This window comes from Cynocephalus volans, chromosome 16 (assembly GCF_027409185.1).
Source record: "Cynocephalus volans isolate mCynVol1 chromosome 16, mCynVol1.pri, whole genome shotgun sequence".
In the NCBI taxonomy this organism is placed as follows: domain Eukaryota; kingdom Metazoa; phylum Chordata; class Mammalia; order Dermoptera; family Cynocephalidae; genus Cynocephalus; species Cynocephalus volans.
This window is the reverse complement of record NC_084475.1, coordinates 36515368-36763623: the sequence shown is the minus strand read 5'-3', so window position 1 is coordinate 36763623 and position 248256 is coordinate 36515368. Positions and strand designations below refer to the sequence as shown.

The window sequence follows — 248256 nt, the reverse complement described above, 5'->3', positions numbered from 1 at the left end:
CATGGAATCGCTTAAGGAAAACAAACTCTGCTTTCTGATGAACAAAATATTTTTGTACATGTTTATTTCTTATTAATAACCTGAGGTCAGACCACTCATTCGCTGAAGCCATAACTGACCTTCACCAAATAAATGTAAAGAACCTGGGGGAGGGTTGGGGAGAAACTGAGAGGGAAGAAAATCTAAGGTGTTCCAAGCTGTCGTGAACTATAGCAACACAGGCAGGAGCAAGTCCAATGAAACTGATGCTTTTCCTGCATCCCAAATATGACTTTAAAAGGCTAGTATTTTATGATGATCAATTTATAATAAAAAGAATATTTAGATTTAAATGAGACTTTCCAATATTTTTGAAATCCCTGACAATGCTTCCTTGCTTTTAGGATTGAGAGAAATGATTTTCATATACTTCCAGTGATCAGAGATTTAATGTTTTTACCTTAGCTCCAGCCTATACTTGCAACATGAAGAGTGATTCTAAGTCCTCCAGCAGTTGAAACCATAGGCTGTCTGGGGCTTGACTGTACCCACTAACCACTACCGCACATGGCAGAGCAGTGTGGGAGGGGTACTGTGTGCATCTCATTAGCATGCGCACCTCTGCTGGCAGTGCACAAAAGTTGCATTGCCACAACTATGTAAAATAAAAGTATTCACTCAAAAAGCATAATAATTATACTTTTTTAAAAAAAGAATAATGCCTCCTATAGTCACCATTGATTTTTCTGGAGCTTGATTATATTATGACCATGTATTCTTACCAGCCTATAGAGGCAAAAGGCAAACTACAAATAAACCCAGTGACATATATAGTTTTAAAATTTACAATTTTCTGATCTCTCTCTCCTTGTTTAATATATAAGCCCTAATTTCTGTGTATGTGAGTAAAACTGCAGCCTGAGTCATTTAGGAAGTAAGCATTGAGTTGATTTTTTTAATTATAAATATACTAGAATAAAACAACACTCCCTAACAATTAAAAAAAGAGTTTTATATTACTTTAGAATGTAATAGGTTTTTGTCCTTATTTTACGTCCTGTAAATTATTAGTTGAATACTGTTAGCATTCCCGGATAATGCACACATGATTTCTGAATGTTTTCTGTAAATGACAATCAATGTTTATGAAGTTCCCTCCTTTAATGCTGAACAAAATTAAAAGAAGAAAAAGAAAAAAGTCTTGTACAATGCTTTTCTTTCCCCCCAGAGAACAAGAAAGGGATGAAAAAAGATTGACTTGGCTTTGAAAAGATTATTCCATGGTTCTTACAGGATTTTCCTTTTTCCAGTAAATAATGGATAATTTTTTCTGGAAATCCTTATCTCCTCATGGACCTGGCCTGAGTTAGAAATGTTCATTGAGAAAAGACCCAGACTTTATTCTAGCCAAATAGCTTGCCAAGTTGCAATTAAAATGAGAGCAGCATCTCTCAGAGATAATAGCTGTCCTTTTTTCTCCACTTTCATAAAAGGAAGTCCCAGCTATCAGAGCCATAAGCAATTCCCTTGCAAACACATTGTTGAAATAAGTTGTAGTAGTTTTGAAATGGACGTTGACAGTGCCTACATCTGATGAAAGTTTTCAGATAATAATTAATGATTAAGTCTCTGGGTCTGATCTCTTTTTTTTAACAAAGCAACACCAAGCTGCTCCACTACCAACATCAATGTCCACCAACCTATGAATGCTCTGAACCTTATTTGGAGCTGCAGTAGGAAGCAATTGAAGATAATCACAGATTTACAGTGATGTTGAAAAAGGCAGTTCTAAGAGAGGCCAGTGATTTTTCAGGTGCTTGAAAGTTGCTGCAGATTGGGGTTCCCTAGAGCTGAAATGCTCTAAGAACAGTAAAAGTAGTTTCAAGCCAGATTTAAAAGATTTTAAAAGTGGCAATACTGACTCAAACAACAGGATGGGCATTATAAAGCCTTCCGTAAAGTGTCTCCCAACTCATCTTTGGAACCAGTGAAAAACCTTGCAGTGTGTTTCAAGCCACATCTCTACTCGAGACAGATCCACACGGCCCTGCTCAGAGAACACAGACACAGGGAACTTCACTGATGTTTCCATAAGGGCACCACTTATGGCCCTTGGTGTCTAATAAGGTCTTCAAATGACTAGTCAGAGATGGCAAACATACTATCACAATGTATTCCAGGATTATGTCGATTGTCACCAGTGATTGATCACAGAACTCTTTACGATGAAGTCATCTAAAATTTTTTCAGAAACCTAGATCTGTGCAGCATTAAAATACAAGATTAAACTTACCATTTTTAAATTCAGCATGGGCCATATAATATGACAATTATTAACCTTTGATAGCATTACCAAAAATTATGAATTATGCCCTTTTTGCCCACAAAGCTCTACTTCATTCATAGATCCTCCTCTTTATTTAAGGACAAGAACTGGCAACATGCTCCCCTAATCACACCAGGCTAGTGTGTATGAGGCATGTCAGGTATCGAAGGGGTAGCCCTAGTTTGGCTCCACACTCCAAGTGGCAGCAGCTCCTTGACCCAACTAGAGAAGATGTAGAAATGAAGCAAACCCTCTCATGCCATCTTGGCAGAGGGATATCTCAGATTACAAAGCCACCATGTTATAAAATGTTTTTATCACTGTTTTCTGAACTTGAACAGATTACAAAGCCACCATGCTATAAAATCTTTCTATCACTGTTTTCTGAAGTTTAACTGGTTGAGTAAATGTTCTTCTAAGAGGCTATAAAATTCTTAACAGCTGTGTCTCACAGATCTTTAAACCACCCACATCCACAGAGCAGGGCATGGATAGTGTAAGCCTTGAAAACATGTGTCAACTGCATATATTAGGGCCCACTCTCCTGTTCCAATTTTAGCTGCCCAACTATCTACTTGCTGTCATTTCGCTGGTTTTATCCTTGAGCAAATCATCCTCCTGCAGAGGCACCAGACATAGACACGCCTTTCACCATAAGCAATGAGAAGGAAAATGGCAGGCCATTGACAACGGGCATTGAAAGAATGCTCTTTCCCTTCCTTTCTCCAAATATTTAATCAAAAGCAATAAGAGAAGGAGCCTGGGTGGCTATTAGAGGATATTAGACACCAAGGTCAAGGGTTTGGATTCCCATAACAGCCAGCCTCCAAAAGAAAAAGAAAGAATAAAAAAAAAAATAGAGGATATTAGATACTAGATAAATCTTCTCAGCTGGGCAGGCAATAAAAAATAGAGAGCTCAAGGAGCCTAATTTTCAAAACAAATTTGACATAAAAGCCTGGTCTTGGCTTGTTCTTTTCAAATTCACCCAGTCTGATTTGATCAAATAACAAAATCTCAGTCAAAAAGAAAAGAATCTGGAGAACTGATTATTTCTTGAACTATATCACTGCACAGGTAAGAAATTTTACAGAAGTTCATAATTTTTAAGAAATAGAAACCATTGTAGCTGTGATTGTGTATCTGTCCATCATGGAAAAAATATTGAGATATTCATCTGTGTTTTTCCCGCCTCTGGGTTCAAGCTCATGTCTAAAACTTTTTGTAATTTCTTACCTCAAGGAGAATTTTTACAAGGTGGAAAACTGGCTCCTGGACTCCTGAGGTCTCTGCCCCAGCAAAGATTACTGTGTCTCACACAGGACATCAAAGAGGAAAATTTTCTATCCTCAAGGTTTGAATCATGAAAACATATGCAATGACTCTGATGATTCCAGAACACAGGCACTTCGTTCCAACTTCTAGATACCACAGAGGCCTTCCATGTGAAGCAGACATCATTTTATTGATTTACTTTGCTCTTACTCATTGGGCACCTACTATGGCCAGACAGGGCTCCAATAATAAGTATATTCATTCACTAGGCTGCTGTAACAAAGTACCTCAAACTGTGTGGTTTAAACAACAGCAATTTATTGCTTCACATGTCTGGAGGCTAAAATCCAAGATCCAGGAGTTGGCAAGAGTGGTTCCTTCTGAGGCTTACAACAAAGAATAGATTCCGTGCCTGTCCCCTAATTTTTGGTAGTTCGCTAGTAATCTTTAGCATTTCTTGGCTTGTAGAAACATCACACCAATCTCTGCTTTCATCTTTGCATGGTGTTCTCCCTGTGTGCATGTCTGTGTCCAAATTTGCCCTCATAAGGACACCAGATAAACTGGATTAGGGCCCACTCTAACGACCTCATCTCAACTTGATTATCACTGCAGAGACCTCATCTCCAAATAAGGTCACATTCTGAGGTACTGGGGGTTAAGACCCCAACATGTCTTTTTGGGGGACACAATTCAACCCACAACAATTACAGAGAAAATAATGAACAAACAGAGAAGTTTCCTCCCTTCACAAAGTATGCATTCCAGTGATACTTTGCAATTTCCAACCCATTCGGTGACATGATGACACTCCAAATTGATTCCAAGAAAAAAAGGTGTTCCTTGAACATCTGCATTTATGAACTGACAATCAATCCACAAATCACACAGTTTGTTCCTAATGCAAAAAACAGGAATCAAAGTAGCATCAAAAAATAACAGGGCAGAGGGAAGGGATAAAGACTCCAAAAGGCAGTTGAGAGGTCGTTTGATGAAGCGGGAATTCTGAGACTCAAACATGGCTAGCCAATCCCACACATCCCCCTCACCCTTCCGTGCACTTTTCCCAGGGATCAAATGTACCACTGTGTGTTCAAATATGAACAAAGAAAATTTACAACACCTTCTCCCAGCCAAGTAAAAATATTTAACCAGGAAGATGGAGATGGAAATTAACAATTTCCTAACATCTTCAAGTAGCAGCAGAAGAGACTTACCAAATGGCTGGCAAGTTTTACTAGAGCTGTGATCCATACTGACTACCCCTTGACATCTTCTAAACAACAACTTTCTCCTCTGTACTTTCTATCTTCACCATGCTTTGCAAGCCTAGAGTTCTGCAGTCCTCAAACATGCTTGGATATAATGCCATTGTGATTTTCCCCCTTTGGAAAGCTAAACCATCTTTTTTTTTTTTTAAGATGATCGGTAAGGGGATTGCAACCCTAGACTTGGTGTTGTCAGCACCACACTCTCCCAAGTGAGGAAATGGGCCATCCCTATATAGGGATCCAAACCCAAGGCCTTGGTGTTACCAGCACCGCACTCTCCCAAGTGAGCCACGGGCTGATCCAAGCTAAACCATCTTTTTAAGGTTGGATGAGGCTGACTGAGGGTTAGAGACAGGTGAGTGGAAAAAACAAACTCAGGAAAAGCTTTCCTGAAATAAGTAGTAACTCTTCTGCTCTTCAATCAGCCAAACTTTCCTCTCCTGAAACCACAAGTCCACATCATTGACCAAGGAAATTCTGTTCCTTAAACCTCAAAATTCCTTGCCCAAGACAAGCTAAAATCATGACACACATGGTAACTTCATTTTTCTTTTCTTTTTTTTTAATCTCATGTTAAAGCCATTGAACCGTAAGATGTTTCGAGTTTTAAAGGAAAAAGTCACAAAAATATTCACTATTAAAATAATCCCTTGGCATCCAGCCCAGCAATGACCAAGCCACTGCTGGAAGCTCCCGATCTCTCCTGTGGGAATGGGGTCACAGGCCCCAACCCCACCCCTGCTCCCTCCTCCTGCTCACACCCTATTTCCTTCCCCTCTCCCTTCCCCCTCTCCCCAACTGCTCCACAACATCATTTTAGAAAGTAAAAAAAAAATATTAATAAATAAATAAACTTAAAAAAAAATAATCCCTTGGTACACATCTTAAATATCATCCAACCAAAAATAAATGTTCACCTTTATTGACTTTTTTTTCAAAATGAATTATTTTAGGTTAATTTGGGGGTGAGGAGGGGACTCTAAGTTTTCTCTCTCTAAATTCTTCTTTCCAAAATACTATTCCTACCCGAAATTAGGATTTCAATTTCTAAAAGTAATTTTATATGAATTTGTGGAGACCTCAAGTCTCGGATGGTTAAACAGCTCAATTCTTTGGGAAATACTCATCTATTTCTTAGCAGGATTTAAATCTTGTATCTAGAAAAGTTCAAGGTAGCAGTTAGATTCACATCCCAGAGAAAAGTCCCAGATGCTATCTAAACAGTTTCATCAAACTTCCAGCTCTCACCTTACTCACACATTCCCCTCCACCCCGGAGAGAACAAATGTCTGCCCAAGTGCCCTCAGTGGACTACACAGTAAAGTACTCTTTAAAAATAGACTCTTCAAAGAAAGAACCCAGACATTTGCTCAAAACCACCAGTAAAAAATTTTTTTCACACTAGTTTTTCACATAGCTTCTATCAGCTACTTTTCTGCTTGTCCCCAAAGATTAAGAATAGCAATTTCCAAAAAGCAAGGCATTGTGTAGAGTGACACTCGATCACAAAGCCTGGCCTCTGGGCAAGAAGAATCTGAGAGGTAAAGCAAAAAGGAGATCTCAGCTCAGGCCTCCCCTCCCAGAATCTGGTCTATTTCCCTCCTCTGTTCAACAAACATTAATTGAGTGCTTCCTATGTGCTGAGCATTACACCAGGTCCCGAGGATAAAAAGGTGGTAACATGGTCCCGGTCCTGGAGGTTCTCATTGTGTGGCAAAGCAGGTAGACCAGCCAATGAATGCAGTGACACCTTTCGAGAGAGGTATTTGGAGGGAGGACTCTAGGAAATGTACAGCAGATGTGATCAACTCTATTTGCTACAGGACAGAATGAGGAAATAGAGAAAAAATGCCATTTGAACTGAGCCCTGAAGGATGACCAGATGTTTATCAGAACATCTAGTGAAAGAAACATGTCCTGAAAAAGAGAGAAAGACACATTTAGAATGCAAAGCAACTACATATATGGAATCTAAAATTAAAAAGTGGTTATCATAGAAATAGAGAGTAGAATAATGGTCACCAGAGGTTGCGAAGGGAGGGGGTGGGGGAGGACGAGGGGTGGACTGATGAGTACAAAACTGTGCCATTTACCCTCAGTGAATCCTTGTGCAGTGTATGCATGTATTGAAACAACACACTGTACTCCACACATATGTACAAGTCAATGTAAAATACTTCAAATTAAAAAAAAAGAGAGAGAGAGAATGTAGAGCCACTGGCAGCTGCATTCCAAATATTACCCCAGAATCTTTTGTTTGGCCTACATCTAATTAGTACATTTTTATAAATTCAAAATTTCCAGATTCTTTTATTTAAAAAAAAAACAAAAAAAACCAGAAGATCTGGTAACACTGTTTCCACATTCCCACATGGAAAAATTGACTAGTGCCCAGTCAAGGCTGTTCCCTTTAGCCAAGGCATGATTTCTCTCGTTTTCCTACCTGCCTGGCTCCAGAGGCAGTTGAGCCCACGGCAAGCAATGGTTTAAGCCAAGTGACAAAGGCAGAAGGCGGCTCCTGAAGAAGGCTGGGAACGCCTGCCTGAGAAGCTTATTTTTAGCTCAATGTTTTTATAAGCATTGGTTATCCATAAGCTGGATCAATAGTTGATCTGTTTTCCCTTATAATTCTTTTTTAAAACATTGGCACTGGTTGCTGCTCATCTATATTAGTGATTCAGGGAAAAAATGTTATTTATAATCACAACTGCTCAGAAAGAGGTTTCTATTAAACAGAAAACACTCAGTTCTGTTGAGAATGTTTTGGACTTACTAGTTTTAGAGGAGAAAAGTTCAGTTTCCTCTCTGTACATGAGGATGCAGGTGGAAGACAGCGAGAAAGAGCTAGTGGGATCGTGAAAGCTGATGGTTCTACTGCGCTGATGGGGCAATGACAGGTTCTCAGTGGCAGGATGGCCCAGAAGATTTTAATAGGGATGGCTCATATATGGTTTCAGGTTGTTTGCTGCCCAATGAATTTGCCCCCATTCAGCTCCAAATTTTCAGTAAAGTCAACTTCAAAACGTTCTTTGGGATGTTGGGAATTTAAATTGCCAGAAACTTTAAAGAGGTTTAGATGCCCACAGGCATGGAATTGTGTGTTTTAAGCTGGATCTCATAGGACGAGAAAGCCTTGGCTAATAGTAAGTTTACACTAGAATTTAATCATGATAAAAATAATATTTAAGGTAAAATTAGCTATTAAATTACTTTATGATGCATATTAATATTTGATAGTAATGTATTATTGTTCTGTAAGAAGCAACATGACTCCCAGGAGCTCTGATGCCTGAACACATCTGATGACCATGTGTTTCACCATGTAGGGAAGATATTCTGAGGCTCTCCTGTTCTCTACCTGGGAAGTGGTCCAGAGACCTTAACCGAGGAGAAACCAGAGGGTATTTTCTCCAAGTCTCCACTTCCCATGTGAAAAGGTACTTTCCATGTAGGCAAAGATCCTGTCAACGTCTATGCCAGCTTCTCTGACTGTCCTTTTTTAATGACCACTGCTCTACCTGCATTAGAATTGAATGATGAAGTCTCACCAGCTGGTGAAACAGCTTTGGTCTATAATTCATCTCCTAGCTCCTGGTCCTTGTGCCTGATGGATGCAAGACACCAAGCTTCCCGTTCATTCCGAAAGGTGCCTGTAGGAAACCTTGGGTCTCACAATAAATCATCCACTCATAATCCCGCTTTCAGCTGGAAGGAAATGTGTTCCTCAAATTTCCCAGTCTGGAGACTCTTGCCAAGTCAACCACAGCCTGCCAGGTGGTTGGGGTTTCTGCAAGCATCTGCTCAGCTTTATGTTTGACCAAAATGTCCACTGGGAAGCATGTATTCCACAGATGTGCTGTCAGCATCAGCAGCAAAAAAGGACCCCAAAGTCTGCCTTTAAAAGGAACTGTATGCTGTAATTTATTTATAAATAAATAATTTCCACATATCCACTGTGCCTCCCTCAGCAGAGGATCTCATGCAGTGAATGTGGCCAAGTTAGATATGAAACAGAATTAACACAAACTGATCGAGCACCTACTATAATAACAGCAACTACCTGTGGTAGAGTTCATTACATTTTACCACGTCTTTCACATGTATTCCTTATGGAGCATCACAACAGCCCACTGTGGGAAAACCAAGTGTTACCAAAGATCAATATTTGTAAACAGAACTCCCAAAACTCAGCTATGGAGTACAATTTCCCACCATAAAATAAAGTATGAACGAAAAACATAAAGAAGACTTTCAGACCTTAATATTACCAGAAATGCAAGATTAAGGCCATTTAGAAAGTTATTAAAATAAATTCTACTGCTAAAATACATTACATTGCAGTATTATTGTTGCAATACTTTCCCTTCATTATCTGCATATGCTGATAATAAAAAACTGCTATTAAAAAGATACAAAACTAACTCATCTTCCCACCTAACAAGTTTGGATTCAAATACATGTTGCATAAGAACAGATTAAAGGAGAAGAGCTTACAGTTTTGCCAATAGCTACCAAAAAGATATTTTTAATACAAACTCTAATTGATATATGAATAGAAGGAAACTATGTATACCTGACAAAGGAAATTATATAATCATAACAAATATTAGAAAAAATAAACAAAATCATGTTTATATCGTAAACAATACAACTGTATTAACTGTATTAACTGAAAAGAATACTCTTCAAAAATCCAGTCAAGTTAAAAAAGGTAATTTCAATAATAATGCATGAATAAGTATGCAAAAATCTACATTTTAAAGTATTATATCAGTAAAAAAATGAAATGGAAAAAATTGACTCACTATAGTAGTACTATAAAGTAAATTTTACAGAAAAAAAATTTATTCATACAGAATCTTTATGAACAAAATTATAAACTCTTTTTGTAAGGCAGAAAAAAGACTCAAGTACATGGAGAAACATACCACATTACTGTCGGGAAAGAGAGAAAAGAAACAATAAACAGCATAATGCATAGAAAACATATAATAAAATGACACAAAAATGTTTATTCATATTAATAATTTATAACAGATGTGTGAATACCCTTTTTAAAGATAGAGTCACAAATCAGGTTTTTAAAAAATCTAAACGTAATGTTTTAAAAGAAAACCTTCAAACAAATTGACATAAGAAAGTTGAAAATAATGAAAAAAAATGTCTTAGTTAAAAACAACAATCAGACAAAATAGAATTCAAGAAAATTACAGTATAGACTATTTAGTATTTTTAAAAGTAAGAAATCTACCTAGAAGATTTGATAGTCACCTACTTTTTTACATAACTAATCACATGGTTTTGAAATATAAACAGCAAAATCTGTTAGCATTCCAATGAGAAATTGAAAAAGCCACAGGGGACAAAAATTACACAGTTCTCAGATCCTAGAGGATCAAACAGATTTGTTTGGGTTTTTTTCAAGAAAATTTAGAGACAATTTTAATAACACAGTTAACAAGTTTGATCTAATAGATATTTATTCAACTCTGTACCCAATAAACAAAAAATGCACATTATTTTAAAACACACAGAACATTCATAAAAAACTGACTGTGTATTGAGTCATAAAGAAATTCTCAATAAATTCCAAAAAGAAATATTACCACAATGGAAAACTTAGAAGTTAAACACCACAACCAAACAAATCAAAGCATCAAGAAATTTAAAAATAAACTTCTAAGTAATTCTGGGAACAAAGAGGAAATTAAAACTTAAATTACAAATGACTTAGAAATAAAAATAATGTAAAAAAAAGAAATTAAAAAAATGTGAGCTCTAAATTCCAATACTTATGGGGTGTAACCAAGTGGAATTTATGGAAGTACACATGCGTGCACACACACACCCACACACACACGCATGCACACACCCATTCATACATTTTAGAAAACAATATATAAACTGAACTAAGCTTTCAGCTCAAGAAATTAAAATTAGATAAACACAAATAAAATTGAAATAACAAGTATGTACAATTAGAAATAACTTTTTAAAAATACAAATCATTGAAAGAAAGAAACAATATAGATTAAAAAGCAGAAATTAATCCAAACTAAGTAGGGTTCATCAGTAAAACAAAAAGTTGACTCTTTGAAAAAGCTATAAAACAGACAAAGTTCTGATAGATCAGGTCATTGGATGGCATGAGGGAGAGCTACAAACAGACATCAGCAATTAGTATGAGGATTTAATGACATAGACATTCGTGCTGTCAATTTTATCAATTTCTTCCTCTCGGGCTTCTGAGCAGCATGACTTTTTAAATAATTCATGTCTGTCTTTCAGCAAGGAAATTCTAGAATCTATTAGCTCCTATATATTTCTCTATTTCTGTAGATCTTGCTCCCCACAGCTGGGTCTGCTGAAACCCTGTTTGCTAACTCAAGGAGGAGCATCTCTAGTACCAAGCATTACCTGTGACAGGTGAGCATCCTATGTTCCCTTCTGCCAGGATCCTTAGGCCTGAGTGTTCCCATCTAACAAAGTGGGGGACCCTATGTTACCCATCTCTCTCCCTTCCCCCAACCACAAGACCATGGTCAACCCTAACTTAGAAGTGACCACCCACCTGACTCCCTGGCCCTGAGTACACCCCTTGGGACTGCAAAAATGTGAATTCCTGGATAACAGAACATATAAACAAAAAAGAGTGAGAAACAGAGAATGCAAGGAAAAAAACAAAGAGCGAAAAATGATTTGAGAAAAAAATAACCACTGGATACAAAGAACAAATCAGAGAGATCTGGCCAATGAAGAAAGAAAACAGAACAAATAGAATAGGAGGAATAATCAAGAATAAACCAAAAAAGATATTTCAGACTGAGAGGGGTCACTGTGCACCAGGCAATTTGCTAAAAGGAGATCCACGCCTGAATAAATGCAGTTAATGTTTACATTTTTAAGTAAAGGATCTTCAGGCATCCAACCAATCAGCAAATCCTGATTGTTCTTTCTTTAAAATATGGCAGGTCCAGCATCCACCCACTTCTCCCCACATGCTGTCCCGCCCCAGCCCAGGGACTGTCACCTCTGCCTTTCCCTGCTGCAGCAGTCTCCTCACTGAGCTCTTCCCTTGATCCACACAGACTTCTCTCCACACTGGATCCAGGGCAAACTTTTACAACCCAAGTCATAGCACGTCTTTCCTCTGCTCAGGCATCTCCCTGAGAGTCAAATCCAAAATGTACAAGGCCCTATGGGACCTGCCTTTCCTCTGCCTCCAATCTCTTTTGACCTCTTCTGCCACTCACCCTTAAGCTAAAATGACCTCCTCCTGCTCCTTCCCCACTGTGCACTACCTCAGTGTCTTTGATTGTGCAGTGTTCTGCCCCAAAGTCCCCATGGCTGACTTCCCCTCTTCCTTCAGCCTTCAAGGGAAGCCTGCCCCACCACTCTATCTACAAGAGGGAACACCCTCCCATCCTTCTCTGTCCCCTTATCCTACTTAATTATTCTCTGTTGCATTTGTTGTATATTTATTGGTGTGCAGTGAAGAATTAAGCTTACCCAGAGGTCTGGATTTTGCCCTTGCTCTGCTAATCTCTAGGTCCCTGAAATGTACTGGCTGATAGGAGAATATTTGCTTGTCTGGAGCCTTTGGTCACTGGACAGTCTAACAATGTGATTTATGATGGGGCTTTGGGCCATGCCATATCAGTTCTGACCTCCAGAAGGACTAGAGACTAAATGTACCAGCCCAACCTCCAGGAGAGGCTGAAGATGAAAAGACAGCTATGTGAGCAGTATGTGATTTTGCCCCAATAAAAACTCTGGACAGCGAGGACTTGGGTGAGCTTCCCTGGTTGGCAATACTCTGTGTGTATTGTCACACAGCATGGTCAGGAGGAGGTAATGCCATCCACGACTCCATTGGGGGTGGAGGGGAGAACAACCAGAAACTTCTAGATTCTGCTTTATTTATCTCTTCCTTTGGCTGGTTGTAATTTGTATGCTTTCCCATAATAAACCATATCCATGTTATAATAGCCTTTAATGAGTTATGTGAGTCCTCCTAATGAATCTTTACACCTGAGGGCAATTTTGTGAATCTTCCAAACTTGTAATTGGTGTCAAAAGTGAAGGCAGTCTTGGGGAACACTTCCCTCAGACCGTTCAGTTTAGCTAACTCTGGGTAATTGGTTTATCATCTTTCCCCTACCCCCACCCCAGTTAGGTTGTCAGGTTTGCAAAGTTCAGTTCATATACCTAGATATTAGAACTGTGTCCTACACACAGAATCAGTAAAATAAATGTCTTACAACCTTCAATTATCTTTGCCCTCTTCAAAAGAGATGTGAGAACCCATGCCCAAGGACACAGTGAATATGTGGGAATTATTCACTATTTGGTGGGTTTGTTTAAAAAACTCAGTCTGTAATGACTTTTAAAGGGGGGGATTTAAGCTCATTATATATACATCACAAGCAATGGTTACATTGACTGATTTCTATATTTTCATGTTTTCTTTCTATTTCATCTCGCATAGCTGTCTTTTGGTCCAGTTTATTCTAAGTCGTAATTTGTTGGCTAGCATTGTTATATTTTATCTTATGCCTTTATGCAGAATTTTTAGATGTCTTTCATAGAAGTTTGATTTGAATAGTAGCCAGAAATTCTTTTAAATGTTTTATGAGTGGTTACAGTAAAGCTTTTTTTCCTCTAAGAATGTGCTTATATTTATTTAATCATCGATATCAAAATCAAAACAATTATGTTTGATTCTTTTAAACAATGAGTTTAATATCTTTGCTTAAAAGATGTGTTACTTTACTTCTTTTGTCTTCATTGCCTTTTTCTGGGGTTCTGCACCATATCATTTGAAATAAAATTCTTTCTCCTTTTTTAGCTTTCAATTTTGTAAATAATAAGTAATCATTTAGAATCAACAATATCAATTTGGGGGATTTTGTTTAAAGGCTATTAGAGGCAGCACAGCATAAGAGCTGAGTGTGAAGTTTGAATCCCAAATGCTGGAGTTTAAACCCTGGCACCACCTCTTACTGGCTTCACTATTTTGAGTGGGAAAGTGAACTTCTCTATGCCTCAGTTTCCTCAATGGAAATGAGGGATAGTAATAGTAGCTATGTCACTCGTTTGCACAAAAAGAATTAATGAATTAATGTATGCAGCCAGAAGGATGCCTAGCACGTATGAGTAGAAAGCACTATTAATTATTATTTTTTCTTTCTTTGTGTTTGACTCATCTTTCAGTGTTCTGGTAAATGTCTTTGAAAGTGTCTTTTTTCTTTATCCAGGAAAGGTATGCAGTTACTATTCTTTTGCAATCTCACATAATTGAATTTTTTTTTTTTTTTGTATTTTCACATAAGAACAAGAAATTGGTGGAGTATAGGATTCTTGAATGACCAATTTTAATTTTTTCCCTGAAAGCTGGCAAATAGCATTTTACTGTCTTCTAGCATTTTCTGTTGCAAAAGTCAGTGCAATTTTTGTCCCTCAAAGGGGAATTGTTTTATCTTCCTGGATTAATTAATCAATTCAATAAATATTTATTGCGCTGATTCTTTGCATAAGACAGTCTGAGTTGTTCTGTGGAGTAGATGTATGTGTGTGTTATGTACGTAAGTTTCCATGAGTGTGTGTGTCTGCAGTCTGTATCAGGACTTGGCAGGTACCTTCTACATCAGTGCTATAAGATTCTTTGCAAAAGAACCCTGCCTTTTAATGAGTTTACCATTAAAAAAAAAATTGGGACACTGCCTGGTTCCACAGTGTTAAATGAAAATAACATCCAGAGTTGAGTTAATCTGATTGCGTGGGATCTATTTTCCCCCTTGCTGCAAATCAGAGCAGTTTTCAGCTAACAAGAATGGGTGCCCTACTTGAACGGGCAGCAGGCACTGCTGCTAGTCAGAGCAGCACTTAGCACGGCATTACATCCCCAGGTTCATGGCAATGAAACTCCAGGAGTGGCAAAGTCAAATCAGTTCAATTGTCTGATTGTTCATACTCATAAAGTGGGGAAGCTGGCAGGGGTCCGGCATAAAACTTGGAGTTCTGCAGTGGAGCTCCTTTAAGGTAATTCATTGCCCTCTGCAGTAGCTTAAATCAGAAGGGCCAGCATGGTCACAGCAAATGCAGCTCCCCATCCTGCTGGAGAGCAATACCGTAGATAGCCGGCTGCTATGCCAGATGTCAAAGGTGCACTAAAAGCACTGCGTTTTGATCTACCCAATTCCCGAGAAGTACAATGGATGGGCCTTTAAGCACCGCCATAAAAAAAGATTGTGATTAATGAAGCAGTACAACTTAATAAACCAAGTTGACTCCCGCTTCCTTCTCCTAGGCATTTTCACTGTCCACAAAGCAGTTCTTTTACTTAGCAGCAGGGACATGTAAAATGTTAATCATCAATCTGTGGGCCATTAAAGAAGTTGCTTTCCCTTTCTCAAGTTGAAAACCAAGGGGGAAAGATAATAGGTTTGGTTAACAGAGCTGTTCACATAATGGAGATGTGCTGAGGAAAGCTTTGATGGAGTCAGCGTGGGAGCCCTTGAGCACTAATCCATCCTGCTCTCGGGACCATGAGTTCAAATCCTAGCTGGGGCTGCAAGGCTCAGGATGGAGACTGGAGTGAGTGTCTTGATCGTGGCTGGACCAGCAGGAGGAAACTGTACCTGAGTGAGGCCAAAAATAAGATGAGAAAGCACAGAATCTTTCTGCACCAGCAAACAGGGACTAGGGTTTGCTGTTACTGCCTGACCTCCTACACCCTCTTCTTCCCAAAGAGGACCAAAGCATCCTTCGTAGGTAGGCAAGTGGCTGGGAGGGGAGCCCTGGGTAGTGGAATACTCCGTCACCCAGAGAACTGCGCAGAGTTTTCAGCTAATTCTCCAATGCTTGATGAAATACTTTCTCTGGGAACTCAAGTCAAAGGTGCACAATTTAAAAATTTACTCAAGACTCGGGAATTGCTCTGGGCAAGAGGTCAGGAGTCAGAGACCCGAGCCTGCAAATGTTTTATATGGTCCATCAGTTCATACTGGAAGGAAAAGAGAATCTACTGAAAGACAGGGTCAGGTTAAGTAGGACATTTTGAAATGTGCAGGATTAGGAAAAGTAATGCTAAAATTAAGAACGGTTCCTGTGTCTCTTTTTACTCCTTTATGTAAACTCTTGGTCTTGATAAAGAAACTTCTTGCCTTTGGTTAAGAAAAAGCTTAGCCTGCACCACAGCTAAAGCAAGTAGAGGAGATGCCTTCCACTCTTAGAGAGTGTGTCCGAAGACCTTAATGAAAGGGGTACCAACAGGCCAGGCACTGCAAGAAACTCTATCTGGTCAGCCGAAATATCACTTACCTGGTAGAACCTTTCAGTTTTCTTGGCTTCCTCTAAAAATTAAATAGGAGCAAGACCATTCTCCATGTTATAAAATCATGCACACCTTTTGTCTTTTTTATGTTTTTTCTCAGCATGTTTCTCCCAAGTGGCCATGTTCAGACCCTGTGGTCCAGTGAAAGTGAGCTATTACTAATCTAGGTCGTCCACTCAGTCCCAGGGAATCAAAAAGGGTCAAATATGCAACACTCAACTTCTCAGAGCAGAACATGCAGTTCAGGAAAGAGATGCTGACAAAAAATGGATGAAAAGTAGGCTAAGGCAGAAGAAATGGTTGGCAGTTTCCACCGAAGCCACGATTTGCATTGTTTTATGAGATTTCTTGGGGCAAGAGCATAAATGTATGGGAGAGCTCTGCTGAGTCAATAGTAGGCTTCCTTCTCCCTCTGACACCTCACTTGAATCCACCAGATGGTCATGAAGAAATAGGTGTTGGTCACGTGAGCCTGAACACTGTCTTCAAAAGCTTTTGTTCATCAAGGTTACCATATCATTGTCCAACTCTTGGCCTCCAATCTCTCCTCCAGAGCAGACAAAGCAGTCAATCTGAAACACTTGATGCTCCAGTCAAACCAAACCACCCCTTGCTCCTTGGCCTGCCCTCTGCTTGAAATGCACTCTCCCCTGCTCTTCCCCAATACCTTCTCCAGGAAGCCTCCTTCCACCACACGCACGAAGTGTCACAGGAGGACTTCTGCATGTACCTCGTCTCTCTCTGCACTAACCACCCTGTGCTCTAACAGCTAATTTGGAGCTGTGCATCCTTCAGTACACACAGAGTAGCCTCAGTGTACAGTAAAACTTGTCATTGTTGGCTGCTTCAGAGTTCCTATACAGAACAGGTATGGGGAGGAGGAAATTAGAGTCAAAGTGTGGACTAGGGAATCTTCTCTTGCTTGTATATCGAGTACATTTTTATGTAATGTTTCCATTATGGATCAATAAGATAGTGGTGGTTTCCAAAAACACATCCAATATAAGACTAAGAAGACTTGCACTGGCCACATCAAAGAAAATCCTGATGTTGCAAAATGGTGCAGCCTTTATGGAAAATGGCATGGAGGTTCCTCAAACAGTTACAGATAGATCTACCATATGACCCAGCTATACCACTGCTGGAAATATACCCAGAGGAATGGAAATCATCAAGTCGAAGGTATACCTGTTCTCCAATGCTCATTGCAGCACTCTTTACAATAGCTAAGAGTTGGAACCAGCCCAAATGTCCATCATCGGATGAGTGGATATGGAAAATGTGGTACATTTACACAATGGAATACTACTCTGCTATAAAAAAGAATGAAATACTGCCATTTGTAACAACATGGATGGACCTAGAAAGAATTATATTAAGTGAAACAAGTCAGGCACAGAAAGAGAAATATCACATGTTCTCACTTATTTGTGGGAACTAAAAATAAATAAATAAATACACAAATAAACTGTGGTGGGGGGGAGAAGACACAACAATTACAATTATTTGAAGTTGATACGACAAGCAAACAGATATGAGGTTGTTGGGAGGGAGGGGATAAAGAAAGGAGGGAGGGAGGTTTCGGTAATGGGCCACAATAATCAACCATGTTGTATATTGACAAAATAAAATTAAATTAAAAAAGAAAGAAAGAAAAGAAAAAAGATAATAATGTTAATAGTGATGTTAATGTTGATATGAAGTGAATTTGTGAGGAATCGATGGTATGAACAATTAAAGCCCTTCCCCAATTAGAAAAAAACCCTGAAGCCATCTCTACTGGTTGTAATCATTTACTAAACTGTAAGTTTCTAAGGACAGGGTCTATACCTTATTCCGTGTTGTACTTCTAAGGCCAAGTAGTTGGCACTCAGTGGATGACTAATAAATTTTTGCTAAATGAGTTAATTAGTTAATTGATCCAGGATTATGTTTAATACATTTGCTAACTCCCCTAACCTTCATGATAAAACTTAACTCCTTATGATTATGTGAAAGGCTTTTAACAAATTTACCCAAACTCTCTTTCCAGCTTCGTCCCTTGACACGTCTTACCTTATCCCAATGTGTGCCCTAGAACTAACCACACAACGACTCACCATTCCCCAAATGCGTCTCCCGGATGCTGTTCCCTTAACTAGGTAAACTGCTTACCATTCTCTGTGAAGCTTTCACTTCCCTCTCTAGACTCCTTCTTCCTTCACTTGACTCCAACAGCAGTTTGCAAATGCCTCAATTGTAGCTGTTGGTGCAAGAAGGTTGTTTTACATGTCTGTCTTCTCATGAGTATCCATCCACCTTACTAATCTGGGCACAGTACCTGGCAAATGCTATGCATGAAATTAACCTTAGTTACATCAATAAATCAATGACTGAACCAATAAAGTAGTTAGGCAGCCACTGGGGAGTTAGAAAAAGATCACATGCTCTACTTATGCTCTGTCAGCCATGGTTTTTAGGGGCTTAAAAAAGGGTAGGTCATACATTTTTACAGTAGTATTCTACAATGTCTCCAATTTTAAAATTTGGTAAATTTAAGCATTTCATTAAAATATTTCAATTCCCCATGCATTCCCCTTCAAGAAATAATCCAAGATAACTCTTAAAAATCATTTTCAAGCTTATGAATTGAAGATTTAAAGTTGGAGTACCTTTTAAGCTCTTCTACTTTGTGGAAAAAGTACATGATAATTAACTTTCTTCATAAAATTTAGTCCGTCCTTATCTCTTATGTATATCCAAGCTTTCTACTTCCATCTTAGCTCTTGCTATGGTGAAAATTTATGGTGATTGTGGCCATTCAGTGTAGGAAATGAATTAACATTCTCCACAGGACTCTCATTTGTACAGTATATTAATAGGCTCCTTATGTAAATTTCTACTTACCTCACTGCTTATTTGCCTGCTAGCTGGTTGTATGCAATTTAGAAATGAGGGCAAGAGATGTTTGGCTTCACACAATGTTGTTTAGAGAGATGTGGAGGGGGAAGGGATAGGGTAGAGGTCAAGCAGAAGAGGAGAGTTGCAATGGACGTATTTCATAGCTGTCACTGAGCTAATGGTGCTCAATAAAGCCAACTCTCATTCCCATTAGATTTTACTTCTTGTTTCCAATAATTTTGCCACTATACATGAATTATGAGAAAATAAAAGGGACTACATCTAATGAGATTTTGCAGATGCCTGATGCAAGAAGATATGGAGAGTTAGTCAAAAATGTGCATGTCCTAAATAAGGACAATTATTTTTTTAATTTTTCAGTACACAATGTAGTTAATTTTTGTGTCCCTTTAAAGGACAACTTTTTATTAAGTACTTCTCTAGAACAAAAATAACCCACCCTCAAAAGCCATGCCAAAGAACACTCCACCTTCCAGAGCCACAATCAATCAAATTAAGAATTGGGCTAGAACAGATGATCCTTACTTTGACAGAGATGGCTGTTTACTAAAATCTGTTTTACTTTGACAGAGATGGCTGTTTACTAAAATCTGTTTTCTCTTTTCTTGGATATACTGCTAGACTGCATTTCCTAGCCTTCTTTGCAGGTAGGCATGACTTTGTGGTTGCGTCCTAGCCAATAGTATGTAAACAAAAGGATGTGTGCCACTTCTAGGGCTGGCCCATAAAATCTCCCATGCGTGCTCCTCCATGTTCTTTACTCCTTCTGGTGACTGGGCTACCTTGGGATCCACCTGCTGAAGATGACAGAACCCTGTCAGCCTGCATACAGAAAAACTGTATGGAGCACAGAACCCAGCCACTCACTACAGATTTTCCTTGCTTTTAAGTAAGAAAGAAAGAAATGTTGTGTGTTACAATGGAATACTACTCAGCCATAAAAAAAGAATGAAATTCTGCCATTCATAGAAACATGAGTGAGCTTGGAGACAATTATGTTAAGTGAAAAAAGCAAGGCACAAAAAGAAATACCAAATGTCCTCAATCATAAGTGGGAGGAAAGAAGGAAAGAAAAAGGAAGGAAGGAAGGAAGGAAGGAAGGAAGGAAGGAAGGAAGGAAGGAAGGAAGGAAGGAAGGAAGGAAGGAAGGAAGGAAGGAAGGAAGGAAGGAAGGAAGGAAGGAAGGAAGGAAGGGACCACAGTAAAATATTGAAATTTCAGGAGGAGAGAACAGATCTATAGTTACTGGAGGTGGGAAAGGGGGAAGGGGAAAGGGTTAGGGAGTAACTGGGTAAGAGACACAAAGAATAATTACAATTTGTAATGCTGAGCATGCTAATAATATTGATTCGATCATTACATATTGTACACAAATACTGATAGTCAACTCTGTACCCCACAAGTATGTATAATCAATTATGTGTCAATTCAATAAATAATCTTTTTTCAAAGTTGTGGGTTAAGTCATCACATTTTGGTGTCTACTTATTGTTGTAGTCCAGCCTGCCCTAACATAGACCCCTTCAGTTCTGACATTCTACGACCTGTGTCATGAACTATTTGGTCTTTTGTCTGAGAAGAGAAGCAGCTCCCGCTCTGTCGATCTTGGGTTGGAGATCATTACAGTGATGAAACAAAAGTAAAGTAACAAGTAATAACTATCAATAATTTCCCATCATGCCTATTTCCCTACAGTGTCAGACAATGTACCAAGTGCTCTGTGCATATTATTTCTAATTCTCGAATAATCCTGCTTGGTAGATATTAGGTTGCAGAGATGAATTTGCTATACAATATCAGATGCAAAAAAATGGTACATTGCCTTTGGCACATTGCACGTAGGCCCCTTCTCTAAAATGATAAGAATCAGTATCAGTTATATTTAGGGATTCTACAACATGTGAGGTAAAAGATAGCTTATGGAAGGCCTGGAAAACAGGGAAGGACTTCTGACCTTCAGGCCATCAGGTCCACAGTTCAGGCACATGTTGTATATTCATAGGCAGGCGGCTCCATTTGCTCCATGACTAGCAATGGGCACAGATTTTTTCCTGTGACTTCTTAGACCATAGCTCTTAGTCCTCCTGATATTCATGAACTAGCCCTCCACTTCCTATCTAAAACACCATCATCTTCCTAGCCCCATAAATGAATCACTCTTCTCTTTCCCAGGGTAGGCTCCTTCTGCCTCAGCAACTCCAAGTTACAGCCCCCATCTATCTTCCAGAAGTCTTGGAGGAAGGCTATCATACTGGGGTATTGCAATGTCTGTGGTACGCCAGTAACATCCTGAGGCATGGGCATCCACTTACCTTCTTGGGATGAAGAGCAAGAAGAAACACGAGTCAGTATATGAACAGATTGTACTGCCATATTCATACAGCAAATCAAAGTTCAGAGAGGTCAAATGAGTTGCCCAAAGCCATAAACTATTCAGTGGCAGAGCTTCAGTTCAAACCCAAGTCCATCTGCCTCCAAGTCCAAGAGAATTTTCTATCATTCTGTGCTGCTTCATCTAAGAAAACTCAAGTTGCCACAGGCCTAAGGTTTTATATGACAGTGGAAAATAATTATTGATGACTCTATATATAATGAAATATTTGAAACATGCACTGAAATCTTACAGAGTCTTTTTACTTCAAATCTTCAGTAGTCACCCAAGTAGCCACTTTCTATTTATATAAACACATATACACATACATGTGCATGCACACATATACACACACATATAAATAGGCAAAGAGAATTAGTAAAATTATTAATTTGCATTATCACTTTGTAACTAGAGTTCTTAAGTCACATATCGAATGAACTATCCTCATTGAAAAACATAGACAATTAAAACCTCACTTGACCTATCTTAATGACAGTCTTGCAAAGATGTCCCAGTTAAAAATTAGACACACAAATATCTGAATATTTTTCAGGAAAACAGAGAATGATTTTAAAATAACAAGAGAATATTATTTGCTTTAACACACAAATGTGGTATTACTAGACAAAATAATGGTGATTTAGGAGGCCTGAGTTCTAGACCCTTCTCTAACAATAGTTATATTAACTTTGGATGCAGCACAATCTCTTTGGATTTTATTGTCCTTATCTTTCCCTTTGGCTCTCACATTTTCTAATTCTACATTTCTGGGAAAATTGGTGTCTCACTTATAAAACAAATGATGTTTTCTAGGTTTGCATTTGCAGCCAGTGTAGCATAAAAGATGTAACAAGAAGAGGGAATCAGAGAAAGGAAGGAAAATGGGAAAGAGGGAGTAAGGAAGAGAAAGAAAAGAAAAGGAAAGAAAGGAAAAGGAAGGAAAGAGAAAAGAGAGAGAGGGAGGAAGGGAGAGAGAGAGAGAAAAAAGAGAGGGGGGGGAATGAGGTGGGGAGGAAATGAGGAAGGAAAGTGGGAGGATGAAAAAAGAGAAAAAAAATTGTGGTCCATATTTCTCAAGGCTGACCTAAGAGTTGCCTGAAATTCTGTTGCATCCTCTGGAATCAGTCTGAAGTATTTCAGACTTCGGGTATTCTACTCCCACTGGCAGACCCATCCCTCCAGAGAAGATGAGATGAAACAGGATGTTTTAGCCTGACACCATTAAAAATCTGATTTATCTACCTCTCTTTGTTCTGATTCCATGAGAACTTCAAGCAACCTTCTGATTATAATCTAGCTTCCAAGGCCACTGGAGACACAATGTGATGACTGGGCTGATCAATTTTTGTAGCTGGCATCGGTTCTATTTTTCACTGGAAATTGATAAGCTGGCATGTCACTAGATGCTATCAAAGGGGAACAATTGCTGTGTTAATCACAAATATCTAATTGTCTAGAAAGGAAAAAAAATAAAAGAGGGCAGAAATGCAAGAGGCAGCAGAAAAATTCACCAGCAGACACAGCGCCAGTGAACTCAACACCCTGCACATGCCTCGTGACCTATCCAGAGAGAGTGGCTTTCCCATGGATTCACAGGGTCCACAGATGGCCATTAACTGTGTAGGAAAGATTTTCCTGAATTGACAGAAGCAGAGAGGACACCAGGAAATATTCTATAGGCCTTAGTTTGGATTGTCTCATCGATTACCTAAATTAGGTCCTGATTTTCAAATCTGTTTCAAAGCGTCATAGGGATTTTTGCTGTCATAATTTTAAGTATGCTGGTTAGCATCGCACTGGCTTCTATGTCATTGATTTGATCCAGCTTTAAATCCCAGCTCCCCCTTGGGTAGCTGACTTGTAAAGTTACTAAATTTATAAGCAGCATTTTTAGATCTTTATAAAGGGTATAACAGACCTAGCCTATTAAGTCATTGTTCAGATTAAATGAAATTATGTACAATGCACATTTAGCACAATGCCTAGGACATAATGAATGCTCAGCACTTTTTATACTACCTACAATAATAATAAGTTATCATTATAATAAATATTATTGACAGGCAATGATGGATCAGTATATTGTAAACTCTTTACATGTCTTGGAGATCCTTGAAGACAGAATGGATTTCACTGGTAAGTCTAACCTTAGTGTCAGGGTCATAACACATGGTAAGGCTCAAAAAATATTTCTTGACTGGGATATATACTGAACAGTTGCACAAAACTACGACTAAACCACGAATCACCACCACACCTCTCTTCCTACCATATCCCCTAAGATATCTCCAGAATCTCTTTAGTGGTAGGCAAATATTCCATCCCATGAAGCCAAGCCATGTTTGTTTTCATCTTCAACATACATGTGATCTTCCAGAACACACCACTCTCTCCCTCCTGGATCCTGCCACCATCCGTGACACTCTCTAACTTCACTCAAGCGAGACATGCACCTGATGATCATTTCTCCTCTGCTCTGTTGTTGTTACCAGCACCTCTGCTCCACAAGTCCTTATCTACAAAATTTCAAGGGTGAGTGGGGAATTTCAAAACATGGCAATACACCAAGAGTCTCTTTTGGTTACCGAAGCATCCTTACACTCCATGACTTCTTTCTTGGTGACCAATAGAACACAGAGCAAAAGATTCATTAGAAGCCAAACTGCACACACGTGACATCAGTAATGTTTCCTCCAAATCCCTGCAATGGAAGACAATTTTCATGTCCACATTTGGAACAGTCATTAGCAATAGAGTTTCTACATAATATCTGTGAGGACTTTGTGACTAATTTAGGTTCACGATCAAAAAATTCACCAGGAAAAAATGAGAATTCTAAAGGAATTTAGTTGCTGAAAGAAGATACTCGTAAATTATACACCAGAATTTTCTTATTACTAAACAACCCTATCTATGCTGACAAAATTTAAATCACTGTTAATTAATTTAAAAAATGTTAAAACACCAGATTTTACAAGCACCTAAACCTATTCTCTTTTCATCCCCAAAAATGTCATCAGTTATGGCACCAGCTTTGGGCTTTACTTCTTCTCTTGGGAGGCTTTCTTCGGGGAGAGGATGGCAAAATAAATTAGCTGGGTAAACCTAAATCCATCAGAAAGCAAAATAAATAGGAGATACTGTGAAATGGTAAATTTCCTGATTTTGAACTATTTAATTAAGCCTTAAAACAAACAAAAAAAAGGAGCAGTGAGCTTTTTACCCTTGGAAAAGGAGAAATAGCAGAAATCACTTCTGTGTTTATACTGAAATAGGTCCACTGAGTATCCTCTGTAAACATTAAATAATGATCACATAATATCAAAAATGAAAACCCCTTATTATTTATTGAACCAGATCCCATGCTCACAAGCAGCCTTTTAAACAAGACTCTCCAAGGACTTTATAAATGCTCTCTTACTATCACTCACCTTCATTTGACAAGGTAAGTCCCTTCATCTCCATTTCAGAGTTAGGGGTTAACAGAAAGGTTAAACAAATTATATAAAGTTATATTAAAAGTCTGCAAACGATAGAGACCGAGGTTTGACAACCCTTAAGGACTAAAAGTCTTTCTTTGAAAAATTAAGCAACTTATCTAATTATTTTTAGGAGGGCATTTCACAAAAATACAATATATTATCTGTACATCATAGTCTAGAGAGAAAAGTCACAAAATAATAACTGTGCTAAATAAAAAATCAGTGTGGTTTCCAGAATCCTTTCTATTCTGTATAACCACCCATGTGGCTGGAGATTTGAAATGCTATTTAAGTCTCATTTTCTGTCGGAAGCTAACCTCTGTGGAATAAAATGCTGTTAAGGGGGAAAAATCTTTTCTGTCATTTGACTTTAACTTATGATAAATTAGCTTCAACTAGTTTCTTAGAAAATTGCCCAAGAAATGACTACAGAAAATTAAATACCAAGACTTCAAAGAGGCAAACACACAGCCTTCAAATTCCGACCTCAGAGAATAATCCTCCCTTTCTCATGCTTTGGAGAGATGTGAGTAAAGAAACTGTCCGAGGGCATGATAATGAACCATCTTTCAAATGACTTTTCTATCCATCTTCTTTTCAAAGGATAATAAAGTGATGATTATTTCTAGGAGGTTTCTGGGAAGTTATCATCTCATTTCAATAGTCACCAGTAAAGGACTGCACTCTGGCGTGATCACCAACATTGATAAGGACACAAACTGGTTGAGAATTCAATAGACAAGGTGTAAGTTGTTAAAAGCTATTTCCTAGAAAAATTAAAACAGAGAGATCAAAAGAATTGTGTTGGGTCTTAAGAAATTGGTAATCATTTCCTTCTAGATTAAAAATTCACATCTGATTTATTACCTAGTGAATGAAATCCACTATCATTTGAAGCAGATTTTTTATTGTTTGTCATTATTTTTCATTATTTCTTTCAACAAATATTGTTGAAAGCACATTATGTGCCATGCTTTGTGCTAGATATTGATGACCGATTGAGAAAGACAAGAAGACATAATAAGGGCATCTGTGTCATGACTTCTAGAACCAGAGTCTCATCTAAAGCAACAGTAACAAACATAACACCAAAAAAAATTTTTTTAAGCATTGACTAAATGGTTGTTGGGAAGTCTTAGTCACACAGTGCTTGTTTTGCAAAACCACAGAAAATAACAACAGGGCAAGAAATACACAAAACTATATCTGACTTCATTCCCCAGATCTTTAAGAAGAAGCTTTAAAGATAGTAAGGGGCAGAAATCACTGCAGGAACACACAGCCTCATGGAAAGAAACTCCTACGCACTGGCTGTCTTCAGGAGAGGGCTCCCTGGAACCTGGCTGCTTCTCTGGTCCCCAGATTCAGATCCCATCTGTGATATGCACTTTGTGCTCAGACAAGAACCTCAGAGGTTCCTAAAACCAACCCTCACTGTGTCGTCTTATTTGCCCTAATTCTCTTATCCCTGTCTGAACCTACTGCCCACTGGCAGATAGGGTATAGGACACATGTCTGGATTGAACATTTGCCCAGAAGTCAAATTTTTTTCAGCATTGACTAGAAATCCAAACTTGGAACAAAACAAACAAAAAGAAACATGAGATATAAAGCCTTCTGAGAGCATAGAAATGCATTCTCATCACTAAGGCAGTACAGAGAAGGCACTTCATAAAGTATCTGTTGAATAAAATTGAACGAATGAATACTCCCTTTTGCGGTCATGAATCACTCAAAGTCAAGACTGTCGCATTGGTATTTGTGTGCAAACAATCCCACCGTGGCCTTTCCCAGCAATCATCTTTTAAAAATGTTATTCTGTTGATTTTTCTTGAAACAAAACAAAACGAAAAGCACATCACAGAAATTTGAAATCAAAATGTATTTGCTTTCAAGTTCCATTCTAAGTAACAAATATTTGACCAATGAGTTGATGCTTTAGTTCAGCTCTTGACAAACTCTGCCTCTTTCAGTTGAACATAGCACTGAAGTAAATACCAATAGATCCCCTATTGATTCATAGAATAGGATAAAGCCAGTAAGCCCCCCCAAAAGTATTAACATTTTTTCCTCATTGCCAATCAAGAAATCACCCAAATTTCCCACCTCCCACCACCCCCAAGTCCAAAGTAAAGGGGGTATAAATTAGCCCTTACACTACTCAAACTTACAAGTATCAGACACATTATTAGCAAACTAAATCCTCAGCTTTCCACCCCCTGTGCAACATTTCCCTTGAAGTCTGACCTAAGAATGAAGGAGTGCAGATTTAAAAAGCAGGCTCAGAAGCAAGTCAGCTAATGTAAGGAATAAAGATAAAGATAAGCTGAAATTTTTCAAACCCAGGAGATTTGCTGCTGGTAGATTGGAACACTTTATAATAAGAAAGGAGATGCAAGGGTAGAGGGGAGAGGATTCCCAGCCTTCCATTTCTCCTTATATGAAAAGCTCGTGCTTGTTTTGAGGTAGGGCAACCCGGCCCACCGTTCATGAGGGATGACTGACCCCCCAAAGATGCTACACAGTGCAGCTTCCAGGCAACCTCCACTTCAAGCCTCTGAAACTGATGTTCTTAGGCATTACTTATAAATATACACACACTCTTTGGGCCACCAGAACTCTGCAGTGGAAGGAAACAAACAGCTGTGAAGCACGTTTTCCATCTGAAACCACATCTTTCCCCATACACCTGACATGGAGTAATTTAACCTGTAATATCTTATCCCTAGCTTTGGAAAAGGGAGTGGTATTTTAGAAGTTTACTTAGTCAACTCTCTAACAAACTGTACCCTGAGCTTAAAGAAAGGGAAACCCTTTCTTAATAATTTCCAGTTTTACATATCCTTGGTCTCTTGTTTTGAAAAAAAAAAAAAAAAAAAAAGATGCGAAGGCATTTGTTTTAGATTTCCCTTTTCCTTTCTTTCAGAGAAACCTGAAATGCCCAGGCATCACATGATTCACGGACAATACCTCAAACCCATCTAGATTTCACCAGGATACCAACGTTTTATTGCTGAGTTTGTGCTCCAGTCCAGGCAAACATACCCTCATTCTACTGCTTTGCTCGGTTCTTGCTATTCAAAACCCTGTGCTGCTGGAAAGGAGAGCGGAGGAAGTCAAATAACTTTCGTATATACATATATATACATAAATACAATCTGTGGGTGAGGTGATGAGTAGCAGTGGGGGGCAGAGTCTGCACACATAGTGAGAAAATAAATTACACGCATCCTCCTGGTTCTTTAGTGCACAGCATTCTGCTCCAAGTGTTCAAGCAAACAGCAACAGCAATGAGGTATAAAGGAACCGTATTCCCAGCTGACTCGTCCAAGGGTCTTCCTGTGGAACTTGAGGATGCAGAGTTCTGCACAGAGGTCAGTACCTAGGAGGAACCATTCATCAGATGCTAGAGAGGCCTTTGGGCAGAGGGAGACATGAGGCTCAGAAAGCGTGGCCCAAAGACGCTCAGGGTAAAGCCAGGAGGCTCTGCCGTCATCAGTGTTAGGTCAGTCCATCTACATCACCTTAGAGTTGGTGGCAGGAAGGGCGAGGCTTCTTCAGGCTCCACGCCTTTTCACAGTCGGGTATGATCTGGGGAATTTCTACCCCCTTCCCTTGCCGGAGGTCCCTTGGCTGGTTCTATTTTGACCTCAAGTCCAAAGGTGGAATTTATCCTTGCCGGAGAGTAGTCATTTCTTTTTAAATCTGCAAGGAAGACAGTGAAGACAGTTGTGGGGGATCCCCAAGAACATACAGTTTATGCAGACAGATTGGACGTCAGGCTTTGCCAAGCATTCGGAGAGGTCACTGCTTCCTCAGGCTGTGAACATGTGGAAGGAACTCAAACTCTGGACCACACCCAAACTAAGCCCCTGTGTGCAACTCTGACAAGCCTGTGCTGTTTTAGGCACAGTTCACTGCAGCAAGCAGGGGAGGAAAGATTTGGTTGCTTCATCGATATGCAGTGTCCTGTAAAGCACGACCTGGCCAGGCTTAAGTGAGGTCAAACTGGAAACAGGGCATGTTCACCTTGAACAGGGTCAAGGAGGTCAGCCAAAATGGTGGGCTCCAGATTTCAGTGATCGGTTTCCTGCAACAAAAGCTGTCCCTCAGGTTTGGTACCGGCTATAACCATCAGATCACAGGTCAGTTATCAGATCCTATGTTTCCTAAGGCCTGCTTCTTCCATTCAAAAAAGGAGATTAAACAAAAATATTAATAGGGGTAACCTTTGGGAGAAAAGTAGAGGACAGTTGGCTTTAAAAGGTGATGTACCTCTTTGCATTCTACTGATTAAATTTGCCACCATAAACATGTATGTCTTGTACTGTTTTTTAATGTTAAGTGGGGATTATCTGGACATAAAATACATATTATATTTTAATAATAACTAACATTTATTGGACATATGCATATATTACTTAATTCGATCCTAAAACCAACTTTATGAGACAGGTGCTATTTATCCCATTTGCGGATGAGTAAACCCAAGCCCAAGATCATATAGCTAGTAAAAGGCAGAATTGGGATGTGACCTCAACCTGTCTGGCTCTAGATCCCATACCCTTTATAGTGTCCTAAACTGCCTCTCATAAAAAAAGGAAAAAGAAAAAAGAAAACACAATCAAACCAAAAAAAAAAAAAAAAAATCACCTCTAATCCTGTTTTCCAGATTAAACTTTTTTTATTCAGAATACCAAAGCTCTCAGTAAATGAGGCTATTTCTTATTTCCACTTAGATATTAGTTTAAAACTAACTAGGGTTTTGAAAGGAAACACGAATTAGGACTAGAGGTGGAGGAATTAGTGAATTACTCAATCAAAACCCACCAGTGTAGTGGAAAAAAATTATCTCAATCTTAATCATCCAGAACAGCTAACAGGGCTCAAGTTCGAGAAAGAGTGAGTTATGTCTCAAGCCTCCCCTGTCTCCTGGCTGATCAGATCTAGTCCCATTGCCCTCAAGAACAAAGGCTGCCCTGTCCAGGGTACAGTGAATCAGACTGAGGGGGAGGCCAGTGCCTGAAGACCTGGAATTAATGAGCCAGACTCCAGCCTGCAATCATGGGATGACCTGGAGATTTGTCAGCTCCCTTACCTGGGGGCCCTGACATCCCTCAGCCCAGCCCCAACCCCTTCCTGGGCTCCTTCTGACCAGAGAGGAGAGCAGGTCTGGTGTGTAATTTGTGAGAGCAAGTCCTGGGTGGTTATGACAGTTAGGGCCCTCTCCTCTCTGACTGCTCCATTAATCTCCCCACCCCACATACCCACCACCACCATCACCCCTGGTGGACACGCTGCGTTCCCACTGGAACTGGAGGTCTGCTCCAGCGCCCAATATTTTGCTAGGTCTTTGCCCACAAGAGCTCCTTTTATCTTGAACTCCAGGAAGATTAAAAACTGCCCTTTTTTGTCATAAATTTATACCTGCTCCATCCCAGTTTACAGTGGAGGATGCTCTTTAAATGATTTCCACTTCAGGGTATGGTGATTTATGATGCAGCAGGAAGGACATACTCAGCCTAAAACACACGCAATTCCACTGTAAGGACAAGTTTGGTGTGACCTAAGGAAAATAGTGAGCCAGCTGAGGCAGGCATCAAACGTCCCTTCTGAGACAAAAGAAAAGAATGGAGCTAAGCTGGGACCGCCAATTTGGAGGACACAGACCTCCAGCTGCTTGCTTTCATAGTAGGAATATTTTCTGTGGTGACTATATTGGTTTCAGGGAAAGTGTGCCATATCGAACCAGATTTTCAAAAAATATTGCAATATGTGTTTTAAGTGGCAGGTTTAACTGACAATGTTGTTGCCCTCCATACACCACCCTCCCAAGTGCCCAATGTGTAAATTAAATAGGATAGAAATGCTGTGGGCACTGCAATGCAGCCATCCACTGGGAGCAGGCAGCACCCAAAAAGGAGGGGCACAGACCTGCCTCGGTCTGATTTCACCCCATGTAAGTTAGTGGAACTTTTCCCTTAGAGTAACTGTGACAAGTATTGGGCCCCATGTTGTTTTATCACATTTTGGCAGAACCTAAAGTAAATCCCTGTCCTTTTAATCCCTTTAGAGACTTGAAAATTTTTGCAGTCAGAAAGTCAGGTTCTGCGAATGACTGCAAACGAGATAAAAATGTGATTAAGATTTTCTACTCTATGAGTAGATTCATTCTATGAGAGATTTACTTAGAGAAAAATAGAATTGTTTGTAGCATACCCAGGAGTTTGAGCTTCCGGCAGCAGGAGTTGCAACGATGTTTTGCAATGAAGTTTCTAATTGCATCTTCCCCTAAATTGGCTGGTCCAAACACCATTCCTCTTGATCTAGAGGAAATATCAGAATATCAATTAGATCACAGCTAAGAAAAAGGAGCTCAACTAGGATTCTCTGAGATACCGAACAGTATCCCATAGTAACCCAGTAAACTTGAAGGAGCCAACAAACAACAGAGCACTTTGGGGAAGCAACAATGTTAGGTTTGCAAATTTAAAATTCAAATGCACTTAAATCTTTGTGCCCAACTCCAAGACCTACTGTGAAACTCATTTCAACGCTAATCTGATAGAAGAGTGAATTTTCTATGTACCACATTAAAACAAAATACAGCAAAACCCTTTTCAATGCATATGGGGTGAGAGAATGACATTCATTACCAAATGTTCTACTAGACTATCTGAAAGGTAAGGTATAAAATAAAATAAATTTGCTATTAGAACACACCTTCTAAAAAGATGCATATACAAGGGGTCTTCAAAAGGCTCATGAAAAGATTGGTGTTATCTTTTAATTCAATTTTTTCAGGAACTTTTTGACGTATCCTCGTAACATTGTTTCAAACCCAAATGCATTCCTTAAAATAACTGTCCTCAAAAGCAAATACCCAACTAAACCCTGTATCCAGTACTTGTGGCTTTTTCAAAAGCTACTTCCTACCCAGCAAACTGCTATAGCTGGGCCCTTTGTGGAAAGACACATTAAACAATGTGTTGGGGGAAGTAAACTACATATGCTCAATGGAAGTGACAAAATTACAAATAGAATCAGTGTATATCAGGCACATTTTGAATACTCTATAATTATAATAGATCCTTAGCAGATTATGGGATCAATGTTCATCCATTATCATATCACATACAACCATTATTCCTCAGATCTTGACACTTCGCACACCACAGAACAGAGCACACCAGAAACACTTCCAAAGAAACTTCATGAAAGCTAATATTTTATTTTAATGACATGCAGAGTGGAAACAGCACATTTGAAAATCTGAACTCAATTACCGCTCTTAAATACCACGTCTTAAGAAAAAAGAAAAGCAAACGATCACAAAAGGAAACAATAAACTTTGCTTCTAAGGAATGCGGTTTTTCAAAAGGGACATGGTGTAAAAATGGACTTTTTTCCATCCGAGTATTGAAACATTTATCTCAATTTCCACTTCCTTTTGGCAGAATAACAGTAGCGGCTCTGAAGATGTGCCAAGCGCAGAATGGGACTGATGTCAGTTTGATCTCAGATCGCCTCTCTGCTCTGCAGCGAGTAGGTGGAGGAAATCTCTTGGGAAGACACAGTGAACAGACGCCCAGGATTAACTTTCCCGGTCACTCAATCGCTCTTACAAAGTACAGCTCTGGTGGTATTTACTCCGCTGCAGAAGCTGTCTCTCGTTAACTATTCCTCTCTCTTGGTCCATCTGGTAAGGAACTTCAATAAGAGGAAACTGAAGGTGGCAAAAAAGTACTATGGAATCACTCAGTATTTAGACCAGAACTCTGTGATGCTGATTAAGTGAAAAGTAAGGGTGCTATTTGAGTCATTTAAATTGAAGAATTCTTTTGTATGGTCTCTCCAGCATCACTGTGTTGCAATATTCCACTAATTTGCATTCTGTACCTGACATTTCTTTCCTCCCAGTAAAGCATGAAAACCCCCAACTTAGAGATGTAACATTGACTTTCAGATGAAAGCTGTACCTTAAATCATTTCTCCCTGTGAGCTTTGTGAAAGTGAAGACGAAAGAATCGAAATCACTATGACATGTATGTATCAGGGGTTCAACCATTCCCTGTGCAGGGGAGAGTGAAGGCGGGTTGTGGGGACGTTCATTTGCATCTATGCCCTACAGCATGCCTGGAGCCTTGCAGTCTCAGACAAGCGAGTTTTTAAAAAAAACACAACTAGCTGTTTTCTGGATTTTTCACAGCACAGGAAAAGCAGGTGGTAGCTTGGTTCCACATGCAAGGAAACGCTAATTAGTGCCATCTATACATAGATTTAGTAAAGAACATCTCATCATTTCATACTTGTCAAATGCCCAAAACTATTAAGGCAGTAACCTAAAAAGATAGATTCACGAACTACCCATAACTGAGGCAGAAGTTTGGGGAAAGACAAGGACGATAGGCATTAGAAACGATATTAGAATTGGTACCACAAAAATATTTTCTCTTTTGGTAGAGGATTATTCCCTTTGATTGATCCCTTCTCCTCGTATGCAAGTTGCAATCTTCACTGAGCTCAGTTTTCTCATTTGTGAACTGGAATTGAAAATGCTTACTTCCAAGATTGTTGCTAAGACTAAAGTAAATAACGTGTAAAAGCACTTACTTAAATGGATACTCCTCAAACTTTAATTTACACCAAATCACCTGAGGATCTTGTGAAAATTCAAATTCTTGTTCAATAGGTCTATGGAGGACTGGCTGGTTAGCTCAGTTGGTTTGAGTGTGGTGCTGATAACACCAAGGTCGAGGGTTTGATCCCTGTGCCAGCCAGCTGCCCCCAAAACTAAATTAAATGAATGAATGAATGAATAGGTCTAAAGAGAGTCCTGAGATTCTGCATTTCTAACAATCTCCCAGATGCTGCTGATGTTGTTGGTCCATGGCCCATGCTTTGTATCACAAGGGCTTTACACGCAGAAGGCACTCAAAAACGTGAGCCTCACTGAACTAATTAGACGTAATTCCCCAATTCCCACCGTTGTGAGAAAAATAGTACTTCTCGGTATCTTCACCATGAAGTCCAACTGCACCCAAAATTTGGTGACCCCACAAAAGCAGGCAGGCCATAGTGATGCCATCCTATCAGTTTCCAGAGTTTCTATTCTCAAGTCACAAAAAATACAGTGGCCATAAGAGAGTTTCTCAACCCTGGTTGTCCATAGAATTACATGGGAAACTTTTTAAAAGTACGGATATCAGGGCCTTATCTACAGAAAGTCTAATTTGATACCAACCCTCGGCAATTTCTGTTTTTTTAAGTTTCCCAGGTGACCTTAATAGAAATTGAGGCTCACTAGCCTACAGAATACAATTAAAAATACTCAGCTGTCAAGTGGGATAATATTATCTTAGAGTTCTAAAAGATGGAATATTCAGGTCATATTAAATGACATTTGCCAAGGTCAAAATTGAATAAATAATAAATATGATATTAAATTTAATACATTTAAAAATGTTCTAATTTAATAAATGATAGAGATGAAACAATAAATTTAATAAATGATATATATATACTTAAGCTTGCTTCATTATATATGAAAAAAATTTTCACTGCTAAACTATAAAGAAAGAACTTACAGTAGAAGGTTCCTGCTACAAACCCTTGCACACACAGGGCTGCTGAAGAATTCATATCCTTAACTAAAAACACTTTCGCAGAGTAAAGAAAAATAATAAAGTCTTTACGGGTACCCTAAGGGACTCCATAGTCAAATAAATATCGTAGAAATTAGATGCATGTGAGCAATATAGATCACCTTTATCTTTTCTGGTTTACCTAGTCCAATTAAATATCTAATAGGCTTTTAGTAGATAGACCTCTCTGCATAGACGCCTATATATGAGACCATATTTAGGTTAAATCGTTCAGTAAAAGAACAAAGCATTAAGGCAGTGAGTATTTATGACATGAGTTCTGGGAAAGAAAAAGTAAAAAACTTCAGATTTTACTGCATCTGGGTTGCCTGCTTATATATATAGTTTTATATACATTTTCTACCACCCAGGGGTCAAGAATAGAGACTTAGGACAACTAAGAAGTAAAAGTGTTGTATGCTAGCAGTTGTCAAAGTGTGATATACGGACAAGCAGCATCAGAATCACTTGGGAACTTGTTAGAAATGCATATTATGTGGTCCCACCCCAAACTTTCTAAATCAGAAACTCTGGTGGTGGGGCCCAGAAATCTGTGTTTTAACAAGCTCTCCTGGTGATCACGATGCAGGCTCATAGCTGAGAACCGCTGCTGTCTGCCACATTGATCGGACCTTAATGGGCATCATTACTTCTTTCTACCCCACCTTTAACAGAAGACGACAGCCTCAGATCCTCTTCTGTCAAGTCTTCCCAGAAGCCTGCTTATGGGATGAAATGCCCGTGGATATTCACAGGACGTCACTCATCCCTCTATACAATTCAAACTTTAGCTCAGAATGAAGTCAGACAATCTGATGCTTCGTATTTAAGCCCCATTGTTTTGGTCTCTCGTAGACTTGCCATTATTGAAGAGCACACTTTTTGCTCTCGGCTTTTGTTTTATAAGCATGTGATGGAAAACGCTGTCCATGACAAAATGCAATGACTCTGTTGTGAGGACAACAAAGGAAACTGTGCTTCTCCAATGACATTAATTGTTTTCCGGTCAAAGAGCGCAGAGGCTAAACTCACCCATATTTCTCCTGTGTTTGGGCCACTGAAAATCTCAGAGTCCAATCAGCAACCAAATTCTGGCAATTGCATTGGTCCTTATAATTTCCATTTATGTGTACTAACCTAACTCCATATTTAATCTCATTTTATTTTCATATTTTCTTTTAACCCCCATTTTCTAATCTGTGCTTTTTTGTTTTTAATATTATTGTCTGGGATCTATATACATAAGATGCCTCAAGCTCTTACTTGGATCTAAGCAAAAAAGATATATGTTTATAAATTATTTTTAAAACCATGTACAATGTGTTAAATGCAATTTTCTAAATGATAACACATAAATTAACTTACTGTTTGTCTTCAGGTTTTATAACAGATGGATCTGTCAAGTTTTCTCCAACACCTCGAAAGAAGAAACAAAATTCATTTAGCAAATGGGGGTTTCATTTTCTTAGAAATTCAAGAATATAATAATCAAATTCTAATCTCTTTTTTTAAAACTTACATGCACTCTGTAGTAAGCACGATGTGAATTAAATGACCCATAAAAATTGTCCAGGAGTGTTTGAAAATTCTAGTTAACACACTGTCTCCTACAACCCGCTCTTATAATAAATTTCTAGGCCACAAATGAATGTGTTAGTGGGTGTGTTCGCAGTTACTGATAGTGGCATCTGTCATTCATTTATTATTTGTATATACTAGACATTCTGATTTTATAATTTCTAATTCTCAACAATCATAAAAGAAAAAATATTATCCTCATATCCTCATTTTACATTTTATCCTCATTTACATCAATGAGTACATTGATGTTCAAAGAGATTAGGTAGTTTGTCAGAGATTGCACAGTCCATAAGTGGTCATAACAGGATTTAACCTGAGCCAAGGCTTCTGTTTCCCCCACTAGTCCAAGGTCTCCTTAGGTGGACTCCATCAGAGCTCAGCAAGGTGCAAAGTTTTGCAGGTACAACCTCTGCTCCATCAAAGAGATGCATCAAATGCTCTCTATATAGCATTTATCAACAGTAGAATAAAAACGACACCAAATTCTTGATCTGGATGCTGGTTACACCTGTGTGCTCAGTTGTGAAAATTCTTTGAGATGTATGCTTATGCTATGTGTACTCCTCTGAATGTTAGTCTTCAATAAAATTTACTTTTTAAAAGATGACAACAAAGCCTAAAAGGATAATATAGGTGCAATTTTAAAGCTAAAATGTATCAAAACAGGGACCAATGCCCAGAGTGAATCTCTGTTTTGAAACGCAAGTGGTGAGGAGTTTGATTTCCGGTGTTGGTAACAACATGTCAAGCAAGCCAGTTAGACAGGTAAAGGGGACCATTTGGGCAAAACCCCAGTGATTTCTGAGTTCGTTCTCTAATCGGCCCTGGTTCTCTTTGCTTGAAAGAGACTAACCTTGTGGGAAGATTCTTTTAAAATTATCTGAAATTTATAACATTGTTATATATTTCTACTTGTTGGAAAAAACGTTTCCTAACCACTATATTTTTTAAAAAATATTTTTACTATGTTCTATATATTTTACAATAGGCCAAACCTTTCATAAGAAAATGTAATCCTTATAGACTTTTCCCCTAAGAAACTGACTTCCTGAGGAAAATAACCTAGAGTAACCTAGAGCTTGAAGTAGAAGTCTTCAACCTGTTCTGTATCACGAACCCCTTCGTCAGCCTGAAGAAGCTAAAGAACCCCTTCTCAGAATGTTTTAAAATGCATATTTAAAGAAAGACAGCATTATAAAGGGAACCAACGATATTAAAATACAGTTATCAAAATATTTTTAATTGTTGTATTGCAATATATGTGCTTCTTTATTAACGCATTAAATAACATGATCCAGCACAGGTCTATTAACTACTATAACATCCAACAAGTGATAAACATAAACAGTATTTGGAGGTAACTGCCAGCATTGTAAAGTGCTGTATTAATATCTGTAATTTTTACTGCAAACAGTCACAGGTACTGCTAATACCACTGTGGTTTGTGGTCTCCATCATAATTGCAGGATATGATGAATTTCAGTTACAGGTTAGTGAAAATAAAGGTGCAATTTATTTTCTCATCAAAGTTCACAGACCCCCTGAATTCTCTCCAGGGGCCCTTTATAAACCTTTGGCTTGGAATCTCCTTGTACACCAATTAGAACAGGAAAAGGGAAATTAAGGCTGAGACACAAGCATAGGGGAAGTACACAAAATGTGCTTTGTCGGTCCTTATTTTTTTTAAAGAAAAAGTCATAAAAAGAGGCTGGGCTGTTTTTATACTTTCCTCATTACATGTATATGAAGGACTGGCCTAGAGAGACCCTGCTTTTCTAACAATGGAGTAAATAAATAGAACAACAGACAGAAAGATATCCCAAGTACCATCAACAGAGAAACTAAAGGCTACAAACCCTTTGTCTGTTTAAGTGCAGACCTAACTTTAAGTCTGAAGTTCACAGCAATGATGAAAGCTTTAGCCTCCTGTCTGAGGAAACCAGAAGTTTAAGCTAGGAATATGCACAGTACCTAAAGAGATAAGTAATATCAATTGGGGAAAAGGAAGTTTTATAGGAAAAAAAATAGTCTATCAAAATCACTTTAGCTCCTGTTTTCTTTAAATCTTACTGCTTGTTAGAGAGGCAGAAGTCAAAGGACCTGGGTTCCACTCACGGCTCCATCACTTTCCAGTTGTGTGACCGGGACACCCTCCATAGTCTCTCTGAATCTCAGTTCTGTCATCTCAAAGTCTGAGTAATTACACACCTTACCTGATAGGGTTACTGAGAGGAGTCAATAACCAATTGTACACAAAGGGCTAAGCAAATCATCTCATCCACAAGATGCCAAAAAAATGTTAATGTTACTTTTATTATCTTTCTTCTACCAAGGACCTCTTGTAAAGTGAAATTTTATTTTCTTGCTACCGGTAAAGTCATGTTTTTGATTATCTCACTTCCCTAAAGTACTATGTTTCCTAAAAAAAAAAAATAGAAGCCCTTATAAGAAAGAGGGTAAAGAGTATCCACAAGCCTTTACACTCCTACACCTAATCTGACAGCTGAAAGCTTGACTATAAATACATATTTGGGGGCTGTCAGATGGCAGAAGGCTTTTCCATGTATGAAAAATAAAGAGCAGGCCAGAGGATCACAAGACCATCCGCATTCACACAATCATGTTCAGCCGTCACCAGCACCAGCAGCTCCCTCCCAGCGGCTCAGAAATCACTCAGACTTTAACATCAGAGCCCCTCCTATCCTCATATTTTACTTGATATTTGGAAAATATTGAAAAAATCAGGCATTTAAACATCTAAAAATCCCAATGATATCTCTTTACTTACTTTAACAGAGTAAATGCCCTTGGCCAGGTAATACGGAGCACACCCTTATGAGAAACCCAGAGATTTGCATTCTGATCCTGACCACCTTTGGACACATCAGTGAACTTTACGTCTGAAGAAAGGAGTGAACTTCTTTGTAGAGAATTCATGATGATGATGTTGACATTAATGCCAATTCTGGAAACTGCTTTGTTGAATAAAAACTTAATATCTCCAGAAGTCCTTTGAAAAATACAATGAGCTAACAACAACAACAAAAAAGCTACCAACCACTGTAATTTGAAATACAATTGTTTTTAATTTTCATTTCTGGGAATTAAATGTTGGATTTCAAGTGTCATGATGATGATTCAGCCCCTCACATGTAGGATTTTTAAGTGGAAAGGGACCAGAAAACTTCAGTATAATTACAAATGATTGGAAATTGGTCAAGCCTCTCCTTAGAGTTCAGCTTCCCAGCCTGCTGTGGCAGCTTCTGGGTTAAAGAGTGGCACTGCCTTGGGAGAAAGTAAAGAGGACAAGAAAAGAAGAAAATGAAAGAATGAACTTCCCCGAGTATTTCTCACTCCTTCTTTCCCTCAGAGCAGTAGGGAGCTGCAGCAAGCAGACCAAGGACTTACATTACAGAGGCCAAAGTTGGGGTCTTCCTGCAATACCACCAGAACCACACAACTGAGGGTAGACTCCCCACAACCGTAGATGAACCTCTATTTGAAAGAGCCACACAGAAATTAATACTAACAACAACAGCTAACATTTATTGAGGACTTACTATGTGTCAGGAATTTATCTCATTTCAGCCCCTTAACAGCCCTATGACTAAAGTGCATAGCATTATCTTCCCCATTTACAATGAGGGAAGTGAGACTGAAAGTGGTCGCCCCCTGGGTCATGCACCTAATTCATGGTGGAGCCAGGAGTCAGACTCCAGCGCCGCAACTCCAGAGCTCCCCCTCCTAACTGCTACCGAGCCTCTCAATCTCCTCTCCCACCATCCAGACAGCACAAGCCATCATTCCAGAGACTAGCAATACAAATACATTAAATACAATACACAACTGAACCAAAAACCATTAAGAGACTTTAAAAATACATTATATTTTCCTCATTTTTCCTTTCTAACCTGGTTTGGATTAAATATGGTAATGCATATAATCCTTTAGCTAAGTGCCTGGCATAAAATAAGCACTTAGTAAATGTTAGCTAGTACAGCAGTAGTAGAGTTTATAACTACTATTATAAGATTCATGTTCTTTCATAAATTCAGACCTAACCAATTGGCCAAAACCCTGCAATAAGTATCTCAAATTTCATCACGTTTATTCTATGATGTCCAACCTTCCCTTCTTTGAAGGTCAATGTTTTGACATCGTTTATTTGGAGTGGCCTATTTCTGCAAATCACATAATTGCCCAGTAAAAGAATAAAGTTAATTCCCTTTTCCCCCCAAGACTATCAACACAGCATTTGTTCTGTTTAATGTCACTTTGGATTACTAAGAGACATAAAAATCCCCAAACATAAACATCATTAAACAAAAACCTATTCAAGTGGAATACAAAACACACTGAAGAGTCATCATTAATTCCTTAAAGTTTTTCTTTGGTTGTTTTTTTGTTTCTGTTTTTGCTTTTTAATCAACTCCACCCAAAACTCAAAGCACAAAGAGTCAAGTACAGATGAAAACAATCAACCCCTCCCCAACTTGAGCTACAAAAACAGATGCCTTGGGCATCAGCCCTCTGGGTTTATATGGATCAAGTACTTGCTGCTTTAAAAACTGAATCATCCTGGTCATTTTAACTTTGTTTAGATTGCTTCCTAAAACATTGTGTTTGAGGGGTAGAAATGAAATTTAACCCTGTGAACCACAGAAATCTCAAAGGACAGCAGTGCTTAGACATTGCTTAAAAAGTACACGTACATCCTTGAGCATGTGACTCAAATTTCAATCAAAGTGACTTTGCAGTCTGACTGGACATCGCTCACAGTGCCCCAGGATTGTCTGTTCATCTCAACTTTCCACAGCCTCCAAGCCTGGCTTTCAGCATAGAATCCTAGAACTGGAGAGCTGAGAAAGTCAGAGGGGACAAGCAAAAGGCCCAAGTTGTTTAAATGAACCGTGAGATGTTATGTCCTCTGGGTATGAAACTCTTAAAGAAATAAAAAACAGTATAGTGAAAAAAAAAAGAACATGGATGGCCAAACCAGCTTAAGTCTGCATCCTGGCTCTCCCTTAAGTAGCTGTGCAACCTTGGGCAAGTTATTTACACTTTCTGGGCCTAAAGACCTCATAATATCTACCTCAAGGTGCTGTTTCTGGGATCAAATGAGATAATTTCTATGAAAGTTCTGGGCTAAATCCCTTATTTAAAACCAAAGCCCCAGTCAGTGAGTCCAAGGACTAAACTTTGACCTTAATACATATTTTGTTCTGTCCCTGCAAGGAAAGCCTGTTGGAGATACTCTGTTTTGTGCTACAGGATTATAAGTCACATGTGAGGTGTTGATAGTGGGGAGATGTGCTGATCAAAGGCTTCCATTAAATAAGAGTGCACTGCGTTTCCTCTCTCAGACAGAGTGTGTACTTCCATGAACTGTCATATCAAGGGATACAGTAAAGAGAGCAAGTTAAATTATAAATTGCTAAAGCAATGAGCTGAAAACCATGAAAAATGTCCAGAATTTAAACTTTCCTACGTGTATAAATTAATCTCTAAGTTTTATTGTGAACGTAAAGCCATAATACTGGAAACCTTGGAACAAAAATCTTTCTCCATTTAGTTCAAAATTTTAGATGCCTTTAAATTTTAAGCAGCTAATTACCTGCCCTTATGTTTCCCTTTATCTAAGTGGTAAACAACATACTAGGTATGCATAATCATCATTGCATAATGTCTCTGAAATAAATGTCCCCACCTCCCTTCAAAGCTAGGTACATCGCCCATCCTGATTCTTGCAAGAGCTCTTTGAAGTTTGCCTCCTGCTTGTTGTTTCGACTCCTACATCATAAATCACCTTGCAAATCTAAAACCAGCAGCTCTCCCCGAGTATACTCATAGGTCCAGTGAGAGAAAGCCAACATCAGCTCCTCCAGGGTGTTGCTGGGGGTGATTTCATCACCATTATTGTTGTTGTACTTCCGGAACTCCCCCGTCATAAACTTCTCAATGGTCAACCATTGGTTGGCCGAATGGCAGTAGATTAAGAAAACTTCCAAGAACCTGTGAGAGAAAAAGAGGCCATTAATCTCCCACAGGACAGCAACAGTGGGATTTACCTTATCAAACACTCATCCAGCAGCAGGGGAGATTACCTAACTCTGGTCTGATGCAGCCCCAATGCACATGCCCTTGCCCTTTCCATGGAAGGGATAGAATGCAAAAGATTGGGAGTTTTTTCCCAATGTTTTCTTGCCTCCCTTCTCTTTGAGGACATTTTCCAGCTCTTTTATGAGTACCAGACCCACCTTTTCTTGCCATGTTCTAAAAAGTTCCTTGTAAATGGAACAATAAGCTTTACTATAAGTCCTCAGCACCTAATTATGATCTGTCTTGACAAACAAATGTAAGGGCATGGAGACACTCAAGTGAATGTAACAAGTGTTCACTCTCACAAAAGTTCATAATTTCTATAAGATACTGAGGGAAGAAACTATGCTCAAAATAGAAATGTTTTCCTACCATAATGCTCCTGGACATTAGTATCTACACCCAGGACCTGCTGTTTTGCGTAATTAAAATGTGAGTCATGGCCTCTGCCTCAACTTCTTTAAGCCAAGGTATTCTCGGGATGTCTAATTCTCTTTTTACCAGTCTCCAAGACTGTGGAAGGAAGAACCCCAAATAAGGTCAAACTTCTGCATGGGTCTGATATTTCTTATGAGTAACGGGCTTAGAAGAAATTGATAAAGATTCGATGTAAAATGAAAAACTAGGGTGCTGAGACTTCCTTACCTTGGCGTGTAAGGAATGGTTTGTGGTTTCACTTGGTTGAAGGTATAGATCAGTTTTTGAGCAGCTCTTTGTTGTTGAATTTCCTACAAAACAGGGAGCATTGACAAAAATATTGGTTTACTATCACACACCTACTAATTAATGATTATAGAATTAACAGAGGCTGCCCAAATGTGATTTTTAGCCTTAACCAGCACCCACCAGTCCCCACTCCAAAAGCAAAAGCCCTACAAAACAAAAATAACAAAACCTACCAACTCCAAAAAATAATAGGCTCCCCTTTGGGTTGAAGCTAATGGCCTTAAATAAAAATGTATCCAGATCTCCTTTCTTTGGCCTGTCCACCTGGACTTTGGGTCTCTAAATTTCAGACTTACCCTAAGGCAAAGATTAAGCACAGTACTCTCCTGGAAGATTTTATACCATGTCCGCACAACCTCAGGAAGAAAGGATTTCACAATGAAAACCTGTCCTGGCTTGAGAATGCCATCCTCAGACCAAGTGCTAATGACTCTCATGGCTTTGCGGAGGCCCCCGTCCATCTCCTCTTGGGACAACACCTGAATCATTGCAGCTGTCCCACGCTGGGACCAGGAAGACATGCTTTTGTCAAGGTTCAAAGGGGAACTCTCTTCCAGCCTATAGACAGTTACTTCTTCTCCTGCTGCAAAGAGAAATAAAGGTGAGGAGTTCAGTGAGGTCACTGTCTGTGATGTGGATGACTTCCTAAATATCACCTCAGAATCAGTGCAGTTGCTCACACGATCAGAGGAGTATAAGACTATCAGGGACTAGAGCAGAATAAGGCCATGGAACTGGCCACGTTTTCGTGGTATTTATTGTCTAATAAATGTGTGGAGGGGACACAGTATCAGATGATAAACAAGAATTAAGTTATTCTTTAGACTATAACTGGACAAAAAAAAAATCATAGTAGTAAGGATAGGCTTATTTTGTTAAAGACAAATACCTCTGTTGACAGAGTTTAACCTATATTTTCATCTCCCTTAGGAGTCTTGTTAGACTTTTTTTCTAATTGCTCTTCCCATGACATATTATTAAAAAATATACTGTCTATGTTTAGGTACTGTATGTATATCTGTGGTTTATGCATAAAAAAGGTTTTTTCTGATCACTCGAGGATGATATTGCTCCACTGAGAATGTATGGTTTAACCCAGTTGGAGTCAGACACTACCAAAGTCATGCCAGAGCATCTCCCTCCTTCCTTCATGCCTTTGGACAAGTGACTTAAAGCCTTAATTGCCTCATCAATAAAATGGGGATGAAATTAATGTTTACCTCATTGGGTTATTGTACTTATTAAATATGTCAACATGGCTAAAGTGAACCAGAGTCTTAGATACTAACTCAATCCCACTTAAAGGATTTTAGATACAAAATGTGATTTAATTGCTATACAGCTTCCACTTTTAGGCTATTGAAGAGGGAAGAATTCTTACTGAGCCTAGGCTCCACTAATACAGTGCTTAATGCTTCATAACAGAAGCAACATAATCTACACACAGCTTCTGTCATGCCTGGGATCTACCCTCTCCTAACAGCTGTGCTTCAAATATTGTTTTTGTTTTGTTTTGTTTTTTTGAATACTATTTACAAAGAAAGGAATTCATTCTTTCACTCTTGCATCTAATTCTCTACCAATAAACATGTGTTGGTAATGCTTAAGTTTCAAATATTTATTTTCAGTGCCCAGACAAATGCCACGAAAGATCTCTCTGGAGTTCTAAACCTAGAGGATTTAGAGCAGTGATACCAATTTGCAAAACCCTCCATGGAGCCAAGTAGCCAAATGGAAGGAGAAGGCATCTTCATTAACAATCAGAAGCCAGCCCGGTGTAAGGAGAATCAGCATCAAGGACAGTGTGGGGACCTTGTTGTATTGTCAATTGGCTCATGCCTGGTCCTCCTAGACAGAGAAACTCTGGTAGCCTTGGCTAAGGCAAGCTTGTTTTTCTTTACTATTCCTGCCTTTAAAAACAACATTTGCAGCCTGAAGTAAGAGCAATTAGTGTACATGAAACAGAACAAACAAACAAAAAAACAATGTACAAAACATCTCTCTTCAGATGCCTGCTGGCTTTCACCACATTGACATTTACCGCTTTCTCCTGTGCTTATTATGTATGGCTGGCTTGCTCTTTTCTTTCCTACTTCCAGGCTCTAGTCAGTAAATGCCAGGTGCAACATTATTGCTTTCTTCCCAACTGCCACTCACTATAGGTCCCATCCCCATAGTGTCAGATTTCGATCTTAAATGCTGGCCGTGGCAGTTAACAAGAGTTTCCATTTTAGGAAATGAATCTCACTAAACTACAACCATCAACAAAACAAAATTTTCAGCTAAAGCAATGCCATGTAGTTTCTCCTTTGATTTACTCAAATATGATGGCTCTGCCCTGGCATAGCCTCAAGAAGGTAGGAATGCTACTCACCAAACAGTTGGACTGGTGTAAATGGTATGGTCTGAGAAAGCCTCATTAAATTATTCCTTTCAATGGCTGCAAACAAAAACAGATTTACTATTTTATGTATGCATCAGTGGGTCGAATTTATAGAAAGCTTCCCCATCTCAATATATTCATATCATGCTAAAATATTTCATTTCAAAGACCCCTTATTTTTGCCATTATCAAAAATATTATCTATAATACAGTTTTAAAAATAAACTATGTCTTAAACAGGAAGGCAACCCCAGCCTTAGGAACATTTTAGATGAGATTATATGACATGGTCTGAGACAGGGCTATCACCTCCACTTTCCTGAATGCCAAATCATATACCAATCCACACATATGTGGAACTTTCTTTTAAACAGCAATTTCATCTGTGGTCTTCATTCTCTGATTTTCTTTCCGTAGCAAATCCAGTGCATAGTGGACTATGGAGACACCTACTGTCCACTTTGCACAGTTCACCTTCTTTTCCCAGAGAGAGCTGAAGGCCAGTTTTAATTAGAAGCAACTGATCTGCATTTTCCTGTTAAGAGCCATGTCCTCACAGATCAGAGTCAATATGAGTTACAGTATTCCTCACCAGAGACTTTCATAAGTTGACAGCTGCAGTCAAAATAATAGATTAATACTGAGCAGAAAGACCCAGTTATAAGAGCCTGGAATAAAAAGTCTGGAATCCACGGAAACACTATTCACTGCAGAGGAGAATTCAGGATCAGGCAATCTATTACTGGACTGTGAACAAGTGACCTTGATATAATAACACTGGTAATTATATTACCAATAAGCTCTCACTCATGTGCCAAGCTTTAGTTGTGTAAAAGGCTTGCCCATGTATTATCTCATCCAACGCTGAGAGCAATGACCCCCAAGAAACCACCCAATGGCTCAGATCCAGTTGGTGTTATATTGCTTTCCATTTCAAAGTGTTTTCTTCCTAATGCTTAACTAGCCCTTTGGCGGACTGTTCCTCAGGAAGGGCAAGTACAATTATTCCCACTTTGAAAGAAAGACAACCGAAGTACTGTGAAGTGACGTTGCTTAAGAGAGTCAATACCCTCGACGTCTTTGTTTAGTAACATCTTTGTTGGCTTCCGTCTGTGGGGTTGGCATTCAGTCAGTGGGTATGTTCACTGAGGGCCTCGTGAGGGTACAAAACCCTCCCTCAGAGAACTACTTTCAGGTCTGTCTTTTCCCAAATCCCAAACACTGAGATCTCTGGCACTGGGCTGGCTTTGAGTTAATAAGGAATTTTTAGATCTCAAGGTCACCCTTCTCCTCCACAATGTGGAATTTGCCAATACAAACTTTAAAAAAAATTCCAAATTCTCTTAAATCCTGACAACTTGTGTTCCCAAGTCAATGGCAAGGTAAGAAATCTGAATGTTCTTCCCATCAGAGTGAACAACAACTTTTCAAGTTGGAAGCCATATCAATCATACAGAATTCATCACAGTTTCCACTTACAAATTCAGAATCACAGACATTTAGCTTGGCTGACATGTCTCTGTGCACATGCATCCTACCTGAATAATGGTGGTGAGGCTCTTGAGGGCTTTTTAATGAGGCTGAGATCTCTGAAATTATAGAGAAGATTGGCATTTTAATTACTTGGCTGGAGATAAATACATGCTTGTGAATATATTGCCTTCAAAGTTATTATTGAACAAGTTAATCGGAAAGTTGTCTCAGTATTTGCAAAAGCTTGCCTAATATCCTTTAAACACATTATTGTGCATGGTATCCTGACGGCTTCCAGTCATCAATTTAATATCTTCAAACATATTTATATAGGGAATTGAAGAAAGACAGGTAATATTAGCCTCAAAGATATATTTCCTCTGAACCAATTACACCTCTGGGTTGCAGAAGGTACTCAGCTGCCCATCGGACTTCACGACATCCCAGAAGCGTGATTTTCTGAGCTCCCTATCAAGATGCAATACCCACAGAAAGACATTATTAATACCAAGTTATTAGCAGACTACTTCACTGACCTAAAATAACAACAACATGATGAAAATACATGAAGAGGTATATAACAGAAACAAAGGAGGGAGTCGATAATAGAACACTAAGGGATTTGTTTGGTTACACAAGGACTGTGCGTTGGGAACACGTCCTCCAAGTTTAACTCATTCTCTTCTATCTGCTTCAGTTCTAAATTACAAGACTTCAGAGAAATCCTTTGCAACGGTTTTGCCATTTCATAAAATCAAAATTAAAGTACAGAACTTTGGTCTCACAGTGGCAACTGCTTTATCCCTAATAGAGTACACAGTATAATGAACCCAGTTTCACAGATCTCTCCAGCTTCTTGTTGCTGGATAAGGGAAGGAATAACAATAATTTCTTTTGGGGATGACTGGTAAAATGTAAGGTCAGCAGAAAAGACTCTTCCTTTCTCAATTTATTCAATTAAGAACAAAAAGTACGCGGCTCCCACCATGGGTCATACCAGGCAAGAGAGACGTGAGCAAGATGTGGTTCACACCCTAGAGAAGAGCAAAAATAATATACTAACAGAGAAGGACATGGGACTATACTCACAATACAGTTTGCTAAGTAATATCATAGAGGTAAACACAGAGGTTTATGGAACACATTAATTCCACCTGGAAGGGAGGAGCTTCATAGACAAACAGGTTGAAATACTTAAAGGGTATGGGCATCTGAGTCTGAAAAAGCTGAGTTTCAACCCCAGGTTCACTACTTAGGGAGCTGAGACCTTATTCATATTTATTCAATATATATTTATTGAGCACCTACTATGTATCAGGCATTGGTCTATGCTCAAGAGAAAGAGCAGTGATCAAAACAGGTAAAGTTTCCGGCCACATTCTAGTAAAGGGAAATAGTAAACAAATACATAGAGTGTATTATACACAGTATAGTAGGTGTATATGTGTGGTGTGTATATACTTATATATCAGATTAAGAGAGTTAGGAAGTGTGGGGAACAGGGAGGTTGCTGTTGCATATAGGGTGGTTAGGCAAGGCCTCTCTGATCATATGAAATTTGAGCATAGACCCACAGGAAGAGAGGGGAGAGCCATATGGAAAAATGAAGAGTATTCCAGGCAGAGGCAACAGCAAGTGCAAACTCCCAGGGGCAGGACCACACCTGCCATGTTGAAGAAGGGAGTTGCAGCCAGAGGGAAGTCCACTGACAGGACTGAGGTTGCAGAGTTGTGGGGGAGCAAATCATCAGGGCCTTGTAAACTGCATTTGGACTTTGCTTTTGCAAAGTGAGATGGAAAGCCATGTGAGCAAAGGACTGACTCAGTTCAACTTCCAGTTGAAAAGGATTATTCTGGCTGCTCTTTGGAAACAGACTGTTAGAAAGCAATAGTTTGGAGGCCATACTGTAATCTAAGAAAGAAATGATGATGACTTGAAGTAGGGTATTACGTGCAGGTGGCAAAGTGATTCAACTCTTGATATATTTTGAAAGATTTACTGATGTATTGGATGTGGGATGTGAAAAAATGGGAATGAAGTATGATTGCGAGACTTTAGCTTCAGGAACTGGAAGGATAGAGCTGCCATTTCTGAGATGAGGGAGGAAGGAGTTGGAACATTTTGTTTGAGGTGCCTTTTAGACATCCACATAAAGTTGTTAATGGGTGGTTGCTCATATTCTCCCAGGCATAAAAACTGAATGAAAAGGCTCGTGATTATGAGCCTGGACATTTGGACTGCGGTCAGGCTGTCAAGAGCATTAAGAAAAACCCAGGGCTCTGTAGTCTACCCTTAGGTAATAGGGAGCCATTGAAGGCTGCTACATGAGTGGTGACATCATGCAGAAAGATAATTCCAATGGAAACACTGGAAAATTTAAAGGGAGAGAAACCAACCAGAATGCTAATATAAAATCAAATATAAATGAAAGTATACACTTTTCATTTAGGAAAACAAATGTTGGCAGTGTTCCGGCAGGCACAGTAGAGTAGAGCAAAACAGACAACTTTAAAGAGAGGGGAGAGACGTAGAATGGAGTTAGAAGGCAAGGTTAACAGCTAAGAGCAGTGAGGTGGCAAGGGGACTGTAAATTACAAAGATCTCCAGCGTGGGCAAAGGAAGAGGAGGCTATCAGAAAGACCAAGAACAAGTCAACAAAGAAATAGAAGGACAGCCTGGAAGACTAGAGAGAGTGTCATGAAAGAAACACAGTCCAACTTCAAATGCCACAAGTTCGATGAGGACTGAAAAGGGGTCATGTGACTTGGTTCTAGTGGCATTGCAGTAGAGTGCTGGGGACAGACATCATGGGCTGAAGAATAAATGTTATCACTTCTTCAATTAAGTTAGAGGTGAGGGATGATAGGAGGGGCAGTTTGAAAGCTAGGTAAATCTAGAAAAAGATTACTTTTCCTTTTATATAGAATATGACTTAAATTTGTATGTAGGTTGAAGAGAAGGATGTAATGAAACCCAAGAAAGTGGGATGGAGCAAGACTGTAGGAGGCAAAGGTACCCACTGTCCATCAAGGGACAAGGAAATGAAAAGAAGTCAGAGACTGCGAGTAGCTGAGAGTGGCTTTACCAGGGAGCCGTCCCACATGACTCAGCCCTACTTAGCCATCTGGGGCACAGAGTCCTACTGAAACCAGGTGGAAAAAGCATCCACATACAATCTCATGAATGGCTCCTAATGAGTAATATGTAGAACTAAGTGGTTACACCCACACTCACAGATGAAACAAAAAACTCATAGTCAAAAACAGGCTACTCAAAAAATTTGAAACCAGCAGACATCAGTCCTGATTTATCTGCACGAAGATATTCAGTTTTCTACTTTTCTACCAAACTTTCTATGTGTATAGTAGACAAAAATCATAAATGCAATTTCAAGAACTACAAAAATCTCAGCAGGACAGTGAATAAAATAAAAAAATAAAAATAAAATTGTTTAAATATGAAAACTTACTGTCAACTCCATTTGAATTTCTCAACCTGTTTGAAAAAATGAAGTTGTTTAGATAATGCTGCTTTAAATCTTTCAATTATTCAAAGAAAGGAAAAAGTATGTGAAACAGTAACAATACAGTGTGTGGGAGGGTGTAGATATCTGTGTGTCATGTACGTTTGAAAGGAAAGTATCAGTTACGTCTGATTCCTATCTCTACCAATAGAGAAATTTACAGCTTCACAATTATTGTCATAGAAAAATAAGCATCAGATATGCATGTAAGTCATTTACTGTATATGCCCTAAGCTAACTGAAAAGCAGTCCTGTTTTTTTAATTAGCTATGTGATCACACAACATATATTAGATTTAACTGTGCTTGTGTTGTTCTGGATCAATTAAACTAAAGGGTTCCTGAACCATGCAAAGCAGATGCCTATAAATGAGTCTATGAATGTCTCTGGACAAGCCTACAAATCAGTTTCATTAGCCCACGTGGCCCCTAAATGTTCACAGGCTGAAATTTGCTCTCTTTAAATTGTTACTTGCCCTGCTCAAGTGCACACGTGGCCATGGGCAAGTCTGAATAAATGCATTCATAGAATATCTCCACTATTTGAGGTCCTTAGGGAAGAAAGTACAATTACAATTATTGTTTAATTTCATGCTGCAATAACCCACTACTCTGCATGAGCACAAACTACTGAACTTTTGGGAGAAAGAAGTCCTTTAAGTCTGGAGTCAGGCTTGCACCAAGACTGTGATGCAATCTCCAGAGAAAGGCCACCTCGAATAGAGCTGGTTACAACCTGAAAGTCACCTGCTACCTGCTTGGTATCAACTGGCCCTTCTGTAGAGTAGATTATTTTGAATTCTGCCCCCTACAACTGTATGGATAGTTGATTTGATAATGTAACTAGAAAAGTCCAGAAAACACTACAAACAAAATAGAAAAATCTTTGCTTGGTTGGTTTTCAAATTTTATTTCTCTGAATAAATAAAATTCCAAGAGGATACTCAAATCTACAACCATGTGAGTTCTCTGTATTCGTTCTCTCCATCCCATCTTCCTCCCTATCTCTCTCTGTCTTTCTCTCTGTCTCAATCCTTCTCAGAGTTACTGCTTCAACAATTAGGATGTTACTGAGAAACCAAAAATTAAAAAGATCGACCTCGTAAGCTGAAAGAACAAAAAAAATTTTTAATTATTTTTCAAACTAAAGAATAAGCATAATCAGGTCTCCAATCTAAGCCTTTTTCTTTAGGCAAGACAGATTTATTTCCACTCTTTAATGCAAATTCACAATCTTATATATCCAAAAAAATATGATAATCATGATTGCATGTGTATGTTTTTTGACACTAAAAAGGCAAATGTTTACTTTGCCGTAGGAATTCTTGTTTCATTATATTCTTGAAAGGCACTCAGGTGAGATCTTGTTGCCAGAAACAGGAAAACTTGAAGAATAAATTATTTCCAATCTTACTAACAAAAGAAAAATGCTGTTATTTGACACATACTCATTTTTCTGCTTTTCTGACCAGGTTAAACCTTTGTTCCTAATCAGGTTAAAAAAGTAGAAGCCAAAGACTCTTAAAGAGAGATGAATGGAAATACTCACAAGAAGGTCCTACTGAGGTTGTTCCTCCTGGAATTCCATAAAGAGTTTCCATTGAGATCCTGAGCAAAAGGGAAAAGCCATCACAGGTACACCCAACATACGCACACCCCCAGCTTCTGGTCGTACTGCGCTTGCAAAATACACTTTCTGGAGGATGTTTCTTTTTCCTTCTTCTACCTGCATATTTCTCTTTTAATAAACATACTAAACTCAAGCTAGAAAGATACATAATGTTAGCACAATATCAGAGTAACTCTGTATGTTGATGGACTTTAACAGAATGAAATTGCTTTTATGAGGACATTAAAGAGAAAACGTAACATATGAAGGTTTTTGCAGAAATAGGACTGAATATGCAATATCAATTAATGACATGAACGAAGGAATGAAGTTCAAGTTGACAGCAACATCGATCATCACAGCATTATTTCCTATCATCAGTAGAATGCCATTCCAGGTACTGACAATTACTTAAAATAACGTTACCTTGACGTCACCTCATTCTCTTTACTGTTTAAAATCAACTAATATTTCTTGAGACCTATTACACTCCAGACATTACTCGAGGCATTTTCATAGGTGTTATTTTGGTGTCCACTATCGATAATCTCATAAGGACGGCATTAGCCCCATTTTAGGCTTACAGCTAATGATGCTCATAGGTTAATTGATGTACTTAGCTTTGAATCACAGGAAGTGGCAGAGGCAGGATTTGAACACAGGGCCCTGCCTACAATTACCCTCAAATAGTCTTACATTTTACTTTCAAAACCTTTCACAGATTCCATTCATACAAGAATATCTAAGATTGTTAATATGCATTCACACAGGTAATGCTTACATAATTCCCAGGTACAAATAGATAATATCCAAATGAAGACTAAAATTAGGTTTTTTGGGTCACACTATCTAGATCACACTTCCCATATGGCGGCTGGCACTAAAACAAGACACATCTTTGTAGATGGTAAAAATTTTTTTTTTAGTTTACAAAAAAACAGACTGCAAAATCAGAGAATCTCAGCATTGGAGAGACACTGAGCGTCGTGTACCCTGCAGTGCTTGAATCCCCTATCTGCAAAGAGGTTTGTTCCACCTATGCTTGACTAACTGCACTAGCGAGGAACTCAATACTTCCAGAAATAAACCACTCCATCCTGGGAATGCTCTCATGGCTAAAAATTTCTCCTCAGATTGGGCTGAAATCTGTCTCCCAGTAGCTTCTATATGTTGATTCTAAATCTACCTCTTAAAAGCATACCAAAGATAATTTATTTTTCTTTCAAATGACAACTTTCATACATTTGAAAACAGTTTCAAAAATTCTGAATTCTTTCTCTGTCATGCTAAACATCACCAAGATAAATTATTGGGTGGATAACTAAATTGCATAAAGAAAAACAACAGAGAAAGAATAAAGTAGGGGCTAAAAGAGTAAAGCAGGGATTCAACTGAGCATAGCTTCCCAACAGATTAAATTTAATGCTGACAAAAAGTAGAAGCCAATTAAGGGACATAAAAGTAAAATGGACAGTCAAGAGAAGTGCTGCACGTACAAATTTTTTTTAAAAACTATCAAAATATTTTTTACCTCTTGAGACTTCTTTAAGTAGTCACTGATTTGTACAGCACGTTGTTCGATTTCATTAGTTTTCATTTTCTGGTAGGTATAAGGTTCTAGACCTTGTAAAAAGGAAGAAAAAATTGTAAAGTACCTGAAAATGTGTTATTCTCAAATCACAGTTTCCAAATAGAAAAATCTGAACATAGTACATTCATTTAAACTTGGCTATAGTTTTCTCTTTCTGTTTTTAGTCAGTTTTACTAAGTTTCCTCTACCTTTTTTTGCCTCAAGTTGCTGAAAGCTACTTATTCTATTTTTATTCTTCTATAGTTACTTTTACATTTATAATAACCTATACCTTCCCACCTAAGTCAAGAATTAAATGATCCATAATCTGTCTTCCTATAAAACACAACCTTCAGTAATTTTTTTATATTCACCTTTTGCACCCTATAACTCGTGCTTTATTTAAAATATTGTATGTGAAATTCTACTTCCAAATTAGTAGAAATCCTCCTTTTGTAACTACATCAAGCATCATAGTAGGCTACTTAAAAACTAAAAACAAATGAAAGATAGAAAGGAAGGCCATCAAATAGGTTTAATGTTTAGCCTTTTCTTAAAAAGAATCATGAGGATTATTATTGTTTTTATTTTTTATACCTGGATAAAAAATAAAACCGAGTTACTACAGAGTTACTGCAGATAGTAGGAGCATAATAATTATCTAACAAATACTTGGTTGAATTAACTCTAAGTATAATACTTAAGAGTCCTGATTAAATGTAGAAAATAACAGTTGAATTTTTTTCCTAATGATTTTGGACCAGAAAAAAAAAAAAGCATACAAAAAGTGTAAAGAAAACCTATTGGAAAAAAATCTATTGGAAAATCATGAAATTATGCTAAACATGGTTTCAATGATTGCACAGTATTCTAATTAAAATAAAATACCTATAGGAAAAACTAAATATCTACTTTTCCTCTTCATAGTTAATTTCCTTAGAACTCTACTTTTTATGTTTAAAGAGAGCTACCTGACAGGGCATCTCCCCATCCCAAAATTTTTGTTTAATTAATTAATTAATTAATTCTTAACTTGGACATGTTTCAAAAAATAAGCTTTTAAACTCAGGATGTGGTTCAAGGAAGATATTAGGTCTCATTACTCGTTCAGATTCGCCGGGTGCCGGAGTCAGCCTATTCCCCTAGCTTTGCCCCCGTTCTGATCATCTGACTTAATGAGATCCTTTCCCAGAACCTTCCTGCCACCTGTATCTTTCTGTTTGAAATTCATTGGAAGGAACTTAAATAATTTAAGTAACCATGACATATAATAACCTAAATGTGGGCTACACCATTTATAGAAAATATAGTACATGATATATAATATAAATATATGATGTTTGTAAATAAAATACATATATTTATAATTGGTCCCACGATCATGTCTTTACATATGAGACTTTATTTATTCAAATTTATGGTCTCTAGTAAGCTCTCAAGCCATATCTGTAAATTGAGGAGATTCTGAATAATCTAATTTCCAATCTCTTTCAGCGTAGAGTCCACTTGGGTCTCAGTGATTTAACAGACAATTGAGTATTTTTTAAACATAAATCAGGGTTTCTCCACCTTAGCATTGACATTTGCAGCTGGATAAGTCTTTGTCATAGGGACTGTCCCATGCATTACAGGAAGTTTAGCACCAGCCCTGTCCTCTACCCCCTTAGCTGTGATAACCAAAAATGTCTCCAGACATTGCCAAATGTCCCCTGGGGAAGACAGCGTGGTGGGGGAGGGTGGTGCAAAATCACATTTGGTTGAGAACCACTGACAGTAAGAGCAAGCATGATAAAGAAACATAATAGCATAAATTTCAATACAATGACTATCTGTCCCTTAAAATTAATATTTTAAATAATTTTAAATCTTTATGACTCCTAAATAAAAGTCCTTTTTGTTCAAAAATTGGTAAAGTCTCTTATCTAATGCAAGAAGTTCACAATTCTGATCATTGCTCTCATTTCTGTTCATAACCTGCCCTTATCCTACCTGTCCAGGCTTATTTCACATTCCATTCCCAGCTTAGTCTTCAATCTTAGCTGGTTGGTCTGTGTTCTCTCTTCTACAAACAGTAATATTAAGCTTAAGGGATACTTTTACAAACAGTAATATTAAGCTTAAGGGATACTTGCCCATGGAATAAACACTCTATGTAGGCAGTAGTAAATAACCAACTATAACTCAATCCACTGATCCTGTGTAGGGGTCCATACTAGTGTCACATGAACTTTAAGAATTTGTAAAATTAGACAACTCCCCCACCCCATAAATTAGAATAAATGAACACTATCTGGAGAAAATGCTCTGAGTCAGGTTCAAGAGCTTTGAATATAAGAGATTTATATTTTTTTCTGGATCCTGATTACTACTTTTTAAAACAAAATTGTGTCCCTTTCATAAAAATTAAAAACAGGAAAGAGCTATTTCCCTAAGAAGGTTTTGCCACCTTCTCTTTTCTTCACCTCCACTTGGAAGAACAGCAAAGACCACAAATAGTCCCAAGACCATACCCTGAGCAAACGATAGCAGGGTTTGTGGGATGCAAGACTGTAGACAGCTACATACTCATCTGACTGTTTTTGGACACCATGAGCCAGTTCTTGCTGCAGTCCTCTTTTTCTGAGGTGTTGTTTTCTCCTATATCCGAATTCAATTGGTCACTTTGAGTGCAGCCATTGACTGTTATGACCTGGACAGAAAGACATATGTTGGAACACAGTGACATTAATGTGGAAACATTTTGAGTCCCATTAATAGAGGCACCATGGTGAAGACCAGCAGTTGTTAACATTGGCTGCATATTAGAATCACCTGGGAGTTCTGGTCAAGACTGCAGAATAGACAGTTCCCAGCATCACTCTCTCCCACAAATCAACCAATTTACAAATATAAAAATGTAACATCGGCCAAGCTGGGGCCACTGGAGCTCAGGGGAAGAGGAAGAGAGACCTATGGAGTTCATGAAGGTGAGAGAAACCATGATGAGAGAAAGAAAAAACTGCTCTGAGCATTTCGGGCTGTGGCCACTTTAAGGCTGGAGCTGCTGAGCACATGGAGCAGGAGCTGGCAGAAGCCTCAGCTGTGCCCTTCAGATGGATTTACTTGGAGGCTGCAGGGGAGAAAAGGGCCTTGGCGGACCCCAGGACAGCGAGACCACTAATAGGGTTCCCGTGGACCCACACAGGAGTGAGGAGCCAGAACAGCTAAAAAAGGCTGGTGACTCATCACAAGGGACTGGCGCAGGGCCCATCCCATGGGAAGTGTTCGGAGAACAGGCAGTGGGGAGATGGGCCCACTGGGAGAACACTGGGACAGAGCAAGGACAGCCAATCTGCCCTCCAGTCAGCATAGGATCACTCAGAGGAGACTGGTTGGGAATGCAAAATTGCATGGGGTGCAGTTTGATGAAAAAACTCAGGCCCAGATCAGAGTTTCTACACAACCCAGATCCACCAGGTCTCTGGAGAGCTGGAAGTACCTATAAGGTCAACCATTAAAACCTGAGCTGCACAAAAAGCCTTCCCTAGGGAAGCAGCAGTAAAGCAGCAATTTAGCTCAACCACAGAGCTCAAGTGCTGGTCCCCACAGGAAGTTCCCCATTTTAGAAGTAAGCAAAGGACAAAAACATAGTTCCAGCCCAGGCACACCACCAGCACCTTGGCGCCTGCCTGGGAACCAGAAGTTTAGAGCCGGGGACCAGACCCCACTCCCACATCCAGGCACAACATGCCAATGCCTCGAGGCCCACCCAGTGACCCGGGGCTGGAGCTGGGGAGTGGACCCACCTCCCACAACCAGGCACGCCACACCAGCACCTTGGGATCTGCCCGGGGACCTGAGGTATGGAGCCAGGGACCAGATACACCCCACAACCAGGCACACCACCAGTGCCAAGAAGCATGCCAAAAACATCGCTTCCATGTGGGTGGCCCACCACAGCCACCACAATAACCATGGCTGCTGTCAAAGCAGCTAGACACCACAACCACCACACAGATGGTCCGCCAGCCACTGGAGTGCACTGACACAAGGAGAGTCACCAGCAGAGATAAAGAAAAGAAGAGGACGTCTCTCTCCACAAAGTCCATTTCAGAGTGACAGAAGAAGCATCTGCTCTATGATAATATTGGGGGACCTAATCACAAGAGTAACCATTATTCTTTCAGAAGGAGAAAAGAAATCTAGGGTAATTAGAGGGGGGAGGGGAGGGAAAGGGGAGAGATTGGACAAGAGGCATAAAGAATAAGTATGATTTGTAACAATATACATACTAGTAATATTGATTTGATCAGCTTATCTCAATGTTAAACCCCCAAAATATGTGTAATCAATTTTGATTCAGTAAATAAAATAAATTTAAAGAATGAAAGAATACAAGGAACCATCTGGAGATTTGGCAACACTGGTGACACCTCTCATGAAGATGTGCCTTGGAGAGAAGAAGGACATGTGGGATCAGAGGGATTCGTGTCCTGTAGCATTTTGAACCTATCTTTGAAATATTTTAGAAAAAACAGACTATTTTTAAAAATGAAATCGTTTGTAGTGCCATCACCCACAAGTGACATGTGTTACTTTTCTACAATATACCATATGTGATACAATGTAATATTGAAAGAGATTATCAAAAGACAGAGAGATTAATCAATTGATCTTATGGGAATATTTTTAATGTGGCTAATTCCACATTAATAATCCTATTTCACAAAGTTACAGTCCGATAGGAGGAATAAGTTCTGATGTTCTATTGCGCAGGACAACTATGGTTAACAATATTGTACTGTATATTACAAAATAGCTAAAAGAGAGGATCTGAATGTTCTCACCACAAAGAAATGATAAATGTATGAGATGACGTATATGCTAAATAGCCAGCTTCAATCATTATATAATGTATCTGTGTATCAAAATATCACACTGTACCCCATAATTACGTATAATTATTATGTGTAAATTAAAAACAAAATAAGTAAATAAATAAAAAATAATAATCCTATTCCAAAAAAAAAAAAAAAAAAAGAATCACCTGGGAAGTTCTGACAACTCCCATCACTGGGGCTGGCAGGACAGGCATACATGTGATTTCTCTTTGCAGTCATGATTAGGAACCAGGGTGAGGAAAAAAGGGAAAAACAAACTAATCAATAAAATAAACAGGGTGAGGAACAGAGGTTCTCAAACTTGAGTGTGCATCAGAATCACTCAGGGCCAGGGGGTGGGTTAAACCACAGATCACTGGGTCGCACCCCCAGGATCTCTGATGCAGTAGGGCTGGGGGGCTGGGGGAGGGAGAATTTGAATCTCTAATATGTTTCCAGGTCATGCTCATGCTGCTGATAGAAGACCATATTTTGGGAACCCTGTTTAGAGCAAGAAAAAACATAAGATTTGGATCCAAAGGACTTGTGTTGGAATTCTAGCTCTGTTACTTAGAAGCTATGTGAACTTGGGTAAATCACTTAATGTCTCTGAGTCCCATTTTCCTCATCACTAAAATAATGCATAGCTAACAATATGGCTGCCTTATGTACTTCCCAGGGACAGAACACAATGGGTAAATGGGTCAACTACAAAGCAACAAACAAATGCAAGCCTGAGTACTTGTGCTTAGGTGCAATTCCTAGTTGAACTCTGGTCATTTGAACTATTCCGAAATAAACTTACTTAAGTATATATCTTATGGAATTCCAGCAACTTATGGCATTTTTCCTGAAAGAATAACGTTCCTTATTGAGCTAAATCTCTCCTGTAAACGATGATTTTACATAATTGTCTCAAAAATTATCTCTTTGCTTCTGTTTCTCATTCGTAAAAAAAGGTGGAGGTATTTTTAAAAATGCATCCAGATGGAAAAATAAGCGTAAAATAGAAAAAGGAAGCAGGGCGTTAAGACCACGAAAGGTGAATTCTTGCAGAATTGCTAATTTAAATCTAAGACTTCCTAACAATAAATAAAAAGACTCACTGAATGAAAATAAAAACAACATATTAGAATTCGTGTGATAAGCTACAACAGTACTTAGAAGAAATTTTATAGCACCAAATGCCTAGAGCTATAAAAGAAGAAAGTATCAAATCAATGACCAAACTAGAAAGAGAAAAGCAAAGTAAACAAAACAAAGAAAATAATAAAGAGCAGAAATCAATGACATAGGAATTAGAAACAAGTTAATGAAACTAAGAGCTGTTTCTTTGAGAAGATCAATAAAACAGTAAGCCTGTAGCTGTACTGATCATAAAGCAAAGAGAGAAAACACAAATTTAAAATGTGAGGAATTAAAGAAGTGATGTCGTAGAGATCCCACAGACAATAAGAGAATAATAAGAAAATATTATGAAAAACTTTATTGCAATAAACTCTACAATTTAAATGGAATGGAAAAATTCTTTGGAATATATAAACAGCTCACTCAAGAAGAATTAAATAACCTGAAAAGACCTATATCTATTATAGAAATTGAATCTATAGCTAATAACTTTCCCACAAAGATGGTTTCATTGTTTAATTCTACCTAACATTTAAGGTTAAAATAATATCAATTCTTTACAAACTCACCCAGAAAACTGAAGAGGAAGAAACACTTCCTAACTCAGTCAATAAACCCAGCACCACCCTAATAGCAAAACCAGACAAAGACATCATAATAAAAGAGAATATCCCTCAAGAACACAGATATCGAAAGAAGTTATCAAAATTTTAGCACAATGAATACAATATATAAAAAAGATAATATACCATGACCAAGCAAGGTTCATCCCAGTAAGGTTGATTTAACACTCTAAGCGTTAATTCTAACATTGTAAAATTAATCATGTAATTCATCATATTAACACAATCAAAAGGAAAAACATCTGATCATCTAAATAGATACAGAAAAAGCATTTGACAAATGCCAAAACCCATACATAATAAAATTTCCCAGAAAACTAGGAATACAAGGGAAGTTTTTCGGCCTGATAAAGGGCATTTATATAAAAACCTACAGCAATCATACTTAATGGTAAAAGACTAACTGCTTTCCCCCTAAGAGCAAAAACAAAGAAATAATATCTGCTTACACCCCTTCTATTCAATATAAAATAGAGGTTCTAGCCAGTGTAATCAAGTAAGAAAAAGAAATAAAAACCATCCAGAGTGAAAAGGAAGAAGGAAAACTATCTTTATTTGTAGAGGACATAATCATTTATATAGGAAATTCTAAAGAAGCTGCAAAAAAACCTACTCAAACAAATATCTGAGTTTAGCAAGGTTGTAGAATACAAGGCCAATATAAATATGTGTGTGTGTATATATATATATATGTTTCTATATACTGCAAATAATCAGAAATTAAAGTTTTTTAAATAATTGTAGTTATAATAAAATTTAAAAATATAAAATACTAATGGACACATTTAACAAAAGATATGCATGACTTGTACACTGAAAACCACAAAACATTACTGAGAAAAATTGAAGAAGACCTAAATAGGTAGAGAGATAAATCACGTTCATGGATCAGAAGACTCATTACTGTTAAGATGTCAATTTTCCCCAAATTGATGTATAGATTTATAGCAATTTCACTCACAATCCCAGCAGGCTTCTCTGTAAAAATAGACAAGCTGATTCTAAATGTATATGGAAATAGAAAGAACATAAAATAGCCCAACAACTTTAATAAAGAAGGCAAAATTTAGACCTTCAATCCATAATCGCAAGGCTTATTATAAAGTTGCAGTATTCAAGTTCTGTTTGACATAAAGGTAGACAAACCAAAATAGATCCACCCATATTGTATATCTACACGGTCAATTAAATTTTGACAGAGGTGTCAAGGCAACTCAATAGGACAAAGATGATCTTTTTTCAAAAAAACAAAAGAGGTACAAAAATTTGACATCCATATTCAAGAAAGAGAGTAGGGGTGGGGAGAGAAGAAAGAAGCTCAATCATTACCTGTCATCACATACAAAAATTACCTAAAAATGGGTTCTAGACCTAAACATAAGCACTAAAACTGTAAAACTTTTAGAAGAAAACACAAGAGAAAATCTTAGTACTCTTAGGTTTGGCAAAAATTTCTTAACTATGATACAAAAAGCATAAACTATAAAAGAAAAAATCAAATATATTCAACTTCATCAAAATAAAAATGTATGTATTTCAAAGAACATTTATGAAAATGAAAAGGCAAGCCACCGAGAGAAACTATTCACAAAAACATACATCCAACGAAAACTTAAACCTAGAATACATTTTTAAAAAAAAACTCTTTCAACTTTATAAAAAGACAACAACCCAATATTTAAAATGGGCAGAAGATGTGAGCAGACATGTCACCAGAAAAGATACACATATGGCAAATAAACACACTGAAAGATGCCTCGCAGCATTAGTCACTATGGAAAGGCCAATAAAACCAACCATGAAACACTACTACACTTCCACTAATGTGGCTAAAATTAAAAAGACTGAAGAGTTGGCTGGTTCTCAGTCGGTTAGAGCATGGTGTCATAACACCGAGGTTGGGATCCCCATATTGTCCAGCCGCCAAAAAAAAAAAAAAAAAAAGACAGATTTACAAGGATGTAGGACAGCTGACATGCTCATAAACTACTGACGGGCATGTAAAATGCTACAATCACTTTGGAAAGTGGTTTGGAAGTTTCTTCAGAAATTAAAGACACACTTGCCATAGGACTCTGACATTCTACTCCTAAGTATTTGCCGGAGACGTTAAAAAATATGTCCACAAAAAGACTTGTCCCTAATATTCATATCACCTTTGTTTGGAATAGCCCCAAACAGAAAATGACCCAAATGTCCTTGACCGTGTGAACAGATAAATAAATTATGACATATCCACTCTGATGACTCAAATTTGTATCTTCAGTCCTCCCAGAACGATGCTATTTGGTATACATGGCACTTGACAATAAAGAGAAACTAAGCTAAGATAGGCCAAAGACAGAATATACAGTAGACTTACCGGCACCTGGAGTTCTTGTTTTTTCTTGTTTTTCTTTGACGATCTCCTGTCCTTGGTTAGCATTTTTGCTTTGACCCATGCTGACTCTGCTATCTCTGAGGATCTTGAAAGATCTGCGAGGGAAATGGTTTACATGAGCAAGTATAAGACGGGATGGGGAACTGTTTTGCTTTACGGAAAGAGCTGAGAGACTGGGCAGAATGAGAATGCAGTCGAGAGCCACAGGTTTTTAAAGAACTGGTAGCAATGCAGACAACTTAATACTGGCTCAGAAAAAAAGTTTCCTCCTTACTTTTAATCTTATAGATCTTCATCAATTTCTCCTCCTTGTGGAATCTAAAACTATGACTCCTACTGAAGGACCTCTTTCTCCGGAGAGGATTGAACCCAAAAGGCATGTTTGGCCAATGCCATGGTCCCTGCTCTGAGCAGTCACTACTCTGGGTCAAACTTGTTGAGTTCTTAGACAGGGATCTGCCCTGAATCTGTGTCCGGCATTGTTCACTCTGAGTGGAGTCACTGTTACAAGTAGAGGGCAAGCAGGTCCGCCATTTTTTCTTGATGCTACATACATCAGTTTCATCGCCTTCTGAAAATGCCCAGTTCACATATCCACCTCCAGTCTGCATGCTCTTGGCTTGGGAAGGAAGGGAGGTCACTGTCATGGGTGCAGGTGTGCAACCCCAAGTGTGTAGAACTTGTTCCACATTGTCTTTTTTGTCTGGTATCTCAGCCATTGGCTCGTATTGCTCCTTGGGTTCAGCCACGGATGCCTGGTCTGAAACAATGGGAATCTGCCAAGACGGATGGACAGAGAACTCACTCTGAGGAACCTGTTCCATTGCCAGCACATCTGTACCTGTTCCCACAGATGGTCTGGACAGAGGCAAGACAGCTTCTTCAGGAAAAGGAACTTGTTTTAGATGAGAAGGGACCAGGAGAAATTGGCCAGTCTTTGAGTGTGCTTTTCTGTTAGGGGACACACCAGAAGCAACTGTACTATTTACTGATTCTTGACCTTTATCTCTTAGGTTTGAAGCCTGTCTCTGACTGTCTGTAATCTCAAGAAGGGCCCCCCTCTGCACACTTGGGGGATGCTGGACTCTAGCCAGGCTCTGCAGCAAAGAAGAAGGCACGCTGTAATACTGGTATTTCTTCTCCCCAGAGATCTCCATGCTGCCTAGAACCTGTGTACAGATGACATTGTTCCAGCTGTGAGGAAGTTTTATGCAAGCAGAATGCTTTCTGTTGGCCAGGAGAGCCTCATCGTCTTGCAAGGTGTCCACAGCAGAAAGAACTTTTAGGGTATCCACAGTCAGGGCAGAGAGGTCCTGCAGGTGTCCCACCTGGCTGTCCAAAGACAGTAAGGAGTCCTTTATAAAAGACACTTTTTCATTCATTTCTTTCAGCTGGAAGTACATCTCTGTAACCCTAATAGTGAAGAGAAGAAGAAAACCAATAAACACACTAAGCCAGAAGGATTTGCTTCACTCTCTTCCTATCCTATTTCCATCCTTAGGTGGCTCCTTGGCCTCAGGTCTGTGTTCTGCCTTCTTCTCTCTCTAATATATACTCTCATCCCAGGTGATCTCATCCACTGCTATAATTCCCAACCCAATGAGGAAAAATTACCAATCTACATTGCTAGCCTTTATTTCTTTCTAATATTTCATAATCACATTTCCAGCTTCCTGCTAGTTATCCCTTCAATCATCTAACCGATCATTCCATTTTTATTCATTAATATATTCATTCATTTACATGACAAACACTTGAATACCTCCTATTGGCAAGCACTGTACTATTCCTATGGGAAAAGGAGATCTTGAGGAAGAAACCAGAATAATAGAAACGGAATTAATAGTCAAATATGTAATCTGGTGGAAAAGAAAATACAGATCTTTTTAAAAAAAAAAAAAAGAAAGAAAAAGAAAACTCCAACTCTGCAATTCAAATAGGCTACCCAAGTCCCAAACAAAATCTATTTTAGGAGACCTATATTCAGAAAAAGCCTGAGGCAAATTTTTAAAATTATTTTGAATACTTTAACCCAAGATTATGATGTCCAGCCATTGATTCATGTAAAAGAAACACCAATTTCATATATTCTGTAATTTCAGTGTTACATACCATGTTACAACAATAGAACTTCAGTATGCAAATACAAACATAAATTACAAGTAGGTTGAACTAAATGCAACAATTAATTTCATTTAGAGAAAGAGAGAAAGAGAAAAGAAAATGTTGGTTAATATTTATCTATACATCCCTGTAAATGTCTCTGTATGGGGATGAGTTTTGTTCTGTGTCCCCCAAAAAAGATATGTTTAAGTCTTAACCCCAGTACTCCAGAATGTGACCTTATTTGGAAATATAGTCTTTACAAAGGTAGTCAAGTTCAAATGTGGTCAATTGGCTGGACCCTAATCCAGTATAACTGATGACCTTACAAAAAGAGGAAATTTTGACACAGACATGCACAGAGAGATGACATGAAGACACGCAGGGAGAAGATGGCCACATGGGCTAGAGTGTTGCATCTACAAACCAGGGATTGCCAGCAAACACCAGAAGCTAGAGGAGAAAAGACAGGATTCTTTCCTAGAGATATCAGAGACAGTAGGGCCCTGCCATCACCATGATCTTGGACTTCCACCTTCCAGACATGTGAGACAATAATTCTCTGCTGTTGTTACACACCCAGTTTTTGGTATTTTGCTACAGCAGCCCTAGGAAACTAATACAGTTATCTAAGCTTAACAATCAATAGCAGATTGGATTACATAAGAAAACTTGTATGCAGAAACATAACACAAAATTTTAAAGCAAAAATAAATTGAAAAATTAGTATCTGGACAAATATAACGAGGCATTCATAGCCCTTCATAAATCATAAGCCTTTACAAATTGTCGAGGAAAAAAATAATACAAAGATTTTGAAGGACATGAACAGATAGTTCACAAAAGATAAAATACAAAAGGTAAAGAAATAGGGGCTAGCCGGTTAGCTCACTTGGTTAGAGCGTGGTGTTATAACACCAAGGTAAAGGGTTCAGATTTCTGTACTGGCCAGCCACCAAAAACAAAATGGTAAGGAAATATGATAAAATGGTTAATCTCATTAGGTAGTCAGAGAGGAAAACTAAGATAATAATGAATTCATCTATATTATAAAAACATTTGTTTTAACCTAAAAAATTAAAAACGGATTAAAACAACTCAATTGTGGCAAGGATGTAATATAGAGAATATATAGGGACACAACATATATAAAGAGGCTGTAATTTCCCTATGCTAAGGCAGACAGGCATTTGCTACATTATGACAGAATATTACGCAGCCATTAAAAACCATACTTACATCGTTGATAGTTATTCTGTCTATTTCTGGTGGTAGGCTTAGGGCTATGAATGTCTGTTATATTCTACATCACATGTTTTTAAATTTGGTATGAAAATTTTATAAGCAGAGAAATAATAAAAGTTCAAATATATTTACAAAGAGAAATGATTTAGAAAGAAATATTTTTTATATGGAAGAGGGAAAAAGCAGAATATAAAGTTGTACAATTTTAACTGAAAATATATAGAAAATTAAATGGAAAAAAGGCAAAATTTTCACAGTGAGCTCTGTTTAACACATTGTTTTTCTTTCTTTTCTCCCTCCCCCTCCCCCTTTTTTTTGTTCTTTTATTTGGGGAAAAGGGGTTCTACTTCTACCTTCTCAATAATGAAGATCTTTGATCAATAGGATTACTGTAAAAAACAGCAAGGGAGAAAATCTAACCAGCAGTTTTCTGACTGACACGATCATCTGCAGAAATGAAAAATCATGCCTGGTCTTACGTGGGGCAGGAAGAAGCAGTGACTGTACCATAAAGAGTTTAACGCAGCTGCAGCAAGTAAACTACTTCCCATCTCTAGTCCACATCTCAAGTCACAGGGATTGAAAGACCTTCCTCTTCTCTCCAGGAAGTTTGTAAATAGGAATTAAAGAATAAAGAGGGTGGCTGGTGTTTTCCAATTTTTTTTTTTTTTTTAGATTCTATGTGATTAGAACCTTCTCTTTCTTGCTTCTGCTACAGAATTCAACTTCTATAATTCAACAGAGGCTTTATAAATGCCTCCTAACCTTCTGAAACCTGCAAAATCAGAACTGGCAAGGATGATGTAGAAAAGAGTACAAAATATATGTATATTCTCTTCCAAATATGCCTAATTAGAGCCTCTCCATCCAGTGCACTGTTTCATCAAATTCAAAAACAGGACAGTCTGAGCAGCAGTAATGGAGACTCATTAAGTTCCATTAGCAGCAGTCACTTCGCGTGGATACAATGGAAACCAGCAACTATTCACAGCAACAAGTAACACGCTACAATAGAACCCTGTTAGACAAATAACCTAGTCACCCTCAAATTGAATCCTCTTGCTTTTAAAGGTACTTATTTTCTAAAGCTCAATGTCCTGTGAAACATATTTTAATTATATTCCTAAACCACAAATACATTCATTTAATCTAGCCTTTCAGCCATTCTGACACATAAAACAAATTCTTATAATTTTCATTTCCTCTGTGGAGGAAAGATGAGTGTGGTAATTGTTTTATTGTGAGCCTTTGGAGAAGATACTTTAAAATGAGTTCATAACAAGTATAATTATAATCATCATGATATCCATAATATTCACTGAGGGCTCACTATGTCCCAGGCATTTTACAAAAGTTCTACATGTATTATCTTATTTAACCAACATAACAACCCTACAAAGTAGGTGTTACTATTATCCCTTTCATAGAAAAGAGGCTGGTCACACAGCCAGAGTCACATAGCTGGCTGGTGACAGAGTCCAGCAACAAACCCAGACAGTCCGACTCGGTACTCAGTGGCATTCACCACAGCACTCTCATACCTCTCAGAAACTCATCTGGGATCCAGGCAAGTTACTTTTGGAGGCCCTAGGGTCCCATGAAGCACTAAATAAACTACACCGACATTGCCCATGCCGGGAGGTGTTCACAGATGTGCCTCAATAAAGTATCATGGTCAAATAATGATGGGACCTGCTCAAGCTAAAACTCTCGACTGTCGAGTCACCATGCACGTTATACTAAAAAGCATAAACTTTTAAAAAACTGCAGCATTTTTCAAGTAGAACACACTCAAACATGCTTATGTGGAAAAATACCTAAAAACATCTTACTCCACAGAACAGAGAGGGAAAAGCTGGCTTACACTACGAGGCTCAAAAAAAGAAGTGCGTGTTCCAAACAGGAAGAGTGAGAAATAAATCAGCCTTACCATGTTCTCTTTTTCCACTCTCACGACTCACTTAATTCTAGAAGGATACAGGTGATTTTTTCTTTAGAGGTAGACAGACACGCAAATATCCTCCTCATCTCCTTCCCCCTCTTCAAACTATTGCCCAGCTACCTCTGGAAATATTCTTCCCTCGCTCCCACACCTCTGTTGGAAAAATAGAATAGTTTGGTCAGAGCCCTAGCCTCGGGTCCAGTTGGGTGTGGTGCAGCATTCTTTGTAAGCAAATTGTGTCTGTGTGTGTGTGTGGAGTTAGTGCGTATGTGTGCCAGTGTATCTTTTTAGTTTTTGTTGCTACTCTTGTGTTCTTCAGAGAAGAGAGAGAGAGAGAGAGAGAGAGAGTTCGGTGAAGCAGGCAGGCGGGCATTGGCCTTGGTCCTCCACCTGGTGCAACCATGCTTTCCAACGTATGGCTCCAAGGACCTTTTGGCCAGTTACCTAGCTCGTAGACCTGCGTGTGAAGGGGTCTGATGACCCAGCCTGGCGTGTGTAGGGTCTGGTGACCCAGCCCAGCATATGAAGGGTTTGTGACCCAGTCTGTGAATGAGCTTGAGGGGTCTGGGCGCACCAGACCCAGCCCTAGCTCAACAATTGGCCCAGTCATTGCAGGATTACTGGCAGGTAAAAGAGCCTGACAACTAGTATGGTCACCTAGCTTTACAATTGGCATCACAAACAGGATTAAGAGCTAGACAATTGGCACTGTGAGGATCCCAGACCTTAGCAGTAGCCAGACAAATTAGCATGGTCGGCAGGATTCAAATCTGCGTGGGAGGACCCCAACTGACTGGGCCGATTGCTGAGCTACAGCTGGGACTGGTGACCCAGCCCGGCCTATGAAAGGTTTGTGACCCAGCCTGTGAATGGGCTTGAGAGGTCTGGGAGCACCAGACCCAGCCCTAGCTCAACAATCAGCCTAGTCGGTGCAGGACTACCAGCAGGTAAAAGAGCCTGACAACAAGCATGGTTGCCTAGCTTTACAACTGGCATCACAAACAGGATTAAGAACTAGACAATTGGTGCTGTGAGGATCCCAGGCCTTAGCAGTAGCCAGACAAATTGGCGTCATAATCTCACTCATGAGCTCCCCAGAAATGACCTCAACAAGGATGACAGTATAAAAACAGTGCCATTGAAACAGCTCTGTCAAGAGAGAAAATTAATTATATTTTGAGGTTAAACTAGAGCTTCATAACCAAGTTCTAAACCCTTTAGAAGTATCCACATTTTTTAGAAGCTTCATACTCTTCTAACTTCTAATCCCCTTCTCAAATCCCAAGAAAAGAATTCTAGAGAAATATAATGATATATAATACTTAATCTTCTTAGGATTTTATTATTATTATCACTGAAGTACTTGTTTGTAAATGTCTGATTCTCAGGTTTTCACTGTATATTCACATGGCCTGTGATACTACCTACCCCCACCTCTTAAGAGTAGTGTTATAGTCCATTTTGTGTTGCTATAACAGAACTACCTGAGACTGCGTAATTAAGGAAAGAGGTTTATTTGGCTTACGATTCTGGGACAGCTGCATCTGGCATGGGCCTCAGGCTGCTTCTACTCATGGCAGAAAGTAGCAGGGAGCTGGCGGGTACAAGCAGATCACATGGCGAGAGGAAGCAAGAGAGAGAGAGAAGGTGCCAGGGTCTTTTTAAGCAAAGAGCTCTCGTAGGAACTAACAGAGCGAGAACTCACTCACTACCCCTCCTCCCCCAGGGAGAGCATTAATCCATTCATGAGGGATCCGCCCCCATGACTCAATCGGTTTCCAACAATGTCACATTGGAGATCAAATTTCCACATGAGTTTTGGAGGGGACAACACATCCCAACTCCATCAAGTACATAAGATGCAGTAAATCTGTCCGTACTGCTAAACACCTAAAATCCTTCCTTAGTTTACAGTTTACGGGGCTCTTGTCCCAGTTCATAATCTTGGGAAAGGGAGGATTATCTTGATCCCATCTTATCTATTTATCCTCTTTTTCTGAAAGATTAAAAGTGAATTTTTATTTAAAAAGAAATTATACTCACGATCTTTGGAGTCTATTTTTATGTAATAGTAGATAACTTTCATGGCACCCGCACTCTCTGTCAGCACTCTGCCACACAGCTCATATACATTGCCTCCTTTAATCCGCGCAAGGACTCTAAGAGGTAGGTCTATTTTCATGTCCATTTTGCAGATAAGAAAATGAGGACCCAAAGAGGTGCAGTAAATTTGCCCAAGTATGTAGAAGCAGGACTTCAGCCTGGCTCTGTAAGCTCCTGAGCTGGGTATGTGCCTCATACAAAACAGAACCAAGCTGGCCAGCAGGACTCAGTGTCGGGGGAGAATGCACGGAAGAGAGAAGGGGCAGAGAAGTTCGTGTATGGCCTGAGGATATTTAAGTAAAATAGAATTTTGTGGGTTCATGAATCTTTATTTGATATTCGATTTTTTCTCAATATTAAATCTGATCTGAAATTCAATCAGCTACATAAATACATATTTCCAAAATGTGGTGTTAATAGAAAAGTCCAGAATTATATAAATATGACTTATGCCCACCGTGAATCATTTAGAAAGCTCCCAATGTGATTCAGTTTTAAATACAGCCATTCTTAAGGATTCACATCTATCTATCTGGTATGCAGACATCAGAAAAAATCCCCGCTGTGAGGTATAACCTCTTAGAGTCGGTTCCATACACATATTCAAAAATGAAGGAACACATTTAACTTCTGTCAATTTGCTTCCATGGACAAAAGTAATTCTATGTTTTAAAAAATGCATAAAATCACGCACACAGTCTTTCACACCCTAATGCTGTGCCAGGCACCTATAATCAGCAATGCGTGCACAGCAGCACTGAGCCCACCGCAGCATCCTGACACGTTCGTGCTCTCCAGCACGTCTTCTCTGTCCCCAGCCTCTGAAAGGCCTCCCTGCACCACCTCCCCCAAAGCACTCACACCCGCAGGCACGCTCAGCCTGTGACTCTGCCCCAAGAACTGCACTCCACCGTCTTGTCTGCACCCCCTTATACACTGACACGTTCTCTCCAGGTCCCCTGCATGGGGGAAGCCCAGACCCTCCGCTACCCCCGCCTCTCAGGACGTCCCCTCAGCAAAGGCCTCCTGCCACCTGTTCTGCACTTCCTCCCTCGTGAGTGGACCATTTCCAGAGCCATACAAATTTATTTTGCTATCTCCATGTGAAACGGAACAAAAGAACCTCACCGTGTCCCCATATCCTGTCTTGCTTCCCTTCACAGTAAAACTTCTGTAATGGCTGTCTCCACATCTTCTATTCTCTCTTCAGCCACTTCAGGGAAGCTGCCACCAGCTCCTCCACACGACTGCTGCTCAGGGCCCTGAGAGCCCCATGCCCCCCAGCCAGCCAGCACACTGCATTGGCCCTCCTTGGGACACCCCCGCTGCTGCTGGGTGCACCACGCTGCCCCAGAGGGCTGCCTTCCTATCCCTTCTGTCACGAGCACTGTCCCACCGGATGTCCCTGCCTGGCCCACGCCCCTCACGCCCTTCAGGCCTCTCCTCAGAGCAACCTTCCTGGACCAGGCTATCCAAAACAGTCCCCCCCAACCCCTGACTCTGCTAGACCTCCTGCCACCATCATTTCCTGTTCCCTTAAACTACTCTATTTTTCTTCATAGTTCTTTTACTGCCCAATAGTAAATTATGTATTTATGTGTTTCTTGTTTTTTGTTCTCCACCCTCATTTCCCTCATTACCTGCATATGCATGCATGCACATGTGCGCACATGCACACATACAAATGTAAGTTCTGTGAAGACCAGGGACTCTTGTCTCTTATTCACCACTTATCCCTAGTAACTAGAAGAGTGCCTGGAATATAGTAGATGCTCAATAAACATACACTGATTACATGTCTATTATATGCTACTAAATGCTTCAAATTTTAGAGAACCCAAACCTCTGGCACGTGAAAGTGGATTCCTCTATTCTTTTAGACAGTCTAGTAGAATCAAGTTTGCGGAGCATTTTAAGAATGGAAAAGCTGTATGTCTTTTACCTTTCTGATGTCACTCGGATTCTTTCCTCACAACTACAATTCAGACTTTCCATCTTCTCGTGGAAGTATTTTTCCACACACTGCTCTTCAAAATCATGAAGTTTTTTCAGATCCTCCTTACTCAGGTAGAGTTCTGTGGAAATAAGTGTGTTATATAAAAAGAATCAGGATTCACCCTTAATGGGGGCTGGTAGAAGGGAGGACTGGCTTTTCTTCCACTTGTGTTCAAAATGATAAACTGTAGCTTGTGTGATAAAAGTTTACACTGTGACAACACAGTGTATTCCTAATATTAATGGAGAAGCAATATGTAGAAATAACTAGAAACACCAGTCCTACTTTTGTGAAAAGAACTCATATGTAGAACAGATACTTTCTTTCAATATTTTCATGGATTAGAATGCTTTCACACATTAACAAAAATTCACTACAAAAATTGATGTGCAAATGGGGAAGGAATCTGGTTGTCTTGTTTTCTTTCTGCCGACTGTTTTAACTATCAAAATGACAAATAAATAACCTACAGGTTAAATTCAAGGTTAGAAGAAGGCTAAGTCTGTTGAAATTAATCCAGTAAGTATAAGGAAGTTTCATCTTGTTACACTGAGCCTGTATACACTAAGTACTTCTATTGAAAGAAGAGACAATATTATTACCAGTCAATAACCAACCAGGGCTGTATTTCTTCCCTGACATTATTATAATTAATTCATTAAAAGACACAGCATTTCGTGATATTATGAGGCTAATGCAATGCTTCACCAAACTTCAGCATTCACATTCGGTCTGCCGTCTTGGCTCTCTCTTACTTGACAGAATAATATATCATCTTTTAGGCAAGTTTCTAATACTTGGAAAATATAAAAATGAAGTGACATTGCTAAAAGGATAAAATTGGAAAGTTGTCTATCTTGAATGGTTTTACTTAATTAGGAAAAAAGAAATATTATGGTTCTCTGGAATTGTTCCATTCTTTTCCAATAAAAATAAAGGATAAAAATTATTAATTTTAAATTGGAAAGTGTTGCAAAAAGAAATTCATATTCAGCCATAAAATGTGCTCACAACTCAAGTGCACAATATTTTATGATTTATGTGGTGCGGAAGAATCTTTCAGACATTTAAAAAATCCAGTCTCTCTCACCCCCAAACAGCTCTGATGTCTAATGTTATTCAAGTATCTACCGTGAGCAAGAAACTGTACAATTGTCACGATGTGAGCCTTCTGTGCGTACCTGACAGCAAACTATCCCAAAACCAAACTAACTATCCCAAGACCAAACTATCCCAAGAGCAAGTTGCAGCTTGCCGTGTGTGGCACATTCCTGTAACTGTCCACCAGGTGGCACTGCTGCCTATGTATAAAATGTCTTACTCACTATAAAGGACTGGAAGCAGTCACTGAATTTTAAGAATGCTTGAGAGCTCGGGGTGAACTTGCCTTTATCTGCCAAAAAATTTACTTGAGTTTTATATAGAATCATCCTATAAGCCTAGATCAAGCTGAGTCCAGGAAAGTTTCTTTCATATGGTACTAGGAAATCTGGGCAAATCCTAGTCAATTCCAGATCTCTCCAGCGGTCCACACTCTAGTATTGGTTGCAATGGTTCTGTAGCCAATGCCTGGGATAGCTCTATATTAGAAACCTAAAATTTACAGTAATTTACAGGTCTATATTAGAAGCCTAAAATTTACAGCCTTCAAGTTAACTTCAGTTGTTCTTTGGCTTCCATATAAAGGCTGAATCTCTTGAAGGGAAGAAATAAAAAAGGAAAATAAATCTTCAAAGTGACTCAAGAGGAGAAAAAAATACTTCACAAGCAAAGAGCATATCATCCTCTCAACCCCATAATAACATATTGCAGGGAATGACCTGTCCCCTTAAGGAAACATCTAAACGTATAAATAGTCCACTGTCCCTTATCTGAGACTCCTAGAATCGGAATTTTAGAATTTTTTTCCCCTAATTTTAGAAAGGTAATGTAGTGCAGATACCATGAATGTAGTAAAATCCTAGCTGGGACTAGGGCAGTCCCTGAAAATCAAGCACTTTATTATTTCTGCAGCAAAATCAATGAATATTCACCCTACAAGGGATAAAAATGAATAAATGGCTTCACATGAGCTCCCATCAGCTTATTCCGGCCAAATGAACCTTTCCTCAATTTATAAAGGAAAAGAACTTTCAGTTTTCAGAGGTATTTTGGATGCTGTGTTGGAACTGGGATAAAGGATACCACCTACTTCCCTTATGTCTAGGAATTATGTAGAAACAAGCCAGGTACCAACTGTGGAATGGCTCGATAGGGACTGCAGAAGATCTGTCAACCACAATGAGCAGTGTTCTGTGATGACAATTAGTATGATAGTCAGATCATGCAGTTAAGATTTGGCTAAACAGGATGAACTGGGAAAACCTCAAAACATGCAGGCTTATGCTTTGAAAACAGAAAGAAAAAAAAAAAGTAAGAATCCATATTTCCATATTTCTGCATCCTGAGTTGAAGTTCTTGGAAATAAGAAACATCCATTTCAGAATCAGCGCCATACTCAGTAAGTAGATTAGAGAATCGGAGAACCATGACTCTGCTTAGTAAGTTAAGCAAAGCCTTGCTTATCTATCCCCGTAGACCCTGAGGCCTTCTGTAACTTTCTACTTGAATTCCATCTTCTACAGCAGGGAACTAAGTGTGGGTCACTGGACTACTCTCTAAGAGTTATTCTGATGAGTTCCCAAGTCAGCAGAGAAAACACAGGGTTTCCAAGTGACATAAAGCCTTTACACATTCAAGCAGAGATTCTCTTCCTGCCTATTCCTTTCTTTCAAAGTACCACTGGACCTTGGCAATGGGCACTGCAGCCATATAATGAGGTCAATGTATCTGCTTAGACCCAGGACATTGGCTGACATTGTCAGTTAACTCCCAGAACCTTCCATCCTGTGTTCTGAATTTAACTCACAAATGCCCCAGTGTGTCCTTGCCTTGGATCTCCACTTTTTACTCTCTTCCTCCTGCCCCATCAGTAGAAACTTACTTAATCCAACATCTCCCTCTTCCTGGTCATTTGGAGCTCGATGGTGACAGAGCCGGCGGAGAAGGAGGACCAGGTGGCTCAGCAGAATAAAAGGTGGGGGCAGCCAAGGCTTTTCGTGGAAGGTCATGATGTAGCGATAGCGATTGTATTTCCACAGTTTATTTGAAATGGATTTCATATTCATGTAAACGTTGCTGTAAGTTGTAGTAAGAGAGGGACAATGTTTTAATACGGAATTCTGAAACCTAACCGATTCTTTCTCTTATTTTCCAACTTTTATGATTGGTTCACCTGACATGACCAGCAGTTAGCCAATAAAAACATATCCACCACATTTACAATGTCTCTTCCACCACATAAATAATCTTTTACAATCAAGTATGCTAATCAGAATAATGAGGAAAAGGCAGAAAGCACAATCAGAGAGAAGGAAATGCAAACACTTTAGGTGCAATGAGCAGAAACTGCCCTCTGGAGCCCAACACCATTCTTGGGTCACTATCTTTCCCTCATAGGAAGCCCTTTTTCAGTGTGTCATTCATCCTTCACGGTAAACTGCTTTCATGTTCCTCTATATCATCAACGTTATGAAAATATCCTCCTAATTTCAAACGTAAGAACTATTAGAATAATCCCAGTTGAAAAACCCAAATGAAACAGTATTAATGGAGAAGAGACAGGAAAGACGAATCTACTCATCCTAAGAGATATCAATAAGCAGAGCCTCTATGAGAAGCTACAGAAATTATTTATATTAACTTTATAAAAGTAACCAGTCATTGGTAGGCCATTTTTGATTTTCCCTTAAATTACATCAGTTATAATATGCGGACAGTATAGTAAATATTGATGTTATAGAACTTGTGATGGAAGTTAGGTTAGGTGGTACAGTTGTTCTAAAAGTGACATCCTTTACTGAACTGTAAGCAAATGTGATATACAGGAGGGCACAGTGAAATGCTCCCCGTAAGATTTTGCTCAGGCTCACATAAAATTAGTTTCTTTAGAGAAAGATGGCAGAGTAGAACCTGATTACAGTAGGAGGGCAGTTTCACAGAATCCACAGAGAAGGCCATTGAAACACAGATGACCAGGTTAGAGGAGTCGTTTTGAAAGTGTGGTCACTGCACCTGCCATATCAGCATCACCCAAGAACATGTCAGAAATGCACGGTCATGGGCCCTGTCCTGGAGCTGCTGGATGAGAAACTCCAGGGGCGGACTCTCTAGCAGCCTGTGTTTGGGCAAGCTCTCTTCGTGATCCTCACACACAGTCAAGTCTCAGAACCACTAGGCTACAAATGATGACTCCAAATGTGACTACAGCCTGCCACCAGCAGGTGGCGACCTTCACAGTGTGTGTAAGGTTCTTTTCAATTATTGGTATAAAGAATTCTGCCTGTACAGCCCCTGGACAAGTCGTCAGATCCCAGGTCACACAGCTTGTTTGGTCCTCAGTGTGTTCATCTCCAAAGTGAGAACACTGGTCTATGTGAGTCTTTCTCCACCTTTCTTTTGGCACCTGACATTTTTGGAGAAATAAAAATCACACCCTTTCAATATTATTTGAAATATAAAAAAATAAACTATAATAACTAAACACCACTTAAGGAATAAGTCCCTTAAGGGGTAGAGCTAAAAGAGATGATCACTATCACATAATCTTGTAACCGGCAGGAAGGTTTGTCCTCCCCATATAAATGCAACTATACAAGAAGTCTTTTTTTTCTTTTTTAAGTATTCTGATTTATTCTGCCTACTTCCAGCCCTATCTTCTCTGTTTGCTTAACTTAGATTCCATGAATTGATTTTCCCTTTTCTCATTTTTTGCTCTTTAGTGAGATAATCTATGAATTGAACCCCTAGCACAGTACCGGGCATATAAGAGGCACTCAGAAAATACTAGTTTCTTCTCAACACCTCACTTGGTTTCTTTAATCTATTAAACAAATATGTGCCAGGCACTCTTTTAAGTGTTTGGGATAAACTTATGAGCAAAAAAGATAAAAATACGAGTCCTTATGGAGCTTATATTCCAGTAGAAGAACCACATAACAGAAAAACACAATATGTAAATAACTTATTAGATATACCTGTGTCTATAATATAAGAAAGTATATACCTGGGTATAAAGAAAGTAGAGGAAGGGGGACTGAGCATGTCAAGGAGAGGGCAGGGGAAAGGGGCTACACTTTGAACTGCAATGTTTACATTGGCCTAATTAAAAAGGGGACATTTGGACAAAGACTAGGAAGGGTGAGGGACTGAGCCACACCGATAACTGGGGAGGAGAGTTCCAGGCAGAGGCAACGGCAAGTGCAAACTCACCCGCGTTGTTTACAAAACTGCGAGGGGCCAGTGTGGCTGACGAGGGATGGGTCAGGGAAGAGGAGAGTGACACGTGATTTGAGAAGTAACAGGGAAGCCAAACCCCACGGGGCTATATCGGTCATTGTAGGAACTTGGGCTTCTGCCCAGAGGAGAATGGGGGCCACTACATGTCTGGAGCAGAGGACTGACATCATCTGATGGACGTTTTTAAAGGGTCATTTGGGCTACTGTGTCGAGAGTAGAATATAGAGGCCAAAGACAGAAGCAGAGAAATAAATTAGGAGGCTGTACGGTAGCAGTGGGATAGTGACATGTGGTCCAATGGATGATCTATCAGAAGGATGAGTCAACACGTCTTCCTGACGGTTTAGACACAGAGATTTGAGAGGAATTAAGAATGTCTCCACCCAGGTCAAGGGTTCAGACCCCCGTCATGGCCAGCCACCAAAACCAAAAACACACCAAAAAAAGGACTGCAGAGATGGTGGTCTGAGCAATTGAAAAGACGAAGCTTCATTATAAACTCGTGCTCCTCCCCATCATTTTGGGAAAGACTATGAGGAGCGTAAGTGTGTCAGAAAAGAGGGGAGATCAAGAGTTTGGGCATTTTCTATTTCACAGATCTGTCACCCTTCCGAGTGGTGAGGGAAGGGGGCAGCGGCAGCAACAAGACCGCAGTTTAAGAAAGAGAACTGGGCTGGGGACATGAATTGGGATTGGTCAGGATGTACAGGAATCTGAGCAAGATCACAAAAAGCTTACATATGGGAGGAACAAGGTCTGGGCCAAGAGACACTCCAATGTTTAAAAAGTTGGGGAGAAGAAGATGATTCAGAAAAGGAGACGAAGAAGTGAAAAGTAAGAAGAAAACAAGGAACGCGATGTACCGGGAGCCCCGTGAGGAAAGGGTGTGCAGAGCCCCCAGCCAGCTCTGCAGCCCATCGCCGGCTCCCGCTTCGTGACTCGAACTCACTGCTGGGCTAGAACTCGTGATCTCTTTTCATTCAGCTTTCATGGCACTTTCTACTATTTTATCCCTTCCCACGCTCTGCTTCCTTCCTGTTAGTAGTTTCATGCTCATATTTTTAAATCACAGTAATAAAACATGGAACACCCAAAAACCAAAGGTTACATGCTCAAAAATACACGTGAATCCACTCCACATACCAGTCCCCGTTTTTTTTATTTAAATAAAATAACCAGGTGTAATTAAAATAACCTACTTGAAGAAAGCGATCAATAGATTCACCATGATGATATATTGCACGAAGAGGTAAACAGCTTGCAGAAACGGAGTCAGAAAAGAACCAGGAGGGCAAGATGTCTGGCTTTCACAAACTACAAATAAAGAATTTAAAAGAAGGAGAGAGAAAATAAATCACAGTCCTATGACTCAAGAAACATATAGCACATTAACTTTGCAGAATACCACAAATGTTCTACATTTCTAAGATGCAGATGATTGTTTTCCAGGTTTGTTTGTTTTTTTTTTACTCAGAGTGTCTACAATGGTTCAGTCTCTGCATGATGGCAAACTCCCATACACACCATCTATTTCTGAAGCATAGACTTCTCCATATATCATCCAGTACGGCTCAAATACAATATCTCGAGCTAGGCTCCAAGACGGCGGCTCATTTGGTGAAAGGATAGCCTTGCGCGCCACTCCAAAGCTCAGCAGGACAATGGCCATCATGATCACAATGTAGAACATGTTTGCTGCCTGCAAAATAGCACACAGCACAATCAGAATTTTACCACAGATTTGAAATTCAATACAAATCAAACACTAGCAGCCATCATAATTTTACCTGCCAATAATAAGACTGCCTAGTCATTGACTAAAATGCCCTAGTCAATGAATAGCTGGATTTGCTTTGGCTTAACTATTTTGTTTTTTCTGCAGAGTAAGTGTTTCAAGACAATACAGTCTATGGAACAACTAAATGTGCTGACAGTAAAGAATCTGTGCTTTCTTTAAGCGGTAGTAAAATGTAGCTAACATCCAACTTTTGATTAGCTAACGTCCAACTTTTCCCCAATTGGACCAGAGGTTAAAAAAAGAGAACTATAAGGGCCGGCCCGTGGCTCACTCGGGAGAGTGTGGTGCTGATAACACCAAGGCCACAGGTTCGGATCCTATCTAGGGATGGCCGGTTCGCTCACTGGCTGAGCGTGGTGCTGACAACACCAAGCCAAGGGTTAAGATCCCCTTACCGGTCATCTTTTTTAAAAAAAAAAAAAAAGAGAAATATAGAGTATATTCAAATTAGTCAAATGGCTTCTTATTCTCAAAATTATCTTCAGGAATTGATTAGAGTCTGCGAAATTGATCAGACCAGTTTTATTCCACCTACTAAATGTTGTGTTTTTTTAATGTGTGTATGCGTATGCTTTGGGTTTTTTTTTGGGGGGGGGGCATTGGTTGCTGGCCAGTACAGGGATCCAAACCCTTGACCTTGCAGTTATGACACCATGCTCTAACCAACTGAGCTAACCAGCCAGCCCTACCTACTACATCAGCTCAACCCGTTTGTTCACTGTGTCAGAGACAGTATCCACCAAAATTTTCATCAGTATTCCATGAGCTTCTCTACACTTTTTAAGCTTCATTTCCATTAGTCTGGGGCCATGAAACCTATTCTAGCTAATGGGCTGTGGAGTGATGGTGACTTGGGTCGCTTTCTGTCCAGTGCAGTTAAAAGCCACTAGACTTTCTCCATCCCTCTCATTCCCTGCCATAGGAGACCTTAGAAGCCACATGTTGACATGGCTATGTCACAAAGCAGAGGGATTCTCGATGCCCACATCACTGCATAGAGGACAGCCCCATGAGTGCTTATCAAACCCTGCATTAGGGAGAAATAACCTTGTGCTGAGTCACTGACATATACCAGTTACTTCAGCATAGCCTATCTGATGAACACCAGTGTCACCAAGACCAGAGAAAACATTTCTGGTCTAAGAGAAAAGTGTAAAATAAGAAACATCTGGAGTTCCTGGAGGTCCTCCCTTTTCTGTCCTCTCCTTCGTCCCCCAGAACGTGCCCCTTAACTGCCAGTGAGTATCCTAGAAGGAAAAGCCAAAGACGATCTTGACATACTGCACTTCCCAGAGAGCAGGTTTTAGGTTCTTGAGAAAAGCCAGATGGGAAAAGAGGACTCAACTGCACAGCAAGCCCAAGGTGACAGACTGGAGCCACTTTTGAACCCTGGCTCCCCTGTGTGTGCCCTTAAGGAATGGACCTAACTAACCTCTGCTTCCTTGTTTGTAAAATGTGGGTGATAATGCGACCCATCTGATAAAATGAGTTAATATATGCAAAGTGCATAGAATGGGTGTGGGGCCCTTACTAAGCACTATTAAGAGAGACTGAGAAGGGAGAGGTGAGTAAGAGGTAAAAGAATAAATTGATATTTTAGCAGAAAACATGATTGGTGGTAGCCTCACATACATCTGGCCCTCAGGAATTACTGTGCTCAAAGACAAATCTGACTCAATCCCATATCATGTGACCCTAACTAAAAGGATAAACTGAGTATCTTGATCAACTACCAAATATGCTCTTCAAAGACATTTGTTTAGTAAACAGTTTGTGGTCATACAGAAAGCTGTGATGAAGTGATCATGCTGTCTATTTCTATAAATAATTCCAAAAGTTAAACTATCCTGTGTGAACCATGAAATTAGGTGGAACCATGAAAAAGAATCCCAGAATATAAAACCAGACCGTCCTCACCATTTTTGCAATCATGGTCACATAGGGACCTGCATGTTGATTCACAGCAAAGAAGTCCAGGAGCCGTGAGTACCAGAATATGATGTCTATGCAGTAGATCAGTCTCCCCACTGTATGAAAAGGAGGGTCACCCCACCGAAGGCCGAAACCAACTGAAAACAGGCCGATCGCCACAGTTTCCATGAAGTTCCAGTACTCACTGACCCACACCTTCACCTTCTGAGTGAACTTCCCAGGTTCTGAAATACAGATCTAAAAGAAGAAAGTCAGAGGGGAATTTAAAGAATGAGGATCCCATCAACATCATCCTGAATATGTCAACCGCTCATTTAAAGAGTAATCCGAATCCTGCCAAACCTTAAATCACACGGGGATTTTAGAGACTTAAGTTATTCTTGGTAATGAATTATTTAAACAATTCTATAAATATACTTTAATGCTAGACAGTCACTTGAAAACCCAACTAGAAGGAAAAAAAAAAAAAATTACCTTTTCTATCTCCCATTAGTCCTAAACTAACATGGGGAAACACCAAGGCATTTTAAAACTTCATGTTGCAATGTATCTTTACAGCTGCAGTTACATTTCATGAGGCATAGCAGACTGCAAAGAACACTGGACTGAAAACAAGGAATCCTGTAACAGCAGTAGTCCTGCTGCTACTATTTAGTGAGTTGTTGACAAACTACTAAGAATGTGGTATTAGAATTCACTAATGGAAGAAAATATCCCTGAAACATCATATCCAACAAACTGAAATGTAAAATAGTAAACCTGTTTTCCCTAAAGCATTAAAAAATGGTAGAATTCAGATAACATTTCTCTACTGTATTATTTTCTATAATCTATAAACTCCACACAGTAACTAGCAGGTAATATAGGTATAATTAAGAATGTATTTACCTAGTACATAATGTTGGTCATATTACCTCTAGGACTAAATAAATGTATGTATTCATAGACATAGAGACACATAGACATTAATATCTAGAACAGTCTAAGTCACAACTATTTGTGATTGCAGCTATAATGGCATAGGAATGTTAATTTTTTTATGTGACGCATTGCAACTAGAAATCAAAATTTTGCTTTGTTTTGTTTCTTAGACCACTTGCTCCAGAGAGATTTTCAGCTTCAATTTGAAAGGTGTTTAGCAGAATCTTTTAAAAGTTATAAATGTGTTTCTTACATATTGGACAACTTTGGCCATTTATGTGCCATTAGCGTATTATCAGATGAAATAGGTGACAATACATAAGTAATGCTAGGCTATAGAAATCATCCCCACCAAAAAAAAACCAGACACTTCAGGGAAATCAAACAGTTGGAGGGTTCACTGACAATTAGAGCATCACTTATCACTCTAGGACTGGTAAACACACTAAGACATCTGAATTATTTGAAGGTAATTGCTTCCAAAGTGCAGCAACCAGCAGAAAGTATTCACAAGAATAAAGGATCGAAGTCCAGGATTTCCCAAGTAACCATCTGGCAGGATGCAAATCAGCATCAGTATGTTTTGTCTCTCCCCTCCCCCCCACCCTTGACAGGTCCATTGTCATCACCTCTAGCAGAGGTGAGTAGAAGACAAGGCAGAGGGGCCACCTCACCTCCCTGACTTCCTCGGCAGCATTGGTGAAGATGTAAGTGATCACAAGCCACTCTTGCACGCTGGGCCGGGGCTGCATCTCCACCAACACGGTGTAAGTGAACAGCATGAGGAATGCCAAATATGCCATCTGGGAGGGGGACACACATTGCAGGGACGTGAGTGGGAGCAGTCACGAAGGATGCCCAGCAGAAACACAGGCATGAACTTCAACGTGGTAACATGAAAACGTAACTGGGACCACATTCTGATTATGGCTGATCTAACTTCAAGGACAGCACAGGAATCCAGGGTTTTCTAGTCTAAGATTTAGTGGCAGGAATGAAAATCACTGTTCTTAGATGTGAGGAAGGAAACACTGTCTCATGCTGTTGGCTCCTGACTGGAATTTCCAGAACCCTGCACATTCCAACATGGACACAGTCAGGCTAAGAGCAAGCCAGGGAGGAATCATCTTAAACACAGGAAGAGCCGGATGAGCAGCCCCGGTAGCTGTGTATTTTTCAGTACAAGGAGTTGTTTCATTTACTACTGCTGGCAGTTTTATTTGATGCCGATTGAAATATTCTGGTTAGTAGAAAAGTTTTGCCCAACTGTGAGTCCTTGTAACTAAGGACTGTTTGTTGAGGTTTTTATCCTCAGCACCAATTGACACGTAGTGGACACTCAAAGTTTGTTTAATTATTAACTGTGTGTATTATACCTAGATTTCCAATCTCTTCAAAGAATTAAAACACAGTAAACACACACACGTCTCTACATAGTGATTAATAGCTTTGGAATCTTATCCAATGTTCTTATCTTCTTAACATATATTCCCACAAGCAGATTACCTGGACATGCACATTTAAAACTATGGCGAATATGACTAAATTACCAACTAGAAAGGCTTTACCAATTTACACTGTCACCAACAATGTTTGAGACTGCAGTCTTTTAAACAGCTTCAGAAACAACACACAGTGCTTCATGACCAATACTCTCATTAAAAAACCCTAAATCAGTAGAGAGAGAAATGTGCGTGTGTGTTCATTCTCACAAGAGTCGTTTTATTTTAAGCTTGATCCTCACTTCCCATATCTTTTTGAATCCTACCTGTTGGGAAAATAGAATAATTTAATCAGGCCCCCTCACCTTAGGTCTGCTTGGGGGTGGTGCGGCACATTCTTTGTAAGCAAGTTGCATGTGGATGGAGTTAGTGTGTATGCGGGGCACCGTGGCTTGGCTGGCATCAACTGCCTTGGGTGTCCACTCCATGCAGCCATACTCTTGAACCTACGGCTCCAAGGACCTTTTTGTTGGTTGCCTAGCTCATAGACCTGTGTGTGAGGGGTCTGGTGACCCAGCCTGGCATGTGAAGGGTTTGTGACCCAGTCTGTGAATGGACTTGAGGGGCCTCTGAGCTCCAGACCCAGCCCTAGCTCTACAATTGGCCCACTCAGCAGGATTATGGGCAGGTAAAAGAGCCCGACACTACCTAAGTTATTAAGACTGCTTCTAAGCTTAGTTATGCACAGACAACATAAAGGCTTAAGCCATTTCTGACCATACAAGAGTGGTATTATTTACAATAGGTGGCACTTGGGGCACTCATATCAGGTATTACCATCTATGAGTTAAAAAACTGTAGAAGAGAAGCATGTAAGAAAAAGGTAAATTTTATTAGTTCTATACTTCTCTTGGCCTATGTCTCAAAGGTTGAGTATTTTTGATGACTCCTTAGGGACATAATGTAAATAAATTTGTTCTAGCAAATGTTTTTTTGTTTGTTTGTTTGTTTGTTTTACATTTTTGTCCTGGGTTTCACAGTGGCCAGACAATTGGCTCCCTAACTTTTTTAAAATGTATTTTTGATTATAAATATTTATGGGGTACAGAGTTGACTATCAGTATTTGTGTTGACTACAGTATGTGATGATCAAATCAATATTATTAGCATATTCATCATTACAAATCATAATTATTCTTGTGTCCCTTATACAATAACTCCCTATCCTCTTTTCCCTTCCCCTTTCCTATCTCTAGTAACTATAGGTCTGTTCTCTCCTTCTGAAAGCTCAGTGAGGAGATTCTTGTAACTCCCTAACTTTTACTCTGAGGTATATCTTAGGACCTTCATCCATTTGTATTTCTATCATTATTTATATTGTGTTATGTCCTGTTTCAGATTAGCATCATTTCATACACCAATAGTCTCCTCTACCCAAATGTAAGCTGCTTGAGGACAGCATCTATGCTTGAGAATGTCTGCTTCCCACCCTATATCCAGTGAACGATCTGGAGCTTACGTTATCTTCAGCCACAATGCTTTCTTTCTCACATATGTAACGTGTGACGGTATGAATGTGACAGATTTATAAACAAAAGACTGCAAATATATTCAATAGACACTCGGCTTGAAAAAGGAGCACTATTTGAGAATAGATTGGTTCCTAATGGCTATTTGAAGTCCATTTGCTCATGAGTCCAAAGTGACATCATACAAGGTTACAAGCAACCAAAGTATTCACATCTAGGTAAAATGAAGCACTCTAGATATTGGTGGTATTGCCCCTGACTCTTTTTGTTTCTTTCCACTTCTTACAAATTTGATCCAAAAATGTTTACATTTTTGCTTTCTAATTACAACATTAATAGCAAAGCAAAATGCTGCTTCAATAAAGCACACACACCATAGTCTAGCAATGTGATAGCCAAGGCTGAAATGCCTGTGTTCATTGCTAACACCATCTGTTATGGTGGGCAGATCTGGCTGTCTCGGTTCTATTGCTCAGCTTTGCTCCTGTCTCTAAAAAAGAGCTCTTGAGCTGGAAACTTCTTTCAAAAGAAACACGTGAGTACTCTTTTCCCACTGATAGGACTATGGTTAAAATTCTCTCAGAGCTCCTATCAGAATCTCTCAAATATTTTGCCACATATTCACAAAAGGAGTGAAATCTCATCGTTTCAAGGAAGATTTGATTTTTGGAAACAGATAAAAGTCAATCAGAGCTATGTACTTATTCAATAAGTACATGAAATAAGTGTGTTGTTGGCCAAGTAAATATTTTGAAATATAACACAGATAAATATCCTTCTATAATCACATTTCAAATGTTTTAGAAATACAAAACCTTGGCCATGAGCAATTTAAGGACAGATAAGCATTAGAAAAACAAATGATACTAAATAAATGTAAAAAACACTTAATCCATTTTAAAGTACAACTCATGCTTTCTTTGTATGTTTACTGTCCATAATTGATTGAGTATTCGATCACACAATTCAGCTTCTAAAATTTTTGTTGTTATCTATATAAGTCTACACTATTGAAAACAAAACAAACAAAAAAACTTGCATTTTAGTCTATATAAAGCATTATTTCTAAAAAGAAAAATTGATTAAACTGCTGATTTTCTTGCCCAAGGTGGGAAAAAATCCATCCACCCATTACTTAATTCTACAAATACTGCTTTTAATTTTAGTGTTCAACAAAGCTTCAAACGCTCATTCTCAGCTGTGCTAACTCTTAAGTACACCAGGAAAGGAAATGCTTGTTAAACTCCCACAGTAGGACAGCTCCACACTAAAAGTTCATCACTTTCCTCCAATCCTCTTTCCTATTTTTTTTATCATCCCCTCACTTTTTTTACTACACTTCTACATTTTTAGCACAAATTGGCAAGTCGGGCATATCATTATCAACATTACCATTAGCTATTACCCATCACTCATACTTTATATATTGTTGCAATGAGACCAACCATATAAAACCAAAATTTGACAATCGGAGCGCTGTAGAACTCATAGACTTTCCTGGTCCACGGAAGGCTTTGGGGCCCACAATCTAAATCAAAGTGCTGATTTTCATCCAGCTTCTCATCAGGGCCCCTTTCCAAATCCCAGTCTTTCTGTAAAATAAACAAACAAATAATCATTTTTTGTCAACACCTGAACCAAAATATTGGCAGGTGTAGACCTCCAAAAAAATAAAATGAATGAAAAAAAATTCTAATTAATTAATTTTAATTTTTTAAATTAATAAATAAAACAAAATTATACGTTAGAAATTAATTGGGCTCCTACTTGATAAATTATAATCTTAGCTTTGAAGGGAGAGAACACTGCATGTAGTGTATAAATCTTTAACCAGGTAAGGAGTATAGGGTATTTCTGAAATATAAGCTGAGTCCTTAGTAATTAAACTCAATGTAAGAGTAGTTCCAAGAATTTTAAAACGGTCCCTGTTCTTGTTCTGTTTAATCTCCTTTAGCAGTAATTTTGGAACCTAAGGATATTCATAAAATCCCTATAAGATCAATAACAGATAATACACATCTTTCCTTAATACAGGAGGACAAAATGGACATGCATAAATAGTGCATCTTTTTCAAGTCATAGAAAGTCAGGCACAGCATTAGTTTTCGGATTCCAGCCTTTGAGAGCTTTCCCACTTACTCATTCATAGCCAAAGGTCTGTTTGCCTGGAGTTCAGGGATTCTCTGAGCTTCCAGAGTTCCTTGAACACCCTGCAACCATATGCAAGTATCTGTGTTATGCATGTGTTTTTCTAGGGAAAGAATCAAATCTTTCATCAGCTTCTCAGAAGTTATGTGTCAGCCCAAAGTGGTTAATCCTTGCAGGTGGTGAGCAGTGAGCAGGTGTGTGGCAGGGCCAGCATTGCCTGAATGTGACTACACAAGAGCCCACACAGAACAGGCTTTCAAAAAAAGAAAGAATATGAAACTACTAGAAGAAAACACAAGGGAAATACTATATGATATTGGGCTGGGCAATGATTTTTTTTTTAACTTATCAATATACAATATAGTTGATTTTCATGTCCCTTTACCAATTTCTCCTTTTCCCCTGCCCTCCCCCCCATCAACACCATATCTAATGCAAGGATTTTTTTAAACAAGACTTCAAAAGAAGAGACAACAAAAGCAAAAATGGACCAATAGGATTACATCAAAATAAAAGGCTTCTGCACAGCAAAGGAAAATGAACAAAGTGAAGAGATAATCTACAGAATGGGAGAAATTACTTGCAAACTATATGCCTAACAAGGGGTTAATATCCAGAATATATAAGGAACTTAATCAACAACAACAAAAAATAAAATAAAATAACTCAATTAAAAAATGGACCAACGACCTTAGTAGACATTTATCAAAAGAAGACATTCAAATGGCAAATGGCCAACAGGTACATAAAAAAGTGCTCAATGTCAATAGTCATCAGAAAAATGCAAATCAAAACCACAATGAGATACCACTTCACTCCAGTTAGAATGGCTATTATCAAAAAGACAAAAGAAAACTGTTGGTGAGGATGTGGAGAAAAGGGAACGCTTACACAATGTTGATGGGAGTATAAATTAGTACAGCCACTATGGAAAAGAGTATGAATGTGCCTCAAAAAATTAAAAGTAGAACTACCATATGACCCCAGCCATCCCACTCCTGGGTATATATCCAAAGGAAATGAAATCAGTATGTCTAAGAGATATCTCCCATGTCTATTGCAACACTATTTACAACAGCCAGATATGGAATACACCCAAGTGTCCTACAACAGATGAATGGATAAAGAAAATATGGTATATATACACAATAGGGTACTAGTCAGCCATAAAAAAGAATGAAATCCTGTCATTTTCAGCAACATGGATGGACCTGGAGCACATCGTGCTAAGTAAAATAAGCCAGACACTGATACATTGCATGGTCTCACTCATATGTGAAATCTAAAAAAGAGAGAGAGAGTTAGTATCATAGAAGGAGAGAGTAGAACAGTGGTTACCAGGGACTGAAAAGGGGAAGAGAAGGGAGAATATGGGGAGAGGTTGGTCAACAGGTACAAAGTCACAATTAGATAGGAGGAATAAGTTCTGGTGTTCCATTGCATAGTAGGGTGGCCACGGTTAATGGTAGTGTATTGTATATTATGAAATAGTAGATGAGAGGCTTTTGAATGCCTCACCATAAAGAAAATTATAAAAGTATAAGGTGATAGATATGCTAACTACCCAGATTTGACCATTATACAACACACTCACATATGTATTGAAACATCAAATTGTTACCTTATAAATATGTACAATTACAATGTGTTGATTAAAAATAAATTAATAAATACCTTTTTTAAAAAAAAGAGGAATGAAAAGAAAAGTACTCTAGAAAAGTGTTCTTGCAGCCTGATTATACCTGCAGAGTCGGAGGAACACAGGGGTGGTGAAAGGAAAGCAAAAAGAGGTGTGACCCTGCTTTTTAGATTTTAGTATGGTTTTAATTTTTTAATGGGAAATGCATTATTAGTTTTATAATTTTTAAAAGGTAATTTTAAAAGAGAAGAAAGGAAGGTTCACTGCTGCTTCTCAAACTAGTCCATTTCTTCAACCTAGCCCCAAAAGTTCTCTCTCCAGTGTCAGATTAGTGTCAGTGCAAGATCAGCAGGATTTTTCAGGCCAAGGAATGAATCAGATTTCGCTTGAATTGTCCACATAGGGGAAAAGTGATTTTTGAAGCCTCGGGCACATAGATGGGTTATCTTCGGTGCATGATTGAGTGTTAAATCATTTGTGCAGTGGGACTGGGGTTGTGACTTAGAGATGTAGGAACTGATCCAGTTCCTAACAAGTTTGAACCAGCCTAGATTTAAAATAGCTTAAAACCAATTTGAAAAGTCGTCATTTACTGAGATTTTAATGATATCGATACCACTCCAGAAAGCAATTTAAGTAATGTCCTTGTTGTTAAATAACTTCTCTTGTTATTTTTATTATGAGTGTTTCATTAGGTCTTAACTACTCTTGACAGCTTGATATGGATTATAAAGTACTGACTGAGCCTATCTCTGACTTGAATTTAAAGACACCAACTGACTTGATAAAGAAAATGTGGAATATAAATTCAGATTCAGGACTTTGTTTTTCCTTAGAAGACAGTAAAGACAAAAATATTGTGCTCAGCTGACTTTTATTCCCTTTAAATTTCTCTCTCTTTCTCTCTCTTCTATCTCCTCTCTCACTTTTCCTCTCCCCTCCTCTCCTCTCTAAAAAGAATACTAGCAGGTACACAGAATAAAATTATAACTACAACAATCAACTCTATTATAATTCATGCTTATTTTCCATGGTATTATAGTCATGCTCTCATAATGATGCTCTCATAAAACAAATTTCATTATTCAGCTTTCTTAATATTTCTTCATTGTGATTTGTCAACATGTCTAAGACAGTGCTCACCTTTTCCCTTCCAAACCTGCTCCTTTTCCAGTTATACCTGTGTCCCTTCAAGATGGCTTTGTTTTACCCATCAAACTCTCAATTGTATTTGCTGTCTCCCTCTCACTCATACCCCACGCTTGAACTCTATCTGACTCTTCACTTAAAATCTGTCTTTTCATCTCCATGTCTATTACCCTGGCCAAGGCCCTTATTATTTCTCACCTGGATGGTTACACTGACCTATGTTCACCCTGCTTCCAGCCTGTCTTCTTGCCAAACCATCCTGTACACTAGAGGCAGAATAATTTTCCTAATTAAGCCACATAATCTTGCTCCTGAGGTCACACAAGTTCTCTGCTTCTCCATTACCTACAGAATAAAACCCATGCTCCTTCACAGAACATACAGGAGTGTCCATGACCTAGCCTCAATCTACTCCTCCATGCCTGCAAATTCTCTCACTTGTCCCATACTCCCAGAACCTGTTCTCCAGCCAAACCGTACCAGTTGCGATGACTTACACACTCTTTGCCACATCCTGCCTCTATGACCCTACTTACAATCTCCCTTCCCATAGAAATGCTGTTTTCCCTCTCCACATCCTCAGGTCACAGCTCAAATACTACTTCAATCATAAAGCTGTCACCAATCTCTAATCCTCACCTACTGACCTCTAATGCGAAGAGTTTTCTTCCTCTGCTTGTTAATCCATTCTGCCCTCTTCCCGTGATTTATTCCTTAAGAAAGCTCATGTCCTACTTTCAAGAGGTTAGCAGCTAGGAAGATTTAAACTTTTCATGGCAATGTTATTTTTCCTATGGAAATTTTAATAAGGAGTTTTATAAAACTTCACTGAGCAAATGCAGCATTTGATTTTACACAGCTTCAGCTTAAGAATAAGGGCATTCATTCTCCTATTACCAGAAGTACCTTCATTATACTCATTATCCCCACTGTTACCATAGGACAAAGCACAAAGCACTCTAAAGAGCATCTATGTTTCTTCACCTGTCTTCAGTTTTCTCCCACAATACATAATGCAAATTATGTTCTTCAAATAATCAATCACATTTACTTAATCAGCATTATGAAATCTTACTTATCATTGTTGCTAAAGTTAAATTCTAAGACAAATGAAAAAGTGTTACTATGATCATAAGCCATTCATTATAGACCAGATTTTAAACACTTTTTCAATAAATGTTTTAAATTGAAAAATGATGAAGCATTATCGTGAAGGACTTGAATTTTGTCAAATGCTTTTTCTGCATCTATCGAGATAATCACATGGTTTTTGTTCTTGACTTTGTTGATGTGGTGTATTACATTTATTGACTTGCATATGGTGAACTAACCTCACATTTCTGGGATGAATCCCACTTGATCATGGTGTATAATCTTTTGATATGCTGCTGTATTCTGTTTGCTAGTTTTTGGTTGAGGATTTTAGCATCTAAATTCATCGAGGATATTGGCCTGTAGTTTTGTTTTTGTCGTATCTTTGTCTGATTTTGGTATCAGGGTGATGATAGCTTCATAAAATGAGTTTGGGAGAGTGGTTTCTGCTTCAATTTTTTGGAACACTTTGGAAAGACCTTGTATTAATTGTTTTCTAAAGGTTTGGTAGAATTCAGCAGTAAAGCCATCTGGTCCTGGGCTTTTCTTTGTTGGAAGATTTCTGATTACTGCTTTAATCTCATTATTGGTCTGTTCAGTTTTTCTGTGTCTTCTTGGTTCGATCTTGGTAGTTTGTATGTTTTCAGGAATTTATCCATTTTCTCTAGGTTTTCTAATTTGTTGGCGTATAGTTTTTCATAGTAATCTCTAATGATTCTTTGTATTTCTGTGTTATCAGTGTGATAGCCCCTTCTTCATTTCTGATTTTTGTTATTTGAATCTTCTCACTCTTTTTTTTTTTTTTAAGTTGGTCTGTATAGTGGTTTATTTTCTCAAAAAACCTAGTTGGCCTATTTTGTTTATTTTCTCAAAAAACCAACTTTTTGTTTCATTAATCTTTTGAATTATATTTCTGGTCTCTATTTCATTTAGTTCTGCTCTGATTTTAATTATTTCTTTCCATCTACTAACTTTGAGATTAGATTGTTCTTGTATCTCAACATAATAAAAGGCATATATGATAAACTCACTGCCAATATCATCCTGAATGGGGAAAAGCTGAAAGCTTTTCCCTTAAGATGAGGAACAAGACAAGGATGCCCACTCTCACCACTCTTATTTAACGTAGCATTGGAAGTGCTTGCCAGAGCAATTAGACAAGAGAAAGAAATAAAGGGCATCCAAATAGGTAAAGATGAAATCATATTGTCCCTGTTCACAGATGACATGATTGTATATATAGAAAACCCAAGAGACTCTACCAAAAAACTCTTAGAGCTGATTAAAAAATAGAGTGAGGTTGCAGGATACAAAATCAATTTACAAAAATCCATAGCTTTTTTATATTCCAACAACAAACTAGAAGAAAAAGAGATCAAGAAAGCAAGCCTATTTACAATAGTCACCAAAAAAATTAAATACCTAGGAATAAACCTAACCAAGGAGGTAAAAGATCTCTACAATGAGAACTACAAATCACTACTGAAAGAAATTAAAGAAGACATGAAAAGATGGAAAGACATTCCTTGTTCATGGATTGAAAGAATCAGTGTAGTAAAAATTTCCATTCTACCCAAAGTCTTCTACAGATTCAATGCAATCTCCATCAAAATACCAATGACATTCTTCACAGAAATAGAAAAAGCAATCCTAATATTCATATGGAACAACAACAGACCCTCAATCAAGCAATCCTGAGCAAAAAAAGTAAAGCCAGAGGCATTACACTTCTTGACTTTAAACTAAATTACAAATCTATAGTCACAAAAACAGCATGGTACTGGCATAAAAACAGATGCATGGACCAATGGAACAGAACAGAGAAACTAGAAATCAACCCATGTATTTATAGCCAACAGATCACCAACAAGGGCACCAAGAACATACATTGGGAAAAGACTGCCTTTCCAATAAATGGTGCTGGGAAAACTGGACATCCATATGTAGAAGAATGAAACTAGACCTACACTTCTCGCTATATACCAAAATCAACTCAAAATCGATTAAAGACTTAAATATAAAACCTAAAACTTCAAACTTCTAGAAGAAAACAAAAGAGAAACACTCCAGGATTTAGGACTGGGCAAAGACTATGAATAGCACCCCAAAAGCACAGGCAACAAAAGAAAAAATAAACAAATGGGATTGTGTCAAACTAAAAAGCTTCTGCACAGCAAAGGAAACAATAGCATGAAAAAACAACCTATAGAATGGGAGAAAATATTTGCAAACTATGCATCTGACAAGGGATTAATATCCAGAATATGCAAAGAGCTCAAACGTCTTTATAGAAAAAAACCCAAATAATCCAATTTAAAAATGGGAAAAGGAGCTGAATCGACATTTCTCAAAGGAAGACATACAGATGGCCAACAGGTATATGAAAAAATGCTCAACATCATTAATCATCAGGGAAATGCAAATCAAAACCACTTTGAGATATTACCTCACCCCAATCAGATTGGCTATTATAAAAAGGACAGAGAATAACAAATGCTGGTAAGGATGTGGAGAAAGAGGAACCCTTCTGCACTGTTGGTGGGACTGTAAATTAGTAAAGCCATTATGGAGAACAGTATGGAGGTTCCTTAGACAACTACAGATAGAACTGCCATATGATCCAGCCATCCCACTACCTGGGATATATCCAGAGGATTGGAAATCATGAGGTCAAAGGGACACCTGCACTCCCATGTTTATGGCAGCTCTATTTACAACAGCCAGGCAATGGAACCAATCTAAATGTCCATCAATGGATGACTGGATAAGGAATTTTTGGTATATATACACAGTGGAATGAATACTACTTATTCATTAAAAACAATGAAATTCTACCATTCACAGCGACATGGATAAGCCTGGAGAAAATTATCCCAAGTGAAACAACCCAGGTACAGAAAGAGAAATACCACATGTTCTCACTCATAATTGGGAGCTGAATCCATAAATAAACAAACAAACAATAAACACAGAGAGAGAGAAAGAAAGAAACAACAATCACAGTAATATGTTGAACTTTTAGAGAGAGAGAGAAAAGAACTGTGGTTACTAGAGGTGGAAAATGGGGGCGAGGGGAGAAGGAAAGGAGGTTAATGAGGAATTGGTTAATTGACCCAAAGAATGATTGCATATTGTAGTGATGAATAAGCTAACTATCCTGATCTAACCATTATATTGTACACAACTACTGAAAACCAACTTTGTACCCCACATGTATGAATAATAAGTTATCTTAAAAGTAAAAAAATGTAAAAATTTTTTAAAAAATGATGAGGCATTGTAGATATTCATTCTGATTATAAGAACCATGGTAGTAGAGACCACATTGGCTTTAATTTATGCAGTATTCTCAGAACCTCCTATCTTGTTTGGCATATGGAAACTGACAAATACTCATTGAATTAATAAATTGATTTGGCCATGCCCAAATCACCTGGGTAGGCAATTACAATAAACTGGACTACTATATTACAGCCAAAATTTAATTTCTCAGGCAATTGTGACAACTTGCTATATTTGTTAATGTTAAGAGCACACTTAATTGCCATTCAAAGAAGGAATTCTTTCTTTACAAGTCTCCCCTTTAAGAATGACTCCTTTGTAGACAACTCCAGCTATCTACAGTGCCTTAAGCATTTGTGAAAGTTTATCCTTCTGTGAAATCTGTGAAAATCAAAAGTGAAGTTTTATTTACTTGCAAAGTACTATTTGCTACCACCTGTAAGAAACTGCCCACATATTCACATATTTGTTTGTAGACAGACAGATAGATAGATATAGATAGATAGATAGACAGACAGACAGACAGACAGACAGACAGACAGACAGACAGACAGACAGACAAACAGCTTTTTTCACTGTTCACTTCAACAAGCAAACTGAACTTAATGTGAACAACTAAATAAGCATAAAGCCAAACAGAATATCTCACATATAAGCATCGCATTCTATTTCTAAAGGTGTTAAGTCAACACTACATTTCTTCTCTTTCCTTAAAAATTTTGAAATGGTCTAAACTTAGCAACTGTATCACATAGCATGTACAGTGACAAATGTGACAAGTCCAGCTTGACTGGCCCAGCTTTGCAAGGGAGAACTTTTCACACATTCTACAGAGGTTAGAATGTATCTGTCCTCTTAGATGCAGAGAAGAAGAGAGGGGAGAGGAGGGGAGGGGAGGGGAGGGGAGGGGAAAGGAAGGTAAGGGAAGGAGGGAGGGAGGGAGGGAGGGAGGGAGGGAGGGAGGGAAAGAAGAGAAACACAAACATATCCAAACACACCCAATCAGAATGGATGTCCAACCAATCTTAAGAGATGCAGAGATTAAAAAATTATAATTAAGTAGTTTTCATTTAATATTTACCAAACATGTTCTAAAATATTATAACAAATATCTCATCAATGCAAAAAGCACATTAGACAAAATGCTAAAGATGCTTCATTAAATTATTAAGAACCAGAGAAAATGTTTACTATACCTCACAATAAATGACAACTTTATAAGCAGTGATCCCAATCGAGACATAAATGGCAAAGAGTATAGTTGGAGTGGCCAGTTAGCTCAGTTGGTTAGAGCATGGTACTGCTAACAGCAAGGTCTGATGGTCGATCCCTTTACTGGCCAGCCACCAAAAAAAAAAAAAACCTGCCTCAGTTGACCCTTGAACAACACAAGTTTGAACTGCGTGGATCCGCTTACACATGGATTGGATTTTTTTTTTAAATATATTGGAAAATTTGGGGTTAAGTATGTCATGAATGAATGCATACCTAACCAGTTCGCTAGGCTACCTAAAAGGGCTATTGGTGGGCTATTCGTAAAGTTTGGTGGGAATCAAAAGTAATACGTGGATTTTCGACTGTGGGGTCAGCGCCCCTATCCCCCCATTGCTCAAGGATCAGCTGTGTATGAGTTTTCACAGCACACCGCACATCTTGCAGTGAAGATGGGACGCAAGAGAAGTAGCTTAAGTTACCCATAAGAGTGTATGCATCCAGAACTCAAGTGAAATTACTCATAGCCACTGGATAGAACCAATGAAAAGACTGTGGAGTGGAACGCTGAAGGTCAACGCAAATTCTAATCCTCTATCTTTATAAATAAAGACTTTTAAGACATGAGGCATTCCTCATTGTAGCTTTAGAGAAGTAGCAAGTCTGTTATTCTATTAGTCACAAAGGAAAATACAAGTGAGACAGCTGTTGAGATTTAATAAAGACTTTGATTTGGACTTTGAGGTAGAAATGGAATATTTTCCCTAATTATATATGGGGGTTAATTAGGTCTACAGTACATGCTGTACCTGATCATAGTAAATATGATTAAGAAGAAGAGAACTAAATGCTTGACTGATGAGTCAGAGGCATTTTAGAACAATGTATAACCCCAGGACCATCTGTCATCACTGGCCTAAAATAGTGGCTACAGAAATTTTTGCTCAAGAGATTACTTATAAATAAACTTCATGGAAGTGTGTACATTTGCGTGCAGTCAATATCATGAAAACTAAATTCACTGTGATTTTGCACTAACCATACAAGCACTTTCTTTGGAATTGCTGGGGTTCTGGTCACTGTTATACCACGTAAACTGGAAGTCCTGGGACTGGGGAACATGGGACATCTCGGCTTTGCTTTTAAATTCCAAAGTCAAAATGGTAGGTGGTAAAAGAATACTTATGATGATCTGCAAAAGAAAGCAAAGCATACCAAGTAGTATGGGTCACACAAGATGTACGTATTATTCCAATAACAAAACTAAGAATTTAACTAGATATAAAAGTCAGAGCAATCCCCAATTCAACTTATATCTTGATTCTATACATGTTTCTTGACTCTAATTTCAGTTCTAGAAGTGTCTCCCTTAGAAATACTCATCAGTACACATATATGTGGATCAGAATGTTCATTGCACAGTTTCTTACAAAAGCTAAAACCTGGTATCAACCCAAGCGTCCATCTACAGAGGGACATTTGGTTTGGGACAGATGGAATACTATGCAACCACTAAAAAGGCAAACACAATGTTGAATATAATGAAACATTATCCATGCTGTATTGCTAAGTGAAGAGAAAGCAAATTATAGAACAATATATAAAGTAATACCATTTTGTAAAAAAAATTTAATTTAAAATAAATATGTGTATACATATATGCATTTAAAAATTTTAAAGTATGCCTATGACACTGTTATTATTTACCCCTAGGGGGACCAGAGCACAGCAGTGAGAAGTATTACTGTTCAATGAGCACACACTGCTTTAACAGCTTTTTGAAACTATAAAATAGACATTACCACATAAAATACATCAAAATGTATTCATATCATAAAATCAAGAATATGAAAACTTACCAAGTGTCATTTCTGTTAGATCCATCTTCCATCCTACAAAAATATTTTCTCTGCCAGTAAAATTAAATGAATAGATCCAGACATCCCCTATTTTTCCCACTAAATTGTTATCATTCTTGAATTATTATCAGTCTTTTCAAAAGAATGTTTATGTTCAACTTGTATGGCCTCTCAAAGTAAAAGAGTTTAGAAGATTTACTAAATGCTCTGAAAATCAACTTGCTGAACACTATTTCAGGCTAAAAGTAGACCCTAATATTCTGGGATTCAGTGACTAAAGATAAGATTAAATCTGACTACCCACCACTTATGATTAAATAAATTGAATTCCTGTCCTTGTCAACCCTCATTTTCATGCTGAAATGACCTTTTATTGTTTTGTTTTAAAGCTTGATCTTCTGTGAAGATTCTCTGGACTTTCTTCAGTTCTACTAATAAGAGTTTGTGGGAGGGGGGGTTCATATGTGGAACCCAAAATACTCTTCTAGGTCTGGAAAAACCATAGTTACCACGAACAACGATAATATTACATTAACTAATTCCTAACCCACTTCCTGAAGAGTCCGCACATTTTGCTGCCCTTGTCCATGATAGAACAACTGGGTTGTGAAGGAACATTCAATGACATCAATATCCCATCTTCAAGGGATATGTTGGAGCCTATCATGCTCAAAGCATTTAAATGAGTTTTCCCATACACAGACTCTACATGGTCTTCCTGCAGTCTTCATCCACTTGGAATTAGTCTAATCAGAACACCTCACAATTACTTGCAAATGTGTTCCCAAAACTCAAAAGCCAAGCACCGAAAAATTAATCATGAATAATGGTTTACTGCAGCTCAGAGACTTTAAACAACTAATTCAGTCCTCTTTATTAACTCTCTGTTATGGGGCAAAAAACATTTAGTCTTGCTTCCCTTAAGTCTCTTTTTGTGTAAAGTAAATGAAGAATAAAAATTCATTAAATTCTCAGTAGTGAGGATTTCTAGTCCACTAAGGTATGTAGAAGACACAGACGTGGAGAAAATCATTTCTTAAACTACCAGCTATCTATAGGCCGTCTCACTCCCTCAACATTTGAAAAGAGTTTTGCCAAAAGTTGCCTGAGCTTGTGTAGCTAGAGGTGGACCCATCCACACCACTGCTTCATCATCTCCAAGGCTGAAATCAAAGCAGGTCAAAGGAGAACTTCTTCTGGAAACAATTGTAAAGAGGAATCTATGTTAGGTCATTTTTGACAGGCATTTTTCTTACTTCTATAATCTCATCAGTGGAAATTGAAATGTGTAAACTCTTTTATATATTTTATATCTTATATCATTTTTTTAAGTTTTCTATAGCCTGTTTACCAAAAATATATATTTTTTGAACATTCATTCTCTTTTGGACACATCATGTTTTTAAAAACTCTAGGAAGAATAAAACTGAATATAAAATATAGTTTTATGTAGCTCTTAATACTCATGCCTTATCCTCTCTCATACGCTTTTGTCAGCATATATGCTTCTTAAGCTTGACCATAAAATAAAGCTTTAAGCTTAGGTTTGATGTAAAAGGTTAAATGTCCCTAGTAGTCAACAAAATTACTTTTGATAATTTAAAATGAGGGATGAGGCTTAGAAGTTAGAGACGGTTAGTGGTGGGAACAATGCGTTTGAGGGCAGCCTAGGGCACAGCCACTTATCCCCTGCAACACCCTGGATGAGCAGAACAACGGAAATTGCTCATTTTATTTGGTTTATTATCCGTTAGTATTTTTAAGCCAAGAAAATTTTCACCAAAAATCTCATTTACCTTTGTTATAATTATCAGAGGTAATGGTATTTAGTAAGAACAAAACCTTGCATATGTTTCTATATGCTTTTACCTTCTAACCACCTTCAGACAAGAAGGTCTTTGTGGTTGGCAGAGTAAATGGAATTGTCCCCATTTCTGAAAAGAAATGTGGCAGTGGGAGATAAAGTAGTTTTTGGAGGTTCCTCTGGGAAGATCCCAACTCATCTGTTAGAATCAAAGATATTAATTGGTTTCCTGAAGATACACTTCTGGAACAACCAAAAAATGAAACTCAAGAGTACAGAATTTCACACTAAACTAATGTTAAACTCCATAAGACAAGTAAATTTACCTTTAACCAAGAGTGTTTCCTCATTTTCAGGCGCCCCATCCACATGTCCGTCAGCAGCACTTGGGTACAAGTGTGTGAGACAATGGGTCGCAAGCCTCCCGACACAGCCAGCTTCAAACACGTAGAGTTGCTCCAGTTCTTGAGTTCATAGGTCAACAGCTTCATGGCCATCCGCTCATTCTGCTTGAATGCCTTTTCCAACACGTCCAGGGCGAGCTGGCCAAACTGTCTGCAAGAACACAGTGGTGAATGTGGAAAACAAAGGCAGGTGACAGCCTTGCATTTTTAGAAACATTTTAGAATGTTCAGAAACATTCTACAAGATTGGATATGACACTCAGAAAATATTTAATTAGGCTTTATAAAGAAAGAGCCAACAGCAATTTAATAATCTCAGTTTGCAGAAACTGTTTTAAAGGGATTGCTGCTCAGGAAAGGAGGGGTTTTCCTTTTCCTAAAGGAACAGAACTAGGGGGTTTACACTGTAGCCTATAGAATTTAGGGTACACCTGAACTATTTATGGGGAGAAGCCACTCAGCATTATATGACAAGCTATATACAGTTTGGTTGAGGACTCCCTGGTAAGACCTAATGAAGAATGTGTAACCAAAAAGATGTTTAGAACTAAACTATGAACTAAGAAAAGTTGTGGAAACACTTTTTTTTTTGATTACGAAATATATAGATGACTTAAGGAAGAAGACCTAGAGATACCCTCAAGTAATTTTCCAGGAGGTTGTTTTCTCTGAAACGTAGACACTGTCATTCCCTGAAATTTTTTTAACTGAAATTATAAATTAGTTTGCATGAATTCGAGATTTCTTTCTTCACTACTATATCACTTTAGTAATTAAAAAATCGAAAACATTTCGAACTTTTCCATATTCCACCATTACTCTCTGGTTCTTTACTACAATGAATGTATTACAATGAATTTAATACAATGAATTATTTCCCCAGCTGAGATATACTTAAAGTAAAACACAAGTCTTAATTTAACTTAGCATCAAAGAGTTTGAGAGTTGGGAGAAACTACCAAAATCATTAATTGAACATTTTATAGTTAGGAAACTAAAGGCCATTAGATGGGTTCCCTGACTCTCCCGATTAGTACACAGCTAGGTTAGGACCCAAGTCCCCTGACCTGAAGACCACCTCTCTTTCCTTTATTCCACAAAGATCCCTAAAATACTTAAAGACCCTTTTAATAAAAGAGACCGTGAAATGCATGGCAGTAGTCCACTTGTCTTACAAGTTCAAAGGTAAGGGAGATAAAAGTGTCTAACCATTCTAAGAACTGTCGATGTTTAGTATGAAGTGAAGAGAGAACTCCTACTTTGAATAGTTTTTCAACTCTTCTGAGGTGTCATCCGCCATGTTTCTTTCCTTCGCCTCTTGGGCCATCGCCTGGTAGAGGATACAAGCAATCACTGCCTTCACCGTGGCCTCCTCTCCACGCTGCCAGAAGAACATGGCCATCTTCTGCCTTTTCATTAGAACAGCCCAAACCAGCAGGTCATTGTAAGGGTAAATGAAGTCAGTAGAGTCGGGGTTATCTGATACATTTTGTGCTTCCTTTGACTTCTTCGTTGATTTAGGGACTGCAGACTTTTCCTGATGGGAAATAAAATACACACGAGTTTCCAGTAACTCAGATGCATGCTTTTTTTTTTAACCTAATGCCACCCAGAAGGTATCTTAGAGATATTTTTTTAAATCACTACTAAAAGAGAGATGGAAATAATCATAGGACTTTATAAATAAGCAAGCAAAATCTAGACCTTTTTTGTTATCTATTTCTTGTTGTATTTAATAGATCAAGAGTCCCTAAGGTGAGATACCTTAAGTTCATTTTGCACTAGTTAAATCAGTACCATTTGGGGATATACCCAGTAACTATATGACAATTTTCAATTTCTCAAGGAACGACTTGAAATAACATACTGAATAAATGAGAATTATGAGGGGAAAAAAAAAAAAACTTCTAACCTCACCTTAGTAAATAGATTCATTATTTTCCCCTTAGAAAAATGTCACTAGGATTGCCAACATGCATTCAAATAGATTGGTTTTAAGTTTCCTTTCTTTTATTCTAATTACATTTCTCTGATGATGGTAATAGGTGATAATGAAATAATATTCTCCAACTGGTAAACCCACTCTTTACAGCTCGTCTCAAATACCACCTTAACTCCCGCACGCTTCTCCATTGCTTTGTGTGTCTCTATTTCAGCAGCACTCATCATCCTGTACTACAGTGACTACTTTGAGGAAAGTGGAACTATTTCTCATCATCATTATATCTTCCTTGACACACCCACCTCCCAAATTCAACCAAACACTCAGCATTAGCCTAGACTATAATAAAGGCTCAATAATTACTCTTTTCAATTCGAGGAGTCATAGCAAAAAATTGTAATCCATTTCCTCTATTTCTATAAATAAAGAGAATCTGTGTTCACGGATGATGACCAAAGGTGATTTTATAAAATACCTTTTCATCCCAGGAGCTATGGAAAGCAAACCTCTTTCAGCCAACATAGTAACCATTTACATGGAAACTCTTGAGCAAAGGCATTTGTCCCCAGTGGAAAGTGGGACTAAGGAAGTCCCGGGCAAGGGGGAATAAAATGTTGCACATGCACGCACACACACTCACAAATATATTTTCATTGTCATACTGTAACATTGGGTTAAAATTAATTTCAAGAAAGCCCCAAAGCGGGGGAAAGATGCAAATGGGCAGAAGGAAGCAGCCTTCAGATCCAGCTAGCCTTAGGGAAAGGGGTAAGAGTGCGGTGTTAGGCGAATGATTTCACTTTTAGTGTCATCCTGCAGATTGTCTGCCTGAGTCACCATCTGGACATGGCAGAGGTAGGAACAAAGAAGAGAGGCTGAAGTGCAGGTCCAGACAGTCATTTAGTTGCCAGTGCTGTGTCCTGGCCTTTGCTCACTGTTGTTAGAGGACAGCTGTATTATGCATTTGACTTGCACCTTCTGTCTATGGTATTTGTAAATGGTCCCCCTCTTTGTACTTCCCTTTCTCCAACTTCACATGAAGAAACAGTCTCAATCTGCAAAAACCATTTATTTTCAAGTCTATAACCAAGTAAGTGTACCTTGTATTTGCATGTCTGGGCAGTTCTAATGAACTGGGAATGCAGCGTGCTTTCTGCAGACTCATTTCTGTTTCCTGAGGGGCGTCTCCGGTGAAGGGGATGCTGGGAAAGGGTCTGTGCAAAGCTGGACACTGTCTGGCATATGTTGTTATTTTAGTTTTAAAATAAAACAAAAAGAGGAAAAAGACAATTGCAGTGGTAACAACATTTTATTTCTAGACAATAGTGAAAAACAGATATAATGCTGTGTCCTACCAAATACCAATGGTTCTCTCTATCATCCATAATTAACAATTAATCTCCATAGAGATTAATTATTCACCCAACAAGAGTCTCTTGTGATCTCCTTATCATGCACACTGTTATTTTCTAACATCTTAGGGAACACACTCTTTTGTTCCCTATTACATATCTACATTCCTTCTCCATGTGGAAATTCCACTAGAATCAATGGATGTTCTATACCTGGGACACGTTCAGAATGGGCAATAAAGATTCACAGTTCTGATAAGAAAAAGTTCCCATTCACAAAGAGCTCCAAGGTTAAGGTTAGAAAGTTCTGGAATTTCTCGAGGTGTTACATAATATCCGCACTGGAATTCTAGTGGCTGGACCCAATAACAACATAAGACATTGCTATTAGCATGAAGTTTTCATCAGCGAGACACAAAAACGAAAAAAAAAAAGCATTCTTAAAGGGACTAACATAAAAATATATGATACAAACCACAGGCTTTGGACTGCTTTATTTATTTTTAGTTTGTGTTTTATGAATAAAAATTGTACAGAGAAATGATGAGGTTAAGGCTTTTTAAAGATAATACCAAAATTATCATTGGTATTATAATATAGAATTAATAGTAATAATCATAATAGTAGTATTACTAACAGTTACTCTATACCCTCCGTGTACCAGGAATACGGATGTTTCAGGTATTATTTCATTTAATCCTTCTGACAAATTTATAAAAGGAGTATTAATATTCTCATTTTGTAGATGAGGAAACTGATGCACAGAGAGGTGAAGTTCATTGCTCAAGATGACACAGTTACTAATGAGCATAACTAGGATTCAATCCCAGATCTCTCTGACTTCAAACCATGCACTTGTAGTCGCCACCGTCTAGTTTACTATGAACCACAATAAACTCTGTATTCCTTCATTGGAAGATAACCAGAGAGATGGATAATTTCACACTGGTGGGCCATTTCTAGAAAGTGCACTGGGGGAACTTCTCTTGCAAGCTCCACACTGGGCTGCACAAAGGCCCCAGTCAGTCCTCATTCCTACCTCTGCTCACCTCACAGTAATGCACATTTCGTTTAAATAAAGTAGGTGATATATGATGCCTCTGAAAGTATATCCCTATGCCTTTGAAACTTAATAAAGAACATTTTCTGTGTGAGATTTGGGTTTCCTTTTGTTTGGTGGTGTTTTGTTTTTTCATTTCCTAAAGTCAAGTTGGGCTTTCATTTCACCTTATTCTTTATAAATAAAGGTCCAAAGCAGCTTGATATGCTAGGCTCTTTATGTGATCTTACCCCAAACTACCTTTGCAGTCTCATCCCACACAATCTTCTGGTACTTGTTCTCCAGTGACAAAGGTCTCCTTGTCACTGCAAAAACATACCCCAATGTCCAAGTGCTGGGCCTCTCCCTACTCCTACTTTCTTCCAACAAAAATGCCCAAAACTGCCTTTTCTAATGCTGCCCTATCCTCTAATAAGAATTAGTCTCTTCAGGTTACTGATCTTTAATGGCAATTCTAAGAAACAATCAATGCTTTCTCGGCTAATCTACTAACCAACAACTCCAACTTTACATTCCTAGACTTTCAAAACTATGGCAGAAAACAAAATAAGTATAATTTGCATTTTTAAGTACATTCTGCATGAACCTTCCAATACATGCTTATCACAAGTTTGTCATCTCCAGACTATGGGCTACTATGAGTTTATAGATCTAATCCTACTAAGCTTTTGATTCTGTATTTTCAAAAGAAAAATAAAGAAAAGAAAAAAATAACTGCTCATCTCTTCCCCTAACCTGTCTCATCACATGACTCCTATGTCGATTTAGCATATATTACGTACCATTTTGTATTATGGCTAGTGTATCATAAATCTGTTTCATCTCAGAGTTTCTAAGCTCCTGATCTTTACATTCATCCCAGGCCAGCATGCCAATACTTAGCACAGTACTTTACATATAGGAGATAACAAATGTTAATAAACAGAACATCCATTTTAGAAACTATTGCCATTTGAACTTCCCAAGCCATATTACTAAAACTAAAATTCCTAATTATTCTTAATTTTATTCGGGCATTTTTAAATTACACTACCTTACGTTTTCTGTAGAGGTTGTTGTAGAGGACTCTGAAATTTTTTCTAGTGTAGCTGCTGCGATATGCTCTACCAATGAGGTATTCTATTACCAGTCCAATGTCAATCAGTGTTATTCTGTAGCCTGAGAGAAGGGTATGCTGCAACAGAAACGTGCAATAAATTACAACTTTCAGTTTTCTTTTTCTATCTCTTTTGTCATGTCATTATCACTAAATTAATTGCAAGAAGGTAGATGTATACTTTTTAATCATGATTACAAACCGATCAATTAATATGACCAGCTATTGATACAATTTGCTTGCTCAGAAGGAAAAAGATCTTAGCCTTATGTTTTATTAGTTTCATAGACAATAAATGTATGCTAACATCTGTATTCCCTCTCTCTCTCTCTGTTCTTTCTCGTTCCCTAGCTCTCTCCCATGCTCTCATGCAACAAGACACACACACACACACTTGAATAAAATATTTAAATATAGCATAAAAATAGTTTCTATCTAGATGTAATATAACTACTACAACAGAAGTAAAATCACACATACTGAACTTATGTGATCCAAAATTAACACTGGGCTGACTTTTCAGCCTTTCTTTCCTGAAGTGACTATGATACTTTGCTCTGTGTTGACTACATCATATGTAAAACAAGAATATGAAAAGAAGTAGAACAAATAAAAATAAGAAACACAGAAATGGCAGAGCCAAACGAGATGTCAGAACATGAACCTGTGCCAAGACCAATGTTATGGTTGGTAGGACGGCTGAGTGGCAGATTTTCAACTACATGGTTCTTAGTCTAAATGAAAATTATTTTGACCCCTTAAACCTCACCTTACCACCTCTTTATAAACGTTCACTTCTGAGGCTGGCTGGTTAGTTCAGTGGGTTAGAGAGTGGTGCTGATAACACCAAGGTCCAGGGTTCAATCCCTGTACCAGCCGGCTGCGAGAAAATTTAAAAATTTTTTTAAAAATAAATTTACATTTTTAAAGGTACACAAAATGCTGAACAAGGTCTCTGAAATGGACAGATTGTGAATAATGTTCACAGGCTTTAAATAAGAAATAAGGTTATAGATATATATATGAATGTAAATAATTTTTTGTTTTTCACATTCATAATTTACTTTTTTCAAAGAACACTAAAAATAGTGTTCCTATTTGCTGCTAGTTAAAAGTATATTTAACCTATTTCCTTCCTTTTTCTTCAGTTTACTGTGATAGACTTTAAGGAAATAACTTAAGGAAAATCATTTTGATATAGCAAAAATCAACAAACTAAATTTATATCTGCATGGATACTTTTTCTTACTACTAATTTGCCAAGTAAATGTCTTCCTTTTAGCCTGGCTGTCCTACCAAGTCAACATAACCAGAAAGCCAACAAGATATTAGACTTCAGAAAAATAAAATAAGAAATTTTAAAATGTGTCTTGGATGAATTTTAACCATAGTGACAAATAAAAGACATCACCAATTTTCTGGGGATATGAGTAAAAGTTATTGGTATTTAAAAGAAAAGAAAGTTAGGTATAAAAGTCTTTTAAAGTTGGAAGGTGTTGGTAACAAATGGGGGCTCAGAGGATTTGAAGTCTGACCTAACTCAAACTCCAATGAGAACACCATGAGCAAAACATGAGCCAGTATACACAGCAGCAGGATTCACCTGACCCCTAGAACTATACTTAGACTCAGACTCAAAAGAAGTGACAGAGTCCCTGAGCTGTCACTAATATTCAAAACAGTAATAGCAAAAACAGGGGAAATCACATATTAGTCCTCCAATAAAGATAACAGAATCATACAGTTCTTTATTTCCAGCTGGTATTAACTATCGTCTTTGGCACCACTGTTAAACTGAAGTTCTGGGCTGAGCCCCTGGAGCACTCGGGAGAGTGCGGCGCTGGGAGCGCGGTGACACTCCCGCCGCGGGTTCGGATCCTATATAGGAATGTTCGGTGCACTCACTGGCTGAGTGCCGGTCACAAAAAAGACAAAAAAAAAAAAAAAATACTGAAGTTCTGAATGGAAGTGTTGTCAGTCTCTGGTTGATGTTTTTTATCAGCCAAGGTCATTTACTTGGTGAATCAAGTCCTTAAAAACATAAAGTAAATTAAGGGAAAAAATATGAGCGTGGTTTGGTGATGAAATGGTTCAGAATCCTAAGTAAAGAAGGTAGGTAATTCACTAGAAAATCCAAATCTTGGGCTGACCTCTTAGCTTAGTTAGATAGAGACAGCCTTATAACACCAAGGCCACACGTTCAGATCCCCATCCCTACCAGCCACCAAACAAAAAAAAAAAGAAAATCTACATTTTACAAAGTAAAATCTGGTGACTCCTCTGCCACACAGCTAAGGCAATGTACAAAGATATTTTCACATCTTCATAATTTGGTTACCTGTTTAACATCTTGGACAAGATGATGCAAGAACATATTAGTAGGTCCTTGTTTCTGTAATAAAGAACAAATGGAAGAATTAACCTCTTTAATTATCATATGCTAGGAGGAAAAAACTTCATTTCAGAATGCACAAGTAACTCAGAATACTGAAAATTTTGTTCAACATCTTTAGGAATAAAATGTAAACCGATCAATTCTAAGGAAGATATCTCCCAAGAGAAAATATAATTAGGTGAAATATTTTTCAAAAAAAGATGTGCATATTTAGGGCTGGCTGGTTAGTTCACTTGGTTAGAGAGTGCTGTTGTAACATCAAGGTCAAGGGTTCAGATCCCTGTTCTGGCCAACCACCAAAAAGAAAAAAAAAAGATGTATATATGCAGCTATGTGGTAAGAGGCAGAAATCAATTCTAAGTGATTTATAACCTTCCTTTATCTTAGATAAATGTTATCATATAATTATGAATCCTATTACACAAGTACATTCCATCAATAGATATTTATTGAAACCTTACTATGTTCAATCAGGCTCCTGAGGGGTTCAATGACAAATACAAGCACTGCTTTTCTGGAGTGCTTCTAATAATAGAAGAGAGCAGATACTTATGCTGAAAAATAATCAACAATATGACAATGTGTGTGCTCAAAAAGAGTTGCAAATAATTTGTACTCTGGAACAGATCACCATGAACTAACTCGAGTAATCAAGAAAACAAAACTTGAATAGATCTTGAAGAAAGGATAAGATTGAAAGGACAAGGAAGGAAATTGGCCAGAAGCCTGCATAGCTTGCACAACTGGTGTTTTCACGCTGAGTAAGCCAGTCTAGTTTCAATAAAGAATTTGTGTAGGAAGTTCTAGTACCAGCATTTCGATAATGGCCTTAGGGTGAGATTGTTCAAATGACTCAATAAAAAGCAATTTGTTTTTATTCACATCTTTGTCTTTAACTATGTCTTACCAGGATAAAATGGAATTTGTAAGAATGTTTCTCCTTTGGTTGAAAAGTCTGTCTCTCTATAAACTATCTTTGCACATAAGGAGACAGGTAAATCTCAAGTTAATTAACAGATAAATCTTAAGAAAGATGGTTGACTATATGTTCCATACTCACTGTATTATAGAGCTCTTCCAGCCGGGGGATGGTAAGAAAGCGATGGAGGTTCACTCCGTATTCTATTAAGAGTTTCACAAAATCCACCCGATCCATCACTAAAGCATCTAACATTGCTTGTTCCAGTGCATCAGGCTTCGGAAGGTATAAATAAACAAGAGATATAAAGACAATTAAGAACGGAGAAATAACTAAAGAATTACATGTTTGAACTCAAAACTACACAAACGCAATAATTATAAAACACAATCTTACCAAGGAATGTGCAAGACCTAAAAGAAGACATCTTGAATAAATCAAGAAACATTCCATGTTCTTCGAGGGGAAAACAGACTATTTTAAAGATCTCACAGCTTCCCAAATTAATGTACAGGCTTAATGCAATTCTAAAAGAAATCCAAGGTTGTAACTTGTGTTTACACTTAAATTGTACCTGGCTTCTGGATAGAAATGGCAAGTTGAATGCATACATCTTATTTTGCTCCCACCTAAAATTCCACTAAAACTACAGTAAAGGGATTTTTTAAAAGAAATCCACACAGATAATGAGGACAAAAGTGGAGTCAAGAGCGCAACATTCTGGAAGTTAGCAGCCGGTCAAGTGGTACTTGACTTAGCAGTCCCCAGAAAGCCAAACAGTTGAAATAGAAAATGTCAAGAAGCAAACAGATTAACTCCACAGAATGCCAGCAGCACCAAAATGAAAAAAATGCATACATGCCGAATCCCTAACGTTGGGGCCTTCCCAGTCACCTTCCCCCTTTGACTCTCGTTGGACTAGCAGCAAGGCTTGTACCTTCCAGGCAGGGGAGCAGAGGATTCTTTTCTGGTAATGCCATGAATGCGAGAGAAAAGACATGAATATGCTGACACAAGGAGGATGAGGGGGACAAGAAATGGCAGTCAGATCACCCTACAGTGACGCTCAAGCCTATATGCAAGCTCCAAATACAGGCTCAAAACTTCTAATGAGTTTCTATCCTCCTCCCTTAAACAAGAAGACCAAAACGAAGAGATGGAAAAAAAAAAAAAAAAAAAAGATATTGTATTCTGGATGCTATTCAAAAAAGAGGGAAAAAGGGTACAATCAGAAATTTGCTCTTAGAAATTAAGAGATTAACAGAATGTTACAAAAAAAGAAAAGCTTCATAGAAGGCTTGAAAATTAAAGTTGATGAAATCTACCAAAGAAACGATAGGGAACATAAGAAAAAGATAAGAAGTTTAGAGGAGCGGTCCATAAGGTCCAACATGCAAATAATAGGAATTCCAGAAAGAGAACAGAGGAAAAAAGGAGGGGGTGTGGGGGATATGAAATGGAATGGAATGGAAACACATGATTGCCAAGTTGAAGTCAAGTGCCCAGCATAATGGATACACAGGCTAACAACAATATACATCATTATAAAATCTCAGAAGACTGAAACAAGAAGAATTTTAAACTTCCAGAAAGGAGGAAAAAAAAGGCCACAAACAAAGGATCTGAAAACAGAAAGATTTTTACTTCTCAACAGCAATGCTGGTTGCTGGAAGCTAGATATTCAAAATTCTGGAGGAAAATTAGTTCCAATCATGAATTTAAAAATAAACAAACATCTAAAGTCCTCAAAATATTTATTTTCCATACTTCCTTTCTCAGGAAGGTACTGAAAGATACACACCATCAATATAAGGAGTAAACCAAGAAAGAGTAAGACATGGGACACAGAAAACAGGCACTCTCACAGAAGAGAGGCAATGCTGAGCCCTAAGCTGATGCAGGTAGATCCCAGGACGTACCAGGAACATTAGACAACCCGTCCACACTGCAGGCGTGAGGCCCACAGGACAGAAGTGTGGAGAGGTTTATAAATCTGATAAGATTATTTAGGAATATGGACATCTTTAAAAGTCAGAACAGTCCAAAAATGTCAAAAGCACTAGGCTCTCGCGATAAGCAAGGCAGGGAACTACCGTTTTCTTTTAGTAGCCTTTTCCTATCATTTGATTTTTTTTCACGGATTTTTTTTTTTATTGAAACATAATTGATTGTATATGTCTATAGGGTACAGAGTTTCATATCAATGTCTCTGTGCAATATGTGATGCTCAAATCAGGATAATTAGTATATTCAATATTATTCAATGTTACCATTTTTCATGATCCTTTATCGATTCCTCCCCTACCTTCCCTCCCATTCCCCATTTCCCACCTCTGCTTAGCTCAGCTGTGTCCTCTCCTTTTGAACGTTCAGCATATTACTATGATTGTTATATCTTTCTTTTTTTCTTTATTTGCTTATTTTTTTAGCTCCCACTTATAAGTGAGGACATGCAATATTTTTCTTTCTGTGCCTGGCTTTTTTCACTTAGCATAATTTTCTCTAAGTCCATCCATGTTGTTGCAAATGGCAGGATTTCACTCCTTTTTATGGCTAACTAGTATTCCATTGTGTAAATATACCACATTTTCCTTATCCAGTCATCTGACGATGGACATTTAGGTTGGTTCCAACTCTTGGCTGCTGTAAATAGAGCTGCAATATCCTTTCAACATGATGATTTCCATCCCTTTGGGTATATACTCAGCAGTGAGATTGCTGGATTGTATGGCAGTTCTATCTGTAGCTGTTTGAGGAAACTCCATACCGTTTTCCATAATGGCTGCACCAAGTTACTGTCCCTCCAACAGTGTAGGAGGATTCCCCTTTCTCCATATCCTTGTCAGCACTGGTTGTTCTCTGTCTTTTTGATAGTAGCCAGTCTAACTGGGGTGAGATGATAACTTAATGCAGTTTTGACTTGCATTTCCCTGATGCTGAGTGATGTCGAGCTTTTTTCATGTGTCTGTTGGCCATTTGTATATCTTCCTTTGAGAAATGCCTATTCAGTTCCTTTGCCCAGTTTTTAATCGTTTACTTTTTTTACTGTTACTTTTTTTTTTTACTGTTAAGTTGTTTGAGTTCCTTGCATATTCTGGATATTAATCCTTTGTCAGATGCATAGTTTGCAAATATTTTCTCCCATTTTGTAGGTTGTCTTTTCGTTCTGTTAATTGTTTCTTTTGCTGTGCATAAGATTTTTAGTTTGATATAATTCCATTTGTCTATTTTTTCTTTGTTGCCTATGTACTTGAGGTCAGATTCATAAAGTCTTTGCCCAGTCCTACTTCCTGAAGTATTTCCCCCATGTTTTCTTTCAGGAGTTTTATAGTTTCAGGTCTTATACTTAAGTCTTTAATCCATTTTGAGTTGATTTTGGTATATGGTAAGATGAATAAACAGGTCTTGATTATTCATCTACATACAGACATCCAATTTTCCCAGCACCATTTATTGAAGAGGCAACCTTTTGCCCAAGGTATGTTCTTGGAATCTTTGTCAAAGATCAGTTGGCTGTAAGTATGTGGGTTGATTTCTGGGTTCTCTATTCTGTTTTATTGGTCCTAGTATCTGTTTTTTTGCCAGCACCATGCTGTTTTGGTTACTATAGCTTTGCAGTATAATTTGAAGTAGGTAGTGTTATGCCTCTGGCATTACTTTTTTTTGCTCAGGATTCCTTTGGCTCTTCGAGTTCTTTTATTGTTCCATTTGAATGTTATGATTGTTTTTTTTTTCTATTTCTGTGAAGAATGTCATTGGTATTTTGATGGGGATTTCATTGAATCTGTAGATCGCTTTGGGTAGTATGGACATTTTCACAATATTAATTCTTCTAATCCAAGAGTGTGAAATTTTTTGTGTGTTCTTTAATTTCTTTCAAGAGCGATTTGTAATTCTTATTGTAGAGATCTTTCACCTCATTGGTTAAATTTATTCCTAGGTGGTTTTTTTCTTTTTTTTTTTTTTCTTTTTTTCTTTTTTTTTTTTTTGGTGACTACTTTAAATGGGCTAACTTCTGGATTTATTTTTCTGTGAGTTCATTGTTGGAGTATAAAACCGCTACTGATTTTTTTATCCTACAACTCTACTGAAATCATCCATCAGCTCTAAGAGTTTTCCTGTAGAGTCTTTAGGTTTCTCTCTATATAGGATCATATCATCTGCAAACAGGGACAGATTGACTACATCTTCTCCTACCTGGATGCACTTTATTTCTTTCTCTTGCCTGATTGCTCAGGCTAGTACTTCCAATACTATGTTAAACAGGAGTGGTGAGAGTTGGCATCCTTGGCTTAAAGTCTATTTTAACTGATATAAGAAAAGCTACTTCTGTTCATTTTTGATTTCCATTTGCATGATATATCTTTTTCCATCCCTTCACTTTTAGTCTGTGTATGTCTTTATAGGTGAGGTGAATCTCCTGGACACAGCATATTGCTGGGTCTGGTTTTTTAATCCAATCAGCCAGTCTGTGTTTTTTGACTGGGGAATTTCATCCATTTACATTTAAGGTTGCTATTGAGAGTTATTGTTTTACTCCTGACATTTAATTGCTTTTCTTATGGTTGATTTAAATATCTTTTGTGCCTTTCTTTCCCTTTTATTGTTTGTCTTCAGTGTTCATTGGTTTTTTTGAAGTGGTATAGTATACTTTCTTTTTCTTTCTCATTTGCATATTTGCTCTACCAGAGGCGTTTCTTTTTTCTTGTGTATTCATGGCAGTAATTATCATTATTTGGGTTCCAGACACAGGTCTCCCTTAAGGATTTCTTGTAGAGCTGATTGTGTGGTGGTGAATCCCTGCAGCTTTCTTTTGCCTGGGAAATACACTATTTCCCCTTCATTTCTGAAGGATAGCCTTGCTGGGTTTAGTATTCTTGGCTGGCAGTTTCTTTTCTTTTAGTACATGGAATATATCATCCTATTCTCTTCTGGCCCCCAGGGTTTCTGCTGAGAGGTCTGCTTCCAGTCTGATGGGGACTCCCTTATAGGTGACTTGATGCTTTTCTCTTGGTGTTTTTAGGATTCTCTGTCTTTGATTTTTGAAAGTTTGACTACAATGTGTCTTGGAGAGGATATTTTTGGATTAAATCGGTTTGGGGATCTTTGAGCCTCTTGGATCTGAAAGTCCACATCTCTACCAATAACTGGGAAGCTTTCCACTATTATTTCATTGAATATGTTTTCAATCCTCTTCCTTTCCCCTCTCCTTCCGGAACACCCATGATTCAGATGTTTGTGTGCTTATGGTGGTCTGGTAGCTCTCTTAGATTTTCTTCACTTTTTTAAATTCTTTTTTCTTTTTCTTTTTTTTGGGGGGGGGTGTTTGTTTTCTTTTCTGTCTGCTTGGGTTATTTCAAACAGACTGTCTTCAAGGTCAGAAATTCTTTCTTCTGCTTGCTCTAGCCTGCTGCTTATGCTCTCAGTTGTACTTTTTCTTTGTTGAATGAGTCTTTCAGTTCCAGCAGTCCTGCTACATTCTTTTTATGGTATTTATCTCTTTATTAATTTCCTCTTTCATGTCCTGGATTGATCCTCTCATTTTATTGAGTTGTCTAAGTGAGTCTTCTTGTATCTCATGGAGTCTCTTTAAGAGTATTATTTGGAATTCCCTTTCAGACATATCAAGGGTTTCCTGTTGTGGTCTAGTGTTTGAGAATTATAGTGCTCCTTTGGTGATGTCATATTTTCCTTTTTCTTCATATTTCTAGTATCCCTATGTTGATGCCTAGTCACCTGGTCATTTCTTCTTCTATTACTCTGAGGTAGCTTTTGAGAAGAAAGACTCCCTCTTATAGATTTGTTATGTATGATTTGTTGAGTGGGGTGTTTTAGTTTTGGTTCTGGGTAGACTCAGTAGTTTCAGTAGTTCCAGGTAGACTCAGTAGTTCTGGGTAAACTCACTGTTTCCAGGGGATGCCAGCAGCTATATCTGTGGCTACAGCTCCATGACTGGGCCCACACAGATGGGTGGGGGCCATGTGGGCAGCCAGGGTGGCAGGGGGCCAAGTGTGCAAGTGGGACAGCATGGGTGGCTGTGTCAGCTTGGACTGCGCAGGTGGCTGAATGGCTGGGCCTATATGGGCAGGTTGGGCTGCATGGCTGACTGTTCAGTTGGAGTGACAAGGACGAGTGGAGCCACACAGATGGCTGTGCAGTTGTGGCTACAAGGACAGCTAGATGACTGGGCCCACATGGGTGGGTGAGGCTACATGGGCAGCTGAACAGCTGGGCCTAGGCGGGTGAGTGGGGCTGCACTGGCAGCCAGGTAGTTGGGGTCACATGGACAGCCACGGCCACACAGCTGGCTGAAAGGCTGGAGTTGTGCAGGTGGCTAGAAGGCAGAAGCCACAGAGGCAGCTGGAAGGCTGGAGCTGTGCAGGTACTCAGTGCCACATGGACAATATGGGCCACGTGGTGGGATGTTATGCTCAGGATGAACTCCTGTCAAGGGCCACAGTTCTGGTTCTAGACAATGACACAGCAACCACAGTGGTGCAGGGGACAGGCTGAGGCAGGAGCAGGAGGAGGGTTACCACTGAGAAGTGCTCACGACCAAGCAGACTCTTTCTGCTGCAATGGAGAATTCCTCCTGTGCTGATTCTGGCTTGGGAAACGCATGCCTTTTTCTCCTCTACAGCACCCTGCTTGGTTTTCATGCTCCACACATTCTTCACCAGGCTCCCCCTGTCCTATTATGTTTTCCCACCAATGCTCTCCCCCACACTTAGCTGTCCTTTCCTTGCTCTGGTCCCTTGCTGTTGGAGTGTGTGCATTGAGCACCTCTAGTCTGCTATCTTACCCCTTGTTCCCATTTTATGTTTTTAACAATGTGTGTGTGCTAGTTTGACTCAAAAACAATATACCTGTGATATAGTCAGAACTGTAATTTTTTTAATGAAATGTTAACAGTGATTACCATAGCATTATGGATAATTTTTTTTGCAGTTTTTACTAATTTCCACTGTAAGCACTTATTACATTTTAATACAAAACATAAGTTTTAAGTTTTAAATAACAATATAAAAAGATACTCATTCAAAAAATAACTTAAAAATTCTTCCATTCTGTCTTTCCCCCAACTTCCTTTTTCTGCTACAATCCGGCTGCAGAGCCAGAGAAAAAATATTTTCAGAGAGGCAAAGTAGACGAGAAAAATGTCTTACTGGGCCCTAGGTACAGAGATGCTTGCCTCACACCCCTTCCAAACCAATCTCTCTCTCCTCCAATTTTCTCTTTTGCCCCTCCCTAACAAACCAACACACAAAATATGTTTTCCAAATATCTTCATTTTCACTATACCTGCCAATGTTGTCCATAAATTAGAATATGTTTCTTGGCAATATCTATTCTGTCCCATGCCATTGCCAGATATAATTGTTCTGAGGCTGATAAATTTGTGCCTAGGGTAAAAGAAAGGAGTAATTATATTCTCTATTGAAAATATCTGTGCAAAAAGCTCAAAATGCCATGGAATGTGAGAAGAGGAACTGAGGAACAATTGGAACATCATTGAGATACTCACCCTTTAGCAAAGCTGTTAGGATTGCTAAGTCAAGGTCCTGCTGCTCTTCAGAATCAGCATCAAATATGGTAATCTATAACAGTTGAAAAGCAGAAAGCCATACATGTGGGGAGCTATCAAAGAAATGCTTTCAAAGAGTACTCACAGAATCCACACTAGCTAATGAATTGAGGAAAACATTCTTCATTTTGTAATGTCAAAACAATATAGAGTCGGGCCGGCCGGCCTGTGGCTCACTCGGGAGAGTGCGGTGCTGATAACACCAAGGCCATGGGTTCAGATCTCATATAGGGATGGCCGGTTAGCTCACTGGGAGAGCTTGGTGCTGACAACACCAAGTCAAGGGTTAAGATCCCCTTACCGGTCATCTTTTAAAAAAAAAAAAAAAACAATATAGAGTTTAATTTTTTTTTTAACTTATAGAAAACTTTTAATATAGGGTAACAAAGAATTGTAGGCACTTGGGAAAAAACCCTTAAAAATTCCATGTATACTAGCAGAAACATTTATGAGAGAATGTTATTACATTAATTTACTATGTATTTGCTACAACAAAAAGAATCTCAATGTTGGGCTGGCCCGTGGCTCACTCGGGAGAGTGTGCCGATAACACCAAGGCCACAGGCTCAGATCCCTATATGGGGATGGCCGGTTAGCTCACAGGGTGAGCGTGGTGCTGACAACTCCAAGTCAAGGGTTAAGGCCACCTTACCGGTCATCTTCTTTAAGAAAAAAAAAAAAAAAAGAATCTCAATGTTAATTCATAGATAGATAGAAATAAGGACGTTACTTATGGATATAAAGGGTCACCTGCTATTAATGAATGCATCTCAATCTTTCCAAATGAAAATATTTTTCACATAGTAGAGGGAGTTGGTTTAACGGAAAACCCAAGACTGGCAAGTCCTAGTCTCAGGTACGCCACTAACTAGCCAGCCTTGGGCAGATATCTTTTTTTCTTATTTTTTTTTTTTTTCCTCTCCTTCATCTGTCACACCACCAATTGAAGCAAAACAACACAACATGCTGTCACTTCACCCAAAAGTGGTGTTTTTCCTGTGTCCTTTCTGGACAGCTCAGAGGGTCATTAGAAAAAGGCCATCGAGTGCTTTTAGAAGGGGAAGGATGAATGTCTTCAGGCCAATGAATCTCAGGCTCCTCATCCACGAAATGAGAGGAACCCAATGAATAATCTCTAAGGTCCCATAAAGATGTAAAAACTATGCTTCTACAACTTCACAGGTTGGTTCCCTTCACCTAACATCTCCTCCATGTGCACGAATAAAATCAACCCTCCATTGTACAGGAGGTGGAACCCAGTTCCTGCAATGTGCAAACCCTTAGCTGCCTTCTCTTTCCCACGCTTGATCACCGCACTGCTCATTAATTACTCTAATTGATGACAGGAAGAGGCAAACAGAAGGGCAATCTCTCTAACATGCCTTGTTCTTAACTTACTGATTATTGCGGGAAAAATATAGCGTAGGAGACTAAGAACAGCATTTCAACTCTGACCTCAAGTTTCAGTTCTACCATTTCTTAACTGCATGACTGTGCAAATCGCTTAAATTCTCTAGTCTTCAGCTTCATCATCTCTGAAATGGAAATAAACAACCAGTGCGATATTGAACTCACTCACCGGGCTATTTCAGGTGAAAAATGTATTTGGAAGCACACTGCTAAGTGAACACATGGCTGTTATTGTTGTAATTCAGTCAACTAAAACCCCAAAGCATTTTTCACATATGTTTTGCCATGCTTTCTCTAGGCTGAACTTTCTCAACTGGTTTTTTGAGGCTAGGTACTTAAATATTACCAAAATTATTGTAAGATTTGGTCCAGCCTTCAAATCCTGGAAAGGTCTCTTTGAATCATGACATATCTGCATATTTACTATAATTGTCAGCTTCATATTATCCAAGTCATTGAAAAAATTTTGATCGCAGTACCCTAAAACACTAAAAACTTTTCCTGAGTCTACTCAGGAAATATTTATTGGAATAAACAAATATTCCAATTTTTATAAATCAGCATTTTTTAAGTCAGTTGAGTCATCAGTCATCATACTCACACAATCCCTGTGCACCATACATTTCATTAGAATTTGGAAAAGGTGCTTGGACTGTTTCAGACTAAAGTTGAAAGTGTTCTGAATCATGCAAATGATCTCTTCTTTCACCTGAGGACGCAGCATCCTGGGAGAGAAATGAATGGTCATGACTTGACACATTGCGGAGAAGGAAACAAGCCAACACATAAGTACAAGGAATCCATCTGCCCCACCTGATCAGGAAGGTATCTACAGACAATTCTACCAAGAAAGCAAATGCGCAGAAAGCAAGCGGAAGCAGCGCCCTGGAGGAGGCTGAATTTGAAAGTGAGAATGGATGGATCTGTCACAACTCTGAAAAGAATACACTCTGGGGCAGAGTTCTTGAGCTGATAGATTTCTGGAGGGCCATGAACCTCCAGAAGTTATGGGTATCATAGTCTCAGAAGGATCTAGAACCCCAAAAGGAGAGACTGGCTGGTTAGCTCACTTGGGACAGCGTAGTGCTGATAACACCAAGATCAAGGGTTCGGATCCCATGCCAAAGTAAACAAACAAAAAATAAATAAAACCCCAAAAGAGTTAAGAACCACTCATCCAGGGTGACTTTAGAAAAGGGAGAGGTGTGAAAGGATAGGGAGGAGTTGAGGCCACAAGGAGAGGGCTGAGGACTGAATGGGGAAGGAACTTGTGAAGAAAGAACCCCAGAGAGCTGTGAGAACACAAGCAGTGAATAAATGTTTATTAAGTTGGAGGAATCAACGTTTTACATAGTTACTAGGCACCGTATTTATTCACATGGTAAAAAATACATGCTTTTGAAACTGGAAGAACCACACTGGATATGGGTATGGCTACAGAAAAACTATCTTTTTACTTGAAAAAGGGAAAGAATTAAAGCCTGAAGTAAGCACAACATATGCTATGCAAATGCCAGGATATCAATTTCCCCAATTCCTGCTATTTTTGCTAACGGAGAATGAACTTGAAGGTGATCTGGGGCTAACTCTGGTCACCTTCCGCATCACAGAGTTTTTTCGGCTATAAGGGCCAATTGCACAAATATCTCCTCCTTTGCTCCCCTAGAAATGCCTTTGCCCCCGCCACCCAAAGCTCAGACAAGACTCAAGGTTCAAGCCCCCGTGTTAAAGGCAGGCCATTCATTCTTCAGCTGAGAAAACAGTCATCATTGGAGGACACTTGGATGCTGATCAACAAATTCAAAATCACTGAAAAATATACTCCAGTCTCAACCTCCAAGGACATGTGGCCCACATAACTGCACAGCTTAAAGAAATAGAACAAAAGAATAAACAGTCACCATGGTTTCAAAAAGGAAGAGTCACCAACTCACCCTTCATCTGCTAAGTGTTTGTGGGTGAAGGCCAGGAGGTCGGCAGCTCTGCCTGTGCCATCACACACCACCACCAGGTCTTTGTCCTTGACAGTCTCCCACACTGAGAGGATGACATTGGGACCTCCTTCCACCACCAGCCCCACCACGGGCACACCTTGTCTTGAGCCTATTTCAGATCACAAGCAATACCAAATTGTTACAGAGGATCCCTGGCTTGGCCAGTAAGCCACTTTGATTTCCAGACACAAGTCCCTCAGTTACCAAAGATCTTCATTCCTTCCGCTAGCTCCTCTCCCTTACATAACCTGGGCTTCTTAGCTCAAGACCAAGCCAAAAGCTTGGACTCCAAATAAAACCTAGCATAAATGTGGCAAATGCCCTTCCAAGCTTTTGCCAGGTAAAAAAAGGTTAGCTAAAGGCTTTCAATAATCAATCAATTAATAAATAAATAAGAAGTCCTCAAGAAATTTTAACTTTTCATTGTAGAAAAATTCCAAATGTATCTAAAAGTAAACTGAATGATATAGTGGATCTCAATGTGTCCATCACTCGTCTCCAAAAATGATCAAGGTTTTGCCAATTCGATAAACTTTTAATGGTGCTTAAAGACTTTTATATTCTAATTTATTCCATTTTTCACTGTTTAAATTTCTTATCATGAGTATATATTACTTTATTAAAGCAAGGAAGGCAAAAAGAAATGACCAGGGAGTCCTGCTGATTGAGCCCCTTTGGGACTCACGGCTGTGTATCTTCTGCAGAGAGAGGTACTTCTCCAGGTTCCTCCTGAGCTTCATTTCATTTCCATACTTGCCCACGGTCCCATCATCAGACAGGATGAAATGTGAGTGCATGCAGTTGAGTGTGGTGAGCTTGCTGAGGGGGTTACCCAGAGTCTGGTACAGGCGCACCACCTGAGAGACACCAAGCACAAGAGAGGGTCAGAGCTCGAGGTCCTTCCCAGGCTCAGTTACTCCAAAGGCCTGTCTCTATGCACTAACAGAATTCTTGCAGAAGTTAAAAGTACTATTTGCTCCTTACAGCAGTGCTTCTCAAACTGTTTGTGAAGAATCACCTTTTTTTTTTTAATTTCCCATTTTTTATGGACCAAAATGTGGTCCTACCTTGCATGACTAGGTTGCAGCTCATGGTACATGAGACTCACAGGTTCAACAACACCCGCACATACCACTTTCAGCAAGATAAGCCCAGTGACCAAGCACTTGGATGTCACAGCACAGTGACATTGCTAGCAATGGTTCAAATAGTTACTTTCTATTTCTGTACTTACCTTGTTTCAGACCATTAAAACACAGTTCTAGGACTGGCACCTGTACATAGACCACACTGTTGTCCAAAAACATACTGCCTTTCAGTAGATCTATTCCAGAATGATATTTTGACACTGATGTTTTTCTAGTATTCCAAATGAAATGAAGAGTAACAGCCAACCAGCCAAATGGCATTTTGCTCAATATAAAACATCAAGATCTTTATTACATTTATGTACACTTCTTAAGCTGCTCCAAATCTTATTTGCCTTTAGATTCAAGAGCCCAGTATTTGGAATCGGAGAGCCCAAGTTTAAGTCCAGACTCTCCTACTTACTACTTTAACTCTGAGTAATTTCTGTCTCTATTCTCAGGCTTATTTTTGTTATTTATAAGTGAGGATGATGGTAATTTCTACATCAGAGGGTTGTTATGAAGCTTCAAAGAAATAATGGACACAAAAAGCACTATAATTTTACAAACATTGAACTTTAAAAGTGACCTTTATAATACCAAAGCATGACACTGAGGCCAGAAGCCAAAAAGAAAATGATAGGTTTAATACACATTTTATATTTATGGAAAAATGGCCATAAATAATATAAAATAAATATGGGGAAAATACAGCATAAATGACAAACGAAAGTATTACTAAGCTGAATTATAATTAAAAGGCCTTTCAAAGGTAAGTATAAAAACCCTGCTTGATAGTGCACGAAAACCATGTGAAGAGCTGTTGACCTCATTAGCAATCAAAAAATGTAAATAGAAACAATTAGGTATTATTTTATATCTATCAGAATGACAAAGTTTGAAAACGCCAGAATACCCAGAACTGGTAAAGATCCAGGGTTAATGGGCTTCCACACACCCTGTTGGTAAGAATGTGAATCGTTTCCACTTTTCTGGAAGGCAACGTGTCATGTTTTTAAATGGACATATCAACTGACCCAAGCATTCCACTCTGAGAATTACGTCTAGGTAAATACACAAGCTAGTACCGAAGATTTATACATCTTATCACAATACTAACATTATTGTCTCTAAAAGTGAAAAGTAGAAAACTACCTAAATGGACAAGAATAAAGAAATAGTTGATTAAATTATGGTATAGTAGAATACTATCATTCACGAAAAATCAAAATGCACCCTTAGCCCTCACAGTGTGCTCTCCTAACACTATGTCCCACTAAAAGCAACCAGCCATTTCTCTAGAGAGCAAAAAAAATATACACAATAAGCCTGGAATATTTTTTTCACACTAAAAAGCAAGGAAGTTAAAAAAAAAAAGATGATAGAATTGTGCAAAAGGACTCAGAAGACAACTTGAGAAGGCTCCATTGGCCAAAATGAGACAATTTAAGCATGATTAAAAATAATAACTGTAATGATTAGTAAATTGAAACACACCAAATATGTTTAAATTCATGAGTTAAAAAAAAAAAACACCAAAACTCATCATTCATCTTTGGAGAATGATAAATAACCACCTCATTATTTTTAAAACTAGCAAACAAAAAGAAAATCAAGCATTTAAAAAATAAAAAAATAGATTTTAAAAATTAAAAAAAAAAGAATCAAGCATTTATTCTGCCATTTTTGTACAACTATAACACAGGATAAAACAAGTGGTTGATGAGAAAATGTTTCTCTTTATAGAGTACTAAAGCTATTAAACAAAGAAAGAACACTATAGTTAAATATCAGCATTTCACAACCCTGTTCAAATAATGAATCTAGGCAATGACCACTAAGTCATAGAGAGACCTTCATATGTTACAAGGAAAGGACACACCTCCTCCTATGGCATAAACCTTCACAAAAGGAACTTGAACATACCTCTAGATCAAACTATCAATTTACAGGAAAGACAGGAGACAGAGAAACATGCTGAACCCTACTACAAAAGGCTAAATCTGGAAAATCCAAAGTGTGGGGAACTCTTCAAGACAAATGACCCAGTTTCTTCAACAAATAAATTGAGGAAAAAATGGAGATGGAGAGAAAACCCACAAATTAAAAGTAACTAAAGAAAAAGAAGAAAAGAAACATACCGACTCATCACAGTGTATGGAACCTCTTTGGATAATAAAATCAGACAATTTAAAAATTATGAGACAATGAAAAACTTGACTGAACTGGTGAGCTGATGTTACTTAGGAACTATTGTCAATTTTTTAGATATGATAACAGTATTGTGATTATATTTTTTAAAATTGTCCATCACAAAAAATAAAGAAAAGAAAAAAAAAACAAATTAAATTGTCCATCTATTTTAGAAATAACTACTGAAATATTTACAGATGAAATTATTTGATGTTTGAAATTTGCTTCAAAGGATGAAGGGCTGGCCAGTTAGCTCAGCTGGTTAGAGGTGCTGGTAACACCAAGGTCCAGGGTTCAACCCCTGTACTGGCCAGGAAAAATAAAAAATAAATAATGGAGGGGTTGGTTGGGAATTGATAAGGGAACAGAGGAAATAAATTCGGCTATGAGTTTGCAACTGTTGACACTGGGAGATAGATTCATGGAAGTTCAGTCTTCTAATCTCTCTACTGTTTAATATGTTTGAAATTTTTCAAAATAAAAGTCAAAATAAACCATAAGCATGTCTTTGTTAATTGGCATAAAGAAATAACTATGTTAAATAGTTAAGCTAAAAAGGCAGATTTGTAGCAGTGAGTTTCTCTTACTTTTTTATTTTTCTTATTTTTTTTTAATTTAATGTTTAGCTAGAAAATCATTTTCTCAACATAGAAACAAAGGAAAACATCACAAATTAAATTTAAATTCAATTGATAAGGAACAAATTTAACACTCAAAGATTAACATCCTTAACGTAAATGAACTCTTAAAAATGAGTTAGAAAAATCTAAGCAGAAATTTGGTAAAGGACATGAGCAGATAAGTCACACACCCCCAAGAAACATACATGGCTAATAAGAACGTTCTAAGACGGTGTTGTGGGGGTGGGGCCGGCCCACAGCTGGGATCTCAGGACCCCAGGCGGCTGGCTCTATTGCTTGCCTGGTTGTCTGTTACTTTTTTTAAATGCACATTTCTTTTTATTCTGCATATGCACACATACATAGAAAAAATTGTAGGATGATACACCCCAAAATATTAAAGTTCTCTTTCTTCTTTATACCTTTTCTAAAATCTGTTATCTTTTACCAAAAACGTATTAGTCTTACAATCTGACTTAGACACATTCCTTCCCCTTAAAAGCACACATAGGCAGGATCAAAGAATCAATACACAAGAATGAATGAAGCAGAGAGTAATACTAGACGAGAGAAGAGAACCAGCAAGGGCCAAGTTAAGAATGTCTCTTGTTTCAGTAGGTGCAAACCACTGCAAGACCTTGGCTATTACTCCAACGAGACAGGAGACATTGAAGGGTTTTGTGCACAGGAATAGCGTGATCTGATTTATATTTTAGAAGATCATTCTGCGTTGGAAATCGAATGGAATAGGAAACAAGTAAGAGTCAGGAAGCCTATTCTATCCTTCAGGTGGCAGATAATGGACCCACTCAGTAACAGTGGAGGTAATGAGAGGAGACCTATGTTTTAAAAGTGGAGCTCAGATAGTTTATTGATTAATGATCAGGTTTAAGGCAAGAGACAAAGATCATTCCAGGATTAGTCCAAGGTTTTTGGCTTGGATGCAATTGTCATTTTCTGAGATAGGGTGAGGGAAGTATCAGAAAGTCAGGAGTTGGTTTTGGATATGTTACATTTGTGATGTGTATTAGACAGCCAGGTACAGAGTCATGTTGGCAATTTGGATACATGTTTATTTCCTTTTATTGTGAAGACTGTCTACTTACATCTTTTCCAATAAGATCTCTCTGGTTCTCAATGACACCCCAAGGAGGGATTCCAACTGTCCAGATTTTTCTCAAGGACTGAGAGGAATGGGCTTTCAGGGCATCCCCAACACACTTGGACACTCCTAGGAACAACCAGTTTAGAAGTCAAACTTTAACTCACAAATCATGCAAAACACTGTGACCACCAGGAAGTGACAAATAGGTATTTGCAAAGGGCTTTTCTGAGGGAAAGGTGCACACAGTGGAATCGTTTCTGGTATCTTGGCTTCCTTTATACTTTCTCACCACCTCTTTCTCCTACCACTGACCTCTCTACCTGAACAATTCACCTCTCCCTTTGGGCAACCTCTGCTTACAACCTCAGTTCCGACCCTACTCCGGCCTGACAACAATGTCCTGTGTATTGTCCTTCCTCAGCAAGCCCAGCCCTGACATCGTGAAGGCTCTAAATACTTTTTTGTCTGATCTTCTCCAATGTCCTAGCAAAACATCCTGCACATGTGTCCCTTACTTCTTTAAGACAAACTATTTTAATGGCTTTCTGTACATAAACATTCCAGAGCTAATCTATAAAAGAGTAATACATTAATGTTTGCCCTCCTGAGATTAATAATAATAACATTAATGATAGCAGCCAACACTCACTGGCACATAGTAAGAATTCAGTCAGTGTGGGAAAGCTCGATACATGTGTTCACACTTTAAGTGAGAACTTTCTTTAGTCCATTTTATAGGCAAAAAAAAAAATGTGGTACACAGGTTAAGTAAATTGCCCGAGGTTATAGAGCTGGGAATTTGTAGAGCTTGGATTTCAACCTAGGTATTCTGACTATTTTTTTACTACAGTTTATTTTTTAGAGCAGATTTAGGTTCACAGCAAAATTGAATGGAAAGTACAGAGAGTTCCCATACACCCCTGCCCCCACACAAACACAGACTCCCACACTGTCCCCCACCAGAGCAGTGCATTTGTTACAATCCATGAACCTGCAATGTCACATTCATTATCACCTAGAGATCATGGTCTACATTACAGTTCACTATTGGTGTTGGACATTCTATAAGTTTTGACAAATGCATAATGACACGTATCCACCATTGTCATATCATCAAGAAAAGTTTCACTGCCCTGAAAATCCTCTGTTTTCTGCCTACTCATCCCTCCCTCCCCCTAGCCCCTGACAACCACTTATCTTTCTATTGTCTCCACACATTTGCCTTTTTTAGAATCTCATATAGTTGAAATCATATGAGGGTACTTCAAAAAGTTCATGTAAAACTGGAATTAAAAAATAATATGAATCTTTAATATGAATTAAAAAATAATAAGAACTTTTTGAAGATCCCTCGTACGGTAAGTAGCCTTTTGAGCCTGGCTTCATCTGATCTTTATTTCTTTTCTTTTTTTTTTTTTTAAAGATGACCAGTAAGGGGATCTTAACCCTTGGCTTGGTGCTGTCAGCACCATACTCAGCCAGTGAGTGAACCAGCCATCCCTATATAGGATCCAAACCCGTGGCCTTGGTGTTATTGGCACCGCACTCTCCCAAGTGAGCCACGGGCCGGCCCCTTCATCTGATCTTTAATCACAGCACTGAATTGTAAGATTTACTCTTTCTATGTAAAATATAGTCAGCCCTTTGTATCCCAGCATTCTGCGTCCATGGATTCAACCAACCACAGATCAAAAATGTCTGGGAAAAAAAAAAACAATGAAAAATAACAATACGATGATAAAAATAATACAAATAAAATATAATACAGTATAAGAGCTATTTATATAGCATTCACATTGTATTAGGTATCATAAGCAATCTACAAATGACTTAAAGTATACAGGAAAATGTGCATAGGTAATATACAAATACTACACCATTTTATATCAGGGACTTCAGCATCTGCAGATTTTGTTACCCAAAGGGGTCCTGGAACCAGTCCCCGGTGGATACCGAGGGACAGCTGTACTGACCCTATATGTGTCATTAGCACAGAAAAGAAAAAAACTCTGCCTAGTGCATGTATCTGATGCATGGCACCTAAATCATTTTCTTGTCTCTGGCATCTTCCCCTCCAACCCATTTTCTGAACCTCTCCCAGAGTCATCTCAAGAATCTGGGTTCTGCACCACAGACACACACCAATATCAACTGTGGAGCCATCCACCCCAGTAGAGATTTTAATTCCATAGGTTTACCTTGATTTGCCAGCATTATGGTGGTGATCCTAATGCATACAGTCTGTTGATACTCTGTAAAACCCCATCTGACCGTCATTCCTCTATTCATTCTCCTGTTTGAAATTCTTTGAGGGCTCTATGCCACACAGAGAATAAAACCTCAGCCCATCAGCATGGCACCCAGTCTGGCTCCAGCTCCCTTGCTATCCCTGTCCCTTGTCACATGGCACACACTCCAGCCTCATCACCTCTTTCTACCCATGCCCTCATCTCCAGTGGTGCACCTGCCCCTGAGCTGCCCCCTCTGCCTACAATGCCTCTTCCTACCTTTCCCTCAAGATCAATGCCAAGTGCTATATCCTTCTCCAAGCCTTCCAAGGTGCCCTCAGTGGAAACTGGAATTCATCTCCCTCTCCTTCTTGTGCTCCCAAAATACTTATTTTGTATCACGACTATAACTCAGCATCAATTTCTAGTTAGTTGCTTTTTTGTCTGTCTGTCACAGCCCACCTCTGTAACTAAACCCAGAGCCCATATCACCCATCTTTCATCCACAGCACCTATCAAATATTTTCTACATAGCAGATTCTTAAGGCTTGTGGCATTCAATTTAAGTAAATGTCAAAGACTCATGCCAAATTATGTTCAACTGTAGTCTCAAGAATAGACAGAAGCTCATAAACAGAGTTTCTCAAATTTAAATGCATTTAAGAATCTTGCAGGGATGTTGTTAAAGTGCAGATTGTGATACTGCAGGTCTGGGGTGGGGCCTGCAATCTGCGTTTCCAACAAGCTCTCAGGTGCTGCTGCTGCTGCTGCAAAGACATCCCTGGAATAGTCAGGCCCCAGAGGAGGTGTGGTTGAATCAGGGAGGAATGACTTGCTGAGGGGAGCGTCAATTTCTCATTTCCCATTTCTTCTGTTCAGATGAATTATTTCAATCATCTTCACACTATTGTATTTGTGTTCTTTTAAGTTGATTGGCCCTAACCTAATTCTTTTTTTAAAAAGCAGTAAGTAAAATAAAGCATGCAACAGAGTTAGTTTTCAAAGAAAGAAGTTTGCCTAAGCCTACCTTCTTCTGAACTCTGCAAAACTTCTCTACCCCACCCTTTTTTCCCTGGAAATAAAATAATCACTACACAATGGACTTAAAACTCTGCCACCTTCAGCTTCTTCCAAAAATGTTAAAAAATAATTATTTCTATGAAATATACAAGACAAACTACCAGATTACCTATTCGTGCCAGGCCAGATCCTTTTGTTCTATTTTGCTTTGATTTTTCAGTCATTTACTTTCTTCATTCCTTCTCAGGCAACAGAAATTGTTAAATCACTATGGGTTGCTTAATGCTTAGGCAGATGTGGAGGCCTGGCTTCTGGTAGACAACTAAGAAGGAGACTTAATTCACAGTCTCATCCTAACCTGCGAGCCAAAATATACACAAGCTACAAGTGCCACTAGAAATAAGTGCTATGGAAATGAAGAGACAAAAGTGAGCAGCTATGGTTGAGATGTTCACAGGCTGCTTCAGAGATGTGTTGGCATGTAGTGTAGATCTTAAAGGATGGGCAGATTTAATAGGAGACATTGGCTAGGGCATCCCAAATTAAAGAAGAGGAAAGTAAAGGGAAGATGGAAAACCACAGATTAGTAACAGATGGGTACGACAGAGTCAGTAGTTCTCAGTCCTGGCTGCACGTTAGACACGCTGCAAAAGCTCCACCCTGAGAGCCTCTAATTCATCTAGGGGAGAGCCTCTGTGTGCATTTTTTAAGAGCTCCCCAGGTGATTCCAATGGGCAGATAGTTCATAACCACTGATGCAAAGGAATAGGTTCAGAGATCACCATATGAAGTTTTGAATGTCTGATTTCAAGGAGTACGAAAGAGTCAGTGACAGAGACAGTGTATTGGCAATCAAGTAGTTAAAACAACAAAGAAGTAATTATCTACCTATGCCCAATACACTAAATGCAATTTTTGCACACATCACTGATTTCCCACCTGAGAACGTGACAATGACACATGAGTTTAGTCCAGGCCCACAAATACTCTACACTTGCATGGATTCGATGTCACTTCATAGTCTGAAGCTCAGGAAAGACTATTTTCTTTGCCAGAGGTCTACCCGAAGTTATGTTAAAATAGTCTATCTTGACAGTGGTAAAACTACATTCCAGGGAAGGCCTGTGATTCTTCTGGATTCACTTCCCAGTCAGTAGGTTTTTCACAGGACCCACACTGTCTGATCTGCAATTAGGAAGAGGGAAAAGAAGAGAAGGGAAGGGAAGCAAAGCGAGAAGAGAATGTGCTTTACCGGTATTGATGCCTTCGGTAATTATCCACGCTCCTGTTGTCTCCGCAGCTTTGACCAAACCTTGGCTGAAGACCTCCTTAAGTTTGGAGGGCATCTTAAAGTTCTGGATGCCCCCGTGGACAGAGATTACCAGCTTTGGCAGTTCCATCTTCCACTCTTTCAACATTAAATGTAACAGATGATCCGATTTTGTATCGTAAGAAGTTCTAATATACTGGAAGATATGCACATACACATGAACAGAAAAGAATGAAAAATACACACCTGTATAGAAACAATGAGCACACAGCAGGGCAATGGAAATGGCCAAAACCAGAAAGGAAGTGTCTGGGATCTCTTTAAATGCTCATCTCCATGTAATGGAAATGGTTATTTTTAAAAGATCCCACCCCACCCCACCCCACCCCCCTTTAAGTTACTTTTGGGGATTACAAGTCACTGTAGGAAGCTTCCTCTGGTTTTCAGGGTTGGCCAACCAATGTTGTCCAGAAGGCCTGAGGTGAGGCAGAAATGCTTCAAACAACTAAAATCACTAATCAGCAAACCCGTTAATAAAATGCTTTAAGAAATGGGTAAAATGGAATTTTTCATAAATGCTAAGGCTTTTAATTTACTTAACCTTTTCGCATATTTACATAATGTAACTTAAGATTCAGAAGCATGTACATTTAACTGATCATAAATTTTACCTTCTAACCATTTTCTACCCATGCCCATACTAGAAGATACTTCAAAAAGTTCGTGGAAAGATTCATATATCTTTTAGTTCTATTTTTACACAAACTTTTTGAAGTACTCTTGTATATCATTATCTCTCTAAAAATTTTTTTTTCCCAAAATAAGTACTTTTCACAAAACAGTCATCTCTGAATAACCAATGTAACCAAAAGAAAAGAGGAGAGAAATCCAAATCAGCAGGTGGCTCCAGAATTATTTTGCATTTTGCCTAAGATTACATTGCAGGACTGGCTTTCTTTTTCCAGCAAATGCAATCACATCCAGACATTCAAATCATATGAAGATGAGTTTGCCTTCCTCAAGCGTATGCCAACCAACAGCAAGAACAAGCCTTACGTATAGGAAGAAATAAAGGCCATAAAAAAACACGAATTATAAAACTATACTAAAAATAACCACAGGTGGAGATCTCCATACATGCAAATGGAAATGATCACATTATCCTCCAGAATATGACAGCAATTTAAAACAATTCTCCATTCATCTTTGAATTTCTTAATATATAAACTTTATTGTATAATTAAAATATTAGAACTCCTGAACACTGGAATGGTCCTGCTACCAGAAAATGTAAGTAATAGCAACAATAATCAGGATTCAATTTACAAACAAGGAAACTGAGCTGCCATGGCTTTTTCACATATTAAAATAGTAGGAAAAAATACAAGTTGACCCTTGTGAAATGGTTTTTGTTATTCTATATAATGAATAAGGGCAGAGGAGCCAGCTCCAGTTTAGTTGACTTCCTCTCGAACCCAACTCTTTGTCGCAGGTGCCCCTCCCTTTCAACTGTAAGGTTCATTACTCCTAGAAGATAATTCTTCTGGAGATTTCAAGATAAACAACCTTGATGAACTAAATTATCAGCACTAGAATCTTCTGCACCCAAAGGCCAACTGAAGACTGCAGTAGAGGTTAATGACGTACTCTTTACCCTCTACATTCTTGACATCTAAGTCCCTTTGGAAAATTGCTACAGGTGAGATTCGCCTCAAATCCTTTGTGGAAAGAGGTGGGAGGGTTCCATATCGATCAATTTTCAAAAAGGATTGGAGAGGGGAATGAGGACACTTTTCCTGCCAACTACGGAAAACGACACACAAAGTTAAACTCAAGAAGACTAATCACCAGGAATGTACATGATTGTAGAACTGTATTATGAAATTTTATCAAGATTTCGCTATTAGAACTTGTGTTTCAAGTCCAACCCACTGACGGTCATACTCCAGGGTGCAGCTGATTCAGAGCTTTCCTGAGGTGGGCCCCACCTGCAGTTTCCCCAAAGAAAGCTGCCTCTAATCGAGCAGCAGGTTAACTAACTTGCTCAAGAGAAAACACCTGAGGGATAGTGGACCTGTCAATACTATGCAAACCAGGCAAAATTACCATGTTAGGGACAGGAGGAAAACTGGCCTGGGAAGCCCAAGTATTATGATATGTAGTGGATGCAGAGAGAAATTCCCCCATATCCTTCCTGAGAAGAGGCTCTCACAAGAATTTGGGAGATGTGAACAGTCACACAGTTCTGGTAACTGCTATGGTCATGCTTCAGCTAATGCCTGCTCCTTGGCGGTAACTTTTCTGCATTCCTTAAGGAAAAAGCAGAACTTTGGCAATTGTCTCAAGGAAACTTGCAGAAAGAAAGAGGTCAAATAAAGAGCTGGCAACACCACACCTGGGAAAGGTACATACCCTTGAAACATAAAGGAAAGAGAGGGTCAAGCCATTTTGGGCAAGGGAGTCAATAAAATGGATCACTTTTGCAAAAAAAACTGGTCAGGTCATTGTCGTGGGGTGAACGCACAGAGGAATCCAAGACCAGCGTCAGTGTTGGAGTTTTCATAGCTTTTTATTTTAGTGTTGCAGCTCTTTGTTCAGTGTTACAGCGCCTCTTTTTGCTTGCAAGCAAGGAGAGCACTGGGGAGCAAAAACTCCTAAACCAGTATCTCCCAGAACAAAGGAAAAGACCATCTTATATAGCCTAAATTCCAACTCTTTTCTTGCCCAAGTTCCCATTCAGGTCCTCTTATGTAAATGAGGGATGCAGTCCAGCTAATTTGGATTGGCTGATTATGAGACACAGTCCATTGGTCACTTCTGGAGCCTAATTTGCATCCAGCCCTCGGGAGATGTGAGACTGCTGTTATCTCACAGGGAGTGGGTGCAGGAGGCATGCAAGCTAAGTTGCAGAGGCCAGAGTCTGCAGTTAAGGAAGTCAAGCATAGAGTTTCTAAAACAGTTTCTCAAGTGAAAAAGGGGAAAGCCTTAACAATTAGAAAATGCTTAGGGTTCCCTGCAACATTATCTGCTCATCTGCCCTTGGAGATACAATTTGGAGATACATTTGGAGGTTATCCTCTGTTCAAAACTAGCAAAACAATTAGGGTTATTAGCAAACCTTGGAGTGGTGGGTGTGTTCTCCATCTTGGAAATTAATAGTGCCAAAGGTATCCGTAGGGCTTTTCTTTGTGTGCTTTTCAACAGACCATTGTTCATTTTTATTATCCTCAGCCACTGAGATGGTCCAGGCATAATCTATCCCATGATGCTCTCCAGTCAATCGGCCACAGTAACACCTTCAATTCAGGGAAGAAAATGCAACTTCAGAACAGAAAACAGATGCAATTTTTCTACATTTTTCTACAGTAATATATAAATGCCATGTATTAACAATTCTTAAAACTTCACATCGAGATTTATGTTAGACGTCTAATATTGCATTGTCTTCTAAGTTTATAAACACTCATCGTTTCTCTCCCTTGGCTACACATTACAATTATTTGGGGAATGTTTAAAAAATACTAAAAATTCCTTGCACACTCATGTTCATAGCAGCATTGTTCACAATAGGCACAAGACGGAAGCAAACCAAATGTCCATTGATGGATGAATGGAAAACAAAATGTGGTCTATACGTACATTGGAATATTATTCAACCTTTAAAAGGAAGGAAATTCTGATATATGCTACAACATGGATGAGCCTTGAGGGCTTTATGCTAATTGAAATAAGCCAGTTACAAAAAGCAAAACATCATATAATTCCACTTATATGAGTTATCTAAAGTACTTAAATTCATCGAAACAGAAGGTAAAATGGTGGTTGCCAGGGGCTGAGGAAGGGGTGATGGAGAACTATTGTTCAATAGACATAGAATTTCAGTTTTGCAAGATGAAGAAGTTCTGGAAATCCATCTCACAACAATATGAATGTACTAAACACTACTGAATCTTACACTTAAAAATGATTAAGATGCTTAAAAAAAAATTATCAACTGTATATTTTAAATATGTGCAGTTTATGGTATGTCAGGTATATCTCAATGAAGCTGTTAACAAGAAAAACTAAAAAAATGCTCTAATATGCAATGCTTAAGGAAAGTAAGAAAAAAGTCCTCACGTAAAACACAAAATGCACATCAAAATGAAGAAATGTTAATCAGTGCAAAACCAAGGTGCAACATTAAAGACATTTGAAAACACAGAGCCATCACCAGAAAAGAACCATGAAAAAGACTTGAATTTAAACATAAATTAAATGATAAATTAATATATGTAATATAATGTTAAAGGAAGAAAAATTTAATAAATATTCTTGCAAACAATTAGCCATTTAAAAAAATATTTAATACAAGGGTACTTCAAAAAGTTAATGGAAAGATCCAGCCGCCAATTAAAAAAAAAAGTTCACAGAAAGATTCATATTATCTTTTAATTCTATTTCTTAACAAACTTTTTGAAGTACCCTCCTATACACAGCCATAATTTCTACTATACAACAAAATTAATTTTCAAGGATGACTCTTTTTTTTGGTGGCTGGCCTGTACAGGGATGTGAACCCTTAACCTTGGTGTTATCAACACCGTGTATGCTCTAACCAACTGAGCTAACCAGCCAGCCCCCAAAATAAATTAAGCAAAGTAAAGCGTTAAGCCATTTTAAAACTAAAATTATGTAAAAACTAACAGAAAATATAATAATTATCATATCTGTGAAAATGTGATGAACTCATCTTTGATGAATTAGGAACAATTACAAGAAAAAATTAAAATTTGAATATATAGAACTTTAAAACTTTCTGTGATAAAAATTATACATCTGCATACATATTGTATACAAAGAGATTGTTCAGGCTAATTCTAGCCTGAAGTGATTTTAGCCTGAAATGATTCAGGCCAGAAGAAAAAATAAATAAATTATTATATATAAAATGTTTGCCTTTGCTGGAATTATTAATTGAAGATTTAATAAATCTCCTCGACCTTAATCTTGCTAATTTTAGCAAAATAATTTGAAACTACAGTATTAAATGTTGATAAAGTAATAATGAAACTAACACATTCATACACCCCTGAAGACACAAAAATTTGGGTAATATATTTAAAAGTATTATGGCAAAACAAAGAATTATACTTTAAGACTCCAATATTTCTCTTTCAACAACAATTTAAAAAAGAGTAGACATAAAATCAGCAAGGATATAAAATAAGCTTCATTGTATACTCTAGAGCAGTGATCTGCAAAGTGAAGAATGCATGACAATCCATTGGGGTAAGGCAAGAAAATATTAGAACTCCTATTATATTGTTATGTTTAAAAATTAGCAGAAAGTTAAACTTTTGATAATAGAGATTGCCTCTATTACCCTTTCTTGGTCTTGATTTCCAACTTTGAGAAGAGAGAGGCTGACTATGTTGCCCTCGTGAATTCAAGTACAGCCAACATATGATTTATGACTACCAAGTGGGTTTAGAGATCACATTTTCTTTTTGCAACCAAAATAATCTTCACAAAATGAACAAGCAACTTAAAAAGGTTTCTACAATGAAACTACAAACCATAGGTAATACTAATAATATAAGCACAAGCAAACAATAAGAAAACAGAACTACACCTCTCTTCCCACTCCTCATGTAAGCTCTCTGTAAGCCACATGATGAGGTGAAAACAAGAAATAAATAATTAGATTTTACATCTTCTTTTAAATATTTTTGAATATTTAATATTTTATATTTTATATTTAATTTATATTTAACATTTTTAAAATATTTTTAAACATTTTTAAGGAGAGCAAAGAGCTTTTGCTATTACGAAGTAAAATAAAATATTTCAGTATTGTTCATTTACCTATTCTCTTTATAGCTCCTTGTTTCTATAATGCTTGTAATATATTAGTCTAATAGTACATTTATATAATTTATAAATAAACATACATATAATACATACATTGAGATACATATCCCCAAAAGTTTAATAATATGGTACACAATGAAATATGTGAAGACTACTCCATCAGCAGCAAAAATCTTTTGAGCATACACCTCAATATATGTATATTTATTCATAAATCATATCATATATTAATGCCAATCCACGTATTAAACATTAGTCAAGCTATAAATGAAATTTATAGCTTGACTAATATAGATGCCCCAAGTTATTCATTGTAGCTCTGTTCATAATTGCAGAAGATTGCAAATAACTAAATAACCTAAATGCAGCTGGCTGATTAGCTCATTTGGTTAGAGCTCAGTGTTGATAACACCAAAGTCAAGGGTTCAGATCCCCGTACTGGCTAGCCACTCTCATAAATACATAAATAAGTAACCTAAATGTACATCAACAGGGAATCAATTAACTAATTTATGACACATTCATATTCTGTAAAATGGAAGTAAAGCTCTCCCTGTCCTGTTATAAAAAGACCTCTGAGTTATATGGTTAAGTAAACAAAAGCAAAGTTCAGAAAAGCATGCATCGTGTGCTATTTGCTTTGGTCTGAACGTTTGTGTCCCCTCAAAATTCATATATTGGAATCCTAACCCCCAAAGTGGTGGCATTAGGAGTTGGGGTCTTTGGGAGATGATTAGGTCATGAGATGCCTTTATAAAGGAGGCCCCAGAAAGCTACTTTGTCACTTCCACCATGTGTAGATACAGGGAGAGGGTGCCATCTATGAGAAAGTGGGCCCTTACCAGACACCAAACCTGCCAGCACCTTGATCTCAAACTTCCCAGCCTCTAGAAATGTGAGAAATAAATTTCTCTTCATTATAAGCCACCTAGTTTATAGTAGGACAAATGGACTAAGACACTGCCATTAAAGAAGGATTTGTGAAAAACAGAGGGCTGAAGAAAAATTAAAATAAGTACTTACGTTTGGCTGAATATAGATTAAAAAGTCTGAAAGGAATCACAAGAAACTAATCACGGTGGGAACCAAGAGTAGGAGAAGCAGGACTAGGCTGCTTCTTCCCTAACGGCAAGAGCAGGTGGGAGATTTTTCACTGTACACCCTGTTATACTGTATTTTTGAACCATGTGAAATTTGTCAACAAAGACACATTTCTTATGTAACAAAAAAATATTTAAAATCATTAATTTAAGAAATTAATTTGAACTCAATACTGTCAAAGGCAAACTATCATTCTTGAATTTAAAGGTCATACATCACTTTCAGTCTCTGATTAAAGTTGTGAAGCCTGTCTCAAGAAAAATATACATATATCCAAATTTTTAACAATGCTTTTTTAAAAATGGCATCTTGGGCCACAGATCCCATCTAGATAGTAATGCCTGCAATGCCCTGCCTGAAAGACTCAGTGTTCCTCTTGACAACTCTTCAGTCTAAATTCCAGCATCTATATTCTAATGTATAATTAATCCTATAAACTACGTAAGTTGCATTATACATTAATAAATGTCATATTTAGCTTCTACATTTTAGCCTGCTTACCTGATGGCAAATATATCCAAGAGAAGAAAAAAGTGAAAGAAATCTAGAAATGACCTCAGCTCTGTTTCCAAAAAGTTCCAAAGAGGCAATGGAGTCAAATATATTTGAGTACATGGTAAAGAAATGCAGCTGGCTGTCATGGCCTGAAATGTGTCCCTCCAAAATTCATATGCTGAAGCCCTAACTCCCAATATGGCTGTATTTGGGAACAGGGTTTTTAAGGAGGTAACTAAGGTTAAATGAGGTCATAAGGGTAGGGCCCTGATCCAATATGACTGATGTCTTTATAAGAAGAGGTAGGGACACCAGGGATGTGCACCACAGAGGAAAGGCCACGTGAAGACACAGCAAGAAGGTGGCCATCTGCAAGCCAAGGAGACACCAACCCTGCTGGCACCTTGACCTTGTATTTCCAACGTCCAGAACAGTGAGAAATTCATTTCTGTTGTTTAAGCCACCCAGTCTGTGATATTTTGTTATGGCAGTCCAAGCTGACTACCACACTGGCTTTAGAATAGTGAGCGTAGCTGATAAGCAGTGATACCCAAAGAGAAGTGCTGAAGCATGGGCAGCCTCAGCCATTAACAAGACAGCTAGTGGCCATCTAGGAAGCAAGGTGGCCTGGTGCAAGAGCACTGGACCCAGAAATGGCCAATGTCAATGCTGTGCAATCTCTGCTCTCCCAGGGCCTCCATCTCCTCAACTGCAATAATGAAAGAATTGGTTGGACAAGCTGGTCTCTGATGTCCTTTCTTTTCCTGTCATTGTATAACTGAAGATGGGACAGTCTTCACTGTCCAGGACCCTCCCTTGGAAGAGCTGCTCAATGGGCCAAGGATACTCACTGTGCAGCCACTCCAGGCAGCACCCAGTGTATTAGTCCATTTCTGTTGCTTACAACAAAATATACAGAACTGGGTATTTGATAAAGAAAATGAAATTTATTGCTTAGGTTTCTGAGGCTGGGAAGTCCAAAGTCCAAGGAGCACATCTGGTCATAGTGACAGTGACACTTCACATTGCAAGATGGTGGGGCAGAGAAAGCAGGGAGACTAACCTCATTCCCTCTCTTTTTAAAGCCCTCGGAACCACACCTGTGACCACCATTTTTAATCCCTTCATTACGGCATGGTCCTACAATCTAATCACCTCTTCAAGGCCCCACCTTTCAATTTCCATAAAACGATTTTCCACCCTCTTAATACTGTCACAGTGCGGGGGTCAAGTTTGGGGGGACATTGAACCCAAGGCACCAGGTAAGAAGCTACAGAAGAGACAGAGTGTCTGCAGTTTACAACCTTTTCAGAGAAGCAGAACTAACACAGGTGATAAAAACTTCAGAGTATGTAGAAAGCAACATCAAAACATACAAAAGTGTGGGGTTCAATTAAGCAAGGAAACAGGATATAGACAAAACAAGTCAGAAAATGGAAGACAATATTGGAGTTCCATATGGAAGGGCTCTAAACTCAAAGGGAGGAATAGTAATCCCGAATGTGCAGGATACACATAATCAGGATCTCCTACTGAGAAATGTGTAATCTGGTCATCCCTTGGAGCTAGGGTCACTCTTCAAAACGAAAAGGCATCTATTCATAAGCGGAAAACAAATAAAGATTCACCTGACTGGCTTTTTCTTACCAGAACGTGAACTGAGGTAACCACAATCCACATCTGCTGAGACAACTCATTACTCCTTAATAGGACTGTTCTTTAGTTTGAACTAAGCATTTTTCTCATCTAATAATCAATTTGATTTGAGTCAATATAGTCTTATTCTATTTGGGGGTTTGTTTGGTATTTTTTAACCAGTTTTTAAATTGTGGCAAGGTGACCCCATGGAAGGAACAGATCTTTTCCAAAATTTAAAAAGAAAAAATTTCATGTTCATCCTTAAGTTATAAACTTTCAGAAATCCCAAAGTATATATCACTAACAAGTACTAAAAGCTCACTTTATAAAGATGTCGATCCCCTCCAAAATTGTTTTATAAATTCAGTAAAATATTCATCAAGATCATAAAAAGATTTTTTAGGGAACTTAACAAAATGATTCTAAAATGCATATGGATGTATAAAAGTACAAAAAAAGTTTTAAAAAGTCCAAAATAGTCCAAAAAAGTAAAACAATATTTCAAGTACACACATGCACAATAAAAAGAAAGAAAAAAGTAAACAATTTTTTTAAAGAAGCAGACAGCATACAGGGCATGACCTATCAGATATCAAGACAGACTGGCATTTGACAGGAGCAGATGTAGATCAATGACACTGAAAAGAAAGCTCAGACACAGATGTACGGGAATTTGGCACAAAATTGGGATGGTTTCAGAAACGAGTGAGGCTGGGAGAGACCACTCAGTAACTGATATTGGGACATTTGGTCCTTTTCATACGAAGGAAAAAAAAAAAAAAAAAAAACCTAGTCACAGCTACATGCAAAAATGACAAATTTTAACCATTTTTAATTTCCGGATGGTGTAAAGTAGATGCTTTTCTAGTATTTTTCACATTAGTTATCTCTGAAGATAGTGGGGGTTGGGAGGATACGGACAGGGAAAGAATAAAGTAGGAAGTAGGAGGAGTAAATGAGGGCTTTTCACTTCCTTTCATTATATTCCTATGTCTGCTTTGAATCTTACAAAAATTTTATATAATCACTAAAAAGAAAGGAAGAAGGAATTGGGGGAAAGGTGAGAGAGGTCAGCCCAACAGAAACTCCCCCCAGCAACCCTGTCTTTCCTCTCCTACCATATCTGTGGGTGCTGTTTTCCTTTCTTCATGACTTGCTACACTGGGAATTCCAAATTTTCTTTTACAAAAATAAGTTTATCATATATATGGTCAATCCATAATATAAACTTCAATCTATGATCATAATTAAGAAAAGATCATTTCCCTCTGCTTATAAAAGGAAAAGGTAAAACCAGTTATTAACACAGTTTAAAATGCAAATCAGTGTTAAAATTTATATTGCACTGAAGTGTTATTTCTGCTCCTAAGTTTGGTATGCATCCACATCATTTGCAAGTTGCAAGTCATAGATCAAACAGAGTGCTTTATGTGAATGAACTCTATTGCTCAAATAAAACGTGATAGTAAAAGGAAAATTGAATGCTTTATAAGTGTTGCAATTGGTAGAAGCTTGTGTAAAAAAAGGCCCTTAGCCATTTACATGTCTCAGTAATTCGAGTAGGCTATTATATTGAAATGATACTCTCCATCAAAACAATCCCTTTTGGGGGTTGGCCAGTTAGCTTGGTTGGTTAAGGCAGGGTGCTGATAACACCAAGGTCCAGGGTTCAATCCCTGTACCAGCCAGCAGCCAAAAAGAAAATCTTTTTTAAAACTTCCCTTGGAGAAGTAAATAGCATGCATTTTTCATTGAGTTCATTCAAGATGTGAGGAAACTGGGCCGAGCCCGTGGCGCACTCGGGAGAGTGCGGCGCTGGGAGCGGATCCTATATAGGAATGGCCGGTGCACTCACTGGCTGAGTGCAGGTCACGAAAAAGACAAAAAAAAAAAAAAAAAAGATGTGAGGAAACTATCCCAAAGAGTTTTAAACAGGATGCCTGAAAGTTAAAAGGAATCTTATTTATCTAAATCTTACCTGATTAAATTCTGGCAGACCTGGCATCCTGAAGTACATCTAAATTAAAGAAATAAAGCCTCTGTTAATTTACTGATATAATTGAAAACATATTTAATGCTTATATAGTAAATATATATTATTTCTTATGGGCTGGAAATCAGGGTTTGCTAAGTATTCATATATCATTTCCCAAATATCTCCCTACATCTTTTACCACATGTAATTTTACTGCAACAATATGATCTAATTAATAAAACATTGACTTTGGAATGAAAATACCTAGATTTAAATCTCATTGATTTAATAATTCCTTTAAGCCTCAGTTTTCACATCTGGAAATAAAATCTTCCCCATATGGTTATTAAAAGGATTATCTGAGATAATACATGTAAATTATCTTACAGTGCCTTGTACATTACAGAGTGTACCATAATGGTAGCTACTATTATTATTAAACTATGGAGATAATAGTTTCTTTCCTGAGAATCAAGAAAGAAAACGTATACAGAAACAATTTTTAAGCCCTAAAACTATCATCTCAAGGGAGAGTTGGTATGATTAGAATTACTACCCTCATTAACTATTTTTTATGATTTATAAGATCCTTTTGGAAATGGGGGCTAGCATTGTGGTCATCAAAGATCATATTTTCAGTGTGCAGAAGTTTTAACAGAGAACTCTAGTTAAAACAGTGGAAGAAAAGGTAGGGTTCGTAGAATAAGGATCACTGTAAGTTATTCAGAAACTAATATTCAGGCCCTTCACTTCTTCACATCCCAGCCTTTGGGGAATGTCTTTTGGTCGATGCTTTACTTCAACAAGTTGGAAATGAGAAGGAAAAAGACATTGTAATCAAGTCTATTAGAATTGTTTCTTATTAGGAGCTAGAAAAAGAATCAATAAAAAAGATAAACTTTTATAAAAATTTAAAATATTGAACTACCACCCTTCTCCTGTCCACCATGACGAAGAAAACTGTACCGAAGCTATACTTTTGAGACTCTTACTAGGATCTAAGAAAAAGGTTGGCAGGGAGGAATAGCCACAGTCAGCCATTAACTGTGTTTCAATTCCACAAAAATAGAGACTCTTTTTCTCTATAAAATGTAGCATGCCTTGGACCATTCGTGGATTTATGATCATTGGTTTTCTTCTTGAGTCTATGGGCTAACAATAGACCTCGTAATTTTATGACTTTTGATGAGGTTCAAGGTGATTGTGACAATGATTTTCCATTTACAAAAGCAAAAGGAGCCACCTAAATTCAACCTGCTTTCCATTGCAGCCACCATTACATCACAAGATGCCATAAAAGATGATGAGAAAAACAAGGTTACCTTGCCATTCTGTAAACATTTTGTGAGCAGGTAAAATGAGAATTTCCAATCACAGGGCTTACAAATCACAGGTAATTCAGTGAGGGTGGGACTAGTAAATGTTTAACAAAGGCAAAGAAAACTATTTTAATCATCCCCAAAGAACTAGAATTTCAAGAATCTCACCATGCTACACTTCATAAGCATATAATTTCTAAACTTTAAATGAATATAAGGCCAACTGTGCAAAGAAGTCTAAAAATAGAATGGTTCCCCTAATTAAAATATATTCGTTCTTCTATTTTACATTTAATTTTTTTTCCCCGAGGGCAATGCCATCCAATCTCAATTTGATGGGACTGACTGTTCTGGAGAATTTTCCATAGCCCTTTTTTCCCCTATATTTCACTGGCTGCCTTTTTGAACTTTGTTCTACAAGGAGAGCTTTCAAAGGGCTGACAAGAACTCAGAGTAGTCAAACTCAAATCACTTCATTCTGCTGTCCATCATCTGCTCAAACAAAAAGCCCTTGAGAAGAAAATGGATCTAAAATTACCTGTTTACATAATCTGAGCACAGTGTCCTGAAATATCCCAGTCACTATTTTCCACAGATACTTTAGTTGGGGATAAAACACATGCACAATATTCCGAATATTCAATATTCAGAAGTTGTAAATTATTTATCCAAACCCAGTGGAATGGATGCAATGCTAGATAGTTCCCTAATGTCTATCCTCCCATCAAGAGAAACAGGAGCAGCAAGTGAAATGAAACCCACCACAATATTAACAGTGATGTCATTACAATCCCTTATATATCATTAATTCATTAAACGGCTGTTTATCAGGAGCTGACTATATGGTAATAGGCACAGGGGTTGGAGTGAGGTACAAAATTGATAAGGTCCCTGCTCATATCAGATTTTCTAAAATAATCATGGATTACTTTTATAAAGTGAAAGAAATAAACATTGATTAAAAATAATAGGTACTAAAAAAATTAATAAGTACTAACTTTATAGATATCAAATCCTCTACACAAGTCATATCTCTAAAGTTTCTATAAACAGCTCTCCAAGTAGTATTACTTTAAAAGGAAAAATTTAAATTAAAAATTGTACCTGTGAGGGTCTTTTGAACTGGGTATGATTTTATTACATTCTCTCTTTTCGAATACTCCTTCAATCCAGGATTTCTGGGACTGAACAGAAAGTGTCATTATTTTATATTCTAATTAAGCAAGAAAGCATTGTAATAACAGTAGTTCAGGTAGGCAAGATATATTTAGATATCATGGATGCTAATTAAAATCCCAAGGCCAACACCAAACAGACTAAATATTTACTGGATTCTGTTACAGATAACATAGGCACAAATAAGCCAAGTGTGAACAGAAAAATAGTTGCAAAGTTAATTGATCCATAATCTTACCTTGAGTAACAAGATCCCTTAAACACACAAATCTCTAGCAAGGAAGTAAAGATACAAGTGGTGTGTTTTTTTTAATCTGCTAAAAGCCACTTTTATATCTTACACCATAATCCTATGGAGTGAATATTAAGCTCCCAAAACTTCAAAATTCTCACTCCTCGAGTCCCACTTTGGCTAAGACTTAACCTGAAGCTGGAAAGAGTGTCGGAGGAGAAATACAACCACAGCAAGATTTGATACACGTTCTATAAGCATAGTTTACCACTGGCTGTGTTGCTTCATGTTGCACCGCCTATAACTGTCCTTAAATCTAAGTGGGACATTGATACTTACTCCTCCTAATAAAATCTCTCCCATTCTACAAGATTCAAGTCATAGCCAAGCTCCTCCATAAGCTGTATGACAAGTCTAGAGGCAGAGGACACTGGATCCACCATAGAACCCAACCAGCTACTGCGCTTGACCCTTGTCCTAATATGACAATATTTTAACTCTATATGGTATAAGAATATAAGCATGGATATAACTTTATACATATATGTGTATTAGAACAGAAATGAAAGGGAGGTCAGCCAGAATCCACAAGGGGGCTTTTGCAAACTCCACGCTGGTGCACTCCCATCCCACCACTGAAGGAAGTGCATTAAGCCAGAAAACAAGTTACAAATACAGCTGTAACACCTCATTATCACACTGTCGTCAGCTTTCCAGATGATTACAAATCAATCAACTTACGAAATCCTTTCCTTACTTCAATGAACCTTGTCCTATATGTACCAATCCAAAAAGTAAGTGTTCACCACTGAGTAGTAATGAGAGTCCAGATCTTGTTACGCTAAGGAGAAGGGGAAATAGAGATTGACTGATTGATTCCCATGTTTTTAAAACTTATCTATAAACAAAGAACATTCTTAGATCAAAGCCAGAGCCATCTTAAGTCATTCTATCCTCTTATCCCTTTTGCATGGTAGTTACTTTTTTTTTTATGTATGAAAAGACATTCACTAAATTGGTAAAGAACTAAAAACATAAACTTGGAAAAATCCACAGTCATAGAATTTTTAATGAAGTAAATGAACACTGAATTCAAAATCTATTTACTATAACAAGAAATGACACAATCTTTCAGAATTAGTAAGCCCTGTCTCCTATTCAAAAACGTTAACAATTTCATTTATTCATTCTCCAAACATTTATTAAGCACCTAATTTTTGCAAAGCACTGGCAACAGTGCTACAGAGGAGTCAGCAAGTCCACAAAGAATTCTTCATTTTGAATTTTAAAATATCTGAATTCAATAATTCATTCAATAAATATTTTGGACAGGTCTCCATGCTACATGCTGGGAATTCTATGTCAAACAAGACAAGGTTCCTGCTCTCTAGGAAATGAGAATAAAAAGGAGGAAGCAGATAAAAATTTACATAAACTTTATGCGCACCAATTAACTATTGAAAACAGCTGCCAAAGGACCTGATTTAGGAACCTATATATGTAAATTAAGTAGGCTATACGCAACCACTTCTTTTTTTTGGTGGCTGGCCTGTAAAGGGATGAACCCTGGACTTTGGCATAACCACTCCCTTCTTTTAAAAGACTGGATAACCAACTCAGCAGTAGGACTATCTGGGCAAAGTACTCAATATTTTCATGCCTGTTTGCTGATCTGTAAAAATGGAGTTAATAATAATACTACTTTATAGAGGTATTGAAGAGATTAGATAAATTAATGGCTCTCCCTGAGATTTATTAAATCTCAATAAAGCTTAGCTATTAGTATTGGTAATGTCAAAGGTAAAAATTAGCTTTTTGTTGGTATTTTGGGAACTTAACTTCGATGTATTTTTTTTTGTAGAAAAATGCCTCCTGACCTCCAAATCTGCCTCACAAGAACTCTCATACTACAATTCAATGGCTTACACATGTACATCCACACCTCGGACTACAGCTCCTATAAGCCCGATGGCTGTCATTCCTGCTGCCCAGGGCCCGACCCAATAATCATTGCATGAGCAACCAAATGAACACACTGAAAATAGAATTACTGGAACCTGTGTGTACAATTTTCTCTCCAAAGGTGTAAACAGGAAGCCTGTATCATGACAAAAACATAGAAACTTTCCTCCTGCAACTCCCGTATCTTATCTCAGAGCTACCAAAAAGAAAAGCAGCCTTCATGTGCAAGTGTTTCAAACAACTCTCAGTTTAGAACTTTACTCCCTTCCCCACCCATGACAGTACCCTTGGCAATGCACTCTCCAGCACATGATGAGAGAAGACCACGTGTTCAGTTCGTCAAAGAACCAAATCTCTGTTGGTTGTGATTCAATAGCCTGAATCTATATGGGACAAATGCCCAATGCGCTGGTTTCCGCCACTGAGCAGCACATTGTCACAGCGGTGGTAGGTGACAGTGCAGAATATGCCATTTCTGTCCTGGCAGTCTTCATAGACTGGGGGCTTTGGCTTGTTTTTTAATTGTTATTTGGGGGAAGGAAAGGCAGAGGAGAAAGAAGGGAAATAGTGTGGGTCTCAGTCTGCCTCACCCTAAAACTTAATCAGATTTCACAGGCCATCTCAGGCCTGATGTGAGGGTGGGAATTGCAACGTAGCTATAGTAGCTGTAGATAAACTAACCCCTTTCTTCGCTGACAGTATTTCTACTCCAGGGTTTCCAGATAACAGATCGTCTTAGGGAAAATCTCTGAGAAGGCATAGTCTTAGAGGCATTCTTTAATTTTCGAAACGTGATTTTTTTTTTTTTTTAACATCCACAGGGCTGCGTAATTGGGTTTAAGGGAGACAATGGTAACAGACCATTTGAGGGTTTTTATTAAAGCTTTTTTGTACCTTAAAAACCAACTAACATCTAACAAATACTTCTCCAGTGGAACTGACGACTTGACTCCATTTGGACACCACACACTGACAGGGCACTCTGTCAGCTGTCTGTACCTTGTGACCTTATTGTCATCCACTTCAAAAAAGAATGTTATCTTATTTATCTTGGAATCTGCAACCATAGGGAAGCACCAGAATGGATCAAATAGAGACAGAAATAATATTTTCAGACTCCAGGTGGACATTTGTTATTTTCTCTACAGATCTCCTCCCTTGGAATAAAGACCCCTTCAAACCGGGTGCCAGGCAGATGGACTTCCAGGGGCACCAACACAGAAACTGCATCAGTGCATGGCCAGCCCGCCCACTGAAAGACTCAGCTCAGGGCCTTCTACCAAGTTTTGTCCAAATTCTACAGGGATACCTCATCTGATTCATTTGATCCAAGAGGAACGATCCTAAAAAATAAAAAAACAGCATCCAAATCCCAAATATTCAAAAATCAAGGGCCTGATCCACCATCCCTGCCATGAGGAATATTGACTGATTTTCCACTAAATACCCTTTCTAGGAGACAGCATTTAGCAGTACTTCATTGAGAGAATACAAAATATACAAAACAACCTTACACATTTTTCTCCTTTTTGGTAAAGCACTATTTTGCTGGTAGTAATTTTTTTTTTTTGTAACATCTCTAAAAATGAAATGTCAACTAAATAACTCACAGTTCGCTAAAATGCCACTTGTCCTGTGTAGGTGAGAAATTTTACTAATGTTTTCATGCAATGCTTTGGTGAGCAAAGGCGTTCAGGACCTCAGAATGAACCGTAAAACTCATGAGTAAATGAGTAAAACGTTTACGAACTTGCCACTGAGCCAAATGAGGGATTAGAGGATCAACAGCCCCCTCCAAGCAGAGTGTAGTATAAAGGTGAAAACCAAAGTGGGGTCATGCCCCTTCCTGCCCCTCCCCAAATGGGTTAAAGCCCCCCTCGTTTCAGTCCAAACACCCAATTTCAAAACAGCAGTGAAAGACATTCTTTTCCTAAGCTTCACGTGCTTCAGGGTTGCCCAGTCTCCTGGGGAATAAAACATGCACATGAGACATTTATAATCTCAGATCATGTTAAATCATTTTGATTTAAAGGGGAGAGGAAATGGAAGGTTCCTTTATGAGTATTCTTTACAACCATCCCTGGATAGTAAAACACAGAGCTTTAACAGAATGCTAGGCGTATTTGTTGTACAATCATGCCAATCTGTTAAGATTTTCCAATGAGATGCACTCAATCCTCTCCAAGTTCCAGGCAGCAAAATACCCACAAATTTGTTATCTGTGTACACAAATGGTCTTTATTTATGCTCCAAATATCATGTTAAATTATCCAAAACGATAGTAGGGACTACATGTGAGAGAACCCTATAGTCTAAAAAACCTTTTCTTGGGGTGGCTAGTGAAACCATACTTTTAAATAATTGACTTTTAGGAAACATCCTCTGGGACAATAAAGTCTATTAAGAATTGCAGGTTATATTTTATTTATGTCATCCACAGTAAGGTTTACATATACATTGGAGATTATTTGTCTTATGTTTTCAGTGTAACCATAGTATAAAGAACACCTCAACAGGATTTTGCTTCTTAAAATTTGGTGGAGACACATACCGTATATTTAACTTAGACAAAATCAAAATCTTTGCTAAAAGAATGAGAGAGAAGACTAGAAAGTGAAAAGTGATACACAGAGAAAAACAATTTTAAAAGCATGGGCAATTTTACTGCTGTTCCACATTCAGAAGTGTATTATGCCCAAGAACAGAAGTTCTCAAACTTGGGGGCTTAAGATCCCTTCACACTCATAAAAATTACCAAGGACTCACAAAAAGCTTTTGTTTATACAAGTTATATTTACTAATATTTATCATATTACAAATTAAAACTGGGACTTTTACAAATATTTATTCATTAGCTCATTTTTAAATAATAATAAACCTCTTATAGGCTAGTGTAAGAATTTTCAAGGAAAAAAGGTTATGGGAGGGCCAGCCTGTGGCTCACTCGGGAGAGTGCGGTGCTGATAACACCAAGTCAAGGGTTAAGATCCCCTTACCCGTCATCTTTTAAAAAAAAAAAAAAAGTTTATGGGAAGAGCATTGTCTTGTATTCTTGTAAATCTCTTTCAAGTTTGGTTTAGGACAGCTGGACTCTCCTATTTGCTTCTGCATTCAATCTGTTGTAATAATTGGTTTGGGATAAGTATGTAAAGAAAATTGGTCTCACACAGACATGTAGTTGGAAAGGGAAAGAGTATCTTAATAGCCTTTTTAGGTAATTGTGAATTCTTCACATAATTTTGGAAAAGCTCCACTGTGGCACTCATGAGAGAATGAATAAAAAGGGCAAATAACAGGGCCAGCCCGTGGCTCACTCGGGAGAGTGCGGTGCTGATAACACCAAGGCCGCGGGTTCGGATCCTATATAGGGATGGCTGATTAACTCACTAGCTGAGCATGGTGCTGACAACACCAAGTCAAGGGTTAAGATCCCCTTACCAGTCATCTTAAAAAAAAAAAAAAAAAAAAAAAAGGGCAAATAACATCTTGCTACCATTGAGAAAATAATTTTGACTTTGGGTACCTTTTGAAAGGATCTCAGGGACCTCTAGGAGTCCTCAGACCACATATGGAGAACTACTGCCCACAAGCAACGTGCAGTAGGGCAAGGTGAGTGAGGGACAGAATATGCCATTTCCAGCTGGTCTAACCTCCCACATGCACATCTTAGTCTGTGACCTCATCTCAATGACTAGATTCTAGTATTTCAAGATCCTCTATTTAATCTGGTGCTCAACTTAAGAAAGTGCCAACATAGAGAAAAAGCTATTAGAGATAAAAATCTTCATGTACTGTAGTTTATGAGCAATGGCAAGGACTTTTCAAGGATAATTTTGAATGCATTCCATTTTTAACCTTATAGTTGACTTTAGTGCCTACTATACCCACCCTTCCAAAGATGTCCTTGAAATCAGTGACCTTGAGAAGCTTGAGTGAGGAATCAGCCCTTCACAGCCTGTACATGGATACATTCTACCAGTTTATCCACTTCTACTTTAAAGCATTGATACGTATAGGAATAATAGCTCTATTCACTCATTTGTTTAAAAAAAAATACTCTGGCAACTCATATTATTCTAATAAAAATAAATAAATAAAATAGTGTCCCAAATACCAACAGCAAAGGGAAAGTGCCTATGTTTACAGATAGATATCAAGTAAGGGAGTAAGTTATAAACAGCACAAGAGTGGGCCCTAGGAATGTGTAGAAGGAAAAGTCCCCCTGCCTTCAGATACTGTACTTGAGAAGTCTTCATGAAAGACATGGAATTTAGAAAAGTTTCTAAAAGACAACAATGGTTTTGAGAGGTGGTGACAGAATTTTATGGTAGTTAGAAATGCAGGGATTTCAGCCTGGAGGAGGATTCAGAAAGGCCATTGAAGAGCAGAGCATAGAGAAGACAAAAGTACTTTTGGAAACATCTAAACTTAAGAGTACAGAACAGTTTGGGGAATAAAGAACAAAGAGTTACTAACCAGGAGGGTGACACGATACCTGCATTAGGGAAGGGAAAAAGTTTCTCTCTTAATAAAAAAGTTTGCATCATGACAAAAGTAGTAAATTTCTAAGAAAAACTAATGTGTTTAATACTGCAAAGAAAGTAAGAAGGATGGCACTTTTTTTTTTTTTTTTAAAGATGACTGGTAAGGGGATCTCAACCATTGGCTTGGTGTTGTCAGCACCACGCTCAGCCAGTGAGCTAACCGGCCATCCCTATATAGGATCCGAACCCGTGGCCTTGGTGTTATCAGTACCACACTCCCGAGTGAGCCACGGGCCGGCCCAAAAGGATGGTACTTTTGTCTATGATGAATAAACCAATTGAGAGAGATTCAGGAAGTAGGTTGTAAAACAGAGAAGCAGCTAGTTATGGAGAAACAATATTAGAAACAACAGCCACTAAATCAACAATATAAAGCAAAAGCCAACGTTAATGTAGCCTTTCATATATGCCAAGGGCTGTACCAAATGCTTTATGTGCTTTAGCTAAAGTAATGTTCACAATTATGTGACTAATAGCAATAACTATTCCCTTTTAAAGGGGAGACGCAGATTCTATCTAACACCAATGCCAGAAGTTTTTAACATTAGTTTTACAGGCAAAGTTGAAAGTTTATTTTATGTTGAGAAAACAGGACGTTGTTTGCAGACAAAGGAGAAGTCAATGAAAGAAAGAGTGTGAAGATACAAGATAGAACAAAATGACTGTAGAAATCTTGGGGAGGGGTGGGGAGAGGGGTGGAAGGAAGTGGTGTGGACAGTCAAAGAGGAAGGCTTAGCCTCGAACGAAATGCTTCCTCTTTTGATAAAGACAAGGCATGGATGACAAACTTTTCCTTCTTGGCAATTTTGCCAAAGACCCTAATCCCCACATTCTGCAGAAACTCACAGCCCATTTAGCTCTGAGGGTTGCAAACCTCAGCATTCCCTCTTGCCTTTCTCAGCCAGAAGGAGAAAGGAAGGAAGGAGTTACACACTCCCCCTTTCTATTGCCAGCACTTTACATTACAGCAGCACAGTAGAGTACATTTTCCAAAGGATGTTCTATGGATCACAAAGTTCTGTCAATAAAGTATCCACCAAATTTTAGATAGATGGAGAATACCAATGGTATCCCATTGGACACCCCAAGAAGAATGCAATATTCCTACCATACAATATTCCAGGGATGTATTAGTTTTCTGTTGCTTATAACAGGATACCTGAACCTGGGTAATTTATAAGAAAACTAAATTTATTTCTTATAGTTTTGGAGGCTGGGAAGTCCAAAGTCAAGGTGCACATTTAAGTGAGGGCTTTCTTCTCGATGGGGAGTCTCTACGGAGTCCCAGGGTTACCCAGGGTGTCACACGGCAAGGAGGTGGAAGAACGCTTGAATATGCTCCCTGCTCTCCCTGTAAAGCCCCCAGTCTACTCCCTGATAACCCACTAAACTATTAACTCATTAATCCGTGAATGGATAGTCCGTTCATGAGGGCCTAGTCCTCACAATCCAATCACCTCTTAAAGACCCCACCTTTCAGATACCATATTAGGGATTAAGTTTCTACATGAGCTTGGGAGTCACTGAAACCACAGCAAGGGATTTCCCTACTAAGCTCACTAACCATGTGTACCTCAGAATATGTAGGTCTCCAGACATCTACATAAGGGAATAGGAATTTGGGGTAAAAGATAAGAGTAAATGTAACTGGAGATCACTGGGCATTAGAAAAATCTGGGCAAGCCATAATGGAAGGGAAGGAGGCAGGGAAAAGAAAAAGATAAAGTTGATTTCTTCCCCGGCCTATAGATAATTTCTACCAGCAAACTAGAGAAATCTTGCTCTCTCTGGATGAGCGACCCCAGGGCTTGTTAGAGTAATTTCCAGCTGTCCAGCTATTAATTTTCATGGGCATTTCCTTTGCTACACCTAGAAATAGGTACTCCCCTTCTATTTAAAAACAATAATATAACTACTGCGGGCTGCCTGCAGTCAACAAGTCCTCACCAGTTTCCAGTGCCCAGGAGTTAGTTGGTTTGAACTGTGACCTACTTGCTATATTCTCCAGGTTGCAAATTAGTGAAGCATCACCAACAGTTGAGTATTGGAGCCAGGAACACTGGCCTTCCATGAGGTTTTGAGAACTGTGCGGAGTCAGAGCCAGCAGCAGCAGCAGCTCAGCCCGAGAGGAGGCCCTATCACCAGAGGTTGGTCAGCCTGCAGGACCAATGGCCACCATCAGTTTGGATTCTGAAAACTTAAAGGGCTTCAAGATTTTGTGTAGAAACACCTTATATCAGAGAGGCATGAACACAGCCAAGAGATGTGTCTGGCAACCTTTTCCTAGGACAAGCACATTTGGTATCATTCATTAAATTCTTGAGTTTTTTAGCACTGTCCCTTACTAACCTGCCCAACAGGACTTTCTATACCTCTCTATAAATTTAGTTTTTAAACTGGTTGTTGTAATATTGAGAGGAGTGAGTTCTTCAAGCTGGAAACTGTTCATTTCTCCTGAAAATAATGTCTTCATGCAGTTACCATGAGCTAATACTGTAATAAAGAATAGTCTTTGTACTGGTTCTTAAATAAAAAAATAAAAACAATAATAGTAATTACAGTCATTTCAAGTAAACCCTCTACAACAGTGTGCCTAATTGTCACACAACAACAACAACAAAAAGATAGCAATAATGGTATAATTATTATAATGCTGCACTTAGTTCTTATATTCTATACCTTGATTCTGTGCTCATGGAATATGCTAAATCAGGCCCTGGCAACTTTTTTTAGTAGGTATTGTTGCAAATGGTACAAAATCCACAAAGCACAACAGATGATACAGAGAAAAGTTAAATCTCCCTCCCACCCCTGTACACTATCCATCCAGTTTCCCTTCCCAAAAGCTAACCTCTATTACAGTTTGTTGTGCGTTCTTCCAAAGATATTTTGTGCATTTATAAGCATGTTCCAAAAAAATTTTTTTACATAAATACTGGCATATTATATACACTATTCTTCACCTTGGTTTTCTTTTCATTTATTAATAATGATATGTAATAACCTTACATATCTATACACATAGAGTTCCTCCATTCTTTTGGGGCAGGACCAGTATTCCTATTTTATTTTATCTTATCTTCCCTTATTTTACCTTATTTTTTGCTGCTTACAGGTATGGAGATCCCAACCCTTGACCTTGGTGTTATCAACACCAGACTCTAATCAACTAAGTTAACCAGCCAGCCCCAGTATTCTTTTATATGGAAGTCACATCATTTATTTAGCGAATCACCTATTCATGTATTCTTTGTTGTTTTTTCCTTACTTATGCAACATACACACAGCATAGCTTTCATGTACATGTATGAGGGTACTTCAAAGTTTGTATTATCTTTTCATTCTAACTTTCCACAAATTTTTTGAAGTACCCTCTTATGTCTGTAGAATACATACCAACAAGTGAAATTTTTAAGTCAACACAGATATAGCCACATTGTCCACCATGAAGGCTATACCCATTTTTAAGCAAAAGACATGAATTATGGGCCGAGCCCATGGCGCACTCGGGAGAGTGCAGCGCTGGGAGCGCAGCGACGCTCCCGCCGCGGGTTCAGATCCTATATAGGAATGGCCGGTGCACTCACTGGCTGAGTGCTGGTCACGAACAAGACAAAAAAAAGAAGACATGTGTTACTAGCAACTTTTAAGCATTAAATACACTGAGTATAATGCATTTTAATTGCTTTAAGGAACTACAGTATTTCTGATTATTCATATTCGACTTCCTTTCAAAAGGACTTTGAGGTGACCAAACTTCTTCAGTTTAAAAAAAATAATAATAACAAATAGAATAAATAAACAAAAAGCTTTATTGCCAGAAAACCAATCTCCTTACACATTCGCAATGGCTTTAATTTTCAGAAGTTTAGAAAGTATCTACAGCAGAATTTTGAAAATGTGAATATGGAACAGCAACAAGAATAACTGAAGACCAGAAGACTTCAACCAAAAGATTTCAGTGAAAAGTATGCTCTAATTTTCTGATTAAATATCTACAAAATTCATGTCTTATGACTTATGAAGTACAGGCATACTTAAGAGATACTGCAGCTTTGGTTCCAGACCACCACAATAAAGCGAATACTGCAATAAAGCAAGTCACAGGAATTTTTTGGCTTCCCAGTGCATATAAAAGTTGTGTTTATACTCTATTGTAGCCTATTAAGTGTGCAATAGGATTATGCCTAAAATAACAATGTACATACCTTAATCTAAAAATACTTTATTGCTAAAAATGCTAACAGTCATCTGAGTCTTTGGCAAGTCGTAATCTTTTTGCTGGTGGAGAGCCTTGCCTCGAGGTTGACGGCTGCTGACTGACCAGGGAGGTGGCTGCTGAAGGATGGGTGGCTGTGGCAATTTCTTCAACGATGACAACAGTGAAGTTTGCCACATAGATTGACTCCTTTCATGGAAGATTTCTCTGTAGCATGCGATGCTGTTTGATAGCATTTTACCCAGAGGAGAATTTCTTTCAAAATTAAAGTCAATTTTCTCAAACCCTACCACTGGTTTCATCAACTAAGTTTACATAATATTCTAGATCCTTTGTTGTCATTTCAACAACATTCACAGCATTTTCACCAGTATGTTCCATCTCAAGAAACCACTGTCTTTAGGGCCGGCCTATGGCTCACTCGGGAGAGTGTGGTGCTGATAACACCAAGGCCACAGGTTCGGATCCCATATAGGGATGGCTGGTTAGCTCACTTGGGAGAGCGTGGTGCTGACAACACCAAGTCAAGGGTTAAGATCCCCTTACCGGTCATCTTTTTTTTTAAAAAAAAAAAGGAAAAAAGAAACCACTGTCTTTGCTCATCCATAAGAAGCAACTCCTAATCCATTAAGGTTTTATTGTGAGATTTCAGCAATCAGTCCCATCTTCAGGCTCCACTTCTAGTGCCAGTTCTACTGCTATTTCACCATATCTGCAGTTACTTCCTCCACTGAAGTCTAGAACCCCTCACAGTCATCCACGAGGAAAAAAAAGAAAAGAAAAAAGTTTTGAAAAGAAGAGCTTCAGACTTTTCTTCTGCAGCTTCCTCACCTCTCTCAGGCTTCACAGTACTGAAGAGCGAGGGCCTTGCTCTGGATTAGGCTCTGGCTTAAGGGAATGTGTGGCTGGTTTAATCGCCTATCCAGACCACTAGAACTTTCTCCATAGCAGCAATATGGCTGTTTCACTTTCTCATCATTTGTGCGTTCACTGGAGTAGCATTTTTAATTTCCTTCAAGAACTTTCCCTCTGCATTTACCACTTGCTAAGTGTTTGATGCAGGAGGCCTCGCTTCCGGCCTATCTGGGCTTTCGACTTCCCTTCCTGAGCTTAATCACTTCTAGCTTTTGGTGTAAAGGGACCAACGTGCGACCCTTCCTTGACTCTTCCTTTCACTCGAATGCTCAGAGGCCACTGTAGGGTTATCAACTGGCCTAATTTCAAAACTGTCCTGTCCCAGGAAATAGGGAGGCCTAAGGAGAGGGTGAGAGATGGGGAAATGGGAGGTGGGTGGAGCAGGCAGACACTTACAGTGTTTCTCCATTAAGTGTGACATCTTAAGGCATGGTTTGTGGCACCCAAAACAGTTACAACAGTAACACCAAAGGTTACTGATCACACACACATCACCAATCACAAATCATCATAACCAATACAATGATAATGAAAAAGTTTGAAATATCACAAGAATGACCACAATGGGACACAGAGACACAAAGTGAGCACATGCTATTGGAAAAATGATGCTACGGACTTGCTCGAGGCAGGGTTGACAGAAACATTCAATCTGTAGAAAACACAGTATCTGTGAAGCTCAGTAAAGCAAAGTGCTATAAAATGAGGTACACCTGCAGCAGGGTACAGGAGAGAAAGAAGGGAAGGAGGAGCTAGAGAGCAAGGTTCATGACGTTTTACTGCCCATCGACCATGGGCAGCCCACTCGTCTGTGTGCTACTCAGCTGACTGGGTATATAAAACCCTCTCTACTTATCTCACAGGGTTTAAAAAGAAGCAGAAGAGTCTTATTGCAAACTTAACCTGTCCGAAGCTGCATCTGTCATTGCCCTCACCAAAACCTGCCCCCACGCACCCACCTTACCCTTTCTATTCCCTAGGGGCTCCCCAATATACCCAGGTGTCCAAGTCAGAAACCTGGGCATCATTCTTCATTCCTCCCCATCCTCAATTCTCATTCAGTCAACCACCCAGGCCTGTGGAATCCATCTCTTAACTACCTCTTGCAGCCACCCACCTCTCTACATCTATATATTGCCACTACTCTAGTTAAAGACACCATAAACTCATGCCGAGATTGCCTCCCAAGGCTTTATGCCTTCAGTTTTCTCTTCTTCCATTCATCCTCTGCAATAAAGTCTAGAATCTTCTTAAAGTGAATAAGTGAACAATCATTCTCACCTAGAACCTTCCAATTGTTCCCCAATGTCTTCAAGATAAAGTCTAAAAATCCTTCACAGGTTTAGAGTCCACTGCCTGCCACGTCTTGGGTGCCCCCTTTCTGCCCTTATCTCTAGCCTCTCCCTACTTCAATCTTTACATTCTACATATACTGAACAACTTTGAATTCTCTGGATTCACCTCCTGGTGTTGTCGCCACACTCTTCTCTCTGCCTAGGATACTCTCCATCCCCTTCTTTTTCCTCCAACTTAGACATCATGTCTTCTGGAAAACCTTTCTAGAAACTCTCGAGTCTGCATCAGGATCTCCTTGCATGTGCTGTGTGAGCTTTCAGTGCACTGTGCTGTCAGGACCTATGTAGACCCACTACACTCTAAGTACAAGCATTACCACTCTGCAGGAGACATAAACCACACATTGTTCCTCTAAATATGTCTGATCAAGGATTTTCTCTGAGGGTATCAAAGACTTGTTTCCACAGGTTGCAATTTTGGGAGATTCTTTTCCAAGAGATTTCCACCAATTATCAGTAAAGGATGCTCCCACCCCTAAATATTTATCTTAAGACTTTTATCTTAATCTTTAAAACTTTTAACTTAATTTAACAGAAAAATCTTTGAGTTGTTAATTTAAAAGATCTTTAAAATCTTTAAGATTTTTACCATTATGTAAATTAAAGAATTAGGCTAGGTTTCTTTTTTTTTTTTTTTTTTTAAAAAGATGACCGGTAAGGGGATCTTAACCCTTGACTTGGTGTTGTCAGCACGACACTCTCCCAAGTGAGCAAACCAGCCATCCCTATATAGGGATCTGAACTGTGACCTTGATGTCATCAGCACCACACTCTCCCAGGTGAGCCACAGGCCGGCCCTTAGGGTAGGTTTCAAACCAGTTTTTTATTCAGGAAAAAAAAAAAATTCACATCCAGGGTAACTTATTTCCCTAGAATTCTAGGAGGAAAAAGATGTTTTAATAGAATGAGGGTGGTCCAGGAAGTTGACAGTGGGATACCAAGAATCCTGTAACAGAGGTTGGCAGATATGAAATGTCACTTGCTATTCTAAAGCTTCCTACATCTGTTTCTTGCTGTTACACCTGATATTCAAGTTCCAACATTGTTTAGAGACTCTGCTTTCAATGCAATTCAGGAAGGAAAGGGCAGCGTAGCTACCCCACAACACCTTGCTCTGAGTCACTGCGGAGCCATACCATAGAACAGCTTTCCATTTTCACTGGGTTTTGACTATTAAGATGTTTCTTCTGTATTTAATTTCTTCTGATATTATAAGATATTATAAATTATTCTCCTGAATTCTGTCCATGAGAAAGAGACCTTGATATGACCCAAAAAGGCAGTTATAAAAGAGGGATCAAACAAAAGAAAAGCAGCTTGTCTTTTTTTTTTAAGAATGTGTCACTCAGATGGTCATACAATTTTGTGATTGTATTATAAAGAGAACATTTCACTTTAGCCACCTCCAGTTGCAAACCCAGGCGAAAGAAAAAAGACAGGGAGGAAGAGAGGAAAGAGGGAGGCAGGGAGGAAGAATTTTTTAAAAACACCATCGTTGTCTGTAGGTCAGAGAACCAAACTGATAAAACACAGGAATTCCAGTGTCTCTCAGAAGCTCACCATCCCCTGGACCTTACACCACCTCTTCTCTTCAGTCACACTAGAAGGAGAGACCTGACATTAGGAGGAACCCCACAGCACAGGACCTGAAAGGGCTCTCTCAGGGTAAATAGCTCTTCTCCTTCATCTGTCAACCCCATTCTTCAGCTGGATTAAATCCAAGTGCCAGCCAGCAAGATGCAATTTCTGTCTGAAATTTCTCCAAGATAAGAGCTGCTTCTCAAGAGCAGTTTCCCTCCAGAGAGCAGTGGCTGTTGGAAGCCAAGAAAGCCAAGCATGAGCCCAGGGGCTCACCTCTCTGTTCAGACTGAATAGAAATCCAATCTGCAAGTCTTATGCCAACTGATGATTTCCTCCTAGCTTGCCTTTCTTAAAGATTGTCCTGAAAACATTAGTTAATTTTAGAAAGATTTTAAACCATAAGACTTTGGACCCTCTTCTCCAGTTCAATCCAACAATATCTACTTGCTTGACTTTGGGGTTAAAGAGCAAAACTTCCTACTTGGAAGGCTTGGAAGTCTGAGTTTCTCTAGGCATGATAAGGACAAAGTTTGGGGGTTGCTTTGTTTTAAAATCCCTCAAAAGTAGACACTAACAGCGGTGACAAAGTTTAGAGATGGTTAACTGACTGAGTGAAAAAAACCCACGGTCTTTCCTCTACTCTTACTCAACTACAAGCAACACAGAAGACAGACAGACCTCTGTGACTGAATGTGTGGGATTTGCCAATCACGAGTCCGGTCCTCTGGAACTTCTCACTGACGTGCTATAAATCAGGGTTCCTGCAACCCCCTCCTTGGGTTCTACTAGTTTGCTTGAGCAGCTCACAGAACTCAGAGGAACAGGTTCTTACATTTGCCACTTAAATAGAAAAGACATTATAAAGGCTACAGATGAAGAGAAGCACAGAGTAAAGTATGGGGGGAGGGGAGGGGTGCTTCCATGCCCCCCACCCTGGAAGCACCACCTTCCAGGAACCTCCCCATGTTCAGCCACCAGAAGCTCTCCGACCCTGTGCTCTTGGGTTTTGCTAGAGGCTTCATCACATAGGCACAGCTGATTAAATCATTGGCCACTCGTGATCAGCCTGACCTTCAGACCCTCTCCCCTTCCTGGAGGTTGGCAGGTGGGACTGAAAGTCCTTCCTTGGTCTGTCCTGTGACCAGCCCTGATCCTGAAACTACCTAGTGGCTGCCAGCCACCATTAGGATATGAAAAGGTTCTTATCACTTTGGAGATTCTAAGGATTTTAGGAGTTGTATGTCAGGAGATGGGATGAAGACCAAATATATCTCATCACAATATCACACTGATCTAGGCCACAAAAGTACTCTGTGGACTTAAATTCATCAGAGAAGAAAATTCTCTTTCCTGAGAAAATTACAAGATTCGATTTACAAAAACCTCTTGGCCGTTTAAAATATCAATGGAGTTTATCTACTTTCTCCAGAAAGAAAGAAGATGTTTTCATATTCAAAGGCCAACTTGGTCTGTAAGACAATATTAACAGCAGGGTCACATTTATTCTGCACTCATGTGCCCACACCTGCACAATGCAAAGCACTTTGTTTATTTTATATATATATATATATATATATATATATATATATTTTTTTTTTTTTTTTTAATCCTTAAACTTTGTTTCCATGGGTCTCAAAACTCTGTGACAGACTTTTGGTCAAGTTGTTTCTATTAAAATGTACTGACTTTAAAAACTAATAATTTAAAACTGCCACCCATACAAAAAACAAAGGTCCATAAAGCACTCTCTGTCCTTTCTGAAGGTTTTAGGATGCTATCGTTAACCAGTCTTTTAAGAGACTATTAAACTTAAGTGGCCAATTGAGACAAACAGTTCTGAGCCTGTTATTTCACCACTGATTAAGACGGGGGTGGCAGGAATTAGGGCTAATATTCATTTCGTCTTCTGAGCTTTCTGGGCAAGATTTGATGACCTTGACAGCCCCAGCAGCCTTCTTGCCCAATGCTGTGATGACACCCACAGCAACGGTCTGTCTCATATCATGAACAGCAAAACAACCCAGAGGAGAACAGTCAGAGAAGCTCTCAACACACGTGGGCTTGCCAGGAATCATATCGACGATGACAGCAGCATCACCAGATTTCAGGCATTAGGGCCACCTTCCAGCTTCTTACCAGTATGGCAATCGATGTTTTCCTTCAGCTTGGCAAACTTGCAAGCAATGTTAGCTGTGTGACAATCCAGTACAGGGGTATAACCAGCACTGATTTGGCCTGGATGGTTCGGGATAATCACCTGAGCAGTACAGCCAGCTGCTTCCATTGGTGGGTCATTTTTGCTGTCACCAGCAACATTGCCATGACAAAACACCTTTAACACACATTCTTAACATTGAAGCCGACATTGTCCCGAGGAAGAGCTTCACTCAAAGCTTCATGGTGCATTTCAACAGACTTTATTTGAGTTGTAATGGAGCAAAGGTGACCACCATGCTGGGTTTGAGAATGCCAGTCTCCGCTCAGCCAACAGGGACAGTACCAATACCACCAATTTTGTAGACACCAGAGGGGCAGACACAACACCAACAAGAGTTGGTGGTAGCATGCAATCCAGAGCTTCAAGCACTGTGGTTCCACTGGCATTGTCATCTTTACAAGTGACTTTCCATCCCTTAAACCAAGGCATGTTAGCACTTGGCTCCAGAATGTTAGCACCATTCCAACCAGAAACATGCTACTATGTCGGGGTTGTAGACAATTTTCTTAATGTAGATTATGATTTCCTTATTTTTCTTCTGGCTGAAGGGTGGCTCAGTGGACTCCAGTTTGTTAATCCCAACAATTAGTTGGGTTAACACCCAGTACATAAGCCAGAAGGGCATGCTCATGGGTCTGCCCTTTCTTAGAGATACCAGCTTCAAATTCACCAGCACCAGCAGCAACAATCAAAACAGCACAGTCAGCCTGAGATGTGCCTGTAATCGTGTTTTTGATAAAATCTGTGCCCTGGGGCATCAACAATAGTAACATAATACTTCCTGGTCTCAAATTTCCACAAGAGAGATTATCAGTGATGATACCACATTCATGCTCAGCTTTCAGTTTATCCAAGACCCAGGCCTACTTGAAGGAGTCCTTTTCCATCTCGGTATCCTCCTCCTCAAATTTTTCAGTGATTCATTCGTCAATGCCACCACATTTGTAGGCCAGATGGCCAGCAGTGGTGGATTTACCAAAATCTACATGTCCAATGATGACAATGTTGATGTGAGTCTTTTCCTTTCCCATTTTGGCTTTGATTTAGTGGTGGTTTTCATGACAGCTGTGTTCTGGCAGCAAACCCATTGTGAAAAATCCACTTTGTTTAGGAACTTGCTTAATCTGCCCAAGAGTACCTAGGTACAGTTAGTATTCCCATTTTATGAATGAGCATACCAAGTCTTAGAAAGTTTTAGTAATTTGCCCAAGAAACACAACTCATAAAACAGACACTGGGATTCATATCTAGGCAGTCGGACGTGCCCTTAGCAAATTCACTTCACTATCACTTACTGGAAGAACCTATGCTAATACCAATCCCAATTTAGGTTTGACCCCTAAATAGTCCAGCTGCTAAACAAACAAAAAAAGGCCCAGAAAAACCTCTGCTACATAGCATGCCCTCTGTGAAAATCCTCTGACCCGTAGAGATACCAGGAGGGTCATAAGCCCTTAGAAATTGTATACTAACTTTTGTGTGGATGTAAATAGGTTCATTTTTCAAGAGAAAATCTCAAGAGCTAAATCAAAAATAAATGCTACACAAAGGATCTGAATAGACAGTTCTCCAAAGAAGACACGCAAATAGATAATATGCACATGAAAAGATGCTCAACATCATTAATCATTAGGAAAAAGCAAATCCAAACCACAAGAGAACTCTTCACACCCATTAGGATGGCTATAATCCAAAAGTCAGACAGTAGGGCTGGCCAGTTAGCTCACTCGGCAGAGCGTGGTGTTGATAACACCAAGGTCACGGGTTCAGATCTCCATACCAGCCAGCCACAAAGAAAAGAGTCAGACCCTACAAAGGATGGGAAGAAAGTGGAACTATCACAGCTGGTGGGAATGTAAAATGGTATGGCTACTTTGGGAAAAAAAATCTAGCAATTCCTCAAAAGACTAAACACAGAGTTACCCTATGACCCAGCAATTCCATTCCTAAGTATCTATTCAAGAGAAATGAAAACATATGTCCACATAAAAACATGTACACAAATGTTCATAACAGCATTATTCATAATAGCCAAAAAGTAGAAACAACCCAAATACCCATCAACTGTTTAATGGACAAATAAAATGTGATATATCCATGCAATGGATTATTATTCAGCAATACAAAAAAATGAAGTATTCAGACCTGCTACGACGTGGATGAACCTTGAAAACACTGTGCTGAGTAAAGGAAGTCAGTCACAAAGGACCATATAGTGTACGCACCCATTTATATAAAATGCCCAGAATAGGCAAACCTGTTACAAGGCTGCACTCTAACCAATTGAGCTAAGTGGCCAGCCCAGAACAGGCAAATCTGCAGAGACAGAAAGTAGATTAGCAGTTGTCAGGGTGGTGGGGATGGAGGAACTAAGGGGTGATAGGGTAGTGGGATTTCTCTGGGGATAACAAGTTTCCCAAAATTGACTGTGGTGACAGATGCACAATAATGTGAATATACTAAAAGCCACTGAAGTATACATTTTAAATGGGTGAATTATACGATATGTGAATTGTATCTCAAAAAAGCTGTTTAAATTTTCTAAAAGAGGAGGGTACGGTAGAAAGGGAGAAAATAAAGAAACCCAGCAGAAAACAAAAAATAAAGATAAAAATAAACAGCCCACAGGCAGAAAGCAGGCCACAGAGGTGTTTTGCTCCACCCACATTTTTTTTTAATCCTTTGAACCAATTAGCAAAATGTAAAAACCAAAAAACTTCATATTCAAGAAAGAATCTGTATATCCACATTTTCTTTAACAAGTAAAAAAAGAAAGGAAGAAACAGAAGCTGGCAGCACCAGACTGGGGCTGGGGTCTGCAGCGACACAGGGCTTACGCTGGCCAGTCCACCCTGGTCCCCACCAGGCAGGGTCTCCACTTCAGTTCTGGCATCCCTCATCTATTGCTTTCATCAGCAATACAAAAAAATGAAGTATTCAGACCTGCTATGACGCAAAAGATTTGAACTCAAAGCAGAGTCACTGCTCTTAAAAAGGGGTGGTCAGTAAATGATGGCTATTTGCTTTACAGATAAACTGAGCAACGTTCATGAGGCCAGAAGGGCATACAGCCAGCAGTAAAACTACATTTAATGACTCTTGGTTCCTTTCTTTTCACCTCCCTGCTAATATTTCCAGACAGTTTCTCAACCCCACACCCTGATTCTTTTTCAGCCCCAACTGAAAGAAAGATGTGAGAAAGGAAACACGCATGTGATTTTCAGACTCTATGATCTTTTAACCACAAGCAGAAGGTTTTGCCTAGATCTAACCTTCCTTGAGGATGAGAGTAGAAGATCTAACCCTAATTTGTATGCAGGACGGAGGAAAATCCCAAGAGGCAGTGTGTTTTCTCCAAGGTCACCTAACATATCTGCTACGGAAAGCACAAGTTTCTGATAAACAGGGATGTTTCCTCCCCTGGGCCAGGTGGTCTGCTCAAATCAAAAAGGACCATTTATAAGAAGCTCCTAGTCCACAATAGGTCAGGTAAAGAGAGAATTTAGGTTATCCGTGGTTATTTACAAATAAAATATGTGCTAGAAGGAAATGCCATATGATGGCCACACAGTTTAGAGAGAGATGGAAGAATAAAGAACAACCAAACTCATCAGGTTAATCTGACCAATCAAAACACACAGCACAGTCAGAATCCCAGGATATTGGAGTCCCATCTGGTTCTGGATGGTTTTGAGACCATAGCTAGAGGCAGAGGACTACTCTGCATTAGGCTGGGGCTGTAAACCAGAGGTCACCAAGGAAACTGCAGGGCAACTGTGGCTGGGAAGGCACCTGGTCTGTGCTCCTGAGTAAACCTTCATTTCCAATCAAAATAAACCAGGAGGCTCTCACAGAGGAAAGTGCTTACAAACCTTCAGAAAGAATCCATTCTCTAAAGCAAACAAAACTTCTTACTGCTCGCAATTGCGTAACTGGCGGTAGCACTCTGAAAGTCTCCGGATTTATCTGTACTATAAATAACTAAGGAACCTCTTCCCCAGTGATATGGAAATATAACACTTATAAAGAGAAAGGGGAAGCAGTGTTGAGCTGCCCCCAACAACGTGGTACATGCTCTGGTGCCAAGTCTTTCAGAAGAAAGTGTCCAGGGGTAGTCCACTGTCACCCTCCCCACATCCTGGAAAAGCTGTGGATTCCAGACAAAAGCCCACCCCCAGCTGAAAGCAGATTCAGACACCACATTCAAAGCATAGGACAAATCACACTACAAAGGAGTTTATGTGAGCATCTCTTTCTTCCCCTATTTTTAATTGTGATTAAGTACACATAAAATTTCCTATTCTAACCATTTTTAAGTGTGCAGTTCAGTATCATGAAGTATATTCACATTGCTGTGCAGTCAATATCCAGAACTTTTTCATCTTGCAAAAGTGAAATTCTATATTCATTAAACAACTCCCCTTTTCCCTTTCCCTAGCCCTGGCAACCATCATTCTACTATTGTTTCTATGAATTTGACTTCTTTAGATACCTCATAAGTGGAATCATTTGTCTTTTTGTGATTAGCTTATTTCACTTAACATAATGTCCTCAAAGTCCAACCACGTGGCTGCGTGTGTCAGAATTTTCTTCTTTTTTGAGGCTGAATAATATTCCATTGTATGTATGTATATGCCACATTTTGTTTATCCATTCAGAAAATCTACAGTATGGTTCTGTTGGTCTTGTGGCACAAAAGGTACGGAGCTCAATTTTTAACTGTTACAAGTTTATACCAAGAAAGAGAGAGACTTGATTGTATGATGTTTCTACTCTAGGAAAGGAAAAACAAGTTAACAAAGCTGAGGCTAAGCTCAATTCCATCAAGAAACATCTAACCATCCCCCTCTATCTCAAAAATAAAACTTTTGTTCACTGTATGTCCCCAGGTGTGGAAGGGCACTCAGCACATAGTTGGTACCCAGTAAGTATTTGTTGTCTGAATGAATCTAGAACAATGACTGGTCATAAGGAGAAAGTGCCCTATGTATGATGTTGATTACTTCAGCTCATCTGAATATACTGTTCAAGAAAGCACCGATGTGTACTGACATGGAAAAATCTCCAGTAACTACTGTTAGGTGAATCAGCTTACAGATCAATATATACGATATGGTTCCATTTATGTAAAAACAAATGCACTCATCAGAATAATAAATACATGTATGTAAAAATACACCTAAATAATATGCTCTGACTCCAATGGTTTGGTTACCTCTGGATGGGCGGAGGAGTGGGTAAGAGATAGAAAAGGAACTTTCTGTTTGAATTTCTATTTGTTACATTTGGATTATTTACAACATGAAACTACTTTTGCACTGTTAGTGAAAAATTTTTAAGGAGAAAGACATCTGTAAGGATAATTTTCTATTAGAATACACAAATTTAATTTACCCTCCATATACTTTTTCTCAGAAAGCTACTGGAGAATGTGCTTCACCAAAATGATGTAAAAAATCATGAAAGACTAAGGCAGGGGATATAGGAAACAGGATCCGGCATAACAGAGGCAAACGGAATCCCCATGATGATGGTAAAGAGAGACCCCAAAGTAACAGCTGTGCATCAAACATCGAAGGCAACCAGTATGGACTGGCAAAGCAGGTTAGAAAGCTGTATTAGAAATAAAACTGATTAAAATAGCTGTTGCATTGGAAAACCTCAAGAGAAGATTTAACAATTGGCAAAGAACTTGTGGTTTTTTTTTTTTTTTTTTTTTTTTGTTTTGTTTTTTTTTTTTTTTTTTTTTTAAAAGATGACCGGTAAGGGGATCTTAACCCTTGACTTGGTGTTGTGAGCACCACGCTCAGCCAGTGAGCGAACCGGCCATCCGTATATGGGATCCGAACCCGGGGCCTTGGTGTTCTCAGCACCACACTCTCCCGAGTGAGCCACGGGCCGGCCCAGAACTTGTGGTTAAATTGGGGAAAACTCCATAGAAAATTTTGCAAACACACACAGAAAGACAACTCTGGGGAAAAATAAAGTAAGAAAGGAAAAGTAATCATTAGTATACTACATAACTCAGCTCTTAATAGCATATAGGGAGGCATAATAATGGTGACCTAAGTAAACATTGACCTAACCAAAAATCATGAAATAACTATATTCAGAAAATAAATGGAAGAAAATAAATGGAAGAAATGGTGTGTGAGTGGTATGGCCAAGAAAGCAAAAGTTAGTTAAATCCACACATTCTGTGCTGGGAAGTTAATGCATGATGATTAAACCTGAAAAATCAAGAAGAAGCAATTATAACCATTACTTAGAGACAACAATAAATAGCAACTAGCTAAAGAGATGAATATGATTACTTCTCCTGAAAAGCAGAAACTGGTGGAGGGTTTTGCCGGTTTTAGTAGTAAATCTCATGGAATTATTTGATTCTGAACTATGTGTCACTAAAACTTCAATAAAAGTAATATGTAGAAAAAAAGAAAAAGAAAAAAGAAAGCACTACTAAGACCCACATCAGAACACTTTACCTAAAAGTGATGCTTTTTTACAGGAAATAGTCGCCATGTAGACCACTGATATGACACAAAGAAACAGCCGAGTTACAGAAGGATGGCTGTTTTCAGTTCCAGCACTGATTCCACCAGAAGTGTGATGACAGTCACTCTGAAATGAGAGCTCTTCAGACTGTGCTAAAAACTCGTGATTAAAAACCCAGTGAGAAATAAAAAAAGAGAGAGAGAGAGACATGACATATTTCAGGTGCAGTATTTACCAAATGCTTGATAGTTTTGGCACAGGTGTTCTGCCAAAAACTTTTAGCTGTGATAGAGAATTGTAAATAGAAAAGATAAGACCAAAATTTGTGGCAAATTGGCAATATATTACGTGGTTCTCTGGGGTACAATTAACTCAAATGCTATTCATGCCCTTGTCTACCCAGACAACTTTACCAAAGGGTACTAGTCCCCCCATTTGGGACCCCCCAAAAGGAAGCTCATGCTGAGTCCCATCCAGATGGTTACAACCCCTGGTGGGAAACGCGGATTCTTACAGTCAAGCCCAGATGCCAGTCTAGTTAAAATACATAATGCTTTATCAGTCGTGGAAGAACCCAAAGGAAATGACAAAATGAAACATCAAAATTTGTATACAGAAGAAAAGAAACTGAAGAACCTGTTTCCCACTTTGGCAGTGAAGGGTGATCCACCCTCTTCCCAGAACAAATGATCACACCCACGCGTATGGCTGGAACATCCACGTCCTCAGCGTTTTAAAGCACGGGGCCTGGGTTCAAATCTCAACTCGACTTTTCTCCCTCAGCTTCATTTTCCTCACCCGTCAACCGGTGGGGGGAGTTACTTAGGCCTTACGTGGGATTAATGCCAGTCCGAAGTAGTTAAGAATTGCACTCTCACAACCTGCTACATACGTTAGGCATTATTTTAAGTGCATATGGCATATAGCATCTCATTTAATCTTCACATTAGAAATAGCAGTAGCCCATTTTCCAGATGAGGAAGCCAAAGCACAGAGGTTAAGTAACTTGCTAGTGGAGGGGCTGAGATGCTAATACAGCCTACGGGGCTCCAGGGAACGTGCTCTTATCAACCCAATGCGGCTGAGACGAGCTGAAGTCGGTCGAGCATTCTGGGCTATGCCTGAAATGCAGCATGCTCGACCTGTGGCGCTTATTGCTCACGCACAGTGCGTGCAGGTCCAACAACAATAGGTAAGTGGTAGCCAGTCTGAGGTCTGGCCGCCTCGCAGGAGGTCGAGGGGGGCGGCCGGGACCTGCACTCCTCTCGGTGACCCCGTGAGCTCCCTGCCGGCGGGCGGCGCTTACCTTGACCAGCACCCGCATCGCTCCCGGGCTCCGGCGCGCACGGGCGCGGACGGCGGCGGGGACACCGCTCCTGCTGCCTGCGAGCGCCGCCCCCGCGGGCTCGCTCCGGTCCCCGCCCGCCAGCCGCTCAGCAGTGCGCCCTTCCTGCTCCCGGCTCTCGGTTCAGGTCACTCCGGGTTCCTCTCCCGCCAGCCCGGAGCGAAAGCACCGAGCTTCCTCCTCTCCCGAGTGTTCCCCGCCGCCCCGAGCTGCACCTCCGACCCCCGTTAGGTTTCCGCTCTGGCCCCTTTGCAGCTCCTAGAACAGGGGCTGCGGGCTCTGCCCTCTGGTAGGGTGCCCTACAGCCCAAAGTGTGATAATCATCTTCGGGAGGAGACCCCTGGACTTGAAAGCGATATTTCGTCAATCCTAGCTATTCTAGATCCTAGCAGATACCCGTGTGCCTGGCCCCATCCCCAGCCACCTAGGGCCCTGGGCTCAGATCTGGTGAATCCCCTAAGGCCGGTGGCCGCTTGCCCTGAGCAGCCTGAGCCTACCTGTGAACTCTCCGCGGCAAGTAAGGTTTTCATCCTGGAATTGCAGGCCTTGCTACCAAAGCCTTGTCTGAGCTTTTGAATGTGGAGTCAGAAAATCTGGGCTCCACCTCCACACACTGACTTTTACAGCCCAGCCATGTGGATTTGTCACAATACCTTTTGGCTCAGTTACCACCTGTGTAGAAAGGAAGGTGACTCTAACCTTACTTAAATCAAGGGTAGCGAGGGTCAAATGGGATGTTCACTGTCATCACAGATATTTTATGGTATGGTATTGTTCTTGAAGCTTCAGTGCGGTGGGGTGCAGAAGCCTGAGATTTAAGCTAACAGCACTGCTTTGACTATCCGTGAGTTACTGGACGTATCAAGTGACTCTGTGGGCCTCGGTTTACTGATCCATGCCGTGGGAATAATAGTGAAAAAAAACCCTACCTCTCTCACGATGTTATCCTCAACAAAGGATTTCTGGGATGGGGTCCAGGAGTCTGCCTCTTTCACAATATGTGTTTTATGTGTTAAGTGCCATTCAAATGCTTTTGTTATTTCTGTTATTTTCGGTGGGTTTATCTGGCTAGATAATCTTGATTAAGGCTGTGGTCAGTGATTTTGGGTGGATCCCAGTATGTTGGCAGAAGTGACACAAAGCACATGGGCAAGCTGACGCTCACGTTATTACAGGTGTTATAATTAACAATGCTGGGCACTCATCTCTGACAACTGATTAAATTAGGGGCACCTACCCATTTAGTCCATTTCGGATTTTTGCCCCATGAGCTCACATTTGCAGACACGGTTAGCAGGGTTTGGTTTTGTTTTTTTTTTCAAATTTCTCAATGTGGTTTTCATGAGCATTTTTTTATTTATTAGAAAATTGGAACCTCTCATATGTTTATGCATATTTTATTGTTTTTCTATTAAGACATTTAATCTTTCCTCTCCTGACACATCCTTCAGAGAGTTAATAATCTATAAACAGTGAACAGGTGCAGAAGGTCTTCTAAGGCAAGTAAGTATTTGTGTCCAACATACATCTTCCCTGCTAGGTCTCTCAGTGCTCTGGACTGAGATTGCTCAGAAATCTGCAGACCCACGAAGAAGACTAGACATGGTGCACTGTGACTACGATCTTCTAGTTTATTTCTTTGGTCAATTTACATGTTGGGATGGTTGTATATTCTTTTCAGTTCAAGATTCAAGGCACTTGGAGCCTAAAATACCAGGGTGATTCCAGATGCTTAAGGCTGATGTGCTAATTTACAAGCTGATTTAGTTCCCAAGCTGTACCAGAAACCCCCGAGGCACTTGTTGATTCCCAGACTCCACCCACCCCACCCAGATTTCTCCTATCAGGATTTCTGGGATGGGGCCCAGGAGTCTGTATCTTTCACAAGCCCCTGAATCAATTGAACATTGCCTGTAAAAGTCTGCTGGCCACAACTATACCTATGCCCAGGGCTAGCTATGAAATTTAAATTTTAGAATGTTCATTTGTAGTCAAGTATGGTCTGATTCAGGCCAACAAGTATTTCCTGAGCACAGACTGTTTGTCAGAGATCATGCTGGGCACCAGAAAAACAATGATGAATAAGACATTGTCCAGTCTTCAAGGAGCTTGAGTTTGTAGGAGGATGAACAATTAAACATGAAAATGTACCTGGGGAACCATCGGCAACTCTCATCAACACAAACTCTGTTTTATTTTCCCATTCATTGCCACCCGCCCCCCCATCACTTCTTTCTCCTGTTTTTTCTTCTCTTTTATCTGACCTTCCAATTTTACCCTGGTTTTCCAGATTTTCAAGCCTTCTAGTGGGCCATCTGGACATTGTAAATGCTTGAGTCCTGGTCTAACATGGTTTTAAGATACTGCTGTGGCAGAGAAAAAGAGAAAAAAAAAGATCCTGCTCTATCTTACAAGACCAACCTAATGATTTCGAAATGGGGTGAACAGCTAATTTTTCAGCTGAGAAAAATAGGTGTGACAATTTTAATTTTTTAATGTGTGAAGATCTGAATCAGTCCCAATAATTGAAGGTCATTGCAGTGGATTGAATGGCCCCCCAAAGTCATTGAAGCTTAATCCCCACTGTAACCGTTGAGGGTGGGAAATCCTATTATGATAAGTGAAAGGTGGGGCCTTGAAGAGGTGATTAGATTAAGAACCATGCCCTGGTTCACAGGCGTGGTTCTGAGGGCTTTAAGAAAGTGAAGGTCACTCTTTGCTCCACCATTTTCTGCCATGTGAGACCACTGTGTTGCTGTAAAGCCGCCATCAAAGAAGACTCTCACCAGATGTGTTCCCTGGACTTTAGACTCCCCAGCCTCTGAAACTGTAAGCAATAAATTTCATTTTCTTACAAATCACCCACTTCCAAGTATTGTGTTACAAGCAGCAGAAATGGACAAATACAGTCACTAACGGGTAGTTTCTAATATACACCCTGTACTCCAGGAGAAAGTTGTTTCGGGCTTGGATTTCGCTTTTGGTTTTTGCTTTTGCATGGGGGTAAGGGTTGTTGGGGATTTTGCACAGTAATACTTCCCAGCCTCTCTGGATAGCCCAGGGGAAAAAATGACAAATAGCTCTATTTCTTTGTACCAAGATAAAAAAGCACCTGGGAAACCTCTTGCCCAGCCATCATGGTATATTATCATCTTTTGCTCGTGGTCTTCACTTTTTTTTTTTTTTTTTTTTAAAGATGACCGGTAGGGCCGGCCCGTGGCTCACTCGGGAGAGTGTGGTGCTGATAACACCAGTCAAGGGTTAAGATCCCCTGACCGGTCAGGGGATCTTAACCCTTGACTTGGTGTTGTCAGCACCACGCTCACCCAGTGAGCCAACTGGCCATCCCTATACGGGATCCGAACCCGCGGCCTTGGTGTTATCAGCACCACACTCTCCCGAGTGAGCCATGGGCCGGCCCCGTGGTCTTCACTTTGGATCACCACTAGTTTCCCTTCAGAAGCATAAAGGAAATGAATAAATGCAGTGGTGTTCTGAAAGGGGTCATGGAAACAATGATAAGCCTACATGGAGTTCCATGAGTGGGGAGAGTGTAAAGGTGTGGGTTATTAATTTGAGAAGTCAGGTGAAGGTGCATTGCCTATAATGGTGATGAATTTCAGTTCTTCCAGTCCATTCCTGTGTAACCATTTCTGTTTTCAGACCTTCCTATTCAAACCCAAAGTGTTATGTTTGAATACCATCCATTCATTCTCCTAAACTCCCGCAAATCAAATTTTCTTCTGAAAGGAAGCAATATATTTTCTTTTGCTTGCTGAATAATTTTTTCTCTTATTCGTGGCTTCTGCAAGAGTATGCTCCAAATTTGTTTCTCTGTTTGCTGTGAAAACAGATAATTTCTCCTGTTATATAAGCAAAGATTAAAATATTCATGGTTGGCAAGATGGAGAAATAGTAACCCTCAAATACTTTTTGTGGGAGTTTATTTATTTTTTTAAAAGATGACCGGTAAGGGGATCTTAACCCTTGACTTGGTGTTGTCAGCACCACGCTCAGCCAGTGAGCGAACCGGCCATCCGTATATGGGATCTGAACCCGGTGCCTTGGTGTTATCAGCACCGCACTCTCCCGACTCTCCCGAGTGAGCCACGGGCCGGCCCCTTTGTGGGAGTTTAAAATGATACCCTTTTTAAAGGCATTTTAACAATCTGAATTCAAGGCATGTCCTTTTTCATCACAACTCCAGTCCTAGGACTTCAGAAACACATAGAAATGTGTGTAAGAATATATACTCTGGTTTCTCTTCAAATCCTATAAACTTTTCACCTTTTAGATATATGTGTAAGAATATATGTTGTAGCTCTCTTTCTAACAATGATAAATTGCTAATAGTCTAACCAGCCATCAGTCGATGTTTAAGTAAATAATCTATGGTATTATTTAATAAATGCTTTAAAAAAATGTTTTAGATCTAAATGCTGCTTATAAAAAAAAAGTTTTAGGTCTAAATGTACAGACAGGGAAAGGAAAAAATAGCAACTAGTAAAAGTAAATATTCAATTTTTTAAAATTTATATGTGTAGGTTGGAATATTCACAGGAAAGTTCTAGAAGAACACATGCCAAATTGTACTGTTAACAGGAAAGACACACTTAAACTAAAGAAAAAAATATTTGTTGCTTGTCTGAAATTCAAATTTTTTTTTTTTTTTTTTTTTTTTAAAAGATGACCGGTAAGGGGATCTTAACCCTTGACTTGGTGTTGTCAGCACCACGCTCGGCCAGTGAGCGAACCGGCCATCTGTATATGGGATCCGAACCCGGGGCCTTCGTGTTATCAGCACCACACTCTCCCGAGTGAGCCACGGGCCGGCCCCGTGGTCTTCACTTTTGATCACCACTAGTTTCCCTTCAGAAGCATAAAGGAAATGAATAAATGCAGTGGTGTTCTGAAAGGGGTCATGGAAACAATGATAAGCCTACATGGAGTTCCATGAGTGGGGAGAGTGTAAAGGTGTGGGTTATTAATTTGAGAAGTCAGGTGAAGGTGCATTGCCTATAATGGTGATGAATTTCAGTTCTTCCAGTCCATTCCTGTGTAACCATTTCTGTTTTCAGACCTTCCTATTCAAACCCAAAGTGTTATGTTTGAATACCGTCCATTCATTCTCCTAAACTCCCGCAAATCAAATTTTCTTCTGAAAGGAAGCAATATATTTTCTTTTGCTTGCTGAATAATTTTTTCTCTTATTCGTGGCTTCTGCAAGAGTATGCTCCAAATTTGTTTCTCTGTTTGCTGTGAAAACAGATAATTTCTCCTGTTATATAAGCAAAGATTAAAATATTCATGGTTGGCAAGATGGAGAAATAGTAACCCTCAAACACTTTTTGTGGGAGTTTAAAATGATACCCTTTTTAAAGGCATTTTAACAATCTGAATTCAAGGCATGTCCTTTTTCATCACAACTCCAGTCCTAGGACTTCAGAAACACATAGAAATGTGTGTAAGAATGTATACTCTGGTTTCTCTTCAAATCCTATAAACTTTTCACCTTTTAGATATATGTGTAAGAATATATGTTGTAGCTCTCTTTCTAACAATGATAAATTGCTAATAGTCTAACCAGCCATCAGTCGATGTTTAAGTAAATAATCTATGGTATTATTTAATAAATGCTTTAAAAAAATGTTTTAGATCTAAATGCTGCTTTTAAAAAAAAAGTTTTAGGTCTAAATGTACAGACAGGGAAAGGAAAAAATAGCAACTAGTAAAAGTAAATATTCAATTTTTTAAAATTTATATGTGTAGGTTGGAATATTCACAGGAAAGTTCTAGAAGAACACATGCCAAATTGTACTGTTAACAGGAAAGACACACTTAAACTAAAGAAAAAAATATTTGTTGCTTGTCTGAAATTCAAATTTAACTGGGCATCTTGTCACAAAAGGTTGTTACACCAGCCTACATTGGTAGCTGCAGGCAGCTGAGGGTGCCCTTTAAAAGTGTCAGTTACAAAAATCTACAAACATTGACACCAAGCCTGAGCTCCTCTAGGGCTTTTCTGCACCTTCACATTCAACTTTGAGTGATTCTTAAAGGAAAGAAGGGAGGGATGTTAAAATTAGGCGAGTGCCTCTAAGAAAGTGCTAGGCAAGCTGATAGATAACCATCTTCTTCAGCTTCCTTAAAAAAAGTTGATCCTGTAGATTGCTGAATGAACACAAATGCCTCCCATCCCAGTAGGCACACCTCTTTACAATGTGGCCTTGCAACAACCCTCCCATGCAAAGGCAGTCTCTCTTCCACACCCATGAGTCTGAATTGGATTCGTGGCCAAAAAATGTGGCAAAAATGACATGGCTTAAGTCCCTGAGCCTAAGCCTCAAATGCTTCTGTGGCTTCCACCTTCTGCCCATTGTAAGGCTGCTCTGAGAAATTCCACGTTAAGGAATTCCTCAGACCACCCAGCCAACCCTCAGAGTCATGAAAAACAGTAAATGGGTGTTATTTTAAGCCATTAAATTTGGGGGTCATTTGTCATGAGACAATTTATTTTCTCATTGCTTTCCCTCAATTTTTGCTTCACAAAATCTCTGTGAGGATTAAGTGAGGGTCAGAAATCTCGACCCTGAGTATTACTAGTCTCTAAGGTGGTGTGAACCCAGTGAAATTTTGAACACAGGCCTGTGTGGCTATACGGGTTCATTGTGTTTTTCTAATATACCTTGACCATAATGAAGTTGGAGAACTGTGTGAATCAGGACTTGGTTTTTATTACTTATACATTTTTTTTTCTTTTTTTGGTGGCTGGCCATTAAGGGGATCCTTACCTTGACTGCAACATGGTGTTAGCAGCAGCACAAGCTAACCGGCCAGCCCTATTACTTGTACATATTAAAATTACAAATACATTTATTTCACAAGAAACATCTACCAGTACTAAATTTTTAACTTACACCTTTTTCTTGATTAAATTACTTTTAAGGAAACAATATTCAACCTATAACTATTCTCCCTACAAGGAGAACCACAGTTGTTAATCCATGAAACAAGTACTCTAATAGCTCAAGGAACTGGGCTTTTCCATTTCAGGTGAGAAAACTAGAAGACAAAAAATAAGTAACTTAACCAGGAGGAGCCAACGAAGTGAAGCTTTCACACCTGACTCATTTATCTAGCAATTTTTTCTTTTCAACTTTTTATTTTGAACTGAATATAGCTCCATAAGAAGTTGTAAAAGTCATTTATAGACTCCACTGAACCTAAATGGGAGCCTTTTAAAATATTTTAAATTTTATAGATTTTAAAATTAAATATCTTAAATATTTCTCTTGAAATATTCTTTGTACATCATCAGCATGTGTCATGAATAAAACAGGAAAGAAATGAATACTTATTGGGCACCTACTGTGTGCTAGGCACTTTGCTAAATGCCTTATTTTTATTTAACACATTATTACCCACTATTTTGTAAGATAACTGAGTTTCAGAAAAGTCAAATACTTGTCCAGAGTCACAGACTGAATAAGTGGCAGAGTTGGAATTCCAAGGATGGTTTCTCTGACTCCAAGGCCCATGGTGTTTCCATTGAATCGGAGTTCCTATCCAAAATAATCTCAACTTCCATTTACTAGTGAGGTTTTATTTTGCTGTTATTTAATTGTTTAAAATTTTACTTCAGTGAAACTATTTATAAACCCTGGGCAAAGACCCATTTTTTCCAACCAACTTTCAGTACAGCAACATCTGCACAGCGAGAGAACCTGCACACTTTCAGTGTTACTTAAATCACATCCTTCTCTAAACAAATTGCATGTGATTTACTTGATGGTATACCCAAGCATTTCCATAACATCCTTTTTTTTTTTTTTTTTTTTTTTTTAAAGATGACCGGTAAGGGGATCTTAACCCTTGACTTGGTGTTGTCAGCACCACGCTCACCCAGTGAGCAAACCGGCCATCCCTATATGGGATCTGAACCCGCAGCCTCGGCGCTCCCAGCGCCACACTCTCCCGAGTGAGCCATGGGCTCGGCCCCATAACATCCTTGAAGGTATAATAATCCAGACTTTTTTGAGATAAGGTCATTATATGTAAACACTAAATTCCAAATTGTTGTAATTCAACCATGCAATTTATTTAATCAGCTTAGGCTCTGGTAAAAAGGAGACTATTTTACTGACCTAAAAACAAAATGCTATCGTGAAAGGCCTTGCAGCCCTGTGACTCAGGAAGACCACATCTAGAACTCTTGCAAAAAAAACCCCATATAATGCAAATTTGCATAAGAGAATATTCATATCAAAATTCTAAAACATAATAAATTAGAAATTAAAGTCTATTATTAGGGCAGTAATTAGGTAAATTGTTAGATGGGAAATTAAGTTGTTTAAAAATGCTAACAATGAATATTATGCAAAGTTTAAAAAGGATGCTTGAAATTGTGTATACTGTATGAGTACAACTGTGCCAAAAACTATGCAGAAAGAAACTAGAAAAAAATATTTCCTTTACATTTCTTCCAAGTATTTTGTAACATGATCCATTGCTTTTATTTATTTCCATTTATTTATTTATTTATTTATTGCAGCTGGTCAATATGGGCATCCAAACCCTTAACCTTGGTGTTAAAACACCACACCATGCTCTAACTGACTGAGCTAACCAGCCAGCCCAATTTTTAAAATTAAAAATAAAATTTCACATATCTTAGAATAACTTACAGAAAAAGTTGAAATTTCCATAGTACACTTTTTCTGATCATTATTTTTCCTGAGTTATTAAACATGAATTTCACTCATTTTCTAGACCCTCTGACCCAAAAGTTGAGTACCAATGCTATTATTTTTTTAATGTTTTGACTCATGTATCGCACTGAAGCTCCTGGTGCTTCTTAACCACCTAGTTTAGGATAATTTTGTTTTAGGTATAGTCATTTAACTAAACACATGACAATGATGTACTTTACTTTTTTCCAGGGAAATGTGTGAACCACTATTTTATCTATATGTACGAAGATCGAGATAAATGAAGAAAGAGCAATAACATAAGAATGACAGTAATTCTATGTGAGTTTCGACATGGAACCCACATATTACCATTTAGTTTGAAGTTTCCAATTGACCTTTGACAGTAATGTCACAAAGACACAGACTGCACTTCTACAAGTATATGAAGGCCTGATGTTTCTATATCTAAGCCACTGTACACCTAAGCCAAGCAAATTGTATATTCTTCTCCCTAATGTCTTGTGTACTATTTTGAAAGCACAAGTGATCTGTTTTACATGCAATTTCTTGAACATGTCTAAAATCTTCTGTCACTGTAAATGCTTTGAACTAACTCAAGACCTTTCCTCCACAGAGCTCAGAATGCATGGCATTTATTAGTCTATGGATCATAAAATACCTGTGGAGATGGGAAGAAAAAAAATAGCTTTAATTTCATGAATAAAGAAGGTCAGGTCTCATAGCAGAGAACTATCCTCCAATGTGATTAAAAAGTGGCCAATCTCTTTGTGGCACCTCCCAGACATGATATCCCACCTCAGACTGCTCTAGTCAGTTCCACATGAAGATCTTTCTGCTGCCAGTGTCCAGTCTTTATTGCTTACCTGGAAAGAGGAATCCTGGAATACTAACAATCCCTCAAAATGAAGTCTCTACTTCTCTAATGATCTTCCTTTTGTTTATTCTCCCCCACCCATCTTTACTTATTAAAGCCAATAATTGAATTGCCTCCTGGTCATGTATGTGTAATAGGAAGATAGAGCCCCTAACTGTTCAGGTGTAGTATCTCTCTTAGTGTAGTGCTCCTGTCAAGTTTCTACCATCTTTCATATTATGGATTGAATTGTATCCCCCAACAAAAAAAGACACGTTGGAGGCTTAACCCCCAGTAACTCAGAAGGTTACATTATTTGGAAATAGGGCCTTTACAGAGGTGTATTAGTCCATTTTGTGTTGCTATAACAGAATTACCTGAGACTGGGTAATTTATAAAGAACAGGTTTATTTGGCTTACGATTCTGGGACAGCTGCATCTGGCAAGGGCCTCAGGCTGCTTCTACTCATGGCGGAAAGTGGCAGCAGCCAGCAGGTACAAGCAGATCACATGGTGAGAGGAAGCAAGAGAGAGAGAGGAGGTGCCAGGGTCCTAGAAACAACCAGCTCTCAGGAGAACTAATAGAGCGAGAACTCACTCACTATCCCCCACCCCCAGGGAGAGCATTAATCCATTCATGAGGGATTCGCCCCCATGACTCAAATAGCTTCCAGCACTGCCACATTGGGGATCAAAATTCCACGTGAGTTTTGATGAGGACAACACATCCAAACTCTACTAAAATGTAATCAAGTTAAGATGAGGTCATTAGGATGGGCTCTAATTTGATATGACTGGTGTCCCTATTTGGGGGGGGGGGTTGGTTTGGGGTTTTTTTTTGGTGTCCCTCCCTATTAAAAGGGAAAATTTAGACACAGACAGACACCTTAGAGGGGAGACAATAAGAGACACATGGAGAAGAGAGCATCTGTAGCCCAAGGACAAAGGCCTGGAACAAATCCTTCCTTCATAGCCTTCAGAAGGAATTAACCCTTCTGACACCTTGATTTCAGACTTCTAACTTCCAGAACCGCAAGGCAATAAAATTTTTGTTGGTTAAGACACCCGATTAAGGCAGCCTTAGCAAACTAATACACTTCCCTACCAGTGAGACTCATGGGATTTCTCCTTTAACTAAAGGCACCATAACTTCCAGTTTGCCTAAAAGAGACCCAGTTTATGCCTCTTGCGTAAGTGTAAATATCAATAGCGTCCCCTTTCACTCTTGAAAGTGTCCATGTTTATATGGCCCCCTACCTTTCACACCACCCACAACCTCCCACAACCCACGTCCATTCAGCCAAGAGGTTCTCTGCAATCACTGTGGTATCTCTGAATGTGACAGACCTCCCTTGGTACAATGACAAAAGTGATGTTCATTAAAAAGCGTTCATCAGGGCCGGCCCGTGGCTCACTCAGGAGAGTGCGGTGCTGATAACACCAAGGCCCCGGGTTCGGATCCCATATACGGATGGCCGGTTCGCTCACTGGCTGAGCGTGGTGCTGACAACACCAAGTCAAGGGTTAAGATCCCCTTACCGGTCATCTTTTTAAAAAAAAAAAAAAAAAAAAAAGCTTTCATCATTTTTCGTTTTATTTTGACTAGATTGTGTGCCCTGTAGAGGCAGGAACTGCTTCTTTCTCATTTTTGCCTCGACCAGCATTTACATGGTCCAGCATGCAAGAAATGTTTATTATTCATCTCAATTAAATCAAATTAGGAGCCTTATTATCTTTACTCTGTAGTAAAGTATCATACTTGCTCAAAACAACCCTCTCTTACTTTAAAAGTTTTTGAGAAATAGATGCAAATCGCTAAGCACCTATATTGTACAGGGCTCAGGAATTCTTGTTTTTAAAAAAAAAAGTATGAAGAATAAGCAAGCTAAAGCATTGGCATGCTTAGGCCAGCACGATTGTATCTACAGGAAGAAACAGGACGTATTGCACAAGCATTAGTATCACATTTTCCTAAAAGATTCCACAAACTTGTCATAGCAGAGTGGAAATCAAAAAACCACAAAAGGAGAAGTTGATTACTGCACATAATGCAATTCATCATTGAGATGAACAGATTAGAAGACAAACCCTCTCAGGTTAGATGGCGCCACCTGGAACTTGGGCAGCTGCACGCGGGTGTCAAAGACAATGGCCGAGAACAAATTAACAGGGCAGGAGTCCAGGAATGTACTTCACATAGCCAGCCAGAACAACTTTAAGACTAAAAACAAAGCAAAACCAGTTAACCACTAATCTTAAGAAAATAAGCATTGTGAATAATGAAAAGCTAACAGAGCGAATAAAGCTTTTGTAAATATACAAAAGGAGCTTGCACTCTTCTCAGAAGGCCTTTCTCTCGAACCTCTACAGAAAGAGCTGATTCCTCAGCAGTGTCATGAAAATGAACCAGTTAATCCTGATAAAACTACAAGATTATGGCTCAGCTGTATTACAGTTGTTATGCATCAAATTCCCCCAAAAGACCAATAAAGGAAATGTTTCAAACCAAAAAAAAAAAAAAAAAAGGAAGAAGTCACACATTCTCCTATGGTCTGTAAGCTACATCTAAATAGCATGGAGTAAGTATTTATAGCTTTAACATCCCATCTAGGACAGCATAAAGAGGACCCAGGACGCCCCAGTCACTGCTGTTTGAGGCTCTGGGCAGAAATGGGAAAGGATCTGTGGTCACAATCCTGAGACCAAGTTCAGGATGAGGACTTCGCAGGAAAACAAATGAATTTCAGGAAGCTATTACTCAGAGGTATCTGGGTACTTGCCTTCTTTCTCCCCCCGTTGAGGATGTGCACTTGCTGACACCAGGTTTGGGTCAATAACTAGGAGACCCAGATGTCTGTCAACATTTCCTTAATAGAAGTGCGAGGTTTCTAGTATAACTTTCTTCAGAATGGTGGTGTAAGTTCAGGGTTCAAAGGGATGTGTGGCCCAGCAGGAATTGGGCTCTTTTCTTGACTCTGGCAGGACCCTGCCCGAAGGTGTCAATGAAAAGGGTGGCATCGGTTCCTTCTCTGCATAGATACCTCTCCTGTGCTAACCTGAATCGTGTGTGCACCTGTGGTCCTCAGAAGGCTCCCACGCATGATGCTGCTGGGCCAAGAAGCCACCTCACCTCTACCTTCAAGGAGCACACTGCTCGTGTTCCACCTCCTTTCCTTTGATCCGCACTGGAAACTGCTTTAAAAACTTGTGTGCCCCTTCTTCGTTCCAGAAGTACTCTTATTTTTCTGATTATAAAAGCAATACACTCTAGTTGTAGAGAACTGGGGAAAAATTCAGAAGTGTACAAGGAAAAGTGAGAATGGGAGAGAGAGAGAGTGGAATGAGTCACTGGTGATTCCACACTTAAGAGATAACCACTGTCATTATGCTGCTGTATTTCCTTCTAGAAGGTCTTTTTTAGTATTTCTCCACCCAGTTTTCTTCATAAACTCCCTGTCTTGCACTTCCAATGTCATCTCTTTTATAGGACTGATAGGTAAATACTTAAATTAGGAAAGATTTTATTTTGTGAAGTTAACTATCAAAAAAGGGATTTTCTTTTAATATTGCTCACTGTACGCAGTGGCAGTTAGCGTAGAACAGTATCTATTAAGAGTGGTATCTGTTAGGATGGAAGTCTATCTGACACAGCACAGGGTCCCCAAGCCAAAAGCCTCCACCCCCCAACTTCCAAAAGCCCACTTCTTCTTTGCCAACCCCACCAATACTACCATGTGTAGAAATTATAAATACTGAATGTATAGACATTATGAGCTACATTACAATCTGCATGGGTCTGGAGATAGGCCAGGGAGTCCACAATCCCTATTTCCAGGGGAAAAAATGTGTTCTGGGTTCCAAACAACTTATTTACAAACTAGCTTACGGAGAACAAATTATTTCTAGGACAGGGATTGCCTATGTTTAGAGCACAGGAGTAAGTGCTTGGGTAGCATTTGAGACTGGAGGTTTCAAGCTAACCCTTGGAGAGGAAAGAAGTGTGGTAAATTTACTTAGGATTATACGAAACGGCTAAGAGCTGGAAGAATAAGGGAAGAGGAAACTTCTTCAAAGTAACATCTCTGCGAGGCTTTGCTTATCTCTAGTTTTCTCATTCCTCTTCTTTGTCTATTGAACCCATTTATCAAAATTTAGCTCCACACAAGACTATGCATGTGAAACTGGTGATATCTGAAAACGGTCTGCAGGTTGCCACATGTCAGTCTGCTGGTTTGGGTACTGTACTACAGTCTCATAAGATGTTACCATTGGGGAAAGATGGGAGGAGATACATGTGTCCTCTCTTTGTACTGTTTTTGCTACTTCCTATGAGTATGTAATTATTTCAAAAGAAAAAGAAACCTCAGCTCCAAAACTTTTTGCAGAGTGGAGTCCTGCCTTATAACCAGAATTACATTACTTTCCGACTGCTTTGGCTTCTTGTCCCTTCACATAATTTGCATAGTGTATCTTGCCTGTTCTCTAATTATCTGAGCCATACCACTTAGCACATGTGTATATTTATATAAGTATCACACGTGTTAATACATGTTTTACATACATTGTGACAAACGCACAGACACACATAATACTGTCTTGTTTACTAGTTGTGTCATATGTGTGTACATGGTAAATCTACCAAGACTGTAAGCTCTATGTCTTTGCACTTCCTTCCTTGGCACCCAGGGCATTGACCACTGCCAGCTCCATAGTAGCTTCTCAGAAAATACTACTCAAGTGACTGAAAAAGTGAGAAATGTAAAGGAAATAAAAAGATAGTTAAAACACTTGTCCAAGTTGGATTTTTTAACATAATATCATTTGGTGCCCAGAAAACATTTACTAGCCCAAGATAAGAGTTTAAGGGTTGTAGAAGCCTGGACATCTGTTTCCTTTAATCCTAGTTATGACCATAAACAGGCTGTTATCAACAAAGCAGCACAAAGGTTAATCACGATGTGTTGTTCTAACACTTGCCATAAAAGATCTCTGAGAGTTCATTGAGGAGAATGCTGAAAAAAGCACTTTGCTCGCTCTAGAATCCTCTCTTCCCCCAGATAATCTTGCCTGAATCAAAATGTCAACAGGTTCGTTTACGCTGAAAACTTGTGGGAACAAAAAAGAGTAGGTAACTTTTAAACTATGAGAAATGTGTACCTTCAAAATCAGTATCAATGGCATCTCTGTACTGAGAAATCCACTGACTTAATAGAGTATATTCTCAGAAAAAGAACCTGCTTATTTAAATTTCTATTTATAAGTTAACAGTGGTTGTAGCCTACAAATAGGGACTGACTTTGTAATTTTCATCCAGTTTGGCTCTATGTGATACGGAACAATCCACAAAATAAAATATTTAGTGAAATAAGCAAAGTTCAAGACATGTGCATGGTATTCTAATTCTACTATTTATGATTTTTTTTTTTTTTTAAAAGATGACCGGTGAGGGGATCTTAACCCTTGGCTTGGTGTTGTCAGCACCATGCTCACCGAAGTGAGCTAACGAGCCATCCCTATATAGGATCCGAACCCACGGCCTTGGTGTTCTCAGCCCCACACTCTCCCAAGTGAGCCACAGGCCGGCCCTCTACTATTTATGATTTTAAAATGAGAAGAGAATTGTACATACACATATACACTCACACACATACACTCTTTCAAGATTTTACCATGTCATGTACTAGAGGTCTTCCAAAAATTCATGCAAAGATTTATGTCCAGCTGCTCCTGGATTCCTGACTCTCAGAAATTGTGATATAATAAATGTGTCTGGCTTTAAGCAAAGTCTTGGGATAATTCGTTACACAGCGATAGATAACTTATTGACAATCTGTTGCAATTCTCATCATTATTGCAACCCAATTTATCCCATCTTTAGTCAGTGTGACTCTTTTCAAATTGTCTCCTTAGTTCTTTGAGATAATCCAAGGAAATCTTTGAAAGCTTCTTTGCTATCTAACATGTGAAAATATCCCAGGGTTTTCTAGTACATTTCCCATTCCAAAACTAGAATAAGCTATCTCTCTAAGAAGCCCTGGTTTACCTTATTGGCAATGGCCTTGAAAAAGATCACAGTCTGGGTTTTTAATGTTTTATATAATTTTCTACTGTCAATTAATTTGTTCTGAAGCAGTTATAGTTTTGATCTATTTTTTATCATCGTTTTCTGACATGCTTTCACTGTCTATAGGGATGTTTTTCTCACCCATATTCTCTTTTTTTCTTATAATAGTTTTGTTTGGATTTGACCTCAATACTTTTCTGTTGCTCATTTTATGTAAAGTTTTTTTTTTTTTTTTTTTTTTTTGTCGTTTTTTCGTGACCGGCACTCAGCCAGTGAGTGCACCGGTCAGTCCTATATAGGATCCGAACCCGCGGCGGGAGCGTCGCGGCGCTGCCAGCGCAGCACTCTACCAAGTGCGCCACGGGCTCGGCCCTATGTAAAGTTAATCTTCCTGAAATTTTAGAAGACTGAGAGGTTCAGGACAATCTTGCTGGCTTCACAGGGTTTTATGGTTTTCCTGTAGTGTGCAGAAATCTGGTGACTTGCACAATGAGATTTCCAGGCTCTACTCCCATCTCCCACTTTGATCTAGACCTTTCTTCTTCCTCTATTTCTCTTTTCCCCTCTTGCTTAATCTTGATTTCACTCCCAGCAGTTTTTCCCCTATGTAAGCCTTTCTGGAAGGAAACCCTGCAGGGCCAGTTTCAAGAGTTCTTAGGAGCTGGACTGCACTGGCCTCTTCTTTCTTTACTACTAAGCGGCTCACTCTCTCTCACTAGTGGGAGTGGGCAAAACTGTGCTCAAATTAGACCATGCTCTTTCTTTTTCTTTTCTTTTTTTTTTTTTAAGTGTTTTATATTTTGCAAATTGCTTTATTAGCTCAGACCTGTCCACTCCCATGAAACTTATGTAGGCCCTGGGAGGCCGAGGGTTAGTCTCATCATCCCTCAAATGCAGCACAGAGAGGCTCTTACTTGCCCAGGCTCTCCAGGGTGCAGGTTGAGCCTTGTGTCCCCATCTACAGACCCCTCTACGGTTCAGGATAAGATCAGAAGTGTCTCTTCCCTCCATTTTTATCTAGCCTCCTTTCTCTCCTCCTCTTCCTGGTCCTTCACTCAGGTTGCTGCTCTCACCTCTGGAAAGCTCTACTCCACTCCCCCACACCCTGCCACACCTCCCAGTAGCTTCTGGTACTACCTAGGCCAGCCGAGAAAGAGCAGGAGATGGAGCCAGCCAGATCCGGCTGTGGATCAGGGATGGACGGTCAGCCCAGAGAGGGCTCACCCTAGGTGCTTCCAATTGTGCATTCTCCTGCCTGTGGTCATTTGCTTGTCCATCACTTCAAGGCAGGGCAGACAGAGGGACAAAGCACTGGGGGTCCCAGAGCGCAGCCTCCCCTCAGCCTGGAGGACATCACAGCATTTCAGTGTCAGTCACAATTTAAACTGATTGGCCTTTGTATACTGTTTTTTTAAGATAATTTCGAAATGAAACAGAAATAGAGTGTGTCATTTCCCTGGGACATGGGAACAAAGATCAGGTTCTAAGAGTGACCTTAAGAAGCTTCTGGGAGAAAGAGATTGGGAGCTGTCCCATGCATTTCATTTGTGAGACCAGCAATCAGATGACCTCCGTCTCCAAAAGGCTGGCCCTGGACCCAGCGTTGCTGCCGTCTCCGGAGTGCAGCCTGATGACGTCTCCTTGGGATGCAGAATGGGGGAGCAAGCCCCTTAGGAGGAGCATGGGGAGGACCACTGTGGCCAGACCTTCTCTGAAGACAAGGCACTTGGTGCCACGGCGGGAGACACAGGCCAGAACTCAGTTCTCAGCAATAAGGGACAGAGGAGCTCAGAAGATCAGCAGCCTCAGGGGCTTCCCGGGAGCCCTGGCCTGGTTCTGGAAGCGAGCGACAGGGGGGACAGCCCGCGCACCCAGACAGCAGGAGGAGTGGTGCGGGTAGGCACGAAGGGCTGAGCAGGGAAACGAGCGCTTTCGGGGTTGGGGACGAGAGGTGGCCCTGCGTGTGCTTCCTTCCAGTGCCCCGCGACCGCTTCGAATTCTCTGCCGTGGGACGTGGGTGAGGAGACAGGGCCCCCCAGGCCGGGGTGGCTCAGGGCCCTGCGGGGCTGCAGGCGGGGTCGCCCCGGCCACTGCTCCGTCGAGCCCCCGGGGCTGGGGTCGGCTTCAAGTCCGGGGTCTGCCGCACCCCACCAGGGCCGGTCCTGCCCACCCTCTCCTGGCAGAGCCCGAGCCGCGGGTCTCTGGGATGTCACCGCCTTCTGCGGCAGCCTCTGGTCACCTGCCGGCCTCTGGGAGTTTCTCCTGTCCTCCGTCCACCTGTCAGCCCATCGCTTCCTCTGCAATCACCCACGTGGATGATAATAACATTCACGGTCTGGGGTGGTCTCTGATGTCTCCTCACCTGCTGTATTTTGGATGTCCTAGAGCTAACTTGTCACTGAGTTTGAAATTGATCCTGCTTGCTGTTCTCTGAGCTTCCTGGCTCTGTGGTTTGCTATCATTAATTTTTGGAAAATTCTAGTTATTAAGACTTCAAATGTTTCTTTCTCTCTTAATTCTCCTGCTGGTATTCCTGTTATGTGTATTTAGGCATTTTTATGATTGTGCTACAGTTCTTGGGCATTCTGTTCCATCTTTTTTCATTCTTTTTTCTCCTTGCTTTTCAGTTCTGGGAGTTGGTGTTGTCAATACTTCACAGAAGCATTGTCGACTTTCAGCTTGTTCAACAGCTTTTTTTGTCGTGGTGGTGGGTGGCAGCGGTGTTAGGAGCAATAGTTTCCAATCTCCTCACATGCCAGGCCAGAAACTGGAAGTCTAGTTAGTCTTGTTGTAAATGTTGTTTGTGGGTTTTTAGTTTTGCCATCTATTTTATGTGTGGGGATTTGGGAGGACCAAAGAACTGCATCCACTGCCATCTTCTCACAATCAGAAATAAGGCTTCATCATAATAAAGTAAGAGGTACTTGATACAAAGCAAGTCAGCGTTACAGTTTAATTTTCTTGGTTTAAAAAATGACTTTATAAGCATTTAATTGTAAATTAACAAGAAAAAGAATTCCTTTAGAAAAAACTTTTAAAAATTTACAAACAGGGGCCGAGCCCGTGGTGCACTCGGGAGAGTACAGTGCTGGGAGTGCAGCGACGCTCCCGCCGCGGGTTCGGATCCTATATAGGAATGGCTGGTGCACTCACTGGCTGAGTGCCGGTCACGAAAAAGACAAAAAAAAAAAAAAAATTTACAAACAGGAAATTTATAGAATAAACTGAAAGACCCATCAAGCAAGATTTTGAAACTCATTAATAAACAAAGTGATGCCAATTAAAACAATGAAATATCAATTTTAACCCTGTTAGACTACCAAAAATCAGAAAGCTGGGTAACCCTAGGTGTGGGTAGGGTTGTAGTTTATAGGTCCTCTGCATTGACTGTGGGGGAGAGGGGTAGGGAAGGAATGTGTCTATAAATTAGGGCTACCATTCAGCAGGGAAATTTGGCACTTCTTAGTCAAATTAAACAGATGCATACCCTGTGATCCAGCAATGCCATTCCTGGGTATATATCCCAAATAAATTCTCACACTAGGTCTATGAAGGAACAATATGAGGACATTCATCACAGTTTGTAGTGCAGGGAGTTGAAGGTAATACTGGTTTCCATTACCACAGGTGTGAGTAGGTAAAATGGGTGAATTCACACCATAAAGTACTTATATTAAGAAGCAATTAGAATTCATAGATTTATACCACAGCAATAGGTATAAATCTTAAAAACACTAATGCTTAATTTTATAAAGCATAAAACAGATTAAGATACATAATACATTACCACACTTATAAATGTTTTAAAATACAAGCTGAAAAACAAAAGACAGATTTTACAAATGTACATACACAAAGAAGATACAAGTTAACCACATTAGAATGGTTGGCAATTGGGAATAGGGATAAAAGGGAAAATATAAACAAATGAACAATCAGATACATAAATTAAAACAAGAGGGAGGTTAGCACCGATCAGTGATAATAAAGTGCCTTAACCTGAGAAGTGATCAACTCACTTCTCCACATCTGAATTTTTACTTAAAAAAAAATTAAAAATAAATTTAAATATTTTTTCTTCAAACCTGAGCTTTTGAGAATACCTTTAACCACAGGTACTGATTATTTTCCCTGTCCTCTTAGCATCTTCTCTAATTATTTTCTATTCTCTGACTTCCTTTTTTAGCAGCATTTTCAATCTCATAACTTTTCATTCATCTGACTCGTTCATTTATTTATTCAATAAGTACTTAAGTGTCTACACAAAGATTAATTGCGTAAGCATTGTTCTGGGTACTAATAGAAGATGAGGGAAATGTCTTAAGATCTCTGTTTCTGGGGCCGAGCCCGTGGCGCACTTGGTAGAGTGCTGCGCTGGCAGCGCGGCGACGCTCCCGCCGCGGGTTCGGATCCTATATAGGACTGACCGGTGTACTCACTGGCTGAGTGCCGGTCACGAAAAAACGACAAAAAAAAAAAAAAAAAAAAAAAAAAAGATCTCTGTTTCTGGGAACCTATAATGTAATGGTGGTTGCGAAGCATTAACCCATGAAACAGTTCAAAATAGTCCAAGGCAGCACTGATTCAGGGTCTAGAAGTAAGAGAGAGGTGAACGATGGTTACGGGAGATGGAATCCAAAGAAAGACATCAGTGAGGATTGGTGTGGGTGGGAAAAGCCTGTAGAAAGGTCAGCGTTGCATCGGACCCTATATAATAAGGAATATAGATTGGAGAGAGAAGAATGGGCATCGTAAATGAGGGGACACATCTTTTTAAAAGACACCAAGTAAAGACTGAATAAAGTACAATCAGGAAGTGTAGAACTAGACTGTGGGACTAGACTGTGGGAACTAGACTGCAGGAAGCTTCTGGAAGTTTTTGAGTCAGGTACTGAATAGATTTTCAATGTTACATCTCACATGTAATCTCCCACCAAATACTGCTCAGGACCACAGTCTTCGTTTTCTCTAGTGGTTCACCTTGTCCCCTTGTCCCACCTTGTCCCTTGAACTCCTATTACATCCCTCCCTCTTTGCTGGTCTCCCCACCTCCAGCCTTTTTTCCTCTCACTTCATCTACTTCTTCAACCTCATCATCTGACCTCATCCCATCATAGTCCAGGTTATTTTTATTCCCCTGGCATCCTTTGTTTACCTCTGCTACATTAATTGATTCATTAGTTCATTTATCAAATACTCAGTGATCCTCTACTGCCTACTGGGCATTCTGCCAGGGGCTAAGCCCACAATAACAAGCAAAAACAGAACAAATTCTGCCCTCATGTAGTCTAGAGACAGAAAGAGAAATTATACTTTAGTGTCTTATTTTTCACTGTAGAATTGTATCCCAACTGTTTTCTTTTGTCTTCCCAATAGACTATGAGCTCATAGTATCTAGCACATCGTAGATGCTCAATAAATGTCTACTGATTGAATGAATGTGTGGATACTTGGGAGAATCCTACACACACAACCATAAGAATTATCATCAGTCCTGGACTGATAAATGGCAGTCTCATCCCTTTTTGGAATGGCTCATCACATAAAAATGTAAACTCGAGGTCAGGGGTTGGCAAACTCTTTCTGTGAAGTGCTAAACAGAAATTATTTTAGTCTTCATAAGCCATGTGGTGTCTGTCACAGCTACTCAACTTGGCCATCACAATGCAAAAGCAGCCATAGATAAGAGGTAAACAAACAAACATGGCCATGTCACACTAAAATTACATTTACAAAAATGGACAGGAGGCTCTAGTTTACCAGCCCCAGTTCTGGATGGTGCCACTTCTGTCAGTGTTTCAGGACTGCTTTCATGCCTGGTCCATATTCTATTCTTTAGTCATGTACATTTAGTTGAAACAGCCAACATCTGAGTTTACTTTTAAATCCACATCTGACATTTACAAGTGAGGTATTGTGAAAGAGCAATATTTAGAGCCCGATAGACCTGTTTTACTCATTGGTTGGCTTTTTGGCAAGTCACTTAAAAAATCAGAAGTAAGATAAGAAGTCCTCTATTTCTTCACTGTAAGTGGAGATTTTTTTTAAATCCTGACTATGAAAATTAAGTGAGATGTATATATTGAGAGCTGAATGTGACACCCGCCACATAGTAGGCCAGCAACAAATATCTCCCCTTTGCCCAGTCATGTTCTTTTCCTCCTTTAAATCAAATCAGCAGCTATTTATTGAGAATCTACTGTATCCAAGGCACAATTTCAGATACCTTTAAAACTGTTATAAATCCTCTCTAATATTTCTTTTGACCACTGGTTCTCAATTTTGGCTATAACATGATTTACTGGGAGCCTAAAAGTTCTGATGCTTGGGTCCCAACACTGGGTATTCTTACATAGGTATTATGAAGAGTGGCATTTACATAGGTATTATGAAGAGTGGCATCAGAAGTATCCCCAGCAAATTTGAGGATCACTGCTCTGGACCAGGGCTCTGGCTTCGGTCAAGTCAGATAGCCCCTCCTTACATCTTTGCATCTGCCCCTCTTTAGTTATGTACGTCTGTGCACATCTTTATAGAGCTAGAGTCGATCAGGCTCTTGCCTGTGCTATTTACCCATATTTGAATACATTCCTCTCAAGGAAAATGGAAAGGAAGAGAATGAAATAACCATCATCCTTTGTCTTTGGCATTTGTTGTTTAACTACCAAGCATCCTTTCCGGATTTGGTAATTTATGTCAACAACCTCGATTTTTATTTGGGAATCTACCTCTCCTCCACCCTGCAGTCCACTCAGCCTGCTTGAGGCCTTACCTTCAGCCCTAGGAGCTCATAAAGCCAGTGCCTCGACCCTCCTGGCCATGGTTAGTGTTGAGTAGAGATCACTCACTCTAAGTGCCATGATTTTGTTTTCTGGGATTGCTGAAGCAAAGACTCACATTTTTTTTTTCTTCTTTTTAGTTTATTTCTTCTGAACTGATCCATGATAATTGTAAGACACTCACTTTTTCCTGTTGTATTAGAAAAGGAAAGAATATGGTTCCTGGAGGTTCTGGCAGCTTTTTTATAACCCTAAGGAGAAACCTTATCTGAGAACAATATGAGAGAGAGAGACAGACAGACAAAGAGGAGGATGTCATTTTGAGTCACCTTGTCTAGCTATTTCTCAAGCCAGGTGCATCATAAAGCTGCTATGTGAGCCAATAAATTTTCTTTGGCTTCTGCTTCTGCCAGTTTTAGTCAGGTGTTCTGTCATTCGTCACCAACAGAATTCCAAACCGATACAGCCTCCTCTTTCAGAACCAAATCTAACCTCCTATATACACAGAGATTATGTGCCAGTAAAACACCAGTTATTCATGCAACAAACATGTATTGAATGCCTACTGTACGCAATGCTTGATCTAGGAGAAGGGATTATAGCAGTACACTATAAAGAACTGCACAAATGTTTATTTTAAGAATACTTAGCAACAAAACCATGCTCCTAGTGTGTGTGATGCTCTATGCTAAGTATTAGAGATAGAAAGGGTCAAAGGAGAGGGTCTGTGTTCTCCAGAGTTTGTCATGAAATTAGAAAGATGACATGCACATAAAAAAGATAAGCAGCAGGGTCAGTTCGTGGCTCACTTGGCAGAGTGTGGTGCTGATAACATCAAGGCCACAGGTTCGGATCCCTATGTAGGGATGGCCGGTTAGCTCACTCGGGAGAGTGTGGTGCTGACAACACCAAGGCCACAGGTTCAAATCCCTATGTAGGGATGGCCAGTTAGCTCACTTGGGAGAGCGTGGTGCTGACACCACCAAGTCAAGGGTTACAATCCCCTTACCGGTCATCTTTTAAAAAAAAAAAAATGTGTATATACATATATATAAAAGCAGGAATCTGGGATGCTGGATTTATGGATTCCCCAGGATGGACATCAAATCCAAAGAAAGAAGCCTAGGCAGAAAATCTTAAGTGAGCACAGGCACCATCACATTTTTGTTTCCCTTTGAACCAAAATTAGCTAGAAAAGAGAAGGAACATATTGCAGAAAACTGGGAAAGAAGAAGAGGTAACATGAAGGAAGGAGGACTAGAGTCTTTGAAAGTTGTTTGAAGTCATTTTTTTAATTTTTTTTTTTTTTTAAAGATGACCGGTAAGGGGATCTTAACCCTTGACTTGGTGTTGTCAGCACCAAGCTCACCCAGTGAGCAAACCGGCCATCCCTACATGGGATCCGAACCCGTGACCTTGGTGTTATCAGCACCACACTCTCCCGAGTGAGCCACTGGCCGGCCCAGTTTTTTTTTTTTTATTTAAAAAAAGATACTTTGTGGATTTTATCTCCTTACTAATTAATCATGTTAATTTTAAGCATTTAAATATTACTAATAAATAAATATTATAGAAATCTGTTCATTCATTCACTCAACACTATTTATTGTGTGCCTATTATGTGCCAGGCACTATTATATACACTGAGGTTTCAATAGTAAATAAGACAAAGTCTAGTGTCCACAAAGTAGAAAGTAATTTTCTCACTTAACCTGCCAAAATGGACACTTTCAATGATTGTGACTATTTCTACAGACATTGTAAATATAGATATTGGTATCTATTTGTTTTTATAAAAAACAGGAAGATGTAAATGTAGATACTGGTATTTATTTGTTTTTATAAAAAAACGAGAATATACATGCCATTTTTTGAAATTTGCTTTTTCTTTCTTAGCAATGTAACTTGGGGTGGAATCACATTAATAAGCATAGATTCGTTTCATTCTTTCTTATGAGTTATGTGGTTTTCCACTATGTTTAACCACTACCCTGTTCATCAACATTTGCTTGTTTCCAGGTTTTCACAATAGTGAGCAAAGTTGTTAAAAAAAATGTGTGTCATTCCTATAATTTTTTCAAGCATTCAGAAGAAAAGTGTTAATTAAAATTCCTCTACATGGAATAGTTTGAGTCATAGTGGGGAAGATGTGTGTGGAATTTTTTTCAGGTAAAGACCGTCTTCTACTTCCTTTTTGATTCATCGCCAACATATTGATTACTTAATAATATTTTATACAAGTGACTGGAAAATATCTTCCAAAATCCACTAATATAAATGTGGAATTTTTTTTAAAAAGTAATCAATAGCTATTTCCACAGAGTCTTCTATGTGCCCAGGACAGTTCTCGGCCTCAAATAAGAGAAATCTGTATTTTTCTTGAAATAAAGCAGCACCGATTGAAATGGGCAAGAAAAGAGTCAGTATACTTTCCTGATGAGAGTCCTTCTATTATACTCGAATGTCATTGTCCTTCACAGGAAAGAAAATAATTAAATTATTTATACGGCTTTTATTTACAAAACTGTCAAGACTATTTCAAATACATTTCAAGGAACAAGAAAAAAAATCATCTTGGTGAAGAGAAACACACAGCCATGAAACAATATGTCTATTAGAACCAGAATCACTTGACATTTGAAGTCTGCAGTTTCCAGCTTGTCTATTTCCAATGTATCAAAATTATTTACGTCTTTTCTTTCTCTTAAAATTGTCTCCAGTCTATTTACTGAATTGTCCAATGTTACATCAATGCAGAAATATATTTCAATAACTGTTCAATTAACTAAGCAAGCTGTTTAATTAACAGAAATCATTTTTTTTTTTTTTTTTGGAGAAGAAACTGAAGCAATTGTACCTGTCATGAATGCTTCATTGCGCGTTATAATTTCTTGGTGTTGGCCTGCGATCACTTTGACACAATCATCAAGCAATTCTAAATAGTTCACTGTAATTGCAAGATTATGCCTGTGCATTTTTTTGGTGTATAAAGTCAAGTGTAAGAGAAAATAAACAGGAGCCACAAGGAGGTTTACTCACCCTGTTCATAACCACAGTCACTTACACTCAGCCTCCAGCCTGAATATTAACCTGAAGTTTCCATCCACCACACAGTCACATGAACCCATGCTGTGGGAGTAATCAATGAAAATAGTATTGTAGAAGGAATTGCCCAACAAATTTCCATGTGTTTAACCTGGAAGGGAAAAAGTGTAATGTGAATTGAATAAAAAGTTTTGAATTGCATTTAAATCAGAGGGGGTGGTTTCACTTTAAGCAGGAACCTGTGGCTGAGATTGCCCGGTAAGGAAATGATTAACAGACGTCATCGGTTTGAGCTCTCCAGCTGCAGAAGATCAGCTGAGGGAATCTTATCAATCCTGGGCATAGTGATATGAATACACTGTCCCACTCCGATGGCATTTAGGGTGCTGAATTCAACTTCGGTGTTAGGTTATTTTAAACAGAAATGTATTCAGAATCTCTGCAAACTTCATTAGTGGTTATTTTTACTAAGCTGTTGTTCTAAAAGGTTTTCTTTTTACTTTTCATTTCTGTGTCCCCCATGAAAAGAGGGATTATCACTTAGACCCTTTTTCTTAAAATGCCAAAGTTTTGTAAGTTACATTAGCAGGATCTCTGCATTTCCTCAGTCTTCTTTGCCTTCCCAACTATGCTCAATTTCTAAAAACTTCAATGCCCTTTTGAATTATCAGTTCTTACTCTTCTGGAGGCCAGGGACATGGAAAAATGGGGGAGAACTCATTAATACGTATACATAACTTGAAGGCACTAGAAAATTATCTTTTTATTAAATGATTGTTATGAGTAGCAACTACTACATGATCAATTCTCCATAAATGCTTATAGAAAGAACAAAAAAAAGAAACAAAACCTCAAACACACACACACACACAAATTCACCCAGATACAAAAAATGGCAGAGATTCATTTAGATAAATTTCTGTGTAGTGTCTTCTGAATGAGACAGTACTGCAATTGCATGAGCTCTCGGAGGCCACATCACAAAGTTCCACTCCACCAACAGGGCGATGCAGATCATGCATTTCCTGCCAAATGACCGACCTATGAGACTCCAAACTGGGTCTCAAATATGGTGCTATATGAAGAGCTTAAGAGCTTAGCTGTCAATTGTTTTTATTACAGTGTAAACGTCACTTTCCTGACAGACCTTAGATTGCTGATTTAAAAGTAGATTGATGACTCAGAGTTTTTATCATCCTTCCTGAAGTGTTTTCCAGGAATTGCCAGAATTTCCAGGTTGAAGAACTCAAAGGCATCTCTCTCCCGTCTTCCCCCTTCCCCACCCAGCCAAAGACAGAAAGTTTTAACTCTTTCAGTGCTGTAAAACTATTCTAAATAAATTCACCTAGTTGCTCCTTCTGTGCCCATATATTGCTTCTGTCTCTAAAATATAAGTGATCTGAGTGAGTTTCAGATGTTTTATGCAGTGCCTAAAATGGGGGCTACTTTACAGGCTTAACTACCACAGCCTCATTTTCTTTTGTTGGGCTACAACCATTAGCTAGGGAGTTAGACACCACCAACACACACACACACACACACACACACACACGCACACACACGCACGCACACACACACGCACGCACAAGCTTTAAATTATCCTCATTGTTTATTATTATAACAGTGCCTGGCACATTGTAAGCACTGAATAATCATTTGCCATTATTATTCAGTTGCCCAAAAGGTTGATGTCCACAAGCATATACAAAATAAAATCTTTCAGAACTGGAGGTCTTAACCTAGATTTTAAGGAGACCAGGGATCTCGTGAACACCCTGAAATTATATGTAAGATATATGATTGCATGCATTTTTGTGGGGAAACCACTGTTAGGATTCATTGGGTCCTTAATTGAAAAGGTCCAATAACACAGAAGGACAAGAACCACTACTCTAAAGAAATATTAAAAATATATAGTCTCCTGGGGTTAGCTTGGTATGTAGAATTTAGAATGGAATTGAAACTCTCAGGGAAGGATTGTATTATCTACATAATATGGCAAAGCCCAATATTAACTGTTTTGAATGACAATGTCACTATCTCTTTTTTTTATTACAAACATTATAAAGTAACTATTATTATAGCACAATAAACACACATGGCATGTTCAAATGAATCAGAGTTGGTTAGTGAGCAGGAACAGACCAGGAACCAGGATGCAAGAGCCTAGAGACTTACTGGGTGCTGTTGTCACGACCATTTCAGAGATGTGGACACTGAGGCCCAGAGAGTCCCCCCAGTGTCCCAAGTCCCTCGGAGGAGGCAGCGGCAGGAGCGCACCGTGTACAGCGCCTTAGAGCTGCAGGAGCTGGAAAAAACGTTTAAGATGAACAAGTACCCGACCTACCAGGAGCTGCCGGCCCTGGCTGACAGGCTCCACCTGAAGGAGCGCCAAGTGCAGGTGTGGTTCAAGAACCGGCGGGCCAAGCTCTCTAGGCAGCAGCTCCAGCAGCTCCGGGGCTGGTCGGGGCGACGAGGCAGCAAAGGCCGCACCGCGCCCACCTGCCCCAGAGTCCCCGCTGCCCCTGCCCCCGCCTCTGGGGGTCCCCTGTTCCCGGGGGGCCCCGGTCTCTGCAGACCCCCACCGCCCAGCCCCTTGGGAATCTTCCCGGCAGCAGAACCCACCTGCTCCAGCTACGACCAGGCCTGGGGGCCCCCCCGGCTACGGCGCCCCAGAGGGCGTCCCTGCTGTCCCGGCCCCGGCCTGGCCTCAGGGCGCCTCTGCCTTCGACTTCTCGCCGGACACGCCGTTGTTCCCCGACTTCCCAGAGGTCCGCTTGCCCCCAGACCACTTCACGGAAGCCTTGGTCTCCCCCGCGACGTCCGGGTACCAGGAGGGGGACGGCTTTGTGCGTGAGGAATACTCAGGCCCAGGATGTTACTGAACCTGCAGGGTCTGTGCCTGCCACGTCCTGCAGACCCCGCCGGCCCGAGGGCCTGGGGCAGCCGGGGCTGGGTGGGCTTCCCTGCTGGTTACTTTCTGCCGCCAGAATCCACCACCGTTTACCCAGCCTGCCGGAGGTCCGCCTCTGCTGTCTTCGTGTGTGGCCGTCACACGTGGAGCTGTGTGAATGTCCCCACCTGGTCGTGTGTGCTGGGCGTGAGCATGTCTGCCGGTGTCAAAGACTAGGCGTGGAGGCTGCTCGGAGTGTGTTTGGTTTTGGCGGATGCGGCAGGCTCCCCGCGCTTTGAGTTGTGTTTGCCAATCTAGTGATGTGGGTTTTTTTTTTTTTTCATCTGGTGGGTACATGGATTGAACCATGGACCTTGGTGTTATCAGCACGTTGTGGTTTTATCAGCACCGCACTCTCCCGAGTGAGCCACGGGCCGGCCCCACGTTGTGGTTTTAATAATCATTTCTCTGATGCTGTAGAGGTTGAGCAATTCTCACGTGGGCATTAGGAATCCTCCTACAGTGTCTTTTTTTGTTTGTTTGTTTTTTGGCAGCTGGCCCTTAAGGGGATCCTAACCATTGATTTTTTTTTTTTTTTTTTTTTTACTGTTTTTGTAGTTGATTGATTCTTTATAAATATTTAACATAAAACTTCATTGGTCCCCAGATAATACACTGCTCATATCTCCTATTCTGTGGGTTGTTGTTTTACTTTTTCAAAATAGAATTTTTTGGGAAATTTTAATTTTAATGTCCGTTTTATTACTTCACTCACTCTGTGTACAATTAAACAATATTCTTTGGCAGACATACTTTAGTATAATACAAAAACAACAACAATGACTACAACAACAAAAAATGCAAAACAACCAACATAACTCAAGGATATCTCAAATACAAACAATATTTTAAAAATTAGATTTGATAGATGTAAAAACTTAGAAAAGTTTGTAAATGTTGCCTACTAGGGCCGGCCCGTGGCTCACTTGGGTGAGCGTGGTGCTGACAACACCAAATCAACGGTTAAGATCCCCTTACCGGTCATCTTTAAAAAAATAATAATAATAAATGTTGCTTACTGGTGAGAAAAAGTTTGCAACAGAAGACAATTAGGAGAAGCACTCTGAACAATGGTTGTTTCTTTCTTTTGCTTTTTACTTCCTAGGATCGTTGCTGTTTTCCTGTCCTGTTTAAGAAATTCTTCACAATCCCAAGACTGTGAATATATCTTGGCTTAGCTTATAAAAGCTTTACTTTTACCCTTCACTTAGAGGTATTAAGTACAGATGGTTGTCTATGGTGTGAGGTAGGGGTTCAATTTTAGTTTTTCTTACATATGAGTATCCAAATGTCCTCTGTCAATGGAAAATATTGTCCTTTCTCTTCTGCTTTCCCATGCCACCTCTGTCATATATAAAAGGCTCATTAATGTACGCTGTGTTCCTGAACTCTGTATTCTCTGTTGGTGGACTATATATCTATCCTTGAACCAATAATATACAACTTCGTTCCTATAGAGCTAAAGTTTGTCTAGATATTTAGCAAGGCATATTTTCCCATCTGCTTCTTTATCAAGAATCTCGGTTTTTATTGGCTCTTTGTCCTTCTACAATTTTGTTGTTGTTGTTGTTGTTGTTGTTCTTGGCTGGATGGTTCAGGGATCTAAATCCTTGGACTTGGTGTTGTAACACTGGGCTCTAACCAACTGTGCTAACTGGTCAGCTCCTTAAGTAGTATTTTTAATTTTGTGTTTTATCTGCTTTGCTTATATACAAGATTTAGTTGATCTGTTGGAGTGAGCAGGACTGAGCCATGTTGTAGGCAATGTCTGTAGGCAAATTTAAAAAAGACAGTTTTTTTCTTGGCATTCATTTCTCTGAGTTCCCTCTTTTCCCATGGTTATTTGATACTTTTAACATTGGTTATGGGGCAAGATGACATTATTCACATGAATGTAAAGTTGTTTTCCAGCCAGCCTGGAGCTGCAGACTTGCATGTACTATCCAGACCCTGGGAAACCAAGGAAGACATTAAAAAAGCTATGGTGGTCTCACCCCTCCAGCAGGACCATGAGATAACAGCAAGGACAGGAGCAGAAACCAGAAGGAGTTTTGGCAAGACTGTGTCTGAGACCTTGCATGAAGCCCTCTCCCCTCACTGCTCATATCTCCCTCCCTCCTGCTTTTTATTTCCCGTGTTCCATTCCCTTGGCACCCTCTTAAAAAAAAACACTCGGTAAATCTGAGTCTTTGAGACGGCTTGAGCCTGCTCATTGTCCTTCAACTTTACTGGAGAGATGGGTTAGCCTAACGCCCCTCCTCAGGTCACAGCATTCCTAAATATAAACTGAGTTCTATTTTCAAAAAAAAAAAAAAAAAGAGTTGGTTAATGACAGCCATACTCGTGGTGTTAAAAGATAACTAGACGTAAATAAGAAAAAGTGCCTGAAACCTGTGTTACTTTCACACGATCAAATCAAATATCTCTCTTTATGCTTTAATTTTTTAATAGCTGCAATAACCCTAATGCCAACAGTCTTCCATGACATGACATCATCCTCACCCAGACAGGGGAGTTGGTGCTGGCGAACAGAGAAATCCCAAAGAGACGAATTCTGCATACCTGGCATTTGGGGACAGAGAAGGAATCCATCCCAGCTCAGGTGAGGCAGGGAGGGCACAAGACCAAGACAAAGAGTAAAGGAGGTGGCAGACTGAACTCCAGCTGGATGAGCAAACACTGCTCTGTGTACCCCCACAGCAGCTGGGCAATCGCAGGTCATCGTGGAACCAAGTGTCTGGAGGGGGGTTGAGAACATTTCTTCTCCTGTGTCCTCTCCCTTTCTAGAAAGACTCCATCAGGTTTATCAACTTCCAACCCGCCTGCACATACCCAAAAATCCTTCAACAACAGAGATAGTAGGGATGTCCCTCCCCAACAGATGCCTGAGAGAGGAGCCTAATCACCCTCATTTACCAAGCACGATAAAACATGGGGTGCCTGCTTAACCTTCGTTTTCTTATGTAATCCTCACAACAGCACTATAAGGTAGGCACTGCCACTATTTACCTTTTAACAGAACGAATCTTCTCAGGTCAACGTAGTGTAGCTTGGAGAGATGTATGCCAGAACTCTAATTTTCATTCCAAGTGTCTCATCAGTAACTTCCTGTTCATTTCTCTTTCTTTTTTTTTAAATTTTATTTTGTCGGTATACATTGTGGCTGATTATTGTTGCCCATCAGCAAAACCTCCCTCCCTCCTCCCTCCCCCCCACCACCGATGTCCCCTCTGTTTGCTTGTCGTGTCAACTTCAAGTAATTGTGGTTGTTATATCTTCGTCCCCCCCCCCCCGGTTTTTGTGTGTGTGTGTGTGTGTGTGTGTGTGTGTGTGTGTGTGTGAATTTATATGTTAATTTTTAGCTCCCACCAATAAGTGAGAACATGTGGTATTTCTCTTTCTGTGCCTGACTTGTTTCACTTAAAATAATTCTCTCAAGGTCCATCCATGTTGTTGCAAATGGCAGTATTTCATTCTTTTTTATAGCTGAGTAGTATTCCATTGTGTAGATGTACCACATTTTCCGTATCCACTCATCTGATGATGGACATTTGGGCTGGTTCCAACTCTTGGCTATTGTAAAGAGTGCTGCGATGAACATTGGGGAACAGGTATACTTTCGACTTGATGATTTCCATTCCTCTGGGTATATTCCGAACAGTGGGATAGCTGGGTCGTATGGTAGATCTATCTGCAATTGTTTGAGGAACCTCCATACCATTTTCCATAGAGGCTGCACCATTTTGCAGTCCCACCAACAATGTATGAGAGTTCCTTTTTCTCCGCAACCTCGCCAGCATTTATCGTTCATAGTCTTTTGGATTTTAGCCATCCTAACTGGGGTTAGATGGTATCTCAATGTGGTTTTGATTTGCATTTCCCGGATGCTGAGTGATGTTGAGCATTTTTTCATATGTCTGTTGGCCATTTGTATATCTTCCTTAGAGAAATGCCTACTTAGCTCTTTTGCCCATTTTTTAATTGGGTTGCTTGTTTTCTTCTTGTAAAGTTGTTTGAGTTCCTTATATATTCTGGATATTAATCCTTTGTCAGATGTATACTTTGCAAATATTTTCTCCCACTCTGTTGGTTGTCTTTTAACTCTGTTAATTGTTTCTTTTCCTGTGCAGAAGCTTTTTAGTTTGATATAATCCCATTTCTTTATTTTTCCTTTGGTTGCCCGTGCTTTTGGGGTCGTATTCATGAAGTCTGTGCCCAGTCATATTTCCTGAAGTGTTTCTCCTATGTTTTCTTTAAGAAGTTTTATTGTTTCAGGGTGTATATTTAAATCCTTAATCCATTTTGAGTTGATTTTAGTATATGGTGAGAGGTATGGATCTAGTTTCATTCTCCTGCATATGGATATCCAGTTATCCCAGCACCATTTGCTGAAGAGGCAGACCCTTCCCCAGTGAATAGGCTTGGTGCCTTTGTCAAAGATCAGATGGCAGTAAGGGTGTGGGTTGATTTCTGGATTCTCTATTCTATTCCATTGGTCAGTGTGTCTGTTTTTATGCCAGTACCATACTGTTTTGGTTATTATAGCTTTGTAGTATAGTTTAAAGTCAGGTAGTGTTATGCCTCCAGGTTTATTTTTTTTTTGCTCATCATTGCTTTGGCAATGCGTGGTCTTTTATTATTCCATATAAATGTATGGATAGTTCTTTCCATTTCTGAGAAAAATGTCTTTGGAATTTTGATGGGGATTGCATTGAATTTGTATATCACTTTGGGTAGTATGGACATTTTCACTATGTTGATTCTTCCAATTCAAGAGCATGGGATATCTTTCCATCTTCTTGTATCCTCTCTAATTTCTCTCAGCAGTGGTTTGTTGTTCTCATTATAGAGATTTTTCACATCTTTGGTTCACCCAATTCCTAAGTGTTTTATTTTTTTGGTGGCTATTGTAAATGGGCAGGCTTTCTTGATTTCTTGTTCTGCATGTTCACTATTGGAGTAAAGAAATGCTACTGATTTTTGAGTGTTGATTTTGTATCCTGCTACTGTGCTGAAATCATTTATCAATTCCGAGAGTTTTTTTGTAGAGGTTTTAGGCTGTTCAATATATAGGATCATGTCATCTGCAAACAGGGACAGTTTGACTTCATCTTTTCCAATCTGGATGCCCTTTATTTCCTTCTCTTCTCTGATTGCTCTGGCTAGTACTTCCAACACTATGTTGAATAGGAGTGGTGAGAGTGGGCATCCTTGTCTAGTTCCTGTTCTTAAAGGAAAAGCTTTCAGCTTTTCCCCATTCAGGATTATATTGGCAGTGGGTTTGTCATATATGGCTTTAATTATGTTGAGATACTTTCCCTCTATACCTAACTTATAGAGGGTCTTTGTCATGAATGAATGCTGAACTTTATCAAATGCTTTTTCAGCATCTATGGAGATGATCCTATGGTCCTTATGTTTGACCTTCTTAATATGGTGTATCACATTTATTGATTTGTGTATGTTGAACCAACCTTGCATCCCTGGGATGAATCCCACTTGATCATGGTGAATAATTTTACGTATGTGTTGCTTTATTCTGTTTGCTAGTATTTTAGTGAGGATTTTTGCATCTATATTCATCAAGGATATCGGCCTGTAGTTTTCTTTTTTGGTTATATATTTACCTGGTTTTGGTATCAGGATGATGTTTGCTTCATAGAATGAGTTTGGGAGATTTGCGTCTGTTTCAATCTTTTGGAATAGTTTGTAAAGAATCGGTGTCAATTCCTCTTTGAATGTTTGGTAAAATTCTGCTGTGAATCCATCTGGTCCTGGGCTTTTCTTTGTTGGGAGCCTTCTGATAACAGCTTCAATCTCCTTTATTGTTATTGGTCTGTTCAAATTTTCTACATCTTCATGGCTCAGTTTGGGGAGCTTGTGTGTGTCCAGAAATTTATCCATTTCCTCCAGATTTTCAAATTTGTTGGCGTATAGTTCTTTATAGTAATCTCCAATGATTCCCTGTATTTCAGATGAATCAGTTGTAATATCACCTTTTTCATTTCTAATTTTTGTTATTTGAGTCTTCTCTCTTCTTTTTTTCTTTTTGTTAGCCATGCTAATGGTTTGTCAATTTTATTTATCTTTTCAAAAAACCAACTTTTTGATTCATTGATCTTTTGAATTGTTTTTTTGGTTTCAATTTCATTCAGTTCTGCTCTGATCTTAACTATTTCTTTCCGTCTGCTAACTTTAGGTTTGGATTATTCTTGTTTTTCTAGTTCTTTAAGGTGAAGTGTTTGGTTGTTCACTTGCCTTCTTTCCATTCTTCTGAGGTGAGCATTTAATGCAATAAATTTCCCCCTTAATACTGCTTTTGCAGTATCCCACAGGTTTTGGTATGATGTATCATTAATTTCATTAGTTTCAATAAATTTTTTGATTTCCTGCTTGATTTCTTCTTGGACCCATATGTCATTAAGTAGAATGCTGTTTAATTTTCCATGTGTTTGTATAGTTTCCAGAGTTTCGTTTGTTATTAATTTCTAGTTTTAATCCATTGTGGTCTGAGAAAATACATGGGATAATTCCAATTTTTTTGAATTTATTGAGACTTGATTTGTGACCTAATATGTGATCTATCCTGGAGAATGATCCATGTGCTGATGAGAAGAATGAATATTCTGAGATTGTTGGATAGAATGTTCTGTAGATATCTGCCAATTCCAATTGGTCTAGAGTATTGTTTAGATCTTGTGTTTCTCTACTGATTCTTTGCCTAGATGATCTGTCTAATATTGACAGTGGGGTGTCCAGGTCCCCTGCTATTATGGTATTAGTGTCTATTTCCTTCTTTAGGTCTAATAGAGTTTGTTTTATAAATCTGGCTGCTCCAACATTGGGTGCGTACATATTTATGATTGTTATGTCTTCTTGATGCATCAGTCCTTTTATCATTAAGTAGTGTCCCTCATTGTCTCTTTTTATGGTTTTTAGTTTAAAGTCTATTTTGTCAGATATAAGAATAGCTACTCCAGCTCATTTTTCTTTTCTGTTTGCATGGTAAATCTTTCTCCATCCTTTCACTCTTAGTCTATGTGAATCTTTATGGGTGAGGTGGGTCTCTTATAGGCAGCATATAGTTGGGTCCTGCTTTTTGATCCAGTCAGCCAGTCTGTGTCTTTTAATTGGGGAATTTAAGCCTTTTACATTAAGAGTTGTTATTGAAAGGTGTTGATTTATTCCTAGCATTTTATTGGTTGTTTGGTTGTCTTAGGTGTCTTTTGTTCCTTGCTTTCTGCTTTACTGCTTGGTTTCTGTGTTTGTTGGTTCCTTAGGTTGTAGATAGCATTTTTGTTTGCTTTTTTTCTCTTCATGAATGTCACTTTTATTACAGTACTGGGTTTGATTTTTCTTTGGTTTTTATGGCAGTGGTAGTTATTTTTCAGGAACCAAACCCAGTACTCCCTTGAGGATTTCTTATAAGGGTGGTTGTGTGGTAGTGAACTCCCACAGTTTCTGTTTGTCTGAGAAATATACTATTTCCCCTTCATTTTGGAAGGATAGCCTTGCAGGGTAGAGTATTCTTGGCTGGCAATCTTTGTCTTTTAGTATTTTGAATATATCATCCCATTCCTTTCTAGCTTTTAGGGTTTGTGATGAAAAGTCTGATGTTAGCCTGATTGGGGCTCCCTTATAGGTGATTTGACGCTTCTCTCTTGCAGCTTTTAAGATTCTCTCTTTGTCTCTGAGTTTCGCCAATTTGACTGTAACATGTCTTGGAGAAGGCTTTTTTGGGTTGAATACGTTTGGAGATCGTTGAGCTTCCTGGATCTGAAGATCTGTGATTTTTCCTATACCTGGGAATTTTTGCCACTATTTGGTTGAATATGTTTTCAATGCACTCTCCTTTTTCTTCCCCTTCTGGAATACCCATGACTTGGATATTTGAGCGCTTAAGGTTGTCTGATATCTCTCTCTGATTTTCTTCCATGTCTTTGATTCTTTTTTCTTTCTTTTTGTCTGCTTGTGTTATTTCAAACAGCCCATCTTCAAGTTCAGATGTTCTCTCTTCAACTCCACAAGCCTGCTGGTTAAACTCTCCGTTGTGTTTTTTATTTCGCTGAATAACTTCTTCAGTTCAGCAAGTTCTGCTACATTTTTTTTCAGGACATTGATTTCCTTTTACGTTTCCTCTTTCAGGTCCTGTATACTTTTCCTCATTTCGTCATGATGTCTAGCTGAGTTTTCTTGTATCTCATTCAGTTTCCTTAGAATTATCACTCGAAATTCCTTGTCAGTCATTTCAAGGGCTTCTTGTTCTATAGGCTCTAGAGTTTGAGATTTATTAACTTTTGGTGGTGTACTTTCTTGATTTTTTGTATTTCTGGTATTTTTTTTTTTTATGTTTATTCATTGTGGCAGGGGGTTTCACAGTCCACCGGTTTGAGACTATTGACTAACTAAGATGTTGCTGTGGTTGCCAATTTGGTATGGCTACCTCCATGACTGCTCAGTTAGCCTCTAGTGCCTTGTGTGTATGGTTGCCTCGGGTCTTGGGCCTCTCCGGGGAGCCACCTCTCTGGTCAGCTTGGACTCTGCTGGGCTGCTGGATCACGTACCACAGGGTGTGTGATCTCTGCTGAGCTTTCACTTCCCGTGCAGGACTTCTCCCTGTTCCGTGCACTCTGGCCCAGGCTGTTGGATCGTGCAGTGGCGACAGGGTGTGTGGTTTCTGTCGAGTCTCCGCCTCCCTGGCTGCACGTCTCCCTGCTCTGTGCACACTGGGCTGGGATGGGACGTGTCTTCTGCAACCCTCGTCTATCAGCTGGGCCTTCAAAACCCTGCTTGGCACCGCCTCGCCCAGGAAGTCTACCAGGTTTCTGCTAGGCACAGACGACCGGTCGCTCTGGGTGCCTTTGTAGCACTGTGTAGATCTTTCTCGGGACTTATCACCTTCCTCCTGGTATCGCGGTTATTTGTGTACTTGTCTTATCTCCCACACCAGAGCGTGAGCTCCTCGGGGGAGAAGCCCGCATCACATGGTTCACCTTTGTATCCCCCCGGCCCGGACGAGTCCAGTGCCCGCCTGCATACAGCTCTCTGGCAGGTTTAAGTGGACTTGGGAACTCTCCAACCACACTATTCCTAACCATAAGTTGATTAGGCGTTTTTCCAAACTGGCGGCCGCAGAGATGGTATCTGCCTCCCAGTAACAGGAAGTTTACCAGGGGCCGGAGCCCAGGTCGCGGTAGAGTGACAGTCAGCCCCGCCCATACTTCCTTGCCCTCCCGACTCTGGCCCGGGACGCCCCACGCCACCAGCCCCGCCAGAGAACCGTGGAGGGAGTGGGTGGGGAGGCCAGCCCGCAGGCCCCGGGAAGCCCTGCGCCGGGGCAAGCAAGTGGGAAGGCTCAGTGAAGAGCTGAGCCGGGTGAGGAGGACAGGCTTGGCTGAGCCGGGCCAGAGCTGCCACCCCTGAGAAAATGGAGGCAGCCCCGGGGCGGTGAGTGTCCCGGTGATGCAGGCGGAAGATGGGCGGGCGTCAGCCCCCCGAGCAGGGCTGGGTCGGGGGTCACTCACAGGGCTGTGCCAGATCAGGCGCTCCCTCTCTGCCTCTGGTTGGTCGCCTTCCCCGTTCTCAGCTCCTGCTGCCTTGGGCTGCTTGCTCGGTCCCGTGGCGCTGCTCAGGCACTCCCAGGAACCTTCTTTTATGCCGGCCTGAAACCTCGAATCATGAATAGGGCAGCTGGCCGCCTTCAGTGCAGCCCCAGCCTCCAGGATCCTGGCTGCATCCACAGCAGCCCTGGCACCATGTTCCCTTTTTAGAGCCTCACTTTTGCAGCTAAGAAACAGTTCTTTTCCTGCTCCACACTTCAAAGCTGTTGCTTGTAAATGAGGCAGCCTCTCCTGCCAAGGGCAAAGTGGCGGTCAGCCCCCATGACCGGCCACCAGCAGCGGTCCTCCCTTAAGAGACGGCAAGAGGAAGGTCCACAAGTTTCCCGGCTGCCTAAGGCCCAGTGGCCACCTTTTCCACCTCAGCTACTCGGCGCCAGCCGCCGCAGCCGCCACCATCTTGAAACTCGTCATTTCTCATTTGATGTAAACCTTTATTTCATCATTTCTGAACTACTAGGTTCTCTGCCTGCCTAGTCTCCTATCCTCCAGAGTGCACCTTCCATTCACTCTCCGCAATGTCATCTTAACGCAGGCGCACACTCACACAGCCTGGGGGCCTTGCCATGGCTGCAAGGGGCCGCAGTCGATAACAATAAACACTTCTCTGGATAACAAGGAAGAAACTGGAATTGTGAGCAGTCTGATATTCATGCTTCATTTATGTTTTTTGTCATATCTTTGGGTTTTTTAAAAGGGAAAATGTATTTTGGCATATTTAATCATTAGAAGACATTGAATAGAATATTATCAAATATTTACTCAGAGTCAATAAATTCAATTGTATTTATGATAGGATATAATGGACTAGTATTTTCTATCCCAGACACTGTTCTTGAAACGTGCCTTTGACTTGGCATCACTGAGTGATGTTTGGCCCAACAAGTCCATAATTCTTCGTCACGAGACTGTCGTTTGCTCAAGGCTGATTGTTTCCTAGCACCATGAGCACTCCATAGCAATGAAGTCATAATTAGAGTAATATTTGATAAGCAGCAAAGATAAGTTAAAAAAAAAAAAAGTCTCTTTCCTTAGTGACCAGCAATTAAAATAACAAGATCCACAGCAAAATTGTGCACAGGTCAGAGACGATGTGACAAAGAAAATTCTCATAAGTCTTGGCCAAAGACCAAATAGAAATATATCTTGTCTCAAGTTTGACTTTCACCTAGTTTTGCAAATCCTAGGCCATGAATATATCTATATAATATGTTTTAGGTTAAAAACAAAAACTGATATGAATCATATTTACATAACTCTGCTGTTGTCAACAAGTGCATGTTCTCAGATAATTACCTAATGGGGTTACCTTGTCCACCTTTCTGGTGGTTGGGACATTCCTACAGATTTTGTTTCCTGACCACTCCTCTCTATAGAAGTCTCTGGCTTTCATTCCAGAAAAATCATCCTTGAAATAACACCCATATCTTGCTTTGACTTTTTCCCAGACCCATCTTCTTTGATTTCTCTTGACCTCCATGGCGTGCTCAAGTAGAAGTTCTCTCCGCCCTTGGTTTTAGAGATGCTGCGCTCTCTTCTTCCTTCCCTGTCTGCCTCCTATCTTTTTGTAGCTTTAATGGAGAGGTGGTCCTAGGTATGTGCTCAGTTTTTTGTTTTTTTGTTTCCCCTGTCTCTTTCCTTAATATCTCAATCACTCCCTTTGCTTCAATGGGCACCTCCAGGCAAATGACTCCAAAATCTATTACTTCAGGCCCAAGACTTCTCCAGGCTGAGATTTCTGCCCACCTGCTGAACATTTGCAACCCCACGGAGTCCAGTTCAGCAATCCTCATCTCGCCTGTCCTCATCCTCTCCCAATTACTCTCCCATTCTCATTTCTCTATTTCTAGGAATGGCCCGGTTGTCCTCTTTCTTACCGAGGCGTAAGACTTTGGTGCCACATTTTATTCAACTCTCTTCCTGTCTCACAGTCCTTTCTCACTCACTAGTATATCTAATCATTGCCAAGCTTCTGTGGATTTTTTCCTTCATTACAAAGCCTTTGCCTCCACTCCTTCTTTTTGAAAATTATTTTCTCATTCCTGCTGTCATTATCCTCCTTCAGCCATTTAGCCCCAATGTTCTGAGCTCTTATCATTTTCTCCTAGTTGGTATCCCTTGCTCTTCTCTATTTTATTTTGCTACCAAATATAATTTCCTTAGAACTCCACTTCTAGAGTACCTTTCCCCTGTTCAACAGGAGTATGTCCTAGAGGTTAAGACCTGGGCTTCTGAAATTTCATTGTGCACACACATCACCTGGAGCTCTTTCTAAAATGCAGATTGGGATTCAGCGGGTCTGGGGTGAGGCCTGAGAGTCTGTATTTTGAGGTCCAGATGATGTTGATGCTGCTGGTCCGTGGAACACATACTGAGGGTTTATGACCTCAGTCACGTCCAAGTCTCATTTTTCTCTTTTATCAAATAGGGAGAATAATAGCTGACAACAGGACTCCTGCCCTCACCTTTGCCCCACTCAGTCTTTTCTCAATATAGCAGACAGAATGATTTTGTTAATACGTAAGGGAAAATGTATTTTGATCCAAGCATGTCTCCTTGGATCAAAGATCCCCTGTGCCTTTCTTCCCTCTCAGTACAAAGTCTGCATTGGCATGCAAGACCTGCATGATCTGACCCATCCTCTGCCTCTCTGACTGCATCTCCCAGCACTTGCCTTCTTGCTTGCTCCACCACAGCTGGCTGCCTTCCTTGTTTTTAGAACAACAAGCTTCCTACTTTAGGTTTTCCTCTTGCCTTTCCTTATGCCTAAAACGCTCTTCCTCCAGAAAGTTGCATGCTTGCTCCCTCACTTTCTGTAAACGTTAACTCAAAGGTCGTTTGTTCAGTGACTTCTTTCCTAGCCACACTTTCTAAAATCACAAACATCCCTCCTTCGTCGTCAGTGCCTCATACCTCTTCCTTGCTTTATTTTTCTCAGTAACATTTATCCATATCTTATCAATATACCAAGTATTTTGTGTATAAGATGTAAGCTCAAGGAGGGCATAGATGCTTGTCTGTTTCATTTAACTATTCATAGATTTTTGTTTGTTTCATTTAGCTGGTTCCCCAACACCTAGAAAAATGTGTGGTATATAATAGGTACCTAAACAAATCTCCATTAATTGAGTGAGAAATAATAACACTCACCTCATAAAATTATTGTGAGGGATAAATAAGATAACACACATAAAGCATTTAACACAGTGATTGAAATACAGAACCAAAATTCTTTGATTCTAACTCAGTTGTCCTTCAGTAGTAAGAGGGATAAATATATTGTGATAAGCCTTGAAAACAAACAGCTATATGTAATATGGATAAATCTCAGTAACATCATGTTGAGTAAAAGAATCCAATACACAAAATAAAATGGAAAAAAAAAAGAAAAAAATAGAAAAAAAGCCAACACAAAAGAAAATTATGTATTTATGTGTGTGCGTGTGCATGCATGTGTGCATGTGTGTGTGAGTGTATGTGTTTAATATATAAAAACTAGTCTAGACTGATAGACATGAGAATATTAGTTGCTTTTATTGGTGGGAGAGGAATGACTGGAGAATGCACAAAGTAGGCTGATTCATTCTATACCTTGATTATTATATAGATTAAGTGCCAGTTATGTTCTATATCTTGATCTGGGTGGTGCTTACACAAGTGTGCTCACTATGTAAGAATTCATTGAATTATATACTCATGCTTTGTGTACTTTTTGTATGTTATTTTTCAATTAAAATGTTTCCTTTAAAAATGAGAAAATGGTCTTTAGACTAGAAACACTAAGCAAAATTGAGAATGAAAAAATTGAAATTTTATACAATAAGTGTCTCGATTACCAGTCTTTCCTGTACTTGACTCCCAAAATGCATTCAGTCAGGGGTTTCTCCTCCAGACAGGAGATTAGAAAATTCTCCACTGGGAACTGTAACTAGCTGGGAGAAAAGACCTGATATTAAGAGCTACCCAGCATAAAGTTTAACCAGACCACTCTACAGTGAAGGCCCCAATTGACAAGCCTCACACATGTGCAGAGCGTTAACTAGCTTTTTAGCATGCAAATCTTAAATATGAGCAAATATCCAAGGGCTTCTGGGTATTTCAGAAAACATTTAATATTGTTATGGAAATGGACTCAGCAAGGAAGTGATGGACACTCGGAGGGTTGGAGAGTTAGGTATTTTATTACTCTGGCAGGCACAGACAAGCTAACACTCCAAAATCTGGACCCTGAACTTTGGTATCACAGGGTTTTTATAGGCAGACTCTTCCAGGTTTCTTAAGTTTCATTTTCTCAGCATTCACAAGGCTAGCACAGCAGTAAGTTTTGGTTTCTCAAATTTGTGTGATCTAAGTGGTTAAGCAAGCTAGGTTACAGAAGCAAAAAAAATGTGTACAGTTGATTAGCAGCCAGACTGCTGCAAAAAGAAAATATTATTTCAGAGACAAAACAGGCTAGTGAGAAAATTCATTTTGAATTTTTCCCAACATTTCTCCCCTTCGATGCTTTCTCTAAACATTGGAGTGAGCATCATCTCATTCAATATCACTTTTGGGGTCTAAGAGAGGCGTGAGGGAGGCAAAGTCTATTAGGGCTAGCAGACTACTGGCTGTTTTTCTCTCGACCAAAGTTTCTATGGTGGCATGAATACTATGCATTAACAGAGGGAGTAGGCAGGGTAAGATCAGGCAGATACCTAAAATGAATTGGACTGCTCCTATCAATGTTTTGAATCCACCTAACATATCAAACCAGTTATGAAAACCCCCTTGAAATTTATTCCGGACCATTTTTGTTTGGGAACGTGAGCTAATTTTCTTCTTTGTGTGGCTATGTCAGTAACTTCCTTTTGGTTGTCATCTATTCGAAGGCAGTAGTCCGAAGAATTGAATTTCCCACAAACTCCTCCTTCTTCCACTAGAAGGTAGTCTAATGCCAGCCTATTTTGATAAATGGCTGCTCTCATTTGAGATTGTTGTTTGGCCAGGAGTTCCAGTGCTGTGGCAGTTCTATTGGTGATTAGTTCTAAAACCGCCTGTAATCTTATGATGTGATTTAGCATATAAATGGGGATTCTGTACCCCCAGCTATAGTCCTGAGCCCAGGTAGTGGGGCCATAGGATTGTATCATTCATTGGGGAGGCCATTCTTCTCCCCAGATTTGAGTTCCCCCTACTTCCCCTATGTCTGTTGTACTGATAGATTGTTTAGATCTCAAGTCATCATGCAGAGGGACTCCCAACTGTGGGCCTCATTCCTGGGGTAACAGGAAAAAACCTGGCAGAGTAATTCCCAGAGTGCAGCATCCATTCTACCTTTTTGGCAGATGGGTCTATGCCTTTTTCCTACAGATCCAGAATAGCCCTTCAGGTACTCCCCAAACTTTGGGGTCAGTTGAATTCAAATTTTTCCAGTTCTGGTTAATTTTAGGAATTCCCTGGATGGGCCAAGTTGTTCCCTGCACAACTCTGTAACCAAGGGTATTTGGTACTTGGGATGCAGGAACAGTTGTGGGCCATTTTATTAGCTGGAAGTCAGACCCAATATTGGGTGGTGGCATTAGGCCACCAGGTATAGGTTGCTTCATTTAAGGAGTATACCTGCTGGCGGGGGGTTTCTCCAACCTTTTGGGTGAAGCTTTGGCCCTTTCTGCTCAAGCAATTTCATACTACAACTTCTGAAGATAAAATCCAACTGAGAGGGGGAGCAGTTGTCTGTGGGGTAATGGTTTTGTTCCATAGGAGAATTTCAGGAACCTCTAAATTCGATCCTTTCCATGGCCAGGTTTCACTCATGAAGGCTCCCCCACGTACCCAACAGTTTGATATGTTTAGGTTTTTGGCTATGCTTTCTGCCAGTTGTATAAACAAGTTTTCACTGGCTGTAGATAAGTCTAGGGTACTTTCAAGAGAGGCCTTGAGTTGGGCAAGGAATCCTATTTCCTGGTGGCCAGTTGGGGTGGTCATGGGGACTTGAGTGGTCAAGACGGTGGGCTCAATCAGGACCTCTTGAGTCCTGCCTTGAGGGTCTATGCATAAACAGGGCCTTTTACCATTGGAGATGTTTCTACATGAGTTGGGATTTTTGGAGCAGAAATAAACTCCATCTGGCCCTCGAATTCCTTGGAACTTAGTCCCATTTGATAGGAGGCAGGTTGTTTCTTAATTTTCCTTTTTTCTTCCTTTTGTTTAGGGGCTCTGGAATTGAGGCCCTGGTAGTTGCATACAAGTACCCAGTTGTCTGGGAATACACCCATGGCTAAGAGATCATAAAAGTCATATTGTGGATGACTAGGTATGGCCTCTTCCTAACTCAGTAAGGCCTGCGAGAAAGGCTCCAACAGCTAATATCAGGAGGTGGAGGTGTAACAGTCCCATGCTTTGGTGGGGAGTAAAACAAAGGTAGTATCATCAATTCCAAAATAATATTTAACAGTCTCAACAGGTGGACAGAGCAAAGAAAGAGCTAATTTAAAAGGCACAGTTGCCACCATGAGATACCTAGGAAACACCCTGTTGACAGGAGATAAAGCAGTGCTAATAACAGCTTCTCTATTCTATTCCAATCTTTTGGGACTACTACTGTCAATCCTATGGCAAAGAGCAAAGCAAGCAATATAACAAAAACTAAAGGCAACGGGTGACATATGTTTTCGTGAAAATGAATCAGTGTACTTGTTATGCCCCATGGTGGCAAAATCCTCAAGCTTCGGCCATGTGTGGATCAGCCAGCCTTCAGAGTGGCTGATGCAGGGCTCGTTGCTTCCTCAGGCTTCAGCCACATGCAGGCTGGTCAGCTTCCAGTGTGACCAGAGCAGGATGGTAATGATTAGTGGGATGTCTCTGGAACCAGACCTTGAGTGGGTCAGAGGGGTCAGCCTTCACGGTCCATGAGGTGGCATCATCTGGGGAGGCTGCCTGTTTCACCCATGTATCCAGGGATTTAAACCTGCAACCTTAACTGCAGTGGGGGTAGTTAGTACAACTATGTTTGGCTCTGTCCAGGTCGGCTTTAAAGGAGCCTTTTTCCAATCTTTTATACATACTGTGTCACCAGGTTGGAACTGGTGAGCCCGATTTCCTAAAGGAATGGGACCTCGTTCTAGAACTTTCTTGGTTATCTGCCTGAAGGTCCTAGCCGGTGACTGTAAGTACTGTGGTATTTCCATCTCCTGCAACTGGTGGGGATACCCCTGCAGTTTGGCCATAAGCAGGGGTGGTCTCCCATACATGATTTCAAAAGGGGAATATTCTGTTGGCCCCACCATACACCAGACCCATAACAAAGCTAAGGGAAGCATATCTATCCAAGGCAGCCCCATCTCCTGGCAAAGCTTGGCTAAAATGGTCTTTAAGGTCTGGTTCATGCATTGTACTTTCCCTGAGCTCTGTGGCCGGTATGCAGTGTGGAGCTTCCTTTGTATTCTCAGCATTTTGGCCAGTCTTTGAATGACCTCTGTAACAAATGCTGACCCATTGTCTGACCCTATAGTCAGAAGGAGTCCATATCTTGGGACAATTTCCCTTAACAGGGCTTTTGTGACCTCCCAGGCTTGTTTAGAACATGTGGGCAGGGCCTCCATCCATCCAGTGAATGTACATATCATCACTAGCAAATATTTGCAGCTCCTGCAGGACTTTACTTTGGTAAAGTCCACCACCGGGTCCTTGAAGGGCAATGTCCCAACTGGCTGGACCTTGGGGGCCAGCCAAGGCCATTGCTTGGCATTGTTTTGGATGCAGGTCAGGCATCGGGAACTAACCCAGGCACAGAGGGAAGCCAATCTTAGGATGAAACAGTAGCAACTCAGCATGGCCTCGAGGGCCATTTTCCCCCAGTGTGTCGGCTCGTGATATTCCAGGACTAGTTGGTAGGTCAGTTGTTGAGGAATCATCAGTCTATGGTCTGGGAGCTTCCACCATCCATCAGGGGGTTTATTTCCACCTTCTTTCTCTGCCCATTGAGCATCCTCCTGTGTGTACGTCAGCTGCTGTGCCATCTCTGGCAACAGCATGATTTTGGCAGTTTCTTTCAGGCTCTTAGCAGGCTCTGTCTGGACAGCTGCTCTCTTGGCCATGTGATCAGCCAGCAGGCTTCCTTCACTGGTCCTGTCAGTGCATTTTTGAGGTCCTTTGCTGTGTATAATGGCCACTTGGGTGGGCTCCCATACTGCTTTGAGGAGCTGGAGAATTTCTTCCTTATTTTTGATTATCTTTCCTCCTGCCGTCAGCAGGCCCCTCTCTTTGTATTGGGCCCCATGGATGTGTAAGGTTGCAAAGGCATATTTAGAGTCAGTGTAAATGTTGACTCATTTTCCTTTCGAGAGTTTGAGCTCTTGAATGAGTGCTCATAGCTCTGCTCACTGTGCCGACCAGCCTTGGAGCAAGGATTTTGCCTCTATAAACTCTTTATGAGTTGTTACCACATATCTGGCTCTCCATTGCCCTTCCTGAACATAACTGCTCCCGTCTGTGAGCAGTTCCATGCCTGGGTCAGCCAAGGGCAAGTCCATCAAATCAGGCCTGCTGGAGTATATTGCACCCATTAGTTCTTCACAGACATGGTTCGGGGAGCCGGGCTTAGCAGGGAGGAGCATGTCTGGGTTCAGAGTCCACACTGTTTTGAGGCACACCCGGGGGTTTTCACAAAGAAGTCCTTGATAGTGAATCATTCTAGACTTGGTTAGCCATTTGTATCCCCAACTGTTCATTAGGGTGGTCACCACATATGGGACCTTTACATTGAGATTTTTGTCCCAAAGTGAGTTTGTCCGCCTCTTGGATTAAGGTGATGGTGGCTGCCAAAGCTCACAGGCAGGATGGCCAGCCAGCTGCCACAATATCCAGCTGTTTGGATAAGTATGCCACTGTCCTCTGCCAGGGCCCTATGGTCTGGGTAAGGACTGAGAGATCATAGCCACATGATCTCTCTCATGTACAAAGAGGTTGAAGTCCCAAGTTATATCTGGAATTCCAAGGGCAGGAGCCTGAGTTAATAGGGTTTTGATTTCTAAAAAGATATGCTCTTGCTTCGGACCCCACACTAGGGGTTCCTTTTCACCTCCTTTGATTGCTTCAGACAGGAGTTTAACTTTTTCCAAGAACCCCAGTATCCAGATTTGACAGAAGCTGGCAGCCCCTAGGAACTCTTAGACTTTTCTCTTGGTGCCTAGTCAGAGTATAGCACAAATGGCTTGTTTCCTTTCTATTCCCAGTGAGTGGCATCCTTCAGAGATGTGGTACCCTAGGTATCTGACCTTCTGTTGACATACCTGAACTTTTTCCCAGGACACCTTATATCCTAAGGTGGCTCAGCAGGGCTCTTGTTCCTTCTCAGCAGATTTCCTGTGTGGGACTGGCTAGGAGGACGTCATCAACATATCGAAGTGGTGTGCAATTCAACCTGCTTCCTGAGAAAACAGGTAGGTCTGAGGCTAGTGCTTCCCCAAAGAGCGTAGGTGAGTTTTTGAAACCTTGAGGCAGTCTACTCCAGGTCAGTTGAGTCTTTTTTCCTGTACAAGAATTTTTCCATTCAAAGGTGAATAGCAGCTGACTTTTGGGTGCCAGTCAAAGGAAGAAGGAGGCATCCTTGAGGTCGAGACAGGAGAACCATCTAACCTGTACTGGGAGCAGACTCAGGAGTGTGTAGGGATTGGGTACCATGTGGTGGAGGGTGACAGCTGCCTTGTTCACAGCTTGCAGATCTTGGACTGGGTGGTGCCCCTTTCCATTGGGCTTCATGACAGGCAGGAGCGGTGTGTTCAAAGGCGATTGACACTCCATTAGGATTCCAGCTTCCTGTAACCGGTGGATGTGTTACTGGATTTCCAATTGAGCTTCCTGTGGGATTGGGGACTGTTTTGCTTTGACTGGTGTGGCCCCTGGTTTAAGCTCTATAATTATAGGGGCATGTTTTTTTGCCATACCTGGGGGTCCCAATTCTGCCCAGATAGAGGGAAAATCTCTAAAGAAGCAATCTCTTAGAAGGTCCAGGGGCCCTGTGTTTGAGTCTTCCTCAGCCTTGGTGTACAGATGCCATTCCCCTTCCTTGGGCACCATTACAGTAATCACTAAAGTCTTTTGGTTACTTAAGGTCAAATGAGCTGCTTCCCTGGGAGTGAGGGCTATTTGTGCCCCTAGTTTTCTCAGAAAATCTCTTCCTAGTAGGGGTACTGAATAGTCAGGCAAATATAAGAATTCATGAGTTATCCTATGACCCCCAAGGTGACCCCCTTCAGGCCCTGCAGAATGGCTGGTCTACTTGTGCCCCTGTAGCACCAACAGTAGTGGCCTTTTGACCTGAGAATAGGGCTACCGAGCTGGTTACTATAGAATGTTCTGCCCCAGTGTCCACCATGAAAGTCATTGGTTGGCCCCCACCATCATTTTGACCATAAGCTTCCAGAGGCCCAGGAATGAGGAACCTGGTCTTTCTGAATCTGAATCTATCCCTGCAAGGCCAATGAGGCTCTGAAATGCTTGGCTCAATGTTCAGGCTCATAATTTTTCTTTCCAGAGTGTGCCTTGTCTTGGAACATTTGTTGGGGTTTTTCCCCCCTTTGGGGGCATTCATTTTTCCAATGGCCAAGCTCCCTGCAAAAAGCACACTGGCCAGCCTGTAGGGGTGCCCGTCCTCCTTGGCAGGGGTTCTTCTTCTTCATTGCGGAGTTCCACTCTAGATTGAGTGCCACTGCTAGGAGTGCCGCCTTCTGCCTCAGGCATTTATCTGCCTTCTTCTGGGTCTCCCAGTCTCGACTGATGAATACCTTGTTGGCCACATCCAAGAGCTATGTGGCATTCATCCCAGCAAAACCTTCCAGCTTTTGGAGTTTGTGACAGATGTCAGCACTAGACTGGGACATAAAGGCTGTGTTGACCATCCATTGATTCTCAGCTGCCTTGGGTTCAAATGGTGTGTAGATCTGGAATGCCTCACATAACCTTTCATAAAACTCTGTAGGTGGCTCTTCCAGTTTCTGGGTCACAGTGGTTGTTTTGGACATAATGGTGGGTTTCTTGGCCCCTGCTCTCAGCCCTTGGGGGAGGGCCTGCCTATATCAGCAGAATTGATTTCTCCCCTCTTCTTCATTGAAGTTCCAGTTTGGCGCAGCATCTGGAGCAGCATTTCTTACCCAGGTTTTGGGATCCATAGTGGCTGTGGTGCCTGCTGTTGCAACCATTGCCTAGCTCCAGCCAGGATGCATTGCTGTTCCTTGGTGCTGAAGATGGTAAGAGGTAGCTTATGGCAGTCTTCCCAGATGGGCTGAGGAGTGAGGAAAATCGACTCCAAGAGACTGATGAGGGCCTGGGGTTTTTCTGAATATGATGGAGTATGGTGTTTCTAATTCAAGAGGTCTGTGATTGTGAAAGTTTGGTAGTAGAGGAGGGGGCACCCTAGCTCTACACTGCCATCTGGATTGACCTGCTGTGGCCCTTGAGTCTCTCTCAGGGTCATCTGGAAGGTTTAAACCTGTTGAGCAGAGCAGAGTCGTCTCCCCACCAGTTCAGAACTCTCTGGATGATGCGAGTGGGGCCAGTGGAACTGATGCTGAGAGGCTGTCTGGCAAGGGGTGCCTGGGGCCAAACATCCCTGAAGGAGTAGGGTATGGTGGAGGCAAGAGTTCTTCATCTGGATCCCCTTGATATATAGGCCTTTTTGTTTCTTGCCAGTTGTGCTCCAACTTCCAGGCCGTTTGTATAGCAAGAACCTTACACTTTCCCTTATGAGCACAGAACTGGACCAAGGGTAGTAGGGTCATAGCTATAGTCAACCAGGAGTCTATGCATGGAAATTGGCCCGGGTGCCCTTGTTCCCCTGTAACAACCTCATAAACTGCTCGAGCCTTTGGGAGATCGGGTGTTCCTTCTGAAGGCCACCCAACACCAAAGGTGAGCCATTCTAATTTGCACAGGGTCCAGAGCTTCCCAGGGGTCATTTTAATTCTGTACTCCCCAGAGTAGCCCCTTTTGAAGTTACTTAGGATGCCATCCAAAACCGTGGGTTTAGAAGCGGCCCCTCCCATGGTGGTGGGAATTCTTTGTGCTGCCTTTGGGCTAGGCAGACCAGCGGGGCTCATGTGCCAGGTAATGCTGATGCCTCCACTCCTCAAAGGTAAAAAGTTCCCACTGGGCTCAAGAGATGGGGAGGCTCCTCAGGCTCAAGAAGGCCAGTTGCTGCAGTGGTCTAATCACCAGAGTATGGGGGAAGAGACACTTTCCGGGAAACTGACCAGCTACTGGCTTAACAGGGGGTCTAGTGGATGACACATGACACCGTGGATGAAAGTCAAAGGGCCAGGGACAAAAACATCTTGGGGGGGTTATGAAATGATAGCCAAGTGGTTGTAGGAAGAAAGGCAGCCAGAAAGTTGGTCTGTGGCAAAAGAGATGAATCACAAAGGGAACTGGATCCAGAGAGGAAACAAATAGGTTCCAGGGTGGTTTGGGCCCAGGAAGCCAGTTAACTTGGTGCAATGGGATAGAATCCTGATCCTCAGCACAAAAGGGGCAATGGCAACGTGGTACGGTGAGGCGGCTGAGAAGGTCTAGTGTGGGGGAGTCAAAAATCTCAGCGACTACTTCAAAGAAGCATTCCCCCAGTTTCCGGGAGCAAAACAGCCAGCCTGACATAGACTGGGACTGTCAGGGTTTGGGAGGTGGATTCAACCCTCAACATCACCCAGGTCCAAGAAGAGACATCCGTTTCTCTTTCAGGGGCACTTGGGGCACCCAGACATGGACAAAGGTCTTTTCCTCTACTATGTGTGGGACCCCTCCCCGATCCCTCCCTGCAGTGGAGATGCAAACAGAAAAAGTGTAGGGAACCCCCCTCCTGGGAGAGGGAAGAACACACAGGTGACTGCCTGTCTGTGTCCCTTGAGACTTTAGGTCCGTCTTGGCTAAGGTATACCCACATAAACCCCAAGCCTGGTCCAGTCCACCAGGGACTGGAATCACTGTTATGCTGTACGACATGACCATGGAACTGCAGGTTAGAACCTACTCAGAAACCACAGCAGAGCCTTGGTTCCATACACAAACACTTGCACACACTCACACAGAAGTTAAGATACCTTTCCCTCTCCCAATCCTGACCTAATTTAACCAGATGGATGTCCATAGACAGAAGGATCTCGTGACAAGATCCAGACCAGATGGACCCTACTACAAGGTCCTGCACAGATGGACCTCAGTATGTGAAGACCTTTACCCAGATGGGCATCTTTAACCCAGATGGGCCCTCAGGGGGACACTTTTGGGAGGTGACCAAACTCCCCTTCCCCCCAAAGGTGGGCCTGAGCTGAACTGAAGGGTTGAGGGGCTTACCTGTCCTGCAGGCAGCAGGGGTCTGGCTGGTCCTTTCCTCCATTGAGTCTGGTCAGACAGGTGCTCCCTAGGATCAGTAAAGTCCCATTCTCTGAGGTCTGGACTAAATGGCCAGGCGTTGCTGATCCACCAGGCCACTCCACCCAGACTAGTACCTCAGGGGCCAGTCCAAATCACTTCCTGGCCAATGCACCAGAAAATGTTATGAAAACAGACTCAGCAAGGAAGTGACCGACACTCGGAGGGTTGGAGAATCAGGTATTTTATTATGCCAGCGGGCCCAGACGAGTGAACACTCCAAAGTCTCAACTCTGAACTTTGGTTTCATGGGGTTTTTATAGGCAGACTCTTTTGGGTTTCTTAAGTTTCCTTTTCTCAGCATTCACAAGACTAGCACAGCAGTAAGTTTTGGTTTCTCAGAATTTGTGTGAACTAGCAGTTAAGCAAGCTACGTTACAGAAGTGAAAAAATGCAAACAATTGATTAGCAGCCAGACTGCTGCAGTAAGCAAATATTTTTTCAGGGACAAAACAGGCTAGTGAGAAAATTCATTTTGAATTTTTCCCAGCAATATAAAGTAAACAAGACAAAGCAGAAAGAAAAAAGTTTTGAAAATAAAATCATTCTTGTGGAACTACATCAAACTAAAAAGCTTCTGCACAGCCAAGAAAACACTCAACAAAAAGAAAAGGCAGCCTATGGATTGGGAGAAAATGTTTGCGAACCATATATCTGGTATGGAGTTAATATCCAAGATATACAAGAAACTCATACAACTCAATAGTAAAAAGACAAATAAACCTTATTTAAAATGGGCAAAGGACCTGAATAGACATTTCTCCAGTGAAGACATAAACATGGCCAATAGGTAAGTGAAAAGGTGCTGAACATCACCAATCATCAGGGAAATGCAAATCAAAACCACAATGGGTTATCACTTCATACCTGTTAGGATGGCTATTACCAAAAAGATAAGTATTGGTGAGGATATGGAGAAAGGGAACCCTTGCATACTGTTGGTGAGAATGTAAATTAGTGCAGCCATTATTGAAAACAGTATGGAAGATCCTCAAAAAATTAAAAATAGAACTACCATATGACCCAGTAATACCTCTTCTGGGTATATACCCAAGGAAATGGAATCAGCACCTTGTAGTGATATCTGCACTCCCATGTTCACTGCAGCATTATTTACAATAGCCACAATATGGAGAAAACCTAAATTATGTCAATGGATGAATGGATAAAGAAATTGGGGGATATATATACACACAGTTATGGTAAACAAAATAAGCCAGACACAAAAAGAAAAATATTGCATGATCTCACATGTGTGGGATTTTAAAAAGTCAAATTCATAGAAACATAGTATAGGATGGTGGTTACCAGGGGCAGGGGTAGGAGTAAAGTGAAAATGAGGAGCTGTGGTACAAAATTGCAGTTATGTAGAATGAATAAATCTAGAGATCTAATGTGCAGCATGAGGACTATAGTTAATAATATTACATTTTATACAGTATTTGCATATAACCTATACACATCCTCCCCTACACTTTAAATTATCTCTAGATTACTAGTACTTAATACTATGTAAATGCTATGTAAATTGTTGTTATACTGTATTATTTTTTATTCTTTATTGTTATGTTATTTTTCTTTTTTAATTTTTTTCCTAATATTTTCTATCCATGGTTGGTTGAGTTCATCAATGAGGAACCCACAGATATGGAGGGCCGACTGCACAGGAAGTTTGCTGAAAGTAGATTTTAGGTGCTCTTATCTACCATAAAAAAATGGTAATAATGTGAAATGATGGATATGTTAATTTGCTTGACAGTAGTAATCATTTCAGTATGTATAGGTATAATATCAAAACATCATGTTGTACACTTTGAGTATATACAAATTTAAAAAATCCTTCCAATCCTTGGAGAATTAAGCATTCATGAACAAGAACAGCATTGTTATTTTAAATGGAAGTATTCTGAGAACAAACAAAAGCTATTAAATGCTAAAAAATGTAATAGCAGAAAGTTAAAAAACACAATAGAATAGTTGGGAAATAAAAGAGAATAAAATCTTCCAGAAAGTAGGATCGAAAAGACAATCATGTGAAAAATAGGATGAAAAGGCTAAGAAATTAGTAGACCATGATTTCTAGGACAGAAAAAAGAGGGGGAAAAAAAGAGTCAAAAATATTATGAAAAAATTGATTCAAGAAAAGTTCCCAGAATACAAGAGCTTAAATTCCCAGATTGCATGAGCCTATTGAGCACCAAACACAATGGATGAAAACAGATTTAAACTATTGTGAAATTCTAGAAGAGTGGCATCAAATAAAAACTCCTACAAACTTTTGAGGGAAAAATGTCATACAAATACTGAAGAATCAGAGGGTGTTGGATATCTCAACATCAATATTGGAAGCTAGAAGACAATGGTCCAGTGGCATCAAAATTTTGAGGGAAAATTATTCCCAATCTGTAACATCTAGCTGGATTATGAAGTGTGAGATTAAAGAAAGATGTTTTCAGGTGTTAGAGATCTTGAAATTTCGCCTTCTTAAGAGCTACTGAAGGACTGGCTTCACAAAAACGAAGGGATAAACCAGAAATAGGAAAGTAGGGGATTCAGGTCAGCAAGACAACCCACAGGACGACAGTGAAGGAGACTCCAAAATGACAGCCGTGCGGCTGGGCCGTAGAGCAGGGAGACAGACTTCGCAGGCCTGGAGAACGTGGGGAAAATTCCTTCCATAAATTGTAAATGACAAATTACCTAGAATATATAGAAAATAATTTACAAATCTGGGGAGAGTTTGGGTTTGAAATACTGGTAAATGCATAGATAACTAAGCAAGCAATAAAAAGCAATTATGGATTCCAGGAAAAGAATAGTCCTAGGATTCCATATTTTCCTTTTCTGTGCAGGTAAGGCAAAGTAATTATTGTAAACTACACAGCTGTCCTGTGAATAGCATTTAGATGGTCATAATATTGAAAATCCTAGATACTGAACTAACCAAGTTTACGATGCACCAACAGGAGGAAATGGGAGTGTGACTGTGTGGTAGAGGTCACCAAAGAGAGCTGAGTCCTCAGCTTCCGTAGTGATGAATCAAAAAATAATGTCTAAAGCTAACCAAGAAATAACAGTGAAAACATGCTATTTAGGGATATGAAGCTATAAAACAAAATAGTCAGCTAGAAGAGTTGGACACTGAACAAGCAAAGCAACACATACAAAGGTATTTCAAAAAGTTTGTGGAAAAATAGAATTAAAAAGATAATACAAATCGTTCTATAAACTTTTTGAAACAGCCTCATATAAAAATGAACTTTAAAAAACTACATAGCAATGAAATCAGCCAACCAGGAGATGAATTTTTTTTAACCCTATAGAATTGATAGGATATGGCAAAAATATATTAACAAGCATTTAATCCATTTAAATGTAGGACTATGACTAAATAGATATGAGAACTATGATTACAGAGAGAATATAAATGTTTTAAAATTTACAAAAAAAAATAAGTAACAAAAAATTAGAGGGAGAATGGAAATAGATAAGAATGTTCTTCTTCTTCCTTTTTTTAAAAATATGATGAGCCAAGGGGATCGTAACCCTTGGCTTGGTGTTATCAGCACCACGCTCAGCCAGTGAGCCACGGGCCATCCCTATATAGGGATCCGAACTTGCAGTGTTGGTGTTATCAGCACCACACCCTCCCCAGTGAGCCACGGGCTGGCCCTAACTTTGTTTTTACTAAAGGAAATCAATAGGGTCTAAAATTGAAACATCTATGTCACATAGTGTTCTTTATGGTCTGTCCTTTGTGATTTTCAAACAATTCTTTATTAACCAAAATACCTAGTGGTGAAGAAGCATTCACTTCTGGTGGGGGATGCTGATAATGGGGGAAGCCATGCACGTGTAGGGACAGGGGGTGTATGGGAACTTTCTATACCTTCCTCTCGATTTTGCTGTGAACCTAAAACTGCTCTAAAAAAGAAAGTCTCTTTGTTTTAAAAGAAACACTTATCTGAGGTTTAGCAATTTCTTCTATTTCGCTTTAATTTCTCTTCTTCTATTAAATTCAAGTAAAATTGCATATAACACCTTCTACTGTAAGTGGCACGTAGAATGATGTCATTTTATGAAACTATTTCTATCTACCTTTATCCGTTTATATATTTCCACCCACCCAACACCCTGTCTGCAAGGAAGTGCTAGATGTGATGCTCATCTAATGTTATTAAGCATTACTTCTGAGTATAGTGGTGTCATTTTTTAATTCTTCGTACTTACCTGTATTGCTAAAATTTTTACAAGGATGCTTCTTTTTAATAAAGTCATAGCCATTACATATTTTTAATATGGGGATTTCAAGCTCACAAATAGGTCACAAAACAAGACTATGTTAAAACAATACAAGAGTGTTCTAAAAATAATATAAATTTGAAAAAATTAAACATATGGTTAGCCATGTCCAAGTATTACTTTGTTTAAATAAAGAATGATGCATTAAAATATATATGTATACCTATACATAAGAAACGAGCCAAAATATTAACCTTGGTTTTCTCTGGGAAATAGGATTTTAATTTTTTCTATATATTTTTGTGCCTTAGTAAATTTCCAAAATGGACATGTATTATTTATATAATCAGAAAAAGAGTATACATTATTATAAAAAGCTATTTGATGGATTTAGTTATGTACAGATAGAGAGTTATGTACTAGGTTAACAACTTTGCCTGCTAAACATTACAGCTGCTTGTTTAACAATGGAACACAGTAAATGATGCTTATAAAGCTTAGGATTGGAATGCTATTAGACACTATCGAACTCACCCACACTTTTGCACCTGCAGTTTTACAAGCTCAAGTTAGAGGACGTATCATATTAATAAAAATTAAGATATTGTCTTCAAATTTTAATATGCATTACAGAATTATGCAATGATGTCTTCTGTAATTCAAATAATAACTACCTTTCATCTAAAGGGCAAGCCAACATATTTTAAAGAGTTGATTAAGAATATTGAGCTATTTATATGGAGAGCAATACTATTCAAAAAATTCCAAGTGTTCAAAAGACTCAGTAAGCCCTAGAAATACTCAAATAAAATATTCAAGGGTAATAATGACTACAATATCACTCTATCTTGGACTAAAAACCAAAATGAAACAGGAAAACAAAAAAACAGAATTAGCTTATTATAAAAACAAAAGAATGTTTATTCCTGTTCAACTTATCTAGTAGGTCAGCGAGAAATACGTGAGGGGGTCTTCAAAAAGTTCATGAAAATATGTGTTATGAAAAAACTACACATGGATTTCAAAAGTTTTTTGCACCAAAATAAACTCACACTAACTTATTATAACATGTCTGAATAGGATCTAATTTGAGGCACTAAGAAGGATAAGACATCAGTTTGAAAAGAACCCTGTCAGAGCAATATGAGTTCTGCTAAAATTGAAGCAGCAACAACATCAAATTTATGGTGAAGCTTGGGTGGAAGAATTGTGAAATCACTGATGCTTTATGAAAAGTTTATAGGGACGATGCCTCAAAGAAATCAGCAGTTAACAAATGGATAACTATTTTTAGGAAGGGCTGAGACAATGTTGAAGATGAAGCCAACAGTGGCAGATGATCCACATCAATTTGCAAAGAAAAAAATTAACTTTTTGGTGCCCTAATTGAACAGGACCAACAACTAACAGCAGAAACAATAGACAACACCACAGACATCTCAATTGGTTCAACTTATGCAATTCTGACTGAAAAATTTAAATTGAGCAGTGAGTGCCAAAACAGTTGCACCCAGATCAGCTGCAGACAAGAGCAGAGCTTTCAATGGAAATTTTAAACAAGTGGGATCAAGATCCTGAAGCACTGCTTTGAAGAATTATAACAGAAGATGAAGCATGGCTTTACCAGGTACAATCCTGAAGACCAAGCACAATCAAAGACATGGCTAGCAAGAGGTGGAAGTGCTCCTGACAAAGCAACGGTGGACTGGTCAAGAGCAAAGTCATGCCAACAGTTTTTTGGGATGTTCAAGGCATTTTGCTAGTTGACTTTCTGGAAGGCCAAAGAACAAGAACATCTGCTTATTATGAGAATGTTTTGAGAGAGTTAGCCAAAGCTTTAGCCGAAAAACACTTGGGGAAGCTTCACCAGAGAGTCCTCCTCTATCACCATGCTCCTGCGTGGTGCTCTCATCAGACGGGCAATTTTGCTAAAGTTTTGATGGTAAATTGTTAGGCATCCTTCTTATAGTCCTGATTTAGCTCCTTCTGGCTTTTTTGTCTCCTAATCTTAACATCCATTTTTCTTCAGTTAATAATGTAAAAGAGACTTCATTGGCATGGTTAAATTTCCAGAACCTCAGTTCTTTAAGAATGGACTAAATGGGCCAACCCCGTGGCGCACTCAGGAGAGTGCGGCGCTGGCAGCGCAGCAGTGCTCCCGCCGTGGGTTCGGATCCTATATAAGGATGGCCGGTGCAATTGCTGGCTGAGGGCTGTGCGGCCGGTCACAAAAATGACAAAAAAAAAAAAAAAAAGAATGGACTAAATGGCTGGAATCATTGCTTACAAAGTGTATTGAACTTGATGGAGCTTATAGTAAAAAATAAAGCTTATATTTTTAATTTTTAATTCCATTTTCCCATGAACTTTTTGAAATCCCTTCATATATTATTTTTATATATATTATCCTTTTAATATTGTTAGATTTGTCAATATTTTATAGAGGATTTTGTGTTTATGTTCATGAGGGGTACCGATCTGTAGTGTTTTTTTTTCTTTTCTTGTTATATGTTTGTCTGGTTTTGATATCAGAATAATGCCAGTCTCATAAAATGCACTGGAAAGTGTTTCTTCCTCTTTTGTTTTTCTGAAAGAGATTATGTTATTTTTTCCTTAAATGTTTGGTAAAATTCTCCACTGAAAACATATGAGTATTAAGTTTATTATTGGAAGGTTTTAAGCTATGAATTCATTCTCCTTAAGAGATATAGGACTGTTCAGATTATCTACTTCTTCTTGAATTATGTCTTTAAAGAAATTTGTCCACTTGATCTAAGTTCTCAAATTTATAGGAATAATATTTGTAATATCTGGGACTCCAATGACATTAATATTAAGCATTTTGATATTGTCCTACAGGCTGCTGAAGCTCTGTTCATTTTTAAAGACTTTTTTTCTCCCTGTTTTTCAAATTGGATAATATCTATTGATTTGTTTTCAAGTGCACTGACTCTTTCCTCTGTCATCTCCATTCTGCTACTTAGCACATCTACTGAATCTTTTATTTTATATATTGCATTTTTTCCCTTAAATTTCAATTTGTTTCTTTTCTTATAGTTTATATTTCTCTTCTGAGAAATTATATATTTTCATTAAGTTTACTTTGTTCATGGTGCTCAATTTTAATAGCTGCTTTAACATCTTTGATAATTCTAACATTTGTGTCATCTTGGGATTGGCATCTGTTTTCTTTTCTCTTGAAACTAGTCACATTTTTCTGATTCTTCGTGTGTCAAGCATTTTGGACTATGTCCCGGACATTTTGAATATCATGGTGTGAGCTATGGGTCTTGTTAAAATCCTCTAGAGAATATTTGTTTTTAAGTGGAAATCAACTCAATTAGATTCAGACCATAAATTTTCTCTGTTCTGTGGATATGGTTCTACGTCAGTTCAGTTTTCAAAACCTTGGCTATGCTGCTTTGGGCTGTCCCATGCATGCATCACTAAGAAATTAGTGTAGAACTTGGGTAGAAGTTTATGTTGTAAGTTGAGTATTCAAAGCCTTTGCTACGTGGCTTTTTTTTTTTTTTTTTTTGGTGACTGGCTGGTATGGGGATCCAAACCCTTGACTTTGGTGTTGTAACATCGCACTCTAACCAGCCAGCTGTATGTGGCTTTTAATCTGTCCCATGCATCTGTACCTCAGAGATGAGTCCAGAACAAGTGCCAGTTTATACACAGGATAATAAGACCCTTTATCCAGTTCTCTCCTCTCCAGAATTCCTCCTATGTTCTCTTGCTCAAAGTAGCTCCCTTTCCTGGTCTTCTGGCAAAAAGATAGGTTTCTCTCAGTTTTTGCTGCCCTTGCTGCCCATGCAGTTCTGTTGAGTGTTCACTCTTGGTTCAAATTTGGCAAAGAGAGTGAGAAGTAGAACCAGAAAACTGAATTCCGTGTGAGTAGCTTTGCCCAGTTTAACTTCTATTCCCAATCCAGTAATGCTTTAGTTTACTCTTCAGAGAACACAGGTGTATTCTACCCAGAACTTTTACTTGTAATTAGTGAACAAGATAGGGTGTAGTCGCTTCCTCCATCTTGATCAGCTCTGAAAGACCTTTTTTCACACATTTTGTTTGTTTGGTGTTTTGTTGTTGTTGTTGTTGTTTTTAGTTTTTGGTGGCTGGCCAGTATGGGGATCCAGGCCCTTTGACTTTGGTGTTATAACACCATGCTCTAACCAACAGAGCCAACCAGCCAGACTCACACTTATTTTTAAGCATTTTCCTATACATTAAAAATTTTAAAACCATTTTATCATTTCATTATGTTCCATTATACATATTTTAATTATCCATTCATTCTCTTAAAAGCTATTTTTGTTTATTTATCAGCAGCTGGTTGGTACAGGAATTGAACCCTGAACCTTGGTGTTATCAACACCGTGCCCTAACCAACTGAGCTAACAGGCTAGCCCCATTTTTATTTCTATTACATATAACACTGTGACATATAAATTTGCATCTAGTTTTCTGATTATTTAAGTTATATTTTTAGATACAGAATACTAGTTTGAAGATAAGGCTCTTAACACATATTGCCAAATTACTTTCCAAAAAGAATTTACTGGTAAGAAAGCATTATCTGCAACTTCTGCCAATATAGGAAAATAGTATCTTCTTTAAATTTGGGATTACAATGTGTGTGTATATTTAGATAAAGATTTATAGCTCTATACATCTATATATGCACATAAACCCCACCATGTATATAAATTTTACATATTAAACATGAATTTACATATTAAAATATATGTATATACACATAAATATACTAAATCTACATAAAAATTAACATTAACAGCAAATATTTTCCCTGAATCCTCTACTTTTTTTTTTTTTTTTTTTTGGTGGCTGGCTGGTAGGGAATCAAACTCTTGACCTCAGTTTTATCAGCACCGTGCTCTATTAAGTGAGCTAACCAGTCAGCCCTGTTTTCTTGACATAATGCTTGAAAGAGTTGTCCATACTGAGCCTCCAGAATTCGTCAATTAAAGTTCAGGTTTTCCTGTCCCAGTACTTGTTCCTGTGGAGGTTTCTGCTTGTGGGTTTTTGCTTCGGTAAATTACAATTCTCTGAATCCCACTGTCTGTCTCTCCAGTTTTCAGGGCAATTTTCTAATTTTTATGTCGTAGTTTGCCCTATGACCTAATTTCTCAGATATAAGAGTTTGATTTCTTAGTTTTTTCAGTGTTTTGTTTTAGGACAGAATGACAACTTCCAAACTCCTTACATGCCAGAAGCCTTCCAAGCATTTTTGTGCATGTTCAATTTCACATTCATAATTTAAAAACTGGCACTCATGTTGGGGAAATATGTAAAAATACATTTATTCCCTAATCCATTACCTCCTCAGAAATTCCAACTCCTTTTCCCAGAGGTAACTACTATCATTAGCTTAGTTTCTTCTGTCCCTTTAAGTATGTGTTTATATGTGTACTAATATACATACATAATTTAGTTTTACTTAACTCACACTGTATATTCCCCTAAAATTGCTCTTATCATCTAAAAATATTTCTTGAAGCTCTTCCCAGTCAAATGTTGAACAAAATTTCAAATGTTGCACAGAATTCCACAGTAGGAATTTGTCATATCATCCAGCAAATTTATTTCCAATGTTTTACTATTTCATTTCTTGGCAACACACCTCTTGTACATATATCTTTAGGCAAATGACCTGGCACTGTAAGATCTACTCCTAGAAATAAAATTGTTGGCATTACCTTCCTTCCCATCAACAGATAAGAATGCCCACCTGTTGATATAATATTTATTATCTACTTTGTGTCAGGCACTGCTCTGAGCATTAGGAATAGAGCAGCAAACAAAAACAGACACATCTCCCTATCCTCTGGTCAAACAGAAGAGGGTTAGAAAGTTTACCATTTTATTTTTTCCACAATACTTAAACCACTTCTCCCACTTGTTTGCTGTCCCTGATATTTCTTCAATTCCAATTCTTAGTAGCAGTTATGTGGAATAAAGTGTAACTATAGGACACGTTTATTCTAATGATTTTTTTGAACCTACCTTAAGACTGAGAATTAAATAAGATGAGACGTGTGAAGTTTTTAGAACATTGCTTAACAATAAATGCAGTCTCTCTGAGGTAGATACTATTTATTATTTCTCATTTTACAGGTGAGAAATCTGAGGTTTGGAGAAGAAAATAACTTGCTTACTGTTACATAGGTAGGAAGTGGCAGTACAAGATTTGAACCATGTCTGACCACAATGCTATACAGTCTGTCTTCTCTTCTACAGTATTCTATTAATGTCAACCCATACTTAAATCTGGCAGTACACACCAAACGTTGTTTTTTTCCTCTCATTCACTGGCATTTACCATCTTTCCTGAATTCTGGATTTAATGTTATTCACAACAACAAAAATACACAAGCAGGGCCAAGTTACTCAATTACAAGGCCAACATTCTGGATGCAGTGGCAAAGTTAATTAACTTAATCACTGATACTCATATAACTCACATATTGCTTACTTTATTTCTTTAACAATGTAATACTAATAACAACACAATAATTTAGTTGTAACAAAGCCATCAACAGAGCAAAATAAAACCAAAGCTAATTAACAGGCATTGCTTCAGCTCAAATTAGTTCTCTCCTTTAAACAGGAAAAACTATTATTAGTCTAGTGGTTCTCAACCTCATCTGCACATTAGAAGAATGGAGGGAAGAACTGGTGCTTTAAAAAATAGCTATATCCAAGGCCCACTTCAGAACAATTAAATGTGAATCTCTCAAGGGTAGGGCCCAGGCAAAGATTTTGAAAGTGCTGTCAGTGTTGAGAACTACAGGTCTAAAGTAATAAGCAATAAAAACCATGCCCTCAACGCAATTCAAAACCAAGGAACTAGTAATACAAAATTTTCTTGGGAAAAGGGGGTGGGGGGGAAGATGAGGTACCAACTCATTTCTCATTGATCTTTATCCATTTTTGATTGCTCATAGTACAGTTTAACAAACATCAGCTATTGCAAATTATGCAAACATGCTACCCAAATTGAAATTCTCACTAGTTTACATTTAGAAAGCTCTTTGAAACAATACAAGCTTTCAGAAATAATTCCCTAAAATTTAAGTTTGCATAGATGTTCAAGTCAGCTATCTGTTCAACTAACAAGTCAATAAAATGTATTAGAAAGTATTTTATTAATAACAATTATAAAACAATATTCATTTCATGTACTACAAATAAATTTTTTGGTGCAGACAGGAGGAATATTTGAGCATTTCCCACCTATATCTAAAACTGCCAGAATTCCTTTTTATAAGATCAGTATGTTCAAACTTAGAAGCTAAACAAAGCATTTTTCTTTAAGAATGCATACATAAGAACGCATACTTCCCCTACTGCAATATAAACGACAAATGCCTATTGGAAGGTTCAGTAGTAACTGCAGGCATTTATCTTTAAAACAACTTTTCCTCATCTTTCAGGTTTGGAAATGGTATCACATCAGGTATGGAATATAACATTTTCTTAAGAATACATGAATTCACTTAGAGATGTCTCCTCAAATTCAACGAATCCCATTTCTTCAGCTACTTATATCAGGACTCCATGTCAATCTCCACCACTTCATTCTTGCCCTTAAGTGTTGCTTCTGTTGGGTTGTCTTCATTTACATCTTCAATGTCTGCCAGATCAATAGGTGGTAAAGGATTCCTCCAGTACTGGAAGGTATTATACTGCCAGAATTCTTCATTGTGCTTTAGAGTAAAAAAGAGAGAGATGAAAGTACATTGGTGACTTAGAAAATGTTAAGTTTTTTCAGGCAACAAGCTTCTTTGTTTTAAAAGCAAGCAGACATAAGATTTTGCAGTCTTTTACTTTGTATTTTCAATAAATATACATTTTTAATTTTGCCTAATCAAAGTACTTCATGTACTCAATCAAATCTATGCATTTTAACATTTATGAACTTGTGAAAATTATTTGTTTAAATTTAGAATTTTCTTCAAGAGAATCTCCATAATTTTCTATTTTTCACCCAAAGAAAATGTCTGAAAATGATCTTAAAATTTTTTATCTTTCAATGAGGATAAGAATTTATTTGAAAAATACACACACACTCACAGCCCTTATAACTTATTTTTACTTTTTTTCCTGTAGTTTGGTATTTTAAGAGATTTAATATTTATTTACATCACATTTACATTATATTAGGTATTCAGGAGGATGTGTGCATGTTATAGGCAAATATTATGACATCTTACAGCAGGGACTTGAGTATCTGCAGATTTTGGTAGGGAGGGGTGTGTGTGTCCCAGAAACAACCCTCACAGATACCAAGAGATGACTGTATTAGGATAGAAATATGCTGAATAGCAAGAAAATCTTAAACTAATGATTTTACTGAAGATACCAGTTGGTACAAGGCATGCCTAACTTTTAAATCAATACACCAAAATTTATAAATCCAAATGAGTGCTGGTCCCTTAAAATTTCAGCAGCTTACTCTGAATGGTTACAAAATTATTTCAACTATGAAGTGAGGCTGATATTCCAATGAAGTTCAAGACCGGCACAGAATTTCAAAAGCATCCCCAAATACTTTGTGCAAAGGAAGCAGCACTGGATTTATATACAGGCTTCCAAGGTGACAATTCCTGCACAATAATATCCTTCCCAGATCAGTATCTATATCTATTCCACTATGCTGTGTTCTTACTTTAAATTCATACTTGCTATAGCAGCACCATTAACCAAAAATATTATGGGAACCGCATATGTAATTTAAAATTTAAAATGAAGTAAAAAGTTAAAAGAAACAGGTGAAACCAATCGTAATCTTATTTTACCTAATATATCCAAAATATTGTTTCAACATGTCAATATTTTAAAAATTAATGATATTACACCTTGTTTTCATCATACTAAATTTTCAAAATCTGGAATGTATTTCGCATTTCCAGCACTATTCAGACTAGCCATGCTTCAACGCTCAATAGCCACACGTGATTATTGGTTATGTACATGAGAGCGCAAGTCTATAAAAGCCTCACTAGGAAATTTATTGTGCCTTAGGCTCTAAGGCTTAGAGAAAAAAGTCTTTTGGGAATTCCTTAATATGGGGACAAAGATGTAGTAATAAGTCAAATGATACCAAGAAGAATTTCACTATAATAAGCAAATGGGGATAAAAACCAAGTTATACTTCTCTGCCTTTTGGAAAATCTATTGTCCAAACTATCTCCTTGCAAACATGGACCAAAAAAAAGATCATTTAATGACATAAGTATAATTTAGTGGCTAAAAGCACAAACTCAGCCACTAGACAGTACTGGATTTGCATAACTTCATCATCCACTAACTAAAATGAGTGGAAAGAACCATCGTGAGAATTAAGTTTTGGCACAGCAATTGCTCAGTATGGCTAGTATTATATCCCATAAGCCTGTAAATCATTAAACACTTTTTCCCTAGCAAAACATTTCTGCTTACTTTCTGTTAAAAATATCTAACAGTAAGAGCCAACACTAGCAGAGCAATGAATCTGCATAAAGTGACACTAAGATGAAAAAATCCAGGTGAATACTTGGTTTCTTTTAGTCCTTTAGTAAAAAAAAGTCTGAAACTCGGGAAATATTCTGAGGTTCCAGAACAGAAAAGAGGTACCATTGGAGGTTAACATTTCCTAAATGAGATCCCAAGGGTGAGGGCAGGGACTTAAGCCCTATTCTGAGCACAACAGAAACCAGGCAGACATTTACTGCACTGAGCTGAAAAAGCTTTTTACTTCACATTTGTTATATCCTATTCTCCCTTGGTACTTAGCTGTAAAACCCATAAAACAAAAGGCCTGACTTTAAAAGCAGGAAGAAAAGGGAGGAAGCTAGAGAGCACACATCCCTCTCTTAGGTTTCCAGAAGAGCAGCAGCAGCAGCTGGAGGAAGACACCTAACAAGAGTTCCCGTGCTTTTACCAAAAGAGAACAGGGGACTCGTCTTGGTGAAGAAGGGAACCTCTAGAGCCAAGCTTTACTCCTGCCATGAGCTTGCAGACTATAAAAAGTATAGCTTCAGACCTAGAGTCACTACTATGGGGAAAGATACAGGTATGCCCAGAAGATTCGGAGCAGGTGTCTTTGTGTCAGTCTACTAAAGACTTCCTTGGCAAACCTGCCTTTCCCATACTTCCCTCTTATCAGTTCTGTGGCATATGTAGTCAGTGTATTTTGGTACGAACAGTGGCTATAGGGTAAGGTACCAAAAATGGTCTGAAGAGGAAAAGTTTTCAAATTACATGATACCTATCTCCATATACAATAGATCTGGATGACTGTTGTTTTAAACAAGCTGGTTTTGAACAACTGTGAGCAATCTGAAGAAAAAAGTATAAATAAGGCTCCTGTTTTCTAAATTCCAAGAAAACTGAGAGTGAAATATTTACAATTTCATCCAGAAATGCTCATCGTGATTAAGTCTAGAAGATTATTTCTTACAACTACAGGAAAAAAATCTTTTCCAACTATAAAATTTTCATTATTTTACTGGATTTTTCACATGAATAAATCATGCCAAATCTTTTTTTCTGGCAAGGCATTTGATAGACTCTGCCATAAGGTATTTAAGACAAAAGAAAAATGTTGGGAGGATGCTACGCTGTAGTGGTTGAAGAGAGTTTTGTGAATTCTGAGGCCTACATGGGGTTCTCATAGCCAAAGCTCCCTGATAAGTTATCCAACAACTGTGAAAAAGCAGCTTGAATTCCTAAGTCTAGACCAAAGCTGTCCAATAAACACATAATGCAAGCCACAAACATAATTTAAAAATTCCAAGTAGCCATATTAAAAAAATAAAAGCAGGTAAAATTAACTTTGATACATTTTATTCAACCCACTAGATCCTAATTATTTCATGTGTAATCCACATAACAAACTTTGAGCTAACATCCTTTTTCTTACTAAATCTTTGACATCTAGTGTGTTTTACACTCACAGCACATCTCAATTTGGACTAGTCACATTTCAAGAGCTCAGGTCTCATGTGGCCAGTGGCTGCCATATTGAACAACGGAGACCTCGACAAATCAGATCTCAGGATTCTTAGGTGCAGAGATGAGACTCATCTCCCGAAGTGTAGGAACTTTCCTGTTATTCTCATAATACACTTTACCTCACGGCTCAAATTAATTTTCAACAATCCTTTTTCATAGGATCAGATGTAACGAACGCTATGAGTTAAAAAGGGGGTCCTTCGTCTCTGCCCAAAGAGCTGTACCAACCCACAGTACCTCCAACTAATTGATGGCTGCCACGCTGGTCGCCCTCTTTACAATAAAGAAATCTGTCACCAATTCTAGAATAACTGTCGTTAAGCCGAGGAAGGCGCGCTACACCTTCCTCTAACGTCTGTGGTCGAGCTGAGCCTCCCTGTTCCCGGTCAACGCCTTTACCGTGCTCCGCACACGGCCTGTCACGACCCGCGCTGAAGCTGCAAGGCCACCTGAACTCGCGCCACCGTCTGCGTCGCCCTAGTCTCGCCAAGTGCCTCCCGCCTGGCGGCCCGGCCCAAACGCTGCCAAAGGTGGGCTCTGGGGCCCTGGGGGTGTTGCCTGGGGGTCGGCGTCCATTCCCAGAGCGGTGACCCCGGCCTTTGGGGGTGCCTTAACGAACTCAGGTCATGAGCTGAACGATCTGTTCGTTCCCGGGCGTGTTGTGACAGTCTAGGGGAGGGCAGTCCCCCCACCCCCCAGCACTGAGGGACGCCCGCCCCCGGTCCCTACCTGGCGCGGTGCTGCCCCCCAGTCTCCCCGCGGGGGCCCTGCGCGCCCCGCCCCGTCGTCGCCCCCGCCCCTCGCGGGCCGGACGCCCGTGGGCTCCTCCCCCGGCCCGTGGGGCCGTGAGGGCGGCTGCAGCAGCGGCGGCTCGCCCGTCTCCAGGCCGCGACCCTCACGCTCGTCGCCGCCCCGGCCGCTGCTGTTCCCGCTGTCGCGGCGCTTGCTGGGCGAAGCCGAAGGCTCTGCCATGGCCCCGGCGTCGATTCTGCGCTTTCGGGGCAGCTCGGCGACGCCGAGGAGCTGCCCGGGATGTGAAGCCCCCGGCGGCGGGATCCAGAGCGGCGACGGCGGCGGCTCCTCGGTGAAGTCGCAGAGCAGGAGCCGCTTCCAAGGCACGTGGAACGTTAGCGGCTCAGCCGCACGCCGCTTGGCCATGGGCCCAGAGGCTCGGGCGGAGGCCGCCAGGCGCGGGAGGCCGAGCGCAGATAGTCGCGCGGGCGGAAGGCAAGGCCGAAGTCAGGCGAGGCGGCGACGGGGACGTAGACAGGGATGGAGGGGGCGCAGCCGCCCCGGCACGGGCGAAGCCCGCGCGCGCTGCCCTCGCAGCCACCCAGTTGCGGCCCGGACGTTGGGGGGCAGCCGCGGGACAGCGGAGATTCGAACCTGCGCACGGATGTGCGCGCGCGCGCTCGCGCCGGCCAGGCGGAGCCGCTGGTTGGTGGAGGCTCGCGGGGCGCGCTCCCGAGCGCCCTCGTGGCCGGAAGTGCGCGCCCCAGGGGAAGGCGGGAAGGCGGCGGCGGGCCGGTTAAAGACCCGGCCGGTGGACCGCCGAGGGGAGGGGCGCGGGGGTACAACTCCCGCTCGGTGAGGCTCAGCACATTCTAGAGTCTTCTGTAGGAGTAGGAGATCTCAGACGTCTGAAATGTGTGGTCAGTAGTCCCTCCAGTCAGTGACCACGGGGACGTCTCCACGAGATTAAGACGAAGGTTATACAGACGTTTAATGAACTAGTGTTAAGAGGCTTTACACTGCGTTATTACTCAAAACTAACGACTGAGGGGGGATCGAGGCTGAGGGAAGTGCCAGAGCTACCGTGCAACACACACACAGACACACACACACAGTGTTTTGCCGCAGCTTCAGTGTAACGTGAAGCAGGCACCACGTTCCTGGAAGGTGTATTGGTTAACAGTTAACCGATGGAGTTGTAGACGAGATGGGCAGCTCATCCAGAACAGTCGGGCAGTTGGCAAGAAGCAAGCGTGGAGCACAGCTCCTTTCTGTTCCAAATGAAACCTAAAATTGTTTGGCTCTTAAATTCTGTCGGAAGCAGGAGTCTCCTGCTTACTCTGTGCAGTGGTCAGGCCCAGAGTCCAAGACCCTCCTTACGGCACAATTGTGTGTGGCAAAGGAAGGTGGAGACAACCGCTGTGTATTTACCATACCTTATATTTTAATAGTTTGGTAAAGATAGTAACCAAGTAAAAATGGAAGAAAACAAGACTATTATCAGTGCTTTGAAGGAAGAAAGTACTATCATCTTCCGGAGCAAAAGTGTGCAAGGAAGATTACTCCAGCTGGTAGGTACTACCTAAATATTACATACCTCATTCCCCTGCGATTCAAGGACGTTGTGAGAGGATAGGGCAGTTATTTACTTACTAACATGCACAGAAACATCACGGGTTGGGGTCATAAACAGTAGCTTTTCTGTTTGATCTTTCCATTCTCTTGTTTGAAATTGATAACCCGTCTGTTCAAACATGAAGAGTGCGATTTTCAAACCAGTGGCACCGATCAGACACCAAAGAGCTTAATCCTAGCCGTCAGCTGTTTCGTTTGAAAGGTTTTGAGGGAACCCTGTCCAAAAATAGTAGAGTGTCGTTTATCTAATGATTCATTCCCTTTGTGTTCCTCTCTACAGACCTTCTTTTTTCCTAAATTGTCAAATTTACCATATATGCAAAAGTTTGTAGAAAACATGCGTGTAGTTCAAAAAATGATAGACATCCAGCACCCAGTTTCAGAGAGTACTACCAGTACCCATAACATGACAGTCTCCCTATATACCTCTCTCCCTTTCCCTCAATCAGGTAATTATTGTTTTGAATTTTGAGTTAATCCTTCCTTTGCTTTCTCTTTGTAATTTCCCTATCCGCATATATATTCCTAAATAACATATTTTTGGTTTTGCTGTGTTTTTGAAAAATAGCTTTATTGAGGTCTAATTGACATACAGTAAACTGCATGTATTTAAAGTGTACAATATGACATGCATGCACCTGTGAAACCATAACCATAATTGAAATAAGGCACATATCCATCACCACCCAAAATTTCATCATGACCATTTGTAATCCCTCCCTCTTAACCCTCCAATCTGTGGTAACCACCTTAGGTAACCACTGATTTACTTTCTGCTATTAGAGATTAATTTGCATTTTCTAGAGTTTTATATAAATGAAATAATACAGTGTATACCTTTTGTTTGGCTTCTTTCCCTCAGCATAATTATTTTGAGATTCATCCATCTTGTATGTGGTCTTTCCTTTTTATTGCCAAGTAATAAATTATTCCATCGTATGGGGATATCACAATTTGTTTACCCATTCACCTGTTGATGGACGTGTGTTGCTTCTGGTTTGGGTCTATTACAGACAAAGCTGCTGAGAACATTTGTGTATAAGGCTTTGTATGGACATAAGCTCTCTTTTCTCTTGGGTAAATGTCTAGGAGTAGAATGGCTAGATCCTATGGTAGGTGTATGTTTAACTTTTTTTCACAAACTGCCAACTTCGTTTCCAAAGTGTTGTACCATTCTCCATTCCCACCTGCAGTATGAGTTCCAGTTCCTATACATTCTCTCCAACACTTGGTGTGGTCAGACTATAATATTAGTCATTCTAAATATGTGTCTCATTGTAGTTTTAGTTTGCATTTCCCTGATGACTAGTGATGTTAAGAATCTTTTAAGTGCTTATTTTCCATCTCCTTTGGTAAAATGTTCAAATCTTTTTGTATTTTTTTTTAATTGGGTTGTTTGCTTTTCCTGTTTCTCTTATATGTTTTCTATTTTATGAATATGATGGTGTTTCATTCATTTATATTGAGTATTACATCATATGAATCCACTTCACTGTTAATAAACATTTTAGTTTTTTCAGGTTTTGGCAACTATGGATAGTGTGCTATGAACATATTTGTTGATGACTTAAAAGGCATGTGTGCAAGAATGGTAATCTAGAATGGAATTACTGAGTTGTAAAGTATGTACATCTTCAACTTGACTAGGTAATGCCAAAGCTTTCCAAAGTACTTTTACCAGTTTAACACTCCTTATAGCAGTGGGTGAGAAATGTATTTTTTGTTTGTTTTTTGCCACATCCTTACCAATAAGCTTAGTATGGTCTGACCTGATCAGTGTGAAATGGTATCTCATTGTGGCCTCAATTTGCATTTCTCCCAATATATAGATTTTTACCCTTCCTGGTGTCTTTTGTTGAACAAATTCTAAACTTAAATGAGGTCTAAATTATCACTTTTTTCTTTAATTGTTTATAGCTTATGCTTTTTGGTCTCGTTTAAGGGGTAGGCCCTTTCACTGCCACCTCTGCCTCAAGACCACCCTCTAACTCTAGTCTCTGCTTGGCCCAATTTGGATCTCTAGTCTTTTGCAAAAGGTTTGTTACATCTTTTGCCCTTTTTAAAACTTGGATTGGTTGTTTGTTTTCTTACTGGTTTGTAAGAGTCCATTTTACATTCTGGAAAGTAATTCTCTTGTGGTAATAAGTATTGTAAATATTATAAATATCTTCTCCCAGTTTGTGTCTTATATTTTCACCCTCCATGGTGGTTTAATTTTAATGTAGCCAAGTTTATCAAGCTTTCCTTTTCTGTTTTCACATATGTCTTGTTTAAGAAATCAGTCAATCATTCATTCATTCATTTATTGGTGGTTGGCTGGTATGGGGATCTGAACCCGTGACCTTGATGTTATAAGGCTGTGCTCTAACCAAAAGAAATCCTTTCTGGTCACAAATCCTAAATGTTTTATAGTTCTCTGTTTTTGCCTCCACATTTAAATCTTTCATCCACTTGGAATTGATTAGTGTGTTTGTATGGTGAGAGTAAGGACTCAAGTTCATTCTTCCCTTTATGGAATAACTAGTTTTCTCAGTAACACATATTGGATAATTGTCCTTTTCTCACTGCTGTGCAGTCGCTGGTTTGCCGTAAGTCAAGTTTCCTTAAGTACATGCAACTATTTGGCAGCTCTCTATTCAGTTCAGCTGGTCTATCTGCCATCCTGTTCCAGTACAACAGCGTTTTAATTACTGTAGCTTTATAATAAGTCTTTGATATCTGTAGAGCAATCTTTGCCATCTTGTTCTCCAGGAGTGTCTCAGCTATACCTGAATCTTGGCTCTTCCATACAGAATCATTTGTAACATTTTGTTACCCTTTTGGAATTTTCATTATAATTGCATTGAAGCTATAGATCAATTTGGGGAGAATTGTCATCTTTACAAAATCAAGTTCATTTCCTGTTCAAGAATATTATAAAGCTCTAATGTTTTTTAATGTTTTTCAATACAGTTTTATAATTCTCACCATAAAGAGCTAATATCTTTTGCTAGGGTTATCCTAGGCACTTTATAATTTTTGTAGATAGTATCCTTTTTTTAAAATAACATTTTCTGAGTTATTGTTGCTGCTCTAGGCGCTCTTTAAAAGGCCCTGGAAGTAGAACTGGAAGTTAGTTTACCTTGAGTTATAAATAGTACCAGATCCACTTATTCAGGAAGTTTGTCCATTTTATCCAGTTGTCAGATTTGTTGACATAATATTTGCTTAGTTTCTCTATTTTCTGTTTCATTGATTTCTACCTAATTTGGGTTAACTTTGCTTTTTTCTCTAGCTTCTTCTGGTATAACCTAAGGTCATTGATTTTAGCCTTTCTTCTTTTCTAATATAAACATATTTAAAGCTATAACACTCCCTGTAGAATTGCTCTAGCCAAACACCCCCCATCTAGATGCATTTTTGTGTTGACCCAATAGGATCTTCTACCTGTTCTATTTATCCCACAATTTTGCATAAAAAGCACTCTGATCTCTTTTCCCAATACTTTTTAACTGCTTATGGATAATGACCCAGAAGTCATCATTAGTAAAAACAAAGCGACAAAGAAGGGAAACTTTTTTCCCAGTGTCTTCTTGATAAAGAAGGAATACACTCATGGACTTACTCTGCTTATCTTGAAACTTGCCTGTTTCAGACTGATTGAAGCCTCCCAGCAGTTTAGGGTGGGAAAGTGTGGTTTGAAACTTCTTAGCAACTACTTACTTGCCAAATATTTTACATCTCTTTTAATCCTAAAAACTTTGGGGCAGATATTATTGCCATTTTAGCAGATAAACCTCTCCTCTGAGAGTCAGATCCTTCTCAATGAGTCCAACCCTTACCACCCTATTTAAAATTGCAACTCACTCTACATTTCCCCTCTTGATTCCCCTTGCTTTTTTCCCCATAGCACTTTCACCTTCCAATCTATTATATAATTCACTATTTATTATTATTGTCTCCTTCTCTAGAAAGTAAGCTCTTTGAGGGTAGGGTTGTTTGTTGTTGTTGTTGTTTTGTTTTTTACTGATATATTCAGCACCTAGAACAGTACCTGGCATGCATTAGGTGCTCAGTAAATATTGTTGAATGGACGACTATTCATTTTCACTTCGGTGTTTCATAGGCATGTCAATAATCTGTCCTCCAGTGTCTCCTGTGTACCATCATTCATCTATCCAGGTACTCATACCAGAAGTATAACTGCATCCTTTCACAATCTTATATTCACTCACTCATTTATTCTTTGAATAAATATTTTGAGTATCTGCTGTGGACCAAGCAAAATTCTAGACCACAGGGGTTATAACAATAAACAACAACAAAAAAAGTTCCTGCCCTATGACTCTCCCAGTGCTTACATTGGGGAAGATAGACAATAAATAAATACATCTATCAGGTGCTGAGGAATAATAAAAATAAAGCAGGATAAGAGAGATAGGGAGGATTTATAGAAGGTGGTCATGAAGGGCCTCTCTGATGATACTTTTGAGCAAACACCTGAAGCAAGTGAGGGGGCAAAGCAGGTATATATAGGGGGAATGATCCTAGGCAGAGGTAATAGCAACTGCAAATGTCCAAAAGTGCAAAATAGCAAGAAAATGCCTGGCATGAACAAGGGACAGCAAAAAAGCCAGTGTGGTCTCTTTTTTTTCTCTTAGTGTTTCATGTTGGATAGTTTCTATGTCTTCAAGTTCACTGATCTTTTCTTTTTTTGTGCCTAATCTGCTGTTAATCCCATACACTATATTTTTCATCTCAGACAATGTAGTTTTCATATCTAGACGTTCAATTTGGTTTTTTTTATATCTTCCATGTCTCTAGATAAGTTTTTGAACATACAGAACACAGTTAGGCTGTTTTAATATCCTGTGCTAATTCTAACATCTATCAGTTTTAGGTTGGTTTCAATTGATTGATTTTTCTCTTCTCTGTGGGTCATGTTTTCCTGTTTCTCAGCACACCTGAAAAATTTTGAATGGACACCTGATATTGTGACTATTACTTTGTTCGGTGTTGTCCAGTGTCATGAAAAATGTTGTTTTATATATACTGTGTCTGGGTTTTGGGGTGTTTTGGGTGAGAGGGTAAATCTGGTTTCTATTATTCCATCTTGCTTGACTGGAAACAGAAAACTCTTTCCTATGACATTTTATTTTGACTTCAAGTGTATATTGTTATGGAACTTTTAACTTTGAGATATGATGCTTGTTTCCTTGTTTGCTGGAAATTGTATTTATTCATTATATGTTAAAGGAAATTGAACTTAAATTTATTCATCAACCTTGTAACATTCAAACCACTATGATGTGCTGGTCTTATTATATCGCGAACTCTACTACTGTAAAGAAAATTATTCAAATTTTCTTAGAGACTGGAAAAACACCCATTTTCTTCTTTGTATCAGTTAAAGTACAAGTAAGTGGTGATTATAGCAGGAGCACTTTAAAAACGAAATGTAGGTCCTTGATTGTGTATGTATGTGTGTGTTTGACTAAGTCCTACTCATCCTTCACGTCTCAGTTCAAATGTCATTTCTTCAGGGAGGTTTTCTATAAGTAACACTTCCTGTCTACTGTTAAATATTCTCAGAGCACCCTGTACCTGTCCTTTATAATGACAACCTCACTTCTTACAATTATGTAATTACTTATTTGACACATTTCCTCTGTTGTTATATAAGCTCTCTGATGCGAGAAACAGTATCTGTCTTGTTGACCACTGAATCTCCAGGACCAAGATGGTGCCTGACACAATACAAGTCCTCAAACGTTTGTGGAATGCATGAAAAAGTAGAGATCACACAATACATAGTGAGGCTTGAATACTGACCAGGTCTATCCTCCTCCATTCAATACCATCCTTCCCCAGCCTGTCTGTGGTGGTAAATTGCCAAACAAACAAAAAGACACTGCAATTTTCAAAAGGTTTTAGTATAGTTTTCACCATCAGATTGGCCATCATTAAAATGTTAAATAAGAAGTTGTGTTAGTGACGATATGGAGAAACATACTTTCCTTGTTATCTTTTTTTTTTTTTTTTTTAAAAAGATGACCAGTAAGGGGATCTCAACCCTTGGCTTGGTGTTGTCAGCACCATGCTCAGCCAGTGAGCAAACCGGCCATCCCTATATAGGATCCGAACCCGTGGCCTTGGTGTTATCAGCACCGCACTCTACCGAGTGAGCCACGGGCCGGCCCACTTTCCTTGTTTAAAGTGTAAATTGGTATATAATCTTGAGCCATCTGCTGATATCTGTGAAAATTTTAAAATGCACATTCAGCAGTTATGCCTCCAAGAATTTATATTCCAGATATAGTCCTGACAATAGACACAAAAAAAAGTATGTATAGGACTATTCATTGTAGTACAATGCTAAACAGCAAATTGAAAAAAACCTATATGTTACTTATTAGTATAGTATATATTATGTTAATAATATTAATGTATTAACAATATCAATACTATATTAATATTAACATATTATGTAGTATATGTTACATATAAAATGGAATGTTGTGCAGCTATTTTTTAAGTGAAGTAAATTTATGTGTATGGATATAGAGCAATTGGCAAAACATGTTAAGTCAAAAAAGCAAGGTGTACAATAGTATATATTGGCCACAAATATATTAAAAATCAGAGGATATATGTAATATATGTATATTATATATCTGTATGTGTGCACATCTGTATGTGTGGTATTTTGTTTTTTTATTTCACAGAATGTTCCTGGAAGGATACTGTTATCATCAATAGTTGCCTACCTATGTGGTGGGATACTGGGGGACAGGGAAGAAAGGCATATGGGACACATCTTTGGGTGCTATGGATTAAATGTGTCCCCCAAAGGTTCATGTATTGGAAACTTAACCTCCATTGTAACAGTGTTAAGAGGGTGGGAAATCCTATTTTGGTAACTGATATGATGGAAAAGGTGGTAAATATGCTTTGACACACAGGGAATTTCAGCAGAGAGATGACAACTATTAAAAATAGATAAATGGAAATGCTAGAAACACAAAGCATCAGAGATGAAAATTCGTTCAATGGGTTCATTAGTAGAATGGACACAGCTAAGGAAAAGACTCCAAGGACCTTTTTGAAAACAGGTAAAAAAGAAACTACCCAGTCTGAAACACAAGGAGAAAAAAGTAAAAAACAAAACACCACCACCACCACCACCAATCAGAACAGAGCATCCAGGACAATAACAATCTAATGTCCATGTAATAAAAGTCCAGATGGAGGAAAGAGAGAACAGGAAGGAATATTTGAGGAAATAATATTTCAGAAATAATAAGAAAACATCAAACCTCAAACATCAAAACAACAAACTTTGTTTTGGTATAAACACCAAAATTGAACAAAAAACCACACATATCTAGACATATAGACAAACTACTGAAAATTAAAGAAGAAATACTGAAAGCAGCCAGAGGAAAAAATAAACATACTAAGAGGGACAAAGAAAAGAATGACAGCAGAGTACTCATCTAAACAGTGGAGTGACATCTTTAAAAAAATAAAATAGCCCAGAATTCTGTATTCAGTGAATAAATCTTTCAAAAACTCAGGTGAAATAAAGACTTTCAGACAGACAAAAGCTGAGAGAATTCATTGCCAGCAGGACCTACAACACAAAGGAAGTTCTCCAGGCATAAGTATAGAAGATAGAAACTAGATGCACAAGAAGAAATGATGAGTGCTTTGCAGCAGATTATCCCCAAACTTAAGTGACTTAAAACATGTTCTCAGGGGCCGGCCTATGGCTCACTTGGGAGAGCGTGGTGCTGATAACACGAAGGCCACGGTTTCAGATCCCTATATAGGGATAGCCAGTTAACTCACTTGGGAGAGCTTGGTGCTCACAACACCAAGTCAGGGGTTAAGATCCCCTTACTGGTCATCTTTAAAAAAAAAAAAAAAATCTCAGTCTATGGGTTAGGAATTCGCCATCAGCACAGCTGGGTGGTTCAGGGTTGCTCATGTGGTTGCAGTCAAGGGGTTGCAGTCTTACGAAGCCTTGACTGGAGTGGAGGATCTAATTCCAAGCTCATTCAATTCATGTGACTGTTCGGAGGAGGCCTAAGTTCTTCACCATGTGGGATTCTCCATAGGGTTGTTTGCATATTCTCATGACATGTCACCTTGGAAAATCACACATTACCACCACATTCTATTCATTAGAAGTCAATCACTACAGTCCATACCCAAGGGGAGGGACTCAGGCTGTTCCAAAGGGAAGAGTATCAAAGAATTTGTGGATGTATTTTTATAGCACCACACACCAGAAATTATAAAAAATGAAGATAAATGTAAAAGACATTTTCATTATTTTTATTGCTTTAAAAGAATTCAGTCTGAAGCAAAAATATTACCAAGGTATTCTGGGGTTTATTAGATACATAAAAGTAAAATGTATGACAATAGCATGAATGATGGAAGAGTTGGAAGTATATTGTTGTAAGATTCTTATAACTACACATGAAGTGGTAGAATACTATTTGAAGGTAGACTGTAACAAGTTGAATATACATATTGTAAACCTTAGAGTTTACAAACCACTTAGAAACCACTGACTTTTTCCTTTTTTTAAAAGAGCTATAACTAATAAGCCTATAGTACAGATAAAATCAAGAAAATAATCTAAAATTGAGAAAAGGGAAAAAGGAAATGGGAAAGTAGAAAACTAGTGAAACTGTGTTTAAATTCAACTATATAATTACATTAAAATGTAAATTGTTTAAACACCCAATTAAAGGACATATATCAGACTGAATAAAAAAGCAAGACCAAGGTACATACTGTCAATAAGAAACCCACTTTTAATATGGAGAAAAGATAGGTTAAAAGTAAAAGAATGGAGGGAAAATGAGTGCATGCAAATACTGGTTAACTCCAAACAAAGTCTGTCTGCAGTTTACGAATAATATATTACCAGTGTCCATTTTATGGTTTCAGTAATTGTATTATGATTATTTAAAATATTACCTTCGGGAGCAAGCTGGGTAAGGGTACACAGGAACTCTGTACTATTTGCATAACTTCTCATGTCTCCTGCCGGCATCTACAAAATTGTACCAGGCTAATTTATTAGCTTGTAAATCAAACCTCAGAGTCAACCATTTTGTTGAAAAGGATAAGATGCTGTTTGACACATCTTTTCAAATTAGGAAGGATAATGCCCTGCAGGCCAATTCAAGAATATGAGACTCCCTAGGATCCAATAGTTAATACTCCTGCCCAACTGGGATATGAGGTGAGGAAGTAATAAGAGTTCCTACTTTCTACCTGTTAATGATGCTGACCAGCTAGAGGCAGGTTTAAAGTAAGTCACCCAAATACTACATTGATTGTTGATCTCTCTCTTCCAGGCAGGAAGAGGAAGGGATGTTATCGTGACAATTGAGCAGCAAGCCCCATTGCCCCAGCTGAAAGGCAGTATTAGCATGACTGTGGCCACTGAGGCAAGGAATCCCCAGAGCTGAAATTAATGTTGTCAGCAATGAGGATTTTGCTATTCAGTTTCATAGCTGTGGGTAACCTGAAAACAAGAAAGCTCATTTGGCTGAACTGACCGTGGGTAGATACTCAAAAGTGAGTGAAGGAAAAGCCTTGCCTAGTGCAAAGTCAAACACCTGGCTCCTGCCACAGCCCAACTTGGCTGGTAGAGGATGGGGCTCTGGGTGCTCGGGTGGCCAAAGCTGGAAGACTGCAGGGAAGAGAACAGTGGTGTGTGTGTAGACAGAAAGTAAGGGGTGCTAGAGGCTGGACACTCACTGGATGCCAGAGGTGACAGGGGCTGAGGGTTGGGGGTGGAATAGCATCAGTGCTCAGGCATTGAAATGGGACAAGTCAGTGGAGAAAAGTGCTGACAATCAAATTTCCTCCCCACCACCACTGCTCGCGCTATCCCTGTGGATTAGCCACCTCTGCCACCCGGCACTCCCAGCTGGAAAATAACTTGGTCTTTTGGTATCTGTGCTGTAGCACCTGATACACGTGTTAAATTTCCTGGGCTCTGTGCCTGCAGGAAGAAAAGGCACCTTAATTCAACTGATAGGGATTGGACAGGGCTTGCAGTGAAGAAGGGAAACAAATTGTGAGGGGCTCATCAGAGTCAGAGAAAGCTGAGCTGGCCAGTGTTGGAACAGCTGATTAAAGCAAGAAGCCAAAATAAAAGCAACAGCCAAGGCTTTAATCACTTAGTGAAACAGTATGAACAAGAGGCTAAACCAGAGAAAGCACCAACTCCCCTCTGTTCTATGTCCCACCTCCGTGCATCGGCCGAGGATCAGGTGGATCAGCACAGACTACAAGGTTCCTACAGTTTTGTGGACGAAGCGGGGAGATCAGGGAGAGGGAGGGGGAGGAAGAAGGGCTATTAGTGGGAAAAGTACCAAGTCAGAGTGAGAAAATTATCAAGTGCCCCCAAAAGCCCCTAATGAGGAGGCCTCCAAGTGGGGGCAGACGGGCTAGGAATGCAGGTATGTGTAAGAGCTTGACTTGGGGTGGAGGGGGGCACACCTGAATCCTTGACTGCAACTCCCTTTAGAGACTTCAATGCCCTGCCTGTGCACCAAGTCTGGTGTGGTGAGGACAGCTTTCTCCTGTGAGGCCTGCTGGGCAAATCCTCTGTAATTACCTATGTTCGGACCTGAAAAATCTCACATGAGTTTTTGACCAGTAGCTGGACACCCCCAAAATAACTTATCACTGGAGCTCTTTGGACCAATTCAATGTATGTATAATGAACTTGTTGAACTGTATGCGTGCACTCTCCCTTCTTATAAGTCTCACCTTCAAGTACTACCACATGGACTGTCTCCTCCTGGGTAGTCCAGCAGAAATAACACAGAAACCCAGGAGGAGAAAAACAAACCACAGCTTCAAAGACTTAATGGCTGCCTCAGTACTGACAGTCCAAGGCCTATTACTATAATAGCACCATTTGCTTGAGGCAGCCACCAAGTACCACCTTGTATGTTTTTACAAAAGAAAGTAGCTGTTAACCTGTTCCTAAGCTTCTGTTGAAACTAAAAGTGACTCATGGAGGCCTTGTGACTCTTTGGCTTGACACCCTCATTTTGGGGTGGGTCAGGTTGGACTTGATAACTACTGATAAGGTGAAAAGAACCCAATGAGCCTTGCTTGTCAAATGGAGATAGCATATTAAAGAGTGTAGCTAGCTTGGCCCTAGCAGCTCTTATGTGCCACATGAAAAAGTGGCAGCTATCCATTTGTGGGTAAACTTTATGGCCGACTCCACTTCCTGAAGGAGAGCCTCTGGTTCAATGGGGCCCTTGACTCAGAGGTTCCTCAAACTCCAGGGCCTAGTTCACTGATTGTTTGGTGGAGATGAGATGAGGTCCAAAGATGGGCTGCTGCTATTCAGCTTTAGTGCCAGCTATGTAAAACCAAAAGCAGGTGTGGTTGCCCTTCTCAATGGACAGAACTCAAGGCAGTCCTCATGGCTCTGGCTAATACTCCCCTTGAAGAATGTCACTAAGTTTTTACTAACTTTTGGGCCATTGCCAATGGCCTGTGGTCTGCCACATGAAATCCTACCAACTGGCAGATTAAAGATGCCTCTCTTTGGCCATTAAACTCACAGAAATCACTCAACTAATAATTAAATGAATAGTAAAACTAGATACCATTTTTTCTTATAGTGACGAAAATGTAAAGCTCAGCAATATCTGCTATTGGCCATTGTAGCTGGCATGAAAATTGTTACAGTCTTTGAAAAGCAACTGAACTGCACATACACATTGATTGAATGATTCCACTTCTAAACAGCTATCAAAGAGAAAGAACCAAACTAGCATGTTTGTAAAAAGGGGGGTAACCTGCCATTAAATTTTACTCGTGCCCTCTCTCCCATTATGTCCTATATTTTACAATTTCAAAACTTCTACAATTTCAAACCTTTTTAAAAGGATCACCCTAACATTATTCCAACTAATATCCTATTACCATTTGTCATCTTTTTTCTATCACTTTA

At 39.3% G+C, this 248256-nt stretch overlaps 2 protein-coding genes, 1 non-coding gene and 2 pseudogenes across 3 annotated transcripts; 1 reads left to right on the top strand and 4 right to left on the bottom strand.

Annotated features, from left to right (window-relative positions):
* Window positions 1–28517: 28517 nt before the first annotated feature.
* Window positions 28518–142376, bottom strand: TRPM6 (transient receptor potential cation channel subfamily M member 6). Its single transcript, XM_063081212.1, has 38 exons — window positions 142279–142376; window positions 139859–139897; window positions 131912–132089; window positions 128776–128989; window positions 124277–124401; window positions 119916–120087; window positions 119171–119339; window positions 117838–117961; window positions 115767–115839; window positions 115544–115644; window positions 108383–108517; window positions 107266–107319; window positions 104865–105005; window positions 102520–102621; window positions 100737–101014; window positions 99400–99628; window positions 96450–96602; window positions 86334–86480; window positions 82592–82720; window positions 80982–81233; window positions 78791–78965; window positions 78466–78580; window positions 74913–75106; window positions 71876–72008; window positions 62815–63953; window positions 62523–62635; window positions 56116–56239; window positions 53512–53603; window positions 51921–51979; window positions 50319–50344; window positions 46915–46965; window positions 45368–45433; window positions 43290–43576; window positions 42913–42995; window positions 41975–42180; window positions 35953–36004; window positions 31163–31269; window positions 28518–28648 (listed from the first exon to the last, which is right to left on the bottom strand). Exons 1-38 carry the CDS (start codon window positions 142374–142376, stop codon window positions 28518–28520), a joined length of 6066 nt encoding a protein of 2021 aa, XP_062937282.1.
* LOC134365330 (small nucleolar RNA SNORA21) lies at window positions 116753–116887 on the bottom strand. The gene has a single exon (XR_010022035.1). It is a non-coding gene; the product is annotated as a small nucleolar RNA SNORA21 (small nucleolar RNA).
* Window positions 142377–159052: 16676 nt separating the features above from the next.
* LOC134364503 (elongation factor 1-alpha 1-like) lies at window positions 159053–160174 on the bottom strand (annotated as a pseudogene).
* An 18754-nt stretch (window positions 160175–178928) lies between these two features.
* LOC134364502 (ribosomal biogenesis factor-like) lies at window positions 178929–179270 on the top strand (annotated as a pseudogene).
* Window positions 179271–228994: 49724 nt separating this feature from the next.
* C16H9orf40 (chromosome 16 C9orf40 homolog) lies at window positions 228995–235298 on the bottom strand. Its single transcript, XM_063081172.1, has 2 exons — window positions 234633–235298; window positions 228995–230614 (listed from the first exon to the last, which is right to left on the bottom strand). Exons 1-2 carry the CDS (start codon window positions 235059–235061, stop codon window positions 230456–230458), a joined length of 588 nt encoding a protein of 195 aa, XP_062937242.1. The 5' UTR covers window positions 235062–235298; the 3' UTR covers window positions 228995–230455.
* Between the last annotated feature and the right edge of the window lie 12958 nt (window positions 235299–248256).

What these genes read in the sequence shown, in the direction of transcription:
- C16H9orf40 (XM_063081172.1), bottom strand. Translation starts at nt 235,061, where the DNA reads ATGGCCAAGCGGCGTGCGGCTGAGCCGCTAACGTTCCACGTGCCTTGG. An exon ending in GGGGGGCAGCACCGCGCCAG is followed by an intron (nt 230,615 to 234,632) that starts GTAGGGACCGGG and finishes TTTACTCTAAAG; the next exon opens with CACAATGAAGAATTCTGGCA.
- TRPM6 (XM_063081212.1), bottom strand. Translation starts at nt 142,376, where the DNA reads ATGACACTTTCTGTTCAGTCCCAGAAATCCTGGATTGAAGGAGTATTC. An exon ending in CCTAACAGCTTTGCTAAAGG is followed by an intron (nt 115,645 to 115,766) that starts GTGAGTATCTCA and finishes CTTTTACCCTAG; the next exon opens with GCACAAATTTATCAGCCTCA. An exon ending in CTATGCTTCAGAAATAGATG is followed by an intron (nt 78,581 to 78,790) that starts GTGTGTATGGGA and finishes CTTTATTTGTAG; the next exon opens with TTTGTGAAAGCCAGACATCT.